This window comes from Empidonax traillii, unplaced genomic scaffold (assembly GCF_003031625.1).
Source record: "Empidonax traillii isolate 1590-97213 ecotype Southwest subspecies unplaced genomic scaffold, ASM303162v1 scaffold65:size4453928, whole genome shotgun sequence".
Classification (NCBI taxonomy): domain Eukaryota; kingdom Metazoa; phylum Chordata; class Aves; order Passeriformes; family Tyrannidae; genus Empidonax; species Empidonax traillii.
Window position 1 is genome coordinate 3,955,445 of NW_020955258.1, and position 288,358 is coordinate 4,243,802.

General features: G+C 37.7%; 3 protein-coding genes across 16 annotated transcripts in view; all 3 read left to right on the forward strand.

Moving 5' to 3' along the window:
* Positions 1 to 11,682: 11,682 nt before the first annotated feature.
* Positions 11,683 to 172,524, forward strand: ZNF385B (zinc finger protein 385B). Of its 10 annotated transcripts, none has more exons than XM_027880245.1 (9): positions 11,683 to 11,985; positions 42,909 to 43,211; positions 119,200 to 119,330; positions 136,511 to 136,621; positions 148,918 to 149,080; positions 166,765 to 167,010; positions 168,081 to 168,259; positions 169,351 to 169,452; positions 171,056 to 172,524. In XM_027880245.1, exons 2-9 carry the CDS (start codon positions 42,956 to 42,958, stop codon positions 171,272 to 171,274), a joined length of 1,407 nt encoding a protein of 468 aa, XP_027736046.1. In that variant the 5' UTR covers positions 11,683 to 11,985; positions 42,909 to 42,955; the 3' UTR covers positions 171,275 to 172,524. The 10 variants fall into 10 exon arrangements, with proteins under 10 accessions (XP_027736046.1, XP_027736047.1, XP_027736048.1 ...); XM_027880246.1 differs by lacking the exons at positions 11,683 to 11,985; positions 42,909 to 43,211 and adding exons at positions 50,817 to 51,318; positions 51,496 to 51,564; XM_027880247.1 differs by lacking the exons at positions 11,683 to 11,985; positions 42,909 to 43,211 and adding an exon at positions 50,818 to 51,318.
* Positions 172,525 to 216,405: 43,881 nt separating this feature from the next.
* Positions 216,406 to 271,616, forward strand: SESTD1 (SEC14 and spectrin domain containing 1). 5 transcript variants are annotated; one of them, XM_027880256.1, is made up of 20 exons: positions 216,406 to 216,511; positions 219,634 to 219,696; positions 220,350 to 220,452; positions 227,675 to 227,754; positions 231,072 to 231,180; positions 235,317 to 235,407; positions 237,385 to 237,498; positions 247,524 to 247,637; positions 249,820 to 249,917; positions 250,274 to 250,329; positions 252,792 to 253,003; positions 256,613 to 256,735; positions 260,028 to 260,222; positions 260,850 to 260,964; positions 262,065 to 262,224; positions 264,839 to 264,920; positions 265,289 to 265,411; positions 266,277 to 266,468; positions 268,276 to 268,397; positions 270,875 to 271,616. In XM_027880256.1, the coding sequence occupies exons 4-20, from the start codon at positions 227,700 to 227,702 to the stop codon at positions 271,002 to 271,004; spliced, it is 2,091 nt and encodes a 696-aa protein (XP_027736057.1). In that variant the 5' UTR covers positions 216,406 to 216,511; positions 219,634 to 219,696; positions 220,350 to 220,452; positions 227,675 to 227,699; the 3' UTR covers positions 271,005 to 271,616. The 5 variants fall into 5 exon arrangements, with proteins under 5 accessions (XP_027736057.1, XP_027736061.1, XP_027736059.1 ...); XM_027880260.1 differs by having other exon boundaries at positions 252,792 to 252,994; XM_027880257.1 differs by lacking the exon at positions 216,406 to 216,511 and adding an exon at positions 216,794 to 216,812.
* Positions 271,617 to 286,767: 15,151 nt separating this feature from the next.
* CCDC141 (coiled-coil domain containing 141) overlaps positions 286,768 to 288,358 on the forward strand; it is a 65,274-nt gene continuing 63,683 nt past the window's right edge. Inside the window, exons 1-2 of the mRNA XM_027880263.1 lie at positions 286,768 to 286,996; positions 288,337 to 288,358. The exon at positions 288,337 to 288,358 is cut by the window's right edge and continues 101 nt beyond it. Of these exons, the coding sequence (XP_027736064.1) occupies positions 286,895 to 286,996; positions 288,337 to 288,358 (124 nt within the window). The 5' untranslated portion in view covers positions 286,768 to 286,894. The remainder of the gene's footprint in view (positions 286,997 to 288,336) is intronic.

Here is a 288,358-nt window from a genome sequence, read left to right on the forward strand (position 1 = left end):
AGCAAAATAGATTAAGAAGTGCTCATTTTCTCTTCAGTATAATATTCATTATTGCCCATGTCCAGGGCTAAGTGCTTTTCTATTCATCTCCTTTGTCAGAGTTTCACTTCAGAAGAAAAGCCTTCACAGCCTATAATCATATTTATTGCCTCTCCTTTATCTCTCACATTGTCTCTGTGATTCTTTGCTATTCACTGGGGCCACTAAACACAGCGTCCCAGTTGATGGGACCATACCAATGATTTTCAAACTGACGTTGTATTTTCTGTTTAGTTTTAGTAGTTTGGGTTGCTGGGGTTTTTTGTTAGTTTGTTTATTTGTTTTGTGGGGGTTTTTTGTTTTGTTTTTGGTGGTTTTTTTGTTTGTTTTGTTTTGTTTTGTTTTTTGCTTTTCCATATGTTTTGGAACAGTCTGTATGTTTGCTTCTTGACAGCATTGTGTGGTGATCAGGGAGACTGAGTTGTCCACAGCAACGCACTGGTCCTTCTTCCACAACTAGCAGACCAAACTTGTATGAATAATTTACCAGATTTCATCTAACACCTATTCCCACGATCTTGTCAACAAAGACTTTCAGCTGTCAGTGTGTTGTGCTTTCAACCAATTCAAGTTCTTTAGTTTCCTGTCACTTTTGTTTCAAGTAAGCTGAATGGTAGCTTGTTGTGCTATATGATGTTAGAATGTGAGTTTGGGACTGTTTCACTGTTAACCTATCACTATACAGAGTATCAACCATGTCTTTGTAAGTTTTATATTCTAGCACCATGTCTCAAATCACTAATCTCTTACCTCACAACTGGCTGATTTCTTTAATAGCCTGTTGAGCAGAACTTACTAAAGGCTTTTTGAAAGTCCAGAAGAATCAGATTATTCCAAGTAGGTTCCCTCCTGTATCTTCTGGTGGTTCCTATAATTCTAATTGCATTTAAGTTAATACTTGTACTTTTTTCTGAATATCTATCAGGTAACTAAAAATTAGGTCAATAATTTCCCTAAAGACCTTGGATATACAACTGACTACTTGATTTAAAGGATTAAATTGTTGAAGAAAAGATGAAAACCTTTCCAAGGGGGTAATTCAAGGACTTTAGTTCAAACTCATTTAAAAGGAAAGGTATTTAAATGAGTAAGATAAAGAGACTGGGTGTCAAAGATCCGCTCCCTTGTTGTGAGTCCAGGTGGTTGAGCAGCTTGGTTTGAAACTACTTCAAGAACAACTTGAGTTTAATTTGTTTCATACCAAGCACCAAAAAAAAGTAGCAAACTAAAATATTTTACTTAGTGAAAACTATCTTAATCCCTTGAACTGCTTAATTCAATCACAAGTAGACCATACAGAGCTGCTGTGTCCCTGACTTGCTACAGCAGGTGACAAGAGCAGGAGGAAGTGTGAAGACAACATTACTCTCTCTAGATTTATTAATCCACTGTCAGGCCTCGTGTTACCACAGACACAGAGGCAGCAGCCTGGCATGCAGCACAGGGAAATGTCACATGCAAAAAGGCTTGAGAGCAAGGCTGAGGACAGCACTGCCACGTTTCCTCTGCCTGCTCTCTGCCCTTCTCTGGGCCCTCCAGCCAGATGAAGCTGTCGACAGGCTGAGGGGACAGGCAGCTGATGTAAGCAGACTGCTGGGAGGGAGAGCAGTGTGGGAGCCCCCGAGGAGACTGACACAAGCTCACACAGGCACAGGAAACCATCTCCTGGGCTATGAACTCCCTTATTGTAGACAACACTGCATACAAGGTGCTCTCTTTGGGTTACATACATGCTTTTCAAGCACTCAAGCTGTGCCAGAGGAGCTTAGAGCTGGACAGCCAGGGTTGGCTGCATCTTCTCAGTCTGTTCTGCAGATTCCTCACTCTCTTCTCTGTACAGAGTTGTAAGCAGCAAGTGACAAAGCTGCAGAGTTCTTGAGACTTTTTTTTCCCCCATTTAGTGTTCTCATTCTACAGCAAGGAGAGAATGAAAGCAGGTTCCTATGGGGAGTCCATCTTCCCACCACATTTGCTGTCTTGAAGATTTTAAGCTCCAAAGGGAATTGGTGGATGTTGTACGGTTTTGTGGGATGATGGCTGGCAGTGGAGACAGTCGTGTCATATATCATTTCCTTTGCTGAGACACAACAACCTGTCTCTGTCATGCAGTTGCAGACTGTCACATATTTTCAAAAGAGGTGATTTCCTGTGCCTACTGGGAAAAAAATATGAAAATTTGTCCTTAATGAGCTAAAAATTGTGAGAGATAGGGACTTTATGTAGGTGTAGATCTGAGCAGTGCATCACTTAGTCTTCCTCTCAGTCTGATCCCGGAATTAATTAATTTTTTTCTATGATTCTTTCCAATAGGGATTTCTTGTTAAAAAAAAAAGTGAAACTACCCACTGCCTTGGTTCTTTTCTATATCTCCATGCTGTGCAAATGTAAAAAGAAAAAAAAAAAAAAACAACAAAAACAAACAAACAAACAAAACCCCACCAAAACCTACTGTTTTGATATACCTGCATAGTTTACTGTAAGGAAAGTTGTTTTCGTTTCTGCTGAATGCTGCTGCAGCCACAATTGCTGATGTTCTGATCAATTTAGGCATTCATTTCACCTTTATAATGAAGTGAGAGGGAAAAGGGAAAGACTGAATGCACATGAATCATTTGGTGGAAGATCCTGTAGGTTAATAGCTCGTTTACCTTAACTCATTCAAATTGCATCCAATTCATTTCTCAGCATAATTACAGAGTGGCCCAACTTTGATAAAAGCTCTCTAATATATAAACTGTGTTTGTTGTTCTGTAGATAAATGTGCATCTGCACACTGAAGCATTCTATTATCTATGTAGAGTGCAGAATACTCATTAGTGTTCCCCTCGGAGCTTCTATCAAATGGACATGGTAGGAGCTCAGGGGCAATTTCCTTCCCCTTTCTGGCACAGACAGTAAATCTGGTATCAAAATGTGCACATCCTCCAAAACCTATACTAGATCTTGAAAAGCCCACAGAGATCCCTTTACCTTATTGTTATCCCTGGGACTGCTGTTGTATTTCCTTACAGCCTGTTACTGGTACTCACAACACCCCAGAGAGAAACTTGTTCTACAGCCAACAGAGGCTGCATGAAGTAGAAATATCCTGTTATATTTTTCACTAGTTATGAGGAAGCACAGTGCCTGGCACAGATCATAAATAGTGCCTCAGACCTGCCTGCCCTGCAGAGATCCTGGCTCAGCCCCAAGTCTGGCTAAGTTATGGGAAGGGTCTCACAGAGACCACCTTCCCTCTGCCTTGAAGACGCGTTGCTCTGTGAGGAGCTTGGCACAGTAAGAAACCCACCAGTTCAGGACTGGGTGGAGCCTTTTTTTTGCAACTGTAGCCTAAGCAATTTTCTTCTGAGATCTGAGAGCTTCCCATTCTGCTTTTTCTTTTGACAGTGCTGAAGCTACACTTTTTCTGCACTGGCCTCCTCTGAGAGAGAAGGCTGATCTCACAGTAGTGCACATTTTAAATTACACATGAGGCTTGATTTGCTTTTCTGTGGTTACGCCAGATGCAGTTGGGTTTGGTGGATACTATTTTAGTGACTGTTCTTTTTCTGGGACTGTGTAATCATATGGATACAACTTGGGGTCTGTTTAGTATATAATTAAGCTGCATCTATTGCTGTCTTTTTTCTATAGAATGAGCAAGTAAATGAATGAATGAAAATGTGCTGAGAAAAAAAAATATTTTTTTAGTTGAGTTATAAACCTCAAGAAAATCAGGTATAGAATTGAAGTGTTGATATAATTTCCATTAATTTCCCACTATAATCTTACACAGGATCCATCCATACAATCTAGGGAAAGAATAAATGTTTAAAAATTGTTGTGGACCTTAGTGGCAAGTACAGTAATTCTAGGGCTGAAATTTTGTAAGGCTGTGGCATTGTATGTTTAATAAGCAATGATTTAATTATACATTATTTTAGGTCTTTAAAGTATATAATGTAATTACAAAGCTGCATATTAAAATTAATCTTTAAAATGAGTAAGACGTCTTAAGTTTCCCAAAGTTACTTTACTGTGTTATCGGCCAACAAAATTCAGTAATCACAATATTACCCTTTAACCAATAGAATAACTCAGTCTCAACACTATGCATGAAATCCCTCTATATTTTAAAAATGGTATGCCCTTATAATATATACATCCCTCCTACTAGTTAAGCAGAATTAACTTTCTGCCACTTAAATGAATATATGTATGCAGGTATAAAACCCCCATGAAAGTAGGAAATCAGAATAATCTAATTCTTGTTCTTGTCCATATTTTGTTACTCTTTCTGTGCTGCTCCTATTGACACAAGGCTGCTCTTGGAGGTGTCCAATTACTGTGCCCTGTGGACTGATTCATATGACTCATTCAGTGTGTCAAGAGGCATCCACCCTATTGATGCAATTTCTCACATTTCTACTGAAATTAAACAAGCACAGCTGCAGCTTGTCCTTTAAATATTCTTAGAACTGGTCTCCATTTGGATTTTGTATGGATGTAGCTATTTAAGTTGGATTGCATTTTGTACTGTATTTTTCTGCAAGAGCTATCTTTTGACAAAAAAAAAAAAAAAAAAAAGAAAAAGGGGGGAAAAAAGAAGCTTTAGTATGAAAAAGGAAAAGTTCCACATGAGAGAGAAGTCTTGATATGCTGTCTGTTTGCTGGTGGGGGGAAAAAACCAAACCAACCAGCCAGAAGTCAAATACTTATAAATTTTCAGAAAGGATAGTGTGGTAAACCTTTTGCAGTAACATAGGTAATACTAGCACGAACTCTTAGTGTGGATCTTTGTACCAGTAAAGCTGATGTGTATACATATATCCTGGTATAGAAATGCTCTTGTACTGCCTTCCTATTCTGGAATAGGCTGCAATACCAGCATACAGCATCTAATGGATGTGTCTGCTTCCATACATAGAGTTTTATGGCATGCTGTACCAGCTCAGTGAAGCAGCTAAGTAGTGTCACCTGTGTTGCCAAATTTGCACTTGTTTTAGAGAGCGCTGAAATTGGAATCAAATCCTATTCTTGCTGTCACTAGAGTATTTCCCCTTGGGGATTAATTAGAAGGACTATTATTTATTTTATGATTCTGGCTGATGCATTGAGATTTCACACTGAATAGCACTCATTCAGGTACTTGCAATCAAGGACACAATGCATTTTTGTAATACTTTCTTTTATTCTCATTTTCCAGAGAAGGTCCTGAGGCTGTTGTAAAGAACAGTCTGTCTTCCACCAGCACCCTTCTTGCTTTACTCCACACTAACTTTTACAAGGTAAGCTCTGGCTATGTGAAGAATAAAAGATTATGCTTCTCCTTGGTACCTTTTTCAATTGACAACCCAAGACAGAAGATTACTAGTTTCCCATATGATTTAAACCACTAGCACTTATATTGTATTTTGTATTTCATAGTTTTCCATCAGGGAAAAAATGGCAAAATTATGCTGCATATGCTTGGCTTCTTGTCTCTCCTTGAAGTGATAAATCTCTTGGAGAAGAGACCATTCTTAGACAAAGAATAATCTTTTCAAATCAGATTTTCATGGAATCGCAGTTAGTTGCACTATTTTTATATCAATAGAAAAATTTTCAATATATAAACATATGTAGTAAATCATCCTTTTTACTCAGTGACACCAAATAAATTCATTAGTTCAGATGCCTTATAGTACCCTTCTCACGGTTCCTCATCTCCTATGCTGTGCAGGTAGTGTTATTTTTAAAAACAGATGGGAACTCAGGAGGTGACTCTGGCTTTTCACCTATACTTTAGAAGAGATACTGTATAGTTCTTATCTGGAAAACCCTGGTGATTTTTAATGGACTCTGGTTTAGGAACACCGAGGGAAGGAAATATTCTAATTGGTTTTGGTTTTCAGCTGAAGAACAGTTTGTTTCTATGTTAAATGAAGTAGTGAAAACAAATAGCATGCCATCTGGCTAGCCTACCTGGGTACTTTACCAGGAGGTTTTCAGATGTTCTCTCTGCCAGTTTTCAACTTCTTAGGTTCTATTTTGCTAACCTTCTTTCTTTACCTGATTGTTCTTTCCTATCTGGAAATTATCCTATTCCTTGGACTGAATTAGTATTTTAAAAATCTTACACTCTTTTGCAAAGATTTTCCCTGTCTGTTGTTTGAATTATTTATCTTCTAAATTACAAAATCTCTGATGTTTCCAGCATCCACAGTAAATTAGTTATACAGAGAAATAGTTCTCCATGTTATCTGTGAAGCTGATATTCTCAGGGGACAGGATAACATTGAGCAGTCTTAATATGTACCAGTGAGCTCTCATTCTTAGAACAGATTGTGACTGAAAGGAAGGGTTTAGCAGCTTTTCAAGTGCTTGGAAAGATGTCATATGTTTTTCTTTAGATCACTTTTTCTGCTTCAGTTTTTCAGAAGCAAGAACAGCCTGCAAGAAATAAAAACATTTAACATAGCTGGAAAAGTAACGAAATACAGACAACAGCAATTTCATAAACCCAAAATATTTATTGCTGACAGGAACTTTTTTTTTTTTTTTTTACTTAGTATAAAACAAACATGTTCACAAATATTTTTGAAAATAACTGTGAGTATATAAATAGTAGCAAATTTGGGAAGAAGCATTCATATGGGTATCTGATTAATCTATGGTTATTTATATTGAGGGTGCCCATACAACTCTAATCATAACTTACAGATGTGATTTTTTGAGCAGGATGTAGACAGATAATAAACAGAATTCCTTGTGCCAAACAGCCTAAAGTTTAAATCCATGTAATTTTTCTCAACATGCAATCAGGAAAGGGAAATGCTATCACGGACCTGTCACACAGAACAAATAGCATAGTTATGTAAGATTGAATGGCTGGCAGATAGCTCATAAAGTATATTCATAAGAAGAACTTATCAAATAATTTGAAATAATGCAGATAATGTGCAGGCACCCTCCCAATCTGATACTGAGACTGAGCATTCTAGCTATAGCTAGCAGACACAACTTTAAAAAAGGGGTAACTCTGAGCCATTAATAAGACAAGTGGGACACTTAAACACACTGTAAAAACCCCAGGAAACTGGAAATCTGTGGAGAAAAATAGAGAGCAGTAAACAGTTAGTAGCAAATTACAAAAAGCATCTCAAGTAACAAGAACTCCATCAAATATAGATGCAAGGTAGAAAAAAAAATGAACAAAAAACCAAATCATTGCCCTACTTGAAAAATAAAGATAGATTGGTTGGCAAGTAGCAGGGTGGCTAAGTAGTTCCTTTGTCTGTTTCTACATGGGAGGCAGATGGAGATCTGCTAAATCTGGGATTGTTTTCCCAGAGGCAGTAACAGGGAAGCTAGAAAATGTACAGGCATATAAGGTATCTGGTTATAAAATGTCAGATTCCCTTAGAGGAACCGAAACTCAAGACATGCATACAGCTGTGAATTTTAAATTCAGTAAGGAAATCAATGACATTACAAAAGCCTTAAAAAATATTACTTGATCCAGAAACAACTCTAAGGAACTCCTTTATTGTAAAAAAACCCTCAACATCGAATAGGTGACAAACAAGGAACTGCATACCAGTGGGAAATTACAAAGTCTTCTGAAGCAATGTTGTGAGAAAATATAAAAAGCTCAGTTTGATTAGGGACAGGGACATGGATTCAGGCATGGAAGATCTCACTTCAGTCATCAGAGGGACTTTCTTCCCCACATTTTTCCATGCATGAAAGTAATTGGTTAATTTTAAGCTGTGTTTTATTAAAACTCTGTTTTTAAGGCCTTAATTTTGAAGACCATGGAAATGAGTAGATGTTTTCAGGGAAAAAAAACCAAACCAAACCACCTTTCAAGTTTCTTCTCATTTTCACGGTGACAAGGCTATTACTGTCTTAGAATGCGTAGAGTGCAAAGCAAACACAGAGGGCTGCCCCTATTCAGTTAAAATCAAGCAAATATGAGTTTAGAGAATCTGGGGCAACTACCTTGCGAAAGAAGACATGTTGAGGTAATCACTTAGAATCATCTCCCATTATAAGAAATATTGGTACTTAATGGAAGGGAATACTGAAGATACTCTACCAGTATGTCTACATCTGGTCTCCCGGTTTCTGAACTGTCTTTTACCAAAACATTTCTCAACAAGGCTAACATTTAATAGGTACTACCAGAGAAGCCAGGTGAAAGCAGTACTGGAAACACTTGGGTTTATTTCCACAAAGGGACACCTGTGTAACATGCATTGAAACTATTTATTCTTGTTGTTATTCCTTGCATTATTGGCCATGTGGGATCACCAAAAAGGCAAATTAACATCTGGAGCATTAGGACACTAATTCCATATTTTGTATAGACTATAAACAAACAAACAGCCTATAGTCATACCTCAAATGCCCTGTGGTGCTTGGAGGCAGCTTATTTTTTAAATGGATGATAATAAAACATTATTGAGCCTTAATTCTCAAAAAAGTCCAACAATCAGATAAAGGAAGACTTTCTCAAATAAGTGGCAGGCCTTCCATATATATTAGAAAAATAGTTTAGTGTGGAGAATTCAGCAGTTTCCTTGTTTTCTAGGGACAGAGAAAGAGTTAGCTTTCTTGCACTGTGTGTCTTACAGGATGAATCATGTCTGTGAGGGTTTCTTGAGGCTTCCCAGTGGTGACCTCTCCTCATAATGTGATACAAAATGTCACCCAGCTGTAATATTGTGGTTCCCTTTGGTAGAAAATACTTCTCAGCTCCTGGGACATCCCAAACTGATTTTGGGTTGCAGGCTAAGAGATTTGTTTGCATGCACCGTTCAGCATGGATCTGTTCCTTTCAGTGACAAACTCATGTCACACTGAACCTATGTTCACTGACAGTTGTTTTAGAAAACTAAAGCCATCTAAGTTTGTTTAGGTAGAGCCAAATTTAAAATTCTGAAAAAACTGAAATGATAAAATGTAATTCTAATTCACACTCAGCATGTCTTCTCCCTACTCTACATACTCTTACTTTATTCAGAGTAGGATCTCACCTCTGTCTGTTTTTATATGTTGGTTTATGCAGATTTTCAGTGGCAATGCAGCAAGTAGCAGCCTCTGCTTTTCATGAGGTTCCTACGCATTTACAGACCTGTTACTTCCTTATAAGGTCTTTCTGTTGGTCACATCACCTTTATGGTTGTTTTGATATTCTACAACAATTCTATAACTTCCTAACTTCTAATGGGCTTTCGGCATTTGGTAAAGATGAAATATGATACTTTGATAATACAGATCACAGGGCATTGAAAATTTTCCACTTTTTTTAAACGTTGAGTTGCACAGTGGAAGACTTAACTGAAATGCATCATAAAGATGTTTACAATTATGGTTTAAATCCTATTGTTTCTGATGCAAACAGGTTTTTCAAAGACAGATCGAAGACATATTTTGACATCAAGTGTTCAAAACCATGTACAATTATCTAGCTGCCATTACGTCTCTCTGTTGGAAGCTGATGTATTGAAATTTTTTTTATTATTGAAATGTTTTTTTTGTATTGAATTTTTTTTTTTTTGAAAAAGTAATTAATGAGCCTGCTTGGAACAGACTGTGTATTTGTTCTGAAGAATGTTATAGTATTCACAGGAGTTCTTAAACATTTTCATCTCAATAGCAAATATGGTGCATGGTCATTTGTAGACCACCTTTCAATCTGAGATTGAATAAAATCTCTATGGCAACTACAACAGCTGCTTACGTAGGAAAATAATACTGCCTGAATATAACATTCTTAGTTCTTAACAATAGGACTTTAACAGCTGGATATGGAGAGAAAAATAGCTGATTATTTTTTCCAGTCCTCAGAGATATTTTGAGGTTTCTGAATGAATTTTGGATACCGTTGTTCTAGTGTACCACAAGTTTGTCTTGAAAGGGGCTAAAAGATAGACAAAAGATAATCAAATATGAAAATATTGGATATTGCTGATACGCAATGACACATAGATGTTCCTTTCCAAGATAATCAGTTTGGTGTCCAATTGATCCCAAATCCTGCCAGCATGAGTAATTTTTTTTTTTTTTTTTTTTTTTGAGTTTCTGAAGGAGTTGTGTACATTCCAAATCCTTAACCATTGGTCCAATGTTCCCATTTTCAGTAGTGGATTTTTCCTACCATGCCATCTATTCTGCTGCTAGAAGTTCAGAAAAACTCAGGACTTGTGGGGAAGAAGAAACATGTCCTGTTTTCACCTTCTCTTTCTCTCTGTAGGAGATGAGCAAATCTTTCAAAAAAACTTAGTGATACCTTAGCGTTCATATTTCTTCTGAGCATGAAGTTTGTGGTAGGTAAAGCTTCAGAAGAAGGGCTATATTCATGTTTTTTATGGGATGATTAATTCAAACTCTCAAAATTTCCTGTCCCGAATTCTAAAAGAACTTATTGAATATAAAACTGTAAACAAGGTATGATGCAATTCTTAATAGTATTAAGTATCACTGCTCTTCTCCAAAAGTTGAAATTAAAGTAAAGCAAGAAGTTTTTCTCCAGTGTTAAATGTTCTTGTTTTCCTTTCTGCAGAGGAATAACAAATTGGGTACGGTAGGATTTCCCCTGTTTGCATCGCATTCTACAGAAGAAATATTTGACTGAGGCTATAAAAATGCTTATACTTAAGTTTGCATTGATTTAAATGTTTCTGCCATTTATATTACTTTTTTTCTCTCAAGGGCACTTGCAAAACCTGATGTCTTCTAGTGTAATGATTATATTTGGGATACAGTTTAGTACAGTTGACAAAGCAGAAGTGATGAGTAGTGGTTATTGTTTTGAAGCCCTCACAGGTGGGCTGGCAAAGCCAAAGGGCCAGGAGTCTCGTTAAGAGGTTTGTTTAAATTTAGGAAACAGAGAGAAAGCCCAGAAACTGAAGGGGAGCAAGGCAAGCGGGAGGCACGGTGGTGTTCCAGCCGGTTGTTTGGGGTTTTTAGACAGCTGTTGCCTCTGGGACGGACGCGGCTGTGCTTCTTTTGGCACGGGAAGTCCCAGAGGGATCGGGGAACGCTGAGGTAAGCGCGTTCGGGTTTGCCCAGGGAAAACAAACACGCTCCGCTGGCGGAGGCTCCTTCCAGCAGCCGCTCTGGCCCCGCTGCCCGGGCGGCCCCGGCGCCCTCACGGCCCGTCCCCTCAGGCGGCCACCCCGGCTCAGGTGCTGCCGGCCCCTCCCCTGGCGCGAGCGCGCACCCTCCGCCCTCGCGGGAGACCCCGGCCCGCGCGCCCCACCTGTGCCGGGCGGGGCGGGCGGAGGGACGGACGGACAGAGGGACGGACGGACAGAGGGACGGACGGGCCGGCGGAGCCGCAGCCGCGACGCACCCGCCTCGGTCCGGCCGTGCGGCGCCCGCCGGTGCCGCGCCGCATCCCTCCTTTCTCCCGTCCGGGCGGCAGCCGAGGTGAGGGGCGGGCGGCGCCCCGCGGCTCGGCAGGTGCCGGCGGGGACCTTGCTCAATGTCACGGCGCCGGGGATGCCCGGGCACGGGGCGCGGCCAGAGCCGCAGCCCCCGGTCCACCCCGCCCGCTGTGCTCTGCTCCGCGCCCGCCGCCGGGCGAAGTTTGCCGTGTCGGATCCGCAGGTAGCGGGGTGCCCGCCAGGCTGGGCGGGATGGGTGGGTGGGGTTTATCGGCGTCTCCGCAGCCTCGTCTGTTTCCAGAAGGGATAAAGCGCGTCTCTAAATAGGTCAGGGGCTTCGGCAGCGCGAGGGATTTGCGTAACGATTTGTATTACGTGGGAAAGGTGCGGGGCTGCTTCTCCTGGGCTCCGAGGCTGGACGGAGCGCTGCTTTCCTGGCGTACCGAGGGACTTCTAAGAAAAACAGTTGCGTGAGCATAGCCCGGCTTTCTTGTGTTACAAATCCTTACGACTTCGGGAAAGTTTAATTTCTTCAGCAGAGGAGGAATTAATCTACATGGAGGAGTTATCCTTGATGAGCTAATTACCCATGGTGAGTCTAAGTGCTTGGCATCACAAGCCCGGGGACGGTGGTGGCGTGCTTGAAATGTTAAAGTTTGCGTCCTGGTGACATTGTTTCAAAACGTGAAGGAGAGGTAGGTCCAAGATTGTGTTTTCTGTGGCTACATGCATGAAATTTCCTTGTTTCAGAGGAATTGTCAGAATATTCATGCCTGTGTGAAGGCTTGTGTTTATTTTCTCTTATTTTTGACTCCTGAATAAACTTTGGAACTCTCTTCATGGATTTTAAATCTTGTGGTCGTGGCACTAGGTCTTTTTTGTTATGCTTGAGTGGAAAAGCCTGTAAATGGAAAAGTTAGAGAGCTGTGGCACTGTGAACACTGACAAGTTTAAATAAATCTTCAAAACATTTAACTGCATCTAACTACTACTTATAGGAGAAAGGAGTTGATAATTTTATTTCCCATACTCTCTGGTGCTGTTTTAGTGATGTCTTTGACAAAGTATAAAAATGAGGTGCAAAACAAGTCCTCTGTTGCTGTCAAGAACCTGTATGTTTTCTTATCTGAATTAAATGTAATGCGAAACAGTAGTGTAAAAACCTGAAGTCACCGGGGAGGCATCTGTGTGATTGCAGTAGATGTTGACAAAGCATTGCAGCTGCAGGTCCAGAACACGAGGCAATGGCAGGATATTGGTGAGATGCCCAGGCTGGTGGATGCAGGGAGAACGTGCTTTTTAAAGCTTCTGCCTATTATAGTAGCACTGTCCTCGGATGCAGAAGCAGCCACCCCCTGCCCTGTTACTGCAGTTCTGAAAAGAGGAAAAAGGTGTCTCTTTGTGTAGTCCAGAGCTGACTCTAGACTGGTTTGAATGGGTTATGCCACTTCTCCTTTCACAAAGAAGTAATTTTGCTACTCCTTTCAACTGACCAAGTCAGCCAACGGCTTAGAGGGATGAGGTTTTTCTGCTGTTTTGTTTCTAAGGTGTTCCTGCGTAGTTGCAAACTTTTTTCTGGTGTTCGATCTTGCCAGATGGGTTTTCTGTACCTCACACCTTTTCCGGTGAATGGTAATTGAGATGCTTGTGTGAACCCTGAAAGCAGAAATAAGCTGGGTGTTGTGAAATTGATCACATTAGTAATGTTTTTTTTTCAATTGTTTGCTTTAAATAATCCATAAGGTAGTAAGAAATTAGAAAGGAAACAATCCTCTGACATGATATTTTCACTAAGTTACCAAGTTCTTATATGTTTTTTTCCCCAATTAATTATGTAATGGATGCTTGGTTAAATTTAGCAGTATTAACAAAAACTAGCAGGTGTCAAGATACTGTGTTGTTTTGCCTCTTCCCGCACTAGCTGGAGCTGTCCATCCCTCTGTGCTCCCTCTGCACTGCACACACTCTCACAATAGATCAACATACACCAGAACCAATTTCTCTTAATCAACTGTTTTTCACTGTCTGCATGGGTTTTTTTTATTTTTATCTTTTGGACTTCTCAGCTAAGTTTTAATTGAGCTGATGTCTTCCTACTTGACTACAGTTGCTCAGGGATAAGGTGGTATAAAAGCAGGAAAAAGCTTTGTGGAAGATAATCTTTTGGGGGAGTGTAGGCTTGTTAGTTAATTAGCTCTGCAAGTCCTAAGATTTTGAACAGCAATGAGGATTACTGCATAAAACATAACAGATGCTTTACAGTTGTTGCAGTTTTTTCTCTTTGGGTTATCACAAGGGATTGTGGTTTGAGAATATTTGCTCTAAGAGTTTGAGAATTTATGAAATGGGGCATTCACATTGTTTTCAAAATGAGCATATGGCACAGCTGTGGAGGTCTCCAATCTTGAAGCATTCATCAGGCTGTGTTGGGATGTAACAGAGTATGGAACTGGAGTGCAAGGTTCTCTCTAGAGTACTGAAATACACTGCAAAACGTAGGTCATCTGTAGCTAATGGGAAGAAAAGATTTTTTCTTTCTGCAGTCTGAATAGCTTGCTTTCTGAAATTCTGCTATCACTTTGGAATTCCTTGAATGACAGCTTATATCAGATAAATATTTTGTTTCTGTAACTTTTGCCTTCCATTTGAAAATTGTGGTACTTAATATATGTCACCCATTAAGATGCAAGTGTGAATATTGTATCTTGTGTGATCCTGAATCAACTCTGATGCAGTGAAGGTAGAGGCAGATGTTAAATGCCATATTATTCCCGCTAACAAAGGGGAAATTTACCCAAATCCATAGAATGCACTTACATCTTTTATCCTCAGGCTGATGAACACACAGAGAGTTGAAGGAATTACAGGAACTTCACTCTCCTGTGTGACTGTAATAACCCTCTAGGTGCGTAGGTTCCTAGATTTTCACCATGTGCTCTGTTTCCCTAACTACACATGCAGCTCAAATGTTGGTTGAAGGGCTATTTTCTATTGTTATTTTGCCCACAACTGCAAAACATACAAGTTCTTTTCAAACGTAAAATTTCTCTTTTTACTGCAGTTTCACAGAGCATGCATAATCTTACAATAGGAAGTTTATGGTTTTCATTATTTAACAAAGGCCAGTGTTTTTAAAACAAAACATTTAAGACATTTTGAAAATTTGCATCCTAAAGATTTATTTTCCCCCACAAAATTAGTATGTTTTCTGATTTTATGTAATGCACAGAGTGAGCAGGGTAATTATGACAAAAATCATATCTGCACCATGCAGTCATTTGACATCATTCTGTGTTGTTAGAGAAAGTGCTGCAAAACAGTAGCTAGTACTCTAATACAGTTACATTAATTAGAAGCACATATTATTAAGTAAGCATTGCTTAATTTATGGCATCAATATTATGTTGTTAAAAATAACAAAATATTTGGTAATTTGGTTTGGTATAATGTCTCTTTTAGTGATAGGAAGTGAGGGTATTACTCTGCCATGAATAAAGGCTTTTTTTTTTTTGATGCCGTGTAATATATCACATTTCATGAAGTTGAGCTAATATTTCGAAGAGTGATGGATCATGCCCATTAACTTTCACATTTTTGTTATTTCCTTTCTAAGTGATGGCTCTTCTCAGATCATTTGCAGTAATTATTTTGAATTTCTCAAATGTGAAGCTTAGTCATAACATGTTTTACAATTTGCATGCAACTGTGATTTTTCTTATATATTTGCTAAAGTTGACATTACTTTCTATAAACATATTAATTGACATGTTAAAAATTCATTAGACAACCTGAGCTTCCAAGGCTTGTAAAAATAGAAGCCTTGTAAACCAATCTAACTATATCAGTGCAGTGCCAGTCCTTTGCTTATCAATATCGGTACCTTATTTTGCTTCTGCTGAATTGCCAGACAAATCTTGTAATGACAGGGGTGCCAATACACATCTAGGCATGTTAGAACTGTGCTCTTTGCACTATTGAGGATTATTTGAATACGAGCAAGCTAGGTTGTTAGGAAAACACTGTTAATGCTTCATTCCTCAGTGAAATTAATTATTCAATAATTTTCATTTATTGACAACAACTTTTTTGTTACTTATAATAAGGAATTTAAGAGGGTAGTAGCTAAACATTAATACAAGCAGAAGCTTTAGACAGCTGAAGTCCTTCTGTCCTTACTTTACATACCTAAAGTCTTTTTATTACATAGGCTTCTGTTTAAGTGTTTCACAGGTTTTAAAATGTGGTAGGTTTACCTTGAACACAGAGATAGCATTAAAAGTATTTCAGTTTACAAACAGGTGAAAAGCGTTTTCTTCTGCAGCAGAATGCAGGCTCTGCATAACTGTCTTGGTTCACAGTTTTCTAGACCTTTCCCTGATGATTTTGCTGTGTGACAGGATGATGGGTTGTGGTATCGGTAAGATGCTATGATTTTGAAATATACTGGACAGCGTTTCATTACTCTTGGCTTTCTACTGGCAAACTGTTTGGTGCAGTCATGCCAGTGCTGAAAGTATGGAGAACCTGGTGCACACCTGCAGCTAAGTCAGTCATTCTGCATGTGAGGTTGGGTAATCTTGACTCCTGCAGCACACTGATTCTCTCTGAGAGATGTCTCACGAAGTCTCTGCTTGCAAATGAACCACAAAACTTAAAGCCAATGTGCTCTGTTATAGTATCCATTACTTGCCCCTGTGTGGTAGGGAAGGTGATACTTAACACTGAGGTAGGTCTTGAGTATGAAGGAAGACTGTGTAACTACTTAGTACAGGCTCTGAAGAACAGTGACTGAAATGATAGTGTTAATGTCAGGAGAGCAAAGTAAAATTAACTTGAGGTAAAACTTGAAGTATATTGTGACTTCAAAAAGACATTTTTTTTTTTTTGGTTCTGCTTTTTGTCTTGATTTGTTTTTTGTTTGTTTGTGGGGTTTGTGTTTTTGTTTTTGTTTGTTTGGGTTTGTGTTTTTGTTTTCTGTGCCATGGTATTTTTAAGTTTTATGAGGCTTTTGGTGCATCACAGCAGCCAACATGCTGCCATTCTGCAACCAGCGTGGCCTCATACTGAGCAGTTCCTAATCAAGTTGTTTCATGGTGGCTGGTGTCATGCTGATTCCCAGCAGAGCATGTCCCCTGCTGAATCTTTAACACTTCTCAGCGTTACTGAACTTGTAAGATCTAATGAGTTTATAGCATAAACGGTTATGGCTGTAGGCCCTGTTGTTCTTTATATAAATACTTATGCAGGTACCAGAAAGTTAAACATATGGTAGGAGGCTTTGTTTAATAACACAGGCTGTTTTGTTTTAATTTGACACATCTCAGTACATCCCATCTAAATACAGCAGAGTGTCAGGTCTCCTTAGTCCTATTATACTTTTATAAAATTTCAAAGATTAATTTAAGGATCAGTGATGTGACAGGCCCTGTTAGTATAAAAGTGGGAGTGTTAGTATTAAAGTGGGAGAAGAGGGGAAAAAAGTTTAATGTGATTTGCATGTCATTTAGTTTATACTTTACCGTGTTTATTTGTATCTGTCATAATTTTGAGCCTTAAAGAGAACCTTGTTTTCCTAAACCAGAAAAAAAAAAAATGAGCAGAGACTCATTATCAAGATGTATTCCAGAGAAGATGAGTTTGGGTAAGATCTTAAGTAAATGCTCTAAAAGCTCTTATTCTGCCCTGTGCAGCAAAACTTTCAAAGAAGATATAGGAACATCTTAATAAGATTTTATAATGAAAATGCTAATAAAAGCTAGCAGAGGAGTATCTAGTCTCTTTCTTTGCATGACTGCATATGACAAAAAAAAAAAAAATTGCATAGTCTTTCTTCCTTTGGCCACCTGATAATATTAGGATGGTAAATCTTTGCCTTTAAGTTGTGAATGCACATAAGTGCCTAGGTGCACTGCATCTTTCTTTTAAAATGAGATTATTTAATACATGTTAAAATTAAGAAAACCCCTTATAAGTCTACATTAAAGCTTATGGAAAAAGATTCTGTTTTTGTCTACTTGTGCGTCTGTTATCTGCAATGCAGGTGCACTCTATGCCAGACAGATGCATATTTGGTAGATTATGGGACCTGTGCGTAGTCAGTACCATGTTTGATGCTTATCTCGGTTCCTTGTTAATCAGAGAAACAAGAATACCCATCATTTAGACCTCAAACAGCATTAAAAGTTTGCAACTTAAAAGTTGCAAAGTTAAGAATCTTAAAATAATGAAATGGCAGAAAGTGTTGCCTTTATAACCATAGCTGAGCCGGTTGGTGTGTATAGTTGAGTAATTTTTGGTTTGTTTTGCTTTTTCTTTAAGATTCTCATCAGGCTTTGTGCACAGGATGGGTAATGTGTGCTTCAACAACAGTAAAAATAATTAAAAAAATCTTTACTACACTTTCATGACATGAATAAATGGCATTCTCCTGATGTAGGGGGAAACTTCAGTGCAGAGACAGTTCTTCAGCAATGTTAGATGCTCAGTTTGAGTAATGGGGACTGGTATATCAACTATTTGAACGATGCAATGTGTTCTCACAGCTGAGCTGCTCTTGTCTTGAATGGCAGCATGAGCGTTCAGTGCTTCTATCAACTTATCAGGTTAAGCTTCCAGGAAAGGTGTATGCAATTAGTGATTGTGGAAGGATTGATTTAAGCAACTTGCCCAGCATTACTCACAGCTCTGTGGTAGAGCCCAGGTTGTGGATAGATTCTGCACTGCAGCATTTAAATGCCTTAACCTTGAGAGAATAGTTTTCTCTTGCAGTCTCCTGCTTTTCTTCCAACTTCTACAGCAAAGGACACAGGTGTTTGTTTTTTTTTCGGGAGGTAGCTGTTCTTATGACTTATATTGTTTGTCTTGATTCCTCTCCAGTCAGTGAGGAGAGGGGAAATATAATCTTAAAGAGCCTTTTACTTTTTTTTTTTTTTTTTTTTTTTTTTTTTTTAAAAAAGCAACCTATTCTGCCCTAAGGAATCATAGTAAATCTTACTTTTCAAATGGCTAAAATTAGAACCTGCCTTCTTGAGCTTATGTAATGATTGAAGAAATAAATTTCCTGCATAGTGGCATTGTGTCAGAGGCTTTACTTGCTTTGTTTTCACTGGTCCTTGCTCAGGTATTGTCAGATCCCACTGTGAAGAACTTCACATTCTGTTAGACAGGTGACATCAGAAGCAGCAGAATCTTGTTGTCAGGTTTTGACAGCCACAATGGGGTTATGACACTCCTAGTCCCATAAGTTATATGAAAATTAATAAGTGCTCTAACATATGGGTAGGGATATTTGGTGCTATTGCCTTATTCTATATAGACTTAAACTGCTGAAAGTGAACATATGTTGTTTGTAAATGTATAAAATAAATTTTGAAGGTGGAAATTACTCTTTTTTTTAGAGAATCTGAAAGTCCTGAAGCATAATCCCTCCACTATGAGGAGCAGTAGAGGGAGCTGGGCTTGTTTAGCCTGGAGCAAAGGAGGCTCCGGGCTGACCTTATTGCTCTCTACAACTATGTGAAGGGAGGTTGTAGCCAGGTGGGGATGGTTCTCTTCTCCCAGACAGCTACTGCCAGGACAAGAGGAATTGGCCTCAGGCTGTGCCAGAAGAGGTTCAGATTGGACATCAGGGAGAATTTTTTCACTGAAAGGTTGGTTAAGCGTTGGAATGGGCTGCCCAGGGAAGTGATGGAGTAAGCATCCCTGGAGGTGTTCAAGAAAAAACTGGACATGGCACTTAGTGCTGTGGTTAAGTTGACAAGGTGGTGTTTGGTCAAAGGTTGGACTCGATGATCTTGAAAGTCTTTTCCAACCTTGATGCTGCATTTCTATGATTTTTACTGATCTAGATTTGAATAAGACAATGTCCAATATACTCAGGGACCCCTTCTCTACTGCAGGCAGGTGACAGATGGTCTGGAGCAAGTGAAATTCCTGAAAGACTAGACACAGTATTTTGTTTCTCTTTCAAATAGGTTTGAGAAAACATTTCAAGGAAATTCTGTGTGTCTCCTCAGCATGTGAGTTAGTCTCACCAACTCATGAGTGTTACAAAAATAGCTTGAGAAACCAGATAATGGAACTTTACAAACTTTAGCAAGCATCAGGTAAATGTGCGTTGCTGATCAGTAATAACAAATGTTGACAGAACTAATGTAAAAATCTGATAATGTTGTCAACTTCATAGTTTGGCTGCATTGTCAGCTGTGTTGCAATGCCATGTATTTACTCTGTAAATTTGTTGACCCTCAGTTGTCCCCTTCATAATTGCAATGTATCATGTAACTCAAATAGGATAGGGTAATGAGAGGTAGACAAACCGGGAATGGTGTAATGCTTGTTTTTAACTCTTTGAGTGAATTTGCATTAGCCAATATTTCTGTATAGAACTTGGTGGTGGCTTGTTGTTGTAGTGTAAAAAATCTGGAAAAATCATGCCCTTAAAGAACCTCTCTTAAGTATTATTTTTAGTTCTCAGAAGCTTTTCACCCTTATTTCCTAACTGTAAATTAGAATATTAATCAAGTTTCTGTATCGTAGTTTTATGAGACAGGATCTGAATTTTTTTTGTCTCCATCTGTACAGCAGGCACCTAGATCTTGAGCAAGGATAGGAAAACTTCCTTCTTGTTCAAAGGAGAAGATTTATACTAAACTGATTTGGCGAATGTTTAGAAGAAAGAAAGGAAGCACATGCTGGCGTTAAACCCCAGGTGCCATGCCACAGAAGGACTCAAGGAGTCTGTGGCTGTCAGGAGCATGTGGGGTTTGTAATCTCTACATGCAGCACCATGGCCACTTCCTGCCTCATATTGATCAGAGGTTGTTTTACCATGGGGTTATGATAACTATGGGAACTGTCATGGAGAGTTAGGAGTCAACATCGTGTTTCATACTGAGCATAGGGGGCTTGGCAGATTTGATGTTGTATTCTCCTACTGTAAAAATGTGTTTCTAATATTGGCAGGATGGAGCGGCTCTTGTTTTTAAGGAGCTGGATATCACGTTTTGTGAGTCACAGTGTGACACTGCATCAAACTTTTGACTGTTTCTGATTGTGTATTTTTTTACTGAATACATATATTCTTGAATCTATTCCTGTCATTTATTGTTGTGTGGTTTCTTCCATCTTATCAGAACTCTCAAATTCCTTTTATGTCAATTTGGTGCAAAAAGCTGATTTATTCTAAAATTTCTTAAAAGGTTGAAGTAGCTGGCTTTGGGCCACAGAAGTATTTTGTGTTGTCTAAAGGGATTATTTCAACTTACATTTCCAAATGGACTAGTTTCCAAAAGTCAGCATTGCTGGTTTTTTGTTTTTTTTTTTAAATTGTCAGAATCTCTCTAAAATGCTTGTTACTAGGATTTGTATTTCATGTTTTTCCATAAAGCCATAGGCAGAACTTAATTCACTTATCAGAGTACTACCAAATGCTTCTCAGAATTAGTAGGATAGTGTGAAGATTTAAAACTTACTCAGAATTGCTTTGAATTTTTCAGGTTGCAGGGGAGTAGTGCGCTGTGACTTTAGTGGGCTGACTGCAGGTGGCCCTGCCTGGTCCTTGCTACTTCTGAGCATCCTCTACACCTTCCTGCCCATCCCCTCAGGCAGATTTGATGTCTTGGTCTTTGACCTGCCCTTCAGCAGCTGTATTTCTTGGCTCTTCTAATTTCTTGACCGCTGTGTTGGCTTGGTGAGCTTAGTATTTGATCTAGTTGTGTATTTGATCCATGTCCCCCTTCCTGGTTACAGCCTAGCTCAACAAATTTCAAGAGTGGCCAGCGACTCACTGGGTTTCTTGAAATACCCCAGTAAAATATGGATGCTACCCCATTTTTAATAAAAATTATTTTGAGGCCCTCTTCCAGTCAGTGAAGCCTGAAATAAAAGTGTATTTTTAAAAATGTCACATACCCTTCTTTTTTTTCTTCAGTAGAAAAAAAGAGTGCCCTTTAAAGATCTTAACTGTCAAAGTTTATGTATACATTTAGAGTGGGAACACATTTGTTCTTCCTTGTTTTAAGATACTTAGTGGGAAACCACAGTTAGGAAAATGGAGTATAAGACTATAATATTAGCACTCGACTACTCCTTGCAGTTACACATTGAGACTGATGACTATGTATATTTTGAAAAAATGAATATAGGGAATAATTACTTTGAGATTCATTCTCTTGCGTTTGATGAATTGCTTCAGTAGCTCCAATTATTAGATCACTTAGAAGAATTTGAAGAAGGAATAAAAAATGTATCCATAACTAAAAATCCTTAAGAGAAAAACTCTTGGACTTAGAGGATCATCCTTGTGTTCTATTTTTATATGGCCTTGGTATAAAAAGTTTCTCACCTACTTACATATGCTCTCAGTGTCACAGTAATATTATACATACTTAAAAGCACTCTTGGGTTGTGAGATATATATATTTCAGTCAACATGTCTGCATCAAACTTACCTCCAACCCTTCAATGAAGATCTTTTTAAGACATAATTGCATTGACTGAGAACTCTGGTATAAAAAGTTTGTTTTTTCTCAAGTGAGGATTAGCTTATTGACAAAGGAATTCTGTAAATAGCCTGAAATTTAGCATTTAAGTTTAACTGCTAAATTTAGGTACATTTGTGGTGCATATAGAGATTTCTTGGGTTGTGAATGTCTGTCTTCAGAAGCATAAGAGTTTGTTCTAATTAGAAAAGAATAGACTAAGTTCGAAGACTGTATACGAGACTGCACTGCAGCACATGTGTGCAAGGTAGAATGGTCTGTTATTAAAAAGAAAGAAAGGGTAAGTCAAGGTTTCATGGTGCTTCCCTGCCAGGAAATTAAATATTGATATTTTTCAGATAGTAATGCTCAGCTCTTAGAGAAAATATCTGCCTACTTGAAATGTCTTTTAATATTTTACAATATATTATACAAAATATGGCCAACTTTAGAGTTGTCTGGTGTGCAACAATGCAAAATTTTATGCTTACCTGAGTCTTTAATTAGCTCTCATTCCGTCTCACATGATTTATAGCTCCATGGCTCCTACGTAAAAGTGATATATGACTTAATGAAGCGGAAAGCCAGAGTGGGCTCACACCTCTAGTTGTGTAATGGTTTCCTCTAGCTTGGTGAATGGTGTGCTGGAGGAGAAGCAGCCGTAAGCATCTTCTCATTTATTATGGCAAGGATGTAAAAGTTCATGTTGCTGTGACATGTGGTTGTTTGCTTCCTTGTCACATACACAGTTCATTGGAGTGAGGAGGCAATGTGGCTCTTTCATAAAGCATAAAAATAGCAGGTAAGAAAAGAAATGCAGATGTAATCTTTCTTGCTCAAACTTAGTTTAATGCAGCTGTTTGACATATTTGGAATCTTTTTCTTGATACTAGAGAAATAGTGTTCCATATACTGATTTAATTTCAGTAACAGGCTGTAAAATCCTTACCCAACTGTTTTTCTTAGTTAAGGGGTTTTGGGGAGTTTTTTCCTAATGGCTGCTTTGACCGTTTATGTAAGTTTTTTGATGAAAGTAGTAATTGTTTGCTGTATTAATCTTACACCTGAAGTTTCTCTAGTTATGTGTCTGTTTTTTCAGGATGTTTGTTATTACAATATCTTTGATAAGCCGGTTCTGATATATTTAATTACAGTACTGTAAACTCGAACTAGTTAATTCTGGATTCTTAGTAGTTTAAGTGGTCTAAGCATGTCTTCTGGAATGGAAAGGGGAAAAAATCAAGGCTATCAGAGAAGTGAACTGACTTCAGCCTTGTTTGGATCTCCAGAAATAATTTGATTTCTATTTGGGGCAGCAGCTTTCAGGAATTACTGTGGGAAGCCATCTGAAATACAGGACTGGAATGAGTGATCCTTGTTATTTTACTATGCGGCTGCATAGCTTAAATTAAAGAATTACCACCTTCTGCCAAGAGTGCAGTAACATTACAGGTAAGTTTCTGGCCCCTGTGTGGGACAGAAACACACACATTTATTTCTGAATCTGTTGTGATCTACAGTCATTTTCCTACATATTCCAGGAAGTGACCATTCCTTAATTAGCCTGTGGTCCTGTCTCTATGGAGCCACAAAGGCTAGAGTCTTTCTCATCTGAGGGTTGTGGTTTCCCCCGAGAGATTTTTAGTTTGTAGGTCCATCTTCAGACAGACAGACAGACACACACACACACACACACACACAGAGTCTTGTGAAGTTTGGATTTACTGTTGTGAATCTGCAGGGAACTGTTTGGTATCTTTTTAGTTTACACATGAACTAGTCATTTTGTTACCTACTCCCATGATGGGACATATGGTTTCTGACATAAATTCTGGGGTTCACAGGTGGTAATGTTTTGCTATTGCCAGGTGTTTTCAGGTATCTGGGGAAAAAATAACACCCCTTCTTCTAGGTGTTCTCTAAGCACTGGCAGTGGGTCTAACTGGGCAAGTGGGCTGTGTGAGTCATTGTATTTGAATCTCTGGCTTTTGGGCTCTCATCATTCTTTTAAATGTCTGTAGAAGAGTAACTCTGCCACTTTACAGTTGCAGTTTGTGCTCTCTTCATGTTTGCAGTTAAACAGAAATACAGTATTCAAGGAAATATGCAACCTTATGAGGTTGTGGTAGAACTTTGGAAATCAGTGAAAAGCAAAGATTAGTGCTCTTGGAAAGGTAGATCAGTTCTCTGCATCTGGTGATGTGTTAAGTTGTAATTTCAGAAGTGAATTAAAGAAGCTTTCCCAGTATTTCTGAAATGGTTGCAACTTTTCAAACAAGCTGTAATTTCTGCTGGATCTTTCAAGGAGGGTGTTTTGTAATGTATAGCAGGGGTCTTGCTCAAAGTACAAGGAACATCAAAAGGGCCATTTACAGAGTAAGGAGTATGCATGGCATTCACTGAATAATGCTGGAAGTACTCACTGCCAGAATGGCAAATTTCATAGTACAATCCCCCTCATGTCCTATGTGCTGCTGTGTAAGATGATATGCCTCACTTTTCTCAAATCTGGATAGAGGCTTTTTAAATGTTTATGTGACAGGCATGTGTCTCTGTTGTGACAGTTGGGATTCCTGATTCTCCGTGTGTGTGTGAGCTCACTTGTCACTATGAGGTAGGCTAAGGACACCAATTGAGAACAACCCTGCATGTAAATGAGGATACTTTAAGAAAGTGGACTTTTTCCTAGTTGATGACCTGAACTAGAAAGAGTTTTACTTAATATGAAATATAAGCACCCCTGTTGAGGTATTTTAAGTAAGCATGTTTATATTTGTGTAAGTTAATAGCTACAGATGCTATTAAGATCATACAACATCTTCATTTCATTTGGTAATGTTTTATCCAGTTCTGAGTAAGCTTGTCCTATCTTGGCGTATAATCAGGTTCTGTTTTACAAAGTGATATATTTTGTAGGGAACTGGCGTTTTTATAGGTAAGAAATATATATGTTGGTGAATATAAAAGGGTAACACCAATAAGACCTTTATATACAAAGATGTTTGCAGACTTGCTGTTATTACTGAACTATTCAATTGTTTCTATTCCCAACTCTGACATATTTTGAGATACAGATACATTGATGTGCTTGGCTCCAATCATGCAACTATATTTGCATTTACTTGGGTCCCTCCTTTTCTAGGGAGACTACTGCATGCTCACTGATCCACCTATGTAGAAGCATTTGTGAGATCAGAGCCTAAGCATATTACTGCTAAATGTAATTAGGTGCTAGACTCATGCTTTAGTGCAGTTTCTTCCAAGCGTTAGCTGAGATTAACTGAAGAACAGGAATGACTGAGGACATTTTAAGTGCTGAATCCTTGGAAAACCATTCTGAAGAGGCAGACTTTTAAAATTGATAACTGAGACTGTGAGCCATTACAATGTGTAACTCCTTACTGAACAACGAGTTTTAAAACGTTCCTCTTTGCTAAGTCTTCTTTTAAACAATAAATAATTTTTCCTGTGAAATAATTTGATCAAACAGTAGCATCCGTGTGTTAGTAAATTTGCTATTTGCTGCTGGGTTTGCTGACATATATTTCTTCTTTGTTTTTATAAGAAATTTGAAATGAGTATCTAAAAGGCAGGGTCAGTATGATCAAATCAAGTATTTCCTAGTTTGAATGGAATATTTTATTAAAATGGCAAACCATGGATGCCAGTACTGGCACTGTTTAGGCTTGCTATGTTTTAGGAACCTCGGGATTAGTGTTTATCTGTCCCATAAAGGACACAAATCATTTAGATTAGAAGTAATCTGATTGTATTGAAGTACAAATTATAGCACAAAGGCCATTCAAGTGGGTTAAGTGACCAGGGTTGGTAAACACCATATGACTGCTGATTGGTCGATGAAAGAGTATTAACTGAAAGATAATGATGGATTTTAATCCAAATCTCTAAAGCGCAACAGCTGTAGTTCCCAAATGAGTTCACTCATTGACAGAGTTTTAGTACACTGATTTATTTGTTCCTATTTCTCTTGCACAAGAATTAATTTGAAATATAATTCATTATTCCTATATAGAATATAGCTATTTCACACAGCTTGCTTTGATTAAATTTCTAATCTACTTTCAGTTAGTGAGTTCACTGTGATTTTTGTGCTCATTGGAGAAATTGCAGTGGTTTTGTGTTCTGCAGTATGCTGGGGTACATTGTTAATGTGACTTGGTTTAGCAAATTCAGCTGATGTTCTTCCTTGTTCCTGTCTTTTATAAACATACTATGAAATCTAGCTAAGATTTAAAAATAATAAAGGCAAACTGGATAACTGGTATTCCATATGAACTTGTTTCCAGAATGCTTACTGTTAATGCCTAAGAATGACAAGTAAATGCTTATCACTGGTAAGAATTCTGTGAATTTGTGTGTTTTATTTCAGAGTGCCTAGTTTAAAAATGGGAATTGCATTGTATAACAATGAATTTATGATATTCTGAGAGTGAGAAGTGGAAGCTCTTTAGGACTGCAGTATAACATTGTTTAAGATGCGAAATGAAAAGTGTAGGCAGGCTGTATTTATCTGTTTTTATTAATTACTTCGGTGTTGGTGTTGCTGTTGCAATAAAAATTTTGGCTGGAAAGTTTCAGGTTAAGTTTTCCCTTAAATAAGCATGTTCATTAAGGGAATCAGATGAATGTCTGCAAAAAAAAAAAGTAATTTAACTTTGTGATTCACTGGTCCATCTCTCTATTTGATTTTGGAAGGTCAATAAGACACCAGATGAAGTGGTCCTTAATTATTGGTTCTGGAGCCTGTGAAGTCTTTTATTTTAATTTGTTTTCTTATAAATGTAATAGATACCAATTAGTTATTAAAACACAATTTTCTCCCTGAAAAGCTGGATAAAACAGACTTCCAGTAAGTGGTAAATATACTGCAGGTGCTATCTTGAGATTTAAAACTATATAAGTATTTGCTTGTGCATTTGGTTAACTACTACTACTTCATGGAAAAGGTAAAGCAAGAGAATCTGACAGGGTCCCCAGAATATGTTTTATATGTGTGCATATGTCTTGTGTGTATATGCTTGGCCCAGCAGAGGCAATGGAAAATAATGATGTCATGTGTCATACTTGCCCAAGCAGTTGTGCAAGAACTTTGGTCTGCCCAGAGTTAGCATAGGAGATAGGATAGAGTAACCTGTTAAATTTTCTTTCTTGTTTTGACAGACTAAACATGTCTTACAGTTCTTGAAATTTTGAATGTGGTTAATCGTTAGATGATTACCTGTGTGAATTTTTTGGGTTGTTGGAGTTTATGAAGCTGGGCAAATCAAATTCAAAGGTAGTGGGAATGAGATTCCTCCCCTTCTTTGTACCAGTCATCCTTTGGAAATTTTGCTATGTGAGGAGTATAAGGCTGAGCCACAAGTATGCAGTGAGAAACTCAATAAAATGCAAATGGTGATTGTCCCATGAGTTTCTTCGAAGAATCCAATGTAAACCTTGAACAAAATTAAAATGGATCCATGCTAGGATATATTTGTGCTGTGTCTCTGGTTGCACTGAGCTAGAGAGCCATTAAGATGCTTCTTTTTCCCTATTGCCTGTTTTTTGGGGGATTTTGCTTATTTTTTAGAAGATATCTTTCATATCTCAAAGGAGCAGAGTGGGGATTAGGATACAACCCCATTTCTTGAAGAATATATGTTGGTCATCTCTAGCACAGCTACAGTTGCCACCCGAGCCATGCCCCAATTCAAAACGTGAGCAGGATTGTGGAGACTGGCACAGTATCAGCCTGGTTCATGAAGCATCTCCGAATTAAAAGACCTGATTGGTTAAAAGTGTTTGAAAACCAAAGCTGCTACCTCACTTCTCAGTATGATTCCTGCCCTGAATTTATGGAAAAGTCTTTAAATGTTAAACAAACAAAAAACAATTTGAAAGTTGCTTCTGTAAAATTTTAAGTTCTTAGATTTTCAGTTTTTCCATTTTTGATGCTTGTTTGACAGTGCTCATACAGATGCTCTTGATGCTGTTTAATAACTATGCAATTTCCGAAAATAACATTTTGACAAAAGTGATTATTTTCTAGAGAAAACTTTGGCTATAAACCAGGATTTTACACAGGGAAGTAGAAAATGTAATTGGAAAAATTGTAGCAATACATATTTGGAAATTTCTTCTGGAAACTTAAGTCCTTAATATCCATTTCTTTGTAAGGATATTTGGTAATATCTCTGAACTCTACTTGCTTTCCTATGTGGTCTGTTGTGGCAGATGACAACCTGTTTCTGCTGACAGTTGAACTGGACTTTTTTGGTTCATTTTTTAGCTAAGGACTGATAAATATTTAAAAACAATAAAGTGACGTAATTGACAGTTAGGATTACTGATTGAATGGGCCATTTAGCATAAACAGAATGAATTACGATAGCTGAGAACTCTCACTTAATTGCTATGACTAATGATGTGATTAAACAAATAAAAAATTGACTTGTATATGGTTTAGAAGTGTTTTGTAAAATGAACTAGTGATTCCTAACCTTCCTGCTTTTCAGGGATAAGGAAGCATTAACACTGCAATTGCAAAACTAATGAGTCTCCATCTGGTATTCAGGAAACTGATTTGATTACTGCTCGTGATGATTTCCAACTGAGATGAGTGTAGAGAAGGGTTCTGGTCAGGGAAAAGGAGATCCTGTTTGGTTATGGGGAGACTTCCTCAGTCTTGGAAAATAAAGGCTAAGGTAATCATATAACCATAGAATGGTTTAGGTTGGAAGTGACCTTAAAGGTCATCTAGTTCAAACCCTGCCGTGGACAGGGACACCTTCCCCTAGATGAGGTTGCTCAAAGCCCCATCCAACTTGGCCTTGAATACTCCCAGGAATAGGGCATCCAAAACTTGTCTGGGCCACCTGTTCCAGTGTCTTACCACCTTCACAGTCAAGAATTTCTTCCTTATGACTAATCTAAACTACACTCTTTCAGTTTGAAGCCATTACGCCGTGTTCTGTCACTATATGCCCTCGTGAAAAGGGGGAGGAGAAGACACCTGCCTTCTGATGCATTTGTGGACTGCACACAGCAGAGAAAGAGCAACTAAACCAGTAGCCAGCATTTAGTTGGCTGGAGATCACCCCAGAAAACCTTCTATGACCAAATACACGCCTGATTATTCAGGGCTTGTCCTGGCTGAAGTACATTAGGACTTAAAGGTCTTTTCTTTTAAGTCTTAAGATTCTTATAGTGATAAAGCATAGCAGCAGTCCAGAACTTGTTCAAGTGTGTGGCTGAAAGAACGTCAATGCTCCTGCCTAAACACTGTCAGCTCTGAACATTCAAAAATTTGACCAGATCTAGAAAACATTGAAATTGGTTTCTCTTTAGTTCTCTTTAGGATTCATGTTTTCAGTCAGCTCTGCAAGGATTAGAAGGATATTTAAAAGACTAGAGATCCTGCGGATTTTTGACTGCATGACCCAGGCTTAAGAAAAATGCTTAATACTTCAAGATACGATTCTGAGAGCTAGCAGCCTTGAACTGGTGAAAGGAGTGTTATGAGCAAAAGTGACATCAGATTGATAAATTGTTTTTTTCCTAAGTGAACCTTTCTAAATGTTTCATGTTTCAAAATCTCATGTTTGTGATGTCAACACAGGAGGCCTGTTCAACCTGCTGGGTCCATTAAGGCACTAAGTGTGTTTAAAATTGTCTGTTAGCAAAAGCTGTGTTCAGTTACCAGTGTATAACTTGAGCACAGGCCAACTAGGTAAGCCAATGTTAGAGCAAGATCTTCATTACTTGGAGAATTTATGAGTGGAATTTTTTATCACAAGGATGTTTTGTGTTATGAAGTCCACTGTCTGATTATTGCAAAATGAATGTGTTTGGTTTTTTGGTGTTTTTTGGTTGGTTGGTTTTTTATTATTTCTTTTTATTCCTTTATTATTAAAATGTTGAGGAATTTGAAAACCACCAAATGTATCCAGGAATGTGACAGCTCCGACAAGGGAAGGGAGCCCTACTGAAATAAGGTATAAAAGTCAGCTTTATTGCAATCCTGAAGTTGCAAAGGGCTTTGAAAAGTGAACGACTGGAGAAAAATCTCTTAAGAGAGTAAAGTGGGCTTCTGAGGGATAACTTCAGCTGAAAATGCTAAAGTAAAAGCTTCTTGTTGTGCATCTCAGCATTTTCAAGTGCAAAAAATATATATTCTGCTCACACTTTCATCTTTCTGGGGGATATATTTATTCAGAGGAGATTAACGGCCAATTTTCAGTGTGACTGCCTTCACCAAAAGTTTATCCCTTTGCAAAATGACGTGGTTTCTTATTTTTTATAGAAACAGTATGCTTGAATGTCTGTGAAGACGTCAGAGTCATAGTTGTAAAATGAAAGGTGGCACAATGCTTATATTCCTAAGGAGATGCCAGTCATATTCTATGCAGGATGGCAGTACAAGACTATCTGTGACTTGTATAATTTTGTTTGTCAGATCTTTTTGTCTTAAATTTATTGTGGTATTGAGTTTTAAATACATTTATGATTATGTGGCCATTTGATAAATGTGTGTGTTCTGCAGATAGCTACACTAGGATGCATAGGTTAGTTTTTGTGTTTTGTATTTGTGCTGAAATAGCAAAAACATGTCTATACTATCAAGCCTGTGTTCAGAAAAATCCAAACCAAAGCCCCATACCAGCTGTTGTGAAGAAAGTAAACTCTACCCCAACCAAAATCAGCACACAATTGTACTAATAGTCATTTCAAGAAGAGTAAGGAAACATGCTTAAGGAGAATGGAGAAGCTCTACCTCATGCCCGATGTTGCCTCTGGTTGCTTGAGTGGAGAAAGGAATCCTTCTCTTTGCATGTACTTTCCCAGATTTTCTTTCTTTAGTTAGTCCCTGCTTTTTCTTAGCAGCTAAGCTGTCATTTGCAGGTGACTGGTGTATTCTGTTCCTCTGCCCTTTGTGGTATGAATTCTGGAGGAGGTGATGCACTTGTGCTGGCTGGAGGCATCTTCAGCATTTGCTGAAGGATCTTTGCTGATGCAGCTGTGTTGGTGTGAGCTGTAGCGCCAGGAACTCTTACAGTGTAGGGCCCCGGCAGAGACCTTTGCAAGCCCTGTCTCTCATTACTGTGCAGTACAGCCCTTCATGATCTCTCTCATTTGTATCCTAGTTTTCTGGTATTTATGATGTAAAGGCAATTTGACCCTGTTTTGAAATTTTACTTTGTGGGAGTTATCTTAAGCAATACTTTCTTTTTGTTTTTTTTTCTTTTTAATCCATGCAGAAACATTGATGTAACCTTTACACTTGTGTGAGGTTAATTCCCTGCCTCATTGAAAAATTCGCATGTACTTGGTGGTTTAAAAAAGGTTTGGGAAAAATGTGGATGTATTTTTCTATTTTCTCTGCTTGTTTTAGGTATTTATCAGTGTACAAAAAGAAATTTAATCAGATAACTTTAAAAGAATGTGTAGAATTATGTGGTTTGAGTGCTTAATAGTCTGGATTGGAGAAGTCACTGTATTTTCTATTAACCGTCTATAAATGGATATGACAGATGAAGCGAGTAAGAGGGAGTTCATGCTGTTTGTGAGGCACTCAGAAGGTATCACACTAGTTCTGCTTTTCAATTGACTTTTCTTTATGTATATATAGTATGACAGCACATGAGCAGGGGGATAAGAAGACTCTACAGAGATACAGAAGTAGGAAAATAAAATAATTGGGGTGGGCTAGAATCAACATGGAGATCAGCTATCAAAATGATAGCAGTAGATAGATTGCAAGATAAGGAGGCAGAAAAAAACATCCTCTCAGCAAGAAAGAAAACTCTGAAATTTTTTTTCCAGGTCAAGGAAAACTGTAGGTTCTGCAGAATTTCATCTTGCTTTGTGGTCTCATGTTTCCTCTGAGCTTATGGGCTGTATGTGCCTTTTGCCACTGATCACAGTGAGAATCCTTAGCTGCTCTCAGGGTGTTAGGTGGGCCCTGCAGAATAGCGTAACTTGTTCTTGATTTACTGCATGTCTTTTACAGTGCAACTACCCTTCTTTTATTGGGCATTTAGAGAGCTGCAGCATCCTGATTTGTCTGATTTAAAATAAACCTAAACTAACCGAGTAGGTCTCAACAAATCTTATAAACTTGACAGCAGATGGTCCATGCTTTTTGTTTAGCCCTGCATATACTGTCTTGGTGGGTGGTAACTGCCTTAGGACAAAATCAGCATCCCACCAGTCACCATCTGGGATGGCAGATGATATGTGGGACTGTCATGAATAAGCATTCTGATGTTTGTAAATGTCTGAAGGAAGATACTGCTCGTTAACATGGCAGTTGGTATGCAGTCACCACCATGAGAAACTCACTTCATGCAGTATTCAGCAAAAGCTGAATTGTGTGCCTTGGGTCCACCTCTGTAAAATGAGTGGGGGTAAGGTGATTCCTCCATAGTTTGTTCCTTTTGGTGGTGAACTTGAATGGCTCTTGTTTTGGCAGACCTTTAATCTTTGTCAGTGCTTTTGTGCTAAAAAAAATCTCTTCTCTGAGGTACTGTGCCAGCAGTGATACTTACCTGCCTCATACTGGATTATACCTGATGCTGATAGTGAGCACAGATGCATGCTATGAAACCTGCCCTTGCTTTGACAGTGTGTCCTGAGCTGATGGGGAAAGGGAGGGGACAATTTGGAGACAAAAGTGTAAAATTGCTTGCAAAGGAACACCCCATAGTTTTGTTCCAGATGCAGGAATGGAAATACCCATCTTTTGGCTCTCTTCTCCTTCTGTTTTCCCTTGTCCCAGACAGAAGTCTGAACCATCAGGATATCCACAGACCACTTCCCTCCTCCTCTCTGTTCCTGGCTCTATGCCCTAAGCCTCTCTCCCAAACATAAATGCTTTGAGAAGCACTATTTACACTGGTGGTGTTTGAAAGGGTTGCTTGCCATTCATGTGGCGAGTTCTTTAGGTAGACTATTTTAGACAATAAAGCGGATCTTGTAGGAAACTCTGAGTTGTATCATGCACAAACATCTTTGAAAGGAAGAAATGTGTGCATCTATCATGCAATTAGATTCCTGCAGTTAGAACATCCATTTTGGTTTGTGTTAAAGCATTCAGACTTAGCTGGTCTGTGTACCTGCTGAAACAGGTATTGTAGAATGACAGAATGATTTGGGTTGGAAGGGACCTTAAAAGTCATCTAGTTCCAAACCCACTGCCGTGGACAGGGGAACTTTTCACTAGTCTGGGTTGCTCAAGGCCCCATCCAATCTGACCTTGAACAATTCCAGGAATGGGAAATCCACCACTTCTTTGGGCAACCTGTTCCAATGGCTCATCAGCCTCATAGTGAATAATTCTTCCTATTATCTAATCTAGACCTACCTTCTTTCAGTTTGAAGCCATTTACCCTTGTCCTATCAGTCCATGCCCTTGTGAAAAGCCCCTCTCCAGCTCTTTCATAGTCCCTTAAGATGCTGAAAGGTGCTCTAAAGTCTCCCCAGAGACTTCTCCAGGCTGAACAACTGCATCTTTCTCAGCCAGGTGTCATAGCAAAGGTACTCCAGTCTTCTAATCATTTTGTGATCCTCCTCTGGACTTTCTCCAGCAGGTTTATGCCCTTCTTATGTTGGGGGCCTCAGAGCTGTATGAAACAAGAGTTTAATGAAGTGCCATCTACAAACCGACTTGACTATTAATTTCTTCAGGGATTCCAGGATAGTTGGTGTAGAATATCTATGACAGTGCAGGGCTTAAAATGTTTATGCAGTTTAATGCTGTTGGAATCGCTAGTGGACCTTTGGTATGAATATTCTGGGATGCTATCTTCAAGTGTTTTTTCATATTAAGTATGATACGCAAATAGTATATTGATTTTATACAAATGTATAATAAAAGGGAAGAAACCCAAACAACCTCTCACATGAATTCTTCATTCAGGTACTACCATTCAGCTTAACTCCAACTTTACGTCCAAAAGTTTATAAAAGCCAAATTAGATTAATGCAATAGTATGGTTGCACTGGCTGGAATGCACAGAAATGAGAAGCATTTGTCTGCCAAATTTTTTATGAACAAATGCACTCACTCTAATGGGCTCATAATTGAGGGAAGAGCAGTGTGGATTACTTATAGCATGAAAGCAAATGCACATAGTATTTCTGGATCAGGGTGTAAAATGTCAGAAAAACTAGAAAAAGGCTGACTTTTTTTTGTTTTTGTTTTGTAACGAATGGAAGGGTGTATTTTTTTATGGAATAAGGTATTCAGAATGGATTTTATAGGCAGCAGTCACTTCAAGCTTAAGGCAAGTGGCAACTCGGGTTTAGGAGAGGTCTGTGCAGATCTCTGTATGGGCAGGAGGAATTAGGGATTGGCTGTATCTTCAACTTCACCAGAGACCTCTCTGAATTTATTATCAGAACAAATATGCTTAGTCATGGTTCCTTTAAACAAGGAAAAGGGGAGAAATGAAAGGTTAAATTCAGGTCAATGCTGACTTTAACCTCATCTGTTCCTGCAGGTGGCTTCAAACTGGGTGATCCACTTGCCTATTCTTATGGGCTACCACTATATGATTCTCTTATAGGATGGATGATTCTCTTATAACTTGATCATAAATCCTAAGTAGTTAATAAGAGAAAGCAGGTGTGATGTCCCTTTACATTTGTACTATAAGGGAACATTGGTTTCAATATCTCTTCAGTTCCAGAAGAGGATCAGTAGTTTACATGGACATTGACAGCCTCTTACAAATGACTAATTGAGGATCGTCTTTCTAGGAGCGCTTTCGGATTGACATTGACTGCCACTGATTGTGCTTGCCGTTTTCTGTTCTTTATACTCTTAGCGCTTCCAATCAAGCTGATATATCTGGATCTCACACTATTTCTGAATGTAGCTTGTTCTTTGTTCATGCCCAGCTATTATTTCCGCACAATCCTCAAAGTTCTTGTTCTTGTATCCAAGAGCACTTTCACAGCATTACCAGGTTTTACCCTGAATTAATGGTTTTCAGTGCAACTTCTATTCATCTCCTGCTATTGTCAGACTTATGAAAAAGACAGCTGTCTACTAGACCTGACCTTCTGTTGTGACTTCCTTTTATGCTCAGGTGAATTCTTGATAATTTTAAGAAAGGTAGGAAATTATTTTTGCTTCCTGAGACCAACCAAAGATTTATTTACTCTTCAAATGTGATTATGCTCAAGCAAGATAAAGCAATAGCCAAGTACAAATACCTTGTAGGAACCTCACATTGTGTCAGTGGGTTTTGGTCTTTTATTTGAACAAGTTCATGCCCTGAACAGTTTTTGGTGGTTTTTGGTGGTTTTTTGTTTGTTGTTTGTTTGTTTTTTAATTAAAATAAATGCTTCACTAGAAGTACATTGCATCTTGAACCACTTCTCCAGTTAGTTAAAACCCATTTGCTATGTAATTGGTCTTAGGTTGTCTTATGTTTTAAGGGATGATTTTTAAATGTAGAAAAATAATTTGTTTTTTAAAAACCCTATTTTTTGTAGTCTTTTTATTGTTGAAGATAGGTTCAAGCTATATTCTCTACAGTGTCTTCCCTTTATAGGTCTATTTTCAGCCCTTCTAAGTTGTAAAATCTGGTAAAGATCCATCTAATTAAAGTTTTGTGTTATTTAATGTTCTTCTATGGAGAAATAAAAGGAATCCTTTTATTTAAAAGAGTACTTGGATCTAATATTTTGAAAGATAAAAGTAAAAATCCCAATCTGAAAACTTTGTAGAACTCTGGAGATTTAAGGAATAGTCTTAAAAAATGATCTTAGAAGCGGTATAATTCAATTTATTTATAGACGGTTCCCTGGTCTCAAGGAAGCAGCTTGTAAAAATGGGCAAAATTTGAAATACACGCATGAAAACTCACTTTGCTCCTTTCTACGTAGAAAAATTTATCTTTTTGAAATTTGGAGGATTTACTGTTAAAATGATTTGTAATTTTCACTTGTTCAACCTATTAAAAGTATCCAATCTATTTTTTAAGTCTTTTTTTGGTGGCTGCTTGGCATTTTGGAATGTGTGATGTTTTAATCCTGCCTTTTTCCAACAAAGAACTCATTTAAGTCTGTCTATTTTTGTGGTTTGATTTCATTTTTTTTTTTGTTTTTCCTCATCCTGGGTGTTGCTTAGAAATACAGCATATTTGGGATTTACATCTTTAACAGAAAACTAGAGATCCTGGATGAAATAAGATGTAAATGTGACCAGATACTGACAATCAGTGATGGTTGGCATGAAATGGACTTTTTTTTTTTTTTCTTTTAATGAGGACTCTAGAACACACACTGGCGCATGTGGTGTGGGATTGAAGATGCTGCAGGTAGCACAGTAGGGGTAGCAAGTAAGGATATTGTATGGATTTATTCAATGGACTTGATGATAGGTAAAACTAAGGGAGCTGAGTGCCATTTTTCTGGAAGGTCTGTTGTCTCTAATAGGCTTATGCATGTGATAGGGGAGGACAAATGTCTAAAAGGACATATAAAGCCATGTGTTGGACACCTTGAGCATTTAGATATTCTTCTACAACTAGCTAAGAGTACTTAGAGTGCAAGTTCACTGGAGGTAAGTAGTGACTTAATGACAGACTGCTGAGTAGAAGGCACCAACTTGTCAAATGGTTCATCAAGCAAAATCATATTATGGTCATTCTGGAAAACTATCTGTTCCTCTTGAAGCATAATCCAAGATAGCTGTCTGGACTCCAAACTTGATTAACCTGCTTGGTCAGTGATAATCTACGTTGAGAGTGATTTTATTTATTCCGGTTTAGCTGAACTCACAGTCTAGTACAGTAGGTCTAATTTTAGGTTTCTTTAACATAGGAAATTTCAAGGCTGGTGTAAAGAAAAGCAAAATACTAGCTACTTGAATGTTTTCAGTTTTCTGAATTACCTTGTACTGAACAGCTAATGTTTGTGTTGTGAAAGAACCATCTGTTTTTATAGTTTAAGGAGAGTCTCCTTCAAATGTTAAATACTCTAAAATGTGTTAGTGAAGAGGCTGTCAGCCATTTGTCATACTACACCATTCAAAACTTTTTATGCACAGTGGTAGCAACCTGACTTTTTATTCCTCTTGATATCGATGAACTAGCAGCAAAATAAAAAGTAAAAAATTACTTAACCTGATTTGGTCAGTGTGTCATGACTGACTGATTATTCTTTACCTGTCCCAAGGAATAAAAATGTGTTTACTTTTCTAAACCATCCGGTTTTTACTGTTAACTTTGAATTAAAACATTGTATGTATTTTGGGAGCAGAGATGAAAGACATAACAAAGAGTTCATCAAATGTGTGTGGATGGGTAATAAATACTTCGACAGGTGGAGATGTTGCTAAATATGATGCCTCCTTGAGGAATTTCAGAACAAGATGAAGATTAAACATGGCAGTTCTCTGTTTTGGTTTGTACTGAAAGAAAGGGGAACACATCTCCTGAAAGAAAACAGGTCCCTTAAACATATGGGGGATTTTTCAGGGTTGGCTTCAAAATAGTCTCTAGTGCTTTTTTAACACTGTAGGATACTGCACACAAGGCACTATGCATATGCTGTTCACCACAGTATCCCAATAGAACTTGTTGCCCAGATGGTGCAAACCATATGCCTCTTGATAGTTTATCTATGTTTGGGAAATACTGTCTAAAAATATAAGAAAGGTCATAAGACTTCTGAAAAGCAGCTCTAGGGAGTTCCTTTTAGTTTCTTTTAAATAATGCTCTAGAGGTATTCAAGCTGGTTGTCTCCTCTCTTTTTTTTTTTTTTTTTCCCCCTTTTTTTGGGGGTGGGGGGAGGAGGGTGTGCATAAATGTTTTATGGTAGAGATACGAGGAACTAGGGAATCACACTTGCTCCAGTGCAAGGCTACAGCTCTTAAGGAATGCCTGCAGACTTTACTACTCCACCTGCATAGATCGTTTTTCTCCATAGGAGTTGCTTAAAAGGAGTACAGCACTTTTTCTCCCCGTCCCCTCCAGATGTCTGAATGAACCTTTTTAGAAATGTAACAACCTAGAAAGCCAGTTGATTTTTATATTTGTTCCTATGTCTTCTGTAACTCGTTTTGACTATTTTCAAAGGCTAAAGGAGAAAATTCTTCTTGTCCGTATGCAAATTGCTAAAATACGTTTTCTGTTTTGCTTACCTGTCAATGTTCCACAGAAGCAAGCCAATCTAATTTCATTTCCAGCATTATGGTTCTTTGAAGTATCAACTAATTAGGAGTAGGCATTGCAAAAGTTTAGATCAGCACTCAGGAAAAGAATGCATTGTGTAACCATCGCTAATTCATCAGGATAACCAAAGCTTATTTCCTTTGAGTAAAGATTTGCAAATTCTCACCTACAGCAGTGTACCATATTAATACTTCTATGTAGCTCCTCTGAAAGCACAACTCTGTTTAAAAGTAAATTAGCCAAATTGAAAGGCTAATTTCCTTGAGCTTCAAGGACAAAGATATCCACGTTTAGATTTCTTTGCCAGGTGGAAGAGGCTGAGAAGATGTGGTTTCTGAAATCCTGGGTATCTCATGACACCTAAGAATTTTAATGTGGTGTCATAAATCACTAACTTATTCTTGCTCCAGTATTGTTTGCAGAATCTATTCAGATAGATCAGTTCTGTGTACTGGGGAGGAAATGTGATGGGAAACAGCCTCTTTAGTCTGGTCACAGCTTATATCAGATACCTGAAAAGACTTTATGCTTGTATTGCTTCCTCTTACGGTTTTGATCAGAATAAAAATGAGTATATCTAGTTTGAATCAGAACTTATTTTTACAAGAGAAAGATTTATATGGCATAAAATCCCTCTACAGATTTTCGTTTTTCTGGATCATTTCAGCTGGATATATGGATGCACTTCTGCGTTTCCTGCTTTTTTTTCCCTTGTTTTCACATTCTCACCTTTTCAATTTTTAATTGGGTCTAATCCTCTTAGCCATTGAGTAAATACAACTACAGTGATATAGCATTACCTGTGTACTCTGTGTGTCACTGCAGTGTGATTCACAGAATCATGTTCTTTTTGTATGGGACACTTTAATTTGTGAATATTTTTATGTATGAGCTGCTGCCAAGACTTGGCTTACACTATGCTGCATTCATGTTATACAGAAGTGGGAGCCTGCAGGATTGATCAACTGTATTTTCTCCATATGATACCTTCTGTCCTTTCTCCCTTTTATTGAACTCATATTATTGTTTTTAGTCTTAAATCTAATTCTAAATACTTCACAATCTCATCTATAACTATTAATCTAAATTACTTTTTGGTTTCACAGAATATAATGATTATGTAACTTCTCTTTATTCTCAGTTCCCTGACTGCAGTCTCAAGTAGCTGCTTCTGTTACATGATAATGTTATTGAGCTATGTGTAAACCTGAAGGATGAAACAGCCCTGTTTCATATCTGACTCCTAGTGAGTGAGAACAAGTATCATCCAGAACTCTTCAAAATCTATCTACAGCGAAAAGCTCTTTTTGAAAGAAAAAGACACTTGAGAGATGTTTGCTTGCATAAATTTGAGTGACTAGGAAATTTAGAGAATAAGAAAAAGTTCAAGCATTTTGATTTGTGGGGTTTTTTTTGGTTGGTTGGTTTGGTTTTTTTGTTCTTTTTTTTTTTTCAAATGACAATTTAACATGTGCATACAAGTTTTTTTCATAAAAATTTAAAGCATTCAGATAGCCTTCTAAAGAAAGGTTGCCTTGTACAAGATAAACCGCATTCATGATAAGATTCTTAACGCTGACTCAATGCAGAACTGTGCTGGTTCTGTATATTTTAGAACCAGGACATTTCAGTGGAGATTTTCAAAGTTGTATTTTTCCAACCTAAACTTTAAAGAAGAAAGGAAGGAGACAAAATTTTGAAAATAATGGAAACTCTCTGTATGCAATAACCTTTTTATTTTTTGAACAAATACACCATAAGAAGTGATCAGTTACAGTAAAAACTGTATTACTGTGTGCAAGATGGGCAAACTTTAAAACCTCAGTGCATGTTTTCCAGCAATGTTTTCTTTGTAAAAACTTGTAGAAGGGACTGAACAAAGCTTTTCAAACATAAATCATTTGCTTTACCAAATGTTCAGGTCTCCAAATCCCAGGAAGATGAGGGCTGTGATTTCTCTGTAGGAACAGGCAGACTTCTGAGGGCTGGCAGGGTTGGGTCTGGTTGCACATACTGCTTCTCCCCAGGGCTGGACTGCGTGTTGCTGCAAGCCCTCCTATGCCCAGTGTAGGTATTTTTCGGAAGTGCTTTTCATCTGCTGCTCCCATCAGTTGTTGGGAAGCCATTGCTGCTCATAATCAGGCCACCTTTTAATTTAGATGCAGAGCTTTAGGCAATGAGAGTTATTTTAAAATTTCAGCTCAGATTTCTATAATTCTTAAATTAGTAGCAAGTGATTACTTCAAGTACTCCTTTGTCCTGTGTATGCAACTAAGACAGCATTTTGTAGTAAAAGTGAGTTTATAATTATTTTGTTTATTAAAAATGAAACTTGGGCAGTGATTTCTTTTTATTTGTTTGAAGGTTAATTTCCTTTCTAGACTGGCAGCTGGGATGCCTAAGGGTGCAGGCGCAGTGTGTGAGTCCTTGCTGCGCTCAGTTGTTCTTTCTGGGCGTGTCCATACTAAAAACAATTGTGATGATGTCAGTACACTTTTGAGGCAAATGTTCTGATTTTCCCCACTTACCCTGCTTTTTTTCCCCACTTACCCTTTCATATTTGAGCAGTCTCAGACTTTACCAAGGTTTCTTTCCTTTGGAAACATGCAGTCCAGGAGTGTCTGTATCTCATGCTGCAGTGATAATGTGCTAATGCAGTACCAGGCTGGTGCTTTTCAAAATAAGCCCCCTTGGAAAGGCTTTGATGCTGTTTCAGGAACTCAACAGCAGCTATCTGCTCCAGCAGTCTTTCTTCTGGTCCACACAGCTTCCCAATGCAGATGTTTGCCTTTGCCAACTTTAAATATATCCAAATCAACTGAGTTTCATTAAGAATGTTTAGATAATTGAAATAATTGCTGAATTATATATTGAATTAGTTTCTTTCTGCAATCAAACTTAAGATGTTTCTGACAAGCCAGGATTTTTAAACTGTTACCTCTTTTATCATTATGTAATTATGTTTGTATGTACAACTTGTAAAATCATTTAATATGAAAATATTTTTGTTTCAAAATCTTTTACTTCAGAGAACAAAACCTATAACACTGCTGTTGATATAAAAAAATTACAGAAAACAAAGGGTGTAGGGGAGGGTGTTTATGGTATAAAAATACATTAAAAAGTAACAAATGTGAAAGCTCTAAGCAGATTAAATTTGCAGATGAAAATGTCATCTTAGCTCAGCTGAGTCAAGGATCTTGGTTGCTGGCCTTGAAATATGATACTTACACTTAAATGATTTAGTGTGACAGTCTCTAGCCTAGCTTTTCAGGATGACCAGTATTTTGTTTTTAAAAGCAATTAGATACCTGTATGCTACAATTATTTTTAATAATTATTTTTATTTGATGTGATGTATATCTTACCATATTGTTTATATTTTTTGTTTGTTTGATGACAGAGCTGTCAGGTGTATGAAACAAATACCATGACTGTGAACTCAGAATACTTGATCAGTGGATTGTATTTGAGGAGGAATCTGTAAAATGTTAAACATGGGCTAGAGTTAGAAATGTGATGAGATACTCCATCCCACCATATAAATGACTTGAACTTATTTCTGAAGTTTTTTTTCTGTCTACATACCTGTTCCAGAGAACCAAACAGACTTTCTCCTGGTAAAATGCTTACCTGGATGAGAGGAGTATTCTAGTGTTGCTTGTGAATACTACAGTGTTTTGGGGAGGATTGCTAGCACTGCTTGTGGTTTCATTGTTTGTGTCTCTCGTTGTTCCTGCCTAACACAGTGGTGGGTGTACACACAGTTCTGTGCTGCTCTGGTTCCCAGGCTGAAAAACGGACCTTGTGTTTGAAGGCTTTTGATTATGAAGGCTGAATATGTGTGCACTCTTGCCTGGAAAGAGCTGCTCTTCTGCACAGTTCCCTGAGCCAGCCTTTGGCCCTCCAGAGTATTTGGGTAGGGGAAAAGAATAAAGTGTAGACAGCAATTTGTATAGATAAGAAAACAGAAATATTTCCTATATGAGTTACTCTGGACCCCTTTATTTATAAAAAGCTGTGCCTCGCCTCTCCTCTCCCCGTTTTCTTGTCTGCTGATTTAGCAGCATACCTTAAATGAAATACACACCTTCCCTGCATTTATATAAAACTGTTCTTTGTGCAGCTTGATTCATTTATCACGATGAGGTTTTTATTCTCTAGGGTAAGTTAATATTTCAGGCTCTTGGATTGTTGTTCAGGGTCTGTCATTTACCATGTATTTATGTGGCTCCCGCAAGACTAACTTCTGCCTGGTGTTTCTCTCTGCAATGGTTTGAATTGTGAAGGTATTGATGGACTCCTGTAGATAATACACAATTCTTGTATGAAGGCTGAAGATTTGGGTGTATGTAAAAGTGGAAAGCATTCATTAGTCTCATTAAAACAATCTGCTGTCTTCCACTGTTTCCGTAGCATCTCTTGTTGGCATCCTTTCTGCTGAGTAGTTGTATTTGAGGCAGTGGGTACTGCTATGGGCTCTGGAAAGTAAATAGCTCTGGAACCAGTGTTTGGTAAAGCGGAAGAAATGTATTTGAAAGTAATCTTAACCTCTGCTAGAGATGCAATAATAAATCTGCTTTAAAACAGAGAGCTTGCAGAACAAAATAATGAGTTGTTGCAAGTTGCTGTGCACAGACTGTGATATATTGCCAACTTATTATTTCTGAGCTCTGCAGTGTGTCACAAATGCATGTATTTCTCTATTAAGCAACACCTCTGCAATTTGGAACCTTATTTATTAGAGCTCATCTTTGGTTCATGCTGTTTAGCATTATAAAAAAGAAAATTCAGTTTTATTAGTAAGTGTTAGTTACCTTCTAGTAACAATTTTGGTTTCTGCTCTGTAGGTAGGAAGGGTCCGTTAACTCCTGACCACGTCTTTGAAGATGGGATTATGAATCAACCAGCTGTTCTACGGCTCTTGGAAGAAAAAGGACTGAGGAACGACAGACAGGATTATCAGTTAAGTAAAGAAAAAAAGAAGATACTGTTTTCCTTCTGCGAAGTGTGCAATATACAGCTGAACTCTGCAGCTCAAGCTCAAGTTCATTACAATGGGAAGTCTCACCTGAAAAGAGTGAAGCAGCTAAATAATGGGAAACTCCCTACAAGTACAGCTCCTGGCACTTCGTTTGCAAGTACAAGCACAGGTACATAATTAGTTTGAGATGTTGGATTTTGGTCCAGAATTCTGAGGAAGCTTTTAAGATCTGCTTTCCCCACCCAACATAAGCATTAAACTTAATATAGATTAATACTAGTAGTTAATAGTATTTTATCATGTTCAGAATTTCTGGTGTGTTTTTCTTCCTGTGAGGCCAACAGATGATTGCCAATATTGAGGCAATATTGCATTAATGAGTGATTAATTACTGTGTTACACCTTGAGAAATGGTCTATTTAAAAGTAACTGTTGTGGATCCAATAGTTACAAATTTTGTCATCTGCTTTTGTTCCCAAAATAAAGTTCTGGAGGGGTGCTGTGTGTAGAGGAGAAACTTCTAAAAGAAATCTAGTAGTAGGAAGATGGAGAAGAGCTGGAATTAACAGGCTTGGCCCTTTCATTATTCCTATTTTCAGTTTTCAGGATTTTAATTTCTCTTATTCATGGAATTGTTTAGGTTGGAAGAGACCTCTAAGAGAGAATTAATTTAAAATAAGACTTTTTACTTAATGGACAAACAAAGGTCCCAAATGCTTGGGCAAAATGCATTTAGTCTGCATAATGTAAAGAGAAAAAGCACATAATGTGTTTTTCTGGGTTTTATTTTTTTATTTATTTTATTTCACTGTTAGACTCCGTTCGTAGCTGTTTTGAGAAAAATAGAACAAATCTCAAATCTTCATAAAAAAGTTTTCCGAATTGTATTATTTTCTGAATTGTATTATGCCAGAGGAGGGCATTTGCTTTGGGTTTTTTTATTTTGTTTTGTAAAGAAACAGTCAAACTGCATTAAAGGATTTATCTTTTTTTTTTTTTAATTTTGATTCTTTTTAAATGAATTTGACTTATTTTGATGTCTGTAGTATTGTTTGGTTTGATTTAGAACTAAGTAGTGTGAGGGTATCACTACTGTAAGGCCTATGGTCCATAAGTTTAAATTCTTACTGAATAACATCGAGATCAATTAATTGTCTGCATTCTTAAAATAGCTGAATATCTATGAGACATAATTTAATTAAGATTCCTCTGTGTGCTGATAGAAAACATTTTGCATTGTACATTTCTGTTGCTTTTTGTCAGCTGAACCTCGTCATCTCATGTCTTTACTGTCATTCCTGGGGATCACAGCTGATGCTCTGGCTCCACTGCTCAAAGAAAGCTTTGATGCTCACAATACATTTGTGTTTGCTGGAGCACATGCTTTGGAGTTCCTGTATAGCTTAGGAGTTAAAATTCATGTTTCTTTGTGCTTTGTTTACCGATCTCTATAGTAGACTATATCCTAGCTATGTCCTAGTTATGCTGGTCTGTCCAGTGCATGTTGAAATAGGCATTCTGTTTTCTTCGTAGCTGAAGGATGGTGTGTTCATAGCATTTAAAAAAAAAACAATGCCTTGCATAAACAGTTTATTATTATTATTACGTGGACAATTTCATATATTGCTTAAGAACTAGTAGGAGAACAAGATTTATTGAAATGTAGTTCTTTGAGAACACTTTCCAAAAATAAGTAAAAATCAATTTTCTTATAAATTGACATTATCCCAGCTCAGTTTTAATCCATGTCCTCTGGAGTGTTATTACCTCTTATAATGGAAGTCTTCCTTCCCCATTTCTTCAGCTAACATTGTGAACAGAGGTAATTGTGCAGATGGTAAGAGAGCAATTATATTAATCTCACCTCACCAGTGAACAGACTTTATTCTACATACAAAGGAAGTAAATAGCCCCTCTTGTACTTCACTGTTATGACTACACACCCTTTTAACAAACCAACTAGTGAACAGCTCAGCACACCTCAGGAAACTTTTTGCAAAGGTTCCTGCTAATATAAGGTTGGAGTTTTCCTCTATGTTCATAAGATGGATGCAAAATTAACAATATTCCCACTGGAAGATAAACACACATGACTAAATTTTCGTTGACATTACAGAAACCAGGATTACAGAGCTCCAGAACTATCTTGATCCTGTGTGACAGCAATGGTCTATGCACCATCCCTGACATCAGACTCCTTGACTCTTGGTGGACTTTTTTCTAAATGAAGACAAAGGAGTCATGAGACATATTTTCATATTTATTCTCTTTGGAGGTCCTTTCTGGGACAGGTGGCCCCAGGTTGTTATAAAATACCATTTTAATTTTTGACTTCCACTATATTTTACAGCTATAACCTCAATTTGTTGCTCATAACTTTCAGTAATTGGTAACAGTCATTGTTGTACCCCTATTGGAGTGTTTATTAACAGTATTTGATAACAGTGGAATTCCAGGTCCTGGCAGTAATACTCTACAGTGTATAGATGAGGGGCATTTATATATTTAAAGTCTAAATATCTTTTAGAGATAAGTTTAAAGTTACTTCTTTATATTTAGAGTAAGGATACAGCTGTCACAGGATTAAAAAAGGTATTTAGCTACATATTTTTCTGAAAAACTTACTCTATTTTTAGTTTATTTTGGCTTACCACATGATTACTGAAATATAGAAGCTCTTTTCTGTTCTATCTCTACTTGCAATTCAAATTACTTCATAGCAAGTAAAATAAAGGTCTAGAGCTGCTTTGCTTTATATTGCCAAACCCAAGAAATTAATTGACTACATTAGGCAACTTTGGTGATTCTATCCATTCATTGAACTCCTCCTTTTCTTTTTCTTTCTTGTTGAAAATTATGTGCTTGATAAAGAGTATTCTACTTTAGAAAGTATACTGCACATGGTGTTAAAGCCTTCACTATTGTTTGTTAGTGGTGGTTCATTACCAGTCACATGCATCTCGTCTTACTGCAGCTCTGGTTGAAGTTCGTCAGCAATGCCATTTCCAGGGGTCATCCCTACCCTTGTGACAGGCATCAGTGATGTATGGACAGGTTGCTGCCAGAAAAAAATAAATGAAGTCTCCGGAATGTAAGAGAGAGTCAGTTTGCTTTTGCAGCTTAAATTGGTAATTTTTTCATTTGTGTCCTGTAACGAAAAAAGAAAAAGAAAGGGTGGTTTCCTGCAGGCTTCGGGAAATGTATTTTGGAGTGTTTAAAACTTTTCATCAGCAGGTTTTGCTGGAGCCTGCAGCGGCAATCTCGTGGAGCAGATCACAGCTGTGTGGGGTACCTAAAACCCCACCTGCCACAGCTACAAACGAGGGCTGAAGTATCCGCTCCCCAGAGGGGACGGAACCAGTGTGCAGAGTGTGGTACGAACTTGGCTAATTGCTAAATCAAGACTGCTCGCTTCCCTTCTGCTGAGAGACGGCTAATGAGTTAATTGTTCAGGAAATGAAGACGGGGGGAGAGGCAGTATTTTGGAGGCTGGGAAGGCAGCGGGAGTGCGGGATCGCAAGGCTTCCACGAGATGGTGCTGCAGCCCGGGCCATGGAGCGGCGAGCCTCGGCTGCTCCTCTGGGGCTCACTTGAGCCTCGTTTGTTAACAGAGCTATTGATAGGGACAACTGCGAGTGGTGTGCTGATATATGCAAATATACGTGGGCAGTTTTGTGGATGACTTCCTTGTATTCCTCCCAGTTCTCCTTTGGAGGTGACACCGATTTTGCTCCACGAATTCTCTTTGCTTATTTCCTGGTATCTGCTGGTGAATCTCCTGATTCTCTCTCCTTTGCCCCCATGCTAACATGGGAACGGTTGGTATAGTTTTAAGTGGACTAGAAATAACCTATTGAAGTCCAAATTTTGCAGATCACGGAAATGGGTAGAGTAGTTTCATATTTGCTACGTAAGGTGTCCAAATTTACAAGTGGGCACAGCAGAATCACTTTTTCCTGGGTCCTAGGCTACTTTAAAGACCAGTTGTGCTTTAGGGCCCGGGTGGCACTCCTTAATGCCGGTGTGAAGGTCTTGCTGGAGGTTTGGCTGGAGGTGTGATGGGGATGTCAGGGCATTGTGGCAGCAGATCTGTGTTTTTCCTCTTGCAGTCTCTGACCTCGCGGGACAGTTTTGGAAATGGTGTACCCAATACTATTCTTTGTAGGGAATAGTCCTACAAGTTAATGCGTTAACCCTGCAGTGCTGAGGAAATAATTGCAGGATGATTTCCTGGGAGATAATAGACACAGAGTTATGTGATCTGGTTCACAATAATGATAGCCAGAGATTTGTTAGTATAGTCAAATAAATAAATAAATTACTAGACTTCAGTTGTGTTTGTGAATTAAATCAGGTCACCAAAAGGGCTTAGTAGTGGAATAGAGAAGGTAAAACAGTAGTCTTGGGCATAGGAGGAGAATGAGGGAGAACAGAGAAGGCAGCGTTTCTTTCCCTTTCAGCAACAGAGATTAGAACTTCCTTGCCTCCTTGTGCCATATAATAATAATTCTGTTTGCAAGTCTAGGCATCCTATAAGTCAGCAGAGGCTGGGAGGCTTACAGATAGCTCAGAATTATCCTTCTTAGGATCCATGGACTCTATAGCTACCTTGAGTATTAGTTTTCCAAATTAAATATGTAGAGACAGAAAGTGTGAATAGTGTCTTCAACCAAAAGGTAAAAACGACTATTGGTAGATGTTGAGAAATTATACTGAAAATATTCCAGATAACTTTAAATCTACATCCTCACTTTTGACCTCGTGCATACAAGGAAGACTTTTTTTTGAAAATGAAACTGTAAAAGAAATTTGCTTGCCAGATGACTAGGTCAGTGCAGGATTAAATGATGGGTGGTCATAACAGAATGAAACTGCAGTGCATAGCTCTGATTTTAGTGGAGTTTTTCCTTGGTTATTGAAAGAAGAATCTAATCCTAAATGCAAGTCTTTGTATATAGGTTTGAATCCTTTACTGGCCCGAGACTGGCTTTCTGACAGGTAGCTAACTTAGTTGTCATCTAAGACTGCTTTGTGCCAATGTGATGGAGAACAGAAATTTTTCTTTGATCTGGATTCTCAACTCCTTCTCAGTGTTTTTCTTTCATTAATCTAAAACAAGAACAAGGATAATCTGATTCTTATTGCAGATCTTTATGAACTATTCTACCAAGTGCTCAGAGGGATGGTAAGCAGCAATCAAAAGTATCTTGAAAAAGTTTATGAGCTGAGTCCTATTTAAATGTGTGCATGCATAGAATTAGCTATAAAATAGCTATAGAATTAGCGCATAAGCCTGTAGAGAAGAGGAGGAGGAGGATAGCACAAAGCACTGTGGTTTTACTCTTTTTTTTGTGTTATGCCAAAATCTTAGGCTTGTAGGTCAGCACTTGTTCTGCCTTCCATGTCTGCCGCCTACAGCCCAACCTTTTGGAAAGCAGTTTCAAGAAAGGTGCTGTTGTGAGGGCACAAAGTGGAGCAAGTCCTCATCACTTCCCCACTCTTTACCCCCTAGAGAGGGAGGTTACTCAATAGTTCGCTGTTCTACTCTAAGTAAAACCCATTTTTCTTTTGTAAAAGATGAGTCTCTTTTGCTAAAAAGCAAAACTGTTACTTTCTCCAGTATAATACTAATGATAACAAAAAGAGTTAGGTGTACAGAATGCAACTTAGCTTAGAGAGCTATTGAGAAACTATTAGTATTTCACTTCTTGCTACAGGGTATGTTGACTTCTTATTCAGTGATCTCTTGAACAGGATTGGATTTGGTAGATGGTACCATGCTCTTTGCGTCATTTGAGTCTCTTCTGCCTTTTACATAAGAAATAGGTGATACTACATAAGTTAACATTTTTCTTACAATATGAAATGTATTTATAAATGGTTGCTATTTTTCTTTTGCTGAAGTTATGATAGAATCATAGAGTATGTTGAGTTGAAAGGGACCCATCAGGATCATGATTAACAAATCCCCTTAATTTCAGAGCAGCTATATTTTTATGTGCTTGGTACTCCTTACAAAATGTTGATGATGAGAGTTAATATCAAGGGCCAGAGCTGACATTAAAGTTGATTTCTTATTTGTCAGTAACTACACAATGTATTCATTATACTTGGTTCTGCATTTGAGTAGCTGCACTGAGAAAGTAATGGTAAAATTAATAAAAATAGTGAGTAAATGTTATATGCACTCAACAGAAGTCTTCAGGAAAAAAGATGGGAAAATTATAGTTTCACTGAGGTTGATTGTTCTTAAGTAATTGGTAAATTGCAGTAGAGCAAAACATTCAAAAATTCCCTAATAACAAATAGAAAATCCTAACCTTTTTGAATTTGGTAAAGACTTACAGACTAATTATTCATCTGTAGCCACCACTTGGTGGAGAGCACATGAATGACATTTGTAAGCAGAGTATATAACTAGAGTGGAAAAAAAAGTTTTTTTATGGAAGGTGGTGCTTCTGGTGATGTGTGGAAGGATTTCAAAATAAAATTGGCTAATATGTTTGGCATTCTTTGCCACTACTTTGCATAAATATATTCTTGTAGCAAAATCCCTTTAAAGGCAGTTCTGCTGTGGTAAAGAACCAGCATTTAAGATATCAGCTAATAAGATGTTCTAGAGTTTAGAATCAAAAATACAGCTGCTCACCAGCCACAGTTTCAAGCTGAGAATGGCTGCAGGAGTAGTAATGGCACAACTTCTGCTCAGGTGGGAGTCATTTAAAGTTCGGGAAATGACCTAGAGAGCTTCTTAAATGAATAGAGTTCATGTTGCTGCAAGGATTTCTTCCCTGTCTCACTGAAAGATGTGATCCACAGTGTATGGGTGTAGACAGCTGACATGAAGATGGATCTATATATGCAGAATTTTTAAATGCATGTGCATTTGTAACCGTGATTTCCATATCAAAACTACTGAAAAAATAAAATAATAAAGTCAGACTTATTATTTTTATCTTGCAAAAGGAAAAACCGATACTCCCTCTGTATGGTGAGTCCCCATCCGGGATCAGGTCCTGTCAAAATTTCTTTCATAGTTGTCCATGGCACAGCAGTATATTTGGATAACTGTACAGGTATTATAATAAAAAAACTCCTATGTCTTTCTGTTTCTTTTAAAAACTTAAACTCATTATGAATATGTCTGATTCTTATACTGTGTATCTCTCTGTGTGAGTGTGCACAGTGACACATGCCCTCTTACCTTTTTTTGGGGAAAGAAACCCTATGAAGTACCTGAAATGACAAAAAGATTTTCAGAGTGAGAAATTTATGTGGGAATAGGAAGAGGATGAATTTAATAAGCCATGGACATTTTTCATAGTAAGTAATTCAAAATTACTGATTTTTTTTTTTTTTCTTTTAAAGGCAAAGGCATTTCTTCATGTAATGTCATGCTTTTAGTGTTTTTGGTTTTGGGGTTTTTTTTGGTGCAGATACTTAATCTGATAGACTGTACAGGTTTAAACTGGGTCAGTATTCAGTATTTTTTCATCCAAATATTTATTCCTGTTTTTAATAGATATCCTGTTTTTTAATGTAGAATAGTTTGTCAGTTATGTGGTTAAAAAGCACTTATTAGTTAATTTGCATAATTGTGAATTAATATTATTTTAAAAAGCTGTATGAAGTCATTAATTTTTATTGCTGGCTTTATTTTTTTTCCTAATCAGAAACCTCATCACAATACAGGCTGCTGATTCTCCTCTGTCTTGTGCTCATTGTAGAAAAGACAGAGCTATTTTTAACATTTACACAGTCTAGATAGATGATTCCTCGTTCTGTGTGGTTTGGAGCTGAATCCGTAGAGCCTTTCATAATCATATTCTTTTATTTTTTTGTGGTTTGTTTGAATTTGATCACTGTAGCTGATTCCATGCATTGATAATGAAGGCTTGGGTTGCCTGATTCTCAGCATAAATTCACGCAGACTTCTACTTTGACAGTGCTCTGTGTTTCGGTACGCATGGAGATACAGAACTGAAATTGCTTTGCTTTCTTTACAAATGACTCAGAGTGTGCTTGTCCTTCCCTAAAATGTTGCCAGCGTGTGAAGGATTTTCAATGAGCAATGCAATAAGCCGGCATCTGGGAAGGTTTGAGGCTGCACTGGTATAACAGTGTACTGTCACACAGATGATCAGGGCTGGAGCCAAGACTCTGTAGCACCGTAGATCATATTGGTCACATACTGGAAGTTTTGTTTATGTAACTTGGCTGCTGTTTAACCTGCATAAATACTATTGCCGTAATGTGGGGTGGACTTCCCAGTAGAGGTGAGTCTCTTTTTTTATCATTAAACTTCACTGAATTGCTTTGTGCTACGACATTAAGTATTACATGTTTGGCATTATTTCTGTGTGCATGTCATTTCTGTTTTAGTTATTCCAGTGGAAAGGGTAACAAAAATGGCAATGCATATAATGCATCTTTTTCTTCTCTTCTTATTTCAGTATTAAAAGTAACTAAATATGTGGCAAGCTCCCTTTCCTTGCTTGCTGTTTGCAGAGGGCATCTTTCCAGTAGGTGACTTCCTATGCATTCTAAATGTTTTTGAATGTCAGTGATGCTGTGTTATTGTTGTAAAAAGAAGCTTATTAGCAGTGTAACTAAATATCTCTTACCGTAACTTGCATTCCGGCTCATTAATTCTCAAAGTGTAGTTACAATGATGTGTGAAACACAAGAGCTGTTGGGGTCTCCGGATAAACTAAGTTAAGAGTGAAATAAATTGTATGCTGGATTTGACATCTTAGATATGTCTGTCATTGTTAATATTAAAAGTTATGACCTGTCATGCCCAGGATAGCTTCCAGTAATTCATTTGCACTGACAGCTTGCTTTGAGAGGGGTATAAAATTAGTGCTGCTTCTCCCTAACCAGTTAAATTTGAGATTTAGTGCAGCAAGTTTTATTTAAGGGAACAGATAGTGTGCTAAAGGTAGTCCGTGAAGTTCTAGTAGTAAATCTTTAAGCTTGAAAGTAGCATTATCATAAACTAAACAGACTTTGTACCTGTGTGTTTTAAAAAAGGGGTTTTTTATTGAGAATTTCACCCATAGCAGAACACAAAATTAGTTCAGCTGAGTTATTTATTAAGCATTGCTGTTCTGCTAATATATTTAGTTTTTGAGGTGAGACCTGTAATGATTGTATTTGCGTATGCTGACAGTATTTTTCTTTAAAATAAAACCGGGAAAAGTGTTGAAAAATATTATTTAAATGTTTCCTTGCTTGCTGTAGAAATGTCTGTGCTTACTATGTAAAGACTGCTGTGGTGGGGTGTTTTTTTTGTGTGTGTGTGGTTTTTTTTTTCTTTTTTTTATGAGGAACTAGGACAGCTCATGCTTTTTCCTGCTAAATATATTTATGAGGCAGCTGTTTTATAGCTTTCAGCTCCAAAGTTATAGATAAGTGTGTATTTGTTTGACAGAAGATTCGAGAATTTCCATTTACTGCCAGTACATGTAAAGCTTGGCTAAGCAGACTGCATCAGGAGCACACACCATTTGTATTAGCCAATCTGTCTTTGCAAGTCCCAGGGCCACTATCTTGCTAGAAGCCACTGTGTGCTTTTGAAAGCATGAAATTAGTTTTATACTGAGCACATAGCTTCTCGTTTAGCAGTTCTTTTTATGGTAATGGTCAATTTATGGTTCAGTTCCAGAATTTTGGTGTTCTGTCAAAGCTGATAGCTTCTGCTAAGGTGTTCTTTGGAGATAAAGTCAAACAAACAATCCAAAACAACACTCCCCCACCCAAAAAAAAATCTCAACAAAAATGCAGTTTGTCGTGGGGATCCTAAGGAGATGCTAATAAAGTTCTCCCCAATGACCCAACTACTGACCTTTCTGATAGCAGTTTGGAGTTAGTTTGTTGTAGTCTTTCAGATAACATTTGTCATTCATCACATAAGATTATTAAATTCATTGCCACCTTTTTACACTTCATGAGTTTGGAGGGGGGTAGGTTATGACATGGAAAGTTTCTCTGTCTTGATGCTAATTTACTCTATGTGCTTATTTAATGATCAGGGGTAAAATACACTTGAAAAATGTACATGAACCGCCCTAAATATTCAGGAGAGATGATTTTTTGATAGTAACTTTAGAATACATTGCAAACTTTGCTCTTGCTTAAAATCTGTAGAAGTCAAAATAAGTTATTTGTAAATAACTTTGTAAAATGGTCTTTAATACATATAACTCATAAACTGATGAGCCAACTTTTTTACCTGTGTTTAGTTCTTGGAAGAGTTTGGTTATTTTTCTAACTCTGCCAGGTTTCTGACTGTTCCCTCACTAGCAGCTATGTTTAATGAAAGATTAGGGTGGTTAGCATTGTACACTACTAGGCTTCACTTGGGTTGCTTTGTCCAGCCTAACTTAATCTCTCTTGTATAGTAGACAATTTAAAATTGCTTTTCTTTTAATCTAAGATGTCACAGTTCTGACTTGATCCTGTAATAACCACTTTTAATGATCTGCTTCCTTGCTCAGTTCTGTCTGCAAGGGACAAAATTTGACATAGCATTTTGTGTGGAAGATGTAGTGGGCTCTAGATCTGGTGATGTTTCTGGTATTAAGTGCTGAGAAGAGATCATGATCAGCTACTGATATGCCTTTCTGGGAAACGAAGAAGCTGCAGGTCATAGCTTCCAGAATTTTACTTAAGAAGCAGATGTAAGCTGGTGTATCCATCTTTCATTATTGCATCATCATGGAGTAGAAAGAGAAGTAGAAGCTATGCAGACTACTGCCTTTTGTCACACGTGCTTGGAAGATGAAGCAGAATATCACCAACAAAGTTCCTTTTTTGAAGCCATATTGTTTGGATCTTCCTGTAGTCACACAATAGATGCAGACCGACAGCTTAAAAAAAGTATATTGCTGTCATTTTAGGACCTTTGAATAAATTTGCTTGCTGCTCTTCAGTATGTGTTGAAAGGCTACCAGGCTGAAAATACTGTTATGAACATTTGGAAAACAACATGTGACATGTCACTACCATAACGTATAAAACATGTTTTATTTCTCTAAGTAATTGAGCTGGAATGCCTTTCTTTGTCCTTTTATTCTTTTGAGGATTGTTTTTATCCATGCTTTTTATCTCTATGAATTGTTATTGTCACATTTCAGTCTGGTTAGTTCTTTGTTCCAAGATGACGTTGTTTGCAAGGTGCTTTCAGCTTCAAAGATCTTGCATCCTCTTCCAAGTCTTTCTCGCTTCAGATTTTCCCTCCTGCCATTTCACATTGGCAGTTAAAGTGAGAGGCACGATCTGGTGTGCTTGTTATGCTGGACAAAACTACTTTGCTTCCTGGTATGGAGCTCTACTCTTTCTGTATCCATTCTATAGCCATTTCTATATCAGATTGTCAGTTATCACATGGCACCACAATTTTAATTTCTTCTCCTTTAGAAGACATCAGTGTTATGTATGGTGATCTTCTGCACTTTGAGAGTGTTCAGGGGTAGCAGCCTCCCTGCTACCAAGGTTACTTTACAAGGAGATTCTGAAGGAGAAGAGATCACTGGAAACTAAAAGGAAAAAAAAATTGGGGAAGTGGTATGTTGTGAGCAATTCCATGTTGATCACTTGACTTTCAGATCCAGGTCTAGCCAAGCTCGTTGAGGAAATCTTGAGTTTGCTTCTTTTTTTTTTTAAGTGAAGGTCACTGATGAATCCTGCCAGAGAATCTGAGTACACTGAGAACTGTATTTCACTGTGGAAGTCCTATTGCTGGAGCTTTTCCCTGTCTTTAAGTTAAAGAACCAGAGGTGTTCTGGAGGTCTCACCTAGAATGTTCAGCCAAGAAATTATGTCTTTTTTTTTTTTTTTTTTTAAATATGCTTTCTGTTCTGTTGGATTCTGAGCAGTGCTCATAACATGCCTTTGAAGGGAAAATTAACAGAGTAACTTCCTCCTTCACATACACTTTTTGTTCCTGCAAGGATTTTTTTAAATTTATTTTTTGTTTGGAAGTGAGGAAACCTGGGTACTTTTTGATCTCTGCAGGTGTTAGGAGAGTGCTTTTGTACTGACACCAGCAGCCCAGGCAGATGAAAGGCTAAATTCCTAGACCTTGGGTAGGTTCAAGACCTACACTAGAAATATTTTTTGTCTGTGATTGGGTGATGCAGATCTTGGGATGAGATGAAGTTTTTTAATACTCTGTGAACAGAGAAATACAGCTTCTATAAGGACAGATTTTAAAATTTATGTAGTGTGTTATAGGAGCTAACTTAGGCAAAGGATATGACACTGAAAGATCAGTGGACAAAACTTCCTGATAGGGAACTTGTGAAACTGTCAGACTTCGGGCAGGAATTTGTGGCGTGATGGATTTGGTGACACCACTTGTTAGTGTATTGTGTTTGCTCTGGATGGTGTATAAAATCTGTGTCCAAATCACCCATGTCAGGGTGATTAAAGGATGTTTCCAGGTCAAGGGACTTCTGAGGTTATTGTGGCATGTTCAGTTTTGGATTTTTTGTTTGGTTTTGTTAGCTGTTCACATCAGTACACTTTATACCTTTGCTGAGGTAGAAGGAGAGACAGAGCAGGTCTCTGGTGTGCAAGTTTCACTTTTACTTACTTCAGGCATTCTGTAAAGGCAGAAGTCAGAACATAGCACCTGGAAGTTTGTAACCTCCCCCCGGGGGCCTCTCTTCTCTTTCTTTAGGGTATTTCATAGCAGTGGGTGGAGAGAGGAAAGAGGGGTTCTAAGAAATCCGTGTGGGGAAGTCATTAAAATTGTCCGTCTTTCTTCTCAAACTGGATTCAAAATTTTCACATATTTGCATCTCCTGTTGCTCAGCCTGGGGTATTTGCAGTGATGACATCCTGAAACGCTTTGTGACTGAGCATTTAAATGTGAGCAGAAAGGGAGGCTTTTTTTTTATCACCTGACCAAACTTAAATAGAACATACAGAAAATAAAGAGGTGAGGAAGATTTATGGGCTTTAGAGTGGCACATCTGGATAAAGAGTCACGGAAATCACTTCATCAAGAAAAAACAGACTAGTTGGAAAGAACTGATGATTATTATTAGGAATTGCAATTAGTGTATTGTTGCCAGCTTTGTTAGTGGTATCATTTAAGCCTGATGCATCTTTAGTAAGGTTAAATAGTGAAAATGGATCTATTAAGTAATCGTTGTAGCAACCTCTTTTTAAGCAAACATAAACAGCACTTATCACCTGTGAACCCAGGTTACTTCTGAAAATAAGATTTAAGCTTTTCAGTTACTTCGGCTGCTGAGCAGGGCAGAGACTTTCAGAGGAGTCAGAGCTGGAACACCAGAATATTATTTGCTGGGGATTAAATCTTTGTGAAAAGATCCCTAGGTTTTTGGGGTTTTTTTGAGCATGATTATAAAGAATGCTTATATGAAAGAGGTGTAGTACCAGATTTATTCTTGATAACTATTGACAGAAACAAGGACAAATCTGGCAGAAACAAGTAAAAATATTGTTGTCCTTTTATTTTGTTTGTCAGTTGCAAACACTCATTTTAATACTTCATCCTCTCTAACAAGTATTTCTCCTTCAAGGGGAAATTGTCTTTTTTTTTTTTTCTTTCATCCTTTCTCAAAACAAACAAGTCAGCTTTGTTTTGCAGATTACTTCAGATTACCTTTATGAAAAAAATTTAATATTTGTTTGACATTGTTCTGATAATTGTGTACTAGACTTCTACTCTGGGTATTATTGTTACTGCATGGTATCTATGCTGTTGATATCCTGTAGTTGAGAAAAAACTGGAAAATCAATCAAACTTAAAATCCAAATCAATAAAGTAATAATTTATCAGTGACTAATTCATTAAATCTGTAACCTGTATACATGCCTTGTAAGAAAATACCCATGATTATTTGGGTGACAAAACTATTTACTTAAATACTTTACAAATTCTCAAATTTTAGAAGATTTTTGTTGCAAATAGTCATTTTTTGGTATCTAAAGTGTTTCATGTTGTTTTGTTAATTAGTCCATTATAGACAGGAACAGGCTGTTGCTTGTTCCCAAATACCCACTAGCAAAGAAGTAGTAAACATGTGAAAAGTATAATTTATGGAAAGATTAGTCTGGAATGTGTATCCAACTATTCAGCAGTTATGAACAAATCTTTGAATTGATGTGATTTCATATGCTAAGAAAAGCTATATAATTTAAAATTTAGAAAACAGATCCTTGATTTGTAAACATCTGTCAGATAGTTTGACCAGCTTTTACCCAAGACTTCATGTTAATCACATCGTGATATTTTTTCACTGATCAAACCCAGGTTTAAAGGTGTCTTCTGAGAAATGGCACAAGAATGAGATAGTGCAGTAACAGATAAAAGCTCCTGGGGATTTCCATGCTCTGAATGTGCTCTGCAACTTAAACACGTGGCTGCTCCCCCTGCTCTTTCACGTACATGCTCACTAGTTGGAAAGATGTTAATAGGCTTGGTGGTGAAGAGGGAGAGATTTGGGTTGGTGCTTAAAAATGATGTACCGATTAACTCAAGAAGTAAATTAAAATAAGAGGAAAGAATTTGTGAGAGCAGAAGGCATTGGTGCATCCTGATGCATGAAATGAAACAGTGGCATGGCTGGGTCAGGGTGTTCCAGACTTTTTAAGGGCCAGCTACTCTAACGAGTGCTTTATCTGAGACTTGAGTGGTGATTAATCACGCACCTAAGGTTAAACATTTGTGTAAGAGTTCACAGATTAGGTATTATTCATCAATAAGAGTTTGAATTGGAGCAGAAGAAAATACGATTTCTGGCCATTGAAAATTCCATCCTAAAAATGGATGTGTTAAATCAAGACTAAAAGTAATGTGTGTTTTTGGGGGATAGGCCTAAAAAAATACTATTCAGAAGATGCACACTGGATTTTGATAATTTTTTGTTGTGATTTTCACTTTCTGGCTGCTAGTTTGATCAATTCCCTTGTTTTCCTGTCTGCTGAACATGAAGCTAAAATGAGATGTGCAGTGGTGCAGTACTCTGCCCCAGAAGGTGGGGGATGCTGTTTTGTCCCCCATCAGCTGTGCTTTTAAACTGGAACTGATCACAGTTAAAGAGGCTAATGATTAGCCAGCATGAATTCTGTGGTATTTTTTGGAGGTTCTGTTCTGGTTTTTAATATAAAAAATTTTTTGAAATCTAAGAAACCTTGTGGAGAAAAATTGAGGAAGTGTGCAATTCTGAGGAAATGTACAAACGTTAATTTTTGAAGTATTTTATGTTGCTTTGTATTTTTATAGCAAGAGACTGCTATTTTAATAAATATGGTATACTTTGTCTTTTTGTCTGTGTTTAGAAACACTATTTAATATACCAAAGTGAATTTTTTCATCAGAAGTCCATTTTATGTATAATGGGCGTGTTATTAAGTAAAAAAACAAAAAGCTAAAAGTAGCTTTATAAATAATGTTTTTGTGAGATTATTTGATTTTCATTATTGTTTCAAGTAGAAGTTCCAGCCACCTTTACCAAAGCCTCCTTGAAGAGAAGCTTTGTTGGTTCTTTAATTATTGATGTAGGTTTTTTTGAGTGGTGGTCTTGTTTATACAAGAAATACATTTGAAGGGCTGTTAATTTATTGAATACCTTGAATACCAAACATCACTGAAATTTAAAGACCTGTCTGAAACTGAAATTATAGATTTCAATAGCATTTTATGTCAAGACTCCAGTACCAAAAGGAAAGAGCAGGTTTTAGTGGACAATGATCCTGTCTGCACACTTTTGCAGTGGACATCCAGCCTGGCCAAGACAAGATATATTTGCAATCATAATGTGCTTATTTTTTGCTTAAATTCTTGGGAGGTGATGGAATGACAGACTTTCTGTTGAATGACGTGCTTTCTGTCTCAGACTAAATACAGTTATCTTTCCCTCTTTTTACAGTTTTGCTTCAGAAATACTTGTTATTATTATCCAGACTTGAAATCAGTGGACGAACTGGGCAGATAAAGCTGTCCATACTTTTGAAAGTATTTCTACTTTATACTGCTTTCCTCATCTGAAAGCCTTGGTGTTACCTTGACAGATTGTGAGCACACTACCCTGGCTGCTTTAAGTCATCCCTTTGCAAGGTTGATGCAATGCATCAAAATTATTTTAACTGCTTTAAATAACCAAGATAAGAATCCTAATCACAGATTTTTTCATTCATTAGTTGAGTATCTAATGAATGTGGAGAGTGGGAGTGTGTTGTTTCTGCTGGTTGCAGATTAGCAGTCTGTTCGACTGCTCTGTCTCATCCTTCCCGTACACAGGGTTATCATCCCAGAACCGACAGCTGTGCACTGTGCAGAGGGAGCTCATCCAGCCCCTCTGACAGAGCATGTGCCTTGTTTGATCAACAGTGATCCCTCTGTGGCAAATGCATACTGCTGGAAAAATATTAGGAGTTGAGACAGACTGGATGAGGTGCCCATGTAAAAGACAGGGAGCGTGCATGGAATTTGGATGAAAATTGTCAGGTTTTACTCTGTCTTGAGTGGTCAAAAACATGTAGCTAGAAATTACATATCCTAAAATATGTCAAAATAGCAGCTTTTAGTAGGCAGCTGAGTGATGATAAACTGCAAGAAACTGATGTGCTACTGTAAATATGCTACTTATCCTGAGATTGAAATCCCTTTACTCACTCTATTATTTTCTAGGCCATCTATTGCATGAACATGTTGTTTATTGCCTACATCTAATAGAGTTCTAGGGTCAGTAGAAATTGTTATGCAAACTCTATAGTTACTAGAACAACAACCAGTAACAGTGCAAACACACAGTGGAGGAGTCTTTGAGGAACCATAACCTTGTATAAACTTTTTTTTCCCTCTTCCTTTCTTCTTTTCCCTTTGATCTTGTTGCTGAATGCTAGTGGAATATGACTGTACTGTTGTGGTGTGGAGCAATCAGCTGCCAGAGCAAAGTCAAGTCTGAAGGGACATCTACCAATTAACTGAAAATAATGAGAAAAATATTATTGTTACACTAATCAAAGCAAACTTGTTACCAAGAAATTTGAAAGTCAACAAATTTGTAAGCTATGTATGGTCTAGGCTGACACTTCTGGTATAAAGATGCAGAATCAGTGCATCCACGGGGGTTTATAGACTCTGAGGACTAAAGGAATCACCAAGCCTTATCTCTTCTACAATACTGGACAAAATAATCTCAAGCATTAATTCCTTTAGTAGAAGAAATTGATTTCCTAAATATGCCAGTGTTTGCTGTTAAGTCCAGTAAATCTGCAGCTGAACTAGAACACAGTATTTAGAGACATCCAAGTTCAATTAAAATAAATAAATAAACCTTTAACGTTGCAGTTAAGAACCACATTCAACTGCTAATTTGAATTTTCTAATTATGAGACAGGAGGTGTCTTTTCTTCCCTACTGTTAAAAAAACCCCTATTATTAGATGTATTCTCATTTTAAAATGGCAAGGAATCTTGATTTGAAGTCCAGCACGGTTTGTATTAAGTATGCAATTACAAACAGAGATTGTGTAACATTTGAAAAGGTTATGTATTACTTTTTTAATAACATGATTTGCATCTGTGGCCTCAGTGACTCTGATGAATGAGAATGGCAAATTTACCTCCTCAGAAGTGGATTGTTGGGTCCTGGTTTTTAAAGTCTGCACAACATACTCTGAACTGTAACAAATACTCTTTCAGACAGGTCCAAGTTCATAAAGCTCTCTTTCTTTGCATCAAATTAGAAGCTTGATACCAATACTTGTCAAGATTTTTCTGGACCTCTGTTGTCATTTCCTCTCCTCCAGTTATTTTCAGCTGGCAGGATGAAGATTTTCTCTGAGTACTTGTGAAATGAGAGTTGTTTTCCAGGTCAAATTCCTTGCTTATGGTATGGACTGCTTGTTTTGCTCCTCTGTGGAGGTTGGCCTCCACTTCTAAAAGTATATTTTTAAATACTAAAAGGTATCTATGTAGCAGTTGTGTGTCTGCTTCTTGCTCCCATCTGGGATGTGCAGTGAACTTTGCCATTCAAGGTATTTTACCAATTTTTTAAAAACATAATATCTTAAATTAGCTTAATACCTATGTAGAGATTGAATTGGCATAGTTTTAGTCTGATTTTCTTTACATAATGTGTGCTTATCATGTCACCTAATTTCCTTGGATTAGTTTCAAAGACTTTCATTTTTCTAAAGCATACCTTCAGTGAAGACTTAGAAAATGGGGAATACAGAATCTTCTGTTTCTTAATCAGCTTGTAAAGACACTGCATATATGATTTATCTGACAAGATGTTTCCTTACAGTTTTACCTAAGTTTTGGGACAAGAATATTTGTAATCTAACCTTGTAAATAATTTTGTTGAGTGTCTGTATTTTTCAGTACACTCATACTAGTATCTGACAGGCATGCTAATTAGCTATTGTGTTCTTCCCACTTCATTGGTATTATTTGGAGACAATATCATACAGTGTTATATTCAGACATGTTTTGGCATGTTTTTAACTCTTTTTGAGCGTGTCCTCAGCGCCTACATCCATCTATTCACAAAAACTTCTTTCTGTAGTTTGTGGTAAGAGTGGAAAGCATAGCATGCTAATTTATTTGAACAACTAATTCCATGCTGTTTTAACATTTTACTTAGAGTAAAATGCTTACAGTTTAGTTGCACAAAAGTATATTGGCAAGATGTACTGTTAACAGGCTTGCTCTTAGGCCTGTGACTGTAATACATAATACTAATCTTTCTAATACCTTGCAAGCTTGTGTACTGACTCCAAAGATTGTGCTGCCAGAGTATGGCTTTTTATTTTTTCTTGACGCTAAGCTTTCTTCCACAGAAGTGAAGTGAAAAAGCTCTATGAATTTAAGTATTGTTTGGAATTAACTTCTGCAATTTGCTTGAAACTTGACATTTATCTAAGCTCTTCTCACTTCTGCATTGGGATAACCCCTGATCCATATATGTACCTGTACTGTGAGAGTTCTGTCCATTAATAAATCCAAAAATATGTTGCAATTTGTTTCGTTGTTTTTTTTTTTTTCTTTTAAGAACTGAAAGTCACAGCATGGTTTGAAATAAAGAAGATTATACATTATACTGTAGCAGTATCTAAAGTGGGAATGCTCAAAGTAAAACAGAAGTAGAGTTCTGTTCAGCACATCACTGAATGTCTGGGAAGGCTGGTCACTCCTGAATTCCCTGATTTTTTTCCTTACTGTGTAAGCCTTTCCTCTACTTACCCCTACTAAAGTTGTTACCTCAGGTCAGTTACTTACTTTTTCTAAAACGTCATCTTACATTCTTTTAGTTGAAATTTTATGTAATCACATGGTAGTATTTTCTCTCTTTCTTAGATTTTTCTTTTAGAGCCACAGTCTATACTTGGTTTTTCTCTACAGCAAAGTAAAAATCTGGTGTGCTTTTCTGTGACTTATGTTCCTTTAGCTGCAAAGCTAACTAACGTTTATAAAAGTTTGACATTTTTTAAATAAGTGACGGTTATTTTTTGTGGACATTTTGTTACAGAAGTTGCTAGCAACTGCTGAGCAAAAAGGCTTTTTTTTTTTTTTTTGTAAATAAAATGTTTATAGAACATGAGAAGTTGGAAGGAAAATATTTTCATCTAATTTAGTGAGCTTGGATTGGTTTCTCTAAAATGGCAACACTTGGAAGTGTTTTTCCTCTTTTGTCATCCATCAGAGACATGTACATCTGAGATTTCTGATCTTTGGCTTAAACTGCTGTTAAGTTTTCATTATAAATGTGCCACCTACTGGAGCAAAAGGCCCATCAGCAAATATTTATTAATGTTATCTTCTCCCAGACACATTTGCATAGTAATTTCTTGCTAGAATCCTGTGCTTCTAGTTGTCAAATCTACACTGCTTCTTGTCAGCCTCACCATAGGGTATGAAAATGGTAATAAGAATTGGAGGGGATGTGGAGCATGAAGGCTTAATAAAATTACTTTGGAAAAAAAAGGAAAGAAGAATTGATATACTGAATTATAATGAAAAATACCTGCCTGGAATTAATGCCCAGTCAGGGAATCTTACATACGTAGGTACTCTAAGCCTTGATTTCAGGATGAAAAATATCACATAATTGTTCAATATAGCCTTGTAGCAAAAAGAAATTTAAACAAGATTTTAGATTATGCTGTGGTTTTTAGTTGTTTTAAAGGAAATCTTCAGCCTCATCTTGGCGTAGGATTAGTCATGGTCATCTTTACAAATGAGGCATTGTCCTTGGAGCTTCTTGTCTTTTGTTATAGTAATTAAATGAATGATTATTTGTATTGCAGATATTGTCTTATGAGTTCTATTGTGCTAGACTTGTACAGAATTATGAAAAGACTTATCCCCAAAATTTTTTAATCTGCTTTGAAACATAGGGAATGAAGACAGTAGAGCAAATGGGAAGAATAGGATTATCTGGAAAATATCGCTCTGCTAAACTCAAATGATTTTCTTGATGTTTCTCATGAAAGTGAATGCTTGTTTTGGCAACACTTGATTATATCATAGTAGAAAAATAGCTAATATATGAACAAGAACAAGCATAATGGCTTTCCGAAGATCAGTCTGTTTTGCTTTAAATTAAATCTGTGTGTTCCTATAGGACGACTTTTGGTTTGGTCAGGGTTGTCTTTTTTTTTTTTTTAATTGGGCTAAACATGATGTAGCTGTAAAAATTTGGTACTTTCCTTAAACAAATTGCTAGTTTCTTGCAAGTAAAGCTCAGCCATGAGGGCATTTGCTTTTGAAAAGGAAGAATGAATCAATGAACCACCCTCAGAAAATGAGTCCTGCGAGCTATGAAGAAGGAGATAAGAAGAAATCAAAGACATCCTAAATCCCTAACTAAGGTTGTGCTGCACAAGCCCAGGTTTTCAGCAACCCAGCTCCAGGTCCTCAGTGGTAAATGCAGGGAATTCAAATTTTATCCCTGCTAAATCTGTTATACTTCAATAGAAGTATAAACATGCAATTGCATTAATTCGGAGTTTTTAACACAGATTTGTCAGCTGCTCGCCATACTCAGTGTCCTTGTACTCTGCCTGTTCATTCTTTTCATCTGTCAAATGCCGTTAAACTGTGTTTTGATCTGGACATGTTGGGATGGTGTTAAATAAATATTTAATTTATTATAGATGAATAGAATGTATGTACTTATGATAGACTGTCAAGGAAGTTGGAGCCACCACTGATGGGCCTACATGGCATGTCCAAGATGGCACAGTAATTGGAAGGAGGTAATAGCAGGATGCTTTTCTTCGAATTTGGCACCTATTTATCTGTACCTAAGGGGGAAAATTGAATTTCTTAGTCTTAGATGTTTATTGCATAAATTCTCTTTTCAGTTCTTTATTTGATAATTAAATGACCAATTTCCTATTGCTGGGTGAAGGAAGTTTAGGCTTTATGTTGAGTAGTTCTGCTGAGGAAAAATATAAATGACTTCTTTTTCTTTGGTAGGCAGTGGAGTGTAGTCTTTTCTGATTTTTTGGAACAGGCCAGCATATATGTCTGGCATCACTCCAGGTGGTGAGCACTTGGAGTGAGCTGGGACTGTGCTTCAGGAAACATGCTGCTTGCAGGAACAGTGCTCACATTTCCATTGGCTGGAAAAGTAGGAACATCAGCTGGAGTCATTAATACTGTTGTCTTTAGGGGTGACTGTAGCTGATCTGCCTACTTTCCCAGAATGGGACACTGAAGCCAGTAAATAAGGCAATAAAATATTTCACACCTAATAAATTTCATAAACCAAGAGAAAATAATATCCAAACAGTTCTAAGTACGCTGTTGTTCCAAAAGTTAAGAGATTGAGGTCATATAGAAAGGACAAGGATAAGAAAAACCCCTGCTATTTTTATAGGAGGGGGTAAAGATTGTATCTCAGGAAACTTCTGAAATGCTTTTAAACACTTCAATAATGAAAAAAGCAGAAAAGGGAAGTAAATCCTAAGCAACATCTGACAGTAAAAACACTTAAAGTACATGAATGTAACTCAGTGAAATAACTGGCCATAAGAACATATCCCAAGGAGATACTCAAAATAAGCACAGTACACCATTAAGGAACAGAAATATAAAAAAATCAAGTTCTGCATGCAGTTTTATGGGCATATGGAAGTGATTCAAGGCCCATTTCTTCATAACTAGGCTTTTAAGGATAAAATACCTTTATCTGTTACTAAAACATTCAAAACATGATCTGATTTTTTTTCAGAATGTTTTGGTTATTAGTCTTTTGTCTAATGGGTTAAATCAGCTGTGTTTCATTTTATAATCTTTCATAGGTATATATATGCTTCTATGTAGTATACACACATGTAGAATTAAAAAATAACTAAAGATGATTCCAGAGTACAAAACTGAGGTGGGCAGAGAAGTGCTATACTTGTCATCTAAGCAATGATAAATTATTTCAGTGGATTGCAATTAATTTAGAGTTGCATGTATTCATGATGACAGCATAAATTATTTGCTTCTTATTTCAGTTTATTTCCTGTTATGCCTAAGCAGAGGAAATGTGCTTTGGGGTGTGCGAAATTCAGGACCACAGAATCTAGCAAGAGTGGAAAAGAAAAGCTAGTTGAAGTCACTGAGAGATTTGCAATAGCTGGATGTCTTTCATAGAATACTGTGGCCTCTTAATTACAACTGTTTAAAAATATGGCAATTTTTTTGTAACATTAGCATAAACTACTAAAAAAGTTGAAATTTCTGGAGGAAAATCTGAAAGTGTTTTGAAAGTCAAAGGCCCAAACTTTTGACTCCCACAAATAATGATGTTTTTCTAGGGTAACCTCAAAATAAGCAGGTTTGTTTCCCAATTATATGTTGTAGCCATAAATGAAACTATAATTTTATTTGTCTGCCAACCAAGAAGAATTGTTTGATAGCTATTTGATAGATATTTGGAGAATTTTTTGCAGTTCTTCCCCCGTATGTACAGGAGGAAATTGCAATGAAGGTTTTATGTAGTAAAACCATAAAGGTATAGAATGTGTTTTACTGTGGTTGGGGGCAGTAGGTATAAAAAATTTGAATTTGAATGTATCTGTGTCTTGTGCTTGTGGCATTGTGGTGGTTTGGGGTTGCTTGGTTTTTTCAGCCTTGAACATTTATGCCCCTTGTCAAGCATTGAAATAACTTCCACTTTTGTCAACTGAGAATGATGACTTGGCTGTGGTTTGTCAGCACCTTGGCTGAGGTTCAGGCTCACATGCCATTAGAAAAACTCCTTCCAGAAAATATTCCTAGTGAACAAAGATGGCTTCGGCTGCGGGAATGGATGTTGCTGATCATTTTTGTGGTGTCTTTATATGTTGAAGAACCAGGATGGTCCTTAGCTGCATTTGTAAAGGCAGTGACTGCCTTCCTTGTTTAGTATGTTGGATAAAGGCTTTCCACATCGTTCAGATGCAATAGACTGCAAAACTTCTCACATGAAATGACCTGTGCCTAGATGATAACCCTGGGTTTCCCATGCTGCCAAATGAAACCTGTATATCCAGTCCTGTGAGTTGAATTTTCTGTCTAGATTATTTATTTTGAATAGGTATTTTAACAGTCTACCTTGTTCACAAACCAACCTTTTTTTTTTCTTTTGTCTTTTTCAAATGTAGCAGTTAAGCACCACAGTGCTGAAAATAGAAGCTAGGTAGGCCAATTGCTTCCATGGCAGGTGTTGGTGTCTATCCCTCAAATGTTTTTTTTCTGGTGTATCATCAAACTCAGCCCAGCAGTGTTTGTTTAAGGGTGTGCACATAATAAGCATTGACTCTGTGCTGGCATTGCTGGTGCTTAGTCCTTTATAGGGAGTTTTGCTGTTCTGAGTTTATTAAAGATGAGCTGCTCCTGTTTGCATAGTTGGCTTGTATTTTGAACACAGTTGCCCTCAGATACTCACTGTTCCTCAGTTATCTTCTCAACTTAGCAACTGATCTTAGCAAAGAATCACCACTTGCAAAATTAGACCTGTGATAAAATGTTTCAATGCAGCTGTGATCGTTTCCCTTCACGAACCCCGACCTGAATCACTCCATTTATCATACAAAAGTATTGTGCACAGCTAAGTGTTTACACAAGAACAAACTACCATTGTTAATTAGTTTGTAAATTCTGGCACTCTGAGGTGAACTTGCAAATTCTTGTGCCCCACATCTAGAATCCTGCATTTCAGCCTCTGAGGTTTCTGAGAGATTTGCAAAACTGCCTGTTGCTAATCTGCTTTCTACTGAGCATGCTTCTCGGAAGATTCCTGTGGCTCTCTTCTTTTATCCAGTAGAGTCTTGAAACAGTTTCTCCTCCAGAAGTGTGTTCCTGATTTCCCCATTCAAGATGGTAGTCTGCAAAGAACTGAGTTGAAGAGCTTGAAACTTCTACTTTCAGCCAGACTGGACTGTCTTTAAACACCTATGGAAAACATTATGGTTGAATTGGGTCCCGAATTTTGAGTCAATTGCTATATTCATTTGTGATAGACTACAATAGCTACTAATATGATAATCTTATCTGATAAATGTGATGCCACAGGACACGGTGGCTTACAATATGTGTTTAAAAACTCCTGTGTTTCTTGCGTTTCATCTATTAACATGCAGTATGCTTCTTTGATTTTTTGTTCTAAATGCTGTGCTTCAGGTTAGAGCAGTATGGGGTAAAAAATGGATTCACTGAAAAATCTTTTGAAGATTCATATCAATAATATGGATATTAAAGTTAACAAAACCAGGAAAACTCAAGGTAAACTTGTGTGATAGTTCATCTTATGCCTAAGAGCTTAATGGTTAAAGACATTGGGATACATTTGGGTTTCAGCAAGGACTTAGTCTGGCAAGGTGTTGTTTGCAATCCAACAGAGTACTTGAGAACTTAATTTTTTAACTGTCCTGAAGATTTGTGATTAAATATGGGTTTTTCTTCAGTGAGTTTGCCGAGAACACCAGTGCAGTGTCATGTGCTCTGGAGTGGAGCTCATGCTCTTCACTAGTACCAGGCACCAGTGGGGTTCCACATCAGAGCAAGGTCAAACACTGAAACAAATTCTGTGAGCAGAGTGTGGTACTCCAGTTTTTATTGGCAAATTCTCAGTAAGACGTGTGTAATTTATTGTGTTCAATGTGTCATGCTTGGTAGTACCCGCATCAGTTAGCTAATTCTCTTGATTTGTGAGAGTTTGGATGAGTTGCTTTCTTTGATAGACTGCTTATGCTGTTTTGAGTAATGCTCTGACATGCAATGTCGTTGAAACATGCTGCCATCAATAACCATGTGAAGAGGTACTGGTATCATTAAGCGCTACATAGTTGAAGGAAAATGACTTAATATGTTTCTAGATTCTATTTATATTTATTTACCGCAGTTGCTTAAAATAAAGAAAGGCTAAAGTAGTAGACTGAAATTCTACAGGAACATAGAAGATTTTTGATTTTTAATATTTAACAAACCTTGACTTGTATTAGTGTCTAAATGTATTGGCAGGATACTCCAGGCAATATTTTCTCTCTTCAGTTGCATTCCAGTTTTGAAATGAGGTGACAAAACTTTTGGCTTTTATCACCTAATTGATTTCTAAACCTAAAGGTTTATTTATCCTCACTGTATGCAATCTTATTACATCGAATAATTTTCAAAGAAAGAATGGAACTTCAGTGCTGAAGTTTGCATTTTATATTGAAATAACAAGTGTTGTGAAGTAGGTAGCATTGCTGTGTGCTGCTTTTATCATTGCACCTACAAAAAGATACACCAAAATTTACAGTGTGAGAAATTGTTTCCACACTTTTTAGACCATGTCCTAGTCAGCCTCTTTTATCAATAAATAGCATTTACATTTATTAAAACCATACATTTGTTAGAGTAACAGCTTTTCCCCCCCCTGTTTCTTTGAACCACGAACATTTGTAAGGCCTTGAATCCTTACAATACTAGGTGCACCTTTTTGAGGGGGGTTTCATTTAGTTAAAGAAAATTTGCTGGCTTTATGATTATGATATGAAATTTAACTCATTTTTTCTGCAGTATTAATGTAGTCAGTTAAGGCATGACTGATGAGAATTACATAGCATTTAGAAACTTTCTTTGCTCTTATTCCTAAAAAAGTCTACAACAACACATGAGGCCAGATTAAAATTGGTGTACTACACCTACTAATGTGTTAAGGAATAATCTTTTCAAATTATAGGGGTTTTTAGTTAAAGGTCATATCCAGGCAGTTTGTCTTAAAGATCTGAGTAGTTCATGATAATCTGTTGCAGTGTTTCTCAGTAGTTTACTACTTGGGATCTAAAGGGTTCTGTATAGTGCTAATTTACTTAATTATCACCTACATTTGAGGTACAATTATCAATAGGATATTTCCATTCATTTACCATCTTGATAGATCTAAGATTGAGAGTTTCAGAAATCATAGGTTTGTCATTTTCCCCAGACAGCATATGTAATATGTGCATATCTCTCTGAATCAGAACAAATAGCTGAATTACTTCCATAATTATTTATGAAACAAATTCATAACATAATCTTTTATACAATTTCTGTGATGTTCAAATGGGTTTGGGGGGATTTTTCCCCTTGCAGTTGTTGGAAGTCAATTTCTTCCTGCCTAAAACATGACTGTTGCTTTTATCACATTTTGGTTGTATAGGAATGTATACAATGGGAATTTATTCACATGCTTTATTCTGTGATTAAATTTGAATGTCCAAAGATCATTGGTATACATTATGTAGCACATTTTTCTGAATTCTCTTACAAGCACTTAAGTCAATGAGATAAAGTTAAGCAGGCACTCCCTTTTTACAGGTTATATGCTAGGGATGGGAAAGGATGAGAGGAATCCTCAGAGTTAAAAAACAACATACTACTTTGAGTTAAATAATGCAAAGTTCATACATCTGACTGTTTCTGTTAAATTGTTCTAATTTTTTTCCCAAATTCTTACTTTTGCTATCTTATGCTCATGGCACTAACTTTAATATCCTGTTATAAAAAGATTGTATGTCATTTTTGCATTTGGGCAGTCAGAGTTGTGTTGTGGTAGAGGGCACAAGACAGTACTGATTTACAGCATGCTTTAAAACCAGGCTCAGGAAGTATGGAATCACAGGTAGAAGGAAGGAACATGGTTATAGGCCAAAGTAAAGAAGATTATTTAGAAAACACCTGATGTTTATATTGCCTAGATGCATAGTGCTGTTGCTTTTTCACAAACTATACAGTTTTAATTGGTTAATTATTAATTCCCTCATGAACCATCTAGCTACCTACTGGGATGTGACAATTTCTTTCCAATAACCCATTAAAAGGTTTATGATGGTAAACAGGGGGACTATTAGACAGAAATTTCCCATCAGGGGTGCTATAAGAAGTGCTGTGCAGGTGAGAAATTAATCAGTTGATGCTCACAATAGTGGCAGAAGGATTGAAAAGGGGCATAGAGAGCTTGATTTGCGAAGAGCCTTGAAAGTTACTGTTCAACATCTAAACATAAGCTATGCCAGTGCTCTTCATCGTCTGATGAGAGCTCTCCCAGCACTAGTTCATGCATGCAAGTGTTGGTGGTGTTCAGAGTGCATCCCCTTCCTTCAGGTGTGCAGTAGGACTCCTCACTGGTGCAGTTCAAGAGAGTTCAATTTCTGCACTTGTGTTGAATGAATTAACGTGAAGCCTAATGTAGATTTTCATTCTGGCTTATAATTCTTGGTCATAACTATAATATCCAGATGCTGTCTTGCATTATTTGACCATTATTTTTCCATTCTCATCAGCAAGCCATGCATCACCCAGGCTTGATTGGGATGTTTTGTGTACTGAGTATGGTATTACAGCAGTTATGGTCCCACTAGATGCAAGAAGGGGTTCTGTAGTCAAAACCAGAACACTGACACCTTACAAAGCAAACCAGAAGTTACATTGCAACCAGGGTAAATATTTGATTAAAAATGAACCAGTATGTAAGGCAGTGCTGTAGAGACGATTTATCCATATCTGAAAAGAGCCCAGAAGGACAATCCTATTGATTTTATTCTTATCTTGATGACCTTGTAGGTTGAGTTAATGGTTTCTAAACTCAATTGAAGAGTTGGCAGAACAGTCCTGTTTGTCTCCAGTCAAGGAGAAAGGAAAACAGTGTGGAGCTGAAAGATAGACTCAAGATTTTGTTCATTCTCTAAATCTTTAATATGTATTTTAATTTGTGTGGGCATAGACTCGATGAAAACATTGTACTTGTGTAATCTAGACAAGACTGAAATGTAGTTCATCTGTGTTAAATTATGTATTTCTCTTATTTGGAAGTCATCTAGAATTACAATAGTCATCCTTATGATAGAAATTTCCTGATAGAAATTCTCAAAGAAGCTGCACTATGATGAGGGTGGGGAAAAAACAAGTCGGATTTAACTGATATAAAAGCCAGGCAGTTTCTCACTGTGACCCTCGTGTGGCTTCTAAGGCAGCATCTTTTTATGCATATCTGTGGATACATGCATCTAGTGAGGAAGCTGTTCTTCTGGGAAAGCAGGGCTGCAGAATCATCTGAGAGGATCATCTTTTGTGCCAAATCATTAATTGATTTTAAAATTGTCACAGCTTTTATAAATCCAAGTATGCAATATAAAAGCAGGTATGCAGCATTCATGTAGCTAATACTAAGATACATCCTCATTTTCATTCCCACATGGCATAGTGAACTTCACCTTCATACATAATGTTTTTAAAACTTGGATGTTGAGGGTTTTATAGATGAAGAGATTGTTGCTCTCTTGTAAATGTTAACTATTAGAGCAGTCTGCATAAGATCAAGAGGCACCAAGGGATAATGTAATTGCAATTTTCCAAACAACTGGATCTAAATGAAGATTCATGATAAGAAAAAATAAGAGAAAATAGATCTCATAGTTTCAGCATAATTAAGATTTTTGCCAGTGGCTGTTATGGGAAAACTTTCTTAAATATTTTACCCTTAAACCTTTGAAATATTTGATGTTAGATGAGCAGGATTTTAATTCTGCAGCCACTTTATTAAGCAAAAGCAGATCTGATTCCCAAACTTGTAACTGACAAAGAGGACCAGAGCTGTAATTACCATATTTAATTACCTTTTTGTTTGGCTTTCCTAGTGGAAAGCTTCTTAAGTCAATCAAGATGAGGCGAAATTATGTTAAAGTGTAAAGTGTTTTGTTCTTACTAAAAAGTAAGAGAGAGGAAAAAACCCCAGAAACTACTCCTACTAATACATAATTATATAAAATATATGTGCAAACATAAAATTAGGTTTGAGCGTTGCTCTTTATTGGATATGGATTTAAATTATGCAAATAAGTCTGCTCCTGGGAAATCACACATTAGTACTTTCTTCAGCGAGGTGGTTAAGCATGCCTAAGCATGTCCTCTGCTTTGCACAGGCAAGGAACAAAAAGGGAAAACAAGCCAGCAAACTTCTATAAGGTATAAAGGGGAAATAGGGCTTGTATTTTTAGTTATTTTTGGTTTAGTTCAAGTAAACTTAATGATAAGTGCAGAGGCTTCTCTATAATGTTTCTATTTATTGTGAACAGTATTAAAGCTCTATTTTAACAAAATTGACAAATAAATACTTGACCTCTTACATGTTACTGAGTAGAGATCTTTTTCTGAAAGTCATAGCAACATCCACTTAGTTCGTTTCTTGACGATATCTGAGCAGCAAGCTATGTCTGTGTTTTAAGGTAGATTCTTGTATTAGTGAGCTAGTCTCTCATTTCCTGAAGCACTATCTTCTAGCACATTTTTTTATGCTTTTTTTGCTTGTTTGTTTCATTTAATTGTCAGTGCTAGCTCTCAACTGTGCAGTAAAGAGCTAAACTCAATTGTAAACATTCTTGGAGAGTTGACTGTGATTTTATTATGGTCTGTCTTTTTATGATGTTGCTTTATCTTAACATGTAACACAGAGGAAATGATGTAAGTAAAACTAACTGATACTGCATAATAAAGTTCACATGAAGTAAGGTAGGGAAGAGGAAAGAACTCATGTCAGAATAATGCAGTATACTGAAAATTGATAATAGCTTTTTTCTGGTGAGTTCTGGAAACAGTAGAAAAATGGGAGCTATAAGATGAGTAAAGGATTTGGGGTTTGATCTTCTGTTTGCAAAACTAAAGACCATGTCTCATAATAAGACACTAGTCTTATGCAAAGTGCTAATGAGGCCGTTCCCAGATGAGTATTACTGTGTATTCTGCTGCAAAAAATGCTTTGTCTGAGGAAGAGGAGCACAGAGCATACAATGTGAAGTGCTGTCACAGCTAGTTATAATCCAAAAGTACTTTCTTGTCAATATTATATGAGAGAAATTAAAACGTGACAAATTACAGTGGGTTTTTTTTGTGTTTCCCCTTACATTTCAGCATATGAAGACATGAAATTGCCATTTCATGTTCACCTTTCCAAACCCTGATAATATGTGTAATAATTTTATTTGAATACAGAAATGGATTTCCTATGTGAGTTTCATACTGCAGCTTCAGAGACTACATGGAGCGATGCAAGTCTTTAAAAAGCCTCCTAACTGAATCACTCTTGAAATTTTTATATCTTGAGAATTTTAAGTCACAGCATTTTGAGCTATGATCATTTAGTAATAAGAACAATAGTTTTTCTATCTTGCAGTTTTCTCTACAAAGAATGAACTCATTTCACATACTCTACAGGGTAGCTGGCCATTAGTGGTATAGATGGCTACTTTTCCTTATAGATTGATTTTATTGGTATAGATTTAATGAGATTTCTTAATGTTATTTTTATACTCTAGAACTGTATATATAGATCTCCTATCTATTATTAGATAAAACTTGATGGACTTTGGTCTTTGATGGACTGTGCTGTATATAGTGTCGTGATCTGGAACTGGCTGGAGCAACAAACACTGCACAGTCAGAACTGTGTGAAAGTCATCACAGAATTTCAGTAGCTATTTTGAAAAAAGGTGAACAAGAGAGAAGTTCTCTGATATTATTGTGTTATGTTAATTTAATATTCTTGTAACACACTTTTTCAGTACATCTTTTTTTTTTTAATTGTGAGCCTTTTGGCATCTTCAGCATACTTATAGCCTTTATCACAACGTATTCTTGCAAAGCTGGTTAACTGTAGTATTGGAGAACAGCCCAGGTTGTAAGGGACCTTAAAAGACCATGTAGTTCAAGCTTCCTGGGAAGGGGAGCTTAGATGAGATTATCTAGCACCTTGTCCAGATGGTGAAAACCCCCATTGATGGGAACTCCACCATGTCCTTGGGAGGTTGTTCTACTGAATGATTTATGTCACTGTAATTTTTTTTCATGCCACGACGACACCTCTCCCAGTGTAGGTTGTACTCCTTACACCTTGTCGTCTCCATGTGGTTCCTCATGAAGAGAGAGCCTCCATCCTCTTTGTGACTGCCCTTTAAGTACTGAAATTCTGTGGTAAGTTCACCCCTAAGCCTTCTCTTTTCCAGGGAGAAAGGGCCCGAGTCCTTCAGTTTTCCCTCATAGGGCAGATTCTCCAGACCTTTGATTACTTTCAGGGGCTTTCTTTGGACCTCTCCAGTCTGTCCACATTTTCCTTGATTTGTGGGATCCGGAACTGTACACGGCACTCTGGATGCAGCCTAAGAGGCACTAAGTAGATTGGGATGATCACGTTTTTCTCTCTGTTTATAAAGACCCTGTGGATCAAGGATTAAAGATTAATCTTAATTAAGATTAAACATATTTTTTTTTCATACTGAGATTTTGAAGTGATTGAAATGACCAGGGTTTGTTATGCTCTCTGTATGTTATGTTTGTTGCACAGTCTCTCTGTGTTTGGATTCGGGGCCAAACATTTGTGTCAAACATGGTTCCTATTTTATTCTGTTCTTTATATGTGAATATAAATATATATGAATATATTTGTGAATATAATGAATATGTGAAGTTGCAAAAGATATATTTTGGTGCTAGTCTTCATGTCGCTGGTCAGCCTTCATACATGAAAGTTGAAGGTTTTATGAAGGATTGTGACAAAGATGCTCTGGCTCTTCTTTGCCTCTCAAGTTTCAGTCTAAATCCAAATCTGGTTCTGGTAAGGAACACTTGTCACATTAGTCAGTTTTTCTCTTGTCAGGAGCCAGCAGTGCTGACTAAAACAAATTAAGAGGAACTGTTTGGGAGGGACAGACAGAAGAGTGCTCGTGTAACTGTTCACAAATGTCCAAGAAAAAAATTAATGAGTTATCTTTCTGCTCATTTCTTAATGTGGAAATATTAGTATTTCATGGTGCTGTTGCTGACAGTCTTTCATGTTTATCTGCATTGATGGCAGACAATTGCTTGGCTGAAGATTCAGTTTGTTTCCAAAGACACCAGAAATTTTCTGTAAGGGTCCTTTTCTAGGTTCAGGAGGTGCATCTTTCTTGTGACGTATTTGAGAATGGCTGCCCTGTGCAGGTTAACCCACTAAAGAGAGAATGTGATCTGGGACAAGACAGATACTGGTCAGATGTTGGATGGATATTCTTCACATGGTTTTGAAACATGTGAAAGTCAGGCTTTTCCTTTCTGTGAGTTACCTTTTATGTGAAACCTATAGTTCTATTTAAAGCAGTTATTTTCTCATATACAACATATATTTGATAATTTGAGATGCCAGATGAAACACTCATTTACCTGTATGTGTGGTGTTTTTTGTAGAAGTCCGCTCAATTTTACTCTCTCAAAATTCTCTCTATGGAGTAAATTTTTTGAAGAAAATTCTCAAATATGTTATTTTTTAGCTAAATAATATGAAATTGAGAAGAGGAAACCTAAGGTTAAGTTATTCTGAGATCAGCCATTTCTTTTCATCTTTGACTAAGTCTACTTAACCATCTTGTACCCATTAAATTTTCCTCTGAAACTGGTGAAATGAAAAAAAAGATACCTGACGTGCTCAGTAGACCAAAGGGCATGGAGACCTAGAAATACATGCAAATACAGAAATAGTAAAATAATGCCCTGATTAAATAATTGCAGATACGTTGGGAGTGGCCGAGGTTGTTTCTCACACTACCTCCTCCCTAAGTGAAGGCATTTGAGAAGGTTGTTTTAACCAGCAATACTACACCACTCAGAAGGTTTGGAGAAACAAGAAGCAGGTGACTTTTCTATCCCAAGTTCATTGACTAAACCACACTTAACTTCTTCATGAGCCTGACTAGAGGAAAATGTAAAGACACGTGAATGAAGGACTTTAATGTTACTCAGTTGGATTTGCGGGTAGGTGTTGGCTTCATCTGCTGCCTGGTAGAACTTTTACAGGTCATGTAGTTTCATTTTCCCAACATCATGGTCCTAATGTGTGGTAATTGATTTCCATTGGAACACTAGGGGTGAGTGTAAAAGCATTTTTCTCCACTGTGATCTATTAAATGATTGATGCTGCCCTGAGGATGTTTGGAATGGTTCATAATAACATTATGGACTTAAGTCCGTATTTAAGAAAAAAAAAAAAAAAAGGAGAAGAAGAGGACAGAAGGGAATTATATAATTTATGTAATTTAATACTTTATTTATACAATCAATTTATTATATCATTTGTTGCTAAAGGAGACATAGAAGTGATCTTATTGTAATTTTAAATATATTGATAGTAATTATGATATAACTTACCTTTCCCAGGTCTTTAGTATGATTCTACAGCTGTCAAAATGAGCAGACTTCAAAAACTGACTCATTTACAGAAAGTGATCTTTTGCTTAAGTCAATTCAAACTGCTTCTCTAAACTTTCAGCTTTCTATTTAAGAACACAACTATTATGATGTTATTAAACTGGAAAATACTGAGTGATGTCCACCAGATTTTTGCTGAGCCCAGGAGGCCAGACATAACTTTGAAAAGTGAGGGACTTAGGAATAATTTGGTACAGTGGCAGAGATGACAAAATTTGAGATGAAGTTTTGATTTATCCAGAGTACTTTTTCAAAGAAAGCATCAAAAAAACTTTTATGTGTTTAAAAGACAAAGTAAATAGTTTCTGATTTCCATTAAGTCACTTTTAAGTGCTGTTAGTTGCCAAAATACTCTGTGGCTAAAGGGGATCCTGGCTGTACTGCAGAGATCATCTCATTCAGCTGCTTTTAGTTCATCTGTTCCTGAATGCTTGTTATTCGTGTTTCATTGTGTACCAATGCAGAAAGCTTCCCTAGTGAACTGCCTAACAAAATCTCTCTGGCAAGCAGGACAGATGTAAGCCTCTTTCACTGTAGTAGGACTTGCCTGTTTTTTTTTTGTTTTTGTTTTTGGTTTTGGTTTTTTTTTTTTTTTTTAGGAAACCATCAGGACAGACTAAATTAGTACTGTATAAGCAGGTGTGATTGCAGTTGTGGTTCTGTCCCATTCATTTAAAAAGAGCTTGGGTTGTGATTTCTTTTAAGAGTTTCTCAGACTTGAACAGAGGTGAAGCTGAAGCATTGCAAGTCCCAGAAAGACAGATGGCCTAGTTTCCCAAGGACACGGTATCTGCAGTTTCTTTTGGCTTCTGTGCAATTTCAGAGGCTCAGTGCTTTGGGAAACTGGGTTGAGTGGCAGATAATAGTGAAATAGCCCTCAGGAATAATCATCAGATTAGGCTTAGTCAAATGACTTTACATTTCTGATATTTTTATTTAGTTAAGAGTGCTATTAAAATAACCTAATTTGAATACAATTTTTAAATGAAAAACGCACAGGCACGTCTGTTTAAAAAAATACATTGTGAAGCATATCTGTTTTCTGTATGACAATTAAAAACTCATTTATGTTTTTATGGACATAAATCTGCATCCTGTCATGCAGTGCAGTATGTTGATACTTTGCCAAAAAGGTGGTAGACTGCAGTGCTATGAATCTGTTAAAGTCCAAACAAATTTGTCTCAAGAAAATCAGTGAAAATACATGCTATTCTGATTGAACAAATCCAAATTACTTCAATCTATGATTAATTAAATTAGATTGCTTCAAAATTCATAGCAAATGCCTGGAATGACCTTACTTAATGCTATCAGGGCTTTAAATATCCTCAGAGAACTTGGATTAGCTGACTGAGTACACTGTTAAAGAAAGCAAGTCCTGTGTGAGCAAGTTGTCCCAAAGGGACAAAACTGGTACATCTCAAATGCCCTGAAGGAAATACATACCTGAAAGCATGTGATAAAAGGCAGTTAAGGTATCAGATAAGAATCTTAGAGGTTAAAATTTCAAGATTAGTGTTTTATCCAGATTGAGAAGTAGAGGTTGTCATGTATACATTGCAAATATAACCTGTAAGAAATGCTTATAAAATATAACATGGTTCAGAGATCATATTTCAGGATGAAGTAATTGATCTGAGATGTCACTCTGACTTTTGAGCTGTAGCGACATAACCTACACAATTTCTGTGATGCTTTTAGAACTGCTAGCTTTGGAAGCTGCAGAGCAAACTGATGGAATTTTCCATCAAAATGATGTAGGTGGAGGTCTGAGAGTGAAGCCACTGCTGCAGCACTGTTCCTGGAGTTGGGGTGGATTGTTTTTCTTCTATCCAATGCTTGGAAATTTTCAACCAAGCTTCTGTATATTTTGCACTTGTTCACGCACAGCTTTGGGAGCATATGCTTATGTTTATAGTAGATATAAATACTTATGGAGTCTCGGAAATATTTGAATGACTGTGTGAATCTGTGAACCTGCAAACCTTTAGGGATGGATTTTAACAGGTGTAAATTTGCTTCTAATTCTGATGCATCTGAACACATGCCATCTCTGCAAAGCCCATGTACACAATCCGGTGACTTTGTAAAAAGAGAAGGCTGGCTGCCAAGAAAAATTAACCCTGTGTCTTGTGTCACTTAAGCAGTTTAATTGGCTTTCACACCTAAGGCTGAAATAAAAACCAGCTACTGCTTGTCACCATGCTCTGAGAGACTCGTCTCGTTGTAGAGTAACAACATCTATCTGCTTCAGAAGAAATTTATTATAGCAGACTATGCCCTAGTACATTGGAATGCAACTGCCTGACCACAGAAACAAGTCCCCAGATGCAGTGCAGAGCCCTGGGTCAGCTTCTCACATGCATCTTCCGTGTCCAAAATAACCCTGATGAGGATTCTTGGGTGCTTGGTGGTTTGATTCCCTACAGCTTTCTTCCTTTCCACGGTCTGCAACATAGTTATGCTGATGCAAGAGTGTATTTTCTTTCCAGCTGGCTCTGAAGTGGGTGTCATGGATCTGATTTTTTGCAGAAATACTGAATCTGAGACTCCAGGACTAGGTATTGTGCAAACCTGGGGTGAGGGGAAAATTAAACACAAAAACAAAAAAAAAAAAACCCAAACCAACAAAAAAACCATCTGAAAAACTCCCAGCTGCTAACTCAAGTAGCACCAAAAATGAAAAGGATTTGGTGTGCAAGAAGAAACAACAAAAGAAGAGAGTCCATCATAGTTATGCACAGTGGAGTGTGAATCAAATAGAGAAAGGATAGATGGAAAGACCAAGAAAAGAAAAACTGAGAGAAAGCGGTAAACAGAGGAAGGATTGAAGGGTAGGCAGCCTGGGGAATGTGCAATTCCTCTCCAGCTTGAAGAGGCTGTGTGGGAGAAGACTGGAGCCAATACACAATCCATAGAAGAACAGACATCTCACTTCACATTTACAGAGTGTGGGTATAAATCATATTTCTTGGATTGTGCCAGTTAAGCAACTCAGCCCCCGAAGGCAGGAGGCTTTCCTCAGCCTCAGTTTTATGACTCTGGTTGAACACTGTTTCATACTTCAGTCCAGTTGAAACCCCTGGGTTTGAGCTAGGCTGTACAGGCTTCCAGCCCTGTGTTTTATAAGAAGTGATTTCATCTGCAGGAGCTTCCTGTTGTGCCCTGCTATGAAATGAGAATGTCCATTAAGGGAGGGAGAAGGATGGTGGTGGTGGAGGGGTGTGTACAGAGTTAGAATCTGAACAGAAAGAGGTATTGATATCTCAGATGAGTCTACCAATAAGATTCCCCTTATTAGCAAACCTATGAGTCAGGGATGGTATTCTTGATATGGTTTAGTTTCTTTTCCTGTTTCTTCTTGCATCACGATGCTACTCTTTTCATAACCAAAAACTCAGGCATCAGAAGGTAATTTGGGGTCATCACTAGCACAAATTTTAACAAGTCGTTGACTCAGTGTTGTCTTTGACTACTATTTACAAAAAAGGCTTGTCCTTCCAAAAATGTGAGGTTCGATTGATCAATGTATCATTATCTCCTTAAAAAGGATAATGAAACAAATCAGTTCGTCAAATGTTTTTTGTCTTTTCTATGTTGCTGTTTCTAATGTAGAAATTTGTTCTGAAACACTCTAGGGAAAGGGAGAAGGATAAAGGAATAATTTTTATGAGATGGCTCTTAAAGTAGGGGATTAATGAAATTTGAGATGTCAGCCCATATTATGATATACTTGACTGTGTCACTTATTTCTTAAGGCTCCGTTTTCTGTAGCTGTAAAACTGTCTTGATGCTTCCTGCCTATTTCAAACGTTTTGGATATTAGTCCTTGTAAAGAGTATGTATATTTGGTGTTGGCTTTCTTTTTTTTTTTTTTTTTTTTTAAAATCAGTTCCTGAGGCTCTTAGTCATTGGAAGGATTTGACTATGTTTTCAAACTAAATAATGTCTCAGAAGGCTGTCTTAAAGTTGCTTTTTCATGTTGGTGCTAATGTCTTTCTCATTTTTGTATCATTAATCTAACATTTTTGTGACTATGACCCACTCTGCTTCCATTTATGTCATTTGAATTGATGACTTCCTAATGCCTATTATCCCTTAACAACAGAGAGAAGCATGCTGATTAAAAAAAAAAGTTATCTACATGGAACTTTTTATTGCTCATCTCCCACAGCCTTTATCATATTTTCATACTTGTGGTGTCAAAGGAGTGGATTTCGAGAGAGTTAAAGACTTTTTTTCAAGGTATTCATGACATTGAATTCAAGTACATTCCTTAGAAATCAGACAGTAGCCCTTACTGGTATAAACATATGCCACAATGTGGTCCCCTGCCCAAGCTGTAGAAAGTTCTTTCAGCAGCCTGAATCTGTGTCCTCTGCTCCCCTTTCCTCTCTCCCTTTTCCCTGAAAGCACTTACGCTTTTGTTTAAACCCCAAAGTTTCCCTAGCCTGACCATGCAATACTTTGCACTAGAATTTGGGAATTTCTGGAGCATGAGTGCTGTCTCTTCCTCAGTGACAAAGTGTTTTGCAAATGGCATTGAACTGTTTGAGGATTTGGGGTTTTTGTTTGTTTGTTTGGATTTTTTTTAATGGTGTGTCATGACTTTAAAGAAAAAAATATATATTTCAGGAGTAATGTCACTGGGATTTATCTGTTCTATGGAATAATGTCTGAATTAAGAAAGATGATCAGAATAGAACATGCTTAGTAGAGAAGATTTGTCATTATGAAGCAGGACATAGCACATACTTTCTTTTTGACTTTGGGAATTTCACAGGTGCTTTAATTTACATAAAACTTGATGTACTTGTCACATGTTTCTGGTATTGCTTACTTGAACTATAATCTTCTAGGCCAAGATTCTTTCTTACTTGAATAAGTAGAGCTCTTGGTACTGTGGAGCTTGATGTCATTTGACACCTCTCACCATTACTGTATACACGTAGTCAAAAATAATCAGGGATCTTTTATATATTTTGTAGACAATCTTGCAGCTGCTTAAGCTCTCTGATTTTCCATTGTTCACATTATTTAGGAACTCTTTATCGTTAATATCATGACAAATGTGCACGTGTTTGAACTTTGGAAGCAAAAGCTGGCAGATATATATATATATATATATATGTCTATTAAGCTTTTGCCATTTCCAAATATATCACTTTTTCAATTTTAAATTTATGTGAAGTTTATACAGAAATGCAATGCAAATGGAGTTTGAGAACTGAAAAGTTATGGGTCTTCCAGAATCTGTGTGCTCATGATAAAGAGAAAGGGTTAAAGGTGTCAGAAAAGTAAGGTTGTCATTTTCTTTTTTCCAACTGCAGTGAAGTAGCTACTCATTGGGATGAATCCTAAAACACTGTCATCCAGACCTTATAATGACAAATTCTTGAATGAAAGTAGCAAGTGAGTTGGGGCAAAGGTGATTAATGGCTTGAACAAAAATAGCTTTTGCTGTGCAGTTATAGCTGGCGTGTCATGGCTTTGATATTTGTTAGGACATTGAAGACTGCATACCTGTAGGACCTGTTGTGGTCCTCGAGGCTGCAGAAAGATTTAGGAATTTGTCTGTGAACATCTCTGTTCAGGGGGAGAATTGAATTGACACGAAGTTCTTACAGCTACCCCATCCCTTACAGTGACAAAGGTGCATGTCTTAAATGGCATGACATCTGGTTGCTAAGTATGTGCTCCATAAAAGGGTCAAATACATTTGTCATCTCACCTGTGTCCTGGAGGGAGTTGTATAAGTTAAAATGTCGTCTTTATGGGTGCACTGTAGGTTACCTCTCATGATGAATTGTCACACCAAAAAGCAAAGCTAAGATCTAAGGAGCTGGAATGTAATGATTTAATTATGTTTTCTTTTTCTGAATATCATAAACTGGAACAGGAATACTGTTTTATCTAGCACACAACAGAATACAGAGTACTAAGTTTAATGGGATGTATAGGCCCATGTGAATATATGCATGTAAGTTTGATACATCTGTGTGAAGTAGATATACAGGCATGTAGCCTGTATATCTACAGGCAAATATGAATTTGCTTCATATAAGCATAAGTAAAAAGATACCAGCATGAGCTGGTAGTTTCTAATAGTCCTTTTTTGTGCATTTCAAGTATATGTTTACCATGAGAGAGATGTTGTGTCCCTAAACCAGGGCAGAATGAAATGTTGCTTTTCTAAATCCTCCTAGAGCAAAACTTACAGTGAGGGGTGGATGACAGGAAGAAGGAGAGGTGTAATACATATATGACTGGATGTGCTGATGTCTTGGTGGGGGTTATGATTTAAGAGTTTGGGAGAATACAGTTACTTGCCTCTGCTTTGAATTTGTGTCTGTATATATTACAATTCACTGTAATTAACTTGAAAAGACTCAGAGGAAAATAACTGAACTGCTTTGATTCAATACTTTTCTGTTCTGAGAAATTTCTGGAAAGCTCTGGGAGTTTGCCATGTCTTGTGAAATATATGTACTGAGAAAGGGATTTGACCGTTACTCGCTGGACATGTGCTTGACCACATATTTTGCCTGTTCCTGTGTGCCTGGACAGTAGGATCAGGTTGTTCTACCTTGCTCCCAGAGCTTTCCAGAAACTTGTTTTTCCCCTTCAAACTGGGATGATTCTTAAGGATTGTATTAAGTGTTTTGTATTAAAATACCACTCAAGTGTGACCAGCAGATTTCCCAGCATGTTTGACATGTATTCAGGGACTTTAGTATTCTTCTGACAGAGTTACCTCACATTGGCTTTGATTACTGCCTTGGATTTTAAAAGCAAAGTGTGGGATTTGGCACTACCTGTGCTTAATAAAATGTGGATTACTGGTACTGATCCTTTATTGCAAGAGGTAGGGAGGGTAGTTGCAGTTTTTATTGAAAAAAGGTTCTTCCTTTCACTTACTGGTCATTGTTTTAAGTCAATGTCTTGGAGGGGTCTTGTAGTTTATTAGTGTGATATTACACATATTGTTACAAATTAATTGAGATATTAATAGTATTCATTCTAGCTGCGATGGTAACAGTAGCATTTTGCTGCTCAAAACGTATATGCAAAAATATTGGTGAGCAAAGCTGAGGGCTAATAATCATGGTGGGTAGTACAATAACAATAAGGTGAAGCCTTGGCTATTAAGTTTTGTCATTTTCTTAACATTATGTAATTACCAGATGTAGCCCTTTTTTTTTCTAGACTACCCTTTTGTGAAAATCTTCTACAACACTTCTGTATGTGATTAGTGTACAGTGCACTGCAGATAAAACCTTGAGAACAGGCACAGCAAGCCTAAAGAGTTGTTTGTGCATGAAAAGCAAAGGATAAAAACTAAAGAATCCAAGCATGACTGTGCAGAGAAACCTTTTATGAATTTGACAGTAGAATGCTATTATTGCTGTTTGACACTAATCTCTACAGAAGTCCAAACTGCTAAATTTTGGACTTCTTGGAAAGAGGATTTTTCTTACTGGTCAAGCTGAAAATACAGCACATCTACATACAAAGACCATTTTTCTTCAGTGACATCCAAACAGTACAATTCTCCAAGTTTCTAAACACCAACCAAAATACAAGCATGTCATACCTCAGTCTGCTAGGGAGAGTTACTTATATCAAAGCAGTGTGGGGGGAGAGCATGGACGTAGGAAGAATCTAAGTGTAAAGTCTGTGTTTTTTGTAGAAACTGATGGATTCTGGCTGAGTTTAGTTGGTTATTAAAAGGTTTTAGCTAGAGATAGTAAGTAACATATTACAGGTGCTCAAAGTGTTGCTTCTCCAACCTCCAGATACAAGAGAGAAAATACAGGGAGGGTGGGGAATTTAAAGCACGAGCTTTGGTTTAAGGAAAAAAAGCTACAATCTCAGCATCTTAGCAGTTGAGCTGTATGTCAGCTTTTCTTTCTTTGACTACAGGAGCTGCTTGTGAGTGAGACCCGAGTGCGTTTGCCTTCAGATAATCTCTTCAAGAGGTCTTTTCTTTCTCATTGCTCTGTGGTTCTAGTGTGCATGCTTTTGTGCTCTCTCTCTTCCCCTCATTTAGATGTGTGGTGGAAGGTATGGCACAGTGAATGTTGTACCACTGTATTATTCTGGAAGGTCAACACCTGATAGCTTCTTAGAAAAAAATGCATTCACTTTTATGTTTAATTTAGCATTGTTCCTTGCCTTGTTCCACTTTGATCTTTATGTTTTTACTCTCTTTTCATCTCTCCTTCTATTATAATAACATCTGCCCTTTCATTACTTTCTTCTCATACATATTACTGTCTGTAAGCCTTTCCCATCCACCACCTTCCTCTTCTGTATTCTGCTGTTTCTTCCAGCCACCCATCCTTACCCTTGTGACTTCTTTAGCACCATCTATAATGCAGGAGCTGTGTGATCACCTCAGACCAGTGTTCCAACAGAAGGTGCTGTCATCCAGCTTTGTTCCTCACCCACGGCACCTCTGTTTTGTGCTTGCACAAGTGCTTTGCGTGCCCTCATACCTAGAAAGGCCATCATGCTAGCAGTGTGAAGGCGCATTCTGTGCTGTAATGGATCTCTGAAGAGGTCTTCTTGGACAAATAAGGATGTCAGGGTATCTCCAAAATCTTGGGACAGTGGGTGTTAGCTGAGTAGACGGGAGTTAGCAGTTGTTTTAAAGAGGGGGAGGAATTAAAACTGTGACTGCTTGTGCACTGGAGATCCCACTTTAGATATGAGCTAGATGTCAGGCTAAAATATTAAATCTGTGATCAGTGTGATCAGGCCTTCTGCTGCAACAAGAATCTGGTCTTCTGTGAGACAGGATATTATATGCTGTTGAGAGGGAACTAGAAAGTATCTACTGTGCATTGAACTAGATAAAGGGTTAAAACTGAGCATGCTATCCACTGGAATGGTTTTAGCTAGGAGCTATCAAACATTGCCAAAACAGAGACATTATAGTCATTGAACAAGTAGAGGGAATGAGGGAAATATGCGTCCCAGTTCAGAGGAGAAACAGTCCTTGCTGTTTTGTCTTGCTGCGATGCATAAACCTACGACTATATGCTTGTGGACCATGTGAGACACTTCTGCAGTTAACAGTGAAATTAAAAAAAAAAAAATCCTTCAGTCATCACAGAACATACAATTATTAATATTATTATCAACATGAGACAATGTAGTATTTTTTGAGAATACTGGTCATCTTGTGAAGTCATCAGACTCTATATAAAACCCTAATAAAGTTTTGTAGAAGTTTGGTGTTGCCAATCCCAAGTGTGCAATGAGAATGAGTCACATCTTCCAAGATTTGCTTTAAAAATCAGAGGTTTACTTTTAATTGGGTTTCATCTTTATTTGCCTTTTTATTTCAAAGCTGATTCATTTTTTCCACTGTTACCAATGCCCACACCCCTCCTTTTTTTTTTCTTTTTTTTTTTTTTTTTTTTTTCCCAAGAAAGAGGCTCTTAACAAGAGTACCAAATATTTCAGGACATGTAACCAAGTTATGTAATTGCTGCCAAATCATGTTGGCAGGCAATTATCAGAGTAATCCCCCTTTAGTGGAGGGGAAGAGTAGGAGGTTGTAGAATAAAATAAGATTAAACTAAAGTTTCATGTGTGCTGTTTTGAGTAACCAATAATCACATACTAGAGAAGAGTGTTGTCACTGGAACAGTGTGCTTTAATATTGTACCCAGTCCTGAGTAATCTTGTCACAAAAAATTTTTCTAGTATTTCTAGATATGTGGAAATTTGTTCAAACTAGTTTACTTTTCAGTGTTGTCTTTTACCCCTCCTCTCATCCCTTCATTTTGTAAAAAACAAATTAGGAAATCAAGTAAGTCTTAGCTCTATATATTTAACACAAAGCACCAAAGTGGAAGAATTGTATAGATTTCTTCCATAATCTTTAGTTCTCCATGAGGAATTATCTGACATAACTGCAAACTTCATCAGATAAAAATCTGTTCCTAATGATCCTGGATGTTTGGGTTTTTTTCCTAAATAAAACTCTTTCTATCAAGTATCCTTACTAGGATGTGCTTGAAAAAATTGTGTTAAGAATCAGTTCTGTGCAGACCCCAGTTGTGGCATACTGGCACAGCATAGCCCAGAGTGAGGAGCTGCAGGTTAGAAAGGTTCCTCTTTCAGTTAGAAGATCTGAGATTATGTGCCTTTTGCTTTTATTTATAGGATGAGGGACTTTTTTCTCTTCGTGGGCAATTTAAATTTTGAGCAATCAGTCTGTGGTAGATTTTAGTGGACAGTAGGTACTTGCCATGGTAGCAGCAGCATTCTAAATGTTTTTATTCCATGTCCAATTTGATCTTGTAGGTGACTTTTGCACTAAATAAAAAGTCCCAAACTAGCTCCCTATTTGTATGTCAAGCATTATGGAAAGATGGGACACTTACTTTTGCAAAACTTAAATTTAGCCTACCATTTAGATTTTCCCTGATACTCCCCACAGAACTAATACAGTGTATTTCTCTTGGTCAAAGACAGACAACTAGTTTAAAACCAATTTCAGGACAGATATTTTGAAATATATTAGACTTCCTGTGAATTGATGACTTTCTCTTTTTTTTTTTTTTTTTTTTTTTTGCGGTTTTGTTACCTCAAATTAAGGTGGCACAAGCTACCGCCTGTCTGCATCACTTCTGCATAGCCTGGAGAGGTATCATTCACCAATGGGAGTGAAGTAGCTTTATGGGACAAGACGTATTTCTAAGCAGCTCGAGTTCAAACTCAGACCTTGCACCAAGACAAAAAGGAGCTTGTGAGAACATTCTTTTTGCTAGATCTATTGTGCAGAACTTTCTATTCTGCCGAACTAACTCTAGAAGAGAAACATGCTTCTGGGTAAGTAATTCCATGTGGAGGTTGAAATCTGTCTTTCAGCGAGCTGCATAAGAGAACGCTGTATGCTTGCTCCAGCTGTAGGGAAGGAGAAATACAGGCACTGTTTAGCTGATTTATTTTTAATAGCAATCCATTAGTGAAAGCTGTAGTCATATGCTGTAGTTTAGGAACTGAGCAGTCAAATTAGGAAGTATTAGCACTGTACATGACTGTGATCTGGGTTTTTTTAGATACTTTTTATCTTTAGGTAAACTGCGACAGAGAAATACAAATGCCAAAATCAGCATTTGAACTTTATCTTTTTTTATCTTGCTCGGATGGTAATTGTGACATTTTCTGAAGGAAAGGCTGTAAATAAAACTTCTTGTTAGTAAACCCACTAGAAGAATAAATTTCTTAAATATGAAAATAAATTCTTCTTATTTGTGACCATACTGATGGTTCACTGTAAAAAAATTAATGCGGGAATATTATATGTCTTTAATTCCCTTTTATCATTTTTCTGCTAAATCCTGTTGACTGATATTATGTAATAGTTTCAATAAGCATAAATAGTAGTAGCATTTGAAACAGGGAATACCTTCATGTGCATTTTAAAGAACAAGTTCAAATTTTTAAGCTTCTGAAATGTTAATGTGTTGCAGATTATATTATATATCGCTTAGCTGCAATGTTAAAAGTGTGCGTGATGCATTCAAAAGGCTCCTCTTAGGATGCCTTCTATGTCAAAAACATAAATTCTCTCTGTTTATAGTGAAATGATTAGCTTGGAGAAAACTTTTTTTTTTTCATGCAGGGCAACCTTAACTGGAAGAATGTCATTGGCAGTTTTTTCAGATGTTGAAATAAATTTTATTTGCTATGAATTGAATGTTATAAAATATTTTCTGCTATATGTAAGTATGATCATCCTTGGGCTGTGGTAAATTCCATTTCATAGGATTCAGTTGCTTTTAAAATTACTACATTTCTCTCTCTCTCTTTTTAACTAAAACTGATGTGTATCCACTGACCATAATTTTTGTTTACTGTCACCTTATTTAACTTTCTAAAGACGTGAAAATGACCTGGAGAGGTGTTTTTGTAAGGCAGAGTTTAAGATTCGTGCAGTATTTAGCTTAGTCTAGCTGAATTGATTAGATTTCAACAAATCAGGTTGCATGCTTGTGTGTGCTTCAGAACTGCGAATAGAGCTACTTCATAAGCATTTATCCCATGTTCTCATTCTCTCCTTGTATGTGTCTGGGACACTGCTTCAGTGTTTTGTTTGGTGATGATAATTTTACACCTTGGGTGCTGTATTCTTTGTGGTAGAGAAATGCTTTCTGATTTTTCTAGTCTTTGCTTCTTTTGTCATTTTGTACATTCAGATATAGTCACCATAATAATTTGCTGTGCTGCACAGAAATACATGCTGTAGAAGGTTTTAACAGAGAAGTCTGAAAGAAATCTGGTGACTTGGTTGTTCCTGTTGCTCACTCACTTGATTGCAGCAATCCATACTTAGAAATATTAGTTCTGTCTGAAGTTGGAGCAGTCCACACCTTCCATGCTGCCTTCAGGATGCTTTGTTAAACATCACTAGACATAATTTCTCTGTGCTGCGGTTATCATGGTAATGTTTAAATTCACGTTTGTCTTTCCTTTTCTGGTGTGGCTCATTGACAACCCACGTAATGGGCCACTCTACTGTGCATGGCCCCCAGCAAATGGCTACTGGGCAGCGCACACAGCCTAAAAATCTTGGGCCATTCCTGACTCCTACGGAACACGGCATAGGCAATGGACAGTCCATCTGTCTGCAGCTCTTGGCTAGCAGATAGCGAGCCAAGCTGGCACAATCCTGGCAAAACGGTTTACAAGCTGAGAGAGAAGTGAGAGTCCAAAAATTGGTATCAAGCCTTTGGAGACAGTTGCAATGTTATGAAAATAAAAGAGAAAATTCTGTTTATTCAGAAAGTGTGAAAAACCTTACAAAAACAAACAAACAAAGCAAAAAGGGAAATCCAACCAACCAAAGAAAAAATAAACCTACCGAACTCAAATAATTATAAAAGAAATCCCAGTTTTAACACATCAAAACTGCTTTATGCAGAACATGCAGCTCTGTTACACCAAAAGAGGTAGTCTGCTGAGAGGGGAAACTCAATAAAACTTGGAAACTTCTGCACCAAATATGGTACAAATTTTGGCAAGAGCTGAGCAACACAAATGTTGGTAGAAGAGGAAAAACCAGGCCTTGCTGGTGGCAGTGACTGCCCCTGCTGTTGAGGAAGCAGGCACAGGGCTTTGAGTCATAGGGACAAGAGGCAGCAGTGGGGGTCAGAAAGAGTCCTGGAAAGGGGATTTTTGAGCAGGACTCTGAATTTGTGGTGTGTGTCTGAGTAAAGGGTCCGTAAGTACAGAAGTACCCTGCCATCACTTTCCCAGTGATGTCTCCTAAAGATAGGAATTTAAAATGGAAAGATGAAATCAGCTTTACAGGTAAGCCAGAATTTCTGTGTTGGGCACAGGTAATGAACAGTGTGCAAATAAAATTCATGTCAAAGGTCTATATTTACATAGGTGAATATTCCAGATGCATGTGCAGATTTCTTGATTTTGCAAACAGGTGTTTGGGTTTATTCAGTACTTGAAAATTTGGCCTTGGGGGAAAAAATGCTTTTATGTGCTGTAATACTAAAATGCTTTGAGCAAAGTTTAAAATGATTATATTCTATAGCTGAGAGAACATTGAGATCTTTTGGAATGACTTATTCAAATATCCTTATGGTTGATGGTGTATTCGTATTTGAATAAATTCAGGAAAGATTCATCCTAAGCTGTTTCTATCCAGTACTGCTTTAAAGAAACAGGAAAATATAATCATTTCATCACTTAAAGCTGCTTAAACCTTCAGGGGAAAAAAGGTTACTACTTAAATTTCAGATGAAAGAAGTGTTTTGTGAATTCATCTGTGTCATGTATTCATACCTGAATTAAAATGAGCCATGATGTACTGCACTTTCTCGGGAACATTACATAAACTTCCTTGTTCTAAACCATGCACAAGTTTGAAATGTGCGTACAGAACTGAAAGAAACTTTGCAGTAGTTTCTCCACAAGCAGGAAACCTAATATTTACACAACAGTCAATAGAGTAAAGAACACGGAGACAAGCAGCAGTCTCTCCTACGAAACTTGGTTTAACTGGTAAAAGAAGGTAGGATCGATCTGAACAACAACTTTCTTTTTAGTAAGACCTGCACAGTTGGGGATGGGTTTGGCTTGAATTCTGCAGAACCTTGTTGGCCAAGGTTTGGAGTTGGGCAATTAAAACAAGGGATTGTTTTTAAGTATGTTATATTTGGAACAGTCTTCTCCTGCTTTAATTTCTGGGATTTTGATTCAAGAAAACTACTTTCAGTAGTGTTTTAGTGAGAAGATTATTTGAGGAAAAATCTGATCCTGATACAGGTTGTTTTGCAATAGATAAGGAGTTTCTTTATGTATGATTAACTTTTATCTTCCTCTGATTGTTTGCTGTCATGTTTATTTGTTTGTCTTGTGTGCGTTTAGGGAGAATGTTGTCCTCACTGTGGGCAAATAAGTAAAGGGAAGCAAGAACCTCAGTGCAACCAGAAAGGGACAAGAGGGGAGAGGGACGGTATACTTATTATTTCTTGTTATTGTCTGATCTACAGGGCTAATAGTATTATCTGGCAATAAAAGTTTGACAGTTTTCAATTGAAGCAAAAAGTTTCAGGAAGTTTTTCAACATGCTGCCTGTGAGGATTCAGGAAAATGTTGTTTTTCCCTAAGTTCTGTGGGTAGTCACATATGCTACCTACAGAGAATGGTTGACAGAAAGACCTGCCTGTCCTCACGCCCCTGGAGGAAACTTGTCCATTGGAAGGGAACTGGAGTACTGAAACTGTGCTAAATGTTTTGGTTTTGAGAGCAGGCATTTTGCTCTTTTAACCTGCTGGTCTTGTTCACTGCTCCAGTGTTGTAGGAGACCAAGTATGTTTAGGTTGTGGGTATGGCAGGAGCTTTAGACATAGCATGCTCCTTTCATAGGCTTGTCAGAGTTTCAGGTAGGTTGATGAAATCTCTCTGAGGGTAAGGACTGATGCTTTGCAACACTTCAGAAGGGTACATTAATAAATCCAAGATTAGGTGGATAGGCTTAGGAGATTCTTCCATACGTGAACAGTCTGTGAAAATATCAGAAATGCTCTCAAAGTTTTAAGAATTCTTCAGAGGGGATAGCGTCAGGTAATCTTAATTAGGAAATGTCTCCAAGTTTTTGTTTGTTCAAGCTTCTATGCCCTCAAGTTACTTATAATAGCTGTTTGCGGAAGTGACTTGAAATTTAAAACAATAATAAAAAATTAAAGGAGGCAAGAAAAACTTCAGCTAATAGACTGACAAATTAAGAGTTACTGAGGAATGTGGTCTTGCAATAAGAAGCATCTCAGCAGCATTAACACAAGGTACTTCCTGTATGTTATTTTCAAAGCCCACCTGCTGGCCATCTGATCTTTGTGTCCATGCAGAACTTCATTTGGTATTGCTTTCTTTTTTAGCACCCTGCTTGTATGGTACTCATATAAAAAGAGCAACTTTTATATGTAGCTAAACTACTACTTCCGAAGTGATTTTTCATCTTTTCCTCTGATTTTAGCAGGTATTTACACAGTAACTAAAATGTATGTCCTTGATGATACTGTGCTTTATGCTAAAATGAAGTTGATAACTATAGAATCAGATTGTTCTTTCTATATTTTTATAAGGAATCTGAGGAAGGACAGAGCTTTCAGGATAGAGAACAGAAAATTTCTTTTTGAACTCTTCCCCTTTGTCACTGTACAACAATACATGCATTGTTAAATGTCAAGACATTTGCTCAATGCAAAAAAATGCCCAAGTTTTTCTCACCATATCTTGCTTCTTCTTACCTGTATTTCTTGTTCTTGCTCAGTAAAGCACACAGTCCTACCTTTCACCATATTACGCAAAACCACAATATTGCTTCACAACTTGGAATGGTGTGTGCCCTAAGCCTATAGAATAGCCTGTTTTGATTGCTTGAGAAAAGGCTAATACAATTAAAACCCCAAAACAAAATACTGCCCCCTGAAAACCCTAAACTTGTCATATACTTCTGTAGTTGTGTTTAATTTAGAGTACTTTTTGCTCTGGAGAAATAAATTACTTTTATGCTGCTTAAGATTACTTAGGGATACAGTCCTACAGTGTTCTTAGGAAAGTAGTTCTTGCTGATGTACCAGGAGGCCTTCATGAAACTAGACTTAAAGGGCAGAATGCAACAGTTGCAGCAAGAGGCTAATAAGTCAGCCACAGGTCAGCTTTTCCTTTAAGAAGTGTGATATGTTTATAAAGCAACATTCTATGATTACTTTAAAATAAAGATGTGTAAAGATACAGTTTTGTCTAAATTCCTTGGCTTTTTTGGGCTGGGTTTGTTTCTGGTTTTTTTGGGTAGCTCATGGTTTTAGGGTAGGTACTAAATTAGAAAACTTCTCAAAAGGTGGCTTATTCATAATCTTAGTACTGTTTGGCAATGCTTCTAGGCCTTGCTTTTAGGTTGATTAATGTGTTTTGTCTCCAGTGTAAAAGTTAATCAGGTTTTCTTTATATTAACAACTGCTTTTAAGGAACTTGAGATCCCATATATTAATGTCTGTCATGGTGTTGTGGCACAGCTAAAAGAGGTAGAAATGCCAATAACAGGTCTAAAAAACAGTTCTAAAATGGTCTTTGAAAAACTAGTGTCAGCTTCCTGAAATGATGAGTTTCATAGCAGAACAAGAAAGCACATGAAAAGAAATTAATTCAAAGTGTTTAAAGCTTTTGAAAAGATTGAAGAATAAGGATAGATTCAATCCTATGGTTTAACTGAAAAAGCAATTCATATGCTTATGTGACTTTGGTCACACTGAAAGAGTAGCTGTTTAGCCAGTAAAAGATGTAGGGAATACTGGGAGGTAAAGCAGTAGGATGTCCATCTCTCTTTTCCAGTCTTTTTAGAGCTTGTGGTATGTGATAAGCTATAAAGCTGAGTGACCAGGTTTTAAAAGGTTCCCTGTGAATGTTGTTCTTTACCTTTAAATTTTTATCTTGAAATTCTGGTTTTGTTGGAAACTTTGCTGCTTGGTGCACTGGAGTGAGGAGTTGGCCTCTGAAGTGGTATATTGTATTTCTGACATGCTTTAAAACCAAAGACTGATCATCATCTCCACTGCCTATCAGTTGCATAATGTGCTGTCACAGACACATGCTTCAGCTCAAAGTGCCATGGCTGGCTTGCTCAGTCTTTAGTTTTTACTTGTGTAGTTCCTCTGAGACTGATGAAATTAATCTAATGGACAAGAACATATGTGAGAATAGAAATAGGTTCAGCAATCCACAAAATCTGGTCTTTGTCCAATTTAAATGAAAGATAAGTAAAGTCGGGGGGCGGGGGGGGGCATTTTCATTTTAGTTCTGCATCTTGAGTGCAAAGGAGTCCACGGGAAGTGATGTGCATTTCTGATTAAATAGAACTTCAACTATTGAACAAAATTAATCAGCTTTTCACTGAGCATACTCAATAGTAAAGAATATACTTACAAGATCAGCAGTGTTAGAGACTACATGATTACTTTATGGCTCTGTGCTCTTTAGATTTTTAAATTATCGTAATTATCACATTTAAAATACATTTTATAAGTTTTAATATTAAAAATGCTATTGAAACACAATTGAAACTGATACTGAACACATGAAAATAGGCTGCACTCACTTATTTCATTACTTTCTGATCTTCCTTTAAAAGTCCTAAGCTATTTGGTCTTCCTGGCTTTCCTTTTGCTTTATTAACTAGAGGGCTTCGGATATTTGTTTTCCCAATATTAAACCTTTGGAATACCATTCATTTCTTCCATCTTATAATTTCTAACTATAACCCCAGTGCATCAAACAAAGGGGCACTCTTGGCTTGCAGTATTTATGCCTCAAGCATTTGTGGTGCAGTGAGGGGTTCAGATACTAATTTCCTTTTAAATTAGTTGTAGTAATAGCAGTAGGAATGGTGTTCTATGGTTGTGTGTAAGGGTCTTAACAACCTCATTAGAATGTTTATTTCAAAATTGTCTATATCAAGTCAACTCACGGATACCTTTCAAACTGCTTTCCCTGCAGTGATTCTGTCCTGGTCACCAGGTTCATAAAGATGACATTGGGTATTCTGCTATTTGGTTGTTGCTGTTCCTTTGTGTGCAGTAACCTTGGAGCTACTTTTAGTGGCATACTCTGTGCATATGTGGTGCCTTGAAACACATTTCATTACATGAAAGGTCTTTAAGCCAAATGCTTGCTTCCAGCAGCTGTGAATGGTATCACTTGACTGTTTTAGCAGTCTGCTCTTGGGACATTAAGAGCAGTATCATTTTACTTTTTGAGTCGCTCAAAAAGTTCAAGTTTGGCCATTGAGACATAGTATCAGATAATGAAAGGGATGGGGTTCTATTACAACTTAATAATAGTAAAACAAGCAAACAAAACCAGCTCAATAACCCTCTTTCCTTCTCTTTATGAATCCAATTAAAATAAAAGTAAAGACTTGCTATACTATGGTGTGATAGTTAAGAGGTTACTAATGGTCTTAATGTTTCATTAATACCAGGATCTGAATAGCTCTTTGAGTTAAAAGGAATGAGCAGTTTTTGTGGACTGGGAAGGTGAGCTGATTACAGAAAAATTAACCACAGACAAACTTTACAACTTTCTAATACTTCGTCCAAATAGGAAATATTCATCCAGATACATTTAACATGCTAAATCTATAAACTTAGGGATTTATTTTGCTCATAGTTGGAGGGCTAGTTGTAAGATTTGGGAAATCCTTCTGTTACAGCTGTTTGAGAAGTACTTCAAGATGTAGTTATGCAAGTCTAACAAAAAGGAGGATCTTGGGACTGTATTTGCTTTTTAAAATTAAACAAAGCAAAAACTTCTATGGGAAAGAGAGGAATTGTTTCTTATAAATCCAGACATCAGGGATTGAAATCCTAGACCCTTAGAACGGGGAAAGTGTAAGAAACATTAGGAAGCATAACCAGGTTTCTATGAATTCAGTATTAAATTGAAGCCTTTTATTTCCTCCCCCTTCACACCTTTTTTGTAGATTGTTTCAGAGAAGATTCTTCTCTCCCAGAGTGGGAGCAGTTCCAAACATATTTGATAAAAATGCCACTGGGACTGAGTCTGAAGCTGCAACTCAACTGCTTTCTTTTTCCCTTTGGGTTTTACCTCATTTCATTGTGTGTGGACTTCTTTCCTTTCCACTCAGGCTTGACTGAGGGGAGACCTCACTGCAGTCTACAACTTCCTGGTGAAGAGGCGCAGAAGAAGGGCAGGCACTGATCTCTTCTCTGTGGTCACCAATGATGGGACCTGAGGGAATGGCCTGAAGTTGTGTCAGCGGAGGTTTAGGTTGGATATTAGAAAAAGGTTCTTCAGCCTTTGGTTCAGAGGATGGTTGGGCACTGGAACAGGCTCTCCAGGGCAGTGGTCACAGCACTAAGCCTGCCAGAGTTCAAGAAGGGTTTGAATGGTACTCTCAGGCACGTGGTGTGACTCTTGGGGATGGTCCTGTGCAGGGCTAAGGGCTGGACTCGATGATCCTTGTGGGTCCCTTCCAACTTGGCGTATTCTGTGATTCTGTGACTATGGGGGCACAAAGATCAGAAACTTGATTTTGTTAGGAGATTTGTCTTTTCTCTACATGCCTATCTTTGAGAGATTTGGAATTGGACTTGGCAATCTGTCAGAGGGGATGTGCCAGACTGCATTTTTCTGTCTGCAGCTGGAGATCAGCTTGTTGGCTGAGGCTCCCCGAATCCAGCAGTTGCTGCAGTATTGGTGGGGTGGTGCCCAAGTCCCAGCCTTCTGCTACCCCTGGCGGATGCTCTTCCAACAGGGATGTTGTGTCCTATTGTCAGGCATCCCTGTCAGAGGATGTTGATGCCTCTGAATAAGACACCGTGAGAGGAGAGAGCACTCTCTTTTTGAAATGAGCTCCTGTCTTGCTGGGCATCTGCCCAGGTCATTTGCTTAAGCTGTGCAATCTCTGTGTGATTGAAAAAGTCTGGAGCAGGATCTGCTGAGGCAAAGCTGAAGTTGGAATAATGAAACTCATGAGTGGGGAAGTACCTTATTTAAAATATTGACTTGTCCTCTTTTCTGTGAAATTGAAAATTTGAGGAAATATTCCATTAATATTTTGATAAAATATTCCCACTCTTGTTGTTTGTTATGATTATTTGCATAATGTCCTTTAGTAACTGTAGATGAGTGATGTCTGAGATGCTGAATTAAATAATTCGATAACATTTTTTTCATAATGGTCTCTCCTCCCTCAAGCGATGGAAAAGTATTTGCTCAAAAGAACAAAAATGTAGCAGTTTTTAAGAATTTTATTTCCACTTTAAGCACCTTTGCTGTAGACCAGTGAATTTGAAAAATTAGAATCAATCTGTGTTTAATTTCAGTTTATCATTAGAATGTTCTCTCCCAGCTGGAAACTTCCAAGCTAGAGGAACAGATCTCCGCTGTTACAGCCTGCCTGTTCTTTCGTATATTAACATTTAATATTTTTGCTTCTGTGTGAGCTCCAAAGTCAATTCAAGGCTTCTTAGCAAAAGCAGATTTTGTCCAATGTGAGTAAAAGATCAAAATTCCCAGTGTGAAGTGTTCTTTCTGAAGTGTCAACAAAATGTATGCATAGAGGCCAGGTTGTTGAAAGCTGAGGGTTTGCAAGAGGCTACTGTAGGGGTAAAAGCAGCCTCAAGCGGGATGTCAGGGCTGTGGGGAGCAAAGGCAGGGGGGGCGAGACAATTCTGTGAGTGGGAAAGGGCATGCAGGAATCTTTCAGCAGGGAGGTCTGGTGAGGAGGAGGAAGAATCATCTTTCTCAGTCATCCTTCCCCTCTTGTGCCTTATCCTCTTCCACTTGCTGTCTTACTAGAACATTTCCTCCTGACTGTATTATCCAGCCTCATGGGAACAGACAAGTCGGGCTGCTCATGGGCCAGGAAATTAAGGGGCTAAACCAACTCCTGCCGCTGGGGGAGGATCAGGCAGCAGCCCCTGGGAATGGGTTTTGAGTTCATGCTGCCACTAAGGTGTTGGGAGCAAGGCAGCCGTCTCAAGTGGAGGGTGAGGGGAAGGCTCTTGGATAGGAAAATATTCTTTCAGCTGTCCCTGACAGCTGCATGCTTTGTCTGCTACTTGACTTTGCAGGAAAAGAATCTGCTTTACTGCATTTTGTTTGTACCAAACCAGGGATAACATGCCATTTATAATGATCTTTATAAATTCTCTAACTCACCAACACCAGAATTTAAGATCGAAAATGTAATGCTTACTTTGATCCCATGTGTTCTGTCCAGTCAGGAGCAGGAGCTGTGGGAACATGGAAGGATTTAAACATCTAGGACTGGAATCTGAAAGGTGCCAAGTATCCCAGGGCTGAGTGCCCTCAATTCCCATCAGTTGCAAGTTACACTGTAATGTGAGTTAATGGATTATGAGCAGAGAGCAGTGGGATTCAGCTGTTAGTCTCAACTTCTGCACATACTGTATGTAGGAAGGGTTATACTAGAGAGAAAACAGATCTGTGTGGCTAGAGGAAAAAGTCCAAGGAGAGGATACTCAGTTTTTTTCTGAGTTGTGTTGTGTTCCTAGGATTGGGGCAGCACTTTACTTGAGGTGGTGAAGCACTTGGTGAGGAAGGTGAAGCATGGAACTTCCTTACTCCTTTCCCACTTTGAATGTTTTTGCAAATATGAAGAGAAAATAAGGTAAGCGTCTTGGTGCGACGACTGTTGTATCCAGGTTATGGGACTGGAATCAACTTCTGCTGTGTTTACCTCTTGTGCCACAGCAGGGAGATAGTTTCCCCTGCCTCAGTTCATTTCCAGCAGAACTAGGGTGGGCAGGAGGGAACACAACTCTCTTTTGTCTGTCTTTGGTTTTGAGCAAGGCTTTGATTCAAAACTTACTGTATAAGATAATTTCCATTAAACCCGTAGATTCCATGACAGCAAGTAGCATCTGATTACTAAAGAATAACCATTTCTCAAGCATTAATATTGCTATTCAGCTGTTCTTTTGTCTCCATGGCTACTTTAATTGCAACAACAAAGCAGTAGGTGATGTTGTCAGCCAAAAAATCTGTAATGTTCAAGTGATTGTTGATAGCAACAAAATGGATGCCAGTGCAATGTCACTTAGAGCCAGTAATAGATACTGCACTTATGGCTGTGGAATAACAGCGTGGGACATTTTGAAGCAGAAAATATACCAGAAAAAGTAAGGTGGATACAATTGGCAGCTTTTATAAATTATGCATGAGGTACTGCTTTAAAATTCAATGGGAAACCGTGGTTTACTGTCTCTAATGGAATGAATTTCATGAAAGGTGAAGAGCTCCTTGTATGTACAATATTTGCCACCTGGAGAGGAGCTCAGGCTTTTTTCTCTGTTTCTTGATGGAACAGAGAACAAGAGTCGCTTTAGAAAAGTGGGGTCCATTCCTAAAGAGGATAAAAGTTAAAGTTCTCATCTGGCTTTGGTGTTCATCTGAAAAGGGAAATATGTTAACAAAGAAAGGGCGCTGCTTTTCTTACAAATAATAAAATAAAAATTGGTTTGTGGGAAATTATCATCAGTTTTAGATATCAATCTCATGGTGGCCAGGGGTTTCGATATTTTACTGACATATAAAATTGAAAATAATTCAAGGGGAGAAAAGCTGCAAGAAAATCAGACTGAACACTGCTGAGACTAGTCCTGGAAACCAACTATGAGAGAAAAATTTCAAAAAAGGATGATTGATGTTAAAGCAGGAAGAATAGGAATTATAGTAGGTTTTATGTAGTTCAGACATGCTAAATGAGGAAATTAATTCTTAAAAGTAGTGACAGATGATTTAATGAAAATAAAACTATTATTTTAAGTAATTAGTGTCTGATATTTGACAAATCTATATGAACTGTTGGTGCTGGAGGTACTGTGGGAATTCTGCCTCTTACTATGTATGTATGCATGCTGTCAGTGCAGTATGTACCAAGACACCTTTTGGAATCTTAAATTAGCTGAATTTGAGTGCCATTTTCTCCAGTTAATATATCATGTTAGTGCTCCATATTTTGTAGAAGTGTCAACTCATTTATTGACTGTGAGGTTCCCGAGTGTTTGAACTGTCTCTTATCAAAGAAGGCTTTTCTCCTCTATGAGGAAGATGGAGAATGGAAAATGCAACCAGTTGTTCTTCAGAGTCTGACTTGACAAACCCTCTTTTAATGCAGGCAAACAGAACAGCTTCATTCACTGACAACAGCACAGGATACCATCTGATGTCTGGTTTAGACTTCAGAGAACTGGACAGATACCCATGAGGTCTTGAGTTACTCATGGATCCAGTTATTCCTGTTTGTGTCCTTCCTTAATAAAGATAACATTAATGTATTGTATTAATATTTTATTAATAATTTAGCTGTTTTCACTATGAAACACATCCACCTCATGATGAAAGTTAATTTCCATTTTTATTTTAGCTTTTTTCAGATATAAAAGCTTTCTGAGCAATGTTTTGGTTTTCAAAGTCTGTAGATGAACCCAAAGCATGCATGTAGTTCAAATAAAATGAGTTACTGACACTCCCACTTAATTAGACTTAAAATTAATAACGAAACTGAAATTCTAATCTACATCATCCTCAACCTTTCATAACTTGACTTGTTGTGTGACAAAACTTAAACTGAGATCTTATAGCATTTATTCCTTTGTTTGCTTACAGCTTCTTCTGCTGTACAGTTTGAGAGCAAATCTGCTTAAGGGAGTGATACAACCACTGCTCTGATTAACATTGGGACATTTCAAAATAGCAGTGTTACAAACTGTTTATTACTTGGTGTTAACAGCTTCATAGCTGTCCTGTGAAAAGTTTGGTATTAGTTTGAGCGAACTAATGAAATATTTGTCTTGGATATTTCCTCCTATATTTTTTTAGAGTTTATTCGAACATGTAACTTTCAAAATATGGACTACTTCAGGAAGCTGTCTTTGTAGAAAGCACTCATGTGGCTCTCTGCAAGGGATCTCTTCCAGATCAATGCTTGAACTTATTTTGTGTTAAGCTGTAATGATGAAATGTGGAATGATTTACAGGAGCAGGTTCTCAGGACAATAAGCAACTGTGTGTGGGGGGTGGGGACCTTTAAAGCAGAGTCTCCTGCTGTGCTGTGAGAGTTACCAACACCAGTAGGCACATGGTGCTGAGGAGAGATACCAGTCAGATTGGGAAGAGTTACTGATCTAACATACTCTTACCAGTTCTGCCGCCAGCACACTGGTGTGATGTCAGGGCAGGCAGCTGAGAAAACTGTAGGTGCTTGACTGTCAGCTGAAAAGCATTGCAGAGAAATTCAAAAATATCAGGAGTTCTGTCATATTTGCTTTTAACCTACTCATTCACTTGTCAGATATATTCAACTATCTCTAAAGCAGTAAAAGAAGAGAGAATAGTGGAAATGTATATGAGACTGAAACAAACCTGGGCAAGTGTTCTTGATGAGATTAATTGGTATGGGTCGCTGAAAGTGTGGGACTGTAGTTGCCAGATCACTTAATAAAATGAATTTATTTCTTTCATGAGAGACAGGCAAACAGCAGCACCTGAGACTGACAGGCTCCTTTTTTGCCCAGTGGTTATAACAGAAGTGCTGAAGGCTTCTCTGTACCTGTGCACTCTCCTGAGGACAGGTACGTGTGTAATAGTGCCAAATGTGACTGTATTTCACTGAAGTCACCGGGGAACTCCAGACTGGCCTCAAACTGAGCAGTGCCTGTCAATATCTTCTCAGGCTCGATTCTGGGAAATCAAATCTGCTCACTCAGTCAGTGAAATTTTATATCCCATTTAAGTCCTCTTCCCTTTGCTTGAATCTTTTGGGAAGTGTTTCCGTTCTGACATGTTGTGTGTGTTAAATGTCAATGATTGCCTAAGTTGTTCAACCTATAAGCAAAGCTATTAGTGCCCTTAAGTCCAGCCCTATAAACCCTTCTGACAACTGAAATTTACATACAGTTCTTTTTTGGCTGGGATTTAGCACCAGTGACAATTTTCTTTGCAAGCCAAGTATATGTTTATATTTTCGTAACTGTCAATTTTCCAGTATAAGTGAAACTTGAAACAACTGAAACCGTTGAAGGATGAACTTTGAAATGCCTTAGCAATTGTTATAACTCCATCAATTAGTCTGCACAATTAACAACTATGATCTTTCTAATTATTTTCCTCTATATTTTCTGTCAAGTAGTTAAAGTCCCAGACTATGAGCAAGTTCTTGTCAGTTGCCATTATTTGCTATTTACTCTGCAAACATCACATGATTTTCCTTACCCTTCTTTTAATTATGAGATGTATTAGGAATTTTTGTAGTTTCTAATCAGTAGATCTGTTCAAAGATGTGATTTTTTTTTTTGAGATACACACATGTACAGCAAAAATACCAAATTCCATAGTGCCATGAGCAGTCTTTTTTTTTTCCTTCTACTACCAGCTTTTCACTTACCTTTACTTATTTTCCCTCTGTTCTAAGTGCTATTTATAGGAAAGCAATTTTCAAATAATGTGGAGTTTGACTGACACTGTAGATTTAAGGTAGAATCCTTGTTCTATATAGATGGATTGGATGATTTGAGATTGTCTCTCCTTACTTTTCATGAATCAGTGATCAGCTTTTAATCAAAATGCTTTGATGTGTGCAGTAGTAATGGCTGACAGTTGCCATCATTCTAGAAGAAGTAAATATAAGTCCTTTGATAGATATCTTGCTTTGTTGCAACTTGCACAAATCCTAATGTCCCTAAATGAAAGCTCTTTCTGCTTTTTGTTGATTCAGCTCACAGTGCTTTCCATGCAAGCAAAGCCTTACAGTAGGTGTAAGGGGCATGGCAGCTAGCAGCTGTGCTCAGGGTGTTTTATCATGAACTTTGCTAGGAATGCATTATGGAAAATTAGCATTTAAAATCAGATACCACTGATATTTAGGAATAAAATTGTAAATCTTGTATTTACTCCCAAGATAAGCAACACTGCTCTTGACTATGACGCATGTTTGTCCTTAATATGAAAATAAAAGTGTACCCTGAACAAAAGTTCCCAGTTTCATTACAGCTGTGGAACTTTCCATTTCATGTGCAGTGGTAGCATGACTCTGTAGAAAATGCTTTGACAAAAATAGTATTTATATAAAAGTGGAAAATTCCACTTGCAGGGTGAGAGAGAATCTTAGCAACCTTCTTTTCCCAGAATTTGCAACTGCTGTTGCATTGAGAACTACTAAACTGTTCAATTGTCATCAATCAGATTTGACAGAAGTGTAACAAGTTTTTCTGCTTTACTTTTCTGCAGGAATAGGTACATAATTCCAGAGTAATTCTGTTAGTGTGTATGTTGTTTTCTGCACTTCAAATGCAAAAAACTGCAAGTACCATCAGAAAATAAAAGCACAAATTTCAAACAGAAATAAGTGATCTTAAAGTGTTTCTTAAACTAAAGCCTTTTACTCTGTACAAAGAAATATTGATCTGTTTCTACGTTACAATGTTAAACTTTTGACAACTTTGTGGAGGAAGGACCTAGTTTTGTGCTGTAGAATGGATCCCATAAAATATATTGCACTGGAAACATCATTGATGTTAGCTTGTAGCATATGTTTGTGGTTTTGTTTACTTCTGATATTTTTTTTGTATTGATCTCTTACCAAAATGATAAAACTCTTTGTGAAAGATATAGCCTCCTTGAAATCAAGCAAGACCAAGCCTGTACTTCATAAAATAAAAGTTTGACACTGACCTTATTGCAAATCATGGTGCCCATTGCTGGTCATCTAATCCTCTCCCTGTCAGTGTAGAATTGCTTCTCTTGTATATACAACACCATTTTATTCAGTCTTGATACAAATACGTGTGTGTTGAGAATCTCAAATTCCCTTGGGACATTATTTCCACAGTTTGGTTCAGTTAAAAAAGGCTGCCGCCATGAACATTAAATATCACCCAGAATAATCTTGGTGTCAAGAAACTTTCTCAAAATATTCAGTCCTGTTTTTCTCACTTACATCCTTTAATTTCAGTTCTCTTTATTCTCCAAACCTTTTAGAATTCTGTACCTCTTTTAAATACCTGTACCCCTTCTTGCCTCTGCATCTGTCAGGTATTGTTCCAAGGGTGTCCATATTTAACTTTTTTTATTTTCTAGACTTCCCAGAGCTTGCTTTACCTCAGCCTCTTTTTGATTTGTAAATCCTTTTCCAGTTAAAAGATACCTACTGCTCAGCACAATAAGGTTTATCAGAGAGGGACTGATAAGCCCTTACTTTATGTAAGGGATACATTAATACTTCGAGATTTGTCCCTAATGCTGTGACCAGGTTATTAATAATGGCCAGTCTCTTCGCGAACGAAGAACCGGGGAAGGTCTTTCCACCTTCCAGCCTGCGCATTGGATTTTTTAGGTGAGACACAGTGTGCGCGGAACTGAGCCCACCCTTTAATCCTGAGGTTCATCTGCCGGGTCCAAGCACGCTTGGACGGTGGCAGCGAGGTCCTCAGGACGTAGATGGATTGCCTTACAGGGCTAACGAGCTCCATCTGTCCGGGGAGGGGCCCCGACCAGGTTATTAGGCTTCTATTAAATGGTCTTTTTCCTCCTTCACCGTAGTTGCTACTCTGGCAGGTCAGTCCCTCATTCTTGCAACTCAAATACTATTTAGAAACACATCAAACGTTTTTGCTATTTATGCCTTTTTTCATATTCCTCACTGCATGACCAAGGGCACTCAAGATTTTTCAGACAAAATGCACAGATATTTTTTTATTTCCTGTAGTTTTTGTCGAAGTCTTTTTAACTCTGCACCACTACCTGATGGAGAGATTTATCAATCTATAACTAGACCAACAAGACCAGGTAGTTTTAGACTTATTTACAGATTTTCCTCACTGTTTGATTTGAATATGTACATGCACAGAGAGAAATACTGGGCAGTGATCGTCTTGTCCAAACCACTGTTTTTGTAGGCACAGAAATTTATAATCTCAAAATTAGCTGAAGTTTTCTAATGCTTGCCACACTGGAATCCAGTTGCTCTTATGATTGCTTCTTATTTCCATTTTAAGTTAATCTTTCCTTAATTTTATCCTTCATCATGGATACCAAGAATTAAATACTGTGCTGCTGGTGAGATCTCATGCCCCAGGTGGACTGCTTCTCAGTTTGTGTTGAGGAAATATTTCCTCTATTTTTTTTTCATGTTGAAAGATTGCTCTTCTGGAGTCTTTTGTTGCAATCAATGATGTTAAATGTAGGGGAAAAAAAGGAAAATATTTATGGTTATTTTCTATTCTGGCTCCAGTGCTGTCTAAAAACATACCTTTTTTTTTTTTTTTTTTTTTTTAATTGAGGCATCAGTCATGGTACTCAATTCAAATGTGCATTCCATAAAGCATTTGAAATATGTGACATATGTGACATAGACTTCCATTCTTTTATAATAGAAAAGACATCTGAGGATTAAATTTCACTTTGTATGACTTTTATTTTTTTAGTGTAACTTTTACAAGTGTGTAATAGAAGATGTTTGAATTTCATGTCTTGGTGAAAAGGAGTTGTACAAGACTGAATTTCTGTGTTGGCAGAAAGTTGCAAGATTAAAAACTGTCCTTGCAAAACTTATTGTGAAATGGAACTTAAAAAACAAACAAAAAACACAAACAAAAAACAAACCTAAAACTTATTACATGTCAGATCTTTGAAGTAGATTTAGAATAATTTACATTTTGTTCATCAATCTAAACATTCTACTACTGGCAAATGGACTTCTTCTTGTCCATTCTGACTACACTTTTTCAAATACCTAAGAGTCTTTTGCTTTGGAACTAGCTAAGGTCATTATGCATTTTCCTGATCAAAGTCCCTGAAAGCAAGTTAATGGTAACTTCAATTGTCTGATCTCTTGTGCTGACATACATATATATATATACATACATATATATATATACACTGTAGCAATGGAGAGGTTTCAGCCCAGACTGTTACATCAAATACTTCCATAGCACTGTGTTGAAAATTCTGGAAAAAGGACACAGAAGTTCCAAGGGTATAGGTACTGCCAGTTGGAGTGGAGGGAGATCACTTATGCTGTCTCTTGAAGGTGACCATGTTAAAAAAATGTTGGCTCCTGTTGGTGATTGAACTGCAACTGCAAAATGCAAGTTCAGAGCTGCCTACTTAATCAGCTACTTAAGGAACTTCAGCTCCTGAATTAGGGACTTTGGTTAGAATCCTTAAGTTATGTGGCAGTGAGTGTATGCTGGGGTGTGGTTTCACTCTGAACGATTGTATCTTTGGGGATAGATGTGTTCCATTTTAAACCCATTCTGGAAAGCATGATTAACGTGAAACTGTGTCTGGTGTATCCATGGGGATGTGTAAGCCTTGACCTTAGCTAGGGAGCCGGTCTTTCATCCGTATCTTTGCAACCTTCTCTTGCCGAATTTAGTATGCTACTGTAACAAGAACTTTTGCAAGATGTCATAATACAGACATCTGCACAGAAACAGAGGGAAAACTACAAAGTGTAGTCCAGTATATGTGCTAATAAATAGAGGAGCGGGTAAACTGTGATGCTGTTCCTACACCACAACTCATTCTGCATGACTTGCTTGCTGGGTTCCTCCTATTGCAAATGCTTCTATCTGTATAATGTCATAATCATTCCCCTCTTCCCATTCAGTGTTTGTACATTTCTCATCCTCACTAGGTTTCTCTGTGCAGCAGTTCAAGAACTATTAGTCAACAAAGAGCATGTAGCATTTTCTGTTGACGTAGTATCAAAGTGAGTGCAACTGGTAACAAATACCTTGGTGTCATCCTCTTACTATTGCTTTGCATTGGGAAAGGTTAGCTATAGTGTCTGACCTGGCAGCTGCTCCTTCTACACAGAGCTCCTCCTACTGAAGTTGATCAGCCAGATTTCACACTTGAACTGCTGCTAATCCTAGTGATTCTGTGGACTTAGAAGGAATCATGGCAGATTTGCACCAAGGTAATAGATCCAAGTTTGAATCATTTGCTGGAGTTTTGTAAATCACAATTGTACCTCCATGTCATAAGTTTATAAAGTGAATCTTGCTTTCCTTGGTGTCACAAATACATGCAATTAAGAGGGAAAAGCAGAGGTATATTATAAAATCTTTTTAAGATTTCTTCATGTCTAAAAGTATACCCATCAAATGCTTTCATCTGTGATTTCAAAATCTTACACAAATAATTCTCTCCTCAATATTCTGGGTTGCATTTCAGTTGCTGCTGCTCACTGCCCTGTTGCAGTGAGTGGCATTAGAGCTAGCAGAAGGCTTTGCAAGAGCGGTATTTTTCCTCCTTGATGCCCTTTGCCAGCTCTTCCCACTTCACAAAACAAAAACATCTTTTCTTTGAATTACGTAGTTTCAACTATCATTGTTAAGTTTTGAATTGTTTAGATATGGGAAGTCACATTTCAAACCGTATAATTTCTGTAAAATTGGCATTGCCTTTCAGTCAGAAAAGTGTCTCTATGAACTAGAATCTTCAAAGCATTGGCTTTGACAAATGCGATGCAAGGATACTTGAATGGATGAAAATATCAGATCTGTTGCCACTTGTGAAGAGCAATGAGAGAGCTGATGGGGTCACAGTAATTTTAAAAGAGAAAAATGAACAGACTGACTTTAAGAACTAATAGATGGTCTTCCCTTTGAAGAACAGGACAAATGAATTATTCTGAAGTATACAAAGAACAGGAACTGACTGCAGTGTAGCACAACCAGGAATCACTGTTCTGTGAATGCAGGACAGGATTTCTCTGTTCATAAGGTGAACTTGAGTTAACACTACCGTGTTGTCAACCTGAACAGATACCGTCCTGAGAGACATAACCAGAAACACCGTGTGGCAGGCGTTAAATTTGTCTGCTACGCTGCAGGAAAGATGCAGGCTACTTCAGGTGAGTCTGGATGAGAATACGAAACATCAGTGCTCTCAAAATTCTTCTTTTCAACTGCCCATATTTCTTTCTTTTGTTTTTTCTTCTCTCTTTCTGAATGTAATTGAGAGTAGAATTGCTGAAGTTCATGTCATGCATTCTTTGAAAAGATAAGAACGTCAAAAGGGGTGGTGCACTGTGGTACCCAAAAGTAGAATAAGGTTTCTAGTCAGATACAAGTGTTTAATTGATGTTCACTAACGTCACAAATATGGCTATCTGTGCTAACAGATCTGTTAATTTGAAATCTGTTGTCTTAATTCTCCCTAAATAATAGAGGGTTGATAGCATATATTATGTAAGCATAAATTTTGTAAGTTTTCAAGTTCTTACTTATTCATCAATGCTGACTTTGAGGATAAGTAAAGCAGTGCAGCTTAATTCAGGAGAGCCAGGATTCATGGACTTTGATCTTCTGAATGTCATGACCCCATGCTGTTAGTAACCCTGCGCTCTGAGGTCTTCTTTTATGAACTCCTCAAAAAATTCAAGCAGACACCATTTCTTTTCTTTTTTGTTTCTTTTTTTTTTTTTTCCCTAGAAGTTTCCTAAAATGCAGCTCTACAGCAGCCAGTTAGCTTGTAACCCTTTTAAGTTTAGTTCTAAGAATAATAGCAGGGAAAATGCCACTGAAATAGAGTTTTATGTGTTTTAGGTTATATTTGATCTGGTGATGTCAATAGCAGGCTGCCCTCCCTCTGGGGTGAAGCTGAAAACACTTCTACAATCATGAAGTCACAGATTATTCTGAGTAGGAAGGAACCCACAAGGATCATTAAAGTCTAACTCCTGGCCCTGCACAGGACAGACCAAGAAGGAGGGGGCACATTTCAGACACATGATGTACTCTTCTCAAGCGTTATTAAAGCTAAGCACACAATTACAACAGTCCAGATTTGTTCAGGCTTGCTGGTTGCTTGCTGTCTCATAGCACGCAAAGTCACAAAAGCACCTTATTGAAATTGAAAGTCTTAAGCTGTGTTTAAGTGCTGCAGAGGAGGTGCATTATAACCTTTGGGACTAAGGTAAGCATCGTGGCAGTGTTTAGTAGTGGGAAGCCTTTATGGGACTACATGATCTGTGTTTCATTACGCTTTTGGTTTGCTAAAATGATTCATGATTGTGCGGTCATAGCAAAAACCAATGCAACTTCTTAATATTGTAAGGCACTGATGAACTTGTAGTGCCTGTCTTCCATTTCTAAATGGCCTAAAGAACTTTGGTCAGAAATGCAACTCTTGTTCTGTTTTCACTGGCAGGTTAAACTACCTTTATTTGTATTTTTAGTTGCTAAAAGTGCTGAGTCTGGCTCCTACTTTCTTGCGTAGGGTGAGGTCTCTGTACTTTTTGTTTCCAGGTACAGTGGTACAGAGTGCTCTGGTAACTTGTAAAGCTTGAGAAACAGCTCTGTTGTCCCTTGCTGTGGCTACTCAGAGAATGTGGGCTCTGAAAAGATGTAATATAGCATCTGGTTAGGAGAAAGTTGAAATCCTCCGGTATATCCTATGAAGACATTCATGTGGGTTTAGTTAGGGGCATCAGTTAGAGCAAACCTTCACATGTTCGATTTCTTTTGGACAGGTGCTTGTATGCTGCATGCCCTATGCCATGGTAGAGCAGGTAAATTCCACATGGAATGTAGGCTGCATGGGCTATATTATGAAGGTTTTTAAATCTGCTTGTCTTCCTGTCTCATAGTTTTTTATTTATAAACAGAGATAGTGGTTCCTCTAAGAGCATGTACTTAGCTATGGAAAAGATAACAAGTAAGGAAAAGATTGTGACTGGTATTGTGACTTTTTGGATAGAAAAAGGGTGGACTGAGTGTTCAAACTTCTTTGAAATTTCTGAAAATTTGAAAATTGTCATTGGAAGGCAAATGGATTTCATTCTGTGGAGACCTGGATTTCCATTGCCGATATTTTCAAGAGACCTCTTTGAACAACCTAAATTAGTTGTTGCAGTCTTTTATCTGAAGGATATTTAGGAGTGAAGAACTTACCAAAGGAAAAGCAACTTGGGTAACTGTATTTTTTAGAGGAGATTGTGTATTATGTGATAAAAGCAAATGAGGCATGAAATTCTCTGAGTTATGATGACTTTTACAAGCATTGGAAATTGTCTAATGTGGTTAAGTGATTAGCTGCACCTGTGAGGGTGCATATGTGTCTAGACCTCTGTTACTTCTGTGTGTGGCATTGTTGAGCTGTTGGGTTGGCATATTGAAGCAGAATAAGGAGTAAGAAGACAACTGCGGACATAAATCACCCAAATTTAAAAGTTAAGTATAATGATTTTGACTGACTAATAACAAAAAAATCACCCAGCAGCATTCCCAGTAACACACTTGTTTGGTTTTAATGGATAGCAGCTCAGTACTTCCTGAACGAAACTGCTGAAGCTCACTGAGGGTTAGATGATTAGCTCAGTGGTGACAGAATTTAGAATAAGAGCTGGATTCTGAGAAAGATCAGGTTATAGGAGAGTTGAAGTGATAAGACTCTCTAAAAAGCTAATTGCAACTAAATCCCTTCTTCAAAATTGTGAAACCTTCAAGGTAATGTAAAGTGGGCTTTTTTGCTTTTTTTTTTTTTGGTCAGGGAAGCTTCAGTTTGTAAGAAAACTTGTGTCAAGTCAGAATCCTGAACCAAGAGGGAAGGGAGCGCAGTGCTTCATCCTGGGATGCTCACATGCTTGATGCCCAGCACCTAAGAATGTGCACTGAGGAGAAAAATGGAGTCTGTTCAAGAAGTTGCACCATGCTCTGGACAAGATTATGGCTTCCAGTAAGCATTAGGTGATATCATGTTTTCAGTTAAGGGCGACAGCAGAAAAGCAAACACCTTCTCTTACTGTGCCTTTTTGTCGGTAGAGTGGAAAAGGCAAGGCAGGAGGGGACTGGTTTAAATAAATTAAGAAAAAGGATCCTAAGGATTTCAGAAAGATCTCCATTAGTCCAGATGGCAAGAGAATAAAGAGCTGAAAAAGATGCAGCTGTTTTTTCTGTCATACTTGGAAAACTTCAAAGTGAAAACAACTCCAAAGCAGTGTTTCCTAGAAGCAGATAAGAACAGAGCAGGGAGCAGAGCTACTCACTCAGAGGGAGAAACTTGAGCCAGCCAGGAAATTCTGAGAAAAAGAAACAGGAATAGACTGCAAAACTCCAGCTGACCTAAATGCAGGCAGGGTTAGGGTTATTAATAGTTGTTATTGTTTTATTAGAATAAAATACAATTTACTGAGCTTGATGCTGTTAAGCTGTAGCACAGCAGTCTTTTGCAGTCAAACAGTCTTGGTTGCTTTAGAAGTCTAGAGAATTATCTGTTTTAAGAAACTAATGACTAATACTTGCATACTATCTATAGATAATAGCAAATTGCAATTGTACTGCAGCCAGCATGTTTCTTCTAAATATAGTAAAGGATGTTCTATAATTTATTTAATTGCTTAGACTTGACAAGGAGCCAGTGCTAACAAACATGCTTTGATACTATTATAGTACTTCTGGAGATCACTTGATTTGGGAATATAAACACTGAAAAAAAAAAAGTGTGGAACAGTGTAGCACAATAGCTGTAAAATCTCGACTGTTGGTTGTGCAGGTGTGCAAGTCCTTTCTCAGCTGCAAGAACGCAGATAGATGAGAAAGAGGACAGGAGTAGTGTGAGTCACATGTTCTGCAAATCCAGGGCTCTTCCAAATGTTATGATCAGGCAATTATTTAAAGAAAATGCAAGATAATCTGTTCCGCCTCTTATTATTGGACTTCTCTTCCCTCTCCATCTGTTCTGGTATCTTCTATACAAAACCTATGGGGATTCCTGTTTTTATTGCAAACTGTTAGAAAGGCAGTACAACTGCAAGGAGAATGAGAATTTTCTTGATTAATTTTCAAATGTATTTATCTCTAAAATACTGAAATTCCAGTTTCCTATTGTTATGTCTCTACCCTCCCACTCCTCACTCTCCCCCCGCTCCCTGGTAGATAGCATTATTTGTCCATGTGCATGATTTTGGTATACTAAATGCAGAGATTAAGGCAATAAATATTGACACATTTTTTAATGTTAATATTCAAAATATTAATATTATCATAGCAGAGGTTTTCAATATCAGTTGACTATATACATATCAAGTATATGCCTAATCTTTGTGATCTATAGTCTCTATAGTCTTTATTTTTTTTAAATGAACATCCTTCAGTCATAAGGCATTAGAGGTGGGAAGCAATTAGCTAGGCAGTGGAATATTAACAAATAATGTTAAAGTAATTCCAAATTAGCGCCTAATATTTCAATGAGGAAGGATCTAATCTAATGAAGATATGCTGACTTGTAAGAACAAGTAGGTTTATGTTTTTATTTTTAGGATTTAGGATTCTTATGTGAAATACATGCAATATATAGCTATACTACTTTTCTAATTGTGAGTTATATATAATTATCAGTATTAGGTAAGTAAATGGTGTTTGACTTTTTGGATTGAGCTTCCATTCATTTCAGCAGCACCAGATTTCAGTTTATTTTTGGTGTTGACCTATTTGGTTGAATCCTGCATGTATTTGAAAAATAGAAATACCTCATTTCATGGTATCTGGTTTTATACAAAAGGAGATTATGGAATTCTGTTTATAGACCTTCATAGAACATTCACTTCTCTATGGATAATAATGAAAACACTAACTTCATGTTCAAGCATACTAGAAATAATGTTTTAATTTGTAGGGAGAGAATTATTTTCATAATCTGACATTTTTTGAATAAGTCATTCTTGAGCGCGAAGAGCTTAAACTGTACAATACGTCTGTAATCTGTACGTTGCAGTGAAGTTGTATCAAATGCCTCTGGGCTTGCTGAAATATCTACTGAAAAAATGAAACTCTGAATGGAGAGCAAAATATTTGGCATATCATTTTGTATCCTCATGTTGCTGTGGAAGGCTGGACCTGGACCAGTGCTTTCTTATCACTTGCCTTGTGAGTGTTCCACAGAGGGGTTCTTCCTCTGTGCTGTTTAGTAGCTGTAACTTCTACACCAGTTCCTGCTGCCTTTCTTTGTAGCTTCTGGGGGAAAAAAAAGACAAACCAGCACATCTTTTGAGGATTTACCTGTTTTTTATTGGCCAAAACAGATGAGGGAGTGTGGTTTGTGCTTTTTAAGTTCATTAATAAGCCAGTAGAAGGTCTGACTGTTCCTTCCACTTGTATCTTAGTGATGTTTATGAGTACACCTCCAAGTTTTGAAAGACATATATTATTAGCTCTGATGTTAATCATATCAACTCCCAAAGGAGCTGAATCCTCATTCATTAGTGTGTTTGTGTGGTGCCCAGGGGGCAGAAAATTTGTTAGCATTTTCCCTATTGTCTACTGTGTAAGACAGGGGCTGTGCCATGTCTCATATATGCTGGGCTTCTGCTTCATCTTATTTTTAAAAATAAGTTGCCTGGATAGTGGGTTATCTCTTAGGATTGTGTTAATTTGCTGTTTGGGAAAATTTGTTGAAGCAATGGTCTTATCTTTCCATGACAGACTGAAATCCCTGTGAATACCATAAGTCCCATTTATCATACCACCGTATTATAAGGAAGAAATGTTTGTTCTGCTGTGTGAAACATGAAAAAATCTAATAAATGCTGTCTTTATTAACTTTTTTTAATTTAAGGGGGCCAATATGTTAATATTCACCTCCATGAGTATTATTAATGGAATACTTCTAGAGTAGATTTTTTTCCTTAACAAATTAAATTGGAAAATGTCTAAATCCTGATCATACTGAAAAGGAAAAAAGGCAATTAAACAATTAAACATTGTGAAATATCTCGGGCTTAGTGTCAAATACCTAAACATGTAGCAACTTGCAAGTGATTCGGTTTTACCTACCATTTATGGGAAAAAAAACTGTGGTGAAAGCAGATAGATCTGGGCCATGATGCAGTGGGTGCATCAGATAAAAGGGGAGAAAACTTATTCATTTTTAATGGTGTAGTTAGGTGGAGATTTTTTTTAGAAACATAATTTTTGGGACTATCTTCCCATAAAGCTGCATATAAGCAAGTGTAGGAAATTCTTGTGTGAGTTGGAGTTTTTTAGCGATGGTGGGTTTTTTCAGGGTTTTTTTGCAAATCGTAGGCAATAGAGCTGAACATGTTTTTTTTCAGTATGAAAACCCTAGGTACTACCTCTGGCTCTAAACTGTTTGTAAACTGGATTTTTGAGCCACATGCTGAAGTAAATATTTCTGACAGTGTTCAAAATTTTGACTGGCAAATTAATAAACTGTAGAGGAACTGTAGGGCCCCAGAAAAAGCTCCTAGATGAACACATGCAGAATTGTCTCAGAATCCTTCCAGGGAGCTGCTTCCACCTTCTGGAGCTCTGAAGGAAAGCACTGTAAATGGAGATGGCAGTGTGAGGTCTAAAGGCAGGGTGTCTGTGCACACCCTGGTTGCAGCCCATAGCTAATTCGGCCAATATGGACAAAAAAGGGGCAATTCGTCATCCGCCCTCAAAGACATACTGTTGGCTCAAGCAGTGTCTGAAAAAAACACTTCTAAAAAGGTCAAGGGAGAAAAAAGTCCCAAACTGATCCCTCATATCAGTTGTGTTGCAACTGATACCACAGTTCTGTGGCTGGATCAGACTACTCAACATTGCTTAGCTGAAAGTGGTCAGGTTATTCGGGGATGAAAAAAGGCAGCACAGCCTGTCCATAAAATGAAAACTTTGATTTTAGTGCACATAAGTAGTGGCGGGTGTGGATATCTCAGTGTCTCTTTGAAATTTTCCCAAATACTCTTCATGGCACAAGTTAAAGCAAATGCAACCATGTGCAATCTGAGGTAGATGTAGATTGTCTGGTTCACAGAAATTTGTACACGGAGTGCTTCAGTTACTCTTCCACTGCTCTTGTTCTGAGTGTGAATTGCTTCCTTGGATGGGAGGATTTAAACATTGTAGTAACATCTTTTAGGAAATAGAAAAAAATTGAGAGACTTGAGTATGGTTTCAGATTTCTCTATAGTTGTGTTAATGAAGACTTCAGAAAAGAAGGCTTTCACATCTGGAAGGTAATTCATTTCCATAAGCTGAAATAGTTCACAAAGTGTGTTTCAGATGAGTAAGTTTTCTGATGGAATTGGGTGGTTTTGTGTAATGGTCTAATACTGATGAAAATCACAGGAGTTAAGGAGCAGACATTACACATTTTTTTGTGTTTTTCAGTGGCAAAGAAAAGCAGTTGGGGAGGAAATCAGAGGAGTAGTACTGTCACAAATTGTTTTCAGGAGGTACAAAGGGAGAAATTGCTTTGACTGAATTTGTCACCACTCTTACTTGATCAGTGACTGTTAACCGTGGCCAGAGTTAATTATGATTGCCAAAAGTGCAGTCTTGCTAGTTTTTTTCTGTGCAACTGCAAAAGAGCTCGGCGAAGGGGGGGGGCGGGGGGGGGGGGGGGGGGGGGGGGGGAGGTTGTTGGCAGAGATTCTTCAAGACCCTGTGTTGTCTGCCCCCTTTCTGGCACTTGACTAAAACTTGTCTTACTGGCCCTGGGAACATGTCTTGCTACAGGAGAAGCAGATGCAAGACTTTGTAATTGCTCCCCAGAAATATCACTTTCACTGCCTAATCTGTTTGCTAGAGACAGATTAAATTTGGGTAAAGATTACAACTTTTCATTACTTCTGTAAAAAAATGAGTACCCCAGCATGTTGCAGTGTGTGTGAAGCCAGATGTATGTGGTTGAAGAGGAGCAGCACCTGTTGCACAGGGACTTGCTTTTTAGATAAATAAGTGTAGGAGGGAGAAAAACTTTTAATAAAATGAGACGTTTTGGATCATCTGACGAGATGAAAACCTGTTTTCTTCTCTTCTTAGACAAGGGTAAAAGGGACCACTGAGGATCAGTGCCTTTTGGCAAAGTCTGCGGTTTGCATTTCCAGTATGTAGATGACTCCTGCTGTGTGTAGGGATAGGTGCAATCATGCAAGAATTTTTGTAACAGAAAGCTAGAATTTGTTTCACTTAGAAAAACTGCAAAATGCAGTTTTTCAAATGGGTTAGATGGGTTTTTTTCCTTCCTTCTGCATTTCAGAGAAACTTACAGGGAGAAACTGTGAGCAAGATCTCTCTCGCCGTGTTATGCAGAGAGAGAATGTTTGCAGACGTGCACAGGACCTCCTTGGGCCAGAGAGGATAGGGGAGGAGAGAGAAAAGATACAAAAAGCCTAGGAAAAAGTGGAGCATGGCCTTTTGCCCCTGAAAGGTCCATTTTGCTGCATTGTGAAAAAGTGGTCCTTGCATCTGAAATAAACCTTTTTTTAATTCTTCCACCGCCTCAGCATTCTTGGGAAGAATATCTGCGTAGTGTTACCTTGCACAATGGAAGTCAAAATTGAAGTTATGAATATAAAATTCTTTTTAGTAATTATAAAACTGAAATAAGCAAATGAATTTACAAAAAAAAATCAGTTTTATTTATTCCAAAGATTTACAAGTAGTTTAAAACAATGTGTTTGATGTCAGAAGTTGTCTCTGTCATTAAAATGCTAATGAAACACTAAACATCTGTTAAATTTATGAAGATAATGAAGATTTTCAGCAACATCTTTCTTATGTTAGTATTCCTGCTTAGCTCAGGCCTGCATACAGATTTAGTGGAGTTGTGGTGGTGAGAATTTATTTGGCCTTTGGGAGCAATGCCAGTGCAAAATTGTCCTATTGCATTTGATTTGATGATTTTGTCGTGAAGTGCTTCTTCTTGTAGTTTAGGTCACCTTCATCTTTCAGAGTATCTTTCAGATACTTCTTTCAGAGGCTTTCAGAGCTGGATCTGAAAGCGAAACTTCAGTCCAACAGGATCACTGATATTTGATTGGCAGTTGTTGAGGTAGTAAACTGGCAAACAGAAGTGAACAAATTTCTTATGATTAATGCCTTCAGCAATCAGTCTGGTAGGTGTGTATGTTTTCTGTTCTATATGGACTCCTCTGAATGCATCCTAGTTTCCTGGTCATAAATTACTCTGGCAGCAGAAACACCATGGACTGCAAAATTACAAAGATATTTCAAATGTCTTTTCCATGTGAAAGGATCTGTACTCACCCAAGGAGCACAAAGAAGATTGCATTGTTTTCAGGAGGATGCTAATTGTTTTTTAATTTTAAAGATTTTATGCCAAGTGGTTTCTATACATTAAATAAAGACATCAGAAACCTAACTTAACTCTGATTTTAAATGTCAGACCCAATTTAAGTCTATTCTGTTACATTGTTTTTCTGTAAAATTGAGTTAAAATATGTAACCATAGCTTCATTCAAGTATGTACTTGTAAAGAGAAAACAGGTCTTATTTAACTTCACGGATCTTTAATTGCGTCTGAACTTCAAAGAGAAACTTGCAGAAGTTCGATTGATGATGGCGCTCTAGGTAATTGAATACAACATAACTCCTCTTTGAATGCAACTCTGAAATCCAAATTATGTAAATGTGCGGTTTCAGAACCAGTAGTAGAAATAATCATCATTTTTGCAGTTGAAGATACTTTCTTTGGATAAATACTCTGACACACTTCTTTCCTATTGATGCATCTTTTCCATTATGGATATGAATAAGAAATTTTAGACATGTTAGCCTTTAGCCTGTTGACGTTTGTGACTCCACTTGAATAAGCTTCGACTTACAGTTAATTAGGCACAACTGTCAATGAGTTTCATGAGCTTATGCAGAAACAAACCTGACATTTATGAAAGTATTTGGATAGAAGAAGGGAGAAAATATTCTGGGAAAGTTTCTGAAGCATATTTTTCCTTTCAAGTTGTGCAACTCATTTGGGATGGTGTGAAACAGTTTTCTCTCCGTTGGTGTCAATTGCCCATCTTTGTGCAATCATCATGCTTTTCCTACAGAAGAAACAGAGAATAGATTATAGCCTGCTATTTATCTGCTAGACCATAATATAATATTTACTGTGTTGCAGCTGTGATCAAAATGACTGTCTCTCCAACAAGTACAAAATTTGAGCTCAGGGCTAGTTATGTATGCTTGGTCATCCAAAAAATCCATGCAGCCCCATCTGGCTTCAGATGAACTTAAGCTTTCCTCTTGGATACCATGAGATGGGTTTGAAATTGTGCCTATGGAGGCAGGATAGTGAAAAGAAAAGGATGGAAATATCTGCTCTGGCTTCAGCTTTGTATATCCTTAACAGGCAGAAAGGGAGATCCATTAATGGAAAACTGGTACTCAGGCAGCCCATATTGATTGCCTTGCTACTTTTTGCAAGTAGATTGAAATTATTTGATGGCAGAAGAGAGGGAATATTGCTTGCTTTCTTTTCTAAACCCCTCCTTTTATCCCCATCTCTCTTCTCCTCTCCCTCTCCCATATCCCCTTTTTGACCAAGTTAAAAAAGCTCAGATGAATTCTATGAAAAAAAATCTCAAGCTCTGTCTGAGACCAGGGAAACTCCTAAGAGACCTGTTATGCTCCCAGCTCCGGCCACTAGTTAGTGGGAGAAGGAGGTAATTATGAAGAAATTGTGACAAAGGTAGGAGAGACAGAGAGTAACTCACACTCCTTTAGAGGTGTGGGACACTTGTGTTCCACTGCCTGCTCCAATTGATGTTGAATTATTTATTCAACCTAGGAAGGAGAAACTGAATTTAAGGGTTTGGGGGTTTTGGGGGGTCTGTTTCAATGAGAGAAATTTTATTCGAATCTCTTCTGTATGATTTTAGGAAAAGAACTACTCCCACAGGCATAGCTGGAAGCTGTGTACTAGATACACTTATACAGAAAGAATTTCAGCATATAGATTTCTGGAAAAATTTTGTTTATAGGGAAATATCTGGGCTCCAGTTTAGAAAATGCTAGTTTGCATTGCATGTAAAGAGTTCTGTTCATTTAAATGCTAGCTGATTACTTAATTGTTGGCTGTTTTCTAATATTTGTCTTGCACTGTAAAAAAAGGCATTTTTACACGTTAGTTGAAATGGTGTTTGTGCGACACCTGATAGTTACTCAGAAGAGGGGAAAAAATAACATGCAGTGCACTGTTGGGAAACAAACCTCTGGACTTCAGCTTACATGTGTTGTCTGTGCTGGCTGATCTAGTAGGCAACCATTAATTGCAAAAGCATCTGACTTTCATGGGCACCCATCCTGGCCTTTTTGGCACAGAAGAATTTTTCAGCTGTAGAAAGGATTTATTCTACCTGCTAGTGTGATTTATATACCATATGTCTCCTCTTCAGCGTCTGAGTATCCATGGCCATAGGGAAGTGCTCTGCCTCATCTGTACTGTGTGCAAATAGGTTTCTTTTCATGATATTAACTCCTACAGAGCCTCTTTATCACCTCCCTGTGTTATTTTTTCTTGGCAGTTGTGTCAGCTATACTCTGTATGTTGTGGAAAGGAGAATACTATCAATTCCTGGTTTTGTTTGCTCTTGGCAGGCACTACTACACTTCCCACCCTTGTGCGCACACCTACCTTGATGATGCAGCCTTCCCTGGATATCAAACCCTTTATGTCCTTCCCTGTGGACAGCAGCTCTGCTGTTGGATTCTTCCCAAATTTTAACACAGTAAGTAAAACTGTTTCCACATTTGGTTTCAGTTTCCAATCTGATTCTAATATCCAGTATTGAAGCTGCCTTAAAGCAGTACATTGCTGACACAGTTCTAGGGAACCCTTTTTGTCTGTGCCATGGTGGTTGCTTTTCCCTTGTATAAAAGGCTTGGTATCCAGCCTTCACACTGTGAATGGGGTTGATTGTTTTTTAACTTGGTCTATTGAGGTGGTGTTTGCACACTGAGAAAAACAATCCCACGATGGAGATTTGAGAAGTGGTAGAATTATTTTGAGCATTAGTCTGGGCATGTGTCACTCTGTCAAAGAAGAAAAAACAAAAGCAATGGAAAGACAGGTAAGATCTAGATCCTCCAGTGATGTGAATCAAGCTAAGTCTAATAAAAGCTAGTAAATCAACTGGAGGTTGTTATTAATTCTGTGTAATTACAACTTTAAAGTGTATAATTGTACAGATAGCCAACATGAAAAATGTGAACCTGTTATTTTTGCTTTATGGGAAAACATCTTGGTTTTAAAAAAAAAAAAGTAGTGCCAAAATAATGTTTCTGTAGTTCATGTTTATCAGAGCAGCAATAACAAAAATACTCTTTGTAGTACTTGCTTTTTTAACGGCTCATAAAATGGCACTGAGTGTTATTAAAATGCTTTTTTTGCCATCACACTTTATCATTACCTTTAATGTTTAAGCTAGTGGCAATAGGAAGGAAACGGCTCTGAGTCATTGTTGCCAAGTCAGCGAGTACAGTCTGTTCGTGTGTGACCGTCACCTGAACTGTAGAGCATCACGCTTGTCACTGTAGTTGCAGAGGGAATGGAAAGGGAAGCACTGTCATCGCCACCAGACAGTGATCAGCTGAAACACTGCCAAGTGTTTCCTTTCACAGACTAACCTTCTGTCTGAAATTAAAACAACAAGAGCATTCTTTTTTCTTCATGACTTGCAAATACACCTTGCTGACAGGCCTTGTGCTACAGCACACAGTGATGTGGGGTGGTTATGAGGTCACATATCAGTCAGCTTCTTTCACGTGTCAGCAGCCCAACACGTACTATAACCAGTAGTAAATATTACTAATTGGTTGCAAAACCCGTATGTGAAAGTTGTGCATTGATGAGGGAGATGTGGGAATGTGCATGTGTACAAAGAGATGAAAGATTAAAAAAATCCCTGTATGTTTAAAGCGCAGGCCCAAAACTCAATACAGTGTTAAGAAGGCAGTGTGTCGTTTGCATCTTCGAGTCATGATGCAGTTCATAGTAATTGTCCATCCTCTTTCTAATAAACATGGGAAATTTATTTGTTACTGATTTGTCTGCTTTTCAGTTGCACGGGTTTTATAGGTGATCTTTGTCACAGAACTGGTCATTAAGGCTGAGAGAAACTTTTCTTTAGAGATACAGCAGCTTTAGAGTCAACCAACATTATTTGCCTACTGGTGGTATTACTGAATTTCTGAGTCACAGTAGCCTCCAGAGACAGATTAATTTGGATATTTACACTGATTTTGCCTAGCTTATATTTTTCTGGGTTACGTTTAATTTGCCTAATTCCTGGAGTGTTTATCCTTCACTCTTGTCATTCTTCTCCAAACTTCTATGGATTTTATTTAAAAAAAAAAAAAAAATAGAGACCTAGGGTAATTGGCAAATATTGTCAACTCGGTATCTACTTCCTCTCTTGGAATTCTTGATAATTATATAAAATTATGCTGCTATACACCACAGACACTGCATGTTTAAACCCTCTGTTTTGAGGAACAGTGGTTCAGTACTTCTCTATTTCTAATTCGCAGACTTTGCCATTTATCTTGCAGGTATTGATTTTCCCTAAGAGTCTTTCACAATGGACTTCAAAAGCTCATTGGAAGACTAAATCATTCATGATTATCTACTGGCAGGCACAGTGAACTGTCATGCACTTCCTTTCTTTCTAACTTAGCACTAACTTTGCAAATGTATATTTCTAGGTTTGTACATATATTTTTTTTCTTTTTCATTCTAAAGTTCTGATAGAAGTATGTAAAAGTATTCAAAAACTATTTTTCCTGAAGAAAATTTTGAGCTATGAAAGCTAAATCCAGTTGACCCGTAACACGTATCATCCAAAGTACCACAATCTTTTCTAATGGGCAGGAAGTGAATATTAGAAGAACCAAAAAAAACCCTTCATTTGCCTTATGGAATTCTAGTTAGGAAATCTAGGCATTTCCTTCACAAGAGAACTTGTCAAGGACTGCAGACAGTAAAACTTCTAGTGTGCAGCCCTTCATCTCTGAGGACTGAGGGGACCCTGCCAGGGTGCTGTTCATGCTTTCATGTGTTCACTGAAGGTGGCAAAAAGAAATGGGGTCTGAAGAGAAAAATTCTTTGAATCCACCTGTTCATTTTCAATGGCAGTCAGATGCAGAACATTTTTCTAAACCTTGCCAGGAGGTGTTTTCTACCTTAGTATCAGTTGCCTGAAAAAAGAAGTTTGTGCGTGGGAGCCTAATACAGTAACTACCAGGGCATAAAAAACAAGGTAGAATGTATCAACCACAGACATCTTTGAAGAAACACCCCCTACATATTTTTTCCCAAAAAAACTTCTCTTATTTATGGAAATATATTTAAAATCTGGGGTAAACCCTTTCTTATATAGTTAATTTTGACAGTTTTCAATTCTGAAACCATCTGTGATGCTCCAGATAAAACATCAGTGTTCCCATTTTGTTTGTGGAAGTGTTCTGATCACTAGCTTCTTTCCACATGGGGCACTTTCAACTAAAGCACTGAGCAGACCCTGATTTTGTAAGAGAAATTTACAATTATATCTTATTTTCTTGATGAAATTGTGTGATATAGTTTCAACTGTCTCCCTTCTGTTTCTCTTAAAAACGTTAATAGTTCTAAATATGCTGTGGATGTATGTGTAGTAATTGCGAATTCATGTCCCAATTAAATTCATCTTTGTTTGTTAGAAGTTGTTCATTATATAGGAAAAATTAAGTGGGAAATTATTGCACTAACTCCTTGGATACATCTGTATTTCTCAGTATGGGGAATAAAGCTTCAACAGATCAGCAGGAAAGGGATCTTCTAAAGGCAGAATGAAGCAAAGAGGTATTGTAGGTGCTGTCCTTCCTGATGTTTTCACAGCAGCAGCAAACATTTTTGTCAGAAGCTGAACTTGAGTTGCTGCATGGAAGGACAAACCCTCTCTCGGAAATGCTGCAGCAGTGGATCCAAAGGTGACATCGTGTTTGTCTTGGCATCGAGTTCTAAATGCTCTTGCTCAGTTACTCATATCCCTCTTTCTGAAACACAGAGATTGAATCAAATTATTAGCTGTTATCACCTAAAATGTTCTTGTTTATAAAAGAACAGGAGACATCATTATAGGAACCTTCCAAATTGGTACCTGCAATTTCGAACGGTTGTGTACCAAAATGTGTTGTTTAAGCAGAATTCTTTTTCAGCACACTAAAATGACTCTAAGGATTTAACAGGTAACACCTTACATATTGATTACATTTAAAAATCTGTAAGTTAAGTACAGTTAAGTCAGTGGAAATCAAAATTAGGATTACTGTCATCCCTGTTATAATGTAATCTTGCTGATTTCCACCATATAGCTTTACCTTCTCTACCATTCTCTCCCTGATTCTTTGTCTCCTGTCATCCACCTTGTGTACCAAATGAAGAAAGGATGCTTTCAAATCACAACATGGCAGGTCATCAAGATGCATGTGCTAAAGTGGCTGAAAGCCAGGCTTTATCTTACAGGGCAAGATTCATGTTCAATGTCTTCATCTCCCTATGAAGGTTTTATACTCCCCCCCCAAAAAATCTCCAAACTCCAGCATATTCTACCTTGTACTGAAATGAGAGCAGCACTACATGACTCATATTTAGTTGAAGTGGTAGAGCCAGGGACCCTTCAGCCTGCACAAAAGTATTATCAGCAAGTTCTCAGATTCTATCATCATAGAAAATAATCAGCAATTCATATGCTTCCTTCCGAGTTTGTTATGGCCTCAGGGGTAATCAAAGATTAGAGCATCTCTTGTTGCTTTCACATTAGTGAAACATTTTCCATCGAACTAGACCATGATTGGTTTCTAACTGCTAGTTCATACCTTGATGTTTCAGAGGACGCATGGGTTAATGTGGCCTAGTTACTGCTTCAAGTATCTATTTCTCTTCAAGTAGGTTTATGCTGATTCTTTATATTCGAGTTCTCTCAGTCCCCTTGCAAAGTGGACCAGAAATATTCTACATCTGCCAGTGAAGGTGAGCCAGCTGGAATGGGCTACAGGAAGCGAAGAGGGTCTGACTAGTAACTTAGTCAGAAATTTCTGACTCTTCTCCAGCATTAACCCTGCCTGGACTAAGTATCCCTGGCCTACCCCCAAGACAACTACTGGGAGGGACTAATTAGCTCTTTCCTCTTCTGCATTTTCAATTATTACCCTATTTTTATTTGCTGCCTATCTAGTTCTCATTTGAAGGGCCCAGCAATCAGTCAAGGAGAGCAGCCGAATTCGGCAGATAAGAGCACAAGACACTCGTATCGCTGGCTTCCCTCACCCCTCTGTGCCAAGTACCTCTTCTGCCTTTGGCAGGACACTGTGGCTTGGGAGATTTCTCTTTCCTTAGCAGGGTCTGAATTCAGCCACTTAACACCCTGCTACATTGCCAAAGTACGCTCTGGAGCACAGGATTGTATATGGCAGGAGCAGATTACAAATGCAGCCAACAGGATGTTGCCAACCCTTTATCTATGGTCCTCGTTATCTAAGTAGCCTGTCCCTGTGTTCTGATTTCCCCTTTTCCCTTTTATGGAGTGCTGGACTGAAGTGACCTCTTCTGCTTCTCTCCATCTGACTCCATCAGAGAGCAGGTGAAGTTTTATAAGAGCCTTACTTTACATGCATCAACAGCACAGAAAGGAAATTTAAGCAATTGACTTTGGAGAGGTTTTTTGTAGAGTAAATGGATATTATATTTGAGGATTTTTGTTGATTGGGCTTTTTTTAAAATCAATACATAGTAAGGTTTTTTCCCTTGCAAATGTTTTATACCCTTTTTTATAGCCATGCAGGCACAAGACGCATTGCAGGTTTGCCTTTTATTCCTGTTTTGAACACTTAAAAACGTTCCTATTTGACTTTTATTTATTATGGATATAAGAGTTCGTGTTTTCCAAGTCATAGCCAGAATCATCCAAATGACACCATGAGGAGTCATCCTGTTACCTTTTATTAAGGGAATAAAAGATAGTAATTGGTATTTTCTCAGATGCTTACAGGTGAGGAAAGAAGCTCAGGAACCACATTATAGAGCCCAAATTTTATCAGTAGAGACCCCTTTTCTGTGACCAGTCTTTGCTTTTTCATCTTCCAGTATCTGGCTGCAAAGCCCCTTTACTCTCCATGTTGTTGTCTTTTCAATTTTCTGTAGTCACTTTTCTTTGTATCCTTTGGCTTTTTTTTTCCAAGCCAGGATTCCCTCTTTGTCTTTCTATGACTTTGATGCAAAACAGCAGAGAACTCTTTCAACTGTGGTAGAACTTTCTGAAAAAGTTCTTGTAAGCCTGTGAAGCCCTGAAAAATGTTTATTCAAGGTAATGTATTTTTCCCACAAAATACTTGTCTTTTCCTGAAAGTTTCAAAAACCACTGAGCTTGAAGAAAACGCCTGGTAAGATACAGTGAGTTAGATATGGAAAAAATAGTGCCCAAAGTGTGGAGTTGTCAATTGGTCTTTGACAGCTTTAACGTTTCTGTTATTTTAACAGAAAGATGCAGGTTCCCTAGTTCCTGTGAAATCTCTCAGAGAGCCACTCTGTTAAATTGGTGAGCCTAAATAAGCACTTTTCTGTGTTTTTTCTAGTCTTTCATGCACATTATTATGTGGAAAAAAGTGTTTATTAAAATAATATACTCAGGCTTTAAGGCAGAATCTCTTCAAGCATTATTATTTTTCAAAGTTTCCTGTTGCTTTTTTATTTTTCTCGAAGAGGAATTGGATGGATGAACTTCCTTCTCTCAGTTGGCAGATCAGCAGGCAGATAGGAAACCCTGTCTCTCAGGAGTAAGTGCACTCACATGCACTGATGAGGAACAGAAGTCACCAGGTGCAGTTACCTTTCTCTCCCACTTCACAGGAGTCTGTCATCCACCGTGAGGATTTTGAAAAGTGGTTCCTAAATTGTTGCAATACATCCATTATTATGTGTAAAAGTAATTAGGTCATCAGCCTAATTCTTTAAGGAAATCCAGTTTCTGTGTAGAAATCCTACCATTTGCTGAGTCCTCCAGAAAATCCATTCCTTGGCTATATGTTTTTTCTCTGTCTTTTCAGAAAGCTTGGACAACACTTCAGCAGTATTTATGTCTTTTACTAGTCAGCACAGGAAAGCTCAGAAGCCTTTATCTTCATTGAATTGCTTTCTTTTCAAGTTAGTAGTATGTTCCTGACACAAGGAAGCTGTTTAAAGGGAGAGGGTTGTTAATATTTTAGGCATTAGGCAACTGAAGGATGTTTTGCAAATAGACTGGGATGAGGACATCTCCCCTCAAAGCAAGCAGTCACAGAATTGTAGTTTAAGACAAGAGACGTGTTGCACAACTCTGCTTACAGATATTTTGCTAGTTTTTGATTATAAGCCTTGTCCTAAGCAAAATTCTAGAGCAGCTTCAGAGAAAAGTATTTGTGCATGTGTCTGATGAATACAGAAGTGGTTGCTTTTTGCAGCATCCTGGCTGTACATGTCTGGCTTTCCTGCCCTCCCTTAGACCTTTGTCACATTGTTCCCTGAGAAACTGAGAATTGCTGCAATAATTATTAAGTAATAAATTATAAAAATGTACCTGAAATTTTAATTCTTGTCATACTCATTCTTTCTGAATCGGGGCATACCTAGTGGTCTTTTAATCTAGTTACAGCCGATTTTATGACAATTGTATGGCAATTTAAATTCACAGTGTGAAAATTGTCTGTCTTTTGCCTACCTAAAAACCAACAATACACGGGTCTGAAGCATCAACCAGCTCATTTCAAGTAACAGAGTAAGGCTGATTTGAAGATCTGTGCCTTTCAGACCAGTGTTCTCTATATTCAAAAATCAACATAAACAACATAAACAAAAAAACCCCATCCAACCAACCAAAACAAACAAACCCAAAAAAACCCAACCAACCAAACAAAAAGCCCCAACCCCAAATCAGAAGCATCATCATTGATTTTTTAAGTAAAGAAGGTTTTATTTCTTACATACTGTGAAGAGCAGAAGACAACTGTCAAAATACTTATGCAATTCTCAGTTCTGATTTGCTTCTCACATTCAGCCATCTATACATTTGCATTCAAATCTATATATACACTTAATATTTATCCTCTTTTTTGATATTTCTTTTCAGTATGTGAAAAGTAATGATAGTAATTAATTTCAGAAGACTAGGTTTCTTGTGTCTATATTCTCTCCTGGTCACAGAATTAATCAAAAGCCCTGAATTTGTCCCTAACCTCTCTTTTTACAGTTCAGAACTGTAAAAGGAAATGCAAGTCTGTGTAATGGTCTACCTTCATCTTTGGGTTTTGGTGTTCTTGAGCAGCCTGGGAGCAAGAAAACTTGAAACTTAGAGCAGACTCTTAAGAAGAAAAGGGTCATAGCTAAGGACTATCTCAAAGATGAAAGTAAAAATCAGGAATCTTGTTTATCCTCTGTACTGTCTAAGCTCCTTTTCTGACTACAAACTCCTAGGCTTGAATCTTTTGGCAGGATTCTGCTGAAAGGTAATTTTTCATATTATTTTACTTACTTATATTATTTTACTCTCAGTTGGTAATAGGTATTGTAACAAGAATAGTTTTCCTCTCAAAGTACAATATTGGTTTTCTTTTCAGTAAGTCTCAAACTGTAGTATGTATTTATTTTTTTACTGGATCTGAAGGCAAGATGATAGTGGGTTTCGTTTAGCTGAGCATAGCTGAGTGCTCTGAATAACAGCAGTTTTAATAATAAATAGCAGTTATACAGCACCTTCTATTAGATGATGTTGAAGAGTTATAACGTTATTTAGATCTGTCAGTGTTTTTGTGAGGTTGCAAATATTTTTATCTCCATTTTACAAAAGAATAATATAAGGCTCAGGTGAAATAATTCATATACAGTTAAACTTGTGAGCCAGCGTAGCCACAGAGGGAAAGTAAATTGTTGTATATAAGCATTAGTAAAACCATTTGCTTTGCACTTCTTTCTTTTTCTCAGGTTTGGTCTGTCATGGTCCTAAAAGTTCATTCTTTAGATATGAAGTTTTGCAATATGGTAGAGGAGTAATCAGGATGGATTAAAAAAGAAGCTGCCAAATACTTAAAGCTGGTTCAGTTTAGTATAAGAAAAATTACTGAGCCTCAGATATTTATTTTTTTACTTTTTCTTCTTTTCTTGGTGGGGAATACTCTTTCATCCCAAACCATTCTCAGTTTCTTTATTTCACCCTCAGAAGTCTCCAGTCTTGTCTGGAGCAGAAAATTTGACAATTTTTACCATAAAGATTAAAATGTATTCTTGGTATTCTCATAACAAACTCAATCCTTTAATGTATTTATATCCTCACTTGAGAATAAGCCGTAGAGGAAGCAGAGACCAGACTGAGAATTTTTTTTTTCTACGATGTCTCATCAATTCTGTCTTTGATTCAAGTATTTCTACAGGAATCAAATGTTAAATTTTCATAATCTTTTACACAAAAATTTCTAAAACAGCAAACAGCAGTGGTATTTAATTTTCAGAACACTCTTTCAAAGACTATCCTAATTATGGTTTTCTAGCCCAGAAATTGTTTTTAACTGTCAATAAAAAGGATGAAGGGAAGGAAGGGCAGAGGAAATATTCCCAGCACTGGAAAAATAATATTAAACAATAATTAAAGGTATTTCCTCAGTGATCTTTTGATCTCTGTGCTTAATCATAGCACGTTATTTGGAGAGAAGCGAGAGGTAGGAATATTTTAGAGTTATTTACCAGATTTTGATTTTTATTTTTAATATCAGAGTTACTTGATTTAAGCTGGAGTAGTGCAAAGACGAAGGAGGACAGAAAAGCAAGAGATTAGGAAGTCCCTGATTTTGTTTCAGTTATTCATTTTGCTTATGCTGGTATAAACCATGATTTTGGACTGGTTTAGGAGAAAAAATTCTGCTGAGAAGGCCACGATTCATCACTGGCCTCCCTGAGCTTGGTCCAACAAGATTTTGCAAATTAGACTTCCTAAGTGCAAACCCTTCCTGAAGGCAGTCTCTGCTTCAGTGTAAGATTCCCAGTGTGGTGCTATTTCAGCCCTCTCCCAGGCTGGGTCAGATAACGTTCTAAGACAGAGAAGGGCGTGTGGTGGTGAAATTACCTGTGCTGGCACACAGGATGGATGAATGAGCATGTCAGTAAAGATTTAGGGCTGTGCTTCCCAAGTCAATGCTAAGGCAAGATGATGAATGCACTTCTTGTTAAAACAGAAAGAATCTAATTAAGCAGGTAGAGAGAAAGTATATTTGAACATGTTGCTCTGACTTATAGTACCTATGTTTCAATGGCCTGTTGAAAATCTGAGGAGTCAGAGAAAGCTACCAAATGAATCAAGATTTTATAGTGAGAGGCTTAAGAAACTTGGTTTATCAAAGAAAAGGTTAAGAGCTGATATGATTGCAGTGTGAGTGCCTGCACTATTCAGATGGTATTTGAGGTTAGGGTGACCTTGAGCAGAGAAGCACAGCTACATTGAGTGGCTTATAATAGACTTGGTAAGCATTGCTTCCATAGTGATGTAAATTAGCTTATTTCAAAAGTTTTAAATCAAGCTGTTGTGGTGGGGTTTTTTTCCTAAACCTTAGGCTTTGGTTGACCAAAATTATTGGCCTTTGTAATAGGAAGGGCTGAAGCATTTCAGTGAATGAAATTATGTCGTAAATTTTCCAGGAAATTAGATGTAATGGTTCCCTCTGGCTTAAACCAAATCTGTAAATGGCTGCAGACAGTGCTTGCAGTATTCTCTGTGATTTCGAATACAGACACACAAAGAGAATCAGCCCCTCTTTCATTTCTCCATGCAAACTTTACTTTAAAAGGGGAACATACAGCAGGACAGCACACCAATTGCCTCTGCATTATGCCATAGGACTGGGCATAAAAAAGGAAGGGAGGGAAATCTAACTGCTAGTGACTGGAGATGGAAATTGGTCTCCCAAGTTAGGGCACCAACCCTGCAACTCTGTTAACAGAAATAACATGGAATTTGCAAAAAGAAAATTAGCTCAATCCTAATCTCTAAAAGGGGGGATGAGGAAGCTGAAGTTATTAATGTTTCACTTCTTTTAAGACACAAAAGCTTGTTCCCAGCTCTGGCTGTCCTTTTAGTTGTCTTGTACTTAAACTGAAGTAGAAGTGCAAACTCTAAAGGTGTCTCTTTCCTTTTTTATTTTTCAAGCACTCACTCTTATTTCAGCAATCTTCATGGATAGCTGTAGTATCTGACATGTTAGCAAGTGACTTACAGCAAGATTTTTGGTTTGCTTTAAAATGCCTCCAGGCTGATTTCACTGACTAGTAGTTGTGTGTGGAGGTCACAGCTATCACAGCTACTGTTTTCCTCAGGAAAATTGGAGCTTGCTGCCAAATTGATCAGAGTGGGAGGGACAAACACAGGGAGAAGTTGCATTCAGTGAGATTTGTCTTCAGACTACAGTGTTCTTATTGTGTTTTGGGAACCATGTGTAAAAGAAGGGAGATACTGGTCCTTGTGGTCTAATTTTTTCCTAGTGGATGCTTATGTCTTTTTCTACAACTGGGGAAAGACATACTCAGAATTTTAAAAAGGAAAAAACAAATCATGGATTTGTTTCCATCTGAGTGTGATTGGACTTGATTTCAGTAAGATCTAGATTTCCTGCTCTATGCAAATGTGTTAGTACATTAAGAGAGCCTGTTAAACAACAAAAAATGTGATTAAAGCAACATTCAGACCACAGGATTATGGTAAAAAACCTATAATGTTATAAATTAGAATATAAATTAATAAATAAATTATTCTAATTAAGCATTTGCACAAGTTTCAAATCAGTTGCTTGGAATCTAACAGAAGCCCACCCCTGGCTTGGTTGTTGGCCATTTACATCTTCCTGTTTTTTTTCCAAACCCCAAAATGTTGTGAAGAGCATAGAGACAGAGGTGTGGGGAGGTAGTCTTTAGAGAACTGCAGACACTGTACAGAAATACATCTCTGTGGGCACACTCTGTGTTACTCAAGGAGAATGGATACACAGAGAACATCAATAGCATTCCCACAAGAATAGAAAGTTGTTGGCATCATAGAATCTTTTAGGTTGGAGAAGACCCTTAAGATCATTGAATTAAACCATTAATGCAACACTGCCACCACTAAACCATGTCCCCAGTGCCACATGTGCATGTCCTTTACATACCTTCAGTGACTCCACCACTTCCCTGGGTAGCCTGTTCTAATGCTTGTTAACCCTTTCAGTAATAAATTTCTCCTTATATCCAACCTAAGCCTCCCCTAGGTATGGCTTGAGGCTGTTTCCTCTTGTCCTGTCACTTGTTACCTCGGAAAAGATACTGACATTCACCTCGCTACAACCTCCTTTCAGGGAGAGTTACGCCAGTAGAGCTGACTCAAGTGTTGGGGATGCAAAATAAGCAAGGAAATCACAGAATCACAGAATATGCCAAGTTGCAAGGGACTCGCAAGGATCACTGAGTCTAACTCTGGGCCTTGCAGAGGACCATCCTCAAGAGTCACACTATGTGCCCAAAAATATTGTCCAAGTGCTCCTTGAATGCTGTCAGGCTTGTGCTGTGACCACTGCCCTGTGGAGCCTGTTCCAGCACCCAGCCACCCTCTGGGTGAAGAACCTTTTTCTAATATCCAACCTAAACCTCCCCTGACACAATTTCAGGCCAATCCCTTGGGTTCTGTCACTGGTCACCACAGAGAAGAGATCAGTGCCTGCCCCTCCTCTTTCCTCTCATGAAGCCATGCTGGCTGTGACCAGTGACTGCATTGTCCTTCAGGTGTTTTTCAATACCTTCCAGAATAATCTTCTCCATAACTTTACCAGGCATTGAAGTGAGACTAACAAGCCTGTAGTTTCTGGGGTTCTCCTTCTTGAAAACTGGGACAATGTTCAGCAGCTTCCAGTCAGTCAGCTGGGACCTCTCCAGATTCCCAAGACCACTCAAAAATCAAGAGAAGTTGTGTGATGACATCAGCCAGCTCTTTGAGGATTCTGGGATGAATCCCATCAAACTGCATAGATTTGTAGGGATCCATCTGGAGGAGCAGATTCTACACAAGTTCAGGGTTGACTTGGAGTTGATCATTCTCACAGTCACGGCCCTCCAGCTCAAGGCACTGAAACCACCTTAGTCCATCATCCCTGTTGAAGACAGAGGCAAAGAAAGTGCTAAATGCCTCTGCCTTATCTCTGTCCCTGTTTGTGAGGTGACCATCCTCATCCTGTAACAGGCCAATGATATTGCTATACACATAGCATTAAGTTGAACAGTAACTTGTGCTTAGAATCAGTCAAATGAGAAATATGTTCCCTGTTGGGAGAAAAGCAGCGTAAACATGGAGAGAACAGGTTTGCATTGTCCAGGCATGCCAAGTATTACATCACAGTGTTAATGTTTCTGATTTTATGCTGGGCATTTTAAATATGTTTTTTGTTGAGTATGTGTATTCACTTCTGTTACTCTTAATTATTATAATGTGTACAGCTGTGGTAGGAGGCAGTGGCAGAGTTTATGATAAGCTTTGGTCATTCTCCACAGTGGCAGTGTGCTTGGCTGTTGTAACAGCTGGGACTCAAAACACAGGTGGAGTTCAACGGTTAAAAAAAATCATAGAACTTAATTTAGATGTTGCACTGGTAATTTATATATGCCACTGTTTTATTTCCAGAGGAAAGTATTAGATTGTATAATTTGCTTGTTCCACATATGGTTTAAATCTTTGCTTTATCAGAATAAACCAACACAGTATGCTGTAGGGCCACTCTGTGTTTTTCAGAAGCTTCTTAATGCCTCCTGGTTAAGTGATACTCAGTTAAATCTCTTATACCTGCTTATCAATATTCTGTTTACAAAAACTTGTCAAACAGGCAACTCTGTATTTGACCAGAGTGATGGGACTTAACTGACCTGAGGGTGTACATTGCCAGTCACAATTTTAAAACCTTACTCAGATTTAGGCTTATGCTGCTGTTAGGAAAAGGCAGAGCTTACGTCTTCACAGGTTCAGTGCAATTTATTTCTGAGGCTCACAAATTATTGTTTCTACTGTTTGCTGTGTGTAGAGGTCTTTTAACTGAAGCCAGAGCTTCAGTTTCACTGAACGAGTTCTCCTGATGCACTTGCCTTTATTTTTTTCACCCCCCTCTCTCCTTCTGATGCCTACTTTCATGTCTCTTTGTAGTCTGGTTCATTTCTCAGAAGGCACCAGAAGAATCTGTGGTACCATGACATACATCAGGGCAGGGAGAGCTTCTGGTTGTAAAAATTGTAAGAATCAAGGATGAAATTATTGAATTGCTGATGATAATGTTTGACAAACAGCTCATCTAAAAATGTCTTTGTACCTGAGGATCTGAGGTGGCAAATGTGATGCAAGTTTTTAAAACTTGCCTTTTTACCAGGCAAATTAATAGATACCACAATAAGAATAGTATAAGAAGACACTTCAAACTGTAAACTGCTTGTAAATTGTCAACATAATTCCAAGCGGGTTTTGAGTATCTACAGGGAAGGAGACTTCACAGCCTCTCTGGCAGCTTACTCAAGTGCTAAAAGATTTTAATTGTATTCAGATGAAATGTCCTGTGTTTCTATTTATGCCCATTTCCTCTTGACCTGGGCACCACACTTGAGATGTTTGTGTGCATTGGTAAGATCCCCTCTCAGCCGTCAGTTCTCCAGGCTACAGAAAAAGTAGTAGTAGACTACTGCTGAAACCTGTCTGAATTCTCTCTCAGTCTTTGCTCACTTCTGTAGTTTGGGTGGTTTTAAGGAGACTCATTGCAAAAAGATAGTATCTCCTACTTTGTTGGAAAGACATTTTTAAATTTAACTTTTTATTAAAACAATTGAAAGAGGAGAGCAAGACTTAAAGGTTGTTAAACTTAGTTATGGCTACCAGAGCACTGTGAATTGCTTTGTTAATACCCCCTGTAGCATAAACAGCATAGTGCAGATTTTTATTTGCATTTGTGGTAGCTGTTGGCTTCTGTTATTTTGTTTTATAGAACTGGTTCTTAAATACTGGTACTCCCCACTGGGCAAAGTATGCTGCGTCATTTTCTAATATATACCTCAGAAAATAACTCTCTCCCTCTTTCCTACTCCATTCCCTCCCTCCCTGCAATGAAGAGGATAATTTTGTGTAGTGATCTGAGATCAGTTTACTCTGCAGCATTGATCTTCTAACTGAGAGATACTATTTTATTTTTCCAGCCTGCTGTAATCCACCCCAGTTTCTGATACAAATAAAACCTATTAATTGTTAATGTACACTTCTTGAATTCTAATCATGACCAGACTGCATGCAGGGCTCCGTTTTGGGAAGGATCATTAACTGTTCCCCTGGGGATCCCAAGTGGTACTTTCTGGAGGCAGCGTGAGCTGTATTATTTGTTAGGTTTTGTCCTTGTGCTGCTACATCTTGGTGCATAGTCTGCATTTTGAACTCCCTTGCCTAGCACTGGCACTGTGGATTGTTATCTGGAATGCACAGAGGAATCATTGATCGTTGCTGCTTCTTCCCTTTTTATTTTTTTAAACGGCACTGCAGACAATAGTGGGTATTTTTGCTGTTTCTTTTCACCGATCTCAGACACTTCAAATGGTTGAGGTACTTTCAGCATTATTCTTTTCTTCTAGATTAACTGATCTAATGAGTAGTAACTACCAATTGTTGAAAAGTAGTTACTAGCAGGTTGAAAAGTAAAACTTATCTTCCGTTTAAGAAAAACTCCAACCAACTATTCCCTAATAATACAGCAATCTTTTAACATCTATTATAGATGTATCTCATATCTCTTATAAAATGGATTCTCATAAAAATGTTAATCTGCATGTATAATTGTGTTATATTATACAGGGAGATGCAATAAATGGTACAAGTCAGAAACAGAATTTTTTTGTTATGTTTAAGCTTTTAAACTTTGAACTGTCGCTGTATTCTAGAAATGGAGGAAAAAGAAAACAAGGATATTTATTTTAGGTTTTTCCTAAATTTATCATATTCATTGTAACTACACTGCATCATTTAAAAATGCAGTAGTTTATTTTAGATGAGGTGGTTTTACTTATGTAATTGTTTTAATATGGTACCTCTATGGCAATAAAATACACTATTTAATGGCAAAAACTGATAAAATTTAAATCACCTCTCCAGAAAATTTGCTACTAATGCCATTTACAAAATCATTCATTTGATTTAAAATGAATTCAACAAGAAACCTATGTAACCATCGTCAGAAAAAATTAAGTGTTTAATGCTAGGTAATAGATTCAGAGAATGTCTTCTTAGGCAGATACAGTGCAATATGTTTTTCTTTAACATATTCTTTGTTTTTGTGTGTGTGTGTGCATATATGTGAAGAAAATCCTCATTAGTGCAGGCTTCTCTGGAAGCTTTAAATTTGTACTAAGGGGAAATTACAGTCTTTATCCTGATGTTTGGAAAGTCTGGAAGCAGCTAATTTACTGTTCTAATTCTTTAATCAATCAGTTGCTTTACCTTTTCGCTCTTCCTTTTGTAAGTCAGCTTAGTATCAAGTCTGTGACTTGTACCACCTGAGATTGAAAAGCTAGGTTTGATTTATTCAAATAGTACTGCAAAGGAAAAAAAACCCCATCACTGTGACTGCAAAGCAAGCTTCCAAAAAATGTAACTTTTTAACAAATCAAACTATTCCCCTCTGAGCTGGTTTTAAAACAAAATGGTGAATGAGCTTTCATCTTATGTTATAAACTACCATTTTTGCACTTTCTCTTCAGGATCTGTTTCTCATTTTAGATGAGGATGGAGGACCACATGTGCACAGATGCTTGTAGGATAGCTTGGATTGAAAGAGATCTCAGAGGTCATCTGGTCCAACCTCCTGCTCAGAGCAGGATCAGTTGTTAGACCAGAGAAGATACTTTGTGGTTGGTTTTTTTTTTTTTAATTAGAAAAATACATTTGAATATTTTTGCATCAGGGAATTAATTTTAATCTGTATTCATGTCACATCAGGAAGAATGACAAATTATGATTAATTGAGGCCTCGACACACTCTGTTTTCTGAACATCCTGTGTTATTCTCCAGCTCCTGCAGTGTTAACAGCAGAGCACTCTGATCTTGAGGATATTCTAAACTGGTGACTGACAGGAGTCCTGGTATTTAGCAAAGATGTAATCAATAATGAGTTCCTGAAAAGGTTCAGTCAAATTTTAGGATTAATATATTCAGGTTTTTATTTATCTCACATTTTGCACAGTGTTGAAATATTTTCTGAAGCTCAGTAACTTTCCTGGTACTGACACTCGCTGTGTGTTCTTCCGAACCTAAGGGTTCCCATGGGCTCCGTCACTCATCAGTTCTGCATGGAAATGTTTGGGGTTTGCAACCTCTTCTCCCAGCAAGCGGTTATTTCTGTTGGAGCCTGCAAAGGACCTCCTCTCACAGAAATGTCTCCAGGAGAGAATATTTTACCAAATAAGTGTTAATATTTATTCATTGAAGGAAAAATATGTAGAAATAAATGACAGAGGCGTGTCAGGATGCAAAGGCGGTTCCTATAATATGTCTGTTGGATCAGCAGATGATAGGAGAGGGCTTTCAGGTGTGATAGTGGGGCCCTGCAGCATGGAGGATGTGCAGGTTTGGGTAAGGAACTATTTAGTAGCCTGGGGATGGCAGCACCAATGAAGTTGCCTTTTCTTTATAAGCTCTGGCTTGCTACCAATTCCCTAACCTGTGTTAAATCTAATTATTATGAGGGCTGGAATCTTATTTCTCCTGTTTATCTCAAAAAAAGAAAAATCTTCCAGCAGAAAGTGTTTTGGTTTTTTTTCTTTTGTACTTTTTACTGTTCTGAAAAGTTGTAAATTGATTATTGTTTGTTCTCCAGATGGATCCTGTGCAAAAAGCAGTCATAAACCATACATTTGGAGTGTCTATTCCCCCAAAGAAGAAACAAGTAATTTCCTGTAATGTCTGTCAGCTTCGATTTAACTCTGACGTAAGTACAGCCTATATTCTTTTTTTCTTAGTACATTAGTTATAATTAATCTAAACTTCTTTTTTCCTAAATAAATCATTCCAGTTCTGTCTACATTCTACTCAGCCTGCTGGGTTAGTATTTGGTCCACTCGAAGGTGGAAGTCCACAGAGGATGGACTCTTGATTTTCTTAAGTAGGTCTGCCATGATATCCAATTCCCTGTCCATTGATGATATACCATTTGATGATGCAGTAACCTTCAGGAGGTATTGCAAATAGAAATGTTTAGTTGGTTGAGTTTTTTTAAAATATGAGATGAAGTAGACAGAAAAGCTTCCCCATGAGTTCTCCATGTCATGTTTGCTCCTCTTCCAGAAGAAACAGCTTTTTCTTGTTGTTCATACATCCTTGGTGATATGTCTTCAGATTTCTTCATAAATTCACTCTTCCGATAACTTCCATTTGTAATAAATAGGAACACTTCTAGCTGTCTTCTTGAGTATGATAAAGTACAAGTAAAGTGTTTTCTGAAGTTTAATTAAAAAAAAAAGGCATTGCAAAAGAGTACATTGAGTGATGTGTTTAAAAAATGTATACCCAAATAATGTTTTTCCTGAATGGCTTGAAAATTAAAGAAATTCAAGAAAACTATGTATAAGAAAATTATGAGCTTTGACACTCTAACAATATGTACTTTTCTGTTATAATTTCAGTCTCAGAATTAGTTTGCAGACACCTCCTCAAAACCTTCAAGATCTTGGTGCTCACAGAGATTTACAGTAAAGCGCCCATACCTATTACCGTGGTTTTCTCTGCCTTTAACATCCCACTTTGAAAAGTGTCTTCTAAAGTGTTTTCCCCAGTTTGACTTTCTTATCCAGGCTGGTAAGGATTTTGAAGCAGCACTATCTTAGCTTCAAATTGATTTCTAAATTTGTCATCTTTTGACAAGCTTATTAAACTTTCTTTGAAGTGGCAATATGTGCTCAGTTAACTGATCTCAAAAGTCATTATTTTAAATTTAGTTGCCTTTCTTCTTTAAGGTTACGATTTAAGGGGAAAAAAATCTTTCTGCTCTTATACTTGGTCCAGATATCTACTTTTACTGATTAAACCAAGGAAGCAATAAAGGTTTTTAAAATTTCCTAGGACTTCATGGATCTGAAACTTGCTCCTGAGCTCAACCTTACTCCATCATCAGGGAGGCAACTCAGCCTGTCCCTGCTTTTTCCGCTCCTCCTGAGATCAGGATCCCTCTGATGATGAGTCCTGTCCCTAGAGGAGTCACTCTGTCTGCACTGACATGCAGGTGGACAAACAGCACGTCAGGCAGACAAACTGAATCGCAACTGAGTGACTTGAAATAAACAAACAAAAACATACAGCTGAAATGTTATAGCATTTCATGCATCTGTCAACCAAGCAATTTTTCCTATCTAACCTTACAAAGTAGAACAAAGAGTGCATATCATGTTCTGCTTTCATAGTGGCACCACAAAAGCACAGCCAATTACAGGCGTGTTTCTCCTTCTGGGCCGGGTATATTCAATACGGTGTCATGCTCTTTCTTTCTAAATGTGATCAATATACTCAGCTGCAGTTGCTAGAAAATATCATCATCCTTTTGTAATGAATAGTTTTAAGAAAGGATGAAGCACCATGACTGTGCTGAAATGCAGCTCCTTACTTTCTACAGCAGTTTAGTTTGCCAGAACATTATTAAACAACGTGGAAATTTGGTTTTAGAATATGCAAAGGTTATTGCAGTGTTATTAATACCAGAAGATACTTAAGTATAAATCTAACTTTCACAAATATTTCATAGCTACAACATAAAGCAATATTTGAAGAATGAGTCTTCATAGCATAGCACTTCTATTATAAAAGCTATCTAGCCATTCTTTGGATTATTCAGCTTCTCCTGAGAAGCTTTTTATAAGATTTTAAATCATTCGTCCAGGTTCAGTCATTTGACCTTAAAAATTATTTACGTGAGCACATGTTGCCTTTTCTGAGAGAGTGAGATCCTATTTTATTTAGATTTTATTCTCGCCTATATACACAGACACATATACCCCATAATCTGCACTGTTATAATTACACTGAGGTGATACTCATAGGGTTTCAACTAAGCTCTGCAGACTCCTGTAGTTCTTTCTTAACTTGTTAAAACTCCTTCGCAGAAACAAAAATGTGGACTCTTTGCTTGTATTTTTCTTTTTGGTCCCTTTACAGTGTGAAATTATGCTTAGTGGGTGGAATGGTCTATACAATCCATCCTGTGTTTGCTGACTGGGGAAAAAGGGAGTCAGATATGTGTGAACCTTGTAATTGCTGAATTGTTCAGAGAATCAGTCTATGATGTGACATCCTAAGAATGTCAAAAATTTATTGAGTGCCTTTTGAGTGGCATGAGATTGTGTTAACTTGCATTAAAGCTTCAACATAGCATGTTGCAGAATGAGATTTGTAGTACAGCCACTTTACACTTGCAGTTTCTTCTAACTCTACAAGGCTGACATACTCCTTGTTGTTGATAGGCATTTCATTTCTTTGAACTTTCTTTGACCTAAATTATGCACATAAATTAAATAGAAATGACAAAAGTAAGCTCTTAAGTAGTTTTGGTTTTTTTTTTTTCTTCTCACTTTTGTTCTCCCAAATGAATTTCACTTGCATGCTGTTTGAGGACTCTGACCTGATTCTAGTACCATTTTATGTATTGCATGAGTAACATACAGACCAGTGGATATTCATCTGTGAGAATAAAATTGGTTTCTTTGCCTGCAATCTTGTCCTTGTGCTGTGGACACTCACTGGTCTGGATCAACAGACAAAAAAAAAAACAAAAACAACTGACTAGTCGATTTATATTTGTCAACCCCCCCCCCTAAATTAATGCAGTAAGTTGCAAAGGTTTCAGTTTTCTTTTGCTTGTGTGTCTGCAGGTTTAGCTGTGGTGTGTTCTGGTATCAAATTCAGAGGCAGGGATCTACAGCTATCTGCAGGAAGAGAAAGTCTGATATCAGAGGTGGAAGGAAATTTTAAAATAGGTTGCCTTGAATGTGGGAGTAACTCATATTGAAGAGATATCTTCTGTATTTTGAAAAATAAATTTACTAGGACAATGTCATTTTTTTTTACTACTGTATTATAATTTGAACAATGTTTCCTAACTGTTTCTTCCAAGTCTTCTGTACTTTTAAAACCATTTTTTAGAAGTACAACACTAGGAGAACATCTGTCTACAGATCCTAAATTTGATCTAGTTTTAGGCTGATATGTCTATACTTTTCAAAAAAAGAAATTATGGGTTTTGACTCATACTCCCAGACATTCACTATCACACTCCATCTGTCCCTTCCCAAAGTTCTTTAGCTGAAGTTTGGTCAAGTTGTATTTTTCTGCTAATAAATTCTGATGTAACTAGTTTGAGCACCCCTTCCAATCTCGACTCCCAAAGAAACTGCACTATAGTGTAGTATAGTATAGATGATCTCAAGTCTTGAGAAACAGAACAATGAAATGCCATTTCTGTGAAGTAAAACCAAAGTTGTCTTTATAGCCTGCATAAGTAGTTTCTTTTTCTTACTCCTTTTGTTATTGTTGCTGTTACTGTTCATTTTCTGATCTCATTGATGTTTCCAGTAAATTGTTCTTATCTCAACCCATGATCTGTGCCTTTTATGCAGAGAAGCGGCACACAGTTTTAGCCAGAGTAGTAAACTGGAGAATACCTTTCCTAGACCGCAACAGGGAGCTTGCCAAATCCTAATGATACCAGTAAGAGGGTCCAGTAATAAGAGGGCAAGGGCGAAAATGACTGTTTTCTATCCTATATAGACTCCTTCTTTTGGCTCGTCCTTTCTCATTCCTTCTGGCCACCAGATGAATATGGAGCATTTTCTGCAGCTGCTGTGTGGCAACAAGTGTTCCAGCAGCTGTGGAGCTTTTGTCAGACTGTCCCAGAGATGCCTCTTCTGTTACAGCATCTGACACCATAGCTTGCAGCCATAAGAGAAAAGTGAGTTTTGGTTGCAAGGATACCTGTTTGGCTTCTGCAGAATTGCTCTTTTCTCCATATCTTTGAATCACCATCTTGTGTTCAAGTAGTTTCTCTGCTTTTCTCCCTCATTATTTATATTTTATTGTTTAGTATGAAGGTTTTTTGGGTTGTTTAGCCTGGAGAAAAAGAGGCTCGGGGAGACCTTATTTCCCTCTATGCCTGCCTGGAAGGAAATTGTAACAAGATGAGTGTCAGTCTCTTCTCCCAGGTAACAAGCAATACGATGAGAGAAAACGTCCTCAAGTTGTGCCAGGGGCGGCTTAGATTGGATATTAGGAAAAAAATTTTAGAGCTTGGGCACTAGATGGTGATGTCAGTGCTAAACCAGTCCTTTTTCTCAGCAGACAGACTTCTCTATAGTCCAAACATGAAAATATATTATGCCAGCAGTCCATATGTGCTATTGTTCTGATTTTTGGTAGTCAGTTTTTTTTTTTGAAAACAGATTTTTGTCATCTGTTTATCATGTCTGAAATAAGTATTCTGCTTCCCTCTGCATACTTTCTGTTTCTTATAGAAAAGTCTTTGACTGGTAAGACCTGGTAGGTACCATCTTATTAATAGGTTGAAATTTGATTGAAATAAACTTGTGTATGCACAGTGTGTTGCTCTGTGGTTGAAGACTACAAGTCAGTTCTGCTTTTTGGTGTCACTTGTGTAGACTCAAAAATCGAGAGAATGCCTTGTAGGCAGATCAGAAAAATGAGATGTAACTGTTTGGCATTAAGAGATGCTGAAGGTCATCTTATTGTTGAATGAATTTAAAGCTAATAAAAATGATGTGATGATAGACCATCATTTTAAAAAGCCAGAAGGCAAATTTTTGAAGTTTAGGCAAGTATTACGAAAAATTGACTTTGCAAATTTCAGTGAATCACTCATGCTGTCAAAAAGATAATAAACAAAATAATCAATAACATCAAATAAAAATTTACAGAACTGTCATTGTCTTTTGTCAAATGTTTTAAATTTTCCTTATAAATAAAACTATATTGATTCTTTGGGTATGGAGGGTAGTGAAGCAGAGAGGAGGTAATTAAAAGCATAAATCTCAGGAACTTGTGAAGGTAATTTTCTGTTTTGTAGACAGAACTGACAAAATGATGAAAGTTGTTAGCTCCAACATGACAGAAATATTGCATGATTGTAGGCTACAGTGTTATAACATGCTGAAAGTTCTGTTCAAATAACAGCTATTTAACAGAGCTTTTAACTAAGTTTGGTAAGGTAGTTAAAATATGAGTTGACTTCTTACAATATGGCTGATCTTCACAGCTTTTTGGTTTCTCTATGATCTTTTCAATAGTAATCTGCCTTGCTGCTTTGAGCAGTTAGTTTTCAGAAATCCATAAGGACTGAACTGATGAAATAATGCATAGCTTTGGTGTAAAAAGTGTATTAAGACTCCAGTTTTGCAGATTTTTTTCAATTACATCTATTATTAATAAGAAATGAGGTAAAACTATATTTTTCAACACTACTTCCTCATTTATAATTTCATGTAATTTTTATTAGAGTTATGATTCTAGTGTAAATTCTTCTTAATTTATACACTCAAATAAATATGCATACTCTTACAAGATGATTCTAACAGCTAAACTATGTGATCAAACATTTACTAGACATCTTACTATTAAGAAAGGGAGCTTTATAGTTTAAGGTCTGCTGTGAATATAAATGGCAGTAGATTATGAACATAGATGTCTCTTTGTTACTCCTATCTTGCACAGTTAGTTACTTTCTCTAACAGGACCACTGCTGTTGTAATTGGCTTGATGTATAAAAGTGGGCAGGAACACAAGGGTTGAGAGGTGGTCTTTCTACAGTGTAAGTTATTGCTGTACTTGACATGTTTTTTTAGCTGGAATTTATGTAAAACTTTTTTATGGTGTACAAGAAAATTTCATCTTTATAATTACTCTGTAACAGAATAGAAGTTTTCAGGATTATTGTATCTGTTCAGTCTTTCAGTTGTAAATTTTCTACATGGTTGAACTCTTAATGGAAGAAGCTTTGTGGTATTTTCAACAAAATATTTTTCATTAGAGATCACCTCTGTATTGACACCAAATTAATTTAGTATTTGAGATAGAATCATAGAATCTATGATTAAGGTTGGGAAGGACCTCTAAGATCATCAAGCCCAACCAGCACCTCCGTGTTCACCACTAAACCATATCCCAAGTGCCAAACCCAGGTGGTTTTTTAACGCTTCCAGGGATAGTAGTTCTACCACTTCACTAGACAGCATGTTAGAGATAAAATTGCTGCTGAGAATACTTCCCATCCACAGTGGAATTCCTGCTTTACAAAGGGGCAGTAGCAAGTGAGAAAGAATAGGAGCTACAAGCCACCATGTTCACTTCCATTTAGTTGTGGCACTCACCTAACATTGCACAGCTTAAGGCATGAACCCAGATTTCTCACATGGATACGTCAAATTCTCCCTTTATTTTAATGCCATGCAGCTCTACATATATTTAATTTTATATGTTAATTGCCAGACTAAATAATGTGGTGCAAGATGCAAACATCTAGCTGAAGAATTGATTTTACAATTGTTGTATTTCCATGAAGACCTGTTGAAGGACTCCTTCAGCTAATCTTGAAGAAACCTGTAAAAAATCTCAGTCTCTCAGACATATGCACTGAACCTTTAGACTTAGTCAAGCCTTGTATGGGTTAGTATTTCATCTCTTTGTATAGTAATAAATTCAGTTAATTAGACATTCATACAGCAAGTAGATTCTAAAACTCAGTCATTTGTGAACTGTCAGAATGAATAGTGCTGGTTTCAAATAAACTGTCAGTCGTTGCTCCTGGTGGGTAATATTCTGATATCCTTTGTACTGCAGACTGGTCTGTATTTCAAAGTTTTGTTAAAGGTAATACCACTGTCCATATGATCTGTGTGTTTCCTGGTTATCTGCATCTATCTAAAGATATATATCTATACATATATTTAAATTTAGGCAAAGTAAAGTTACTGAGGTTGTTTTAAGCATTGTAATATGCTAACAATATGCACATCTGTTTTCAAAAGCATATTTACATGTAGAAGATTATTTGAATTGCTGATCTTTTATTAGATGCCCTCTAGTATATAAGGTTATTGTATATGTATTATATGTAGTCTCACAGTTTAACATCCTAATTCTTAGATTTTAAACATAATAATTTGTAGTTGAAGGTAGCAATTAAATTTAGATTTTAAATAAAATACAAAATTTGGATCATTTTTAAGAGTGGAAAAAGTTGTCCTTTCTTACAACCAAGTCATTAATTCTTATAACCTAGAGGCTTTCTTGAAAATTAAAAAAAAATAAAAAAAAATAAAATAAAAAAAAAAATAAAAAAAATTGAAACATGTTCATAAACTTTGATTGATGGGTTTTTTTAATTAATACTAAAAGACTGGGAATGGAACTAAAAATCTAGTTTGCCTAAAGAGAGAAAGGGAGTCCTGCCGCCATTTAAGGTGTAGAAACTTGAAAAATTGTGGGAGAAAATTGCATAATTATCTGTCTGTCAATTATATTATTGCTTGCAACCTAGTTTAAAATACAGCTCTTCACTGATCCTACAAAGATGTAGACATATTTTTAGTGTAATAAAATATGCATCATGTTGATCAGAAAATAATGCCAGACAAATGCATTGACACTTGTGTGGAATTTGTCCTGTCAGTACAAAGGTATTTTTTGCATTCTGAGACATAGGGTCACATTTATAGCCACTTAAAGCTTTTCATGTTCATTGAATCTTAGTAGCCAGTACTTAATGACTTTCTGGGCTACCTAATAAGTAAGGAGTTTCTATTTTAAAATGTGTAATGTTTGTATATCCAGTTAGTAGACCCCAGTCAGTTTTAGAACCACATGGAAATTAGATTTTCCTTTCAGTGAGTTCTTTCACAGAAATATTTTATTTCACTTTTTTCAAAAGTGTCCTCCTTAACAAAGTATAAATTTTATTTAAAAATTATAACAATGTTAGTTCAATTATGACATTTAATATTGACTATATAAACATTAAATTTAATTTAGTATTTTGAAACAAAAAATAAATATTTAAGTAATATTGAATTGTACCAGAGTTGAATTATTTTACTGTAGAATGTATTAAACCCCACAATAAATGCAGCTGTACACAGTGGAATGAAATATTGCACCATTAAAATTATAGTACATGAGTACAGAGAGATTTCTTCCATTTGGCTTTTCCTAACTTTATTTTTTTTTCTCAAATATGTTTTTCTGATACAGAACTTGCATGCATTACTTGTACTTAATGATGATCAAAAAGTACATTCAGTAGCCATTTAAAATATTGCATTCCTAAGATATTTACTCTTAATTTCATTTTATATTTTATTTTTTATTGAGGTTTTATATTAAAAGTGGTAAATTATTTTTTATGCACATGACATTTGAACCCTATGTGTACAGAACTTCCTTTGGATTATCAGAGCAAATGAAAATAAATGCTCAGCTTCTTGCCTTGACTAAATGTGAAAATTTTTTATGTCATGGCTTATTTCAAAGATGTATTTAGTATTTTAGTGCTGTATTCTTCAAAGCTCATAAACTGTGCTCTGTTGCTGTATTTGTGTCAGTAGGAAGTTTTAAGGGGGACTTGGAACAAGTATCACAGAATATTCTGAGTTGGAAGGGACCCTCAAGGATCAAAGTTCAACTCTTAGGTGAATGGATTGAACCCACAATCTTGGTGTTATAAGTACCTGTCTCTAACCAACTGAACTAATCATAGGGTCAAATATGTTTGCCTTTAATGTGGTACGTGTGCAAATATTTTATGAAATTAGGGTTAGTAATGATCAGGAAACTAATACTCAGAACAATCAGTACCAGTAATAAGCAGAACTTGCATTCTAATTTCAAATTCTCTCAGCTGCCCTTTTTTATTTTGCTTCCTGTGACTCCAGAAAACTCCAAAGGCTTATGTAACACAGGGACACTGCATTTTCAGTTACCAAATCAAATTATTTATCCCACAGTGGATAAAAAACAAACTCTGAACTTCAGGTGTATCTGAAAGGACTAGAAACTAATGCTTATGTGGGTAGGAAACATTGCTTCAATACCTTGAGAAACAGTCCTCCAGCTTCATGCTTGAAAAGAGTATCTGTGTTTCTACTCACAGAACAGAGATGAGTTGAAAGCTCCCAGAATTCAAAGGTTTAACAAAATCCAACCCCTGGAATTGAAACTATACAAATAGTTTCAATTTCTACAAACTATAGAAATAAATAGTATGTACTTGACTGACAAAATGAAGCAGTGAAATCATTTTCCAAAGATAGATTTTACATCCCCAAGCTACTTTCAAATCAAAACTGGACAATTGAACAGTATTGGAAAGGGCTGGTATTTTCAAAAACCCTACTTAGATGGTCATAGCAATACTTTTTGGCCTTATAATGTACAACTATGAATTTGAGAGATTATGATAATTACAAAACTTAAATCAAATGTGAATCTATTCATCACGTTTCCATGAAGCTTTGCTTGTGTTTATGGAAATCCGAATTTTAATTCTGCCTGGGCTTGTTTGTTCTCAACAGGTCTCATGTACACTATATGAAGGATTGAATGAAGGGAATCAAAGACTGTAGTAGGTTATTACTGATATTGCAGGCATTATTATTGCAAATATCAGCAGAAAGGCTTATTATCAAGGAATTGACTTACTAAGTCTTTCTCTTGAGTGCATTTATGTCTCTTACATTATAGCTTTGGCCTCGGGCAGCATATGATCCTATCAACAGCAAACATATGCACAGTGCATAGAGTTCAAATATTTAAAGGGACATCATCAACTTGAGGATGCTTTAGTGAAAATCTTATACTTGGTATTATTTAAATTTAAAAGTATTGGAATGGAAAGGGTATATATTCACCTCAATTTTTAGCTTCACTTTTTGTACACTGTAACGTTTGAATAGTCTGTTTAATTTTGGTGATGGAAAATATTCCTTCCAGTGCATCATTTAGCAACAGCAAAGCCTAAGAGAAATGCAAAAAGCACAGCAAAGGTGGAAAGAGACAGGGTGAGACTGCTGTGCCTGCATAAGGACCATTGACATAACAGGGCACCAACAGAACTGTGCTTCTCTGCCCACATTCAGAGGTCTAACTCAGAAGTTGACAAGTGTCCCTTTAAGTAGCACACGTAGTTCTAGTGGTATAGCAGGTTAGTTGTTTCTTTATAATCCGTAAATTGTGTTTTGTATGTGTGTTAATATTTCAAAGGTTTTAAAATCAATAAGTAGTTTATTAGCAATTGATGAGTAAACTCTACTGGTTTTGTAATAAAGTTTTTTTAAAAATATCTCAATTTCAGATATTCGATGTAAAACTAATCTGGCAGCCTTTCTTACTGAATGCTTGCTAACTGAAATCAAAGGAAAGATGCAGCCACAATGTCACATACACTATTCTTTTGAGGTGGAAAGCACAGTGTTTCATGGGGTGTGTAACTGCAGTAAGAAGCTTTGGTGTATAAGAACTTCACTCCTCTATTTTAGTGACAGTTCTCCATCAGTTTTGTAACTTATGTGAGGACTCCAACATGCTCTCTGTTCTCTTGTCCGGTCCAGCTGTTTCTACTCTTCACTTCCACTCTACCATATGATAAAGCTGTTATTACATGCTGTCCCAAGGTGACTGTATTGTAATGCCTATTTCTGCTGATCTTAAACCAATTCTCCTCATTATGGCAGCCCTTTTTATGGAATTCAAGCATCTTAGTTATTATTGTTGCTCTTTATAAAAAGCATGTGACTTGTTTCATGGCTCGCTTCATTTAACACAGTGAACTAAATAAAATAGTCCTAATCAGTTGAAGAGAGAGAATGAATGTGTTTTTGCATGAACATAGTAACAGTTTACTTGCACTGATGTTTTTTCTATGCCAGGTGCCAAGATGTGGTTACATGAAGCATGCTTTCTCTGAGTGTTTTAATTTTAAGTAAATGACAATATTAACTTTTTTAGTTAATATATAACCTTCAATAGAGGCACCTAGTGGTATGTCTGAAATTTATTTTTTTTTAAACTGTGTTTTGGAATATTAATAATGCAAAACTATTGCTGGATAGTACAGTGTTATGAAAATGGACTCTTTGGGTTAGGTTTGTTTCTTGCTCATTGTTTGGTAAATTCATTTATTAAAAAGTCAAGGAAAACATTTAAATTCATCAGCTGAAATTTCTAAGCTCTTGAGTTAGTATTAAGCCTGTAGTGCCTTAGTTTTGCTCCAAACAAAGTAGTCTGATTTGTCAAGGCCACTGATTATATAGAGTCAGGAATGATAAAAGGAATTCAAAACCACTGAAAAAGTGGGCATTCCTTTATGTGTCTAGCTTTACCCTAGCAACTCCAAAAACACTGACCAAGTTTCTGCAGATAGTTTTAAGACAACAGTGAAGTAAACATTGCATCTCAGTACATATTTCTACTGTTCTGTTTGGCCAGATTAAGAAGACAAAAATATATATAAAGCACTTCAACCAAAATAAATAATAATAATTAGAAAAAGCTCCTCTCCTTCCTGTCTTTAAGGTTCCAATTTTCTTAGTCTTCAATAAAAAATATTCACAGCAATTTATAAAGCAATCAAGACTGATAAATATTTAGTTTTCTTTGTTGTGGTTGGGTCTACTGAAGTTTACAGCTATGGTGTTTTTTTTCATTTTAACCCTTCTTTCTTGATCTAATATTGAAGTCATAATTTTTCAAGTTTCAATTGCTGTTAGTGTGAAGATGAAAATACTTTATGACGTTTGTACTAGATCAAAAAGAAAGAAAAATGGATTATTTAATCTTGTCACAGCATGATACATCTTTCTAACTGCAAGCAATAAGTCTAAGGAACAGTACACGAAAACTGAGAAGCATCTTTCCGAATTGGATGTGTTTACATTTGTATAGTGCTTTAAATCTTTAAGCGCCAAGGAAGCCAAGAATTACATTAGGGGTGACAGAGCTTTATGTAATCTCAAAGCCTCTTTTTCCAAGTTGCTGAAAGCATGCAACTTTCATTAAAATCCTATCATTTGAATATATAAGAATTTACATCCAGGAAAACTGTTAGGGATAAAGCTATTAAAATTTTTTAGGTTGAATATAATGGTGCCTACTATTGAAAGTGTCACTTTTCTGCCTTGTCATCCATTGTATTATATACAAGTACAGAAAAAAGTGAGCCTGATTTGTTCTCCTTTGTAGAGCCAGGCCGAGGCCCACTACAAAGGAAGTAAACATGCCAAGAAGGTCAAAGCACTAGAGGCAACGAAAAATAAACCCAAAGTTGGTTCTTCCAAGGACAGCGCAAAGGCTAGCCCAAGCTGCTCCACCACGCCAGTCACAGCCAACATCTCTGACAAATCAGGTCAATGAAACCTTTTTGTTCTATACATTCTTTACTTTCTCCTTTTTTTTGTGTTTGTGTGAGAGAATTTGGTTGCATGATAGTGGTCCATGACTTGCCTTTTCTGAAGTATATACTGTGCTTTCTTGTACAGAGTTTGTTTTGATATTATCCAAGTGCTTTTCATATCTGTGAAACATCTGGTGCCCCTGAAATACTAAAGTCTATTTTTAAAAAACCTGTCAAATTTACTCTTTTAAAGTATGGATGTTGTTCATATGACAATAATAATGGCTGGATTGGGTGGGGGGTTAAGTCTGAGATGTATATATTTAGCTGAAGCACAAGACGCCTTCGTAAGAAATTTTTCCTTCCTGAAGAGGATAATATTGCTTGGATAGGGAGACACACCTACAGAAATGTGAAGCCTTGTGGCTTAGGTATATCATGACTTTCATGATTCGTTAGTGCTTCAACATCAGGGTTTTTTTTCTTACCTCTCCTCCCCCTCTAGATCAGTCATCTGAGGAAGATCAGCAACACTAATATTGGAGTGAACTTGGAGTGGGCTTGCTTGGAGACTCGAGCAGTGGAATTGCTGGAGTCTCTTTCTGCTCTGTCAGTGTTGTATTAGTGAATGAGACAAGAATTTCATGAACTCGCTGACAATCTGAAATACTGTTCTGTGTTGTCCAGGAGAGGCCACCTACTGTGGGTTACCCAACTGTCAGTCCAATAGGTTGCTGCTGAAAGATTTGCTTCTGCCTTGGTAGCCATTTAGTATCCTCTTCACCAGAGTTGATCTTATCTCAGGTGCCGTGTGGTGAATGACAGTTTTTTGACATGCATATATACACGCAGAAAAACTTCAAACCAACTCAAAAAAAGTATCCGTTACTATCTGCATCAAAACTGTCTTAGGGTCCATAGCAAGGGCAACGGGTCCCAAATTTTGCATGGATTTACCTACCAAATCACATTTTAGGTTTGATACAGATAACATAAATCCAAGGAGCATCATCAGGTGAACAAGCCATGCTACTATTAAACTGTAACAGTCAACCACTGATCTAAATACAAGGTGGACTGTTGAATGGAAAAAGATTTAAAATATTTCATAAGTATTTTACTCTCTGAAATACCAAAAATATCTTTGGTTAAAATAGCTTATTGCTCCAGGTGTACATGGTGAGAGCTCTGTCAACTGCTTAAGTAAGATATCAGTTAAAACTTTAAAGCATTTAACATGTTTAGTGCATCTGTGATAACGTAGTTGTTTAATGCTGTCCCTCTCCTATGTCAAAGGTTGAGGTCCAAATAACAAAAGTTCCATCATCTTTTACAAACTCCGTCATCTCTTCCATAAGTCTGGAGCTGTCTCATGTTTCCATTGTCTTAACTGTGAGTTCTGAATTGATTTTTTTTTTTTGTTTCCGTGCAGTGTATCTAAAATCTACATTTTGTTTTTGATAAAATAATATAACCAATCAGAAGGGAAACCTTCTCTTGATTTTTTTTTTAATTGCCCTGCTTTGACAGTGTATTGTTTTATGCTATTAATTGCTCTGTACTAATTAGACAGATTACCATCTGTGTCTATTGGATTTTACCACTGCAACTGTTTCTACATTGAAAATGAATCACAGTGGCAATTTAGTTAAACACTTACTTCCCATTACGAGAACAGTGGGATTCTCTGTGGAGAGGAGGCTCCTCAGAGCCTCTTCCTGCTGTGCAGGAGATTGCAGATGGTATGTTGGAGAGGAGAACTTGAACCTGGAACAACAAATTCTCTGTATACGTAGAGAAAGTTGGTCACAGAGGTGGGGAATGGCTTGAAGACTGGGGTTTTTACCAGGCTCTGGACTTGAGGCAAACCATAATTTTGTTCAACTGCACTTTCCCGTACAGAGGGTATTGTTCATCTATTCTTTAGCATATGTTTAGCTCCTTAACACAGTGGTTATTGCATCAAGAGCAATAACTGTGTTGCTTCTGGGAAACAGTAGGATTTTGTGGGGTTTTGCCTTGGATCAAATTAACTGATGCAATTTTTTCTGAGTATTTTAATACAGTTTTCATTCTTGGAGAAATGGATTATTACAATGTATTAACTATTCAGGAATATTTTCATTTTCCTTAAAAGATATTTAATACCGAGAGTTTGTATTTGTATTTGTATTTGTATTTGTATTTGTAGTCTTGGTTTTTTTATCCTGATTTCCAGAGGAAATGAGACTTATGGTCACATCATCTATCCTTGTCTTTGTTGGTCTATGGCTCTGTCTTCACAACTTTGGCTATATGGCCTAGTGTCATTAGATAAGAAAAAAAAGACATTAAGAGATTTTAATGAAGGTCCTATGAGTTTGATGAAAATTGGCACATAAGTAGAAGAGAAGCCCTAATTTATGGTCCATCCTGAAAGATGCTGCCATTTTGCTTGGCCTGCTGACTGGCCAGGGACTCTGCGTTCCAGGCAAAGGATTTAAAAGTGTGTAGGTGTGGTGTAAGTCTAAAAAAAATTGCATTAGAAGTACATAAGATAAATGAAATTAAGGAAGGAAATTTAACTCCACCACTTGTGGAGCTGTTGTTTAGCCACTGTACTCTGGGCAGTTCCTGAGACATGCTCATCAAGCAGTAAATAATTTCTGCTGTCCTTTTCTTGTGTATCGAAGAGTAGAAAGAGAAGCTAAACAGAGAAGACAGTTTTAAGTTCTTGTGTGCTTTTTTCATCTGCTATGCTTCCATGGGTATTAGTGCAGAATGGGTAGGAAATATTACAGTAAACTGATAAAACTGCAGTTACTATTCTCTTATGTAGATCTGCTAATAAAGAACACAACAGACATGACTAGCACCCTTTTTGATGTGCTGCCATTTTGAGTGAGATAACCATGAATGATTTGGAGCTCTCCAGACATAGCAGTTGTTATATATTGAACTAAAATGTCCAGTTTGCTACGTGTTCTGTGGGTCAGATATAGCATGAGATCCAAAACAATTACTGATCAGAAGTCACCACCATAGTACTAACAGAAAAAATAGCTGTTAGCTCAGCTTGTATGTGGAATCCGTCAAAGGTAAACCCCGAATTCATCCAGTTCTTATTTTTCAAATTTTTTGATGCAGTGGTCTCTCTACAACTGTTCTTTTCAGCTTGAGAAATGTGGCTGCTGGTAGAGCTATGGAAGTTATAATAATTTTTAAGGTCTTTTGGGATGTTTCCAGAAGAACATGGTTTCCTGCAGACAAAAGTAACCTCAGCCAAATGGAAAGGGGTGACTGTGGGACTTGATCTGAGCATGACAATGCCCCCATTGTGAGAGCGTGATCCTCCCTGCTCATGTTAATAATACAGTCTGACTTGGAAATGGCATCTGTAAATTTGTCATCAGGAAACATGTAAAAATAAAGCATTGTACAGGAATGGTATAGGTGGCTGCAACCTCAGGTAAGTGAATATTGATGGGTTGAATTGCACAAGTTTTGCATTCTAACGTGATTAGGCTACTATGTGATCTTGTTTTCCAAGCTCACAACTCTTTGCTGTTTAGAAAATATTTGTTTACTGATAATGATAAATACCACCATCCTATCCTCTTCACTCTGCAGACAGGAAGAAAATGCCGCAGATTATGTGAAAAGGTTGTTGTTACCCCACTTCTTTTTGGGTCATCTCTGCTTGTCCTGAAGGGTATTTGCAGATCAGAGGTGACCATAGGGGACCTTTTCATAATATGTCTCCCTCACAGTTTCTCAAACCACACAGGAAAAGTCTGGTGATGCCTATAAGCAATTTCATATGCTAGAAAATCACTCCTGTGACACTGCAAGCTTTTTATGTAGCTGCTTTGAGATGTGGTTACAGAACAGCTGTGTTAAAGAGCACTGGGAGCTGCTCTTTCCTGAGGGTCTGTGGTCCTGGATGGTGGTGTATTCTGGATCCTGGTGGGCTGGATGCCAAGTGCCCCTCAAAGCCACTCTGTCACTTCCTTCTTCAGCTGGGCAGGGGAGAGAAAATATAACCTTAAGTTCATGGGGTTGAGCTCTGTCGAACATCAGGGAAGTTTCTAGCAGCTTCTCACAGAAGCCACCCCTGTAGCCCTCCCACTACCAAAGCTTAGCCACCCAAACTCAGTACAGTGGCAAAGATTCCTGTCCCTCCGTGTGGAAGCCCAGGATCTTCAGGATGGCTGTACAGGAATAAATGTATATATATATGGCATTGCTTTAGAAAAGGGCAGGGCTTATAACCAGTATACATAGAATATTTCAAGTGTGGTTTTAACATAGCTCGAAAAATACAATAGAAGATGGTGTCTGTGATTCCAGGTTAGCATAGTCTGGGTGCTTGCAGTGATGAGTCCCTTAGGAATGTATATGATAATAAATGCATTGAAATACCACTGTTTACTTATCAAGCAAAGAGGAATTCTTTGATCATACTTCCAAATCAAAATAAATAGTTCAAAATGAAGCAGACAGATGATGTGGTATCACCTTTTTTGCATTTTACTTTGATATGAAAATCAGGAAGTAACTGTAACTGTTTTAAACTACTCAAAAGTCAAAACCATATTTCAGATTATAAAAGGGGGAGTTTTTCTTCTGTCTTAGATCCATTCACTGAATGCTCTGCGTGCCTTGTGTCTGTTTGTGAAATGATAGGTATGGGCATTTCAAGTTCAGTCCTTGCTCAAATAAGAGCAGAAGGCTCTGCTTCTTGTGACTTAGTAGGTACAGATAGACCCTTTGGATGCTCTCCCATTTTTGTTCAGCTGATACAGGAACAGGCAGCATTACCCTCCTAACTAGGCCAAATGCTAGAATCTGTTTCAAGTCCTGACCCTTCATGCTACTGCTTTGTTCTGTAGCCCTCTCCCAAGGCAGCTCAACGAGCAGTGCACAGGGTCATGGTGATGATATTCCATCATATGAGCAGTCCTGTCCTCATCTGCTGTGTGTGGCAAGGATGGCAGGAAAGGGATGGGACTGGGAAGTTTTTTGCCGGTTTCTTGATCCTAAGCAGGTCCTGTAAGAGTTATTCCAGTCCTTACAGCTGCATAACTAAAGCTAACTGCAGGTTGTTCTGAGAACACTGTCGTGCTGGAGTGTGGTACAGTATCTGACACTGAGTGGGTTTGATTTGAAAGAGCTGATGAGCTCATGGTTTGAAAATAACCTAGAGACATGGATGGACCTGACAAATGCCACTTGATGTCATGTAGACATACGGTAATTAGTTGGCCCATTAAGCAGGAGTGGCAACTCCAAGCTTTAGCAGACTTAGAAAACTTGATCTTGAGGTCTTGACTGTGGATTTGAGTTCATCAAAGGCTTTCTGTGGATGTTTTGACAACAAAGCTGAGTGGCTTTTCCTTTTATTACTAAAGTAGCATGCAGCATGTTGAATCACATTTGTTCAGGAAGTGTATGATGGGTCGGATTTCTCCAGCATCCCAATTGTCGATGCTCTTTATTCATCAACTACCAGTGAGGTGTAACGTCCCAGGGAAGGGCTCAGTTTGTATTTCACAAGTCCACAGTCAGGACACTCCCTTAGTCATCTTGCTTTCATTGCTTATTTTGAAAAGCTTTCTGCCAATGCTTAAGTTCTGAACTCTTCCATATGCATCCCTTTAGTTAGAGTAATCCCAAGAATGATACCAGATCTCTTAACAAAATCCCTTTTCACCTTAACATTTGTTTCCATTTATCACCTTGTTTTCCACTTATTTTGAAGGAATGGCTTGTTTACATAGTTCTAATAAACTGTTTTTTAGATAATCATTGAGAAGTAGATAGGAGCCAGAGACAGACAGCTTCCACAGCTAACCTGTGGTCTTATCTGTTCTGGGAAATTCTAGGTTATTTGTCATATAGATGCCATTATAGTTACCTCAAAATTTAGTTTCTAAGGCAATTATTCTTAAATTTTTTCATTCTATGTAGTGTACCAAAGTCCTCCAGACCTCAAAGTATGTTGTGACAAAGGTGTCAGTTTTGAGGGTGGGGCAGGGATAGGGAGAGGCTCTAGGAGAGGAACATGTCAAGGAGGTGTTTGGTTTGCTATACCCAGTGTCAATGTGCCCTGTTTAGAGATTGTGTCTTATGCCCTTCAAAGATGCTTGTGCTCAGGTCTAGCCTTCATCAAAAGCTACTGATGAGCCTCATCAGTTCTTCACATTTCTGCTTACATAAAGAATGCTGATGAAGTTCTACTCTATAAAATAACCATGCATCTGTGTTTATGTGCATTCAGATAGTGCCTGCTAAGCACAGGCATATTTCTGTTAGATAAAGGTAATAGTTTACGGTCAACTAAGTAGTAAATTCAATCTGAGTCAGCCACCACAGAGAGTCGTTTCAAGGGCATATTTCTTTACATGCTCTGAGGATGGTAAGTTTTGTTCCTTTTTCATTCAGTATTTAACAGCCATATGAAGATCACTCTATATTGCTGGCTGTAGAAACTCTGCCCCCAAAATAGAGGCAGAGGCACAGTATAGGGTTCGCTGCTTGATCACAGTTCCTTTATAGTTGATAATATAAAATATGATTAATAAACGCTCATAAATTCACCACAAGTACACTGTTTGCAAGTATCATATGTGTATTTACATCCATGGCACATGTAATGCCTGTATTTGATTTAATAGTAAATAGCTTCTGAGCATTTTCTGGTAGGTAGTTTCAGCAGCTGTTTCAGAAAGTTACTGTTTGGTTTATACCCATGAGATGAAAGATTAGCCAAAAGAAAAATTAGCAAGTCAAAGTCTACTAACAGGGAATCATTATAATAGGTTGTATCTTTAAACACTTTCTTCCCTGTAAGTCTTACTGTTGATACTTTTGAAAAGTGGATATTCCAGATTCATCTTTCCATGTCTAAAAGGAAGAGCACTCATACTACACATTTTGGTGCTGATAAACTCCAGGAGCTCCTGGAAATCTTTGATCTCTCTATAATAATGCTAACAAGCACATTTCAAATTCTGCACCTCTACTGCAAGCTGGTGATAGGTGCCATTAACTGAAGAATAAACTCTGCAGCTGACACAATTACACTGATGAGCTATTGCAATTCCAGCTGGAAGTCAGGTACCCACCAAAGCTGCTCTATCATTTGCCTCCTCCTGGACAGAGGAGAGAAAATACAGCAAAAGACTCGTGAGTTGAGATAAGGACAGGGAGAAACCACTCACACATTATTGTCACAGACAAAACAAACTTGACTTGGGGAAGTTAATTGAATTTAATACCAGTCAGATCAGAGTAGGATAATGAGAAATAAAACCAAATCTTAAAAAAACCTTCCCACACACACACACCCTCCTGGGCTTGACTTTGCTTCCTTTTCTCTACCTCCTCCCTCCCAGCAGTGAAGGCAGAAATGTCCTACATTTTCTGTAGTATAAAAATTATTTATACAAATATTAGGCTACTCATTATTTCCTTATTACTTGTTTTCAAGGAGAGTGAAAATATTTTGGTGTTTGTTAGACAAGTCATATTTGAAATGCAATTTATTTGTCAAATCTTGAGGGCATGACTGAATACTCACAGTCCTCGGGCAAACCTTCTACAGAAGTTGGGAAGAATGTACAATTGTGGATGCCATTAACTGAAATGAAGATGAGTGTTTCATAGCTGACTTCAGTGGCAGTTCTGCGTGGGCAAGTACTGAGTAAGTAGTTCAGCCCATGAGAATGTACTTACTACAGTTTGTCAGTTCTTCTTGATTCTTTTATTCAGGGACCCATAAATTTTGTTTTGATTTCCAATGCACTTCAGCATCTGTGGGTAGAGTTTTAAGATTTTTGTTTTGTACAAGCAGCAAGTGAAATGTGTTTCTAGTAATGTATTTCAGATTCATAAGTGGACGAGCCAATGTTATTTTTATAGTTGAGAAGATGAACCAAGACTACATAGAAGTGAAGGATGTCTGGGCAGAATATGGCATGTTTGTTGAAAACTATTTTTCTAAGCATTCCTACATTATTAAAAAGTTTAAAAGACAATGCAATAGTAAAGAAAGTTTGCATTCTAGGACCTCTAAAAAAAATGTGGCAGAGTCTGGAACGGGAGTATAAAATACTTTCAATATAATAGATGTCCGGTGTCATAAAGAGATAAGTTTATAGTTAGTAAAAAATATTTACTATTACATAGGAGAGTCACATTTTGTAATAACAGATCTTATACTGTATTTCAAGCTTGGCCTACACTGTATTATAGTTTTCCAACTTGGAGATTTTCCCATTTCAGCTAAAACAGACTGGCATAGCTCAGAAAAGATGAAAGTAAATTTGCCTAGCTATACAGCAACAGGACCCAGGAAGACTAAGCTTTTGGGTGTTTTCACTTTATGGATACTCTTTAAATTAGCATTCTCATGTGCTAGCTGTGTTTTAGATCCACCTTGTTTTCAATTGCCAGCACTGTAGTGCTACTGATCTTGATGAGTTTTATGAGCAGACTTCTAGTGAGAGTTTTCTCAACCTATCAACGTGTCAGCGAGAAAGTTGATATTGGCACTATACACTAGGAAATTGCTCTGTGATGGTGTTTGAAAACAAGTTGATTTTCTGTGGTAGTAACATGCTGCATTCACCATAGTTACCTGTTCACCCTATTAGGTCTAAAAACAGGGGTGGGAGAAGGGGGAGGAGGGAGCAGAGAAGTTGGAACTTGTAATAATCTCTTTTCAGATGAGGAAAAGACAAATATGCATTCTGTAAAAAATCATTGCAGACAAGCAGGTGACACGGAGACACTACGCATATTGCCTTCAGTGAGTGTTAGAAGTTTGTTTTTTTCCAGACATACTATACACACTCCTGCATTTTAGTTAACAGTGGTTAACCTTATTTGGTTAACAGAATCAACCCTTCTTGCTTTTGCAGAGAGAAATTGTATTGTGTTGAAATATTGAAGAAGAGGCTTTTTGAAATGTGAATGCCCTTTGTTGAAACATAACAAATTTGCACAGTTATTTTGCTATATGCTTTTTATGTGCATACCAAAATACCTTTTTTTTTTTTTTTTAATTCCACCCTGGTGAGTGCATACAGATTTTTCTTGATCTTGGTCTGTAAACCAGATCTAAAACGCCAGCCAGCCAACCTAAACCAATCCCCTAAGAATTTCAAACTGTGCAAGGAATTGATTAAAAATCATAGGCAATACAGCAGGATCATCTCAGACGCTCTGGTAATCGGAGCAGCAGGCATTCTCAGTTCAGGAAGGTGTACAAATAGGTACAGAAATAGATTTTGCAGGGCGGAGTTTCCCACTTGCAAAACTATGTGTACTTCTGACTATTTTCTAATTCTCATCAGTCCACTTTCATAAAAATTAAAACCATTCAAAATTGCAAACCTTTGTAACATTACATCTTTAGTCTGATCAGTTACATATATTTTTGTACTCTGAAGAAAAACACAGCTTCCTTTGTCAGAGTCTTTGGTACACCAAATCAGAAATAAAATACCTAAGAAATTGTTAACATCGCTGCTGTACCATAGCCATACCAGCAATACTTCTAAGGTGAAAAAAGATAACTTTGGCTCAGTCTGTTGGAGAGTAATGATGCAGTTAATCAAAAAATCAGTCTAGCTACTGACTTCACCTAATATTGCACAGGCATTTCCTGATGTAGCTTCAGTATCTTGAGAAAACATGTTGTAGCTTATTTCAGGGCACATTTGTGTTTGAGATGAAAAGCTTTATATTTATAGCTTCCATTTGTTTCTCATCTTTGTATAGTGAGAAAATTAGTTCTCTTTAGAATGTGACAAACAGATTTATTTCATTATGTAAAACTTAGCTGTTTTTCACACAGCCTGAAGAAAAAACATTTTACAAAAACTAAAGGTGTCCAAAGGGTTAATAGATACACTGTGCTGTCTGATTTGAATGTAGGTTTGCAGTGGAATTTTTCTAGAACAGAGCCCTACGGGTTTTTCAGCCTCATTTCTCAGTAGACTGCACAACTGGTGAGAAAGTAGGTATTTTGTCTGACAGCCGTTAGAGTCTCATTATTCAGCAAATGTGGAGATAAAACAAAAAAGACTTTAGAATACCTTATCAAAGTTAGCTAACTCTGTCTTAATGAGTGTCAAGAAATAACCTAGTGCTCTTTGTTTTTTGTTTTGTTGGAGTTTCTTTGAGTGATGCTGAGATGCAGGCCAAAGTACTTACAAATGCTGTACAGGTTGTGACCATTAATGACTTAATTGCTCTCCTGCTATTGTCTTTATGGCATATATTACTCATAGTGTTCTCTTTCATAAGAAGAAAAAGTAATTGTGTGTGCACTTTATTCCTCTATAGCAGTGCAAACCAGAATAAGATAAGACTTTCTGTGAAGAACAACGTTTTGAAACTTTCTTTTCTTACTACAGCTATTGTCTGACCTTCTATTCAGTAGCTTTTCTGCTAATACACTGAAGGAGGCCCTTCTTATCATCTTATTAATTCACTCATTGATAATTTTCTCCCTCCACATCTAATTTCAGGGCAAAGAGATGTACAGCAGCTATTGTTTCCAGTATAATGACTTGAGGAGGTTCTCTATCCCCAGACCTGTGTCCCAGGGTAGATCCTAAGGTTTGATTGGGCAGTACTATAAGTACAGTGTGACTAAATAAGTTTTCCCGACCTTGATTTTATTTTGGTTTGGTTTCCTAATGTCTCCCTTAATTACATTCAACCAGGCTTGTAACCTTTTTGACTGTGATCTCTCTACTTTCAATGCTTTTGTTTTGAATGCTGCAAATTTTGTTACAATATTTCTGTGGTACAGGTAAAGCTACTGATTTTTGCTCTCTGCATATTCATGTCCTTCACTTTCAAAGCTCTCCATACCTTTGTATGTCTTCTGTAATATATTTCAAAATGCTGTCTTGCACCTACCACCCATCAGCCATTGAAAACAGCCTCCAAAACAGCTTTCTGCTTTTCCTGGGCATATTTGTGAAGAGTTCTCTGCAATTAGCCACCAAACTTCCATCTGTTATTCTCAACTCTGAAAATTCTCTTTCACTGTGATGGACTGAAAAACAGAAAAAACCTTGTGAGAAGTTTGACTGTCACACCAGTGCCTGTGTTAGTTGTTCTGTCTCTATGTGATTTCATACCTGTCTGTCTGCAGCTGTCATCTCTGCTCTTAAACTGAACATCACTTGGTCTGGGGACCACCTTCTTGTTTCGTGTGCAGAAAGCTTAGAACAGAGAGGTCAAACACTAGATTTAGGTAATATCAAGTAACTTGCCTCTCTTCAGCATGATCAGTGGGCATATTTTATAAAGAAGTGTAGGAAAAAGAATGTAGTGGGAAATGTGTCACTTTTTAGATTTGTGTCAGATGTGCCAAGCATTTAACATGTTAAATTTAAACTGAGAATTTTATTTTTCAATAGACACACTTTTACTTTGTGTTCATTGATGCCAGTTTAGCTACAGTGATAAGCTTTTCAGCAAAATTTCTTGGATTGTCTACGACTGTAATTAATGCAACTGATTTATCTTTGCTACACAGTTGATCAGGGAAAGAGCACGTAATACAATAGGCTGGCAATCTCATTGCTTTCCTCTTCCCATTCTGTAACCACTGTGGGATTCAGTGGTTGTTTAATGCAGCCCAATATTCACAGGCATATTTGGAGCTGTTGAAAATATAGGGAGAACCTGAAAATCTGTTTTACTCAATACAGCTTTACCAGTTTGGGAGGTATCTTTGCTTTACTCTCTAAAATTAACACTTCAAACTAATAGTAGGTCCTCGTAGCACAACTTATGTGAACTCAAGGCTATCATAAGACAATCTTCACACCACACTTTCAGTATCCCGTAAGTAAAACATGAATGTCTCCTTTCAGAAATCACTTTTGATTTTAGTTACCATAGAAAGTGACATAGTCAGAAGTTAATTGAAAGTGTTCAGAATCATCAGGTTGCCCATGTTTTTATAAAGTTGTTCTTTCAGTGGTGATGTGGTATTGTAACATATCAGCATAAACAAGGCTGATTGAAACAAAGGCTTTTCACCTAACTGTGCATCATTTCTGCTCACCAGTTGTATAGCCTTGATAACCATGCAGTGATTGAGTTACACAGTAAATTATTTTGTTGCTGTGTTTCCCTAGCACAGCGACAAAATTACCTGGCTGGTTTATATTGGAAATTGCATTGAAAATTGCATGGCTCTTTCCTTCCTGTTTTTCAAGAAGCAGCAAAGCACAAGTGTTTACTATTTCCTTACCTCTGTGACAGAGAATAATAAATATCTTACTGCCAAAAATAATTTGTCTTTTCTAACTTGGCAATATGTTCTGTTGTGTGAGCAGGTAAAAGAAATATAAAACCAGATTTCTATATCTAGGATGGCAAATGAGCGGATCTCTCAAAAGAGCCTCAGTGTAGGGTTGTAGAGCAGCCATGGCCACTTTGCAGTGCCTGTGCTGCCCTTTTGCTGTACTTTGTGTACAGCTGCCATTCAGTGCCTGAAGCTGAGGGATGCGAAAAGGACCTGGCACAAGGAAAGGTGGGAAGCTGAAGCCTGGTGGGGGGTGGTGATAAGCATGGCATGGTCTCTTCCTGGTGGGGAGCCTCCTCCATTGCAATCAGCGCTATGCTGGGCAGCTGTTCTCTCTCCCAGGGTCCTTCACTGTTTGCATGCTCAGCTTTCACCACCAGTCGTGGACAACAGTCCCAGTTTCTGGTGGAGAAGAGAAGCAGGCAGGTGCAAAGTTGTACTTTTCATCACATGCAGACACACTATTTTCAGTAATTGAAATATTATTTCTTCTGTTATTGTTAGAGTAAGAGCAAGTTTATATATAACAAAATTTATTTGTTATATATACTGGCAGAAAATTTACATAACAGTTTTGTAAGGGTTATTAGGATCATAACAGAACTTCATATCTGAAAGATTCTAGAATATGTATTGGAAAGGGCTCTTGCAAGTGTATCATGTATACCTTGGATAATCTTTTAATTCCAACTGCTATTTGAACAAGCTGTTGTGGAACAGAAGTTCATTGCAAAGCTGTTTGTGTATCATCAGTGGCAACTGTGCAGATGGGCATGTTGTGGAGTGTTTGTAACAATGGATTTTATTGATACAGAAAAACTTGTTCCATTGACATTCTAGATTTATTAATAAGATTTAGAATCTCTGTTTTTTATTTTTATCAAGACTGTAAATTCTGAGTTAGGGATCTGAATTATAAGTAACTTTTTTGTTGAAAATAGCATGTATGATATCGTCATGAAGTCCAAATTAGAACTTCTTCCTAACAGGCACCAAAATCATCACTCTCATTCAAAAATTATATTTCCTAGCTATAGAAATCAGTGCTTACAGGCACGTTTTAGTATGGTACAAGATCATTGTAAAATATATATTTAGAACATGCAGATATATATGTTATGAAATTGTAAACACTTCACACAAATCACAAAGTGAAATAAGTGCACTCTCTTAAACATGCCGTGTGAACCAAACTGCTTAATGAAATGGTTAGTGAGATCAGAAAATATATATTTACTTTCTTCATGGCTTGCATTGATCACTGGACTATGAGCTGGGGCAGAGTGCTCATATTCAATTTTTTGCCAGGAAAGAAAATAACTGAATAGAGGAGATGGAGGTTGAGTGTCAGAGGGAAGAAGTTTTACAGTAACATTTTTGCCCCTTTTTGGGCTAGGAAGTAGAACACCTTCACTTAGCTGGACTAGGACTTCAGCATTAATAGGTAGGTCCTATGGATTGTGCCATAGCAACTGCAGTGAGAGTCACGTGACCTGCAGAGGTTGGTAAGTCAGTCCAGCTGGTCCTCTGTTGGGAGGTAGAACTTGCAGATTTGAACCTGTCAGGTGTTATCCTGCAGTGTCCTGACCTTGGTACATATACTCAAAGTGACTGATCAGATTGAATTTTAACATGGAGCTGACATAAGCATGAGTCAAACAAGCAGAAATACATGGAAACAACTTCAAAGCAGAATTAAAACAATGTAATGGGTGACAAAAGCATGATATTACTGAGCCCAAAGCAATACTTAATTAGCTTGCTTTAGTTTTTTTCCCTGGGCTCTACTTCAAAATAAATTCAGGCTTCAGTAAGAACCTGAATCATCAATTTACTTTTCTGGAATCTTGAAAAAAAGGAAGACTTAATTTAAAGACAGGAATTTAACAAAGATGAAATATGGCTTTTTTAAATGGAAAAGGAACATAGATACAGTGCAACAGTACAAATTAGATTTTAAATTAACCTCTTGCTCGTGAGTTGTGATGTGAGCATTTCAACCTGACCTGATGCAGATTGAATCCCAGCTACTGCTTTCAGGGAAGAGCTGGTGTTGCTGTGGTCTCATGCTTCCAGCTGTGCTCGTGCAGCAGAAGCTGCTGTGTCAGTGGTCTGGGGCAGGATGGACGCACGTCTGCACCCATTTGGCCTCTGGCTCTGTTGGCCTCAACCTAGGTGGAGATCAAAGCAAGTATGAGCCTATTCTCAATAATACTTACCTTCAGAAATAGCAAGAGGACTATAATCCTACAGCTGTATTTCACCATCCACATGTATTTTATAAGGTGATTATCATTTGGAAATATGGCATGCAGCCATTAACAGTTACATTTTTTGATTTCTGAGTGCAGATCTTATTTGTTAGCTCTGTGCTATAAGTAGAAAAAAGGAGAATAATATACATGCAATTTGCATTTCCTGTGCTTTGCACGGTTGAATACTTGGCATTTCTGTCTCACACATAAAACTGTAAGTAATGGTGTTTTGAATTCTGTGGATTGAAAACAATAAGCTGTTATCAAAAGCCCATTTGGAGAAGTGCAATTTTCTGATTTTAGAAGCCAGGAAAACCCAGTTCTGGCCCCACTGCAGTGACAAATATGCACTTAGCTCTGTGTACTTTCTGTGGGAGTTAAACTGTATAATAACCTTACAATTATGATCTTTGAAGATGTTCTGCATTAAACATTTAGAATGGTGGAAGGAAACATTAATTCATAGAGGGGCGTATGTCTCTCCTTATACATCCCCATCGATGAAGAGCTTATTTGCTTCAGGAAGCTTTCCAAATGAAAGAGTTATTATGTGAACTGAGGTTCTTTCCAAAAGCTGTGATACTGGCAGAATTGAGCCCAGCTGGATGCTGGTAACTTATCTCTAGTTTTCTGGAAGTTTCTTGTTAGTTTGTTACGCATTGTATACTGTAAAATTCCTTTGTATTATAAATAGTGACAGCACTGTAAATCCATGGAATATAAAACTCTACATACTACATCAGCTGGTGGTCAGCTGGGTGAGAAGTGAAATCTGTGATTTCTCAATCAACTATTAAATTCAACATTGGAAAACCGTCAGTCTGTGATGGTAATTGGTGGCCTGCGTAAAATAGATCTTCTTCCGTGTCTTGGGATCTCACTCTGCAGACACTTGATGGCAAAACAAAGAAATAAAAATCTGCTCTCTCTCGTTGTGGTCAGTGAGAACAGCGCAGGCAGGGGCTGCGGGCAGGAGTGTGAGCGTGCACTGACTGTGCGAGGGTGTCTCTCAGGAGTCCACCCCACACCCATCAGCTGCTGTTCCTGCTGCCCCCTGCCACCCGCTCTGTCACTCGCTGCAGGAGATGACTTCTACCTCTAGGAGGTGTTTCAAAAGCACCGAATTTTTATGCTTAAAAAAAATATATGGGAAACAACATAAAAATTCGGACCCAGACAAGAAGTGTAGTCAGTATATGTTGGTATACAGCTGCTGTTCTGCAGGTATATTTTTCTTTTAAGGCCTGAAATGCAAAATACTGAGGAATGTTCCTCTGTTCCACTGAGGTTCACATATATCCTGGTGTTATGCTTTTTGCAGTCGGGCATAACACGGCATATACAACAACAACAACAACAAGTCTATTTTTCTGTAATGTGAATTTGCAAGTGGCAACTGTTCAGTGTGTTTCATTTGTAGATATTAGCACCTCTGAGAATTTTCCATATTGAAAACTCTTTAATTTAGAATGCTAACAACTACTATTTATTAAAACTGTATTTTATGAAGACTTATAGGTTATATAAAGTGTTCTAGTTTTTTGCAGATGTGACTTATTACTATAGAGACGCTAAAATTGAATAGCCTATGAAGTACAATTTAACATCAGTTTCTTTTATCATGCGTTATTAATCAAAATACCTTCAAAATCTGGTTTTAACATTAACTTGGTCCTAATAGTAGTCTTTGTACTTGGCTGTTTTCAGTGTTTAGTACTGTCCATATTGTGTAATTTCAAAGTCTTTTTATTGCTATTTTAAAAAATAATACTTATTTTATTAAAATTTTCTTTCTCCTCATTTATAACAATCTAAAATTGATATACTACAATGCTCTTCTGGGAAATATGCAAATAGCTCTGGGGTTTAGTTTCAGGATGGCTGTTCATAGATCATAGACGCTCTCGAGTGTTTGAGTGGGTGCAGTCCTGTTTTCAGAATTCTTGGTAGCAGCATTGGCCTGATACACAGAATCATGTTAAAACAGAGTCTGGTAGCTGTAAACATAAAGTGCAAGGGTCCGTGTTTAAAAATAAATGCTCAAAACAGAACCTAGTTTTTCAAGTCAGTTTAACTGTATTTAAAACTATGCCAGGCGTTTCAAATGGGATATAAATGGTTTTTAAGAGGTTGCTCTTATGTAGATGATGTACTTGCTTAGATAATAAAATTTGATTCCTATTGTTCAGAGTGACAACTCAATCATTTCTCATGTCCGTTTTGTCAGGGTTGCTCATACCAGCACCACTGTGCTGTCCCCCCTCCCATCCCATGTTTTTTATAGGTAGAGCTTGTTTTACTGCTGGCAACTTATACAGCTTGTGGTCACAAGGCCTGCAGTTGAATAGCTTAAAATGCAATGAGCTCTTGTAGGCAGCACGTAAGCAGGGAGCATTTGAATACTGGCTCTGGCACAAAGTTCCTCTTTAGGCACAGTTGGGGCATTTAATCTCTTGCTTTGTGATTGCCATCTGCAAAATGAATACCTGCCTGTCTCATAGGAGCACAGATGATTGACTCATGCTTGTGAAGTGATACAGGAATGCACTGAATGCACATGAAGCCATCTAATCTACAGATATATGGGGAATTGTTCTTGGAAAAAACTATAAATATTAGCAGCCGTGTTCACGTGTGTCATGTAGTTACCATAATCAACTCCTGTAACTGAAATGAGGGATATCATATGTCAAAATGGTATGGGAGCCTTTCAGTGTCCTCCCAGTGACTTTGAGAAACTTGAGCCCTTCAAAAGGCAAATATATAGTTTTTGAGAAATATTTTTGTAATTCCCAGTGCAAAGCCTTGCACGTTTTCCTGAGTGCTGTCCAGTCTCCCTAAGCCTGTCTGCCTTTAGGCTTTCTTAGGCTTCTTTCAACTGGCAATACCTGCAGCATGACAGCAACAACAACAGCATGAGTTTTTTTAAGTCATTAGTATTCACTGGTGGCCTTAAAAACAAGAAATTCACCCCTTTTGTCAAATTACACAAAGGGGCTGCTCTCTTTCATAAAATGAAATTAATTAGGCCCCTGTGGTATTAGGTTCACTAAACCCACAGGACTATTACTGTATGATTTTTTTGTGTGTGGTTTATTTTTACATATGTATTTTGCTTCTTTTAGAAGATAAAGGGAAAGCAAAACCCAATAGTGCAAGTCAGCAGTCCAATACAGAAGCGGGTCCTTTTCTTCCCAAATCTGGAGTGGCAGCAGTGGCACCTCTAGCACCTGCCTCATCCAGCAAGAGCACAAATGGAGCTGCTGACACAGTTACTGAGTCAGAAGAGGAAAAAGCCAAAAAACTACTTTACTGTTCATTATGCAAAGTGGCTGTGAATTCCCTTTCACAACTAGAAGCTCACAATACAGGTGAGTATCCACATGGTCCAAGTCAGTTGTGTGTGCAAATTTTTAAAATTCAGTGTAACAAGCTGGTAGCCACACTTTACTGAAGAATCTCTTAGTTAAAACTTACAACGTCAAGTTACAAAACCAGTTTTGTTAATGACAATTTCATGTGTGGTGTTGGATATTCTATTAAAGCACTCTCTAATATTTTTTACTGTCTTTCATGTACTCTGTAAGTTTTTAGTTAACAAAATCCTTACAGTTCATGTTACCTAAGCAGATTCCATTGCACCTTCCCAGTGAGGATCATAGTAGGATCATAGTGGTTTCCGTAACACTAAGGTTTCTAAAATGTCTGTTCTCCCTCTCCTCCATATTTCATCTCACTATCACTGTCATCTGTTATTTTGCTGGTACAACTTACAGTAATTATTGTTGTTTCATATTTATGATAATTTTAGAATGGGCTCATTAAATCTCCTAGATGTCCTAGAATTTTCTGATGATTGAAGATTAGATATGCTCCCTTTAATAGACCACAAGCAGCAATCCCTAATGTGCTCTGTCTGCTGTGTGTGCTGATGGTGTACTGGTGCTGTAAAGCTTGTTAACAAACCATTGAACCTGGCTTTACAGCTGTAATCCATTCTTGAAATGGACAAAGCAGCCATTCCTTCCAAATCAGAGGATATTTATTGAAGCATTACTGTTCCTAGGCACGTTTTGAGCGATTGCTGTGGTTCCTGTCCCACTCTTGGCTAATACCCTTTTTTGTGATTCACCAGCTATATGGATTGTGGCAGAACAATAAGCAGCAAACACTTTGGCCATGCAGTCACACACTGCCCCCAAACAGCAAGGCAGTGGTCCAGTATGTCTGTTGTTCCCTTTTTGCACAAACCCTTCTGGTTTGCCTTTAGATCATGGAAGTGGGAATTACTCTGAACAAAACCAGAGTGATAACTAGTCCCAATCTGTGGTGATTTTAACCATTCTGTCTTGAAGATAAAAGTATTACAAAGTCCTGAGGCTGATGGATGTGGTTTTTATGCTGCTGATGGTGAGCTCACCTACATCTCCTTGCCCATTAGGCTCCAAGCACAAGACCATGGTCGAGGCTCGGAATGGTGCTGGTCCCATCAAGTCTTACCCTCGGCCTGGATCCCGACTGAAGGTGCAGAATGGCAGTAAAGGGTCAGGACTGCAGAACAAGACGTTTCATTGTGAAATCTGCGATGTCCATGTTAATTCAGAAATTCAGCTTAAACAGGTAGTTTGCATGTATCTGGAACTCCTTTGTTGGTTTTAGCTGTATTGCAATATTGTAGATGGGATGTAGGGTGAAGATGTTTTGGTGAACACTAAGTGAACTTACTATTTCCTATCTGTCATCCCACAGCTATTTCTAAATAGCTCATCATAGGTCAAATTCAGATAATTGTTTCAGCTGGGAAAAATGGTCTTGACAGTCATAAAGCAGAGGTGTCAGTATCAATGAATAACATAGAAGATCTCATTTAAAAATTTGCTGTAGTTCCAGAGAGATGTGAACTTTAGTCTCCCACATATAAGAAATTCTGGGTTGAGATTCCCTGAATTCTTCCTTCAGTGCTGTTTCAGTCTACTGGAATAAGTTTTAATGCTATGTGAGAAGGAAAATGTGACTCAAATCTATTGGTTTGGGACAGTCAACAGGAGGGTAATACTCTAGATATGTCTGAATTGTGTAGAACAATGTTATCATTAATGGTGTAGCTGTATGAACATGCAGCTCTTCTCTGAGTCAATTAGCCCTGGGTTCAGAGCTGCGCTCATACAGACATAGTGTTGCTGATACCCAAATGGGAATCTCTAACTGGATGGTCCTGTGCTGTGTGGATGTGTCCTCTCATTCCCTGTTATTTTAGTTAGTTCTAAGATAACATTAAATTGCATGGTGTAGACATATCCCTGGGTAATGGTTCTTCCTTCAGCTAATATTGAATTATTTATGCAACTGAACAGCATGAGCAGGATGGAAATTTACCTCCTACTTCTGAGTATCCCTATGACCTACTGCTTACAGCTCTGCCTGATTTGAAGCTTCTCAAGTGGAAAAAGGAGATACTGACAAAAATACCGATAATTTGCAGAGTCTGTCTTGGATCACAAAATACGCTGTATTTGATTAGTTTCTGATTCTCTATTTGATGTGCTTCAAATTGTTATGTTTAATTTAGCAAAACTCATCTTTGCTCTCTCTAAAGAACCTACTTTATCTTACAAACAGGGGCTTGGGCATATCCTGCTGATAAATCAATTTCAAACTCAAAACCGAGAAATGTTTAAACAGCTAATTAAATGTGAGGATATTTATTTCAGCACATTTCCAGCCGAAGGCATAAGGACAGAGTTGCAGGAAAGCCTATGAAACCTAAATATAGTCCTTACAACAAACTGCAGCGCAACCCAAGTATTTTAGCAGTAAGTATTTTTATTTCTCCTCACTGTCTGTGTAAATTTGTGACCTTGGGGACTCCCACCACACAGAGACAGGAACATGACAGACCCAACGCTTCCGCAGCCTCTCTTCCCCCGCAGGCTGAGTCTGCACAGGGATCAGATTTGAAGATAGTTATGTATTCTGTCTGCCCAGGCAAAGGTATGCAGACAGCAGTGTGAGTGTTATTTACTGCTAGAAAGAAGGGAATAATCAGTGGAATGGGGAATGAACCGTGTACCCTGTGGAAAGGTATCAGCTCTGCTGGGCTAGTGCACTTCTTGAAAGCAGCAATGGATATACTCTGTCTTTCTACACACCTGAGATAACTCAGTTTTGATGGATGCAGTCAGGGAAAAGGATATAGAATGTTAAGATACAAAAATATTAAAGCTCTTTCTCTGCATACAGCAAAACAGAGTGCTGTGTGGATGTATTAGTGGGTGCAAAAGAGTCATCAGGTGTTTAGGAGAATTGATTGCCTATCTGTGTGTTCAGGCTGTGTCTGTCACTGGCTATCGAAACACCTGTCCTGTCTCTGTGTCCCTAGCCAATCCCTTTCACACCCGCCTGCATTTCCAGGAATCCCACAAGCTGGTTCTGCCAGTCAGCTGCAGCCAGGGTTCAGGCTGGCTTTAGCACAGCACAGTTTGTATGTTTATTTGCTCGTGGATCAGCCTGTACTTTATTCATTAGAGAAAAGTGCTTGCCGCCTATGGCACAAAACCAATTTATAGGTGGGGAAGAGAGAGATGCAGATGTATGTGTGCAAGAGGAATCATTTGAAAAGCTTTTAAAAGCTGAAATATTCATATGTCCTTGTAATTGTGTAGAGGCAAATGAAAATACTGCAGGCTTTCTCTAAGTCTCTCCATTCAATAGGTTCTGCACATGCTAATCTTCACTTGTGTAATACATCATTTTATAATCTATTGCATAAGAAGAGACTACCAGTTATAAGGGAAGGACACGAGTATCTTTGCCTCCACAAACATTTGATTATGGTGCAAACCATTTTCAGTGAGACCACAGTGTATATATTTCTGGTTATCTGTTTCACCACAGGCACCAGGTCATAAACAGACTAATAATTATTTTAGGAAAAATTCTTTATGTTACTGATCTTAAAAAATATTTCTACTTTGAATAGAGCAGGTCTGCAGTGTCAGGTGAAAAGCTGAGTGGACTAAGATCAGCTTCCCATCTTGACCACTCTACTTTTCTATAATTCATTTTTGCAAGTGGAAAATTTGACTTTTGATATTGAAGTCTCAATCATGGTTTTTTTAATATTTCATGCGCAGTTATAATTAATATGAAGTTGTTCACTTGCAAATTATGCTTCCTTCTAAACATGTGACTGTCTCTAGACTCACGAGATCTATGTATCTTTAAATATAGGATTTGGTTGCTGTAATTGCCTTGAGAGTAAGAGGACAATGTAGGTAGCATTTCTAAGGAGCTGACATGAGGCTTCTGTGAAAAGCCACAGCATGCTCTGTGTCAGAGTTCACTTTTTCCCTCATGTAAAAGTAGGCATGGGGAGAACTGTATTGACATTCCTTTTTTGTGTGTGTTTTATTCCAGGCAAAACTTGCATTCCAGAAGGACATGATTAAGCCGCTGGCACCTGCTTTCCTCTCATCTCCTCTTGCTGCAGCTGCAGCTGTTTCATCAGCTCTGTCCCTTCCTCCCCGGCCCTCTGCATCCCTGTTCCAGGCACCAGCAATACCACCAGCTCTCCTGAGGCCAGCCCATGGGCCCATCCGGGCGACACCTGCCTCCATACTTTTTGCACCATACTAATTTATTGATACAAAAGAGAGATAACTATGGCCAGTACAAAGGGTAAAAGGAAAACAGCAAAGGGGTCGAGATTTTAAAATGTGTTTCTCTTTTGCAATGCCATCCAGAAGGACACCTCATCCAAGCACATCATAAAATCCATCATTGATGGCAGTGCATTTTTGAGTCTAGACAACTCTCTCAGTCTATCTCTGTCTTTATTTTTTTAATCAAAATAGTGTGATTTGCTTAAAAATTAAATTGCTCATAACATTTATACCATTAAAAATTCATGCTTCTATTCTTTTTTCCTTTTTTCTTTTTTTTTTTTTAAATGTATATGATGCACCTTGGAATCAAGGAACATAAAATATTTTCCTGACAGACTTGAAAACTAGGGTCTTCCTCACTCACACCTATGTAAATACTTCTCTGAAAACCAATGGGTTACAATCTAATATGGAAAAAAGGTAGATGAACAAAATGCTAGATCATGGATAACATCTCAAGAAAGAATTGCATCCATTTTTTCCATGTGTTCTTGTTGACAGGGATTGTGTGCTGTCCTAGGCCCCAGTACTGGTGTACCTTGTGTAGTATTAAAGATGTATCACATGTCTGATCTTAACATTTTTAGTTTCTGTGCAAATGTTTGAAAGCAATGCAGGGCTGAAGCTTTTAATTATTTCTTTTGTGTCACACTTGATTTAGAGAAATCAAAAATAGAAAGCCATATAACATAGAGTTAAGATTACTACTTGTTTGCTACTTTCATTTAACTTATTTTTGTTGTTTCCTCACTGGTGTTGCTAATCAATGTTTAAAGAGAAAAAAAAGCTTTTCAAATGCACATTGCCACAGCTCATATGCATTGTTCAAGAAGACAATGGATCCATGTATTTGTACGTAAATATCCTTTTTTCTTCATTTCTAACTAGTTTCCTTTGTAACAATGCTGCATAACATTGTGGCTCCCTAATGCAATAATGTACAGAACATAAAATATTTATAATTGATCATATTCTCTGTTTACTGAATATGTTGCAGTAATGCCCCACCTATCTTCTTACCTCCCCAACCCTTTTATAAAGGTGAATCAATACACAGTGCTCAGACTGAAGTCATTATGTGATAATGGGGACAACAGGTGGAAGAAAGAAAAATAAGAAGAGAATTAACTTTTAGAGCATCTTTATCAGCAATCCATAATAGTAAAATGTCTGTGTATTTTTTTAAATGTACCTTTTCAATAAAATAATAAGAAAACTGTACATGCTTATTGTGTTTATTAATTGGTACAGAAAAAAAAGTCTGAAACAAATTTGGCTAAAGGAGCCTTCAGGAGCAGACAAAGCATTGCAGTTGCAATAAAATATAATTATAGAACCTGTGTTTGCTTCCCTTGTGTTTTAATGTCTTTTCCTCACTACAGCCTATAATAACATTTACTGGAGCTTTTTTGCAGCAAGACTGTAAACATTCACCACATCAGAGATTTGGAGGAAGATGCAGCAGAGACCAGGTGTGTGATTATGGTTGTATTATTGCACTACCAAAATGCTACACCATAGTTATGCTGTCACTAATGGAGGTTAAGGATTAACTTTAAAACCAGCCTTGGCATATCTGAGATTGGAAGCAGGTCACTTAAGAGCCGGGACTTGCTCTGTAGCACGAGCAAAGTAAGTAGCTGGTTGATGCAGCAGCAGGCTTTTAAAGGGAGGTTTTTGGGGAAGCTTTGAAATGATCTTTTTTTATTGCTGAAAAGCTTGATCTATTCTTTAAAAGCCTTTTATTTATTAATACAAAGTGAAAAGTAAAGAGTACAAGAGTAAAAAAGACTCAACTGTAAGGCTATTAGGGTTAATACAAAGCCAACAGGGCCATTACAAATCCACAAAGGCCAAGGAAAATAACTTCAGAAACTTTATAATAGAGATTTTACAGACCAACATATACCTCCTAGTAGCTTATTAAAGACCATTTTCTGCAAGTGTAATTCTACTCAATTACCACTATTCTGTGGAGGTGTCAACGAGGATAATTTGCTGGACAATCATCTACCATGGGGCAGGTAAGGGAGTCCAGGCTTTTACCATCCTCTGGGACAGCAGGTACCTTTGTATTAAACTTGTGGACCTTGAGAATTACCACATGTAGTACAGGTAGACACTGTGCCATGTGCATCTGTTTGTGTCTGATTTTGTAGGTAGTCAGATTTAACTGCTCAACTACCTTCAGAGGAGTTAATTCCATGAGAAGCCTGTTTCTGTCCAACATAAGCAAGTTTTACAGAACTTTGTATTTTAACTGGTTACTTTGGAAACCAGAGTTGTCCATGTATTGAACCACTATTTTACCTGCTTTTTATAACCTACAGTTGATTAAGAGAAATTTCAAGCAATTGCAAGTTACTGCAATTGAAAGTGTTCCTATATAATATACAGAAAACCTGTACTAAGGAGGGGATCAGCCCAGGGGTATGTAGATTTCTTGGACAGCTGATTATTTCAAAGAGCATCTTGCTATTGAGAAATATTTCGGTCAGTAAGGGTGAAAGAATGTATGATGTCAGTCAGCAATGAAAAGAATTAATCTATGAAATACAAGGAGCTAAAAGACTCTGATTATGAGCCAAGAAAGAGTCATGTTAAGATTCATATTCAAGAGTCTTTGTACTCTTGGCTGTGCTAACTTACATTTTGTGTACTGTAACTCTGTTTGCCACCAAAGTTTTGTCTGCAACGTGCAGGACTGGGCATTTGAGATGATAATTACAGGATAAATGGCAAACCCTCTCATTTTAAAAATGAGCTCTACATAAGAATATTTGTATCATACACAAAGGCTATCGGCTGCTTTTTTGTAATGTTAAGATATTATCTCCTGAGGTGTTATATCATTACAGACATCTGGCTATGAAATTCATGCATTTGCTGTAACAGAGTACTGAAATACAATTATTTACAATGTTTGCCTTTTAAATAAAGATGTACAAACCACTAAGGTAATAAGTTTAAAATGACAGGATCGCATCCTCTTGTATGTGTGTTGTTTTAGGTCTGTTCACTGCACTGTGAACTGCAAGTTGTTCCCATATGAGAAGTCAGAAGCTGTAAGGACATTGTATTGCTCAGGGATTATCACCTGGCACTGCCATCTTTCTGCAGCAGAAAAAGAAGGATCCAGACCAGATCACACATCAGCAGGAACTTTCTGCTGGTACATGTGACTGGATCATGGTCCCTGTATAGCAAAATATTTTCGTAAAGGGTTATCAAACAGAGATGTGGTCCACTAGTCTGTACAGGTCAATTATTTGCAGAGATTGCTTTGTTAAAGGTAATAGCAATAGGATCTTCTATGACTATTGGATACTAAAATACCAGTGTGTCTGCCTCTCCTTTCTGCAGGTCAAAATCATAATGAAACCCTTCCCTCTAGTTTTGGTCAGATAGCAGAAGGAAGAAGACAGGAGCTAGCACGCGCATTGCCCAGTCTACATCACCACTTGAAATCCTTTGATAATGTTACACTGGGTCCATCTACTGATAAACTGACAGTTCCTTTAAGAAAGAGACTTTTTAATTTAAAAAAAAAAAAAAAGTACCTTATTTTATTTCCTTAAAATGTGAACTTGAAGTATAAATTTTATGCCCAGGAAAGTTTTGCAAAAGAATTTGTCGCATTTGTTTAAAAAAAAAAAATAGACCACGGTTGTTTTAAACTTTGCAGGAATTGTTTCACTGTCTTTATGGATTTGGCAATAACCCACTGAACCTTAATGTATATCTTTTGAACCTTTCACCTTGAGTAAGTGAGGAACTGAACTATTTATTCATGCTTGGTTGGACATTAAATCACCACAACTGTCACCTTCTAGTGACAGTGGTCATGATGATTTTCTTAGTATGCCTAGTATGTTTTTCAAATGGGTTTTTTTTTGCCTTAACATTCTTGTTTCAAGTGCCAACTTCAGCATTCTTAAGTATTATTGGAATGACTGGCATTTCAGGTAAAGCTATTTTTTTTTTGTTTGTCTAGAATTCTTATGATAATGTTTTATGTTTCATATCTATATTTATGTATATTGATAGAGTACCGTGCTGGATGCTTACTGAGTGCCAGAAGTGGAAGAGGCCAAACTAAGACTGTTGCCTTTTAAAGGCTGCAGCTGAGGGAGGTATCCCAGGACAGGGAAAAGGACAACTTTAAACTCGTCTTCCAAAATGTCAAGAATGAGGACCTGGGCACATGAAAACAAGTAAGTGTCTGGGATTGACCAACACAGGTTTACAAAAGGCAAAAAAATGTCTGAGTGCCCCAGGCATAACCTCTCTGCCAGGAGGGGCCTGTCTGTGCAGCCAAGGGGAGCGGGGTGCCCTGAGGCTGGCTTTGGTAAGGCTTCCGACACCGGCTCTCCCAGAATCCCGGCAGGCAAAGGTGTGCAGCGTAGTCTGGGTGGGTGGCTATAAAGTGGCTGTAGGAGTTCCTGGGTCACCAAGCTCCAAGCACTGGGTAGCCGCTGGCAGCCTGTGGCAGCCGGCCAAGGACTGTCCTTGGGGCCAGTGACACCAACCACACTCCGTGGGGACCTGTGCAGTGGGGCAGAGAGTCCTTGGGAAGTACACAGGTGTGAGTGCAAAACCAGGGGCCTGCTTTTCCAGTGGTGTGCTGGAGGGTAACACTGCCCTCCGGATGGACCTTGGCAAGCTGGAGATGTGGTTTGATGGGAACCTTATGGGACTCAAGTGCCAGGAAAAGGAGCTGGTGAAGGAGCCCCCTTTGCAGTATGGCCACACGCCAGCAAGCAGCTCTGTGGGAAAGGGCCCCGGGCAGACGGGGGGCATACAGAGTTTGTGGTGGACAGATGGAGCATGAGTCTGCAGTGCACCCTTGTGGCAGCAGAACTGAGCTGAGTACGGTGCTGTGTTAGCAGAACCATGGGTAGCAGGTTAAGGAACATATAAACCCACTCTGAGAGGCTGCACCTGGAGGAACGTGTCCAGCTTGGGGCCTCTGGCACAAGAGAGACACTGACAAATTGGGGCAAGTCTGGGAGAAGGCCAAGACGGAGTCAGGAAACCAGCACGGTGTGTTCAGGAAAGTGAAGTGGGTGTGTTGAGCCTGGAGAAGGCTGTGGCAATTCTGGCCACTGTCCTCGAGTGTCTGATCTGGGGTCACTGGGAAGAGAGGTAAATGTTTCTCAGAGAAGCACCATGAGAGGATGAGAGGAGGCAGGCAGAAGCTGCAGGAAGAATATTCTGACTGTACATAAGAAAAAAGTAATAGTGGATAATCCCTGGAGCAGGTTGCACAGGAAGGTTATTGCAATAACGACCCTTGTGGAAGCTCTTAGATGGAGCTAGGTGCGCAATCCAGTCCACCTCCAAATGCTTTGAGCAGTAGACCTCCAGAAGATCTGTCATCTTAAATGAGCTAATAATTCTAAAACATAACAAGGTCTTCTGCTGAAAAATCAAAAGTAAAAATTGTGCTACAGGGCAATTAGCAGCTAATGGAAACTTTGCAGCACTAAATACTGACTGATGATTCACAACATGGTGGGCACCTGCTAAGCCTGAAAAAATGAAGGCAAGCACCTTACCTGCAATAGGCTGAAGAATGAGAACCGAAAGGAGGATTTATCTGGAAAGGTGAGAAAGTCAAAGTGGCAGGAAGGGGAAATTATGTATACTGCAATATTGTGACTGGATTTTGGAGTGGCTGAGGCTGTATTTTTCAGGCCAAAAAAAGGACTTTGCAGTAATTGCAATGTTATGTGTTTCAGGCCTTGGTGACTTTTGCTAGAACAAATACATCAGTCTTACATGAAAGCATTTGACTGCAGCGGTGCTGAAAACCACATTTGTTAGGAGATATTAGCTACTGTGAGCTATTTTCCTAGGCAAGGAACAGCCACGGCACACAGGCTTCTTTTGCAAAAACTGCTGTTTGTGCTTTAGAGATACGACATAACTTCAGCAGATTTAAATGCCCAACACGCGCAGCAGCCAGTTGGTGCTGTCAGAGTACTAAATCTGAGCTCCAGCTTTCAAGAGACTTCAAGCAATGAGCACCCTCTCTGGAGCTCCAGATCCAAACACGGCTCATGTCCATCAAGGAAAATTTCCATTTTGCTTTCCCAGGATTTGGTATTTCCTTCATGAGGTCTCTAGATCCTTCCTTGACTACATCAAACCATGCCATTTATTTCTCAAGCCCTCTATCAGCCTTCTAAGTATCAGTTCTCATCAGTTTAAGATGTCAGCTCCCTATTTCATCCACTGAGTTAACTCTGTCTTCATTTTCCAGCCAAGTGCTGCTGTGATTTTTTGATTCTGCCCTTGAACTTGAAAGCAACTCCCTAAACTATAAAGTTACCAAGCAAAGCAGTCCACCTTCAACATCTTTCCTAAATATCACTTACAGCAGCAAAACCCACCTCCCACCCCTCCCCCAAAAAAGAACCATCACCACTGCAGGAAGAGTAAAACTGGCATGAGATTTTGTGATGTCAGATTTTAGCACATAAGTAATCCTAAGAATAGGGGAAAACATAATCACAACTCTTCTTATTTTACCTAAGTTCTGTCAGCCTTGACTACACTGTGCACTTTTTCAGGCAGATCTGATGCTTGCCTTAGAGGGTCAGTGATGCCTGCAAACACTTCCTTTTTGGGATATATTATCTCCTCAGGAAGGCAGGTGGTAGCTTCATTCAAAACTAATTTCCACGTTGAACTGTGCCAAATCAGGTTTTCACATGCAATTTGAATTTTAAAATGTTCTCTAACGTCTTCTGCAAAGGCTGAATGAAAAATGGATCTTTACTGCTTGACTTCACTGGAGCTGCTCTGAGGCTCTCATGGTTGAATAGTGCAAGCCTACCCATTTCCCAACAGGGCAAAGGAAACTGTGGGGGGTTAGTTTATATGAGAACAAATGCAAGTGGCTCCATCTTTGCTCTTTTCTGCCTGTGTAACTCCTGAGGGGAGTTATGTTCCTATTCAGAACACAGTCCACCCACCCTGCAGAACAGCACTGTTTGCAGTGTAGCCATGCTATGGAGGCCATACACATGCCTTGGAGTATGTTCTGTGCTGGGTTTTAACTTCCTTTCCTGCAGAATGTCTGACTTTCATCAGAGAGATGAGATCTACCTCTTGTTGTCTATCTGCACTTGAGTCCAGGGCTACAGTAATTCTCTTCCATATCTTGAGAAGTTAATCCTCCAGAGCGTCTCAACTCTGTGATTCACTCATATCCATACACATTTCCTGTGTCTTGGCTTCCTGCCTCCCTCCCCCAGTACAGAGGCAATCAGAGTTTACACAGAAGAACCCTCCAGTATGAGATTTACCTGTGACTTTCACAGGTGAGTGTTTCCTGATGAATTATTCAGCCCCCAAGGAAAGGGAGATGGGAACAGGAACACAATGTCCAACACCAGTTTGAACTTCATTAGGAAATATTTTTTACCTGGGACAGAAAAAAAATCCATAAATTCCAGACTTCAGTTCCTTTCTGATGCTAAACAGACTTCAGTTATGTTCTCCCCCTTCTCTGCTACCCATTTTTGGAATACATGAGGAGTGAGATACAGTGCAAACACAGATACTTTCTACCATATGTGCCTTTTGTGTTGTGAGACAGGGCACTAGGCTCATAAATCAGCTTCAGGGGTAAATGATTTAGTGTGGGAGATACTGATCAGCGGTAGCAAAGGCACCAGAATGGTTCAAATGTAGAGGGTGATAAAAATTACGTACACATTTTCAAATGCAAAAGTTAATTTTGAAGTTATGACTCGCTGTTCTCTTCCTGGGACTGAATGCTGGGAATGCTCTGGTGCCTTCTAAATCATCAGCACTGGCCGGCTCTGCAGTCCTCTGTCATGAGGGAAAAAAAACTGTTTTAGTCTCTTTACTTAACTCCTTACATATGTTGCCTGCCATTAGTCACATTTTTTTTTCCAAGGGAATTAATAGAAATTTGACAGGCTTTATATTTAAATTTGCATTGTGACTGCTTGCTGTGTGCTAGGATGATGCTCCACCAGTACAGAGAGGAGGCAGCAATATGAGAGTGGGCAAGGTCAGCTGCAAGAGAAGAGAGAGCTCTCCCTGCACTATGATGATGTGTGAGCCACTCAGAGGTACAATGCACTCATATTTAAGGAGGAAAACATATTTACAAAGGTGGGTTTTCAGACTGTCCATTTCTCTTTACATTGTGAGTGGCTGGAATTGTGATTTGAAATGCACTTCCATGTTGTCACTTATAGAATATTTAACTGAAGACTTAACTGAAGACTTAAAATAAGCTGTTTGATAGATGCTTGATAGCTCTTTGGAAGTAGATTGTTGAGGACAGCATTCATTGCCAGGAACTTCACTTGCCCACTCTAGCCCATTCCACTTGCATCTCTTTTTTTGTCACCTGTAAAATATATTTGCAAGCCAAAACACTTTTTTTTTTTTTTTTCATTTTCTTTGCTACAGCTACAGTTTTAACTGCCAAATTTTATTTTGGGACTTGAAAAAGCTCTGATGTGCAGTAAGCTCAGCAGTCCTATTTATTTTCCACAAGGAGTATTTACATTTACTGTCAACATCTGCAGAGCTGGCAAATATTCCAAGTCAAAGGATTACAAGAAAGTGATGGAGAAACTTGGGTGGTGATGGTTATTTCTTTCTATTCATATGATCATTGCATATTTTTACTCTAAAGCTGGCATTCAACTCCATACTTCTGTAATAACATAGAACGTTGATAATGAAAGTAGAACTTTAAAATTATTGGAACCTGAACTGACATGACCAGACATCCCTTAAAACATACTGTGTGGAAAATTTATTCCTAGTTGGATCACATCTTAAATTATCTGATTCTTCCAAAATACACTTAGAGGTTTCTGGAGGTCAATAGGAATGGACTCCAGATAGCAAGTGAGGTTTCTTTTAAGCAGATATAAATTAAAAAATTATGATCATCCTCTTTTATTTTAGAAATATATTTCACCACATTGTCAAAGGAGTTGTCTTATCGTGACAGATAGAGAACATGAAAATAATCAATTTTTTTTTGCTTGGAATTTGGAAGGCTGATAGCAGTGATTGTTCCCACCTTCCCTCAAAGCTTGGCTGCATGCTTTCAACAAGCAGTTCCCACAATGATGCATTTCAACAGATCACCCACTTGCTTTCTGGTTTCATTTAAAATAAGAATATTTTCAATTCTGTGAGTGTCTCTTTCACATGCAGTTGAGACAAAGGGAGTTTTTCTGATGGAAAGAAACACCAGGACCTTAAAACCAGCTAGTGATTCTTGGAAAAGAGGAAACATGGGCAGTTCTAACAGGACTGAATCAAAGCACCCTGTAAAACAGGCTGCCAGGCCCCTGTGCTGATAGGAAGTCAGCCTCTCTCCCATTATTTATTAATAAAGGGAACAGCTAAGAAAGTAAACTGGAGATCACACCACAGTTCTTTTCTTTGCCTTATAACAGCGAAAATGAACAGTGATGCCATCTTCTTCAAGCAGCTGAGTGCCCTGGCCAAAGCTTTTGGGAATCTTGAATGTTTGACTTCTCTAGTCTCTGGCACTTACCCTGCAGCTTGTGACTCTGCTGCATTCAGCCCACAGGGGCTACCTTGGCGTGGTAGAGGACCTGGGGCCATTTATAAGCTAATCTCTACGAAGTATGGAGAGGTATTGTAAAGAGAAAAAAACCCAAATTTTAAAGTTATTTTTGTCTGACACATAACAGTAGACCAATTTGACTAATTTTCTTATTTCCGTGTACTGTTAAGAAAGCATGATTTTCAGTCTGCAAATAGTGCTGATGGAGGGATTTTTTTCTGCTGTTTCCTGGGAAGGATCTTCTTATTCCAATAAGCATTAAAACAAGTAAATTAACAAAATACTTCTGTTGTGTTGGAACTCAATTTTCAGAGTTAAACCTTGGAATAACAAGACTCTGACTAAAGTCTCGATAGAGGATAAAGAAGCCAAAAAATTAACACTGCCATTCCCCAGGAGAAATGTATTTCTTTTTGGCACTGATTGAAATTATAGAGGGTAAATATGGAGCTCCAAAGAAATCTCTCTTTAGGCATTGTAAGGAACTGAGAACTGATGCCAAGCATTTCTAAATTCCCACAGAGACTTCATAGCAGGAGAACAACAATGGACCCAAGAAAACCTCAGTAGAGCTTGTCACACCTGGAACATCTGAATGTAGGTTTATAATAGAAATATTCAGTCTCCTAAGAAGCTTTCAGGTTGGTTTAAGGAAAATAAAATTTAAAAAAAGAGAAAGAAAACAAAAGGAAAATAAAATTTGACTTAGTGTTGCCTGAAAATTTCACATTGATTATCTTTCTTTGTTTTCCTTTTTTCTAATGTACTGATTGTACATTTTAATGTACTGATAATAATTAATATTCTCAAGAGACAGCCAAGTTAAAAGAACTTTTCAAGCTTTTTAAGTAGGTAGAATCTGATTTTGTAATTAATGGTATTTTTAAAGATTCCTCCTGTTATTGATCTGCCCAGTGCCTGCACTCGGAGATAAAACCTCGGCTGCCCAAGAAGCCCAGTGCACTGAAATTCCACAGCTCAGTCCCATGTTCTCACACGGCCTCTGTCCTCCTTTGCTTGGTCTCCTGCTGAAGGAAAATTACACTGGACAAAAGTGTCATAGAACTACTTCTTAAAAGAGTTTCATCTAAGGAATTTTGTCTTCTTCATTCACCCAGGAATGAAGGAAATGGGAAAGAGGAAATGGTAAAGAACTGCACCCCTAAAATCTCTAAGTCTCTGATGAGCCAAATACTTGCAACCCACCTGCAGCAGTCTCACCAGCTGTGCTCCTCCCATAGACATGCCTGTTGAAAATAAAATCAAGTATCTATATATTAGAAATTCTGACTTGATATGTAGATAAAGACTAACAACCTGTGATTCTTTCTAATGCTTCATGCTACCTTGAAATGCAAAACTAGGAATAAAAACGTAAATCTCTTGGCCATCTGTTGAGTTGCATGATGGATATTTGATTTACTCTGCATCTCAGAGTAAGGAAGTAATACAGATTTTCTTATGACCAGATGCTGTTATTTTAAGATGAGCACAATTAAATTTGTAAATAGCTTTCTTTTTTTTCCTTTAGAACTACAGCTTCAAGTTGTAGAAGTTCTGCATGTCTGTAAAACTGAGTCTACCAAAGGCTAAGTTTTAAGTATGTTGCATGTGCAAGAATTATTTATTTAGGAGAGCCAGTTGTACCAACATTGCTTCCCTAAAAATACAGACTAATCAGAAATATATAATTAAAAGAAAAAGATACCTTTCCAAAGCACTTTGCAGATTACTTTCCAAAAGCAATTAATTACTTCAGATTTTATTGCTTGAAGTCAATAAAGTTGTTTGCCACTGAATATAACGACATTTAAAAATACAGTGTGCAATAAAATTCTACTTGTGAAAAGACCTATTAAAACCTTAATCTTAACTGGCATTTATCATGCTATAACAAAAATATGAGTGATCCTTTTTTTATAGGCAAATACTTTTATACCTAATTAGAGACCATAAACTAAATAGAAAAGAAAAAGCTCAAAAAACAAAATCTCAAAGCCTTAAATCTGGAATTATGTATTTTACTCTAGAACCAAACTACATTGAGCTAAGATCTCTGAACAATGGAGATGCATAGAACATGATCCAGTTCTGTTGAAAATGTTCTGCTGAATGAAATTATGACAGTTTGAAAAAGTGAATGGAAGCCCAAAGTACCTTCAGATGGAGAACCAATTAGATGTTAGATCAAAGAACCTCTCTAATTGGAATATGACATATACAGAAATTCCAAACATAACTCGGAGTTGACAATTGAAGAAGACTAAAATCTGAAGCAAGTTGAACACATTGGGTTTCACCCTGGATTGGGGCTTTGCCTAGAGCTCTAGAAAGGTGCAGAATGGTTGAAATGGTACCACATGGATTGCAAAACTCAGTCACCCACAGCAGATCACATCTAGTGCAGCAGCTCTTGCCTATCAGCAGAAATACTCATGGGAAGCAACCTGTGAGCCATCTGCCAAGTCCTGGCCTTCAGTGCCTGCTTGTGCAGGAAGAAAGCAGGTACTCGTCTGCTTCAGCTATGATCTTTTAAACCACCCAAAGCCCCTGGTGGCAATTCCTGCCCCTTGTCTTCTTGTCCAAGTAATAAGAGAATCAAAGAGGATGTAAGTGGGTACATACCTCTCAATATGTATTCTATGTGCCAGTTTAGACTCATTAGCCAGTATGTAATTATGCCTAATTTCACATCACTTCTGAATTTGGTCCATTAAGAAAACATCTTGTTCTCTGAGACAGCAATAACCTGACCTTAAATGAACTGAATATGAAATTGCCCAGTGATTGATTTTTCAATTCATTTTTTCTTTAGAAGTTAAATTTAAATGTGGCACTTTACAGTGTATAGAATCTGGGTCAAATTGATGGGATATTAATAATAACCCATCCTGTGTGAAATCTAGGGGTTCTATTTAGCAGTAAATTCAGTTTGTGGAATTCTATGAAGAATGTAAGTAGCCGTCTCATGCAAGATAAAGGCATAAGCCAGGGTTTCCCAGACTTCTTAATGTTCTCAGTACTGACCTGGGGCCCTCACTCCCTGCTGCACTTCCTTCCTCTGTACCAATTCTGGGCATCAACAGCGCAGAAAGTAGAGGTTTTCTAGATTCTCCTTATCCTTGTTTAATCAGGTTTTTTCTACCCCCAAAGAGACTGAGTGATGCAGGCCTTGCTATTAACCTCAGGTAAAAATGACTGCAGATGAAGACATAGGGTTGCTTCCCTCAAATCCCAGAAGGAAGCAGGGATCCTGTGCTGGCCCAGCCAGAAGCCAGCTGAGCTAAAAGGCATTGGGCAGTATCCAGTCCAACTAAACCACCTCAAAAGGTAAAAATCCAAAAACTAGTCAATGCAGGAATGATAAGTCAATGAAAATGTTGTGTGAGCTGAAACAAAATACCAAACTGAGAAAGTTATTTGTGTATCAGAGCTGACTTGCCTTTCTGAAATATACTACAAACTTTGGTTGTGCTGGTCTTCTCTTACTGCAACTTGCTTTCTGTAACTTGCTAGTGGATGATATCTGAGGAAATGAAGGGGGGACACTTTCCCTTAGTTTGGCTCTTGTGACACACCTGGCTGGTGCCAGGCAAACTGAAACCCTCCTGGCAGAGCTGGCAGCCATGGGCTGCAGGGCACTGCCAGCATGGCACAGCCCACAGGGCCACAACCACGGCTGCCCCACGGGTGCTGCCTGACTGTGTCCAGTGGTTATGACACCTTGGTACACCTGTGACTGGGTTTACTTTTGCTCCATGCAGACAACAAGTGCTACAGTGCCTGGCTGCCTGTGTGAATTGAGGACAAGTTTATTTCTACACTTAACCATCTTTGTATCGGGGATCTGATTAACAGCCCCAGGGAACACTGTAATTTGTTCAAGCTTCTGGTCCAGATAAAAAGAAAGAAATCCCCCATGCAGTAAATGAATGCAGAAATGGAGAGCTAGCCAAATGACAGCCGGTGGGCAGTTAGAATGTGATAGATAGAAAGTGTTAAACATTGTTTTGTTGGAAAAAATAAAAGTTTGGGGAGGGAGAAATGAAAAAGAGCTACATTTGTTTGGGGAAAAAAATTTTCACAGCCTACCAGAAGGAGAGGAGGGAGTAAACATCTTTTAAGTGGAACCCTGGAATGAATGAGTGTGTCCTATCTGATGCCTCTCCAATTCATGTGGGGTTTTTTTGTCTTGTAGATCTTGTGCAATTGGGAGCTCCAGTGGCTGGTTGAAAAGCCTTGAAGGTCAGACACAAGAAGAAAGATTTTTTTCCAGGCTTGCTTATGAGGACTGTAAATCCAGGCCGACTTTGGAAAAACTCTTAGTGAAACCAAAGGTAAACTGGTATCACCCACCACAGTGCAAACATCTGGAGCGTGCTGTTCGCATCTCATTGTTGTAATGCAAAGTCTAGCTAAACAGAGAAAGCCATGGGAAAATCAGAGGTGTGGCCCCTCACTACTGTGTCATTTTATTGGCAGTTAATGATCCCCCAGCAAGTTCCCAAACCCTTCAGGAAGCGCAAGCTGCGGTGCTCGTGTGCCTTTTGATGACACCTGGTGGCAAAATTGGAATAACGCACCAGAAATAGAATCACATATGGGTAATATTCGTGCTATTTTAAGTAAAGGAAAATGAGATCCATAGGCAGCTAATGTGAACTAGAGGCTGAAAGTAAAAAAGTGGAAAGTTATGTGTTATAAATGAAATGGGCTTAACAACATTATTTTAAGAAGCAAAAACAGCTCTGATAAATGTATTCCATATCTTTATAAAGTACAGAGGAGCCATAATGGGCTCTACGGGATCAGTTATTGCCTGCTTAAAAACAACTGTAAACAGTAATAAGAGAAGATTAATTAGTTTAGTTCAGTGAAGTTGTCTCCTTGGATACCATTCAAGTGACTTCCACCACTGTTCATGTGAAGTAACCAAGAACACAGTCTTCAGGATAATAAATACCTGTGTTCCAGATAAGCATTTGTCAAGCGAATTTGATGTGGGATAATCTCTTTTCAGAGGAGATGTTTTGGGGTTTGCCTTTAAACACACTGTAGCAGGCAGGGAGAAGGGGACCTGCCCAGGGCAGCCCTCCCCAGCCCAGCATTTTCTGGGACCTGCCACAGTAGCCAGGGAAGAAGTCCTAATCCTCACCAGGTACCTTCCATGGGCTGTGGTAGGCTGTTTGAAGACATTACCCATTTATATCTTCTGTTGCTAAGCTGGATCTATGAGGCTATTGAAGTGAAATGCCAGCATTTCTTGTCCTCAGGTACAAGCCCTGAAAAAGCCCTTTCACTGAAGAAAAGGTTTAGTGCTTTTTCTTTTGTTTCATTCTTCAGTCATAATCCTCCTGTACCTTTGCAGATGAGTTACTGAGAGAAGCCTGTCATCACTGTTACAGACCTCCAAAATACTCCAGATCTCTACCCTACTTCACACAACAATTTCTTTTAACCGTAACGATTTTCAGCACCTTGCTTTTAGCTGTTCTGTGTCGTGTGTTTATGTGCTATCTTCTGTTTGCTTTATGGATATAGACTTGAAATCACCTGAGGAGCTTCAGTTTAGCTTTTAGTTCCCTTGTGATGTCTGCTAATATAGACAGGGAGATGTGCACATAGAAAAGAAGGCTGTGGCAACCCGGCTGTTCCTATTATCCTCCTCATCTCCCGCTGTATGTCACGCACTGGAAGCGCTGGGGCTACATTCAGCCTGCTACAGTTATTTCTGAGGGCACAACTAAATTACCAGTTTGAGATTCCACAGTCAATTGAACATTTATTTTAAAAATGTAATAGCTTACACTTCACAGAGAAGCAGTGAAATTAAATAGTTGGATTTCTCTTTGGTTTAAATCTCTGAAAATTTCCTGATTAGTCAATTATCTGAGGGCATCAGTATTAATGATTTGTACACAATGACACGCATAGCTCCATTTTCCTATCGCAGTGTCCTCATTTTCACTTTGCAATATCACAGTTAATGGTCAGCAACTATTTCAGTTTCAGGTGTCTAAGCTAGACAATAAAGCAAGCAGAGAACTTCCAAAAACTTCTTCCTCCAACAAACTCTCAGTAATGTCTTTACTGTTGGGACAATATCCTAAACTTTAAAATCCCAGTTTGGGACTTTTTATCTCATTTAATTTTTTTCACAAGGTTGAATAATATATCAGTCCTACTTATGTGCATTTTTTATATAGTTGTATGTTTTAAATTGGTCAAGGAAAAAAAAATTGGTGTGACTCTTGGGGATGGTCCTGTGTGGGGCTAAGAGTTGGACTCGATAATCCTAGTGGGTCCCTTCCAAATCAGCATATTCTGTGATTAATATTCTCACAAAATGCAAGAGAAGTCTGTGTCCAAGATAAAGCAAGAGTTAGTCATTTGTGCTTACAAGGAGTGAATTATGTTTTTCTAACTTAAAGAAGTTATATGTAAGGCAGATTAAGATACCTTACTAAGACTCAGTGACATCAGTTCTGGATTTTTGCACCCTAATCTGTGAGATAAATGAGAGCCCCTGTCTTGGCTGAAATAGCAGACATTGGATATACAGAAATTCGTTTGCCCTCAGGATTGATCCAGCTATTTGCTTACACCCCTGGAGGTGGTGCAGCCCCCCATTCAGAGCTACTGCAGCCCTGACAGGAGCTGCAAGAGCAGTGATTTGCAGAGTGTGGTGTAAGGGAAGGGTGCAGCCCTCATCAGACCCCATGCAACATCTGCGTGTATGCCAAGTGTATGAAAGGCTCCAGCAGAAAATTATAAAACAACCTGTTCTTCATGATAACTGAGGCTAGCAGAAAAGGCAATGAGTTTAAATATGAGGCAGATTTAAATTACATGTTAGGAAAAATTCTCATGGTTTGGGTGAGTAAGCATTGGCACAGATTGTCAAGGCTTTGTTCTTAAAACCTACAACAGAGGAGATTTCACAACCTCTCAGCAAACTTTTGCCAAAAATGACTCACTGCAGGCTCATTTTTGTGTTGACTGATACCTTGAGATCCCTCATTACTCTCAGTTTTAATAATCTGTAAATGCACAGTTCATTGATTCACTGGTTTGTTCAATAATTTGACATCTAAGCCCCAGTAATTACATTGAAAGTCCTGTATCAGCTGCTCATATGGTTGCATTGCACAGTACTTGGATGCATTTTTACTAATTGGCTGCTTCTGTATTATTATTTAATGTGTATTAACTTTTAGCCTGACTCATAGAGAACACTTCAAGTACAAGAGCCAAACAATAATTAACGCTGTTAAAAATACACCACAGCATAAAGTAGAAACCAAGAGTGATGAGTGGCATATTTGCTGGATTTTTCTGAGAAGCCCCCAGTGTGAAAGATTTTATGGTATGAACCGCTCAAATAACAATGGGGGCTTGAATCCTTCCTGTTACACAAATGCATTGCCATCAAGGGTTCACTTTTTTTTTTTTTTTCTGAAAAATACCAGTAATTCAAGAGTTAATACTAACAACCGTGAAATGCTTTTCCCAGACTAGCAGCCTGGCAACTTCTTGCAGCATTTCTGTTCCTTGTCCTGCCAGATACGTGGTAGCACAGAATTGACGTCAGGTTACTGACAGTGACCACTGAGGGCAGATCTTGACTTAGAGGGACAGTTTGTTAACTGAAGTTGTGCTGATATTAAAAGTCATCTTTATTTTGCCTACAGAAAAGATGAGAAAGCTGTCTAGCTCATGTTGTGAAATGTGTCAGGAAAGCTGCTGGGGCACAATTTTAAGAAACTCAGTCTCACTTTCCTGCTACTTCTAAATTAATAATGAGCCCAATATGCCCCCATTGCTCATTTTGCAGCTGCTAGAAGGGTTTGTCACAAATACATTCTTCATCCTCAGTCCCAGGTCTGTCTGATGGATAGGGAAACATAAATTTGGAAATAAATATTTATGATGTATAGTCACTTGGATTCTTTTCTTTATACATTGCTCTGTACAGATGCCCATCACAACAGTAAAATTGAAACTGAGCTAGGTTTCAGCATTTTTGATTCATCCACTCTGGAAGACTTAAATCATCAGCCCACTAAATGGAATGGTTCTGAACTAAATCATGAAGTCTTTATAAGTGTCAGTCTTGAAAAGAAAATAAATTTATGTTACACAGTTTTTTCACTGATCACAAAAGGCTATCTTGAACACAGGACTTACTAACTATCCTATCTAACAGCAAAGCTTAGAATACCTGATATTAGAAAAGTAGCTGCTGGAGTTGACATATTTCTAAGGCAGCTATGGGGTTCAGCAGTCATCTTTACCCAGCTCTATGCCAAAGGCTTTCCAGAAGTTACAAGTTCTTTGCAAAATGCAGAGTCTGTCACACATACCGCAAAAATCCTGCTAGGCACAAGGAGTCGATTGAAAACAGCTTTTGCCTGACCTTTTACTTTTTCAAAACCCTAGGAGCATATTTTTCATGCAATTTAACTTTTAAGAGAAATAATCATATCTGGCCATCAGAACCTAAGCTTATGAGTCTTCAGCTCTCCTTTTCATAGGAAATAATTGCAGGTAAAAGAACTTCAGGTAAGAAGATAGCTCTGTGTACCTATAACAAAGCATTTCAGCCTCTCCTCCGAGGTCAAAAGATGCTACTTCAAATTTACTGACATGAACCAATCTTAACAGACAAGAAATGTAGTATCTTACATGAAACACAAACAATGTAAGAAAATGGTTGTAAATACTTTAAATGCCAACCTTCTTGCTTTTATTGTAGTGTTTGGAAAGCAAAACTTCTGTGTGAGGTTGAAGCATCAACTTTTCTACATTAGGCTGAATCACTCCTCAGTCTCCCCCACAGTATTTCTTAGTAGCATTTTTATTTCAAGTGGCCTGAGTCAGCAATTAGGCCACCACTGTGCTTGTTATTGCTTGCACACAGAAAAAAGATCCTGTCCCAGAAAACCTACAGCTTCGGCATGTGACACATAAATTGATGTAAGAAATAACCTTTGGGCTTCTGGAGGGAAATGAATTGTAAAAAAGAATAGAGGATAATAAATAATAGCAGTGGTGACACTCCGTGTAAATACTCGACCATGCTTGCATCTTTCTTCCACAGAAAGACCTGCCTGCTTTTGCCCATCCAGCTTTTGGGATTCTTCGTACGACTTCTGGAGTCATCAAATCTTATCCTCTTTTTCCATTGGTAATTGAAATTGGTTCCAACTGTTCTTACTTGTCATTCACTCTTGGTCTTTATCAATAATCATTCAGGTCTTCATTTTGTGTAGATTTTTAGTCTGACTCAGCACTTTGCATTCACTTGCTTACAGAGCCTGCTCATCAATCTTTCTAGCACTGTGCTTTATAAGATACAAAATAGTAAAGAGTTGCACTTTCAACATCATGCCCTCCTGAATCCTCATTCACTCGTTCTGAGATATGCCTTCCCCACTCTGAAACTGTGATCGATTTTTAGCATTTACGATTTTACTTTTTCTTTTTTTTTTCCCCCAGTTCTGAAGAGGCTCTTTCATTCTTTCATCTTTCAAGATTGGGATTAGACTACACAATTGGATTTATCTCAGTTTGTGATTTCAGGAAGACCAGATTCTCTGCCGTTCCCCTACCATCTCTTCAAATGGTCCTTCACTTACAGGTAAGAGCCTTTAGAGGTACCAGAGTAGAATAGTTTTCCACCGAGAACATAATTAGCTCTAGAGATTGATCTTTACTGAGCCAGGTAGAGCTTTCCCATTTGTATAATATATATTTGATGAATAGTGGAATGAGTTGTGCTTCTTTGCATTTAACTGACGTGAGGTCTCTAACAGTTCACTCAGGCACATTGCCTCCAGCAGAATAATGGTTTGATCACTGTAATATTTTTCATAGATAGTAGTGGTATGTTGTCAGTTTGCTTTTTATGTATCTAATGGCATTTCTATAGAAAAACAGGAAAGTTGCCACTCAGGCCTGAAAAGGAAAAAATAACCCTGACACTTTCATTTCATCTTTGATAGTATTATTCTCTCTGACCATGCTCATACTGAAAATGCACAGAAGTAGCAATATTATTTACTCTATATGTCATTTGAACAGAAACATAAAGAGCAGAACTTTATTGACTAGTTATTTCTTTATAAGTATCAACTTGACTGGTTTAATGTCAACATAAAGAGGAAAAGTAATTCTTGTCTGTAGAATTTTTGCAAACTAAAACTTAAAATGAGAATTTCTGTGGGAGGAACCCTGCCTAAGCCTCTGTGTCATAAGAAAAGTCATTTCCTGTAGATGCTTCTGGCTGGAAGTGTAGTCAGGGCTGGTTCAAAGTAACACATCTCTGAATACTGCTTATGTGTCCTTATGCTGGTTCTTTGGGAAGTAGTCTTGTGTCAGTTATTGTCTGGGTTTTGGTCCAAGTCAAGCTGTTTGGACACATCTCTCATTGTGATAATTGACATGCGATTTCCCTTTTCTTGATTCAGTGAAGTTGAAATCACATTCTCATCGTTGAAGGTAATATACCTGGGTAGAAAAACTCTATGAATTTTTTATATATTTAGTTGGTAATTAACACTTATCAGGATGTAATGTCATTTGCTTATCTTGCCTTTTTTTTATTTCAGAGCTGATAGCACAAAAATAGCTTGGCTTGACTGAGAGAGACTGTTTTGCTGCAAGTCTAGAAATTAGCTTTGTCTGCTACTTGCCTACAGATGTGTGTTTAGGTTATAGTTTTGAAGGTCTGTGTTCTTCCTGAGGGTCCCATAGAGGCTTTTTTTCAGAGGGTTCCAAACAAGGCAGTAGAGGTTTCACTGCTCAGTCTGCTTTCTTGCCCTCCTGCAATCCTGTGTACCATTAGAGGTTGCCACATTCACCAGCAAACAAATTTCCTACCAAGCAGGAGTTAGTACAGGTGGTACCTCCACCTGTCCTCTTGAGCAAAGGAAGGACCCTCGCTTTGTCCCATTTTCCCTGCGATGTGGCACTGCCACCTCTGTATGGCTGTAAGTAACCATGAATCTGGCTGGCTGTTTTGAAGGTAATTTTCATCCCTTCCCAGTGACAGAGGTCAATCTGCTTAGCTCATTGCACAGAAAAGCTGCACTCTGAGTTATATGCTCTCTAAGCAAGTCTCACTAACATGATGAATCACTGAAGGGGAAGAGGCAAGTCTAAAGCAGGAAAGTCTAACAGTCTATTGTATCCTTGTCTTAATTAAAGGTTTGGAGCAGATGTGAAAAAGAGATAATGAACTCTTTCTAAAGAGTGGGAGGAAAACCAGCTGCAGGTAGTCTTGATTTCAAACATGATTGACAGAATACCAGCCTGGAACTCAAATCATCCTCTGTGCTTCAGTAGTCTAGTGAGAGCATCTGTTTTTCATTAGGATGTTGGTATTTTATTTACCTGTTTATAACGGAGGCCTATTTCTATTTTCTTGGAATTAAATGTAGTTCAATTTCAGACCTTTCAGGAGCTTTATAAACATCAATCCAGCTGCAAGTAACAAAAGGAAAAATAGAGATTCTATAAAAAACCTTCATATGATTATGTAGGAAGGGTAGAAAATGCATGATTTAAATAAAAATGCAGTCATAAGACAGATCTCTCGTTCAAGTGGCTAGAGGTTTATAGGAATGAGATGATCACTGAAAGTCAATCTGTCAGTTACTTGTGCCTGTTGTGAAGCACTCGACCTGCTCTGCTCAGTCTGACAGTAATACTTTCATGTTTGCCATTGCTATAGAGAATTTGCAGGCAGCCTTTCACACCTACACTACCTCAGTGACAATTCTTGCAGTGCTTAAAAGACTGAATGAAGAGATGGTTATGTATTTATACTCCTCATCTCAAGCTCTTAAAATACTCCTTCTCATCTAAGCTTTTGCAGTCTTGTTCCACTCCTCCGCTTGCTGTAAATCACAACTTTCCACTTCAGTGAAACTTTGTATGGCACTCCATGCTCTCCAAGACAAACTGTGGAGGACTCTGTCATTTTTAAAGTCCAAAGGCAATGAGACCCTCTTTTGGCAGTGACAGACTGGGATAAGAGCAGCAAGCAGACATTGATGGTGGGTACTTGTTAGCACCAGCAACTTCATGGAGAGGTTTTTCTTCTGTAAAGTGCAAAGGAACATCCAAATCAGACTGACTGCACAAAGCTGAGATGAAGGAAATTCTTACACTGTTCAGCATCAGTCAAAATATAATATTTCCTAACTTTTCTTTAAAAAAAAAAAAAAAAGTTTAACTGAAATTTTAGACCAAGAGAAGCCCAGCTCAGAATCCCTTTTTGACCTTACTTTTCTCTCTCTTTGATACTTGAAAAAGACCCTTTTATTTCCCTCTTGCATTTGACAAGAAAAAACTTGTTTTATAGAGACAGAGAATATGATGGTGGCAGACTTGCACCACATCAAACACTGTGGGAGAGCCCTTTGGATTTTTGTTCCAAGGTTTTGAAAAAAAATTAAATTAATTGAGAGTTTTTGAGGGATGTTTTGTCCTGAACTGCTTTTACCTGCAAACAAATATGAAAACAAAGCCCAATAAGTTTGTAAGTTCTATTTTCAAAAGAGTACTTGAGTGGAAAACATTAAATGAAATACTAATTTTTTCATTTTGATGCATTTGATTCCATAGAAAATGATCAATGAATTGTAACTGCCAGCACTTTTCTGAAATGCATCATAAAAAATAATGTAATAATTAAGTACAGAAATGAATATTGGTCTCTGATATTTTTTACTTAAGACTCTTCTTGCCTTGGAAGATAATATATATTATGGCATCCTGATGGAATACTACTGCCTTATAAAGAAAACTGCAGTGCTAAATTTTGCAAATTACCATAAACATAATTACCTCCTGCTGAGAATCCAAGTGATGACTCATAGAATCATTACTTTTAGTAGTTAAAACTTCAATTTCCTACAGAATATGATTTGTTCCTTCCTAAATTATAAAAGTCAGGCCAAAAAGCTATGTATGATTGGTCAACATATAGAAATTTTATTATGTTTGTTCCATGCCAGAACACACATTAAATCTTCACCTTTTACGGTGAATCAAAGAAATCTTTAAATGCTCCCTGAGCTGGTAGGGATCTGTGAGTTAGGAGAGCAATCCAGTCAGTGGAGAAGGAGATGATGTGTCTGTTCATCTGAGCAGATTTTGAGAGTGTGCATGAAACCCTTTGGCCAGCAGACGTGTCTCTCTGCTTTCTTCTGCAGCAGCCAAGTTTCTGATCCTGCAGAAGGCTCATGAATATTTGTGGTGATTCTTACTGAATACAGGGAGTAGAATTTCACTCCCTGTAAATTGTTCCAGATGAGGTTGCTTTCTCCTCTCAGTGCTGGGGATGGTACTCACCTACACAAACTTTTGGCCAACACAGCTCTCTTCATTTTTGTTGTGTCTTTCTAATGTAATATGAAACAGAGAAGAGGATATAGTCATAAGATGGGAGATAAGACATCTTCAAATCTAAGTTAGATTGAGCTTTGATTTTAGATTTTAATAGGCTGATTTAACACTATGCAACTGTTGCTGGTGCATGCAGCAAAGACAGCCCCACGTATTTATGCACACTGAATGTTAATATGGAATTTGCTTTTTTTTATTCAACTCAATTGCTTCCAATTTTTCTCTTCCTTTACATGATTTCTTTATTTAATTCTTACTGGTTGCTAAGTAACTGTAGCAGTATTGCTGCAGATGTGCAATAGGCATATCTGCTTACTGTGGTGGTCTTTCTTTTTAAGTAAAAAAATTACTTCAGCATAATAAAAATTATATTGAAAGTAATGATAGTCTGATAAAAGATGGTTTTTATTATGCCAGATTTTTGCAGCCATGTATACATTGCGTCAGCTGATGGTAGAAAGTTTTTGTGAGTGTGTTATTCTCAAATGGATTATTTTAGCAGCATCAACCACTGTAGGATTACCTGTCCCAGAGATTTATATGCACATAGGGTATGACATACAGGCAGTCTTGTCACGCCTGGTGGCGTGTGAGGTGGGATTTTCTTGACAGCATACTCATACTAAAATAGAATAGGCCAGAATTTGCAAGATCATGGATTCTGATTTCTGTCAGCTTCTGTAGATATTTCTGGATAAATCATGAATCTTTTCACTGGCTAAGTTCTAAAATTTCTGCCCCTGAAGGCTAGCAAGTTTCTCTTTGATTTTTTCAGTACAGTACTCCACTTTAGCCAAAGTTTTATGGGAACATAATGCAGGTGGGTCTCATGGCAAAATGAAAGCTCTTCATTCATTTGCATGGCCCCTCACAGGTAATGTGCATGTTATTCAAGTGTCACAGTAGTCCTTTCTGAATTAATTTCCCTGAGCATTGCAGACCTCGTTGTGCTCTTGGCAGTAAGGAACCTCTACACCAAGTAAGATTTTACCTGTTCCATGTCACCTCTTGGCAGACAGTACTGTAGTTTATTGACTGGTCCATGTGAGGCACAACACCTATCTCTGTTATCAGTTGCTTCTCTGTGTAAGAGAACTGTGTGTGAAACGTAAGGGTTAAAATACCTATTGATTATTAATTTGAGAGGAAAATAACAGAATTCATATACATCAGCAAATGATTGCTCTACTGATAGATTTCATTTTAGCATTTACTAATTTGGGTGTGTGCTGTTTTGTACCTGCAGCAGGATTTTGATGTAGATTTTTAGCAGCAATTATATAGAGAGAGACTGTTCTCTTAATGTAGGAAGAACAGTAGAGTTGTAATTGTTGACATTATTCAAAACTAATAAATGGCATATTTCGGATATTTTGTTAATACTTAATTTATTGTATCTAGGTTAGGACGGTTCCATTTATTTTGTCTTTTTGTCTTCAGTTTAATCAAATGTGTCCATTAAGTGTAGGATGTGGCATTTGAATTCTCTTAGGGCATGCTTGCAGGAGATTGATTTTTGCCTGTGTTTGCAGAGAGTGAAGGAGTTTGCCCATGTAATCTCCAGAAAGGTCAGATCTTGATTTAATAAGTGTATGATTCAGGAACATAAACCTCATTCTTTAGGACATCACATTAATATTTATTGGGGTCTGAATACTAAAAAGACCAACTAATTAGGTACAGAATCTTTTGTGTGTTGGTTAAACTGGCTGAAATCCAGTTTTGCTCAAGAGGGATTAAAATTGTTCCATTACGATAAATCTACTAAGCAGGGGACTCATATTCCCATTAATTCCTATGGTTCAGACTAGTGTGTAGGTACACCTTTCTTATGACTAATAGTTAATGGCAGTTGACGTTTTTAATAAATTCAGTGAAGAATATTTTGAAAAGGAATCATCTCCTATTGCTGATGGTAGAGTAAGAAGTAGGCATCAGTGAGGGAGCCCAGCAAAAGCTACACAACTGCATCTGGAAGAGATGCTGACTGTCCCAACCTATGCAGCACTTGTCTTGTGCAGAAAGGGAGAGAAGGTCAGAAACCTGGGCTAGGGGTGGCTTAAAGGAAAAGAGCCAGATATGCTAACAGAATGCTAAGTCAGACCAAGTTTTAAATGTGCAGAAAAATTAAGATGGCTACTGTATTGAGACAGTGACAGAAAAGCAACTCTGAAAGTGAAGCAGGGAGACGAGGCTACCGTCAAAATAAAGGGCTGATATGCACACCTATAGTCACAGTACCACCTAGGTGAGGGAGGACACGTCTATACATTGTGCAAGACAATATGGTACAAACTCCACTAGGCTGAACTGAGCCTGTAAATCCACAAGACTCAGTCTGGATGGGGCCCAGAATGAGTGCAGCTATATTTACATAGTGCCAGCCCTAATCAAATATGCCCTGCCTCTGGACTCCATTCAACTGTTTCTCAAATACTTTTGATTACAAATTTGTGGGTTAGAAAAGATAAGATTAGATAAAGCAACTAGTAAGCTCAGTATTTTTGTAAAGTGGGAAAGAGAATGTATGCAGTGTAACAGCTGAAAAAATTCCTGGTGCCCTGCTAGAAAATTCCTAGAATGAGTGTGCTTAAGAAACACTTACCACTAAAAGCTCATGCCTTATGCTAAGGGAAGAAGCCACAGAGTCAAAACTGAATTGAAAAAATAAGGGTGGGAAAGATCTAAAAAAGAAACATATGGCACAGAAGGACACTAAGCAGAACCACCAGAATTTTTTTTTTTTTTTTCCAGAGAAATGTGGAAACTACTGTTCACAGGCATGCCGCTAGAAGGTGCAGAGCTGTATGGGGATAAGAGCATGTTCTGTCAGCCCAGGATGCTCCAGCTGATCCTGCTTCTTGACATCACAAATGGTGATACAGACCAAGGTAGGGAGGATACTGAGGAAGCAGGCTCATGTCTCATGGGAATGCTGAAGTGAAGAAAGGGAAGTAAGCACTATATATGTTTGAGGAAATTGAAGAGAATGCACTCAGATGTACCTGTAGTTGATCAGCTTGGAGCACTTTCTGGACTAGTCAGTAAGAGATAAATATTGATGGGACTTGCCTGACCTTGAATCAACAGAAACTTTGTTTTCATAGAGCACATAGCATCTGATAATAGAGTGATTCAGCTAAAGAACTTTGCACCTCTGCACAGTATCGTCAACATTGTGGTAACTCTGGAGGGATAATGAGATTCTAAATAATACTTGGATGCAGCTGTGGGAATCTTTGCTCCTGTAATTTTTTTGTTTGTTTTTCCTTCTGACGGGTATTATTCTAAAATAGAAAAATATTATTTCATAAAACTTCATTTAAGCCCCATACCCCAAATCTTCATGACTCTCATCTCTCACTAAAAGGGAGAATAATGGGCAGGGAGCTAACCCATCTGCATAAACTGTTTACTCAGAACTCCTGATGCCGTAAAACCACTGAGAAGTGCTTTCTACCCTTAGTTATTGGCACACAGGGAGAAGTCAGCCCTCAGAAAGCTTCATTTGCATCAACTTTCAACTCAGCCCTTCCCCACTGATGCTCTTGAGCCATCATAACAGGAAACAAACTAAAAATGGGTTTGAATAGCAAAACTGAAGTTAATGCAGGATTCAATTTGGAGTCCTTCTCCAGCAGGACTGCAAAGAAAGTGAAGTGTCTTCCAGAAGCTGAAGAGCATGATAGCACTTTTGGATTAGCTCCAAGAGAGCCTCTTTCATCACAGAGCTAAACAGAGCTGAAACGGTCATCGTTGGCTGAACTGAAGGACAGGGCTGGGCAGTGTTCCCAAGGGCCGAAGCCTCTCTGTGAGCCCTCTTGGACAGTACTACATGATAAAAACCATGCACCAAACAGAGAAGTGGTAGGTAAAAGCATATGTGCCTCCTGCATGCTCTTTCTGGTGAGTGGAAAATTAAAATAATGGACTATTTCTAACACTAGCTTAGGGGAATGCATTATGTATCATCATAAACACATTGCTGGCAGCAGTATTTGGGTTGAGGCTGTGTTTCTCTATTAATGGTAATCTCTCTTCCCTGCCCCAAGAATCCAGTGCTTGGAAGCAGGGAACAATTTAAAAGGTCTCTCAGGGAATATGTTTAGTGGTTCCAGAAAGCCTGGGTGAGGGCTTGAACTAATGGTATATAAGAACTTCGAAATACGTTGAAATGGGGTTTTTTTTCTGATTATTCCAATCAGCTAGGAGATAGCTTATATGATTTGAAGCTTTTATTTCTTGCTAACACGTGTTCACAGACACAATGGCATTCTGTTGAGTTGTATACAGAAAATTAATTATTCTTCAGAAGGATTTTGTCTTTCTCTGAGGACAGTCACTACTTTTTTGCATTAGAGAAATCTTCTGTCATTGTTTAACAAATAGGTGCAGTGGGGAAATACTTGCCTGGGAAATTCCTGCAGGAAATAAGATGTACAAAGAACTTGATGCCACAGTCCAAGATAAACAGGACATTGTAATAGACTTAGCAATGAAAATGTAAATCACAGAAAAGTAAAGGAGGAAAAAGTATATTCCCTTGCCTGAACATCGAGAGAAAGAGAGTGGGACTGGGAGGTGTTTGACAAACACATTATTTGCAGTCTCCTGCTAGTTTAGTGTTATCAAAATTGCCTGTGGCTGTCATTCCATGAGCAAATATATTTGTAGAAATGCCAGTAGTTTCAGAGACATGATACACTTACCAGAAAAAAAATGTGAGTCCTGTAGGGAGACTACAAGCAAATGGTAACTTGTAGAAGAGATGTCTAGGGGGACTTCTTGTGCTTATCAGGAGTCTGTCCTTAAAACCATCAGTGTGGTGTTAAACCATCAGTTACAGCTAAAGAATCTAGTCAGAGTTATCTCTGTTTGTATATATGAGTTCAACTTATCAGTGTGCTTGGCCTTTCTACAACCTAACAATAGATTATCATCTAAGTAATCAGATGTAGGTGAGGCCAATGCAGAAGGGCAGCTGGCAAAGAAGCAAATATTTTCAAAGAGACTCAAGAAGTAGCCATACAACTCTCTGAGGCTTAAGAAGCACAAAAAAGAAACAAACAAAGGATAAAAAACATAAGGTGAGGGAAGAAGAGAAGTGAAAATAATAAAGGAAGAAATTTGAGAAAAGAAACAAAGAGGAGTAAGAGAGAAGGAAAGGATTGTGAAAAAGTTTGGATCATAGAGGAAAGAAATAGCTTTGGAAAGGACAAATAGAGAATGGCATCAGAAAAGAGATTAAAATAAGAGAAAATGCAAAAATCAGAAAATAAAAACAAATTAACCACTAGAATTATGGATTGCACAACCAAACTGAAAAATACTTTGCCTTCAAGCAGCTGTGTTACTATGCTATCCCAAATGCAGCTCGAGGGTGCAAAGCTACCTTTAGGTGCCCTCAAAAACATACGGCTCTTTCTCTCTTCCATCTGTCTTTCACTGCCACTAAATCACAGATTTGTGACAAATATAAGAGTCTGAAGGATTCTTACAAAATAAATACATCCCTGTAATTCATACTTTTATTCAGCAGATACAGTTTAACAAGTCTTCAGGCACATATGATTTTAATCCTTGTAGCTTTATGAAAATCTTACATATATTTTTAATCCTTATAATGACATCAACATTTACATTCATGTTATTTATTTAATTAATGCATCCAACAAATTCTCTTTCAGATTTTTACTGTGCAGATACTGAGTACGTGCTTTGAAAAACAAAACTCCGAATATTCCAAATTCTCAAAAATTGGATTTGCATTGAGGGATCCCACTGCTAGCAATACCAATATCTACCCCCATGATCTATTGTATAGCTTGTGATGCTTTTGCCATGGATTATTGACTGGGCACTGTGGTCAGCAGAGCATTAGTGATTCTGCTCCTGCCTTGGGTTACAGCTGCCTGCAGACATGTGGGTATTTGCACGCCTGCTCTGGCCATACCAGTGTGACTGTTTTCCAAAGCATTAATCATTGCAGAAGCACAAGGAGAATAATTGAGGTCCTGTGGGCATTTGAAATAGTTCAGCCTCACTCTATACTGTGAAAACTGCCAAGCCTTATGTGTTATGAGACAAATAGAAAATGTTTGAATAGAATGTGTGGGGAGAGAGAAATAGATTAAAAGCCACTCACAGCACACAGCACCTTTTCCAAAGTGCTGACTAGCAGTTTGTGTTTAGACAGTAATTTGTGGCCGAGAGGATACTTTAGATCTGCTCCAACCTAGCTGTGAGGAATGAGGAGAAGAAGACTTTATTACTGACTACACCGATGGCTCTCCTGCTTACCAGCAATGCTAATCTGGGAGGCTTGGGAACCTTCAAAGACACATGGATACCAAGGGTAAGATAACAGAGGTCCAGGGTTATTTTTCCCTGAATTATAGGGTCATTTATTTCTATGCTGCTATAAATGGGATCCATTTTAGGTATGTTACCTCACCCATGAAGCCTCTCAGCAGTAATGCTAGCTTGTTGTTTGGAAGATGACTTCTACCACAGATTTACATAGATAAATTCAATAATGTACAAACCTCACCTGAAACTGCTACATGCATGTGTATGTGCTCTAGACGATCCCAGAACAACAATGCTATTCACTTACTAATGTCTAATGTCTCCCAGATAATGGGTAACTGTTTTGATTCTAAAGGTGTTGTATCTCAAAAAAATAACAACCCAAACAAACCATGCCACAACAACAGCAAAAAAAAGAAAAACAAACCAAAGCCAAACCCACAAAAACCCAACCTCAAGTGGGAGTAGTTTCTAGAGTGAAAATGGGTGATAGTGGGTCTCAGTAAGGATGAAGGATGTGTTCATGGTTGATGAACACTGAGAGAAGAAGCAGACAAGAAATTTAAAAAATACCTATCAGAAATCTGAGAAATTTTGGGGTGTACAGTATACATTAAAAACTAACAAAAACCAAACAAACAAACAACAAACCAAACCAAACCAAACACCCCAGAAAGCAAACCAAACCCAAACAAAAAAGGAAGGGTATGGTGCTGTTCAGATATATATGCCCTGGATCTCTGAATGTTGTAAATACACAGAGAAATACACACACATACACAGTTCAGCTTAAAAGAAATGATCCTGTTCATATAAATGCAGCAGAAAGTTTCCATTAAAAGAAACGAAATGTAATGATAAGCTCTGCCTATTATTATGACCAAACTGACTTCTTAATCTACATCACAATTTATGTTCACATAAGGTTTCAGTCGGCCCATTTATTTTTATCTGCTCTTTTGCTGTTTCAAGAAAGAACCAGGAAGATCTCTCATTTTAGACAAATGCAGTCCTGATGGCTGTGGCCTGAAGGGAAGAGCTGCCTCCCTGCCAGAAGAGGAGGAGGACTCTGTTAACATCTGGCGACAGGAGGGGAACAAAGGGGCAGCTCTGAGACACGGTTTGCTGCTGGTGTACTAGGTGAGAGATTTCTCTTTGTAATAGGCAGACGTATCATAACATGAGTGAAATTGTGCAGTTGCAGTACTGGGTGTACATCTGGGCAAATCAGCTCATGTAAAAGCGGTTTGGAGTGCAAAAGTTGTAGACTGACAAGGCAGGACAGGTAGTCTATTTTGTAAGGCCCCTTTGAACAGCAAACACCTCTGTGCAGGCCTGTGTGTTACAGGCTCTTGCTGGAGAGCAGAGGGAACTGAGGAGCAGGTGCCAATAGCAGAGCAGCAGTGATTACTCACATGAGCTTGCAGCTGCAAAGGCCTTTTGGAGCAACAGGGCAGCTGAGGCAAGGGGCTAGAGCCACCAGCAGAGATGGCCACGAGCTGAGATGGCAAATGATCATCGGACTTGTGGAGCTTCAGGAGCTGAAGGCCTTGCCTGCCTCCTCAGCGGTGTAGGTAACATATCCCCCCAACCCAACAACCACAACCTGCAAGACTGTGGTGTTACTGTAAGATGAGAAAAACAGCCTTGGGGACCACCACAAGAGATGAAAGAGAAGGAATATAAATAATATGCTTGCACTTCTGCAAAGCAAGCATTAAATACTACCCTTCTTCCTTACCACTTCTTCCCTGCTTCAGTGAAATATTGTTTCAATATTTAAGTTCATCTGCCATTTGCAAATGGGAATAATTAGCTCACTTAGTTTTCAAGTTTCAGGGTTTATATTTAAACTGGTGTTTACTAGAAACTTCTAAACTTAAAACTCATATATTTTGCTGCCATTAAAACCATGACAGAAGGGTTGTATTTTCCTATCTTCTTAAACATAGTATTTCCTGAAATATTTTTAGTTGATAGTAAGTTCTAATAAATACTCAGAAAGGTTTGAGAAGTCCCACATGCTGCCATGTACTTCCATATACTGCAGGGCATCATTGAATCTTCAGACTTGTTCTTATTTAAGTTATATGTTCTGATACCTCTCCTCTTATTACAGCTTGAATATATGCTCTAGCTACTTGTAAAAAGCACAACTGTCTCACAGTTGTTTACAGAGTGCAGCATTATGTTAAATGCCTCTGCCACGCTCAAAAGAGTGGCTCTTCCTTCAGTGGAGACTTTATAACATCAACAATGAGGCACCAGAAGTGACTGGCAATCTGAGACCAATTTGTATGAGCAGTCTGCATTCCTCCCACCTACTTCCCTCTGGGGTTAGGAATGCAATTGGTAAAGGTGATTATAATGCATCTTCCTCATTCTAAGTGTGGGTGTTTGACAGGATATTCTTCACAGGGAACCCTGATGGCTTTGTGATGCTTTCTTGCTCTTGCTCTGAAATGTTCTGGAGTTACTCATTTTGAGGCATAAAGCTTGGCTCATTTGTTCTAACTTTCCTTTAAAGAGCATGAAATATAGGCATCCCCATCTACCCTGGATACTAGCTTGTGGGAGAAATTCAATAGATCACATTTTTAGTTTTGCAGTCTGAAACAGCTGATAGGACATGTGGTAGTTAAACTCTTTAAATTATACTAAATTTCAAAATAGGAGAAGAAAATCTTCAACTTAATAGAAGTTACTGGTAGTTCAGGTAGAATTTTTTAAAGATACTACACCTACTATTGACTTAACTTACTTTTATTTTTCATTTAAATATTCATGGCTTGCTGCATTAGTAATATATGAATATGTTGTTTCTTAGAAAGGTCAAGTTTCTCTTAACACTTCTATCTGTAGTCTCTGCCTACTTTAAATGTGGACCCCAACATATAAACCACACATTGTGGTTTTCAGTGGTCACCAAGATATTAATTTATAAAGCTGTTTTTCTGTAGGCCTCTTCCATGTACTAATCTCACAGCAGAGAATACTCATCTTTTATTTAGCTCAGCATACTTTTCTAGCCCACTTTCCAATGTTCCAAAGTTTCTAAGTAATCAACTGTTACTTCCAATAATACAAAAATAGCATGTCATTACCATTAAGCACCAAATGCAAGGATTTAATTTTAAACCATTTCTCCTTCCCCTGACTGAAGAAATGCCTCTGCTATAATTTTTAACCTTTCATCAGCATAATTGCTAAATAATTAACAATGGTTAAATTATGAGAACCTGGGAGATTTGAAAATTATTACTGAAGTATGCATTTCACTGAAGCAATGACCTATATGCATCTGTTTCAAAATAAAAGCAATATATATTCACCAGCAGCAGCGCAAATTCATTTCTTGTGCTAGATCTTCTGATATATGTGCTTATACCTTAGCCATAGCTGCCTTGGACTTAGGGTGTAAAGACCCATCTCACTGCAAAGATCTTCTCATGTGCTAAAGCTGAACTCTCCTTCTCCAAGGTTACCTCATAATGCTTTGCAATGTCTTCATTTCCACTAATAGAAATTACTTATTACACTGAATAAGCCATGGAAAACAATGTAAAGGCTCTATAAAACCTTTCTATTTTTGTAGTAGTTACTTCTGTTAGCTGAGCTGATTTGCATTTGCATGCTGTGCTTTTCTGCAGTTTCTCCAATCTTCTCAATGAGCTTCATGTGCTGATTTTGGATATGCCTTTTATACACCATTTAGAAGCTGACAGTCAGCCTCTCCATCCTTTCCAGGCTCTATGAGTCATCAGGATTTACTCACTCTCCTTTGTCTCCTAACCTGGGTATGCTTAAAAGCTGCACAAAGATCTGCTGGGATCCTGATGACCTGCTAAGCTGGGTCCCGACAGCATGTGGGCCCTTATGTCCTCTCCTGCCCTTTTTTCCAGGCACTCCCATTCATTCTTCACTCATCCAAGCTTAACATTTCTACTAAAACTCTGTGTGACAAGTAGAGGAACCCAGGGAGGAACTGGAGGTATTTACTGGTGGGGGGAAGAGAGTAAGTGTAGGAGAAATCATGGGAGCATGACTTGGACAGCATAAATCTGTCAGAAGCCTGGCTGATCCCTAAATTAATTAGTTTTTCAGGACATTCTGAAGTTCATCCTTTTCATAGATGTTTGACTTCCCAATAGTTTTTAGGAAAATCATGGAAAGTTCTCAGTGACTTTCACTCACCATTTTGAGAATGTGGCTATGTCTTATATCTAATTACATATCTGCATCTTCCCTGTCCACGATACTCTTCTTTCCATGTACGTTTAGGGGAGGATGTGATTCTGCAACCAGTGATTGATGCAGCTACCCTTTGAATTGCAATTTCCTCCAAACATCTCAATAGCCACTTCTTTCTTTCTGCATTCTTTTATCTGTTGTGGTGCCATTCATAGTCAGTCAAATTTTATTCAGTTTTTTTAGCTAAGGTTTTGGGGGAAGTAGTGGCAGAGAGTTTCTTTTGGTTTGTTTTTCTGTTGGAGGTTCCAAGGGGCATAGTTTGCAGAATTAGTAGTGCCTATGCAATCCTAATGACTCTTCACTCCTGTCACTTTATTTATGCCTTTGAGCTTTTTAAATCAGGAGCACCTGGCTGGAAACAAAGTGAAGTAGCTGCCTGAATGTTTTCACAAATAAAAGTAATGTGTCTGGTGCTTCAGCTAAATCCCCACCACTTCCTCCCACAGTATTTAGCACAAGGGTGTTCAGCAGGCTTTGGCTTTGTTAAACACCTGCTCAGAAAATCTGCTGACTACCGGAGGCCACAGGAGCACAGCAGCCCCTTAAACGCTTGCTTTTGAAAATGCTGGTCTAACAACAGCACAGCAGTTGAGATCCTCTGCGACGAAGTGCTCTAAATGCAAATTTTAATCAATGCCATTTCCTCATAGTTCCTCTAGCTTCCTAATTATCAGCACCAGCTCTGAATTGTCATTATACTTCTCATGTTGATGTCCATATTGAAAGTGATATCTTCCTGTGCTGCACAGGAAAGGATTATCATTTTGCTGCTCTATCAGGGATCTGAGCACACAACATGAAGCTCATTAGCACACCTTCCTCTCCTGTGCACAAGGTTCCACCATCGCAGCTTTCCTACCTTCTTTTAAAACAACCCAAATAAACAAAAACTGCATGATGCTTGTGCAGTACTCTCATGTATAGCTATTTTTAAGAAATGCCAAAATGAAAGTTGAGCCAACATCAGCCTTATTTTATTACACAGTTCATAAATAATGTGACCATAACTGCTGTTTCCCTTTATTCCCGTGTGAACATTTTTGCAGGCTCCTGAAAAACTGAAAACCTCTAGATCAATAAAAAGAAGGTGAGTTTTCACTGGTATGGCTTACAGGCACCTAAGCTTTCAATACTACTGTTAAATATTTTCCCTCTCCAGCAAAAAATATGTGAAATTTGTTGGCAAGCAAGTGTTCTGTTTTATATGTAGCTAGAATATAAAGTATAATTCCTATATTATAATTATTTAGAAAATAACTGCATGCATCCTGTTTCTATTACCAATAAACAGAGCTGGTTTATTGATTTAATATGTAAAAATAATCTTGTAGGTTGTTTAGTTTCCTTATGATTGGATGTAACCTTGTTACATCTGTTATATATATATATAATTTATTATTGCTGGCGTTTTTTGTTAATATAATAATAAAAATGAGAATATGATCATATAAAAAACTTAAATCCTTTTACTGCAAAAAATGGTAAACATTTTGCATGTTTTAGAAATTTTGGTTCTGATTCCTTAAATGGAGAGTCTTAAGACTTTTTCAAAGCAAAGAGAAATATCTACAGTTTTGCATTTAAATCTGAAATTAGAAATGCTAATTGTATTTTTAAAAGACTGTATAGTGGCTCAGCACTCAGGATACTGTAGTTTATTAACAACTTTTGGAGGCATGCTCTGCCAGAGAAGCCTAAAAATGTAATTGAAAAAATGCATGGTGGCCACTGATAAAAATAAAGATACTAATGAAAATGCAGAACAGAAAAACTTGAAATCTATTCAAGGGGGGGGGGGAATTTTGAAGCATAATGTGGATTAAATTCAAATACAATTTTTTATTTACCAACTACAACAACAGAAAGACTTTAGGGTTTTGTTTGTTTTCTGCTTAGCTTTGCTGCTGGTTAACTGCTGCAAATGTTGAAAATTGCGTATCTGTGTCCTATTCCCTGGGAGAAGCAAAGAAATTACATGCATTTTCAGTTATGATCTGGGATGTATCCCATACACTGGCTCTGGGAAGTAAACTGCCTTTGGTAAGAGCAGGTTGGGTCTGGACTCTAATGTATGCTTTACAGAACAGAGATATCCAAAGCCAGATTTGTCATTTTGACTCATCTTTCCTGCAACTAAAAGCTCATTGTGCTACTCCAAGAGATTTCTGGTAATTAGAAATCTGATTTTAAAACACTCATATACTTATATGGTTTATAGGTGATCTAAAGTCCAGACTTCAGTTCTGCCACACAGTTCTGGAACTACAGAAATGTGTGAAATGAGCAGGGATACTTGTCAGTAGTTGGCCACGTATACAGACCTGATTACAAGATTTCCACTCCAGTGAAAAACCATGTCTAATTCTGCTGATATTTTACTGAAATAAGCAACTTCATATACATAAGTAGTCACCTTGAAACAAGAGCACTAACTGTACAGATGAGGCTTAGCAGGAGTGGAACAAGAATTATGAAAAGGCCTGTCTTCCCTTTCTATAAAAAATTGTTTCCTACATTGGGTTGAAAATTAAGAAGAATGAGGGAAGGAGTTGTACATAACTGCCTGGGAAACGTCTGTGCAACTTACGAATTCTGGTTGATGTCAAAACATTTCTGTATTACTAAACATCACAGTGTAGGTGTAACCTGTACACGCTACCAGAGGCTGACATGCTCAAAAATTGGAATATTGGAGTGCCCCTGAACTTTGCTGTTGTACTCAGTGCAAAGGCCCTTGAAGAATTTCACAGCAGCACCTTAGAAAACCTTGGTTAGATAAATTTGTTGGACAACAGCAAAAGGTTTGAAGAGAAGGACTGATACCAGGAAAGGCACAATGGACTGACTGAGTAGCCTGAGGGAAGGGCACATGTGACTTAACAGGAGAGATTTATTTCTTTAACTCAAGGTAGAGTAGAGTTTGATAAACACTTCCTTCAGTGAAAGCGCTGCAGAGAGGGAAAGAGGATGGTTTTGATATTAGTCATTTCTCCAGCTCGGCTCACTGTGTAACTGCACAAATTAAAATGCACAACAGAAGGACAGTGGTGAGAGGGGCAGGTGCAAATGAAGTTAGGGCTTATCAAACTCTGGCTAAGGTGACCCCCCACGGAGGAGAGCCTACCTGCAGGTGGGAGGATGCAGGGACACGTGCCATCTTCTGGGTGACAGAGGCATGAGTAGACAGGCAGAATGGGTGTAGTGAGAACACTTTGAGCTAAGCCCAAAGCATGTTTGGTAGGAAGGAAAGGTAGGGAGGAAACATAAATAAGGAAACGCATAATGAATTTTCTACTGTTAGCTAGAGGCAAAGCTAAGCAGGCTGTTTGCTTCCCTTATGGCGCAACACTGAAGTGCAAACTCTAGATATTAAACAGGCCATCAAGTTTGAGTTCAGAAAAGGACTTCATCTGAGCTAGTGAGAATGCTGAGGAAGTTATAGGGGAAGAGTTGGCACCAGCGCTGCTGACAACAACCACGGGGCATAAGGACATGTTTCTGTGAAGGGGTTATAGATGGCCTGGATGGTACAGCAATCAATGAAAACGCTTGGGGCCTGTTTATCCTCAGGAAGGTTTAAAAGCGTGCTGCTTTTGACTGCACACACTTAGCACGCTCATGAATTTTAAGAAGGAAGGTTCATTAGGACAATCTGCTGCAATGTCAAGATACAGAAAACTCAAATGTTTTCTTGCCAGTCCTGAGAATACCAACTTTCAGTAGGGTTTTTTTTCACTATTTTATTCAAGATTCATACAATATAGGCATTCATAAATACAGGGCAGCAAAATATAAGCAACATACTTGCTTTTAGAATAAAAAAGCAAACAGTAGTCTGGCTCTAGTTGCTATTTATAACTAGAGGGCATACATGTTGTATGTATGGATAAAGTACCTAAGATAGCCACAGTTATGAGAAAGGGTTTTGGAGAAGAATTAATGAAAACCAATTATTTTGTAAAATCATGGGAAACTAGCAGAGTTCTTGCAAAATGCATAAGCAAAACAATCTCACAGCTCTGTGTTCGCTGCATTGTTTCAAATATATCAATATTCCAAATATATTTCTGATTCAGTTAAACCAAACACTTTAAAAATCATGAATTGTGAGCCTGTGTAGAAGTAAGCAATAAAAGTCAGAAATAGTATCATACACTTAGCAAGCAATACATCCACCAAAGAAGCACAGAACTTAAAAAACCCTAGCTCCAGATGGCCATTTCCTTAGGTATAATACTGCTTCCTCTTCCAGCTCAATACACAAACCTGAAAAAGACCACCACAGTTTTTCTGAAAGATGCAAGCACATGATACTGCAAATCGATGTTTCTTTTCCATAAAGTCTGGGAAAAAACATGGCAGCTGCAAAAGGATCCAAACAAACCACACAGATCAGCTGGCCAGATTTGATGGGTAGATATAGACAGCTTGTCGCGATAGTTGTGAGTCAGCAGCTGCATACCCTGCACTGAACTGTGGGAAGGAATTCACCTAACCCTGCCTCTCTGAAGCTACACCAGTTAAATACTAAGAAAGAATTAGACTGTAGCTCTTAGTGCTGAAAAGTTAAGTAGATTTAAAAACCTTCATGACCATCACAAGATACTCTTTAAGCAATTAGGTACTCACCAATATTTGTTGCAGTAGAAGTAGTCAACTTGTATACAGCAAAATTATTAATACTATATTTCTTACCTAATGCAAGTACAGAAATGTTTTCTCCCCCTGCCATGCCCTCAAAGTGGAGTTGTACACATGTATTTGAGCTGCTTCTGACTGTGCTCCCTGTGATTCCTTTCCTTTTAGCCACATATATTTGATTAATTTCCTTACAGTTTGTAGTGCTGAAAGTTTAATTTATAGTACATTGGGTTTTCAACCTGATCACTGGTACAGTGAATATGCGGAGTTTTAACAATGTTTTCTTTAGAAAGTATCATTTACTGAAATAAAATTTGCTATGAGTCTCTAAGGGAAGGGAGTTTTATCTTTTGCATATAAAAATGTAAATTTTTATGTTTTGTAAAATTTTGTTATGTACAGTAACTCAATGCGTGATAACGATCTTCAACAATATTTGTTTTTTATAAAGGGTTTTAAGCATTACCTTATTAAGTAAAAATTGTGGCATGATTTTGTTCATCGCTGCCCTATTTTTCCTATCTCTCAGTATGAGCTGTTCTGAAATTATGTTCATGTACTAGAATACGAAGTGCCAACTACCTAATTTAGTACTCAGCAGTTACATCCAGATTTCAGTTATTGTATAACACCAAATACTGTAAAGACGAAAAGCTCAAGAAATCCTTGCTTCAGACTAGAAAATTGTCAGCACTTTGGATTAGACAATATTATTCAAATTGCATTTAAATAGTACTTTATTCTCAAGGTGGTCTGAATGACTTTAACGACCTATTTGTAGTGTGTGTGACCTCCATGAATAAGGTGAGTATTGCAGCCTGATTGCCCGGGACTTCAGAAGAGAGATAGGAAGAGGTTTATAAACTAGTTGTGAACTATGCAAAACAACAACAAAACAAGGACCAATGGGTGGGATTTTAAAACACCTCTGTGGATTAGAAACATGACCCCTGATTTGGCTTACAAGGCTTTTGGATGTGTTTGAAAATCCTGGCCATTCTGTCACAGATTTCAGAAATAATTTACATTAAGGATAATCGTAATTGATTATATTTGAGATTGCTCTTTCGAACTGCATTAAAGTAAAGCTTGCACTCCACAGTTTAGGTAAGTCAGCGAGAAATAAACTCCACACATTCCAAGATGCATTACTTTTTAATTATAGTTACAGATAAAATTACTCTCTTTGGAAAAATAGTTGGGTTTTTAGCAATGACATTCTCTCTGCCTTTAAGAGGATTTCTGACTCAGGGTGAACACAGAATGCTGAGTAACTGGACATCATTAACACTGAATCTTTATAACTTAAGTTCTCTTCTGCACAAAAGGATACAATGTAAAGCTTCTAAATGCTTAATGAACCTAAAAGCTATGAAGTCAGGTAGCTTTAAGGACATCCACAGACTACCAGATACAGCGAAGAATTTTAACCAGCTTAACCACTCACTCCTAAAAATGGCTTTTCTCTGAGTGAAGAGCTCTGCCTCTTATTGCCTCTAAAAATAGCTCATATTTCTTATCCTCTTTCAATTCACTGTTGCTAACAAGGATTGTGATTAGTGTTAGTATATACCCTTGAAGCAAGCTGCTGTTTGTAAAGTTAGAAATTCAAGCTATATCAAGAGGAACCTATACAGAGAATGCATTTAAAATCCATAACTGATCAGTTCTTGTTAACATAGAAAGATTTGCTATTTAGTCTTACAGAAAACATATTATTGGGAAATTCCTTTCAGTTAATTCATTTTCCAAATTATCCCCCTAGAGAAAGCTTCAGAAGTTTTTTTCTCAGTAACATGCTGGGTAAGATCTCCTTGTCAGAACTGTGCTAGAATCTAGAATCACACAATATGGAGAATTCACACATAAAATTGTAAAGCTGTCTTTGTCTTCCCCCTTCCCACATGAAGCAACAGCTACAGTACAGGACACTCATTTCTTGATCTCTGACATACATTACCATCTAACGTCCTTTGTGATGTTAACATTTTGCTAATAGTTAATTTTGAATCTGGAAGTGAAAAGCAAATCTAATGTAAACAAAAATGGTGGTTGTACCAAGTGCAGCTTCTCCTGCTGGCTAATGCTAATAAACTTCATGCCAAAGAGCAAGTTACAGGGAGACATTAAGTAATCAAGTCTCATTAGAAAAATCCCTGTTCTTTCTTTTGTGGTGCAAGCAGAAGAAAGCAGCATGGATCTTCAGATATGGTTGCAGCAGAACATTAGGTGCTTTGTACAGGAGTTATTCAAAATGTCACTGACTATCAGCTCTTTATTACTTCTAGAGCTAGCATTTCAGAGTCATGTCTTTTCAGAGCTGTTATGCCTCATGTGATAACTGGTATGGTGAGTACAGCTGTTCCTTTTCTTCAGCAAACACCATGGCAGTAATCCCTGATCAGATTGAGCCACCAGGCAACACTATGGCTGTAGACATCCCACCAAACCTGCTCAGTGGTATGGCACAAGCACCTAACATGACTGCGAAAGTGGTTCTCATCTCCTTCCCCTGCAGCCAAAAACATGACCTGAGACGTGCCCATGTCCATTGTGCTGTCTCATACCTTCTGAGTGAAGCTATAGATTCAATATCCATGCCTTTGTTAGTGCACATAAGACTCAAGCCAGACTCTGTAGACCAATTTTCTGTGCAGACAGGAAGGCATTCCCCCCGTATCATGAAGGCTCAGGGCCTACTGCCAGCCAGAAACCATTTCTCCTTCACAAGAAGACATAAATTTGTGAGGAAACCATTTTCATGTTTAAGAAAACTGAGAAGCAAGATACTGACCACAGATAGCTTTGCTTCCTATTAAATATTTCTCAGGGAATGCAGCCTTTAGGCTTCTATTTTATTTTATACAAGAAAGACCAAGTTATGAAGACTGTATTTTATAGAAAATAAAAAGTAATTAAAGTAATAAAAGTCACTGCAGAGTTTGCTGTGGGATATATAATTTAACAGCCTCTAGTACTTGGAAGGATATGATGAAATCAGGGTATGCTTTATTGTTTCTACCTGAACACTAAGAAGCATATGAAAAAAAGACACAAAATGCCCCAGATTCTTTAGAATTTTGTGAAGTTTCATACTGCTGTCTCTCATTACAGGCATGTCACTCATACAGTACCTTTATAAAACAAAGACTTTCTCTTTTTTTTTTTTTTAATAATTTACTGAAGAACTTCAAAATTATTGCTAATCTATTTAAAAGATTGTTTTACACACCAGTTGATAAGGATGAATACAATGAAATGTAGATCACTCCAAACCTGCTAGGTGCTGCTTACTTAGAGCGCTGGGCTTTCAGCTTGTGCTTGTCATTAAATGCAATCTCATGGGTTTCTGTTATCTGGGACTCGAATTTCGGTTTATTTTAAGAGCACAATTTAAGGCTTTGTTGTAATTGTTTCAGAAGAAACAATTACTCTTCAGTTCAGGATTTAAACCTACTATTTGTGTTTAGAACGACATTTCAAAGCGTGATGCTAATAGCAGGTGAATGTGCCTTACCTTCAAAAGCCAGTGAATGGTAGGTCACACACTGAGTTCTGTAGCAGATCTTTTGTTTGTTTCTGTGATGTTTTGAATGTGCACTGAATGCTTTTATTTTTCTGTCACTTTCACTTCTCAAACCTTCTGATACTATTTATCAACATAGAAGGGACTTTTTTCCACTGTTTTGCCAATATGAATCTGGCTGTATGACAAACACATAAAGTTTTAAAGTAGTCCATGCCTCTGCTGCTTACCGTGAATATGATTATGCCATCTTGTTATGATCATAAAGCTCCACATAAAAAACAATCTACAGGTTTTATTTAGAATTTTTTGCTGCCAGTCTACACTAGTTCCACTGCATATAGTTATTTGCTTATTTTCTGTATATACCATTTATGAATTGGATAGTTCTGCAAGTTACATCTCTAGGCAATACATTGGATATTGCTGGCTTACACTAATTTAACTGCTCACATTCGTTTTGCTTGTATCATTTTACATGCTAAAAGAAAAAACAATTGCCTATCTGTTGCACGGAAATGTGCACGGAGATGTTGCATGGAGCAAATAGCAAGCAAGGCAGCAAAGTAAATCACTCCAGGTGGAGGTTTTCCAGCCTGCCTGGTGCAAGGCTGTGCCCGGCAGCATCTCCCTGTGCCCAGTGGCAAGTGGAGCAAGAGCGGTGTTTAGCAGGGCCATGGGGTTGCACAGGAGAGCCACTGTCACACCTGGTGGCACCTGAGGTCTGTGTCACCAGTGCCACCATGAGTTGGGGTCCACTAGAAGTATATGGGGGCTTTGTTTGTTTTTCTTTGAAGGCTGATTTTTCCGGAAGTGCAGAAACTGAAGCTGGAAGCAGTAACTGTGTTGTGAGAGCACTGTTCTGCCTGTAACAAAGGCTCTGTTGTGCTGGCGTACAGCACAGCTTCCAAAGCTCAGGATGTTTTCAGCCTATTTACTTTCATTTGTATTTGAGCAAATCTGGCATGGCTGCTGGGGAATAACAGCATGTATTAAAGCCCATTTTAATCAAATGGATCCTTGATACAAAAGTGTACTGTGATTCGTTCCTACTGGCAGTTTGCATGCAAAAGGCAATTAACTACAACTCTGAGCTGATGGTATGACCTTAAACAAAATTAATCATGTCAGATTCCATCCTGGAAAAGCATTCAGCAGAGTATAGATGGAAAAGGAAAGTCAGAAAACCTGATGCAACATCTTGATACTTAAACTAGCACATCTCCGGCCAAAGTACAAATGAGAGTGACTTTTGAGTTACTGTTTTATGGAAGCCACTGCAAGAGTTCTGCCCTTCCTGTCTGCAGGAGGAGCCTTGTTCAGTCATTGAGAAGAGATTCCAGTTGTGACCAGAAAAACAGAGAAGCAGGATCTATGTCCTTGTGGCCTGAATTCTCCTCTTCCTCCCTTCCTCTCCTCTCAAAAGTAACCATGAGAACATTTATTAGAATGAATGAGTTCATGTGTACTGAAAATTTTGAGATCCACAAGCCAAAACAAAAGCACCCAACATAAATAGGCACACTTTCCTTTACCGTATAGGCTATGTGATAGGATATTGTACACAGAATGTAATATCTGCACTAGGGAGGGTCTTAGAAGTGTGAAATAACAAAGAAAAAAGCATGACAATCAGCCATAGTTTTTCCCTTCGTTGATTTTGGTCCTTTCAAAGATTAGAGATATATATGTCAGTGAGTCCCACTGAGTTTTTACACGTGCTGAACATCGTGGCTGGATATCAGAACACTTTTCTAGTGTTCTGAAATGCTATTTGTCCTACAGTCATAGATTACAAAGATACAGCCTGTGGGATCTCAAGTAAATACTGATGAGCAGTGAAAGCTTCTTTCTGTTACCTTACCTTTTGGCCCCATGTATGCAATAAGCATAAATGTAGAAGAGTGACTAAAAGTTGTATCTAGCATATTCTTAAATCATTAGGGAACACACTTAAAATATTGCTAAAATTTTCCTCTTTTAATAAAGTAAAAATCATTTTATTTGGATCTCTACAGCAAATACTTTTGGTGGGAGGCTGAAGAAGATAATTTCTCCCTGTTTATCTCTATAAGTTGTTAAAGAAGTCATTTTGCTCTTTCTCTTTTTTTTGCTGCTGCTAAGTATTCTTCCAGGAAAGAAAGACCCAACAGAGAAGATATGTTTTAGAGGTTGGTAGGCCTTGGCTGAAAGGCCTCATCTGGAAATTTTGATGACGATTTAGCTTTAGCTCTTACATGTCCAATGGGTGGTGTTGCTGAGAGAGGGACAGCTTTCTGAGTGAGCAGAGGCCAGGGATGAGGTCAGTACCACAGGCATGCCCTGATGGTGACGCTGAGGGCGATGGCTGCAGCAGATGTCAACTGGGCAGCTACCAGGAAATGTGGCAAACAGAGGTGGTTCTGCACACTCCATTTGGAAGGAAGAAACAAAGCAGTGGCAGCCTCTGTGAGACAGTTTTCATATTTGGAATGAGATTCAGTAAATTATATTCTTCGCTTTGGAAATAACAAGAGCAAAATTACAGTTAAGACAGAATTTCAGAAGCCAACTTTTAGAAGAGCCATTATATAGCTTAATAATGATGTGCTCAGCAGGAGATTTAAGACTGACAGCAACCTGTCCTACGGCAGTTAGGCTGAATGCAAGACAAGTGTCCTGGCCAGCTCTCTTCACAGAATTTCTCTCTGCATTTTTACTTGTATTATTTTAGTTAGTCTTGGTGTGACAGAGTTTTAAAGTCCTTGTCCAGGAGCTGGGACAGATTATGGGTGGGAGTGGGAGGGGAAACAAAATACATGTCAGTGCCAAGCTGGACTCGATGATCCTTTTAGGGCCCTTTCAACTCTGGATATTCTGCGATTCCACAACTGGTGGAACCCTGGTGACCCAGGAGGCAGCTGACCTCTCCCTGAGGCACTATCAGCGGCCAGCGTTCACCTGTGAGCCCCTGGACTCGCTTTCAGCACGCACATGGGTATACCTCCACCGAGCAAAGCACGAGTACTCTTATCGTAGCAGGGCTGCCAGCACTAAAAACTCCGCATCGGGCTGACTCCCGCTTGTCCTACGCCGAGTACTGACCGCAGCCCCACCGCCGCCGAGGGGCCCGGGCCGGGCGGTGCCGCGGCCTGCGGGGCTCAGCTCCGACACGGGGCATTGTGTGCGGGCGGGGCGGGGCTCCGGGCCGGCTCCGCCAGGGGCGGGCGGGCGGTACCGCGGCTCCGCGCCCGGGGCGGGGGCGGTGCTGGGCCGAGGGCAGCGTAGCGGGGGCGGGTCCGCCAGCGCCCGGCGCTCGCCGTCTCCTTGCCGACGGAGGAGGGGTCGGAGCCGTCCCCGTCCCTAGGGGCTGCCGCTGGGCGGGCGAGGCGGTGCGAAGCGGCCGAGGGCAGCCACCGCAGCCCGGCCGGAGCGGGCGGGTTCAGGCTCCGCCCCGCGTCTTCCCAGCCCGGGCACCCGCAGCGCCGCACCGGGTGAGTACCCGCGTCCGGAGGGGGCTCTGCCCTCGCCGCAGCCCCGCGCAGGGCGGCGCAGGCCCTGCGGCCTGGCCGTGCTTTGTTCCCGGGCGGCGGCGGTGCCGCGGGGCGCTCCGCTCTGCTTTGCTCCGCTCCGCCGGGCGGCGGCGGCTCCTGGCCCGCCCGGGGGCGGCCGTGGCCGGGCCGTGCGGCGGAGCAGCCACCCCGCCCCGCCCGCTGCCCCTCGGCGGGTCCTGCCGGCTGCTCCCGTGCCGGGGACACGGCAGGTCGGTGCGGCCCAGGGGAACCCGCGCAACAGGTTTGGGTATTGTTCGTGCTGCCGCTACATACGTGGCGGGGGGGCTCCCCAGGGGGGCTCCCGAGGGGCCGCCGCCGCCGGCGGAGCTTTTGCCTTTGTGCGGGCTCGGGAGGGCGGTGGCCCCTCCCGCCAGACCCCGCCGCGGGAGTCACGGCTGGCTCGGGAGGGAAGGAGCGGGCTCCGGGCGCGGGGAGCACACCGGAGGGAGGCGGGGGCAGGAGCTGGCTCTCGGCTCGCAGGTCCCCTCGGCTGCTGCGGGGGTGTTCCCGGTGCGTGGCCGCTGGTCAGTCCGGGCGCGCTGGAAGGAACGAGTCACGGCCGTGTCACCGCCGCGGCGGCGGGCACTCCAGGGTTTCTGGAAGCGCTGCCTGGTCGGGAAGCTGATTCACTGCTGAAGCCGTGGTTGCTCAGAGCTGTGGTTACCCTTGCTTTGATTTTTGACAGGTCTATTGTCTGTTAGTTTTGCCTTTCCCCCCCGTAATTGTGTCCCTTGCTACTGCCGAGCAGAGCTTCTTAGCCAGGCAATTGTAGGAAGGGGATGCTTTAAAGCACCCTTTTTCTTAAAGAATTTGAACGAATGTACGGAAGCAAGAATAGAGACAATTAGGGGAGAGTGGTTCTTTATTTTTTGATTTTTTTGTAAGCTTTTTAATGAGCAAAATTGATAAGGCTTAAGTAGATATGTATTAATAGATGCCTTTTTCTGTTGTTCTCTCATCTGTCTTCATCCCAAAGGAAATGGGGACCAATGTCCTCTCCATTTTTAGTACTGCAATGTCTTCATGGTCCTAACAGTTAGGTCTTGACTTTGTTCACACATTAGAATTCCCTGTGATGAAGAAATACTATGGGTTTCCCCCCTTTTTTTCCATTCTGTGACATTGCCTGCTAATATTCAGTGTATAGTAAATAATGAATACTGTTATTACATGATAGGATTACTGATGGTGATTACTTTCTGTGCTAATAGGGGTTCTCCTTTTTCTGCATGTGAGCTTTTATAGTCCTAATGCTATTGTCTATACCAAGCAGAAACTTAAGACAGAGAAAAGGGTCAACCACAGAATAGAACCAAAGCTTAGTTAAAGAGGCCTGCTGCTTGCTGGTGAGGTGCTGATTGTGCTTTTCTCTGTCAGGAAAAAAGCAACAAGGCAGAGCATTGGAAAAGGCTGCCAAGGGATATTGTGGTGTCTCCCTCTCTGGAGATACTCAAAACCCACCTGGATACCTTCCTGTGTAACCTGCTGTAGCTGACCTAGCCTCGGCAGAGAGGTTGAACTAGAGGATCACCAGAGGTCCCTTCCAACCCTAATAATTCTGTGGTTGTGTGAAAACCTCCTGTCAAAACTAGGAGGAATTACGATGTGGTTTTTAATGATGGATTTTAGGATTTTACACCATTCTTTACATCATAGATTGCTGCTTTGAAGAATCCTGTAAAATCATCTCAGTCAACCATTTTTCCTAATGTAGTATGCTAATAGATGATATTTTATTTGCAATTGAGTGGATCTGTAACATCAGTTTTCCTAGAAATACAAGTTAAGAGATAGAAATAGATGTATTTTTAAGTTTCTTGTAAGAAAAAGTGGTGTGATGTCTTCTGGAGTTGTAGGCTATAATTCTAAATGGGCTGTGGATTCACATTTCTCAGTAAAGCTTGTGTAAACAGGAGAAGTGTAAATAGTTTTGTTATTTTCTGTCCACAGAATAAAGGAGTCAGGTAAAGTTCAGCTCAGTTTCGGTTGGCTGCTGCTTGAGAGTGGTAGTAGGAAAGGGAACTGGAGAAACTTCTGGAAGAACTTTAATACAATGCTACATAGCTGTAAAGAGTCCTTAGGGAGAGAACATAAAGAGGAACACCTTTATTCCCCAGTTACTATGGTTGAGTGGGGAAATAGAGAACACCTTCAATAGGTAGCTTCTGGCAAAGTAAGCAGAGCCTACCCTAGAAATGATGTTGCAGGATTTCTACTGTGTCTCTACTCAAGCTGTCTCGAGCACTTGCTATTGATATTTTTGTTTCTGATCCATAGGTTTGTCCTCTTGCCTTCTCTCCATCTTTTTCACACTGACTAGAAAACTTCCATTTTTTTTTTTAAATATAAAACTTACTGTGAGTTCTATTAATGTAATGACTGCTGTTACTGTAAAATTAGCGAAGTATGTTTGTCATCTTGGCTTTACCTGTTACGCAGCACAGGCTAATTTTGACTTCTTGGGTGGTGTTGGTGGATTTCATTTGGTGGGTGGAATTTGATCAAAGTTTCATGCAAGTCTTAAAGCACTTGCTGAGGTCTAATATTTGATACTTATATATTAATTCTGCATCTTCTAATACAAATAGGGACTATTTAAATGTTTTTACTCAAGTTATAATTTGCCTTTTTTAATTTTATAGTAGTGAGTAACTTTGTAGGAATACCTTCTTCCTCTTCACAAGAAAACCCACTAGCATTGCTGAATTTTCAGTTTAGCCTAAAACTCTGGGTAGGTTACCTCTGATTGAAAGCAGACTGCAAGGATTCTGGTTCTTGTTGCTTTCCCGCTGCTTCCGGTGCTGCCTCAGGAGCATTGCCTGCTAATTGTAAACAATGTTGATGTCTACCATATGTTTTAGTAGGAAGTATTGGGTTCCTGCTGTCCCACTAAACTCAAATGCCTAGCTTACAAGTATTTGTGAATGTATAATGGAAATGTTGACTCCCCTGTCATGTAGCTCTGTAGAAACCCTTGTTTTCAGCCTCCAAGGAAACTGAGTTTTAGATTGAGTATTAAAATCTAAAAATATGGTCAAATACTTTTTCATTTGAATTTGCAGAATCTGGGATCTGGAACTCAAGCTTGTAACCCTAAGAGACAGTGTTGCATTCCAGTACCAATGGTAAGTAAGAAAACCGAGATTTTTACAATTTTCATTGCTTTGTATTTGGTCTTTATGAAGCTTTGACACCGGTGAATAGACTGCATGGAACAATATCTTTGCAGTTGGTTTTGTAAAAACTTATTTAGCTTTTAACTCGTGCTTTCTTTAAGTTATTTGCTTTACTTTGTTTTCATTTTGTGACTTTTTAAAAAATGTATAAAAGACGCTATAACATAACCAAAGCTTAAGTTATGTTGCATAGTTTGTGCAGCCGTCAGTGCAGCCTGTGTTACTGTGTCTTGTGCACTGTTAGTGTCTCACAAGGAGAGGAGCGTCTATAAATGTATTAGAGTGTGTTTAAGCATAAGACTGAAGATAAATGAATTCCAATTTTAAGAGGTTTCTATGGTTGTGGGTAAGAGGAAGGAAAGAAGTTTTAAAAGCGTGGAGGTAATTGTTGCTGCTCTGATGGTGTTGATAAGCTGTGTTGGAAGGTAAATGAGAGACTTGAGCACATTGATTGAGCAAGTATAAAAATGCATTGGCAAAGCTTTTTACTCTTAAGACTAAATAAGAGCAAGAGATTTTTGAACTGAGGATAACCTTACAGCAGACTCTAAACAAGGAAGCAAGTTAAAAATCAATCTGGAGTGTTGTTTTCCTGTTTCCAGGTGAGAAGATGAACTGCTGCATTTTGGACAAGCTGAAGTTTGGAATGCTGAGACATAAAGAACCCATTAAGAAGGAAATTACAATAGTTAAGAGGAGATGAAGGTATGACTTAGGGCTTTGCAGAATCAATGATTCAGGGGAGGTAGATGTAGTAGTCACATGAGAATTTAGAGCCAAGATAAACTCCCGTGACGTTGGCAGAGTTGTATTTGAGATGTGCTCTTAGAGAGGTATCATGAAGGACAAGTGTTGACCAGACCAAATAAGGCCAAGAAAAAATGTGTTGAAAGAATAAGACAAATTAATTTGATTTTAACTTGATTTTTAGTTCACTAAATGTTGTCTGTGGCTGAACTTGAGAAAATAAATGCTCATTCTTGAGGCAAAGGATCAAGATGGACATATAATGCATAGATGAAAATTGCCAAGGGTTGTCTACTTTTTGGTGTTGGTAAAAGTTATTCTTTCTTTCTAATCAGTATACCCTAAATGCAGGTTGTCTGTTTTTCTCTCTGCTGGCATTCTGTTTGCTAATTCTTTCATTTTGCATTCTAATTTGACCCTAGAAAATAGTGTAACTGGAAAGTGTGTGAGTTGCATCTATGCAGGATGCTGCAGGTAGCAGTTTAGAAAGCTTGATTTTACATTCTCTGAAGCATGAGACCATTTATTTGTTTAATTTTTTTGTTAGTGGAAGGGTACATGTTTTATTTTGAGGAAGCAGGAGAGAGGGAGAGGTGCTGTGGTTACTGCAGGTGGTTGCTGTGGCCGGTTGGTGATTTGCAGTTGAAATGTGCAGAATTTTTATCCTGAGTAAAAAAACTGAAGACATCCATCACAGTGAAGGCAAGATTTCTTGCCACTAATTCAAGGACAGCTCAGATAATAATTTTTGCATTGCAGAGTAGTGAATTAGTGTATTTCTGAAATATTTAGAAACTTAAAAATATGAACAAGGTATTTATGTACCAGATCTGATATATTTCAGTCTCTTGTACTTTCCTGTTTGGTTAACATTTGGAGAATTCTCAACTTATTTACTTATTTCTTATAAAGGAGTTGTTATTATCATCCCCATTGTGTCTACCTTGTGTAGATATTTCAAGGTCCACACAAAATCTTACTCTTGAGCTGGAAATATTTTGGTCCTTTATCAAACCCCGAATTTTAAAGATTTATAAATAGTCTTTTTATTAGCACCTTGTTTGTTTTCTTCTTATTTTGTGTCAGTTTTCTCCACCTAAAGGAAGACTACTGTTGTGTTTGCTACACTTTTGCCTACACACCCCACCTTAGTTTGCTTTTCAAAAAGTACCTTGTCCTTTCATACCCCTGCCACTTGAGATGGTTTTCAGTCTAGAGGAGGGTTTCTTTTTGCTTCTATTCAACTGAGTGTCACTATACTGAGCTGAGAAATGACTCCTGTGGCCCTGAGCCACATGCACTTGCAGCCAATGCCGAATACGTGTATTGTTATAAAGCTGTTGATTGTTTTCTTGTATAAGAGTTATAAAAGGAACAACAAGTTCTAATCTTGCACCCCAGAGGAAAGAGTGTTTTCATTTGCTCCAGACTGCCAACAGTTATACTCATCAGTACAGCTGTTCGTCTTTGACTTTGTCTTTCGACTCGGCTGCTTTGTCTTTCGACTCCAAGCTTATGGCTTGGACTGTCCAGTCTTGTTCCTCCCACTGCCTTAGTTCTTTTTATTAAGTACTGAAGGCAGAAGAGCTCTCTAATCTCTCATTACAAACTGGTTTTGGATAGTTCCTTAAAGAACTGGTGATAAGGTATCCATTTTTGCAAGCATTTAGGACTTGTTTGTTTGTTTTGGTGGGGGTTTTTTGTTTGTTTGAGTAGAGGGGGTTAGGAGTATATAGTTTGATTTTACTATTTGTTGCTTATTTTTCTTCCCCTCAACCTATGACTCAAAAACTATTACTGTGGGACAATTTGCAATCTCTTTGATTTCTGTACTATTTCTATATGACTTTTGACTAAGTAAAATTATAAGAGGTAAACATAAGATTTTTTTTTAATAGGTCTTAGGCAAGTGTGATAAAAAAGAGCAAATATCTCAGCTATGTTTTGAACATAGCATTTCAATAACCTATTGCTATGTAGAAAGTGGTGGAAGAAGCAGCCTCTCAAATTTCATAGTTTTATGTATTCTGTGGTCACTTGATAGTGTTAAATGAGTTAGGACTGTACCAGATGACTGCAGCTTCTGCTGGTTTGGCTGCTTGTTGCAAGGGAGGGAGGAAGGGTATGAGGTTGATTGGTCTTCTGTTGCCTGTGGTAACACCTTACAAGGACAAGGTATAGGGTTCTGCAGGAAGTTAATTATGGTGTCTGTCACTGTAAATATGACAGAAAAGGGAATGTGGAGATGCATCCAAAAACCTGTGACTTATTTTCTCCACTATTCTAGATTAAAGAAGCCTGAAAGCTGCTGTGACTTAGCATAGATCATGCATGTTTGGCTTGGACTGAGGCTGGAAAGGGTAGAAAACTCTAGCAAGCTATCATTTTGTATGTCACATGTTGTAGCATCATTATGAATGTCTGCATGTGTTTCTTTGGATTGAAATAAGCCTGCTCTCTGTGAACGTGGCCTGTGAATCCAGGGATTGCTGTTCTTTGGAGTGTGCTAATTGCTGCACAACATCCTGTGGTTGACCTTGTTGTATGCGAAGACTGAGGTGTTGGTATTGTGTTTCACAGCTGTACATGCAGATGTTATTGTGCATCCTGAATTATATTGTTTCTGTGCTTGGTACTCTTCCTTCTTTTCTTTTCCTCTGGCTTTTGCTTGAAGTCTGAGGACAAACTCTGCCATTCTGTGAAATGAATAGTTGACTGAGATCAAAGTTAAAATTCAGGTGCACAATGTCTTTTTCTTCTCAGATGGCATAACCTCTTACTCACCTGTTCTCCATTTGCTGGTTTGCTATTCATTATATTGTTCATCACTTTTTTTTTTTTTCTCTTTTCTTATTTCACTTTTCACAGAATGTTGAGGAGTTGAAAAAGGCTGGGAAAGAAATATGAAAGATGAGTTAAATAGAGGAAGTAGTTAACAGAACAGCTCTTCCAAATTCTATTGTTAATTATAGTTAAAAGACAAAGCCTATAAGGTAAGACTTGAACCTTCAGGTGAAAATGGAGCAGAAGAATTGGAAATTTTCCAAGCTTAAATTTGGCATGGCCATGATAATGTGCTTTTGGATCATGGCCTAGCACACTGTTAACCCCAGTTTTAACCCAAATCAGAGCACATTTTCAATCTGTCCATTTAACTGCCATAGCAAGTTACTGAGTTATACTAACTGTGTGTGTGTAATGGAAATGACATTGGGTGGTTGCATTTTGCTTTAAACTAGTTTACATACTCATGAAATTTACTGAGACTATGGTTTTTATTTTGTTCATACTTTAGTGTGAATTGGCAGGTTATGGAAGAGCAGAAATATTTTCATTGTGTACAGCTTCAAAATCAGACATCATATAAAACTCAAGTTAGCTTTCTTTATGGATAGTTTTCCCAGATAGTAAAAAAAAAAAAAATACAAAAGTGGTTGAAAAGGCAAAAAATTTGATTTGATCTTCCCTAAATATCTGGAGTTATCTTTTCTCCTGAGGTCTTAAAGGGCTCTACTGTTAAATATTTATTAGTGCTGTTCATAATACGTTAGAGAGTAAAAGTCAAACACTTCATTTGAGTACATAAGCTGATATTCACCTGTCATGTTTTATTGATATTTTGAAACTGCCCATCTGAGTAGCCCAGTTTCATGTGCTTTTTAATTGAAGACAATATTAACTAATGAATATCTACACACTTTTTCTATTTTTTGGGGCAGGTTTGTGTTTCTTAAGTTACCCTGGGACATCAGCCCTGGAGACACCTTTGTGTTTTCTCTGTGCAACTTAACTGGGAGAGATGACCTCCTTTAATGTAATTTTTAAGGAAGGTGAAATAATAGTCTACACAGATAATTGTGGTATTCAGCTTTCTCTGTCTTTTAAACATGGTTTTATTTCTATGTGGGACAGATGAGCTTGTTTTAAGCTGATCCAGGGAAAGAGTGGGGTAAGGTTTTGTGGATTGAAGTTGGCATCTGAAAAAGCCTGCATGATGGCTTCAGAGAGTGAAGTTGTTAATTTTGAAGATCTGCAATTCAGAAGTTGATTTTAGAAGAAAAAAATATTTTCATCCTATATGATTTGAGGCTTTTTTCCCCCTCGTACTTCAGAATGTCTATTGTTATTTGTGCTATTGTTTGTGCCTGGACTTGCAAGCTGCTACAGTTTTGAATGTAGCTGCCCATCTGCTGCATGGTTATTTATAGGCAGATTTGTGGAGCTCCTTCTAATCTCTCAAGTCTTCAAAAAACATTAATGAATTAAACATCACAATACTCTTGTAAAAAGAGAATTAGATGGAGGGACTGAATGGAGACTAAAAAGGATAAATGACTTACTGAAAGCCATATGTATATTTCATAGCAGAACAGCAAATAGAAACCAGATTTTTTTTCTTACTTTTAGTCCTGTGGTTGGCAGACCAGCTACAGAGTCTTGTGTGATACATGATAAGGGAATGAAGAAAGTACTCCTTCTTTGAAACTTGCAACAGATGCTTGTGAACAGTCTAACCCATTTAAAGACCTTGTACCATGTCCTGAGAGTATTAAATGTTTCAGGTCTAATGCATATGAATAAACATGTTAATATTAATTCTCATTAAGCCTGAATTTGTTTTGATTATTTTTGATAAGTGATTTTCACTGGGCTGCTCAGAAAGAAAACACCTGTTACTTGCAGGGCAGCTTTTCTCTGACATCTTACTTCCAGCCGTCTAGTCAATGGGAGTCTGTCAACTTGTCCCTCTGCTCTCTGTCTCTTTGTCTTTAACAGACTTTTAGAATGGTTTTAAACAGTGTCTGGACATTGGTTTGTTTTTTGTTGTTTTGGTTTTTTTTTAAATTAAATGACACTGAGGATGGGTAGCACAAAATGAAGGTGATATTGTTCATCAGAAATTCTGCACTTTTATGATGAGTTACTCATAGTTCTTATGGTGTGTGAGTTTTGTGGATTTTTTTTTTTTAATGAACTTCTGAAATTTTTGACTGTGTGGAGTAAAACAATGTACTTTACGGTCTTTCCAGAGCCTAGAAATGGCAGAGGATGCAGCCTATCAAGTTACAATTTGATTTCACATTGGAGTGCAACCTGAAATATTGTTTGTCGTTTTACCTATTCTGTAATTTTTTTTTAACTATTTGTTTACTATCTTCCCAACCTCCCATCCCCTCCTTTATATATATGTGTTTCATCTAAACATTTAAGAGAATTTTCTCCATAAGTAGTATTAGTTTCTGCTTGTCAAGGGGCTTGGAAGAGTTTTCTATTTCACTGGAACATCTTTCAGATATTTAGGTTTGAAATACAAATACTGTGTGAATTTAGTGTTGCCACCTTTCTGTGGAAATCCTAACAAGAATGAATGCATTGTTGGAGACTGACATTAGTGATTAAAAAAACTGAAAGGTTAGGTCATTCTAAACAAGTTCAGTGAGGTTCTTCAATGTGTGTGCAGGAAACATGTTAAATAAAAGAACTACAAAGTTTACAGTTTGGCATATAGTATTTTAATTGGCAAAGTAGACTGCAGGTGGGACATTTCTGAAATTCAGCAAACAAATTTAACCTCTTCAGTTTGTTTCATGTCTGTAAAATTCCAGCGTATAAAATTATGTCTTTGGAAGTGATAAAATGCAGCTTCTGAAAAATTTCACTTTCTTCAAGTAAAATCTGTTCTCTTCAGTACTCTTGTTTTAATTCTGTAACTTTTTTCCACGTAATGAGTCCAAATGGGGTTTTTATTAATGAATAGACACTGAATCTTTCTTTCAGCTAAACAGGGGTACAACTTTGAGCAGCAAATAATTCTTTCCTCATGCTAAATTGAGAGCTTGGTGGACAGTTTTAATAGCCTGTCATTTTGTCTTCCTCCAAACAAATCAAAGACTTTACATATTATTTGTAGGTCTAAATACACTTGGATCTGCTTTTGAGCAGTGTACCTTTTGGTAGCTCCCAGTGTAAAGTAGATGCCAGCTGTCTTGAAATTGTTTCACTTTCCAACATTAAATAAAGACATTTTGTTTAATTCATCCTGAGAGTCTCTGGAGTGTTAAAAATGGAGAAGGATGCTCAACTTGTTCATTAAACATAAAGATTTTTTTTTCTGGTATGTTCTGATAACCTGCTCTGGTGAGTTTTGCTATAGATTAAGCCCAACAGAGCTTTCACAGAAGAGAGGTAATTGAAAAATTTAAGAGTTTCTGGAACAAAGGCCAGGTGTTTGGAATGATCAGCAATTGTTGTTGTTGCTCTGACTCATCTCCCTCCACTCCGAACAGAATGCTTCCTTTGGTTCCAGGAAATAGTGAATAAAAGAACTATTTTGATCCATGGACAGTGCCACTACTCTGGCAGAAAGCCAGGCAGTGCTTTCACATTAAACAAATAGGTCTTTTCAGAACTGCGAAGGAACATCTCCCCAGAGTCAGTAAGTTGATGCAAACTTTTGTTCATATGAGAAACTATAAAGATAATAAAGTGTGTGTAGGTTTGAACTTTATTCCTTGATTATAATAAAGAGCAATTTTTAATTATAACTTGGGAAGGAGAAGGGAAAGTCATTCAGGTACTCATTCCACGTGTAAAAAAATTAAAAGTAAAGTCCTGCCAAAGTTTAATAGGTTACACTGAATGGTTTGAGGGACAAAAATGATTGCCTGAGTATTCTTGAATTTTGTGATTCATGCAACAAATAACAAGTGAAGATAGTTTTAATAGGATGCTTTTTTGAGTAATTGTTTGAAGTGCAGGCTGTCTTGGGACTCAGTTTCCTGAGAGAACTGAAATTTGTTTGTTTCCTTCTGTAATACGTGAAATGTGAATTTATATAATTGGCAAAAATGACAAATATGGAGACTTTGGGATAAGAGATGGGAGTGAACATCGTGACACATTACACTTTGGAACAGGAAGAGACAGTAAAAAGTTGTTGACTTTTTTTTTCTGTTTTATAATAATATAGTAATTCTTTTTTTGTTTGTTTGTAATGAAGCTCATTGTTTTAACACAAAAAGGAATAACTATTCTGTTTTACCTCAGGCTCTCTGTTTTGATTTCTNAATGTTCTGAGTTTCCTTCAGAAAAGTACAAAAGCGTTGTGTCCAGTGCTCGCTGTAGTGAAACACTGCATTTGATTTTCCATACTTGACAACTTTAATTTCTTGTGTTTCAGAGCTGTGAAAATTATCTGAAGTAGAATGGAAGCTTCAGTAATATTACCCATTCTGAAGAAGAAATTGGCTTTTCTTTCAGGTACGGTTTCGGTTTTCCTCAGCTGGTTCCTCCCAGCTAATTTGGATGGTATATTTAAATTGGTTATTTGTATTTGCTGGATGTATTTAATGGAAATATATTGTCAGTGCTTTGTCATATTTGAGAAGAATCTCTGAAACTTTTAATCTAGTAGCCAAGCTATTGCTGTTGGCATTTAGGACTTGATTTTGCTGCAACCTGTAACTCAACCCACAAAGTTGTTGACAAGAAGTCAGTCCATATATAAAAGAGCGATAATTTAGCAAACATCCAAAAATAATCCTTTGAGTTTTTTTTTTTTAATGTGACTTTAGAAATGCAGAGTGAATATTTTCAGGATTTTCTTTAGAGAATTTTTCTTCCTTTTTACCCATCTTTTCTACAGCATAGAAATATGTGGAAGCAGAATTCGCCATGCATTGCAACAGTTTGATTACTGCCAAGTAGTTAATTCAGGAAAGTAATTATGCACTGTAATTATCCTTGTATTTATTAAAACTTCTTGAATCTTAGTCTGAAGGTAACTTTCTTCTCCCTATGCCAGAAAAAAAAAAAAAAAAGAAGGGAATACTTGAAATGATGAATGACATTCTCATGCTGGTTTCACTTCTGTCATAGATACCTGTGTTTGTTCTTGGTGTTTCAGGGTCTGATTTAGTGTAGGTAGGTAACTTACAGAACACTTGTCAGCTTCTTGTCAAATTGAAGTGTTGCCTTAAATATTCTTCTGGTTTAGTTTATTTTAGTTTATTTTTTTTAACTAGTCTAGTTTAGCCTGCTCCAGTCACTTGAGAAGTGAAACCTCTTCTTTTTGTTGATGGAATGTTTTGTTTTGAATTTGCCTGCTGTTCCCAGCAATTTCAAATCAAACAATTCATGTTTAAAAACAAACAAGCAAACCCCTAAAACTCAATTCACATTAAAGCCTGGGACAGTGGGCAGTTTCTTGCACAGGAACCAGCAGATGGGTAGTATGGTGGCTGTTCAGCATTCTGCTGCAAGGGGAAGTTTTCATTAACTAGAGTGCATTTTCAATTTGCAATTAAATCTGCCTGATCCATTTTGAAATACAAATATTCTTAGTGGAAAGTAATTTATTGAGTGCATTTTTAAATGTTAGGAACCTTTCTGAACCTACACCTACACAAACCTAAGTAGGTTTGACCTTTTTGGAATTTGTTGGTATTAATGGATGCTTTAATTTAATGAATGGTAAAGATTCGTACACTAGGGATTTTTAGCGTTCCTCAGTGTAAGTAAAAGAACTTGACAGAGAAATCAGTTCATCATGTCCCTTTAAATCAGTTTTACTCCATGTAGTTTCATAAGTTAAAACATAATAATGATTAAAAACGTATTATCAGAAAAATAATATTTTAGGAAAGCATACTGCAGCGCTTATATGCTGAAATCTCTTGGCATTTTTGAGGTAAATTGGTACAAATAATATTGATCCTGCCTTTTTCTGGAAGCAGAACAGTGGTTTCTAATGGAGCAGTGTCTTCTCAGATTTAGTATCCATGACTGTGTACTTTTCTTGCTGGTAGATCATTACAAATAGCAGGTGAAAAGAGGCAAGCTTCTAACTCAGCAAAAAAGCTTGAAAAACCACTTTGATGCAAAACTTTTTTTTTTTTTTTTGTGATGCTCTAAGTTCCTTTCCTTAAATGTATTTTCAGTGTAGCAATGTTTACAAGCTGGGGGAAAAACCTGTGAGTTATGTAAGATGGCTTGTAAGGAAGTAATAATTTAGATAATTATTGTGGTCTTTCTGTGAAATGTCAAGAGATTATATTTTTGGGCATTTGGGTTGTGTTTTATTTAGTCAGTTCTGCAAATGCTGTTTAAATCCAAGTATTCTCTGCTCCTTAACTCCTGTTTTCAGGCTTTCTGCCATTCAGAGACAGAGAAGGGTGGACAGTCTATAATAACTGTTGCTTTAACCTGTGACACCCTCTCAATTTCTGCAGAAAGCAACTGTCCATTTGTCCTTTCTCATACATCACCGCTCTAATTCTTCTGTTTAGAAATGTAGTTATTAAAAAGTGTGTTGCTGTTTTCCAGCAGAAGTTCTCTCCCCTAAAAGAGGAAGGGAGGGGAACACAACTATTGCAATGGATGACTGATTGCAGTTGGTCCTTTTATGAAGATGTGGAAAATGTGTATCAGTGGATTTTTAAAACTCTTTGGAGAGTTTGCAAAGCTTTGGAAACAAGGAAAAAACCCTGTTGCAATTAAGTCTCCAACGTATGTTGTGTAAACAGACAGTGTTAGTTCCTTATCTTGCCTGCATCTCATGGACGGGGAGAATTCTTACTAAATTATGTAAATGTATGTGAATGCATCTTGCAAGCATTACAGTGCTCATGTGCTTTGTCTTATTTCTGCACAGCTATTGCTGTTCTGTAAAAAGTTCTTACTGATTAGATAGAAGAATTCAGTTCTACCATTATTCAAGAACTTTTATGAAGCAAAAGCATGATTTAATTGCTTTAACAGTGAGAATTACACAATTTGAGAATAAAGATGTTCTTCTCAGGTTAGGGAAATTTAATTTCCTTCTTTTTCATCCCAAATAAACCTGTGAGTATAGTTATCTTTGTACAGTTTTTCTAAAATAGAGAAAATTGTTTAGTAACTGAGTACTACGCGTGCTTAAATGTGTTGTGATTGTTATTAAAACTTACACAAACGATATGGGCAACAGTAACTTTTACCAGAAACGCTTGAAAATGCATATGAAAGATTAAGGCAACTGGCTAGAAATATTTATCTTAATCATGAGATGACTGTTACCTGTTTGTGAGTAGGTCTAGAAACAGTTATGTGTTTGATGACTGAATTACCAATTTTGAGTACGTGCCATGGGCAGCCTGTGTGGTACAAAATCCTCTGTGTAGTCAGTGTTTCCGGGAGCTCCAGCTGGAGCTTTTGAGTACATGTTCAACTTGGAAGCTGACCAGGTTTCTGATGGGCTGGTAGTGTAGAAAGTCTAGGTAAGACTTGTTAACAATGTAATCTAGATATACAAAAATAATGCTTCTGGAACACTTGATTTGTGTTGTTTATATTGAAAGTATTAGATGAAAAACTGACAGCTGTGGATGTGGGCTATGCTCTGAAGTGTTGGTAATGTCTTAAATATCAAGGTGGTGAATGAATCCTCACAGCTGAGAGGTGAAATGTCAGTTGAGATTTTCACAGCAACTTTAAGGATTGCTTTTATGATGTATTTTGAGACTACTTAAATAAAAAGTATTTATTTTACCTTAAAGTCATCACATTAACTTTCTAATTACTTTTTCGTTCTAAAATAGGAGGGAAGGACAGAAGAAGTGGCCTCATTCTGACAATTCCATTATGCCTTGAACAGACGAGTATGGATGAGCTGAGTGTCACACTAGACTATCTTCTGAGTATACCAAGGTGATTTGAAAGGCATTCAGAGTTGTTTTTTCTTCCAGTGGTGGACGGGATCTTTCTAATTTTTTTAAATTTTCATTTGCTCCTCAATACCTAAATAATTTTACATAAATGTTTGTCTAGAATTCAATACTGTATGACTGAATTAAAAATATACATCCCAGTGAGCTAAGGGGTATGTACTAAGGCTTGCCTGTGTCGTTTCAGTCTGTATATCTGGCTTTTTTGGTTTGGTTTGGCTTTTTGTTTGTTTGGTTTTGTGGTTGTTGGGGTTTTTTTGGGTTTTGGTGGGTTTTTTTTGTTTTTGTTTTATCTTGTGTATTTCTATCCTCCTTTCTTGGGATAGCTTTCATAATTTCTTTTTAATGAGAGTGCCCTTAAATTACAAAGCAAATTAATGAGCCGTTCCAGTCAAACTCCTAAGCTTGCAAAGGTAGCATTGCTGAAAGTAAAAACACTTCCTCCTCTTTCTTTGTTATGTGCCCAGTCTTTGTAGCTTGTAGTGCTTCAGTGTGCACTGTCTAAAAATATGCAAAGTCTTACTAAAGTTAGTGAGCAACTCAAATGTTTAAAACTAAAATACTGCTTAAATGTGCTGAATGCCGACTTGAATACCCTGTCATCCATATCTTGCTATAAAATTATTGTTGATTAAGTTCAGTGCATGTGACCCTGCAAGCTTATAGAGACAGTTTTTGATCCTGGCTTAGTTACCTGCATTTCTTTTTTCCTTAACATCCAGAGATTGATCTTTATCATAGCTTTGTTTTATTCTCTTGTACCACTGAATTAGAAAGGAAAAAAGCCTCTTGGATAAGTGCTTGCTTTTGTATTGCTTTAAATTTCTCTTCTGGAAACATAGCAACAATGGCATAACTAAAGAGTGCTAAGTGTGCTTTGCTTAGTGTAATCTATAAACGGTTTTAAAACACAATTAAAGGATCCAATTTTTTTTGTTTTACTGAAGACTTAAGAAAATTCTCATTGGTGAGAGAGAATTTAGATTACTTAAAAATAAAAACATCAATTGGTATATGGGGATATTGCACAACATTTTAGTTGTGGAAGTTTTAGGGTTTTTCAGACAGCTTTGTTGTCTTTTGTTAAGTGATGAAAGTGCCAAATGGTCATCCACACAAGTCATCTCATTGACTTAAGGACTTGGCCATATTTGTGGAACAGATGTAGGCATTCTTGTTCTAGTAAGCATTAATTATTCCACAGTCTCACTCTGATGTATGTCTTTACATATATTAGTATAACAATAACTGTCTAAAAACTGAACCAAAGTACTCTTTGTACTCATTAGAAACTGGGAAATCTATTTGAAAACGAAGTCAGTGTTCCCACATTTAATGTTCTGTTTGTCAGCTGTGGAAAAAATGACCTCCCTTTTATGGTGGCAGTATGGAAAAATCATTGTTTTGGTTTGCATGTTGTTCTTCAATGGGAAATACAAACCTTTTGGCCCAAGCGCTTGCCGTTTTTGTTTTGGAAAGAACTGTGTTTGAAAAAAGGAGGGGTGATGGAGTAATGTTGTCCCAAGCCCAGATAGCTGTCCAGGAAACATTATTGCTACTTTTTTCCCCAAGTTCTATGAAGTGGCCTCTTCAGAACTGAAGAAGAATAGAAATGGCAATGTCATGCTGTTTCTGTGTATACCAGTTTGCTTCCTTTGTGGTATTCTCTGTATTGTGGCTCAAATCACCAAGCCTTTTTTTTTTTTTTTTTTTTTTTTTTTTTTTTTTTTTTTTTTTTTTTTTTTTTTTTTTTTTTTTTTTTTTTATAGTTACTCTAACTTGCATGCAGACAATTACTGTATTGGCTGAACTTCTCCGAAGTGGTAGTTCACTTCTGAATATGATTGGTTGTATGTTTTGTTGGTTTCTAGATTTTTTAATAGGTTTAGTAGTAGAGAAGAGCAGACGCTAATACTGCCAGATTCCAGTGAGCCTAAGGAAGGCACGTCTCTAGATGCTGTCATAACACTATTCATCTTGTTCTTGAAAGCAGTGGTAATGTGCCTTTTGAGTTGATTCTGATTAAACATTGCAGTCATGAAGCCTGAATGTTCAGACTGCTTTCAGAAAAATCACGTGTGTTGTCTTAGAGGTTTCTTAAAATCAAAAGCATTCATGGACTGACAGCCAACTTTGTAATTGTTTTGTCCTAAATAGACTAGTAAGGTGCCTGTTTTCTTTTTTCTTTTTTTTTTTCTTTTTTTTTTTTTTTAATTCTAAGATAAATTTGTCTTCCATCCCTATCTGATGAAGCTCAGCTTAAACATGAAATAAATAACAGTTCAATATGTCGGTGTGGAACAGAATGCTTGATGTTACACGCAGGTTCCTTTTTTATTTTTAAGTTAAGAGGATCACAGAAATGTCTTTGTTTTCTAATTGCAGATTTGGGTAGTAAAGATTACATAATGCTTACCTACACCACGTAAATGCAATGGGTTTTAGTTACTTATAACTTGGCCAGACACAAAAATTTCAACATGGGGCATATCTGGGCACAGAGTGGCTGGAGAGCAGCCAGGCAGAAAGGGATCTGGGGGTGCTGATCGACAGGAGGCTGAACATGAGCCAGCAGTGTGCCCAGGTGGCCAAGAAGGCCAATGGCATCCTGGCCTGCATCAGGAACAGTGTGACCAGCAGGAGCAGGGAAGGGATCCTTCCCCTGTACTCAGCACTGGTAAGGCCACACCTTGAGTATTGTGTTCAGCTCTGGGCCCCTCAGTTCAGGAAGGATATTGAGGTGCTGGAGCGGGTCCAGAGAAGAGCAACGAGGCTGGTGAAGGGACTTGAGCACAAGTCCTATGAGGAGAGGCTGAGGGAGCTGGGGTTGTTTAGTCTGGAGAAGAGAAGGCTTAGAGGTGACCTCATCAGTCTCTTCAACTACCTGAAGGGAGGTTATAGCCAGGTGGGGGTTGGTCTCTTCTCCCAGGCAACCAGCAATAGGACAAGGGGACATGGGCTCAAGCTCTGCCAGGGGAGGTTTAGGTTAGATGTTAGGAAGAAATTCTTTACAGAGAGGGTAATCAGGCATTGGAACAGCCTATCCAGAGAGGTGGTGGATTCACCATCCCTGGAGGTTTTTAAAAAGAGATTGGATGTGGCCCTTAGTGCCATGATATAGTAATTGGAGTTGGATCAGGGGTTGGACTTGGTGATCTTGGAGGTCTTTTCCAACCCAATCTATTCTATGATTCTATGATCTTGTGTGGTAACTAATGCTAAAACACGGACTCACTTCCGTGTCCTCTTCCGGATGCTCCAGTGCTGGTTGTGAGAAGGTTCCCAGCTGTTGGTGATATCCAGAGGCTGCTGCCGCCATTGAACATTGTCCAGCTGTTGTGAGCACCTTGTTGCCAGCTTCAGTTTGAAATGAGCCGGAGAGGTCTCTGTGGAAATGCACAGAGAGTGAGGAAAGTTTTCACTGTTTTCTCCTGTTTGGTGTTTGAGCAGAAGTACCTCTGAACTTTTGGCTTTGCAGCAGTTTTCAGCAGGTGGTGGTTTTTTTTGTTTTGGTTTGTTTGTTTGGTTGGTTGGTTTTTTGTTGTACTATACACAGACTCAAACATTATTAGAAGGAAAAGAGATTATGTCCGTCTAAAATACTCTTTCTTGTAGATCTATAAGCAAAGCCTCTGTCCTGTAGAGCTTTTTGTGCACTGCAATTACCAGTTAATTTGTTCAGGAAAGAAATTTAAGCATATTTAGATGGTTTCCTGTTTGGATATGCATCAAGTGATATGTAGCTGTATCCTCAAATCTGTGTCAACTCAGAAGTAACCTTGTGAAAACTGACATCCCTTTGTCTTCCATACAACACCATAATTTGATCTCTTTTCTGAGGCTTTTCTGAAGTTTATGCTTATGAAACCTTTTCAGAGTTGCTAAAGTTTAAATAAATACTTGTATTATGAAATACAGTTCATATGCTACTGAAAAATTGTCATTTTCAGTTTCTGTTAATGTGCTGGAGCAATAAAATTCAAAGTTATTTTATGAATGAGTAGATTCAAGTTTTATAAGACAGCATTTTTGTAAGGAAAAATCTATATAGTTGTATTTTACATGAGGCTTGAAATTGTAATAAGATACTTGTTCACGAATTTTGTTTTTTTCTTCTAGTGAGAAGTGTAAAGCTAGGGGATTCACTGTGATAGTGGATGGCAGAAAGTCTCAGTGGAACGTGGTAAAGACAGTTGTGTTGATGCTACAGGTAAAGAAATTTTTATACATTCATAGTTGACTGAGTTTTATAGATGTGAACTGTTGTACTGTAGAGGCAGTAATTTCTTGATTGAGATATCGATATTTTATAGTCTTATAACCAAATGTGGTTCTGTGACAGAGTTCTGTGCAGGAAGAAATTCTGAAAAGCACATCATAACAGCTCACTCAAGTGAGAGTCAAATTCTTTATGGCTGAGAACACACAATTGTAGACCTTTTTCTAAACCAGAGTTTTAGGAAAAACAAACAAACAAACAAACCAGAAATATGCTCCTGGCATTGCCAGCTATGAGGAGTAGGAATGTCTGCAAGGCAGCAGTTCACACTGATAATGCAGCTGAGCAGGTTCTGATGCAACATGCTGTACCACCCTGTTTCCCTTGCAGTAGGATATAGTTGATTTTGTTGAGCATAACAGTCCAAAACAAAAATTATTATCTGAATGCTACAAAAAGGAGGTGAATAAAAAAAAATGGTGACAATTTCCAATTAAATAATTTCTTAAAAAAATATTATTTTAGCTCTTCAGAACTGTGGTTTTACAATAGAGTCTTATTTCTGCTGAACAGTATAGGTTATTTTCTGGTCTCAGTGGTCAAAGAAAAAGCAAGATACAGTGTTCCTAATGCCTTAGAGCACCTGAACTAATGGCTTTCTTACTGCACAGGTGATTTCTCTTTATCAGAGCAGTTTTCCACAGAGCTAGGTGATGCCTCAGAAAGTGTGTCAAATAGAAGTAATTTTTTTTTTTTCCTGCTGGGTCATTGTTGCATCTGGGTTTTGAAGTCAGTTTCAAGGTGTCTTTAACCTATTCCTGACTAAGATTGCTTCCCTATTAATAGAGTTACAGTATTTGAATCCACTGTATTCAGATTATGGTCTTGACTGAGATTTTGCTTTAGCCAGTGGTGACATTTGGTGGCAACTGCAGCTGGTGGGAAGGATGCTATTGGCCCATGCTCTGATTTCAGCATGCATCCTGCCAGCGTGCAGCCTGCAGAAACAGAAGTTCCACATCTGTATCTTTAGTTTAAGAAGGAAACAATAAAGAACATTTTTCTATGTAAACAGATCACTTGTGCAGATCACTTGAAATTTCTCTCTGCTTCAACTATATAGTTCCCCAAAACCCTTCTGTGTTCAAAATACTTTCTACTTGTAAATCGTTTTTGCAAATTTGATTAAAATGGTGCAAGAATTAATTTTTTCTGTGCTGAATTCCCTGTTGGAAGCATTTCACTTTTCTTGAATTACGTTTTTAAAATAAAATGAAGTATTTAAAGAGAAATCATATGGATTGTATCACCTTTATAGTACCACTGATTTTTTAACTCTTGCTGCTATAGTTGATGACTTGGGAGTTCCTTGATATACATTCAGTGTGACAGTATAAAATCAACCTGGTAGATGAAATTACTGGTTTAGGCTGAGAAATGTTTTATTGGTAATATTGTAATGAATCAATATTTTGAAATGTCAATATTCAGCCCTTTAATTCCAGTCTAAGCAATACATACTACAGAAGTATAGGGTCTAATTTTGACATGTGTACCAGTAACAAAGTACACACTTTTTTTCTAACTTAATGATTATTATTTCTTTCTGCATAACAAGTAACATTTGTGAATAGCTTTGATTTTAGTAATAATTATTTTTTTAAATAAAATGCCTTAAATAAAATTACACCTAGCCAATAGTTCATCTTTTATCAAATTAACATAGCATGGACTAATGGTCAGTTCTCAGGACTGAGAGTAAAGAGATTACATTTTCTTTTTAGTTCTGAAATAGTTTTGGTACAAAATCCAGTGCAATGTGCTACAAAGCAGGATAGAGCCAATTTGTGACATAAATGCAGCAGACTAATTTTTGTCTGCCGTTTATAAGTTCTTGAATAGAATGTAAATGTGGTAAATGAAGGTTTAATCTTGAATGTTTTATATATTTTTTCATTTGCTTTACAGAATGTTGTTCCAGCTGAGGTGTCACTTGTTTGTGTAGTAAAGCCAGATGAATTTTGGGATAAGAAGGTTACACATTTCTGTTTTTGGAAAGAGAAAGATAGACTTGGCTTTGAGGTATGTAGAGCTTTTGTCTGTTTCAGTCAAAAATACTGTTTCTCAAATACTATATAATTGGATGACAATTAAGGTGTCTTTAAATTAGTTCCACTCCAGATACTTTGTGGATATCCTTAACAAACCACTGTGACTTTTTAACTTCTTCTATCTTTAATAAGAGTATTAAATGAAGTAGATCTCAAATTAGAAATGTGTGCCCTTTAATTCTTTGCTCAGCAATGGTATAAAGCTGTTTGATAGATATTGTGGATGTTTTGAGTAAGAAACTGTTGTACAGGGTTTAGTGTGACATTTTCATGACTTCTGTAATAGATTGTGGAGATACATGTTGTATGGTGTCACTGTATCAGTAGTAACAATTCTGACAAATGTCTTGTTGCTACTACATGCATCTCTCATTTATGAGTTCTTTTACGTTGGTAACAAAGGCTGTAGTTCCCTTCAGTTTGACAAATACAAGCTGATACTGTTCTAGTTGTGAGGCAGAGTGTGTATGAGAGACTACACACTAATGTTAGCAGTTCCATTGTTACATCTGTTTTGGAGGTTAATGGAAACCACAATTTTCCCTGTTTTTTAGAGAATTATCTCTATTTCCAATTATTTTTTATGCTAACCTTGTTTGAACTACAGTCTTGCTCTGCTCACCAAATACTAAAATATCTACTTGTTTTGTACAACAAAACCCTTAGCATCTTTTTTTGTTTTTCTTTGTGAAAGATTTAACAGAAAAGCATTTTGAAGTCTTGACCAATGCTGTGTAATTTTTTCTGATGGTAAGATATAACATTCTTGAATATTCCTGCAGAACACTTAGTTCAGGGAAAATGGGAATTCGAAGGTGGCAGCTGAAAAGTTTTGTAACTGCTAAATAATATAAAAAGAAATTTATCATCTAGATATAATTCTGTTAATTCGTTAGAATTTTGTCTTTAAGTCTTGTGTCAGGCTTTACCTAGAATAGGTGGCTTCATTTTTGGAAACTATTCCTGCAAGTGGAAGTGCTCTGAAGGAGTGTGAGGCTAGGGGAAAAGATACCTCTTTTCAATGAGGTGTCCAAATATTTAGTTAGTTAGTTAGTTAGTTATATACCTTAAGATTCTTTTTATTACATTACTTCAATTTGTATAATCTGCTTATAAATCTTAGAAGTAAGGAAATTGTGCATGTTTGCCTTCAGGTTGTTTATCTATAGATGAAGACCATATTTTATTTTTGAGTACCTTTTCAGAGACAGGTTTGAAAAGTAGCCCGAGTTCAGCACAGCAATCGAAAAAAAATCTCTGAACAACTACTTAGGTGTTTAAAAGTCCTCAGGTGGCAAGATACTCAATAAGAAAGGTAGTCAAGTGCCTGAAATTTTGCTACTGGAACTGGTTTCAGTTATGTGACTTCCACTGCAGTTAGACACCTTGGGTTTCACAGACGTCTGTCAGTCCTGTCACCTGAATCCCTTAAGAAGACTGGCAAAGAGTTGCGATGGTAGATTGTTTCCATCTTGAAGTTTGGCATGTAGCAGCAGCCCAGTCATAGCTTCTTTAATCAAAAACATGAGTGTGGTGGTGCCTACCTTTTCTAAACTAGCCTGTTGTTTGGAGCCACATCCAAGATGAGAATTTAAAGAGCATCTGAACTAACCATCTGTAGTCAAAAAGATGATTTAAGAGCTGCTATTTAGAAAATTACTTAAGTTTGCAATATTCAGTTTCACACAGATGCTTTCAGAGCATAAGGTAAAAAAAATGTCTCATTTTAGAGAGCAGCAGTATTAATGGCAAAGCCTCCTCTTTAGGAGACTCTATTGTCTGATGTAGGCTCTATTTTCCCACATGCACACCTGTAAATATAATGTTTGGACAAGTTCAGGAACTCTTTGAAGTGTGCTATAAAAGAATTTGATACATCAGTTGTTAGTGTATATATGATGGTATTGCTAGTTTAGAAGTCAGTCCTCTAGAAGGTTCTTCTTGGGTTTTTCTTTAACGTGACTCTGCTAGAATCCATTTCTAGACAAATAAGCAGAAAACCTACAGAAAATATATTAACGAAGCAGGGATAATTTTACATGGCTGCAATAATAAATGGATTTTTTGTTTGACTTTAAGGTTTGGCTAACAGTCATTAAATGATAATTCTTTAATTTAGCAAGCTTAGTAATTTTATAAAGTGTGTTCTGTGCTAATGATCATGTTGGCATAGACCACCAGAGTAATGTAACTAAACCTTTTGGTTTCTGTTTCTAAACTCTTTTTATTACTGAAGTGTAAACATTTCTGTCTGACTTGAAATTTTGAGCTAAGGTTGTCTTAAATTAATAGTTATAAAGCTTTAAGAAGAAGAATATCATTAAAGTAGGAGAGATGCACTTTGTGCAAACATGTATCAAAATATGTCAATTGTAAGAAAAGTAGTCAGGAGGCAGGAAGAAAACCTGAGATTTGTTTCCTGATGCCTCCTTGTATCTTGGCTTGATGCATGGGCAAATCAGATGTTTTTATTATATATAGACATATGTATGTATAATATAACAGGTAATTGCTAAATTCTCATTTTGGTTGATAGGTGCTTGCTCTTGAGTTTCGTTTCTGAAACAGAGTGGGACTGCTTGCTTGCATGAGGGGCTGCCATCAACTTTTCATCTAGCTGAGGTTGACTTTTCATCTACCACGAGCAGCTCTTGGTATAAAGTTTCTATAGATGTTTCTAAAGAGGCTGTGTGATCCTAGTTCATGACTTTTCCTTATATCTTGCAATTTGTTGGCTTGTGTTGGTTGGTTAGTTTTCCTTCTGTTCAGTAACTCATATTCTTAAATGGCATTCTTCATTAAAGGACGGGAAAAGCTGAGAAGAGTAGGAAAAACCACGTGCTTTCCCAGATATTGAAGACTCACCCTTGGTATTAGGCAAGCCTTTGTTCTTGATTATTCATTAACTCTATTGGTTATTCGTTACTCGGTTGAAATCAGGAAAACTGTTTCAGTGAAAATGACCCACCTTCTCTGTGCTCCAAATAATATTTGTATTAGAGAACAGTAGTATGTCTTTCCTCTGTTTTGGATAGGAGTGCAGATAAGACACTGATAAGGCTCTAACTCATGCACAAATCTACAGCTGCATAATTTTGTATTACTGGCAGTAAAAACAAAACAATGACCAACTTGTATTTCAGATCACGGATCAGATTTGCATAAGTATTAGGAAAATCCAGGATTGCTTTTGTACCAGTGAAATAATTATGATGTAAAATTGAAATGAAAGTACGAAATCTTTTTATTCACTTGGGCGTAATTGCATTTTATTTGGAGTAAATGTGGTGTAACTGTGATTTCTGATTTCTAATAGGGCATTACATCTACCTCCTATTTCCTGCTACCTTATCTGTTCTTAATATCTTGCTTAATATTGCCATATGAAGCCATTAAAAACAGTGCCTTCCTTTGTGTTCAAAGGCAGAGATCCTCTGCTTCAGTGTGATGTGGTGATGATGAGTTGCAAAGCACTGGAAGTAAATGTGGGAACTGAGATCAAAAGGGCTACTGGGTGGATAAGTACAAAGAGGTGGGCTGATTAAGCTGAGTAAAAGTGCATGTCCTTATTTCTGGTTAGTATTGCTGTTGGTTTTGGACCTGCCTCAGGACAATTCCCATTAGTCTTCAAGCAGAATTTTTCTTTGTAACTTTATTCCTCCCTTATTAGCAACCAGTTCATGTGTTAATTGAAGCAGTTTTATCTGGTGCTGTGCCATGCTTCATAACAGGAGAGTTGTCTTAATTGCTACAAGGCTGTCTTTCAGCTGAAATGTTGCATATATTACACTGCAATGCTTAATACTTTTAATGTTTTAAAAGATTGAAGAACAGGATTTTAGTATAAAAATTTCTGTGTTTTGGAGAGTTCAGAGGTGTTGCTTTTTGCTTTTTTATTGTGTCTGCATAGTGACGTGAAACAAATGACTTTCAGTAGCTGTAGTGTGTTGTATTTGATCGTGAGCTTTTCATATGGAGATAATTAGCATTAACTGGAAAAAAAATGTACCATACAAATTGATGCAATGAACAAATTTGTACACAAATCAAAAATTACCAACAGATTAGTGGGGTTATTTTGTGCATGCCATTCATTTAAGGAACCTGGAGGAAAAAGAGTCTCTGAGCCTGATTTCGGTATTAGATTAGTACTTTGAAACTCAGTTTTTTGAGAGCAGAGGGGAAGACAGTGTACTTGCTGTCATTATGTGGAAATCATGGAGAAAATCTTTAAAGTTTGCTTAGGATTGGAAGATAAGGAATCAAGGGAATTAAAAAAAAAAAAAAGGAAAAAACAGGTGGTATACTGGGATCTAGCTGAAAAAATTGGAGTTTATAGCAAAAGATTCCTCATAGTCCTGAAATCCAAAGTCTGAGCAGTTCTAAATGCTTTGCACCTGCACTGTAGCAGCTGACAACTCTTAACAGTCTAGTGTCAGAATCAGGTCCATCATTCTCCACAGAATGATGAATGAATAACACTTTGTAGGATGTAGCTAATTTTTGTCCATTTTCAGTACAGTGTTTTAAGATTGAGGCATGAAAAATTTGTAGCTTTTGTGGACTTTCCCAAAAATGCATATAGGAGTTCCAATCTTCTATCAAAATTATGTTTGTTTAGCTGCATTTCTCTTTTCAGCTGCATGTGTGTATCTTTGTTGCTGCTGGAGGCAATGGGTCCTTTCTTTTAGAAACCTGGGCCAAACCAGGGAATTGTCTCTGGAGCTCATAAGCCTTTGTTTACATCATGCTCTGAATTCAGTCCTAGAAAAGGGTGTATTGGGAAATATCAGGATCTGTGCCTATTTTCTCCTCTCTGAGGTGGAAAAAGGATAGTGTGCTGATTATCATGAGCCCAGGAGGGACAGGTGAACGAGTGGGTAAAACCATGAGTGAAGAAGGCAGTGACTGGGAGTGGACTTGACAGTTTGTCTTGTGTTTATCTAGATTCTGATAGCTGCTCCTGGGTTTCTAGTGTGCCAGATTTCCATGATACTGGCCAGGTAAATATTTAACTTGTATTTCTTGTGTAATATTAAAGAAAATTATCTTTGTTTAGATTAGTGTTTCATATTAACAAATAACACCTTAAGCTACTCAGTTTTTAATCAAATAGTGGTTTCAAAATGGATTGAAATAGTATGTAGCACCAAAAAATAGAATTATTCTCCTCAGGAAAAGGAAGTCATCGCTTTACAGTTCTCTGGCAATGAATCACTGTCAGAGTAGATACATGGGCAGCTATGTTTTGTTGCTTAGCATGCCATAGTTATTCTTGCAGAATCACTAGGAGAATAGTTGAGGCTATACTGAAGTTTCAGCAGATGAGTTTTGCTGGAGAAGAAGAAGAAACCAAAACCAAATGCCAGATATTAATTTGATTGTGCTTTAAAAAGCAATTAGGATTCAGTCCATATGAATTGCTCAGTACTTGGGCACACCTGGAAAAAAATACAAAGTATTTTGAACATCATCGTACCTTTGTACGTGTCAAGGTTGCTTGACATGTAAAAACAAAATAAATTAAAATAACCCACCCAAAATGAACAAAAACCCCCAAACCAAACCCAGACCAACAAATTATGCGCATTATAGATCTGTGGATGTAATTAATTATTTTCTCGGTTCTCATAAATTATTTTGCCAGGATTGCCTTTTTTTGTTCTGTGAAATTCAATGTATTTTTAGGTTTACAGTGTTGTGTAAATGCCAATTAATTGTTTAATGGGTTTTTTTCTAAATGATAACACCGTTTCTTCTTTTAAACCAAATCTGATTTTTTAAGACCTGACTTCTGAGATTACAAATAGGATTTAGTCCCCTTACAGTGTAGTTATACATATTTACAGTATAAAAATTTTACTCTAATAATACGTGTAGAATATTACTCTCCAATTTGTTTAGATAATTTTCTTATCCCAGAAGTGGACTGAATTACTCATTGATACCAAACTGTGAGGATAAATGCAGATATTTACGTATTTCAGAGGATCATATGCTTAAATTTCACTTGTTCAAATTTTGTATTCTTAGGGGACATGTGGTGTTCTCTTTTGGAAAGTAACTGCTCCTTTTTTGATTCAGTACTGTGGCTGCTCTGATATTACACATTTAAGAAAAAGTGCCTTGTTACAGAAGTTTTACAGCACCCTGTCTTCAAATAGTTCCTGTGTTTGACTCTGTGACATTTGAATTAAAGAGCTCTTTCATTGCTTCCCTCAAGAAAGAAAGAAAGTTCAGATAAATGTATTTAACATTTTGGGGACACTTTTACATTTCCTATTGAACATCCAGAATTCCTCTCCGATATTAATATCTGCCTCTTTCTCCTTGTAGATGATCAATGAAAATAATTGCAGAAAACAGCAAATGACTTAGAGGTCAGCTTTCTGCAAACAGTATTTGAAGCACTTCTGTTACAACAGATACATGTTGCATGGGTCAAAATCATATATTTTCACTCCTGAGCTGTAGAATTTTGCAGTTAAGGCACAAGACTTTGCAGGACAGGCTTTTGGTTTTGGTTTTTTTTGTTTTATTTACAGTTCTTAAAAAAGGTGTTTTGATTTTATTAAAAAATACAGCACTTCTACTTAGAGCAGCACTTTGGGAAATTTCTCCAAAGGCTTTCACAGTGTTTTAGCAGGCCACTGTTGTACAAAGCAAGTTTGCTGATCAGAGTGGAGTAAGGTTCCACGCTTCTAGGTTTTAAAAAGAACTGAGTGCAGATGAAGATTCTGTGGCTGTTTCTGTCGGTAGCAAAAAGGACATGTTTGAAACCTGCTACCACTGTCAGCTTTATTAGCCGTCACTTTTGTTGGAAGTAGGTGGACCAAGTGGGAAGGGAAGCAAAGATTTAAGGATTCAATAATTGATCCTTTTTTTTTTTTTTCCATTTTACCATCTGTTTTTTTCTCCGTTGGGAAGTTCAAGCTGTTCATTTTAACATCCAACTATAATCTGCTGTCTTAAAGACTTCTACTTTAGATTAAGAAAGCTTTTTTTTTTTTTTTTCTTTTTCTAGAGTCAGCATAGTCACATGACTTCGGAAAAAAAACCACACACAAAAAAACCCACCCAAAATCATTTCAGTTGCAAGCAAACAGGGGGTTATTTCTGTTTTTAAAACTGTAAATTACCTTATCTATACCTATGTTGAACTGTGACATTCAAAGGCAAAGGTGGAATGGTAGGAAAGGGAAAACACTTTTCGAGATGTGATAATTTCACATTTATTTTCACAAAAGGTCAAAGATAATTACTGTTATTGGATTTTGAAAAGAAGTGTCTTTTCATCATGCACATCTCATCTACCATTTTTCAACATTTTTGTTTTCTTTGGCTATTGGTCTATATCCTTATGGAATATTAACCTGTAGTAGCTGATTAAGGCATTATTTCAGAAGCTTCAGAGAGGCAAATTGCACTTTTGACATCTAGAAAATACCAAAGCTAATTTACTAATGTAAAGCATATTAAGGATGTTAAATTAGCACTACCACCAGTCTAGGTCTAGAGCAAGAGCTGAATTCTGTTCACGACCTTTCCCTTCTGCCACCATCTGGGTAAAAATTCAAATGTTTGTTTACGTTTTGCAAAGTCTTCAGACAGGATTTTTGCAGTTAGGGTAGTGAACAGTCAATGAACAGTTTAAAAAAAGAAGCAGTTTAAAAAAAGAAAGCTAGAGAATGAATGGGTTTTCAAGTAATGTCTTAAGTTACAACAAGGCTTATTAATGAGGTGGAAGTTTTTCCAAATTTTTCTAATAAGGTGCAAAAGAAACTTGGTTTTGACCAAATCTCATTTTTGAGTGGGTTCTTTTGTCAGAGGATTACTTTCTCATATGGCTAGAATATTTTTTCATGCAGGTTTTGCTTTGCAAGATTTAAAAAAAAGTCTCCCTGGTACAAGTTTACAAAGCATAGTCCTCGCCCACTCTCCTCCTGAAGGATCTCAATTAAAAAAAATCAGAAATAAGTGGTCTCAATGCAGTCCCTCCATTTTTTTGAGCTATTTGTGGGTTTTTTGGACCATCTGCCCTATTTACTTTAGTTCCATACCAAAATTCATTTTCTTCTTTTTTTTTTAATGAACTCATAAAGATGAAAGAGAATGTAAAAAAAATGACCTAAAATTACCTTTGTGCTGAAAGAACAAAGACCTTTTCTTTTTTTTCTTCTTCTTTCTTGGACCTAGAGTCCATCTGGGTTTTGGGCAGGTTGCTGGCATTACTTAAAGAAACTACAGGCTACTTTCATTTACAGCAGTTATGTACCATTAAGAGTACAGGACAATAGATATATTTGTTTTTTTGTGAGAGATTTTGCTGTGCAATAATAGACCATTTGTTTGGAACTACTCTGAATTCTTTAGTATCAACGTCTGCTGGAACATGGAGCTGGAATAGAAGGCTCTTTCCAGTTGACTCTTTCCACATATTCTTGTCCCCTGCAAGAGTTTTTTTTTTTTTTTTTTTTTTTTTTTTTTTTTTTTTTTTTTTTTTTTTTTTTTTTTTTTTTTTTTTTTTTTTTTTTTTTTTTTTTTTTTTTTTTTTTTTTTTTTTTTTTTTTTTTTTTTTTTTTTTTTTTTTTTTTTTTTTCTTTCTGGGTATATATTGCCAATCTGTTTTGCTTCCACAGAGAGTTTGGGGTTCTTTTCCACAGGTTTTCAAGGCTTAGCATATCATACATTGAAGAAACCTGTGCTGCCAAGGTTTCTGTTATAAGTTACTTCTTTCCTTGAATTTTGAAGACGGCAAAAATACCTGTAGAACAAAGAAATATAGCAAGAGATTTTTATTGCAGTGCTGGTTACCCATTTCCAGCACTGGGTGCACCTCTGGATCATACAAAGAGCACACACATTGTTTGAAAACCGCGCTTTTTGTATCCTTTTGATATCAGTTGTTGAATATTCATTCAATGTCCGTTTGTTGCCTTAAAAGGTAATTTCCCTGCTTTGGAGGTGGGTGTTACCTTTTGGTTGGTTGTAACTTATCTCCCCTGGGCTCGTACAGGGGGGTCTTGCATCATCCCCACGCTGCAAGGCATGGAGGGCCTCTCTTTGTATCCACATGGCACAGAGAAATACATTTTTATTTATAATTTGTTCCCTGTTCCCGGCCGCAAAAGATTCCCTGGTGTTAGGTCCAGACAGGACCCTTCACCTTACAGACTCCATGGTACGCCTAGAAGTTAGTAAATATACAGAAATAGTTCTTTTGTTAGTATCCCCTTTTTATTTTAATTTGCTTGGAATAAAACTGGTGCCTTTACTTATCACAGTTTCGTTTAGGTTTATATGAATAAGGCTCAGCCAGGAGCCTTTAGAATGCAGAAATTTAGGCAAGAATTTAGTCTTCTGACTAGCAGGGGACCTATGTTTTGCTGTATTTTATGATGTAGCTGATGAGCTAGATTTGTCTCCTGGGTGAATGACTCGAGCTTTTTAGCATACTAAGATTTGAATTTTTGACTACTTGTGGAAAGAGTATGGTTGATACAACTTCTGCTGAGCATATTTGCTCAGTAAATGCAGGCACTTTTATGGCACAAACTTACCTCTGGGATTGTAAGTGTTGCAAGAGAGTGATAAAAATACTAAGTGCTTTGTGGTATGATAGCCTGCTACTATATTCACTAAAAATGGATTGCATGGTGTGTGACTTAATCATGAAGCATTAGTTCCCACCAGAAAAACAGATATCCAGGAAACACATTTCTTCTTCCTACTGTAAATAGGCAAGGTGGTAGAGATGATGCTCTTATAGGATCATGCGTGAGATACACACTGCATATCAGAATTACCTGTGTGTTAGGCCCACGTTAACTGCAACCAGCCATACTTTATTTAAGCATTTAGCAGTAAAAATTTTGGTCACTTTCTCTGAATCACAGAAAGATCTGCTCAATATCTCTAGACATATTTAACCCATCTTCTCAGATACTTAAGGAAGACATAAGCATTACTTACAAGTTACCTATTTTATTGTTGCAGGTTATTTTAGTATCTGCTAACAAGCTGACACGATATATAGAACCATGTCAACTAACAGAAGATTTTGGAGGAACTCTCACCTATGATCACATGGACTGGTTGAATAAGAGACTGGTTAGTTATCTGTGTTTTGGGTTTTGTTATTTGGGGGTTTTGTAATGGCTTGTTCTTGAGCCATGAAATTTTTATTTGTGTAAGAACTACTAAGTATGTGAGAAATTGGCATATGTGTAGTAGTGCAGTTCATTAACATGAATAGTCTTGTAATAACTAATACTAATTTACTCAAGGGATGATAAAGGTAATGTAATCAGTTTGTTGAACCAACAAGTTCCTTAATGAAGCTCTCTTAGACTAACCCTAGAAGAGCCTGACTGTATGGTATAGTTGCTACAAAGGGAAATTGTTTACCTGCTGTAGAAAACCAAAACAAGGAGAAAATACTTTGAGTCTGCAGATCCTCCAAGGTTATCTCTTAGTTCTTGCCTCCTGTGGACTAAGAGCTAGGTTTTAAACTGTCCTACACCAAAACCTTTGTCAGTGCAGCTTCCCCAGTAGATAGAGATGCAGTAAATGTCTATGAGCAACTACACCCTTAAATCAGTAATAGACACAAATTGTTTCAGCAACTATTGGTGCACATAGCTCTCCAGAATCTTTTAAAGCTCTTATTTCATTGATACTTGCTTTTCAGTTACTTAAATAGAATTTTCAAAACAGTATTTAATTTTCAATGAAACAGCATGTTCCTTTCCCATGCAATCAGCTCTTAAAATGTGTATCTTCACCTAGGATCTCTAGGTGGGATCCTGGACAAGGAATACCCCACAGTGTGTTGCAACTGCATTACCTAAAGCCTTCAAACATTCCTTGCAGCCAATCTCACAGCAGTACTCCCTCCTTCACAAAGTCTGAGGACTTTCACCATTTTTGTTTCTATTTTGCTGAATTTTGGTGAATTGTGTATTCTCACCCAAGGCAGAGAAAGCATCATCTGCTGTGTGTTTTTTTTCTATTGGCCTTTGCATGGTCTTTATGTGTGTGTGGATTAGGGCAAGGCAGTTTGTTTCTCTGCTTGAAACTGGGTGCACCTGGACACAGGGGAAGGAAGGGAAATCTAATGTTGTCACTCTCCTTCATTTTTGTCTGATATACACAAATCTGGCTTCTACTCAGCTATTCCTGCACTCATAAAATTTATAAGAACAGTACTTCCACTCTCTCTGCAACTTTTGCTTTGTTTGGTTCAGACTACAACTGAAAATGTCTTTCTCCTGTCTCTCCTCTCTTGGCTTATTTCACTTGTTTTGTATATTAATGAAGAATCTCGTCCTTGCAACTCCTGAATTCTGAAACTAGACAAGTGGGCAGAAAGGTTGTTTAAGGTACTAGCTGAAAAATAGTTTACAACTGTTTATACATTTTCATGCTATGGATTTTTTTTCTTTTTTAGCAATTGAATTCAGCTTATATTTTATAAACTACTGTCTTATAAATTGGCTTTTAAGACTTGTCCATCTCAGATCCTTTTTTTTTTCCCCTGAAATTTTAAGTAGTCCTAGATAAGTTAAGGAAGTTTTACTGGCAAGCTATTGATTAATAATTTAATAACACCAAAATGACCTGGAAGTTATCGTGCTTGTCACTTAAGGCACCCAATCATGCTCAGTTCTGTTAAAAAGCAAAATTGAAACCGACCCTCAGAAGTCAGGTACATAGGAAGCATCTGAACAGGACCCAGTGTCTGACTGTACAGGCCTCCTTATCTGAAATCAGAAGCCCCTTGTGTTCAAAGAAACTGATGAGGGTATTTCTTTCTGTATAATATTTCTATATAATATGATACATTTTTCTTTTACTTATTCATTACAATATAGTCCATTTTAATAGTGATTCGAAGCTGAAATCTTCACAAAATTGGTTATTTTAATCCATTCAAGTGAACTGTCAGATGCTTGTGTAACATGGTTTGATTGGCTACCATTATTGAAGGATTAAATGAAGATGTAGAATAAATATGTCCATAAGAACTTACAGACTTTCAGAAATCTCATTTTTTTCAGTATTTCAGAATTCAGTCCATCTTTGTTATATTCACTATCTCCCTGAGGAATCTTAGTGCTCTTAATTATTCCCTTAATGAAACTAGGTTTCTACCCTACCATCTGAATGCTGGGAAATAATTACACTGTGTAGGAATTGAAGTCTACTTACAGAACTAGTGAATAAATTTGCACTGATGCCTTCAAAACAGCCACTTAAAATTTTCTTAAATTAATACCTACCTCTTACTTAGGTATTTGAAAAGTTCACGAAAGAATCCACATCTTTACTGGATGAACTTGCTCTAATTAACAACGGAAGTGATAAAGGAACTCAACAAGAGAGAGAGAGGTGTGTGATTGACTTTTTGAAAGCAATGCTTTTGGATTATAAAATTTCATTTGAAATCCAAGTAATACTGAAAATATTATATGCCTTAAATATTTTGAAATGTGTAAAGAAATTCTAAACATTTATAATGTAGACTACAAGATACATGAGTCTTTGTGTAGATGGATGCTCATTTGACTATTGAGTACATGCAACTCCACTTTTGTTTTGATTCAATGAGCTGGAAAAGTGAGAACTTTACTGAGTGAGGGAGGAAACTTGATCTCTTAACACCATCAGGTAGTTCTAGCCTTAGCTGAAGTTTTTAGTGCTATTGTAATATAAATTTTAATAATTTGTTTGTTACTTTTTTCAAGATCAGTAGATTTGAACTTCCTTCCATCAGTTGATCCTGAGACGGTATTGCAGACAGGTATAGTAAGAATGTTGGTCAGTAAAGAGAATTCATTTTAAGCCCCAAGTGAAATCACAGAGGGCACAATAATTATTGTAGCCATCTTCACAATGTGACAAGCTTATCTATTAATGTAATCTTTGGGTTAAAAAAGGGTGATGCTAAGAAATGGAAAAAGTCCAAATGTGTCTTTTAAAATACATATTTTTACAATCCTACTAACATCTTTACAATATTACTGTAACTAATGTTTTATTTTGAGAATGCTTTGTGTCTAGATGATGTCAATATATTTGCCTTAGAGAATGAATTTGTCTCAGTAGCCACCAAATGGTTACAATACAGATTGCATTTTCCTGCACAATTCTAAAAATTTACATCAGTCTAGTTCTGAGCTGATCATCTGTTAGAAAAGATGGTCAGCATACAGTCTTCTGACTCTTTGCTGCTTACACTCTTCATTCAGCATTAAATGTTGTTTTTAGGGTGAATTTCTTATTGACAATGAAGTATAATAGACTGATTTGGACTAGAAACTTGTTTTTAAATCACTGCCTTTGTGGAATAAGAAAGCATAATGTTAAGGTGATGATCAGAGCCTGAGGGCTCAGACTTCTTACCTTATAGCCTCCTATAAACTAATGTATGGATCACATGTAATATTTGTCACAGAGAACTACTGGCTTTATGTTGCTCCCTGTATGAAAAAATTATTAAATGTGGGATAATATTGTTTTGAGTTAATGATCTTTGAAGATTTTTAAAATATGAACTGTCTGTAGACACTGTCATTGGATTTTAGCCTATTAGTGTGTCCTTGTCTAATGGTAAGATTTTTGGACAAAACAACACTTCAATTTTGTGTAAGCAGATGGCTCCTTAGCCCATTAGTTTATTTGCATTCTCTGTTTTCTTAATTATGGCATAATGAATTTTTTTTGAGCTACTAAGTTTCATAACTTACATTAAATCATGGGAGTTCCTAAGAGGCAACCTTTCTCTGTTAGAGTCACTGTATTGAAATCTTGAGGGGAAAAAAAAAATTCAACTCTCCCAAATTAAATATTTTGATCTCCTAAGGATAAATACAAACAAACTGAGGGTTTAGGCAAAAGGCCTCTGTTTTCCATGAGTACAAGTACTGTTCCTTTCACAAGCTCCAAATCCACATGTATAGCTCTTAGAATTTGATAAGAATTTAGTTTTAAAAAAAACCATTTTTACCTTGAAAAATGGTAATCCTTTAATGCTGAAACAATTCAATTTCAAAATTATCCCAGTAGAATTATATCTTGTAAAAACCTTTAAGTCTGTTTGCTCTGCAGCTATCTGTGTAGTATTATAAAGGATGAAATCCAAGATGTTTGTTTCTGTGGAATGGCATGTAGAAATTGCCACTTCTGTAGAATGGCAAAATGTATTTGAATTCTTAAGGCATTTTCATTTCACGGTAATATATGCTGAGTAATTTAAACTTGTTTGCTGCAATCTCCAAAGCTCTTGGTGTTTTGATTGTCTAAATAACGCCAGTTGAATTTAGAGTCTTATGCTTCTGCATTTTCCTTGAGGTATTACAATTACTTGAGTGGTAATTTTTTTGTTTTAGAGAACTGGCATGTTACCCTCTTAAGAGCTGCAGAACTGATGATCTTGAGTTGGCACACTTTCATTTTTACACCAACATACCTTTAGTGACCAAACGCTGATTTATTTTAACTTATTCATTGAGCTCTTAAGGAACAAATTGATGATCTGGATTTACTGGTAGTATGGTGTTCACATCCTGAGAACTTCAACATAACTTAAAAATAACATTCTTTAAACAACTTAAGCAGAGGATTAAATAGTCAGAATATACATTTTTGCATATATGAAAGTCACTAAAGTCTAGAAAGCCTGTACCTTGGTACGGTGCTCAGGAGCACAAAGAAAAAGGTGAGAGAAGTGAAAGCAAAATATTGGGGAAAATGGTATTCAGCTCCATACTTCCTGTGAAAGTGTTGTACTTGCTATAAAAATCCTGAAAGACAACACAGAAATTATATGGTCAGTTTTTCAGTGCTTCTAGAGAATTCATTTAATACAAGAACATAACTTGTTTGAGATAAATACTTCAGATACTACTCACCATTCTGAAGAATCAGAATACTTAAAGTTGTTTAAGATTCAGGATTGTGCTTGGAATTGTTTCTTTCACATTAATCAGTGCTATTGTAAATTTGCATGTTATTCACAGTATCTCTTTTATATATCTAAAATATAACACATTTCTTCTACTTTGACTGATACACCCCACAAACTGTGATCAGCATTCTGCATGAAAATTGTATCATTAAATGCGCCCAGTGCATGAAAGATCATTAGCTGCAAAAACGTGCTGTTGGATGGTTTAAAAGCAGGCATCCTTACTACTAATTGGGGGGGGGGGGTGTTAGTGGTTTAAACCTGAATTAACCCCATCGTTACATGTGTTCTTAAAGGTCATGAGTTGCTATCTGAGTTACAACAGCGTCGATTCAATGGTTCAGATGGAGGGGTGTCCTGGTCTCCAATGGATGATGAGCTGCTTGCTCAGCCACAGGTCATGAAGCTGTTAGACTCACTCAGAGAGCAATATACCCGCTACCAGGAAGTTTGTAGACAACGAAGCAAGCGCACACAGTTGGAGGAGATTCAACAGAAGGTAATGCAGGTAAGCATGGAGTTGTTCTTGAAGACTGTGAGGCAGAGGTTTGAGCTCAAGTCCCAGACTGTGCTTTCTGTGAAATTAAAAATTAGAGGTGAGCCCTTCGTGCCTCCCTTCATTCCTCAAATGTTAGTGTGCTAGTTTTACACAGTGTTTTACTTTGTGACTACCACATATGTGGATGTTATTTTAAATGTGCTCTCTTGCCATTGTGCTGAAGAACCTTTGTGTGGTCCCTTTGCTGCATGCTGTGGCAGTGTATGGCTGTGTTGTTGGAGAGGCAAATGCTTGACCTGTTGGTAAAGAGAGGAACATTATGCACATGACTGTAATTTTGCTTCAGAGTTGAAGAAAACCTTCCGCTGCCTATGTCATTTAAAGTTCCTGTTACTGAACATAAACTATTATTTATTCCTTAATTTGTCTAATATTTTGTAGTTTATCCTAGGTTAAAGTGTATATACTCTGTGTATTTCAAGGATACCTTCACAAGAATGAATATAAAATTTCTTAATCAATTGCATGTTAAAGGTCATAATGAATTGGTTTGGTCCTTAGGAAACAGGCATGTAATTAGCACTTTCAGCATCATCTCAGCAGATTCTCTGTAGAGAAAAATCAAGGAAACGGAATTAACTTATCCTCTTGTGTTTATCACTAGAAATTAGATTTATGTATTTTTAAGGTTCTGTATAGTTTGAATATGCAAAATCTAATGGAATAGATACTGCTTTTGACCTTCCAATACTGGTATTTCTAATGCATGAGGAGTGCAAGTCAAGTACTTCCACTTCACAACATTTCATATATGGGTAGAAATAAAAACTAGTAAATTTTGTGTTATCTAGCAGTGAAAATACAAATCTACTGAGGAGATAATTTTCATCTTGTAGTAATTCAGATTATTATAAAAAAATTTAAAGCAAATGTCATCTGCTGGTATGTTGAGCTGGAAATAATAAAAATAAAAGAGATTAAAATAGTCCTATATAGAACATATCAGCATAGCTGTGGGTATAATCAGGTGAGATTTTTTTTTCCTGTGTTAAAGTTGTGATGATTGATATATAACGTATTTTGGCAAACTGACATTGTTAATGCATTTAAATAGACTTGTTTATCATGACTTAGCCTCATTTTACAATATCTGTAATAGAAATAGTTATTTGTTTGCTCTGTGTAGGCTGCAGATGTTACATGGCAGGTGAACTGAGTCTCAGTGCACAGGAAAACTAATGTTTTATAAAGTGCATTTAAAAGCTTTCTAAATGGCATATGAATATTTGGGAAAAACATACTAAATCTAGAAAATTGTTTAGTTTCCTTTGGGTTTACAGGAGAAAATCAGGGTACCAGAAAGAGTTAAAGGCCAAAAGTAAGAAGCTAATGATGTACTGGAAGAAACCAGTAGAGGCAAAATGCCATCCAATTTATTTTGACAAAACAAACAGAAGTTGCCATATAACATGCTTGCAGTATTTTTAGTTAGAATGGGTGTACAGAGAGAGTGAGTTTTTCCCTGGTGTTGCTGTTATTTTTTTCTTTAGTGTTTTGATTTTCTGTTAGTGTTCCTCATAGTTACATCCTATTTCATTCTTTGTATAGCATCTTATATTGTTACCACTCATGGCTTACTTTTGTGTTCCTGTTTCATTTTCACTATTTGCTGCTTCTGCCTGCTGTGACCTGCTTAGTTCTTACTCCTGTCTCTAAGTCTCTTATCAACAGCTGCCTCTCTTCCCTTGTGCCTTCACTATCCTGCCCTCTATTTTCAATTACCCCTCTTACATCTGTTCAACAGTTTTGTTTCTCTGTCCTTTGTCTTTCATTCTGCAGTGTAAAGATGACAATGATTTTCACATGTTTTCTGATGAGCAGTTTTTCTAAACACTGCTTGGGGAGCAACTCTGTATGTTATGATAAATTCTGGCTTTGTCCCTCCTTAGGCAGAGGTGTTAGTTACTATTTTTCTAACCTTAATTAACTAAAATTAATGTGAGGCCTTGCAGGAGTCTAGTCATTAACCATTTAAAAATGTATTTTATGAAAAATTACATCACTTCTCTCTGCATGTCCCGTAGTAACTCTTCTCTGCTCAGTTCAAGCATCTGTCACAAGAACAGCCACGTGCTAAGCTAAAGTTGCAGAGGCAATGCAGTAGTTGCTGAAAACTTGAAATCGGGAGGTGGTCTTGGTCACAGAGGGCACTGCGAAGCAGGAGCCTTGCACGCTGTTTCAGACTTGCATGAGAACTGTCATTGCCATATGAAAGTTTTCCAGGCCACACTGACCTTACAGGGGGACATGTGAGTGCCTTCACTCCTAGGTCAGTTCCATATTTAACCAGCAGCAGCTGTGCAGAGGTGCTGAGCACAACAGGAAGTTTCTCTTTAAACAAAATTATCCTAGAACTGTAGTCTTAATTTGTCCTAGAAATGATTACAGTGAGGAAAGCTCAGGATGCCTTTGGAGCAAAGAATATATGCTCTGAAAGAGGGCAGGAAGGGGTGGATGGGCAGAAAAAGGCAGTGGGAAGATAGATACATAATGACTGAAAGATGGGGTGAATTGAGTGTCTGTAATGATGGTGATCACTCTTGATTACTGTTGCAGTGTACTTTAAACACACTAGAAAAATGGTCTGATTAGTCCTTTTTTCATCTTCATGGGATTACATTGTGTATTGTATTTTATTGTATTTCCTGAAAATCTGTGTGAAGCTTTTTTGTCATTGATGTTTAAACAAAAGTCACATTGAGGGGAGGAAGCCGACTTCCTATGCCTTTTTATTAAGGTTTAGAATGTGGAGGTATTCCTGCACTTCCTTACTTCAGGACTTCAGCAGTGACTTCTGCACTAGGTTTCATTGCAGCTGTCTCTGTTTTCCAGATATTTAAAAAATTATCATGAAATTTTTCCACAGATACCTGATTATTCAAATGTGTGTAAGGAGCCCAGAATTTGAGATAATCTTTTGCTCTGAATAACATTTAGATCAAACAAAATAGATTTGAAATAATAATAAAAGAAAACCAATACTTCAGTCTAATCCAGGTAGTCCAGAATTGTATTGCTGTGACCTTGCAAAGACAGATTCCATGAGATGTGGCCACTGAAACTCTGTAACAGGTTTCTGTTATTTGAATAGAGTGAATATATAAAATACTAAGTTTGTGTGTAAATTTAATTTTGGAATAAGTATTTATTGTCTACTTGACTGTTAATATATTTAGCAAAATAGGGAGAAAGCTCTCAGGTGTGAGGCTGAATACAGCTGTGCATTGTAATCACTTGGGTAAAAATAACTCGTTTGAACACAAGAGCTCTTTTATTGATAGAAATATGAAATGAGAAGTGTCTATATGAAAAATCTTGTCCTAGTTGCCACCTGCTTTCATGGAGTTGACAAGCTAAGGTTTATGAAAAGTAGTTTTTACTTAAGACTTTTGAGAATGTGGATAGATACAACAACTAGACTTCCGAAGATGTAAAAAAATCTGGTTTTTTCATAAACATATACTTATTTTAGTTTCTGCTTATATTAAATTTTGTTTATACCTGTTTTTGCATGATTGATTTGCTACTTTATTTTTGTCATCTTTATCTTATTGACAGGTGGTCAATTGGCTTGAAGGACCTGGATCAGAACAGCTAAGAACCCAGTGGGGAATAGGTGATTCCATTAGAGCTTCACAAGCTTTGCAACAGAAACATGAAGAGATTGAGAGTCAGCACAGTGTGAGATTTCCCATACCATTTTCAAGTATCAAAATAATACATGCAGTTATGAGCAGTGTATTTTGGTTATGAGGATCTAGGAATTTTGCGCAGTACATGAAGTTATGGGTTACAGAGGAAATTATTTGAGCAGTTTGAGAACTTAATATGGTCATATTATTTATTTTTTTTCCAATGTAGAAAAATATTGATTTCTATCTGTGATTTTTCTTGGGTTTAGTGTGTTATAGCAGTTCTTAAAATTTCATGTTGAGTAGGATGAATGTTTACTTTTTCCTCTCTACCAAAGTGTCTGAGGAATCCTGTAACTCTCAGATGAATAACTTAATATTTTTGTCTTTTTTAAACTATGTTTACCAGTAGCTGAAACTGGCTTAGTATTTTCATTGATCAAGATGTCAGATATACTTTATGTTCATAATGAAATCTTGCAGATGGTGTTTTGCATCTATAGTGACTTGATGCCTTTGCTTCTATTTTGAGTACTTCCTAAGGTTCAGTAGAATTTTGTCTTTGCATCAGATGATTGATTAGGTTACAGATGTTCAGTGCTCCCAAAGGGAGTGTTGCTCACAGTACTATTGCTCTTTCCTTGATGTAGACATCGACAATTCTGTCCACTTTTCCCAAATTCCCTTTAGTCATGGCAAAGAAAATAGTCACCGAGTTATAATTTTTCTTACATAATTTGGAAAAAGAACAAGCCCAAGCTTTTAATCTGAGAAACACTGCCCTAGACTACACTATTTCTAATGACTCCATCTCTACTGAGTATGGTTTCCTTGCTTGATGCAGCAGTGCCTACTGTAGGTGTCTGTGTTTCATCAGGTAAATCCCATCTCCGCTGCCATGGTTCTTTTAAGCTCTTCAAGCAATGTTCTACTCTGAAAACCAGTACCTTCTGAAGTATAAAACATCTTGCATTTAAAATCCTGATTGGAAAGAAAAAAACAAAAACCTCTTGCCTACTTCATAGACAAAAATAAATGTCAGTATCTTTTAGTCATATTGGCACTTCAAACTGCAAATAAAAACCAAGATTGAACATACTTTGTTTTCACTTGGGTATCTATAACAGAGAACTGTTCTTTAGCTGGAGCTAAATACAGTCCTGGAAATAACTGAAATCCCACTGAAGTTTGCAAGTTGGCCTACAGTGTGCTGATCACTAAAGCATTGGCAACATGGAACACAGCTTGATTCTCAGATGCTGGCAGGAGTTTGCAGAAATAAGTCAGAAAAAATATGTTTTATTTAATACCAGAAGAAGTCATTGGGAGACCATTGCACTACCTTAAATTTAGATGCCTGTTTGGAAATTAAAACCATTTTTTCCCAACAGCACTAGAAAAATGTGCTTTACCTTTTTCTTTGATTTTTTGAACATTTTATAATAGCTGAGTGTAAACTTTCTGTTTTCCTTTTTTTCTCTCCTGATAATTGAATTGACAGTTTTTATGCTTACTTTATTTCATCACCTATTTATTGTTGATTATAGTACTTTGCAGATACTTGGAAAACCTGTGTGATTTGAAAATAGGCTTTTTTACTTCAGTTTACTCTAAAGTGAAAAAATAATTTCCATAGAGTGTTTTGTTCTTTTGTTTGTTTTTGGGGGGTGGGTGTAGTTAGGTGGTTTTTTTGGGATTTTGTTTTCTGATTGTTTTATTCATGAGCAATACATTAAAACTGCTGGTTTTGAGCAAGTGTTGGTCTTTTCTCCATGGTTTTGAGCTGTCACATACAGTTGTGCTTAACTTTCTCCCATGGAAACCCATACTTTTTATACCTGGTTTGCTGGTCTCTTAATTTCACTGATTGCTTGTTTAAGTTAATTACTGCAATTCTTTTACTTATTTTAATGCTAAAAATAAAACCTAAAAATAAATATATATAATATAAAGTTAAAACCTGTCAATCTATATAAAAAAATTATTAATCTATAATTTTTTTGACTTCTCATATTATAGTTGACTTGTCCCACTCAGTAGCCTGGATTTGTATGTTGAGCATGGAAGAGTTATGTTTTTTAACTGCTTTCATTGAATTTATGTATCTGTGTGACAATGGAAGATGTTTTCACATTATGTCATCTTAGTTGCCCCTTTTGGGGCAGATGAGAGACGTATTCTGCTCTTAAATTTTTGGCTGATTGCTAATTTAACTTTTTCATTACCTTTTTTTCCCCCTCCTTGCTCTTTTCACACTCTGTTCCTTCCTGTGAGCAAATAGCTTTGGGTAAAAGGAAAAAATAATTCAGAGTATGCGTGTTGGTACTCTATTTCTCATGCTTTGTAGATAAATGATGCAAAAGCTGAAGGCGTAATTTGCAAAATTCCAAACATCCCAATAGGAGCGTGACAAGGATACAAATTAAAGCAGATTGTGTAAACCAATAGATGGTGCTGTTCCATAGCACTAGAAATGCATTGCAGTAGGGCATTTGAAGGTCACTTTACTGTAGGCCAAAATAAGAGCTGTTGAGCCAACATGTTTTGCTTAACTGGCATCTCAGTCATGCATGATGTGAATGTGATCTTGATGTATCAAGTTGGTTTTAAATCTTCCAGAATTGTTAAATATTTGAACTATTCTCTTCTGCAAATACACCACCATGACAACATAACTGACTCCTATATATGTATTCAGTAATCTAAGCATGTGAGACACAACTGCACATTTTGAATTGAATAGCATAAAGCTCTCCTTAAATAAGAAACAAGATAATTTCGAAGTTTCTGTACATGGACACTCTTTTATTCAGAAGATAGAGATTATTTTCACTTTGTCAACAGTAGTATTTTTTCTCAACATGTTAAGGAAATTACTGCTGCTTTCAATCATGTCACTGAAAGCAACACCTAGATAGCCCTGCTTTTTGTAATAGGTGATCACTTGGCAAAAGGTCTTTTGTCTATAGACCAGACATTTAAGCTTTAGTCATTTGTTTAAAAATGGTGGAATTCCTCTTTTAATTCATTAAAAAGTTTGAGTGGAAGTTTGTGCTGGGATTAGTAGCCATGCCTTGTAATCTTCCCATCTTTCTGCACCAATTTTTTTATACTACAATGCACACACTAAAATGAACTAAGCACTTTTTTTGAGTTGATTTGAAGTTGGGAATGTTTCTTCTTCCTCTGTGATATCTCGTAATTATATAACAGTGCAATCTGAAATAAGCTCCTTTTCCAGTCTGATTATATATTAGTCTGCAGTTGGATGTATGCCTTTTATAATAAATAAATAAAATTATATTTGGCACTTTTAATACTTCATTTCCTTGTGTTTCTAGGAGTGGTTTGCTGTTTATGTTGAGCTTAATCAGCAGATAGCAGCTCTTCTAAATGCAGGGGATGAGGAGGACCTTGTGGAATTGAAAGCATTGCAGCAACAGCTGAGTGATGTGTGTTACCGGCAGGCCAGTCAGCTGGAATTCAGGCAGAATCTATTACAAGCAGCACTTGAATTCCACAGTGTTGCTCAGGATGTAAGTTTTTCTGTTTCATTTTTCACAGGCTCACCTATCATTATATTATTGCTTTAGTATTGTAAATGTTGAATACATTTGAAAAAAATTTTACGGAGGTGAGGGGAAATATAATGTCGCTTGGAAAATGCCATAAGTCATCACTTACTATAATTAAAATGCTGAAAAAACTCATTCCCCCTGTTTAGAAGAGAAGTACTTTGTAATATGTCTTGCATTTCAATAGCATTTTACATAAAAGGATTACTAGTTGAAAAGTTGCTTTTTCCCCTCTCTTGTTTTATTTTTTTTTTTTTTAATTAGAGGTACATGCATTAATTGAACTGGAATTTGGTGTACTTTTCATAGTCTCTGTTTTTAAAACGGCATACTCCTTTCATATACTTGTCTTAAAAAAGAAAGCAGAATCTTGGCCTCCCACTCTCCCACTATCTAGGGATGTATGCCCTTGGAATTCTACAGCCAGATGGCTTGTTTATCTCTCATCTTGGCTTTCATTTCCTTATAGCTGAAAAAAAAAAATTTCTAAAAGGAAAAGTTTCTGAACATTTAGGAGATTGCAGACCCAGCCTACTGAAGCTCAAGCTTCTTTTTAAATGTTAACATTTGTGTTGTTCTTCATTTTAGTTGTCTCAGCAATTGGATGGTTTGCTAGGAATGTTGTGTGTGGACGTAGCACCAGCAGATGGAGCATCAATTCAACAAACTTTAAAACTACTGGAAGAGAAACTGAAAAGTGTTGGTAAGCAAAATCTTTTTTCCTTTCACATGCACACATTCTAGTGAGCACAGTACAGGCGAAAAAGCAGTAATCTCACTACCCTCCTTAAAAAAAAAAATCCCCAAAAAAAGCAGGTGGGAAAAATCTGTCTCTCCTTGCTGTATAATGCTTCACTCAACTACTTTTAGCTTGCTTAAGCCATTTACTATATAGTAGTTCTATCTGGTAAAATCATCTGAAACTGTTTTCTTCTAAATATTTAACATCTAACATATATATTTGTTATATGCCGCTATCATGCATTTCATCTGCAAACGAACTTTTTCCCCCCATTAATCATTCTTAGTGTCTTGATATTATAGTGCTTAGATGATCTTTTTGTCTCCAGAACTTGATAATTAAGATTTTTATCCACTCAGTTTGCTTATACTGACTGTTTTGTAGTACTTTTGAACATATATGTTAATAAATGGCACATTGAATGTTGTTACACTGTCAAGCATATGGAATTGAATATTTCAGTTGGAAGGGATCTGCAATGATCATCTTGTTCATTGTAGGAGTTGTAGGAGAACGAACTTTGAAGCAAAATCATATCTGGTAGTAGTAATGATTGGAATATAACTGTTTGCTGCACAAATGAGATACTCCTGTAGGAAAAACAGATAGCAGAGCTGCCAAAAATTAGATGTAACAGCAGATTTTAAGGGTTGGCAAATCTCATTAGAGAAAAGTCTATCAGCCGTATCAGATGTAACTTCTGTCAGCAGTGGAAGAACATTTAGGCTACAACAGCTTAGCAGTAATAAATATTTTAGGTATTGTGTAACTGTGTGGAGGAAAGACGTTAATTGGGTATTTATATGCTGAAAAGCTGACCCACTGTCAGCTTTTATTGTTATCTGCTAGGTCATAATATAGCAAAGCCTTAATTCTTTGTTAGTATCGACAAATGCTCACTCAAACTTGAGTTGGAAAGGGCAGTAAAAGACAGATAGTAATGTCCTTTTCATTTGCCAGTCTTTCATCTCCAGATTCTTTTGCATTTTATCTCTCTCTATTTAGGGGGAAAAAAAATTGAGAGTGACCACTGACTTTTTTTTTTCTTTCTGTTTTGTTAGACTTAGGCTTGCAAGGTTTGCGTGAGAAAGGTCAAAGTCTTCTCGATCAGATATCTAATCAGGCATCATGGGCCTATGGAAAAGATGTGACCATTGAAAACAAAGAAAATGTGGACCATATCCAAGGGGTAATGGAAGATATGCAACTTAGAAAACAAAGGTAAGAACGGTAGTTCTAGTCATTAAGATTTTTGTGTTGATAACTAATTTTATATATCATTTGTTTTAAAGAGACTTTTTTTTTTTATTTCCAGTTAAGGGATGTAGTACAACTGTAATTTATATTTGTAGTTTATTTAAATGGGACAGAAGCTTCCTTGCCTAATCTGTTGTAGCATATTCCTAAACCCAAGCACCTTGTGTATTTTGCTACTGAATAGAATATTCTACTGCTTTCCTATACTTGTGAATGCTCAAGAATTATACATTCCTTTTATATGTAATTATGAAAATTATGCAAGAGGTATGTTTTATATGTTAGCAGTTTGAGATGAAAGTATAAGACTACAGTAATGGTGATAGCTGTAAAATTTACGTATTAATCATCCACAGTCTTGTTTATCCTTGTTTTCACAACCTCTGTCCTTTGAGCATGATATTTGCATTCCTGAAGATCAGGAGACAAATGAGATCATGTTGGAGAGGACAGTGTGCAAAATGGAGGCACAGAGTTCAGTTTTCAAAATGATGGTTTTGTGAGTTTTGGAAAATTATATAGTGGGGGATTAAGTTGCAGTAGAGAAAAATACTAGAGAGAGTTGAATTTGCAAGAGGGATGGATTATGCCATCATCCTCTTCCGTCAAAATTTCAAGGATTATTTTTTCTTAAAGATGTAGTAGTACTTGATTGTCTATAGTACTGCCTTTCTCTTCTACTCCACTGTGTGAAAGAATTAGATGGTGGGTCCAGTATTACTGCTGGAACCCCTGAGACAATGTAATGCTGTCCACAGAAAATGCCTGAAGTTTAAGGGCATTGGCTGAACAAAAAGGGGCCTCTAGGGAACAACAAGGTCTAACGAGCATCAAATTGCTCATTGTGCAAATTAATTCTACTATCCGTAAATTGTTTTCTGAGCGGGCTTAGTGTAAGAAACCATGTGTTTCGGTAGTGCTTAGAGAAAGTATTGTTTTAAACATGTCCTCTGAATCCTAATTACTTGATCAGCACTTGTGTTTAGAGGGCCAACTGCAAAAAGCTATAGAGGACATGGAACTGTGCAGTAAAATGGCAACTGGAATTCAGCAGAGAAAAGAAATGTACATGGGAGAAGGAAAGACTTAATGTACATAGGAATGGACTCTGAACCAGCTGTGAACTCAAGAGTAAGCACTGGAAAACTTTTGCAAAAATTGCTTTAGTTTTCAGTCATACTGTAAGCAAGTAGGACTCTTAGGATTCTTAGGAAAGGAATAGAAAACTAAAAGAAAAATGTCGCTGTATAGACTTGTAGTCCATTTCTGTTTTAAAAGTTATACAATTCTGGTCCCTATTCTCAGAGGGGATATAGATTTGTGGGAAGTCAATTAGATGACTAAAATGTCAATAAAAATTTCCAGACAAAGATAGGAAGCAGCTTTCAGATGGTAAGTGATTGAACAAGGTTCTTTAGCCCACATGAGAGATAAAAAAGAACAACAGGGACTAGTATCTCAGTAGCATTTAATAGTGATTTTTGCAATACTTTATTTTTTTTTTTTACAGATTCTATTGCACATTTCTTGTTATTTATATATGCATATATTACAATGTTTACTTCTAGGGGGATTTTGCTGCTTTAGTTATGCTTTTGGAACCCATAAACTGTTACCTTGTATTATTAGAACAAGACATTTCCTTTCTGTAAGCATTACAGGATGTGTAACAAAATGAAGCATGCTAACAAACTGTTCTTTGGAAGTGCTTATGTTTGCAATTAGTTTGGAAAAAATCATGCATACAGTCTTTTGCATTTGCTTATAAAACTGACAGTTGTTGACATTAGTAATTCCATTTGCACTGGACAGGAGAGAATCGTACTGTCTACTTAGTAGGCTCTGAAATTGAAGTGGAAAGCATTCTGCTAAATGTATTAGCTTAGCTCTTACTATGAAAAGAGAAAAAGTTCCAGTATTTTTTTTGAATTCTAACTGGAGAACAAACTACAAAATGTGCTCAATTCAGAATAAGATAGTTAGGATTAGTTAGATAGTTGGGATTAGTTTTTATATGAATTAGATTTTTTAAATGCTTTCTGACAACTGTAGTGAAGGATGTTGCAAGATATTACCATTATTATTTAGTAAGCTAAAAAGAAAAATGAAAAAATGTATTATCTTTTAAACAGTCTTCATTGTAATAATCAAGAAAACATTGCCCCCAGCAAACAGTACACTTCAGAATTATGCCAGGGTGAAGGCAACTTTGAACTGAATTTCAGTAGGATAAAGTCTGTCTTAGCCACATGTGACAGATCTTACCAGTGGAACAAGGTAAGGAACCTGCAACGCTGCTGCAAGATCTTGTAGCTATGGCTGCTGTTACTATCGGCAGCTTAGCCGTATCAGGAATCTTGAGAATCATGATTTCAGTGACTTGTACTGCTCTGTTCTATTTACCGCATGCTTCTTATTGTTGTGTGAGGCATTATATATTTCTACCAAGCTAAGCAGCACAAAAATGCTTTAGTCACCTCTTAATGGACTCTTATATCTTAAGTGTTTCTCACTGAAAACATTGTTGTCAAATTCAGAGTGTATTGTGTTGGTGAGTCTTTCTGTGCAACTGTTTAAGGTGTGAGGACATGGTGGATGTACGGCGACTGAAGATGCTTCAGATGGTACAGTTATTTAAGTGTGAAGAGGATGCTGCTCAGGTATGAAAGCACCTACAGAATTTCATCGTTCTGGGCTTTGTAGTTCACTGGTTTAATTTATGGGGGCTGGTGATTTTACAGGTTTTTGTTTTGTGGGGTTTTTTTGGGTTTTGTTTTGTTTGTTTGTTTATTTGTTTTGTAACTTTCAAATGTAGTTTTATTTAGGGAATATGTCAGTGAAAATAAAGGCTATACCAATGTCTGCAAATAGTGTATTTGGTAATTGCATGCATGATCTACCACTCTGTGATAGCTCATTTAACTTTTTCTGTATTGAAAGCATATACTAGCACTAAAGTTACTTCACCCTTCTGGAGTAATTTCTTTTTAGTTTATTAGTTTTTATTATTTTGACTTCTTTTTTTAAGGCAGTAGAATGGTTAAGTGAACTCTTGGATGCTCTGCTGAAGACACACATCCGATTGGGAGATGATGCTCAAGAAACAAAAGTTTTACTGGAGAAACATCGAAAATTTGTTGATGTTGCACAGGTGAAATGGGTTGGGCTTTTTTTAGCAATATGAGGTCTGCACAGTTTCAGATCATCTGCTAAATAGAATTAATATCTGTATGGACAGTTATTATACATCTGTCACTGGTCTTAATGGTTTGCCTTAATGCTTTAATGAAAAAATTGTGATTGCTGAAATTGGTGCTAGGCCTAATGAGGTTTTGCAGCTCTATCAAGAGTAGCAATGCTGCAAGTTTACTACCTCAGTTAATCTTCACATAGGCAGTGCAAATGACCAAGCAAAGTTCATTGACTTTTGTGAAAGACATATATCAAACAGTCTTTAAAATTACTTTTGATAAGCTGAGCCTTTTTCAGGTCCTTTTTCAGTCACTGACTGCTTTTAGGAAGGTCTGATTTGGACTTGTTAATTAACGGATGTGATCTAATTGCACCTGTTACACTGGAGCTGATGAGTAAGAGGTGACGATGACAGGAGGGTAGTTTGCTGCTACAGTGATGTGCCACAGTGCACCTGGATGCTGGGTGACTACAAATGTGGTGACAGTGAAACCAGTGAAACAGTCATCTTGGCAATAGGTATCAAACATCCTATGTAAGATCCAAACAGTTATTTGAAATTTTCAGGAACCTCTGTTCTTTTGCCAGTGTGAACACTAGACAACAGGGGATATTTTATTTTTTATAAGAGTAAAAGCACTGTTTGGTCATCACAATTTTATTCATACTTCACCAGTGCTTTCTAGTACTCCAGATTAGTTCAATATACTTTGTGGACCTAAATTGCAGAACTTTCATAAACTTGACTGCTGTTGCTTTATTTAGCTCCTGTTAAGTGCAGAGTTTTTATGTGCACTTTATTTCCCATCCCCTCCAATTTTTAGAGTACTTATGATTATGGGAGGCAGTTACTGCAGGCGACTGTTGTCCTGTGCCAGTCCTTGCGATGCACTTCAAGGTCTTCAGGGGACACACTTCCAAGACTGAACAGAGTGTGGAAACAGTTTACAGTGACTTCAGAAGAAAGAGTACACCGGCTGGAAACAGCTGTTGCATTTCATTCGAGCGCTGAAAAAGTGAGTTGTGTTTCTAAGAAGAAAAATTTCGTACCCAAATTTAAGCAAAAAAAAAAGTAAGAAAAGTGGTCAGTGTGTATTTTTCACCCTTCTAAATATTATATTTAAAAAAATGCAGAAACGAAATCAAGTATACTTGATTCAGTATACTGGTAATTTCAGTTACTTAATGTCGTTGTTCATATACCTATATTGGTGTGGGGCCTGCTTAACAAAAAGGAGAAGAGCAGCCCTCTTCAAAGGGGAACTCTGATATTGATCATAAAGCATTTCTTTGTGCCTTTGAGGCTGTGATTCTTAAAAGCCAGAAACACTTCTTTATTTGCATAATACAAAGCTGTCAGGTCCTTTTTGTTCCTTGGAGAGTTAAAAGTCTACTGCCCTTCAAGCTGTGCGCATTTTGAATGCAATATCCTTTTCACACACAGTGTAAATGAGGGGAGCTCTCACCCGTTTAGTTTCCATGCATGACCTGTTGCTACATCTTGTATTTTGCACCTGGAGGGGTTTGAACTGTGCTTTCTTCCTTTTGAACACACCTCTACCTTGGTATGGCTTTCAAACTCCCATGGAATGTCTCACTGCTGTGCCCTGTCAGATGATGTACATGGGGGGGAGGGGGATAACTGTTATTCAGTAACAGTTTGCTGAAGGGGGAAAATGTTGTGAGTTTTCAAATGCCTGAATTTGAGACAATGTCCATTAATGCATGTCTCAAGAGGTAGGACCTTTTTTGTCCAGACACTCCTCTTGCTGTGAAGGGATACATTATAGAAAAGGAGTTGAGAGTGTGTGTCTCAAATATTGACAATAAAATTGTATGTAACTACAAATAAAGCCAACTTTACACACAGTAAAATAAATTCATTCTGTCATTAAAGGAGAATGTGGATTCAAAGTTGATTCATATGCTCCTTGGTTTTATTAATTTCTTATTCGTATTAATGGAAGAGACTTTGATTTTACAAGCATTGGGAGTTGATGGACGTTCACAAAGCAGAAATATATCATTTATGCTGTCAGAGACAGCTAAAAATTATACCAAAAATGATACCAAATCAGAGTTCAGTGGTACATAAACTCCTAAAAGAATAGATTCTCTCAGTCCATATTATGAGCATTCTTTCATTATTGCAGTAGTTAATTGCTGTTTTTAGGCAGTCATAAATTTAAAGAAAAGTAAATGGATGGCTGAAAAAAACCCAGCCATGTTCAAAAACATAGTTCTCTTAGCACTACTGAGTTTGTGTGGAAAATACACTGTTAATATCCATGTTTTGGAAAAAGTAAGAAGGGGCAAAGGGAGAAGCGGAACAAAATACAGTACTAAGTACTAGTATTGGGTCACAATCTCATTGGGAAGGATTTGTGTTCAGACTCTTTTAGTCCCACCTCCTCTGTGCTAGATGAGCATTTTAGTTTTGATATGTTTTGTAAGGAGCTCTTCATTAACTATGGATTTTTTTCCACTTTATATGGCTGTCTGGTATGTTTAATGATGTAGGTTATGATTTTTATGCATTTTATATTTGTTGCTGGAATACTGTCCAGCAAGACTTTTTGTTTCTCTCGGAAATAATGTAAGACATTCTAATACATAGCAGTGGTAGCCCTGAACTCTCTTCTTAATGTAGTTTAATCAATATTTTCTTTTCTTGAATTAAATGAGTATGTCAGCTAACCTCATGTAAATGTGATAGTGAAAATGCTGAAAAAGCATTCAGTCTGCCAGTTAATGGCACTTAAAAAACTACATGCTATCCCTTGTTTACTTTATAATGTATTTTCTTACTTTTATTTTAAACAGATTTTGCAGGAATGTCCAGAGCAGCCTGAGGCTTTTAATGAAATGGAGCAATTTGATGAAATCGAAGCAGTTGGGAAATCACTGTTGGACAGACTAACAGTGCCTGTTGTTTATCCCGATGGGTAGGCAGAATGTTTTTTCTAATGCCTTTTGAATAATGTTTTTGGTGAAGTTTCATAATAGACTCATATATGGAAGAATCCTGAAGGCTTATCGCTGAAATTGAAAAAGTGGGTGTGTTGTCTTTGGAAAGCTGGAAATTGGACCTGCCTGCTTTCTGTAAAAAGATAGGAAAGAATTTTTAATGAATATTAGCATGCTGCCTTTATTTAAAGTAGTGACCTTTTCACACTGAATGATTATTAGATTTGTGTAGTCTTTGCACTAGCAAGGTATGTAGAAGTAACAGAAGAATGGGCAGTTCCAATCTCTTTTCCCTGAAAAAAAGACACCAGATGAAAATTATGGTATTTTGATTTATTTATTTGCAATTCTATCTATCATAAGTCTTAAGCCAGTATACTGAAGACAAATTTACATTTGATTCAATCAGTAAACAAAGCAGTACTTCCCTTGAGAGCTATTCATCCTAATTTAAAACTGGTGGTTGTCTTGAGCTACAAAAGCAAATTGAATTTGGAATCTCAGCCATAATAAAACTCAGTTCTCCGTGTTTAATAAAACAGATGTGTCCATTGTTATGCTGAGCCTGTAGTTAACTTCTACCTGAGTATAACCAAGGCATGGAACGAATCTCTGGGTGTGTAGGATCCCACACCATAATGAAAGAGGTCTGAAATCACTGGTTTGAATTAGAGGCTGAAACCTTATGAGGTAGTATCAGGCAACCACATTATGAGTTACCTGAAGTTGATCTGCAGGAAGCTGGTCATGGAAATTTATTGTCATCTTATTTCCAAAATACCATATTCCTTCTGCAGTGTAGTTTCCTTCAGTAAGGAGTGCTAACCCTGAAGATGGTCTCAGGCCTGAATTAGTTGTGACTTTTACTGCCCTTTTAATGTTTGAAAATAGTGGAGGATTTCATAGCTATGAAGAAAAATAAACAAAACTAACCCAAAACCAGACCAAGAAATGTTTGCTGAACTTTTGAATAGCAGATTTTAGGGACCTGATAAAAGTAGCAACTGTTATTTATTCTTAAAATGGATGTAATTTGCAGGTAGACTATTAAAGTAAAAACAAACAAGGCATTTGCTTCACTTAGAGTCCTAATGCAATGCTCCTATGGCTATAGGTATATGTACGCACCTGTATTTTATTTGTGTGACTGAATCCTGAATATTATTTCTTATCCCTCTGTCACTTCAGCACCTGCTCAAAAATGGTATCTTAGCTCTCCTACATCTCCGGATCCCCTGCTCATCATTCCTAGCCATTCTATTTTTGAAACATTTAACAAACAATTTGTAAAGGGTTCACTCATTATTAAAAATAGTTTAATAAATTTGGGAACATGCAAATTGTCATAAAATGCTTGGGGGTATTTTCATCAGCTTGTTCACTTCTTCAGACTTTTATCAGTATCTTTTTGGAAGTTCAGGTCAGTGTTCCCTGTCCTGCTCTTGGCTTCTAATCTGTGTCAGGAAAAACATCTGCCCATACTGTGATCCCATGTGCAGTTGTGCAGTCCGACTCTAAAGTCCCCTAGTCAAAAGAGTTGATTCCTGCCTAGAATAACTTTTCTGTACACTTATGCCTGTCTGAAGCAACTTATATCTGTCTTAAACTCCTTTGTTCTACTGCCATTTCCAAAGTTTACAGCTACTGTACTTTGTAACTGGATTTGATACCTCTTCTTCTGAAACACATATTCTGTTCAAATCCTCCTTTTGCTGACAGCTTGGTTAGTTGTTTCCCTAACATTTCAGCTATTCTTTGTTGTATTTGAATTACACAGTTCTTTTCAGTTTGAGAGGTAGATGGCATAATTTGACAGCATGTGGCTGACTTACCATTTGAAGAGTTCTTCAATACTGCAGCAATTTTATAGCCTAAGAATTCGTGTATAGACAGATTTCATAGATTGTCAGAGTATGCAAAATTGTCATTGCTTGGGGGATAGTCAGTGAAGGGATGTAAAAAATAGTGTTGGAAAGTATCTAGTTGCACTTAAGGAATAGTGCCCTGCTGTTCAAATAATAGAATGGTTTGGGTTGGAAGGGGCATTAAAGATTATCTAATTCTAACTTCCTGCCGTGTACAGGAACACATTCCCCTAGACCAGATTGCTCAGAGCTCCATCCAACTTGGCCTTGAACACTTCCAGGAACAGGGCATCCACAGGTTCTCTGGGCAACCTGTTCCTGTCTCGCCACCCTCAACCTTCTTTTGAGAGTATCTTTTGTGTATAAAAGGCTCATTGAGTATTTGTAATAAATTCATCAAGTCAATGACTTGATGTCAAGTCTCATCACTGAGTCTCCAAAACCCTTTAAAGTTGGCTTTTAAATTGCAAGAGACAAAAATTACTATTTTTCTTGTCTGTTTTGTGTTTTCTAGTGCTATTCATGGGTATATTTATATGTCATACTTTTTGCTGATAACTTTTTGTGGTTTGTGGGTTTGTTTTTTATAGGTCTGAGCAGTACTTCGGGAGCCCAAGTGACATGGCTTCTGCAGCAGAACACATTAGAGAGAAGATGAAGCTAGTTAGCCTGAAAAAGCAGCAGCTGAGACAACCAGAAGCCACTACCCCAGAGAGCTAATACTGACCCTTGTCTATGAATTCATAATAGGACTTAAGTTTGTAATCCAGCATGTTGTTTGCATATTACAGAATTTGGCATAATATATTAAAATGCATTTCACAGCCGTTACAAGTCTCATCTTTTTTTCAAAGTAAATGTTCTCAGCATCTTAATACTGTACATCTATCAAGCCATAATTATTTAACGTGCTATGAAACCATAGACTCCAAGTATCTTATGAAAAGGAACTGTAAACTTTGCACTGAAATTTGCTGTAAAGCTTTACCTGACCTGTCAGCTGCTTCTTAGTTAGACAGCTGATGCAAGCTTTGAGTGGTGCTAATTAAAGTGTTAAAAGTTCCATATTATGAAATTCTAGTTCTTTGCTTCCCCCATGCCCAGGTGATGTAGTAATTCTAGACTGTAGGTAAGTTCCTACAGCGTAGGCAGTGGTAACCCTGTAATTTTAATTTGAAATACTTTAAAAAAAAAATTTTTATTGTGCCAGTATGCAACCTGCCCATCAAATCTTTGATATATCAAATTCATTAAACAGATGTTTTCCTATTTGTATTGATAATGTATTAAAAGCTGTTTGTGCTTAATAAAAATCATCTTTTTAAAATCTAATATAAATTTGTTCTGGTCTGTGATAACTGGTAGTAACAATCATTACTCCCTCAGTATATTTACAAAGTCTGTATAATTTTTTGTATGAAATACTCTAATACACTGTAGCTATAAGGGAACTGCTCTTGAACTATTATTAATAGAGGCAAGAGTCCATGCTATTTTTTTTCTTTCTGATAGCAGTAATTGCACAAAAGTAAGATAGTATTTGCTTAAGTCAGTGTTACATTAATAATGGTTTTGTTCCTGTGTAAGACTGGCATACATCTCCTGTGCTTTATTTCGAAGTGTTTTTTTTCCCTTTGAATGGATAATCCTGAATAATGTGAATATCCCTGTTAGTACCTATGAGGTAAAGCTTTTCATTTAATGAAGAAAAAAATAACATGAAGTTCATAACCAACTTAAAACCATGAGATTAGTAATAAAATGAAATTTACTAAAAGCTGGGAATTGGATTAAAAAAAATCAGCTGTGTGCTTTACTTGGTTAACTTCTTAGTCTTCAGAATGTAATCTGGATACATTCAATATTAGATTTACTGGAAGATGGTGTGGTATCTGACCATTTTGTAATACTATGTGTGAAACAAACAACTGTAAGTATAAAGAAATTTATGTGGTTATCACTCTATACTTTGCTCACAGTAAAGATAATGTTCTCTTCCTGCATGCATTGTTGTTACTCTACAGATTTTCTTGATGGATCTGTCATTCAAATATTATATTTACTTACTCGTTTTAATTTTTCTGTATTTTCTCCAGAGGAAAGTGGTGGTTCAAATACAGCAATTTCTCTCTTAAAAATAGTAAATCCAAATTAATGACTTACCTGTAAATTCAGTGATAAAGGAATTTTTCCTCTTGGGGTATTTTGGCAGAGAAAATCCAATTTTTTTTTTTTTTTGCATTTGATTCACTGGTAAAATATTACATTACTGTTAGTTTAAAACCAACTGAAGTTTCACAGACCTTATTTATAATGAGACTTTTTCAATATAACATTTTCAAATTTATTTTAGTTGCTCAACTGCATTTGAGAAAGCTGCTGTTGCTATGACAATATTTGGAGGAGTTAAATTCACTTAGAAAGAACCCAAACATGAAAAGTATACATATATTTCATAAAAGGCTCAAACACAAAAGTAAATTAATATAGTCTCTAATAAACACTGTGTCTACAGCGCAGCAGCATTTTTAATTTGAATTTGCTTACAGTAAGTAATGGTCTGCAGTATAAAATCTCATCAGAATATTAAGAGTAAGCAAGCCTTGCAAACACTAAGGTTATTTGGAGGTTTTTATTTTATTTTGGTATTTGTTTAGGGGCTCAATAACATATGCCAACCTAGAGCAGTATTAGAAGCTCCTAACTCATTCCTGTGACAGCTGTGTGCACAACTTGCTACTAGTGACCGTTCACCCTAATAACCCTGATGTTAATTTTGGCTCTGTGTGTGCAGTCCAATCTTGATGCTGCTCATATCTGTCGTTCAACATTCCTAGGGGCCAGTGGATTCTGAGTTTCACCCTCTTGTCTTTAATGGAGTTTCCAAAACAGCCTCTTGGGTTATGCCAGCTTTCTCTCTCTCTCTCTCTCTCTCTCTCTCTCTCTCTCTCTCTCTCTCTCTCTCTCTCTCTCTTTCTCCCCCTTTCTGTCTGCTCCGTTCCCCTTCTGGAATTCCTTGCCTTTAGGGAAATTAAGGGGCTGGTAAAGTGCTATTTACCATCACTTCGCAATTTGTCCATTTTTTTTGTATCAGGAATGATGGCAAGTAGTTTTCTAGGTCGTGTTGCATGAGTCTGCCAGACGTTTCTAAATCCTTCCTATGAGCTCTGTTACTTCCTATCGTACTGAAAGAATGGAATAAATGTGGTGTGTTAATAATACTGTTGAATGTAACTAACGTAGAGAGTGAATTTTGTGCTGGTGTTTACTCTTAGTCTGTCATCTATGGTTGTATTTGCTAGTGAATCTTCAGAAATGTATAACCCTTAATAGCATAAAAAGTGAGATACATAGAAACATTCTAAAAAGCCCAAAAAGGCCCTGCTCAAGCAAACTGTTGATACTTATTTGTGCACATACTGCTGTGAACAGTAGCAGTGGCCCTACGCGTGGCTCTTGCTCTGCACTGTTTGGTTGCAAAAATGGTTCAAACAAGGGCCAGTATGTTTTGGTTTTTTTAAACAGAAATCACAGGATACAGTGCTGCTACATATGAGATAGGGAGATACCAACAGAATAGCGAAGGATTGACTGTAAGGATTGTAGTTGTTTTACTCCTAGGTACATTACAACTGATGACTCAGAAGAATGAAATCAATTCTGTTTGTGGTAATGAAAAGAATACCAAGAATTTCTAAGTTCCTGTTAGCCCAATTTGGATGTATTTGAAATGTTTCAAAATATGATTAAGTATGCTGTTATTCTTTCTGTAATGTAATTCTGAGTATGCTTTTTGTGACAGTGAACTGGAAAGGTGATGACCTTGGTAAGTGCCATCCTTCTTTGCTAGGGCATCAGTTGCATAGCCTGGTACTCACAGAAAATGCTTATACCCACAAACTCTTTCAGTGGTGATCAGTCGGTGTGTGGGCATTTGTATTAGTTTTGATAAGAAAGTTTGATGCTGTTTACTGCTTAACTTCATATTGTGTTGAGTAGGGGGTTGCATTTTTCTTGGGAAAAAAACCAGTTTTGGACCATGGTGACTTGTATAGCTTTGTGTGAGTGACTGATTTAGTGTTCAAATAAAGTTACTCTGGAGGTACAGCAGTGGGTGGAGAAACGCTGTGTGTGCAGTGGGATTGTGTAGCACTTCTTATTCCATCATGCTGGCCTAAGAATATCAGTGCCAGCTGACAAAAAGATAGGGGGAAGATTTTTTTTCCATCCCAGTTAAAAAAAAAAAGTGTCAGTAGGTCAGGATCAAGGCGAGGTTGTCATGGGCTTTCAGAAACAGTAATGATATATAATGGTGTAACAATAACTTCTGTGGAAAAAAAAAGACTTCTGTGGAAAAAAAAAAGACTTCTGTGAAATTCTGAGAATCACTGACTCTATTTGAAGGGATATAAATGCTTGTAATTTGCTCCTTAAAAACCTGTATTGACCCCTTTCCTAGATTTTACAGCAAATGTTAATTCTATTAATCTAGAAATTATGAAAATAAAATGGAGGGGGGAATCTTGTCTTAGCAGTAAGGACAGACTCTTGGAGGAACTAATGAAAGACCTGTTAGTTGAGAAACTCTATATCAGAATAAAGCATGAACAAATACCTCTCAAACCCCTGATTTTAGTTTGTTAATGTTCTTCATTTTGGCAGAAGAGGTCAATTGTTAATTTCAGAGGTGTAATTTTCAGATATGTGTTATGCTTGGTTTGCACTGTATGTGTTGCCATCTCTGTTTTGGGATTTCTGCTTCCCATGTTCATTTTCCCACCAAGAGTGGCAGATGCTGGGTAAGTGACAGCACATTCCCATTGTCAGTGCTGAATTTCCAGGCATGCCTGGATTGCTGATGATCCCTGTGCCTCACAGGATCAGAGGCTGCAGAGTTCCAGTGGGCTGTTGAGCTCCAGACATTTCTCTCAAGTACTATGCCAGAACTTACGTGTTTTATTTAAGTCTTGGGTAAGTGATAAGTGTCTTTTTAACATTCCATTCTCTTCTTAAGGTTTTTATACTACTAGGAAAGAAAGTCGCTTTCGTGGAGTCTCAGCTATTTCCACAGGCAAGTATACAGCATGGTTACTTGATAGTTAATATGATTGTGTGATGTGAGCCTGACTTTTAGAGACTTGGGAACAAGCCATATTCTAAACTGGTACTAAGTGCAGACTGTTCTCTTTCTGAGCCCTTGTATGTAGCTCTGCATGCCTCTATTGGATGGCAGATAACTGCAAGCTGGGCTCAGTAGTGTGAAGATTGTACAATGTATTCAACACGTTTGACTGCTACTCCACATATCTGTGGTGATGATGTGAACATGATGTCCAGTGTCTGCTTTATATCACTCACTGCCTCTCAGAACATGGCCTTCCTCTTCTCCAAGACTTATGTATCCAAAGAAACAGTATTATGGTTAGATGTTGCCAGGGTTGATATGAATGGTTTTCTTGAAACAGCATCAAAAGGCTGCAGCGAGCCACATGTTCAATGAGCCTTGTTAGCTTTTTATTTCCGTTCATTGCATGTGGCCAATTTGTCAGGTGGCTGCCATTTGCAGGCATCATTTCATGGTGCATTGCCTCTGCAGAACCAGTCATACGTGAAGAAGCCAAGGCATTGCTCCTGCAGGTGGGAGAAATGTGAACCGAGTTCTTTTTGCTATTCACTGTTAGCTGTTATCTCTTCTCTAGGTATTGCTTTGTCTTCTGGATTTTATCAGAGCTATATCCACATGTCTACCACTAAACTCTCTTCCTCGTTAACAATCAAAAGACTGTGCAAGTGATTCAACAGACACTTTAAAGAGTTTTTCCATTGTTTGCAAAGCAGAGTTTACTTCTGGGATGAAATGGTTGCTACTGCCAGTGTGTGTTGGGAGAAGATGACAGCTGCATTCCCTGCTGCACAGCATTGCTAGAAAGGAAATATCAGTGATAATTTAGGAGTGTGTGAGGTGTTAATAGTCGTGGAAATCATGCACACACCTGGAGAATGCAAAAAATGCAGCTGAAGTAATTTTTATCTTAGAACACTGAGATGATGAAAAGCAGTAGGAAGCCAAAAAAAAAAAGGATGGAAAACCATTTTGTGAATTGCAAGAGTTTCAATGAAAATATTTATAAAAATCATGTGGTGTCAATAGGTGGGCTGTAAGGATGTTTTGGAAGATCAAGCTCATACTTTGAAGGCAGCTAATCAAATACCCTGCAAAAAGAAGAAATATTCACACAGTCAGAGTAACTTAGAGAAAGGAGGATTAATTACAGGATATTTACTAAATATCAGATCAAATGGACAAAAAATTAGGCAGCCCATGAAGTAGTCTTGCGTGGTATTTTTATCTCTGGAACACTGAAAACAAGGTTTTAAAACATAGTTACTGGAGATCCTGCTGTGTTGACAAGGGATGACTTAAGGTACATCATCTTTCTCTGCTTCTGAAAAGACTTCCATGTAATGAAAGGAAGATGGGGGACTCCTCAAAAGTTTCTGTTAATTTAGGCCTAGTTCTGTGATTCCTCATTAAAATGTGGATTTTAACCTTTCAGCTCTCTCCTGGAATTGCTTATGTTGGATCCAAGCTCTTTAAGGTAAAAAAATGGAAGTAGTGAAATAGTTTAAAAAATAATTTTTCTCTTGAATTAGGTGATGAAATAAAAAGCCCACAGTAATTGTATAACTAAAAAAAAAATAAACCACCAAAATTTATTATTCCATCTTGCAACTTAAGAGAATTATTTGTTTTTAATTGGAAGAGTAGTGTAAAATGTACTGCATGATTTTTATAGAACTGGTGCAAAAATAGAAAAATGTGAAACTGAAGACTTGCAAATGCATTAGCATTGTTATTATTTTAAATTTACTTGATATACATCTCTTTTTTTGCCCCAGGGCCTCCAACATGCCTGAAGAGTAACACTAATTTATAGTTATTTGCAGATTAGAGGACAGGAACAAAGTGGAGCAAAACCTGCACAGCAGCGACATGGTGATATCTCCTGTAAACCTGCTGTAAAAATGTTAGTCTGTTTTTAATATGACCAGTCAGAACCTTAATCTTGAAGTTATTTTGCATTATGAGAATTTTACCTCAGTATTTTGGCAAGGTGGTGGTTGTCAGTGAGGATACAGTACTGCTCTCAGGCCGTAACATCAGGCAAGTGATGTCTGAGAATGTCCCCCACAGGACTGTCTCCTACATTCTAATATTGAAATTGGGTTAGGTTAAAAAACAAGCAATAACCTCTGTGCAATTTTAAAAATGCAAGAAGTATATAGTTGTACTTGATTTGGTATTTCCTCTGCCCTCAATCCCATTAAATGTAGAAGGTCCCCAAGTGCAGTTGTGGTTTTGACAGTACTCACAAGAGATAATACTAGAAAATCTTGTACCCACTGTATTGTTAAACTTCAATTTTTGTTGTTTTCTCCAACAAAGATGTCGATAATTGTCCTGGGCAAACCTATTTTCAAGTGTGAAATTTAAGGTAATTAAGCAATGGGGATCCTTAATGAAAGCAGCTGACTGCAGAGTTCACTGGAGGACTGATACTTCAGACGGTAGTTTGAGAAACTGGAAAAAGTGGTCAAAATAATTTTTTTTCATGATTTACAGGAAAAGACTTCTGACAAAGGATTCTGAATTTGTTACTGGACTCTCTGTGATAGATCAATCTCTTGGTAGAGAAACATTTGAGCAACTGGCTAATTTGCTTGATCAGCAGTGGTGCTGATGGCCTACAGTGAAACTGTATTTGTAAAAGGGTCATAGATAGTACCTGTATTTATCAGGGCTAACACCACCAGCAAGTCAGACAGCCTATTCAGTGATTTGTTTTACAGCAGTACTGCACTCCTGACTGTGTTAATTCATTTCATATTAGTTAGGTACTGAGCACTCTTCTATTACATATAATTTAGTCCTTAGAATAAAACTCAAGCTCAAATCTAAATATGATTTAAATTGACATTAGATTTTTGACAAATGCATGTGCCACCTTCCCACAAGCTCTTTCAGCTTACACCTAACACAGACATACCAGTAGCAAGATCTTGAAACATGCAGAGCTCTTTCAATACCCTGACATGGTTCCCTTGCTACAAAGGGCCAAGTGCCCTGTGTACCTTTGCACTTACTGTTGATCTTCAGTCCCTAATTCATCCTTGCAACTCTCAGCTTCTCTTCCATCAATCATCAAGACTTCTTCTGGTTTAAAATCTTACCCAGTCTTTTGACTTCCATCTCCCTGTTTGAATTTATTCTTTTTAAAATTGTCCTTTCTCTCATTTTACATTATTTTACCATGATGAGAGCTAAATCTTTTGTCTCCTGCTGAATTTCAAGTAGAGAAATTGGAGGCTCTGAGGTGACTGATCAGTCATCTGTGTGGTGAAAGAACCAGAAGCTGCTTGAAGCAGACCACAGAACAATTCACCTTGAAGAGACTTTCAGATCCTGCGATGAAAGCAAGGGAGACTCCAAAGGAGTATGGACCTTTCAGAGCTGATCCAGAGCCCTTGTCCCTGGGATCTGCAGATAAATCCAATAAGAACATGCTGACAGACCACTTTATTGTTTTCCCTACTACATCCAGGTAAAGACACTGATTTTTCTGTGCATATCTCTCAGGAAAGGGTGGCTTCTGGTGATGTTAAAGCATTGGGTGCAGTGGTGTGAAAAAGTGACACCTCTCTCTGGTTTGACAGCATGGGCTGCTATGCTTTTGAAATCAGTTCCTTCAGGACCTTGAGCTGTGACAGACATCTTTCTGTAGCAGCTCCCTGTGCAACAGCACTTGCCCAGGTCTTCCACTGTGTGGGATACCCAGTTCTGGTGCCCAAGGGAGACAATTGTGGAGAATATCAAGTTGACAGTTCTCTATTCCTTATGGCCCTAGTCGAGATACTGTTTGGTACTCTCATGGAAAAAGGCTTGAGAACACCCTGCATTCTCGCATATTTTTGTGTGGAGAAGGAAAAATTTCTGGAACTGCAGGGGCCCAGCTGTGAGGACATTCTGGAGTAAGGTGACTGATGGCCCATTATTAGGCTGAAAGAGCACTGCCACTCCCTGAGTAGTGTTTCAAACAAAAGCTGAAGGCTGTATGATAAAAATGAGAGCATTTCATCTCTCCTTTTTCCTGTCACTACTTCTTTAAGAAAACAGCTGCAGGCTCTCATCCCTACCCCGCCCACCCCAGCGGCAGAGAGCAGTCAGAAGTGGCATCTTTTCAGTAATCCAAGAGCTACGGAGCCAGTGGCAAAGCCTCAGAGGGGAGGAAAAAAACCTACTCTTCAGATTCTGGAAGAAAAACCAAACCCACCAGATATGACATAGGAAAGGTGATGCTATCCTAAGGATCATATTATATCTCAGCACATGTTGCATTCAGTTTCCTCAGCCAAGAGCTTCTTTGTGTGGTAGACCACAAGAAAAGCCACTTGAGTACTAGAAAAAAACACTTTGCAGCTATATTTCCTCAAAGTTTTCCACTGGGGTAAGTGTATATTCATTCCAGATGATCACCCTGCAGGATTAAGTCCTACTGTTCCCCTCCCCTGTCTTGTAGTACACATTGTCATGCAGAGAGCTCACTCATCATGGTGTCATTTGCAAGCAGTAGGAAGAACACTGATCTGTATAAATTCTTGGTACCAAGTTTCTGTCCCTTGAACCACTCCCATTGCACTGAACCACCTGCTACTGCAGACAGCAGCATTCAGATCTAATGCAGTCTGAGCACCCAGAACAAGGGACAAATCACCTGTTGCTGGTCATTGTACAGGAGCAGGACTTTCTGCTATGGATGTTAAACAATGGTTGTGAAGCATGTAAATCCATCTTCACTGTTCTTCCCTCTGAAAGAGTATTGAGGGGGGGAAATAGTTTTGTTGTGGTGGTTTTTTGTTGTTTTTTTTGTTTGTTTTGTGTGTGGGGGGGTGTGAGGTTTTTGGGTTTTTTTTTGTTTAGGTTTGGGGTTTTTTGTTTGTTTTGTTTTGTGTGTGGGTTTCTTGTTGTGGGTGGGTGTTTGGTTTTTTTTTTTTTCTTCTAATTGTAGGCAATGTCGGACTTGAATTCTGAAGTGTTATAGGCTATCCTTTGCAAGGCTTAGTTAAACTGTAAGCAGCAAGAGAGTATCCTCATACGCTGTAGTCACACTCCTGCAATGCTGGGTGTCAGAGCGAGCACCCATTTGTTCCAGGCAAGTGAGCTGGGGTGCGTGGGGCTGGAGTTCCAATGCTTCCTGTTGTCAACGTCTGTGTGTGCCACACAGTTCAATAGTTACCTGAAGGGGAGAGGCGGGACCTGGATACATGCTCACTCTTTGAGGTACCATGATCTGGAAGAGCGACATGTGTGACCAGGACATACAAATGAATGCTCAGCAGTGTGAACCTGTAGCAGTTATTCAAGATGGACTTATCTTTTTAAAATAATGCACTGCTATTTATGACCCTGCTGATAAATGACTTTTTAAAAAGGATTATAAAGCCTCACGTTTCTTTAACACTTAAAATTAACTCCTCTGTTGAATATTTCTTTTCTGGATAAACCCTCCCTAGTATCAGAGGTCTAACGTAGTTTGCTAGTAGAAATGTGGCTGTGTAACAGTTTTTACTGGCTCTAATTTTAGCTTTCTGAAATTTGTGTCCATTTAAATCAACTTTACCAAACAATAGCACCAATATGGCTTTTACATTTTAGTGTGGTTAGCATGATTGTATCCATTTAATTAGTCCCTTATTAACTGAATGACTCATACTGATCTGTTTGCATCATTGCTGGCTGACTGCTTTTTATAAGACTAAACAGAGACTTTTCACTTTTTAAAGGTTGTCCTAAGAACTCAGTTACACTGCTTCAACTTTATCTTTGAACAGTCTGTGTAATTTTTAATTTATGGTTTTATTTCAGAAGTTTAATACATACATCTATATTTATGTGTAAACATTGAAAAAAATTAAAGGGAAATAGTCCTAATACATCTAAATTGTAAATGTAAGTTAAACACAGATATGAGTGACATGGGGCAAAAGTACCACTGAAGTAACCTTAGTAGTGGTACAGTTTGTAGCTGCCTTCAGATTTAGATGTAGATTACAATCTCTATCTTAATATTCCTTCTTTACCGGGAGAAAGAGTAGCCTGTCTCACGTCTATATTTGGTACAGAGTGCATACTCCACTGTGCTAACACACCACATCAGGAAGGAATTTCAAATGCTCCCAAGGAATTTAGCAACAAAAGTCCTGTTGGCTTTCCTTACATGCATGGGCAAGGGAGCATACTTATCTTTTGTAATAAACTGTTCTCTTTCTTCTGCTGCTGCTGGAGCCTGAAAAACGGACTAATGAACTCATTATCTAATGTCTCTTCGCCCTCCTGACAGAGTTGAATACACTGGGCCACCGTCTTCTCTGTTGACAAGCTGACTGATGTGTGTGCCACCTGAGAGCTGTTAAAACAGCTTCACTTTTGCATTCATCAGAGTAGAGCTCCATAGGCTTTTGTTTTGGACAACACCCAGTGAGACAGAAATGTTGAGCATTGCCGGGGTTGATGATGGGGTAAGTCTGTTCTCCAGCTGATTCTGAGAAAACCAAAGTGGAGAGCATCCATAAACTGAAGAGGATATGCTCACTTGGGATCTGAGAGAGAATGAGATGTGATCACTTTGCACTTCACACCTGTGTACTGTTTTCTATTTTGTTTAATTTCTTCACCCCATTCAACGGTTCAACTCTTCACTATTTGTCTTTTGCCAGCATATTTACATCTGAATAGTCATCACTTCTTTCTAATTCTTTTCAATAGCTGTCACTTTAAGGAAAAGTGTAAATTCCTCTTTATCTTATATGTAAATCAGCCGAAGAATGAGAAGACAATTTTTTAAGTAACAGATGCTAGAAAGAATGGTCGTTGTTTACATAACATTTAGAAGCTGGAGTTCTAAGTTTAAAGCTTATGTGAGCTTTCTTAAAATTAGAGTTGAGGCTGAAACAATATAACATTTGGTTGGTAAGCCCTAGTTAAATTTGGTGAATCTTTTTCTATCATTTTATAAATAGTAAAGATTTAGGTACTGTTTTGACAAGTGCTAGGTACAAATATCATGCATACTTGGTGGAAATCCTCTAAGATCCAAAAAGAGGAATATAGGGAAGAGAATACTTTGGGATGAAAGAGTGGGACATGAAAAATGACCAGTGGACTGAAATGTTTCAGTTGTCATTGCTTCCCAGGTCTGTTTACTGTATGCCTTTTTTTTTATATGTTGTTGTCCTTGGAAGCAAACAAATAGTGATTTTGCTCTTACCATTGCACTGAATTTGCAATATTAAGCTGTTTGCGAGTTTCTTGATCTCTAATACACTGCTGGTTTTATAGTTAGCAGTGTTGTTTTATGTTTCTTCCGCAGAGGCATACTCAGTGTGACAGGGATGTACCAGGATAACTTTTGGTATTTACCCTGCTTTGTGTGATGATGCTTTTTGGGTAGCTTTTTCTCCTCCTGCTGTTTCTTAGTGTGATGTAAAGTGTCTTCAGGACTGGTGATGAAGGAACAAGAGTAGAAGGGTTTTTGTTAGAGAGATGCACAAAAAAAATGGGAAGATACAAGCTGCAATTTGTCACTATACTCCTGTGTTTTAGAATGAAATTAATCTGAACTATCAAACAATACTCCAGGTAATATGGAACATGGTTTGTTTTCACTATTTTTTCTAGGGGGAAGTGGGGTGTCTTTTACCCTTTGGGCACTTTTTCAAAGCTGTTTCCTAACCCTTTACTGTGACTTTTGTGCCTTCTCTTTCCATGGTGGCAAGGACAGCATAACCCCCTTTCAGAGCCAGCAGGGGCTCAGGCTGCTTTTGTGCCACCTTTTCTAAAGCTCCTGTGCTCTTAGCTAACAGGAAAATGCTTTCTGCCTGTGCTGAAGCTGTTACCTACCTGAATTTAATCTCATTTTCCTTGGCTGGGGCTTTCGCTCCCTCTTGCAGCCAATAACCCCCCACTTTTGGGAGCAGGGACTGCTTCTTCCCCACTTGCTGCACCTGTCCTGCCTCAGGAACTTGGGCAGCAGAGACTCCTCACTGCCATATGGGGGGCCAGTCCTGTCTGGGTGCCTTTCACTCTTGGGTGTCCAGGTTTGTGGGAGGACAGACTTTCCTCAGTTCAGCCAGTCCCCCAGCCTCAGGGCACTGCTGGGCTGTGGAGAAGCTTGTGCTGGTCCTTGCCCTGCCTCTGGGTGTGGGAAGTTGTTTGTGCCCAGTTTGTCCTGAGTCTCTGGCCCTCACTAAAAAAGGAATGTCTGCAAGGGCTGTAGTTTCCTTCTGTTTTCTGTCAGCCTTCTCTCTAGGGCAGTTATCTGCAAGAAATGCTTCTTTCTAACTCAGTGTTGAGAAAGAGGCAGTGTTGCAAGGTAATGTTCCCCGCAGGCCATTTATGTACTTTCTAACTTCTGGGAGAAGGCGTCTCTGTTTCCCGCATTTCTACCCTGACTGCTGCTGCTATGGTTTTTATCATTCTTTATTTGGAGTTATAGGAATACCTGGTTAGAATTTCAACCTGCTTGTCAGCCTAGAAACTTATTCAATTAGTGTAGGGTAAAGAGAAGCCTCTTCCAGGAGAAATACCTACCTCATGCTTAACCCTCACACTTGATGTGACTTCCATGTCTGCTTTATGAAGTTGGGGGAACTTGCAAGACTGCTTGCTTTCATGCCCTCATTCCTGATGATGGTGCCTACTGATGCACCTCAAAATGGTGCCTACTCAAGAAGTAGGCTGGTAGGAATCAGTAAAAAGCAGTAAGCACACACTTAGAGAGACTGACATCTTTGTCCCTCGTTCGGGGTGGGGCTCCCAGAGTAAAGCAGTGTTTATTATCTTTTTCCAAGCCACATGAAACCTATCAATCAGTTTGAGGGACGCTTCCTTCCTCTGTCCTCCTTGCCTTTTTCGCTGAGCACCCTGTTCTCCCAGGCGTGTGACAAGGAAGGGAGATCTGCTACATTTACAAAGCAAAGTGAAGGACCTTGTGTCTTTGAGGCTTCAGGGAGTGAATTTTGTCTCTCCTAGAGTAATTGTCATAGTGCACCAGCAGCTCCAAAGCTCTTAACAGAAAGCAACTTATCTGCAAGAAAAGCAGACCCTTTTCCTATGCATCACTACATAACTGTGATTACCACACTTCCCTTGCTGCAGATAAGAAAAACACCTCATGTCTTTCTCATAAGGTGAATAAAGCACATTCCATGTTGACAATGAAGTGAATTTTATCACATTTGCCTCTCAAATCCTATTTACATAGTGTTTTCCCAGCTAATACCTGACATTACTTACACTCCAGAAACTGGATCTTTTTCACTGTTTTCCTGAGATAGTTTATTTTTTTCAGTTTCATTTGTTCCTATGGACAGCTGGTGAACTCATTTCTTCTTGTCATTCTTACTCTCCTCTTTCACACAGCAGTAGCAAAGGAAAAATATTTCTCCCTCCTGACACAGATAGCCTGCCTGTTTCTGGCTGCTACCAAGATTGTTGGTTGGTTGGTTCAGAGAGAGGAAAAGATGACAAATAGTTAACAAGACTGAGAAAGGCATGCTTGTTAAATTTTGTTTCCCTAGGCACAGCTGAAATGTCTCATTATGCAGCACCAAAATTCTCAGCTTTTTCTCCCAGGATTGTGCTCGAAGATCTGTTTCAATACCATGATACCTTTTCTCTACCTGCTACTGTGATGTTTTGACATTCCTATCTTGTGTGCTTAGCATAAGCCAAATAAATACAATAGCCATACGTTTGTTATCAGATGTTCTGAATCACTTGGCTCAGTTGCTGCCAAATTTGCTTACAGTCAACTTCTTGAGAGTGGCATTTTTCCCTTATTTCCAGATGTCAGCACTGTGAAAAATGATACCTCATTTAACTTGAGTGAAAAGCAGCTCTTGTGTCTGGCTATCCTAGTGAGATGATGGATTGGCCCAACTTGTGCCATGAACAAGTGCACTTAGAATGTGCTTCTGAGAGAATGAAGACTCAGGGACATAGTACCAAAATTGGTTTCTAACTCCTTTTGTAAGAGTAATAAGAGGTCTGGCTTGTTTTTCCTAATTAGTTTTTCCAACAGCCAAGTTTTGTTTGTCCTCAGTTCTGCCTGCAGGGTGAAAAATTCAGAGTTGCTTGTCTTCTGGAATGTTTTTTTGAAAGCTCTCATATTTAGCAGGTTTTGTACAATGGATCTGTTTTCCATTCAAACCAAAATAGGGCTCTCTTGTGTTTCAGTTTTGAAGTTTTCTTTAGGATTTAAGAGTTTTTGTGCTGGGATTAAATACCAAACATTTAATTTTGCTGTACCTATTACAGCAATACACACATTAGTCTCAAGAAAATCCATATAGTGTTTCACTGGCAGGGTTTCTGGGCCTCCCTGGAAGTGCAGGGAGGTTTGGATGTACTTCAGTGTATTTACACAGCGTGAGCAATCCCAGCAGAGCTGAATCGATCTTTCCCCAACACCTCCCCTTCGCTCAGATTTAGAAACTTTTCTGCATTGTTGTTTTTGGTGGGTTTTTGTTTGTTTGTTGTGGGTTTTGTTTGTTTGTTTAGTTTTGCTTTGTTTATGCCGAGAGGTAAAACATACACGTGGAATGAAAATATCACCTGGGTTTTTTTTCCCAGAGTCCAAGGCAGAGCAGGACTAAAGGCAGCTTTACCTGTGAATGTTCTGCGCAGTGCACCGCCCCAGCAATGCCTGGCGCTGCTCCACTGTGACAGCTGCATTTCATCATTTGTGAGTACTACATGAAGAATGAGTTTTGTATTAAAAGTCCACTTTACAGAGCCCTGTAAGGAGTTATGGGAAAAAAAAATTATTCTTTCTCAGACTCCCAAATCTTTAGGAAGGATGCCTTTTCTGCCTCCAAAGAATATAATGTGGAACCCTCTAGGTGGCTTGCACCTTAAACCAGGCGTCTAATCTTGGGGCTGTCCCCCTTTTGCAACTTTACCGCCGCTCTCAAAATTTAAATACTTTTGGATTAAAAATCCCCTGATTTGATTTAGCATTTGATTTATATACTCATGCTCATCCTGTTTAAATATTTTGATTTGGCAGAAGAATTATATTGAGCATATATTTCAGTAACTAGCAAGCAAGATAATGTTACATTTAGAATATAAAAATGTAGATTGTATAATTTTATGTTTTGAAACCTCGTAACTTTGCGTTTGTCTGTATAGAATCAATAGTGATTTTTTTTCTAGCTGTTTTAATTTGAGAACATTTTTTCCTTTGTTTAGCCGGTGTCAGGTGGTGTCCAAGGAAGAAGCCCTTTGCACTTCAGAGGGTGACAAAAAAGAACAGACAGCTTAATGCTACCAAACTAGGGGTGTGTCAAATCTCTCTCAGGAATGATAAACTCAATGGAGTTGTCTATTTTTAACCTCCCGTTCTTTCCTTTTGGCAGACTAATCAGTGTTAGCTGAGCTGTTTCACTGAATGAATCCAAGTGACTCTGGGGCTTTCTGAAACGAACAGTGGACCTTGCAAGAGCATTTCAAGTCTGCTTTAATGTATGAAGTCCCATTGTGATACACAATGTCAGATGAAACCAATTCGGAGCAGAAACCTTCTACAACAACGGTCAGCTCAGTTGCTGTTCAGGCTGGGGATGCCAGTATTGTCATAGCTGTACTTAAGGTAAGGCAGCAACTGCTGGTATGTCTGTTCTTGTCTTTCTGCTACTTGTTGATTACTGCTTCTTTTAAATGTTCTGTGAAAATGAATAGTTAGCATAAAATGATAAGGCAAGGCCACCTTATCAGTCTAATAGCTACTTTCTTGGAAGTTAACACTTGTTTCTGTTCACAGTTACTCTTTGTGGCTTTTGATTTTTTTTCAAATAGAATAAACAATTTGGCCAAAATATTTAGGCTCTTAAAGGCAAGGAGTTCCTCCTACTCTGTTTAAAAGGTAAGAGATAAATGAAGAGTGCCATTTTGTGTTAATAAGCATGATGATTGCAGTTGAGACTCCTTGTTTTAAACTGTACTCAGCAATAATTTTGCATAAATGGTCTACAAACTCCACAAATGAAATATTTGCTGGGGAAAAAAAAGTCCAAACCTGATAATAAGTAGTTATTTTTGAAAGCTGTGAATTCATATTCCTGTGTGTTTCAGTAGAAACCCTTATGTACATGTAGTTATGCTTATAAGCACCTAAAGGCCTGTTTGTGAGGCTACAGCTTGCACAAAATTTGGCATGGGAGTAAAGATGGATGCTGGTAATGAGTCCCAGCTGGAATTTATTGGCAGTTTGATTTTTCATTATCCAGGCAACCTGGAAAACACGCTAGCCTCAGCAACTACAGTTTGTCTGTAATGCGGAGTAAGGTGATAATAAGTTGGGCTGTAGGTGATTATTCGGGATGGGGCTACCTCAGTTGTGGAAATGCTTTTTTCTATCAGTTTTCACCCGTTCTGTGAGGTGGTTTGCTGCTGCAGGGGAGTAATTTCATTGCAAGGAGACTCAAGTTTAGGTGGAGTAATTTATTTCCCCCCTCTGTGCTGTAGAACCGTGTTAGCTTCCAGTGACATTACTGGTTTGGTCCTTATCACCATCCTTTTGTTCCTTTTCTAAAGTGTCCCTGCTTTTACTTCTGCAATCTCTTGAGATATATATATTCTGTATAGAGGTGCTTTAGACCTGTGGTGGTAGAAATAAGATTTGGGGTTATGGTTTTTGCATCTGCTGTGATATATTTGTATCTTTCACCCACTCCACCCACCCACCAAGTTTCCTTAACTATCTGTGTCATCTTCAGCTGAAAGGGGAGATGAGTTGGAGAAATGTTTTTGGATCATTGTGATAATTTTACTCTACATGGGCAAAACTAAAATTATAGCACTGATCGGGTGTGGAATTTCGTTACCTATTTTAAATGAAGTAAAGTTTATAGTGTGTTCTTTGTGTCTTTGTCATGTGTATGGTCCCTGAGAGCTTGTTTTCTGAAGGCCGTATTTTTTTACTTATTACAGTGTGGAAAATGGGTGAAGCTTC

Coding starts and splice junctions, on each gene's coding strand:
- ZNF385B (XM_027880245.1), top strand. CDS start 42,956: ATGAATCAACCAGCTGTTCTACGGCTCTTGGAAGAAAAAGGACTGAGG. Junction 136,622..148,917: donor AGCTTCGATTTAACTCTGAC/GTAAGTACAGCC, acceptor TCTCCTTTGTAG/AGCCAGGCCGAGGCCCACTA. Junction 168,260..169,350: donor CAGAAATTCAGCTTAAACAG/GTAGTTTGCATG, acceptor TATTTATTTCAG/CACATTTCCAGCCGAAGGCA.
- SESTD1 (XM_027880256.1), top strand. CDS start 227,700: ATGGAAGCTTCAGTAATATTACCCATTCTGAAGAAGAAATTGGCTTTT. Junction 249,918..250,273: donor ACTCAACAAGAGAGAGAGAG/GTGTGTGATTGA, acceptor ACTTTTTTCAAG/ATCAGTAGATTTGAACTTCC. Junction 268,398..270,874: donor CCTGTTGTTTATCCCGATGG/GTAGGCAGAATG, acceptor TGTTTTTTATAG/GTCTGAGCAGTACTTCGGGA.